This window comes from Columba livia, chromosome 5 (assembly GCF_036013475.1).
Source record: "Columba livia isolate bColLiv1 breed racing homer chromosome 5, bColLiv1.pat.W.v2, whole genome shotgun sequence".
Classification (NCBI taxonomy): Eukaryota; Metazoa; Chordata; class Aves; order Columbiformes; family Columbidae; genus Columba; species Columba livia.
The window spans coordinates 25,367,767-25,634,641 of NC_088606.1; the positions used below are offsets into that span (position 1 = coordinate 25,367,767).

At 47.2% G+C, this 266,875-nt stretch overlaps 13 protein-coding genes across 45 annotated transcripts; 8 read left to right on the plus strand and 5 right to left on the minus strand.

Moving 5' to 3' along the window:
• The first annotated feature begins 15,242 nt into the window (after positions 1–15,242).
• On the plus strand, positions 15,243–31,207 carry TMED10 (transmembrane p24 trafficking protein 10). The gene is made up of 5 exons (XM_065063924.1): positions 15,243–15,521; positions 19,628–19,748; positions 24,150–24,223; positions 28,331–28,457; positions 28,928–31,207. Exons 1-5 carry the CDS (start codon positions 15,300–15,302, stop codon positions 29,047–29,049), a joined length of 666 nt encoding a protein of 221 aa, XP_064919996.1. The 5' UTR covers positions 15,243–15,299; the 3' UTR covers positions 29,050–31,207.
• A 4,670-nt stretch (positions 31,208–35,877) lies between these two features.
• Positions 35,878–60,782, plus strand: NEK9 (NIMA related kinase 9). Its single transcript, XM_065063911.1, has 22 exons — positions 35,878–36,184; positions 37,332–37,509; positions 40,065–40,120; positions 40,978–41,048; positions 42,912–43,017; positions 45,651–45,782; positions 46,712–46,822; positions 47,393–47,457; positions 48,393–48,443; positions 49,526–49,718; positions 50,954–51,098; positions 52,037–52,237; positions 52,627–52,673; positions 53,530–53,685; positions 54,078–54,186; positions 54,724–54,885; positions 55,266–55,436; positions 55,666–55,725; positions 56,371–56,561; positions 56,796–56,960; positions 57,640–57,852; positions 58,253–60,782. Exons 1-22 carry the CDS (start codon positions 35,996–35,998, stop codon positions 58,373–58,375), a joined length of 2,895 nt encoding a protein of 964 aa, XP_064919983.1. The 5' UTR covers positions 35,878–35,995; the 3' UTR covers positions 58,376–60,782.
• An 849-nt stretch (positions 60,783–61,631) lies between these two features.
• On the minus strand, positions 61,632–67,640 carry ZC2HC1C (zinc finger C2HC-type containing 1C). Of its 2 annotated transcripts, none has more exons than XM_021287447.2 (3): positions 67,279–67,437; positions 65,546–66,779; positions 61,632–64,868 (listed from the first exon to the last, which is right to left on the minus strand). In XM_021287447.2, the coding sequence occupies exons 2-3, from the start codon at positions 66,770–66,772 to the stop codon at positions 64,602–64,604; spliced, it is 1,494 nt and encodes a 497-aa protein (XP_021143122.1). In that variant the 5' UTR covers positions 66,773–66,779; positions 67,279–67,437; the 3' UTR covers positions 61,632–64,601. The 2 variants fall into 2 exon arrangements, with proteins under 2 accessions (XP_021143122.1, XP_021143121.1); XM_021287446.2 differs by lacking the exon at positions 67,279–67,437 and adding an exon at positions 67,468–67,640 and having other exon boundaries at positions 62,358–64,868.
• On the plus strand, positions 67,584–68,861 carry ACYP1 (acylphosphatase 1). The gene is made up of 2 exons (XM_065063925.1): positions 67,584–67,819; positions 68,219–68,861. The coding sequence occupies exons 1-2, from the start codon at positions 67,736–67,738 to the stop codon at positions 68,432–68,434; spliced, it is 300 nt and encodes a 99-aa protein (XP_064919997.1). The 5' UTR covers positions 67,584–67,735; the 3' UTR covers positions 68,435–68,861.
• Positions 68,862–69,029: 168 nt separating this feature from the next.
• Positions 69,030–88,931, plus strand: MLH3 (mutL homolog 3). Of its 11 annotated transcripts, none has more exons than XM_065063903.1 (14): positions 69,092–69,203; positions 69,594–69,688; positions 70,021–73,377; positions 76,929–77,027; positions 77,679–77,749; positions 78,727–78,831; positions 79,501–79,600; positions 80,253–80,324; positions 81,314–81,422; positions 84,717–84,876; positions 86,070–86,093; positions 86,298–86,379; positions 87,662–87,813; positions 88,446–88,931. In XM_065063903.1, exons 3-14 carry the CDS (start codon positions 70,095–70,097, stop codon positions 88,515–88,517), a joined length of 4,329 nt encoding a protein of 1,442 aa, XP_064919975.1. In that variant the 5' UTR covers positions 69,092–69,203; positions 69,594–69,688; positions 70,021–70,094; the 3' UTR covers positions 88,518–88,931. The 11 variants fall into 11 exon arrangements, 8 of the variants coding, with proteins under 8 accessions (XP_064919974.1, XP_064919978.1, XP_064919981.1 ...); XM_065063905.1 differs by having other exon boundaries at positions 69,120–69,203; positions 69,597–69,688; XM_065063902.1 differs by lacking the exon at positions 69,594–69,688 and having other exon boundaries at positions 69,030–69,203.
• Positions 88,932–88,990: 59 nt separating this feature from the next.
• On the minus strand, positions 88,991–95,724 carry EIF2B2 (eukaryotic translation initiation factor 2B subunit beta). The gene is made up of 8 exons (XM_065063915.1): positions 95,504–95,724; positions 94,802–94,922; positions 94,102–94,250; positions 93,187–93,350; positions 92,807–92,902; positions 91,997–92,134; positions 91,262–91,328; positions 88,991–90,353 (listed from the first exon to the last, which is right to left on the minus strand). Exons 1-8 carry the CDS (start codon positions 95,664–95,666, stop codon positions 90,196–90,198), a joined length of 1,056 nt encoding a protein of 351 aa, XP_064919987.1. The 5' UTR covers positions 95,667–95,724; the 3' UTR covers positions 88,991–90,195.
• A 1,830-nt stretch (positions 95,725–97,554) lies between these two features.
• Positions 97,555–111,995, plus strand: PGF (placental growth factor). 7 transcript variants are annotated; one of them, XM_065063918.1, is made up of 7 exons: positions 97,555–98,012; positions 106,309–106,348; positions 107,051–107,247; positions 108,685–108,761; positions 110,433–110,462; positions 110,553–110,572; positions 111,342–111,640. In XM_065063918.1, exons 1-7 carry the CDS (start codon positions 97,662–97,664, stop codon positions 111,404–111,406), a joined length of 780 nt encoding a protein of 259 aa, XP_064919990.1. In that variant the 5' UTR covers positions 97,555–97,661; the 3' UTR covers positions 111,407–111,640. The 7 variants fall into 7 exon arrangements, with proteins under 7 accessions (XP_064919990.1, XP_064919989.1, XP_064919988.1 ...); XM_065063917.1 differs by having other exon boundaries at positions 97,776–98,012; positions 110,553–110,615; positions 111,342–111,594; XM_065063923.1 differs by lacking the exon at positions 97,555–98,012 and adding an exon at positions 105,939–106,136 and having other exon boundaries at positions 110,553–110,615; positions 111,342–111,594.
• Positions 111,996–117,158: 5,163 nt separating this feature from the next.
• RPS6KL1 (ribosomal protein S6 kinase like 1) lies at positions 117,159–126,235 on the plus strand. Of its 2 annotated transcripts, XR_010472879.1 has the most exons (11): positions 117,159–117,511; positions 117,946–118,070; positions 118,899–118,991; positions 119,799–119,846; positions 120,540–120,672; positions 122,110–122,982; positions 123,184–123,313; positions 123,813–123,902; positions 124,058–124,140; positions 124,265–124,360; positions 124,447–124,577. XR_010472879.1 is itself a non-coding variant. In XM_065063913.1 (10 exons), the coding sequence occupies exons 1-10, from the start codon at positions 117,274–117,276 to the stop codon at positions 124,555–124,557; spliced, it is 1,890 nt and encodes a 629-aa protein (XP_064919985.1). In that variant the 5' UTR covers positions 117,159–117,273; the 3' UTR covers positions 124,558–126,235. The 2 variants fall into 2 exon arrangements, 1 of the variants encoding a protein (XP_064919985.1); XM_065063913.1 differs by lacking the exon at positions 123,184–123,313 and having other exon boundaries at positions 124,447–126,235.
• Positions 126,236–127,221: 986 nt separating this feature from the next.
• On the minus strand, positions 127,222–143,873 carry DLST (dihydrolipoamide S-succinyltransferase). Its single transcript, XM_065063914.1, has 15 exons — positions 143,704–143,873; positions 139,035–139,068; positions 137,639–137,687; positions 136,555–136,610; positions 136,142–136,216; positions 135,691–135,746; positions 134,882–134,993; positions 134,232–134,387; positions 133,860–133,945; positions 133,173–133,270; positions 131,197–131,327; positions 130,562–130,635; positions 129,655–129,738; positions 128,945–129,112; positions 127,222–128,442 (listed from the first exon to the last, which is right to left on the minus strand). The coding sequence occupies exons 1-15, from the start codon at positions 143,770–143,772 to the stop codon at positions 128,308–128,310; spliced, it is 1,383 nt and encodes a 460-aa protein (XP_064919986.1). The 5' UTR covers positions 143,773–143,873; the 3' UTR covers positions 127,222–128,307.
• Positions 143,874–145,548: 1,675 nt separating this feature from the next.
• Positions 145,549–151,100, plus strand: PROX2 (prospero homeobox 2). Its single transcript, XM_065065809.1, has 5 exons — positions 145,549–145,798; positions 147,766–149,437; positions 149,684–150,025; positions 150,458–150,652; positions 150,744–151,100. The coding sequence occupies exons 2-5, from the start codon at positions 147,821–147,823 to the stop codon at positions 150,927–150,929; spliced, it is 2,340 nt and encodes a 779-aa protein (XP_064921881.1). The 5' UTR covers positions 145,549–145,798; positions 147,766–147,820; the 3' UTR covers positions 150,930–151,100.
• Positions 151,101–156,765: 5,665 nt separating this feature from the next.
• YLPM1 (YLP motif containing 1) lies at positions 156,766–208,432 on the minus strand. 12 transcript variants are annotated; one of them, XM_065063926.1, is made up of 21 exons: positions 207,368–208,430; positions 202,305–202,547; positions 201,179–201,373; positions 199,524–200,266; positions 192,477–194,813; positions 189,585–189,690; positions 187,265–187,745; positions 186,039–186,131; positions 185,483–185,657; positions 185,201–185,343; positions 184,653–184,840; positions 183,954–184,016; positions 183,545–183,664; positions 183,089–183,265; positions 182,788–182,871; positions 182,449–182,532; positions 179,378–179,464; positions 176,271–176,322; positions 170,951–171,081; positions 169,586–169,765; positions 168,823–169,214 (listed from the first exon to the last, which is right to left on the minus strand). In XM_065063926.1, exons 1-20 carry the CDS (start codon positions 208,379–208,381, stop codon positions 169,619–169,621), a joined length of 6,663 nt encoding a protein of 2,220 aa, XP_064919998.1. In that variant the 5' UTR covers positions 208,382–208,430; the 3' UTR covers positions 168,823–169,214; positions 169,586–169,618. The 12 variants fall into 12 exon arrangements, 9 of the variants coding, with proteins under 9 accessions (XP_064920004.1, XP_064920005.1, XP_064919998.1 ...); XM_065063927.1 differs by having other exon boundaries at positions 184,653–184,807; positions 207,368–208,429; XM_021287440.2 differs by having other exon boundaries at positions 187,265–187,508; positions 207,368–208,428.
• A 2,608-nt stretch (positions 208,433–211,040) lies between these two features.
• FCF1 (FCF1 rRNA-processing protein) lies at positions 211,041–217,086 on the minus strand. Its single transcript, XM_065063940.1, has 8 exons — positions 216,920–217,086; positions 216,766–216,833; positions 216,522–216,593; positions 216,099–216,247; positions 215,643–215,715; positions 214,642–214,729; positions 214,078–214,172; positions 211,041–212,822 (listed from the first exon to the last, which is right to left on the minus strand). Exons 1-8 carry the CDS (start codon positions 216,920–216,922, stop codon positions 212,774–212,776), a joined length of 597 nt encoding a protein of 198 aa, XP_064920012.1. The 5' UTR covers positions 216,923–217,086; the 3' UTR covers positions 211,041–212,773.
• On the plus strand, positions 216,987–240,915 carry AREL1 (apoptosis resistant E3 ubiquitin protein ligase 1). 4 transcript variants are annotated; one of them, XM_065063937.1, is made up of 20 exons: positions 216,987–217,115; positions 221,539–221,793; positions 222,944–223,003; positions 223,652–223,878; positions 225,593–225,830; positions 226,807–226,976; positions 227,056–227,236; positions 227,974–228,221; positions 231,150–231,227; positions 231,736–231,877; positions 232,283–232,404; positions 234,125–234,200; positions 234,567–234,676; positions 235,193–235,372; positions 235,519–235,644; positions 235,837–235,966; positions 236,054–236,112; positions 236,303–236,392; positions 237,388–237,563; positions 237,751–240,915. In XM_065063937.1, the coding sequence occupies exons 3-20, from the start codon at positions 222,988–222,990 to the stop codon at positions 237,851–237,853; spliced, it is 2,472 nt and encodes an 823-aa protein (XP_064920009.1). In that variant the 5' UTR covers positions 216,987–217,115; positions 221,539–221,793; positions 222,944–222,987; the 3' UTR covers positions 237,854–240,915. The 4 variants fall into 4 exon arrangements, with proteins under 4 accessions (XP_064920009.1, XP_064920007.1, XP_064920010.1 ...); XM_065063935.1 differs by having other exon boundaries at positions 217,005–217,130; XM_065063938.1 differs by having other exon boundaries at positions 217,005–217,130; positions 223,652–223,848.
• Positions 240,916–266,875: the final 25,960 nt, after the last annotated feature.

The window sequence follows — 266,875 nt, forward strand, 5'->3', positions numbered from 1 at the left end:
TTGCTGAACACCGTGTACGTTGAGGATACCCTTGTCCTGCAGCCCTGGGGCAGGAAAGGGTGCGGCTGAAATTAGTGTTTGCTTCTCAAGGGCAAGCCTGAAGTGACGGCGTTTGAGAAGCTAATCACTAGGTGTGAGAAAAGGCTTTCTGCATGGTCACGGCAGCTCCCCACGTGCCGCTGCGTGCCCGGTCACCTGCATCTGGGGACCACTGGCCATGTGGGGAAGTGTGGGTAGACAGCCAAAGGCAGCGATCACGCCTGGGGTCTGGCCGTCTGCAATGCAGACCACGTCCAAAGTCACCTCCCAGGGTGACTGAGGTCAGCGAGAGGGATGTCCCACTGGGACGGGTCCCCTCCCACAGCCCTGGCCTCAGGCAGCGCCCGCTGCTGAGGCCTGGCATGCAGGGAATGCTTCATTTCCATCTGAAATGCATCTTGTCCAGGCAGCTGGTACCTTTGGTAAGGGGGGTGGTTTCTCCTCCACGTTTTACACTGAAGAGAAAAAGGGAAAATGCCACTAGTTAGTCCCACTGCTCCCCTTTTTCCAGGACAGGCCATCCACCCTCTGGCCCTGTCCCATCCCAGGGTATAGGCAACAGGGCTGCCGGCTGGGGTGATCGCAGCTCCTGGGCTGCAAGGAGCCACAGAGGCCAATTAGCCCAGTGTTCTCATTATCCCCCACCTCATCTCAATCAACTGGGCAGCACTGGTGTCCTGCCCTGCCAGTCAGTGACCCTGCCAGGGCTGGGGTGTCTCCCTGCTGTCTGATGCAGGACCTCACCCAGGAGAAGGAGCAGTGTGGCAGAGGACAGAGAGTTCAGCACCCCATAGCAGTTCAAGTCACCTCCACCCAGCCCTGCCCCGCTACTTCTTCCCAAACCTGCCCTGCCCTGCAGCACACAGGCCCAGCTGAGCGGTGATGTGGGGTAAGAGCAAGTGGCTGATGATTTGGAGTGTTAGGAGGGTGGCCACACACACGGCCCTGTGTTGCTCCTTGTCCCCTCCTGCCTGAGCCATGTATTTATTTCCCTTGCTCTGGCCATAGGGGCATGCAGCTGTGTGGCAAGCCAATTCAGAGAGCTGACCCCTCTGGAAACGGAGCACTTTATTTCAGCACATTGGAGATCAGCTCGGGCCACTTGCTGCTCAGGCTTGCCATGGGCTTGAGCTGTTGCCCGGCTCCCCTCCCTGCTGGAGGACACCGTTCTTGCTCCTTGCTAGGTTCAGCTCTTGGCCATGGAGTGAGGAGCTGCCCTCTTGTGCTACCCCCGCAGAAAACCCTTTGCCGCCTTTTATCAATCAGTCCTGTGCTGGCCTAGCAAGGTGAAATGTCTGGAAGCAAAGTCAAGAATCAGCAAGCAGTGCAGGGAGCAGGCTGGGTCCCGTGCCAGGAGGAGTGGGAAAAGCCAGCCCACGGCAGCTTGGCTCAGACTGCTGCGAAGTGGCAACCTGGGCGGCGGGGCACCCACCTGTGCTGGCATGACACAGGGTGTGGTGCTGGCAGCAGCCCAAGTCCCTGTAAATCAGCTGATCCAAATCTGGGAGGAGCAGCTGGCACCCCCCAAACTGAGCTGAGGTTCACGGTGCTGTTCCAGAGCCTTGTGGTGAGCTGTGCTGGCAGGCAATTAACCCCTGGAAAACAAAAGATGAAGGCTTTTCTGCCAGATCAACTCCTGGATCTGGTTTGCCAAGCAGCTGTGTATAGTGGTGTGCTGGCACAACAGAGACGATGTGAGCAAGTACCGAGGAGCTGCGATTGCTTAGATTACTTCAAATAGCTGTAGCACAAAAAAAGTTTAACCATGGCCACACAGATGACCCTGAGCTAATAGGACTCCAGCTATCTGCTGAGGCTTTTTGAGTCCAAGCCTGGGACAAGTCTTTATGGAATTGCTTCACTAGGACAGGCTTTAATGAGTGCTGGAGCTGAGCTCTAGCAGGAGGTCTTGGGTGGTGAGGGGGTGACCTGTCCTTTTACACAATATTTGAGTGCGTTTGCACTTCCCTGCAGAACTGAGAGGGAGGCAGTTGGCTGCTCTCCCAGTTTATCCTGAGTCTGTAATGTTTTCACGCCCTGAAGCATTTCGTTTCTTTGTGCATTTCTTGGTTACTCTGAGGCCAATTCTGGCAGTTTTAGTGGCATCTGCTCCCCGGGCAGCATTCACAGTGAGGTGCACCCACAGCAGCATTGCAGGGGGCTGTGTAACAACATTACTCCCCTCCTGTCCCTTTGGCCCAAGTGCGTGCTGCCTGGCTAGCTCTACAGGGGCTTGCAGAGATGCTGTGCTCTCCATGCAAATCCTATCCCTCCACATGTGCCGTATATGTCCTCATAATCTTTGGGATGCTCCCCTGTATCCCAGGCTGGACGACACTCATCCTCTTGGTGCTGATTGTCCTCTCTCTCCCCAGCAAGTTGGATCACTCTGCAGTGAGCCACTCGCTGCGATCGTGACTGTTGTGAAACAGTTGAACTTCCTACGGGAGCAGCAGCGCTTGCCTGTCAGCCTGTGCCTGGCGCTCACAACGCCTCCAGCACTCCCAGCCCTGCTTCCTCCTCCCTGACGTGCGCACATGCACGCTGCTGCACGCACACTCGGCCCTCCTCCAGCAGCCTTCTGCGCCCGCTGGAGTCCCAGGGGCCAGGGCCTGCCCTGGGGAGTGTGCCAATGAAGGGGACACGGTGGTGTGCTGGGGGGTCTGAGGTTCCCAGCACTGATGGGGGATGCATGAGGAAGACGGATACGGGTCCTGCTGGGAAGACCCTGAGGAGGCATCTCTACCACCCCAGCCAGCAGCTCCTTGGGTGGGTGGTGGTTGTACATGGACCACAGCCCCCTCGCCCTGTGGGTTATCCTGTGCCCAGCAGTGCCTCTCTGGGAGCAGCGGGGTGGTGGGCATGGCCTCTCAGGCAGGCACATGCCCAGGGTGGGAGATGTCGGATGCCGTGGCCGCCGCAGAAGCTCGGCTGTGTTCCCAGGAGGTGACTCTTTAGGAAGTGGGTGCGTCCTGCCGGTGCCGCCACAGGAGGCCCAGCGGGAACTGCGTGGGAGCAAGGAGAGCCCTGGAGAAGGCTGGGCCCTGGCCTGACCCCCCCGGTCATTAGGGAGAATGTGGCTTTGTTGTGAGTCAGCAGCAGAGCTGGGCGCAGGGAAAGCAGGGCCCAGAGACCAGAGGAGGAGGGATGTGCCAACCAGCATTGTGACATGTCCTAATCGCTTTAGCTTCCAAATCCACATTGTGCTATTAGACTTGCTTGCTTGCACAAGAAACAAATGCAAGAGGCATTCCCCAATACTCCCTTCAGGCAGTGGGCTCCAATGCCTAACCCAGATGTTGGCAGACTGTCTGCGCCAGACAGAAAAGAAGGGAGACCTGGTCTCACAACTTCCTGCAAAAAATTCCCAAACCGGCACGCCCAAGGCTTGCTGCTCTGCCTGAACAGTCTGGGACCAGGCACTGGAGCATCAATGATAAAGCCACCACCCAGGAGGACCAGGCATGGAGGAGCCATAGCTGCTGTGGGTGAGGAGCCCTGCAGAATGCGTCTGCTCCCTGCATCTGGGAAATAGCTGTTGTGCAGAGGCCAGGCACTGTGGTCAGCTAGCGTGGGACAGGATCACCGCTGGCCATTCACCACCTCATGCTTTATGTACAGGAGGTCAGCCCACGGAGCAGCCCTGGGGATCTCTCAGGGCCTTGGCCACAGTGTCAGACCATGGTACACCAGAGTGCCAGGAAGCATGGGCAGTGGGGGCAGGAGCTCCCCACTTCCCCTCCACTCCATGGGATCCCCCAGTACACTAACTGGCTCCCAGTGCTGGGTGCTGGGCTGGCCTTGCCAGGCTCCTGCGCGGTCCCATTGGCCTCTGGTGCACCCACAGAAGTCCCAAGGGGAGAGCAGCCTCCTGCTGCTCCTGCTGCTGTGGCTGCTGCTGCTGCCACCTAATGGAGCCGCTCCTCTTGCCCGGGTGAGATGAAAGCACCAGTGCTCTGCACCAGCGGGCCAAAGCGTGCCCATGCCAAGCAGGCTGCTGCCTGGCTGTGCCTGTGCCCACGCTGGCGGGGAGCGTGTGTGACACGCAGGTGCTGGAATGGGTGAAACCTTTGAGTGCATGTCACACCACATGGAGGGAAACCTGCCCTTCCCGCACAGACAGTCGCTCTTGAATCTTGCTGAACACTCTCTCTCCCTGTGCACACATGTACGGCACACTGGGCCTACGCGGCTGCCGCGCATGTGGAGGTCTCGGCTGCCAGGAGCAAGCATCCAAGCTCGCGGCGGCTGAGATGGGGAAAGCGTAGCAGCTCCTGAGCGATGCAGGTCATGGCAGGATGCTTTATATAACCCATAGCCACAGAGAACACCAAAATAGCTGCCTCCCTGCTGCTCAGTTCGTCTCTTCCATCAAACACGGATAAAATTAGAGCAGGCAGTGACGTGCACCTACGTCTGCGCAGGGACTCCAGGGAGACAGAGGGAGCCAGCTCAGGGCTCTGCCATTAGCGGCATAGCCTGCCAGAGCTTTCAAGTAAAATCCGTCAGTGAGGCTGGTGTGTGGCCGCAGGGGACAGATGTGTGGAAGAGGAGGAGGCGGTGGAGGGGGCACAGCTGCCGAAGGCACTCGGGGATCGCTCCACGCCTCATCATTGCCTTTTGGGAATGCAGGCAGAGCGATTGCACGCAAGCTGGGCTTCACCACTGTGCTGACCCTCGCCCTCCCGGTGCAGGCACCGCAGGGTTGGAACAGGGCTGCTGCCAATGCTGGGCTCTGGACTGAAGCATCTCAGAGGGCCAAATCACCAGGCAGAGGAGTGCCGGAGCAGGAATACTTCTGCCAGAGCTTTCGAGCAAACATGCTTCTGTGGGCTGGGACCCAGAGCTGCCGCTCTCCCCTGGGAAGAGACCCACAGAGTTGACCAACCCTGCTCCGTCTCTGCTGACTTTGCAACCAGCTGGAGTCCCAGGCTATGTAGTACTGGAGGGTGGTGAAAAGCTGATTCAGAAAACACTGCGTGGAGGCTCAGACCCCTTTAAGAAAAAAAACTGAACAAGAAAAGAGAGCCAGGATAAAAGCCTAGGGTAGGAGCCAGAAAACAGTCACCTACATCCCTGTGTAGACAACAAGATAAGGTCTGAGCCTTTCACTGATGACATGAGAAACTGCGATTGCTCAAAGCCTCTGAATACCAGGTAAAAAAATAGTGTAATTTTCCAAAGCACATGCAGGAGGTGTTCAACTTCTGCTCTTTCTTTTGGATTTGTTTGCTTTGTTTTTTATTATCTGGTTTACCAGTCTGAACAGAGGAGAGGAAGCCAGGAATGCAGTTGACCATTGTGCTGTGACATTGCCACAGCCTGTGACCCTGGGCACAACTTTCCCTGACATCCACATGTCTGTGTGGGTGCTTTGGCGTCCATCCTTCTCTCTGGGGATAGCATTCTCCATCCTGTTTCAGCTGACAGGCTAAGGATTCGGAAAGGTGAACGAGTTAATATTTGTCAAACACTGAAGATGACTAGAGCCCTGGAGAAAATCTCTATGTTAATCTTTATTTATGGATAAGCAATGAAAAAAAGAAAAAAAAAATAAACAAAAAACCTGAAAGGTTTAAATTTTTTTTCCTGGCCTGAGAGGCATGCCCACTTGTGACGGTAATTTGTGCCCCATCCCCTGGAGCTCTGCCACCTTCCCCCCCCACCTCTGCCACACGACACTGCCGGATAACTCTGCTCTTAGAGAGGTGGCTCAGATTCCAGCCAGCTCCTGGAGGCAGGAATTGCAGATCTGTGTAGCATATCTATATGGCAGCATGGCAATGGCGTGGCAGCCACAGCAGCAGCTCCTCTCACTGACCTCGAAAAAAACCCAAAACCACACAGAGCAAGTGGAATCTGTTCATCTTCCCCACAAGCTCCTGGAGTTGAATAGCTGAACAATGGAGAAGCACACAGATGAGAGGAGGGATACCTGCGTCATGCCGTGGGGTCCCTCCTTATTCTGTCCTGCCCTCAGCCTGCCAAGGTCACCTGGAAGTTGCTCACATTTCCTTGGGGACATTGTTTGCTGAGTATCCATCACTGCCTTCTATCTTATCTCACTGATTTCTGAGGAATTGCCCTGCAATCCAAATGGCTGCCATATGGTGCAGACCAACCGGTGCGGTGTCCCTGTGTTCTCTCTTATCTTCTCCTTTGGCCCATGACAGGGCCAAGGGACGTGTGTGCCTGCACAGCACACAGAATGACTGAAGTGATGCAGCTTGGTTGTGAGTGTTCAGTGACGCAGTTCAGAAAGGGTGTTTGGAACTCAAAAGGCTTCATGTGAATGTACAGCAAAATCCAGGCTCTCTGGGTTAGTAACAAGGTCCACGTGACTTCTCCCAGCCACAGGTGGCTGCATCTGCATCCCCAAGACCCAATACAGCTTTGCGCCCCTGTGATGCTGCTCAGAACAAGCTGCTGCCTGGTGCTGCCCACACCAACCACTCTGTGTGCAGGCAGAGCTGCTGGTGCTGCCTGCCAGCTGGGTAGGGGGCATTCATCCCGTGGGTGCCCAGGATACCTGGTTGCTTAATTTCACTGAAATCACTGGTGTATTAGTAGCAGAAAGCCTCTCAGAGAGCAGAGAAGGCAGAGGTGGAAAGGAACAGCAAGACTGGGACAGGCCAGAAGTGCCCACAAAACGTGTCCTTTCTCCACAAGCCACAAATTACCCCTCCTCAGACCATGCTGACTGTTGCTGAAGAGTTACGAGGCACCAAAGGCAGGTGAGGCAGCCATGGACCAGCCACTGGGAAAGCGGAGAGAGGGTTGCACAGCTCAGTGGCACAGAACATGGGAAGCCTTTGGTGCTTCCACTGCACTCACAGCTCACCTGTGCCCTCTCCTGCACACCTCTTGAGGGATGGAAGAAGTAGCACATGAACATAGATCATCGGGCGTATTTGTTGCAGGCAAGGGCGGGAGAGCACTATGATACAGTCTGGGATTCCCCTAGGGCTGTTGGACGACTCTTTTTTACTAGTGAGATCTCTGATCTCTGCTGGGACAAGATGAATGGGGGAGCAGGATTAATTTACAATCCCTTTTACGTCACTTGTCGGAAGATTTAATGACTGGGATTTCCCTCCAGTTATCCTGGGGGAATTGGAGCTCATTTTATAAACTCTCCTCCAGTGTCAGGCAAGGAGCCACTCTCAGGCTGTTTCAGTCTCTTTAGAAAACAGGAATAAAAATTGTTTCCTGTGAGCAGTAGCAAGGAGCAGCCTGGCATAACCGTGCTCTGAAAAGGGTACTTTACAGCAGGAGCATCTTTCTCCTCAAACCCTCAGCACACTGCTCTTTCATAACTGTTCTGTAGCTCAAAATAACCTGTCCTGGCAGCTGGTGTTACTTGCATAAGGAGGAAGCTGAGGCCCTCAGTGAGGTCGAAGGGAAGAGCACCCTGTCTAGACTAACATCCCTGGGGATTTCAGCCCCAACCTCTTGGAAACCCCCCTGGTCCAGAACTGCCCTGGTGAGTCAGAGCCACTTGCACAAAGCCAGCACCAAGACGAACTCCAGAGCCATCCCTTCACTCTGACAGCTCTCCTGTGACATACACCTCTTGGGAAGGCTTCTGCAGGGCAAAGGAAATTTTCACGTTGCTTTTACCACTTGACCCTTATCAGCTCTTCCTAACCATTCTGCAGGACAGATGAGAACCTGCAGTCGCACATCCTGTCTTTCTTTGTTGCCTGGTTTTCCATTCTCTCCAGTTAGAAGTCTTTCTTGTGCTGCTCACCACAAGGCCTCTCCACTAACACTCTCCATAACAGATGTTGCATGGGATGCTCAGCCATGTCTTTGGTGCTCACTAAGCCCAGTGCACCGACAAGGCTCACAGGGCCCACCGGGAGTGTCTTCTTGCCTGTGGCTAGCACTAAGAAAAACAGTATCCGTGAGGTATCTCTTCCCTGGGTTTTAGGGTGCCTCCTGCACCCCCACCCAGCCCAACAGCCTGGTTTGCCCTTGCAGAAGGAACTCCGCAATGCAGAAGTTGCCCATCTGCACCGGGTGGCCACGGAGGCTGTGGTTTGGGTGAGCCATCCTGCCCCATAGAAGTCCTACCATAGAGGAGTTATTAATATTCCTGTTGCCCACGTGTCATGCTGACGAGCTTCCAAGGATAAGTGCTCTCCTCATGTGCCTGTGGAGAGAGGGGACTTCCCAGGCCTAATTCAATGCTTCCCATTCCTGCTTTCTTACACATCAATCTGTGCCGAGGCTATGAATATGTCCTGCTGAATCAGTGTTCATCCAGCCAACTTCCCCTTTTCACAAGGGGAAATATTTATAATCTAACTCTCAAGCCACCACACAGTGCAGCTGGTGGAAGACATCCAACAAACATCCCATCTAACTGCTGCCTTTGCTGCCAAGCCTCCTCCTGAGAGCTGGTGACTTGAGTAGCATTCAACTGCGCTGTTGGGGATATACATGAGGTAATATTCCTTAAGCTGTTCATTAGATGCTGACCACTGTGATGAGCTGCAAGAAGGAATGTTCCTCATGTAAATCTTCAAATAATCAGCAGAGCTGTTCTGAGCTGGAAAAAATCACACCAGTCTGGAGGAATTAATTAAGGGTTGTCTTCAGTGGAAAACCTGGCTTGGTACTCTCCATTGCATCAAGCATGAAGATATCTTTGAAATATATAGCATCCCTGTGCATAAATGTTCTCTGTTTATTATTACCAGGTGGTAAGAGGATAATATAATTCAGAAATAGTGGCTCCATAGCTACAGCCGAGATCAATTTTCTGTTTAAAACAGGGATTTGAGCTCTCTCCTGTCTTGGTGTTCACTCCTCAGTGTTCTTGCACTTGCATGTTTGTATAAGAAGGAAAGATCTGAGAACAGACAGGTACAAATGTTAAATAGCTGAGAAGATTAAAATTAGCCCTTGAAGAAATACAGCCTCTAGTAACAAACCTTTTTGACGTTTAATCATCACCATAGTAGACTAATAAAAAGACTTCAGGCTTCCCACACAATAAAACCTTACTGCTATCATGTGTAAAGCCTACACAAGAATATATATATTTTTTTTGTTTCCTGAGCATTTTTGACATTATTTTTGATACGTGAAAGTCCCTCTGGATGGTTAAATTTTCTTTTAAAAATTCGACTGAAGTCACAACTTTTCTTAAATGGGGATCATTTGGAAGAGTTGCACTTAAAACACATGCACAAACCTTTCCTTGTACCTACTGATGGATTTCTCTGAGTTGCTGTCTCCCGCAGCTTGGGCAGCTGTATTCCTTGAGAATGGACTTGACTATGAACAACTGGAGGACAAGTTTTGTGACAGATAAGCTTTCAGTTACAAAAAACTGAAACTGATATAAGGAAATACCTTCACAGACATTGGACAGCGAGTCTAGAAAACATTTAATTAAATAATCCTGCAATATTAAAAAACATTAAAACTTACATGGCTGGTAGAAAGATCCAGATTTTTTGAAGTCAGTGTATGCTTTAAAAAGGATAGTGAGTCTTCTTCTGAGGTCCTCTGGCTAGCTCTAACTAGTAAAAATGTGATGCTGGAGTAAACATGTCCTGTCTTTCTGCTGTGGGCTTCGCTGTTCTCCTATGTCATGTCTATCACTAGCCATTATCAGTGGAGGAGCTGGTTTGGGGGGTCTGGGAACTGGTCTGGGGGTCTCTAGCAATTGACAGGGATGAGGTGAGCGAGTACTCCACCTGATCTGCAGGGAGGTGGATGTGGCATGGCCAACCACCTCTTATTTAAGGTGCTGTCCACTATAAATTGGCTTTATCTCTCCATTTCACTCACTTTTTTCATGAGTGAGGAGACTGCTCTGTCAGACTTGCACAGAGCATCAATACACGATGTAACTGCTGATTAAACCTTTATTTCAGCATAAATTCGGTTTGAGGAAACCTAGGGTGGGATTTACCTCACCACATTTAGATATCCAGTTCAAGACGAGATCACCATCTCTCTATAATAACCTGTTTCTCTCCATTGCTTGGAAAAGGGATGCAGCCCCCAAGCCCCATCAGCTGCAGAGATGGGTGTTCAATCAGTTGGAGCTCAGTTCTAGTCTTTTAAGAAAAGGTAATCGTGAAGTAATGCCTCAAACCTTTAAATGTACTCTCTTTTGTGTTGTCTTGAGCCTGCACTGCGTTTCGCAACTGAAAAACAAATAGTGGTATGACTTAACATTGGAGGCTTTGCCTGTTAAGACATGACAATACCCCAAGCCTCTGGTTTTTAGAGCTGTGGTTTAGGCGACAAAATTGCATGCAAGCTTTTGTAGGGCATCTTGAAAGGCTATGTAAGCAGCAATTTCTTACCCTCCCTTAGCATTTTAATCGCAGAGGTCAGCAGAGGACAGGACAGGGGCTGGGGACTGAGAGGAGGTAACAAGCCAGCTTCTTCTTGCAGATGGTAGAGGTTTCTAGGTGGATTTGTTGTAGGTGTTTGCTGGGGAAGTTCATCCCAATGCAGCTGCTGGTGAGCAGGAGAGGCCAGTGGGTCACTGCGGACAGGGGAGCTCGTGCGGTGCACGCTGCTGGGGCTTGGGCTGGAGCCACCTGTGGGGAACTGGAAAGGGGAATGGGCTCCCCTTGAGCTCCAGAAGGGCAGTAGGTGAAAGCTGCTGGGAAGTGAAGTGGGAGGTTTCCTCAAAAATCTCAGAGGGAGCCTTGCGAGCCTGCCAGGCTATTACTTGAAAGCCAAAATCCTGCCTGGCAGCAGGCAAAGTGCCAGGGAGAGGCGAGAGAAGTGTCGTGAATGCTTGTGTCCTCAGAGGGGTTTGTGTGTGACTGAACCTGGGCTATCTTGGATGAAGGATGTTTCTTTACTCATGTTTTAGGTCAAGCAACATACACTTGATTTGAAACAAAACCAATTCACATTTAGGCAGGTTTTTTAATTACTTTAGGCAGAAATAACGTCAGTCACTGGGTGAAATGGAAACAGGTATGTATAAATATATTGTAATAATAGTTTGTCTCCTCAAAGGAATTACCTTATAAGCTTCCTGATCTAGAGGTCATTTTGTTCCATGCCTTTTATCCAAATACTATATATTTTAGCCATATGGCCAGCACACAGTACCTGGTGTCTCTGGGACAGATTACGGGGGGCAGAGCAGCACGATGCTGTTTTATGGCTGTTTAGCCACTGATTTATTTTTAGTTGATTGAATAACATCCCTATCTGGATTGTGATCACGATGGTGACTGGGATGGTTATATCCTAGCAATGAGTTCAAATATAGCCACTTAAATGAAGAAGCCTTGCACTTTCCATAAGAAGTGAATAAATAATTTTGCATGGTTAGTAAAAGCAGTGATTAGCATCGTAAAGCATGTGTAGCCTTTATAGAAGTTTCTCAGTAGCTTGTAGTGGATTGCCAGGTGCAAGGCAGAATGCAAAAAGATTAGAGTATAAAAGTAAGCATAGAATAGTTTTTAAGAAGAAAATTGTTTCAACATTTTATTGTCTAAAAGAATAAAATGCAGAAATGCCACAGCAGCTGACACAGAAACAGTAAAAAAAAGTCTAATTATATAATTCACTTACATTCATACACATTGTTTAATAGAGACAGCAAATTAGTGTTGTTTTCTGCCATTTACCATAGATAAAAGATACATTTTGGTATGGCAAAAATCCACTGCTGCCAACACTCTGTGACCTTCTTTGTCTGTTGGGAAAAAATTAGAAAAATGGCTGGAAAGGACACATTTTTCCTCAGTGGCCATTGCTGCCTCAAACTACAGAGGCTTCCAGCGCTCCTTTGCTAACAAAGGGCTGGAAGCTGAATAACTCATTGCTCTCCTCATTATTTTCAAGGCAGCAATGAAACTGCATTAGGGATATTTGGAAATACAAAAAGTAGTGATGACCAAGATGTTTTAAATTTTGACAACGTGTCATGATTGGCAGATGACAGGCTAATATTTACTTTGGGAATACACCATCTGGCCACACACTCATAGCAGCGAGAACGAATACCTGCTTCCAGCTAATTGCCGAGCTCCCACAATGCGTAACACGGCAGATGAGGCTGAAATAGGTTATCGCTTCATCTTGACAGTTGTGTAACAAGTGATCAATCTCTTCTCCTCTGTTAAGTGTTTCAGAATTACAGGAAGCATTTCATTTTGCCAGCCTCCGCTATGTGGAAATGTTAAGGCATGTCCCTGCAAGACTGTTATTTCTAAATCTGCAGCTGAAAAGATCTTAAAATGCTTTCCTCTGCTAGAAGTTACTTTGCACGCTCAAGAAATGCCGCCCCATTGCGTGTTTAAGTGCTTTAAAGAGTGAAAAGCTGCGGATTGCGAAGAGAGTGGCAGCAGCTCAGAACTGCTTTCTTTCACAACACGCTGAAGCACTGAAGAATCTCTGATGTGTTTTATAATTAGATCTGAACTTGCCAGCGCTGCAGTTTCTAGCATAATGCCTCCACATGAGAGAAGGCTACAACAGAAAGAGGGGGATAAATTTATTGGTCATAAATGTAACTCCTCTAAAAATGTACCATGACAAAACGGCCATGATGGGAAGGGACTGTATTCAGTTACATATTTCATGTTCAGTGATTGACTTCAGACTTTTAGAAAATGAGGCTACCTTAATGTGAATGAACCCCTTTCTTTGATATTTTCCGCAGAAAATAAGGTATTATTGAACGCTTTAAACATGCTAACAGACTGCGTATGTATCGTTGGCATGAGGATGTTCTACACGGAGAGATTTGTCGTGCTGTGTGTGTTTCATTAGGAATTTCATGGTACAACATTGCAACATTTCATATCTTCAGCTTCTAGTAATCCATGTTTCTTAAAACTTGTGAAATAATAGCTATTTCTGCCTTAAGCACTGCAACGGAAAGAATGTTTTCATTGTGCAAAGACACTTTGACATATTGCAGAAGGAGCAAAATATTTATTTTGTTAAAGTTAAGCTTCTGAATAATTTAATTGTCCAAGTAATGAAAGGTTTGTGAACCAATAGGAAAAATAAAGATGTACTTAAATGCACAGCAAGTGACCATAAATCCCATTTCAAACAATAAACTGGACCTAGAAGTAAAGTAATGGACTAAACATTTGAGCACAGTCAACCTTCACTTAAAAGATACATGCTCTGCTAAGGAAAATTTTGTTTCCCTAAATGCCATTTAAATTAAGGTCGAAGGCCTAGTGTTGGGGACGTTCTTGTGTGAGGGTTCTCTTTATTTCCCTCCAAGCAAGGAGGTCACTCCATCACTGTACAGTTGGGCTTAGTTTCTGTTCCTGCACATGGAGGATTCGTATTGTCTTGGTAAATAGGAGCACAAGAATGAGAAAGCACAGAGCTGTTGTTTCCAATGCTCTGGCTACGGTGTCTTGATCCACACATGAACATCCGAGCATTAGGTTTGCTGCTTTAAGCCTCTTAAGATTGAAGTTTGTACTGACTCCCAGTTACTGCTTGTCATTAAAGACGTGTTTTGCCTTGAGCAAAACCCTGCAGAGAGAACTGGTGATATTTAAGAAATATAAGTGAGACAATGGTGTAGTGTTGTTTGGTTTTGTTTTACTTAAGCTAATAGAAATGAAAGCACTTTTTTACTTTCTAGCGATGTTACTATCTGTCATGGTTTAACCCCAGCTGGCAACTAAGCACCATGCAGCCACTCACTCGCTCCCCCCTGGTGGGATGGGGGAGAGAAACAGATGAGTAAAAGTGGGAAAACTTGTGGACTGATATAAAGACAGTTTAATAGGTAAAAGCTGCACATGCAAGCAAAGCAAAACAAGGAATTAATTCACTCTTTCCCACGGGCAGGCAGGGGTTCAGCCAGCTCCAGGACAGCTGGGATCCATCACCATAACAGTTACCTGGGAAGACAAACGCCTTAACTCTGAACATCTCCCCCTTCCTTTTTCTTCCTCCAGCTTTATAGACTAAACATGACACCATATGGTATGGAATATCCCTTTGGCCAATTTAGGTCAGCTGTCCTGGCTGTGTCCCAGCTCCTTTATGCAGCCCCAGCCTCCTCGCTGTGGGGTGGTGTGAAGAGCAGCAGAGGCCTTGAGTCTGTAAGCACCACCCTGCAATAGCTAGAACATCCCTGTGTTATCAACACTGTGTCCAGCACAAATCCAAAATGTGGCCCCACACTAGCTACCATGAAGAAAATTATCTCTACCCCAGCCCAAACCAATACATTATCCATTCCTTTCTTCCTGCCTTTCCTTGCACCTCAACATACCCAAATATTTGCAGCCCAGCCCAGGAGCTGGCTGCAGCTGTGGCGGTCATAATCACACACCCGGGAGATCTGCGTCCCTCTGTCCCCAGCAGGGCAAGGTGCTTGTTCCACTCGTGCAGGTCCCCCCCGTGGTGCCGCTCGCTGGGATCCCTGCAGCAGGGCCGGGGAGGGAGGCTGGGAGAGGAGGGGGCTGCTGGTGTGGGGCCAGGGGAGCAGCGCTCCAGAGCTGCTTGGTGGGTTATTTACTGCTATGGTCCTGAGAGTAAAATAGAGCAAGCGCAAAAAAAAAACAAAGGAAAAAGCAGATCTGAGGACGTGTCGGAAAGGGAGAGAAAAAAATAATCCTTCAAGTATCTTTAAAAGTCATGATAATTTTATTTGCTGTTAAAAGCACTTGCATACCTTTGCTGCTATTGTATTTGGAGGATGCTGACCCAAAAAAGTAACACATCTGATAAAACTATATTTTCTTGACTGAACAGGACCAGAGGAAAACTACTCAGAAATTAAAAACTAACAAACAAAAAAACAACACACCAAAAAAAACCCCAAACAAACAAAAAAACCAAACCCCACCAAAACAGCAAGTGCATCTCTCAGACAAGGAGCTGGGGGGTGCCCAGCTGTGCAGAAGGCTCCATGAAATTCAGACTGCTCGTCCACCCTCAGTGTGCTCCTCTGCATTGGAGCACGGTTTGTTTGGTTTTTTTTAATTCATTTATTTAATGGATGAAATTATTATGGCTCATTATCAGTCATTAATAATGAATTAATATAATTAAACATTTATTTAAGAATTAAATCTCCCATCTGAAGCGACAAACTTCAGTACCTAGGCGCGGCGGACCCGCACCCCCGGAGCACGTGGCCAGACACCCGCTAACCCCCGCCTGCGTGGGACCCCAGCGACGATCCTCCCACCCGCGCGGCCCCGCCCCGGCCCCGCCCCCGTGACGCGCGGCGTTGCTGGTCACGTGTGGCGGAGGCACGGCCCGCCGCACCCGGAGCCGCCGCCATGCCGCTGCCGCTGCCCGGCCGCCCCCGCCTGCGGCAGGCCCCGCTCTTGGCCCTGCTGCTGCTGCTGCTGGTGGGCCCGGTGCGGCCCATCTCCTTCCAGCTGCCGGGCAAGGCGCGGAAGTGCCTGCGGGAGGAGATCCACCGCGACACGCTGGTCACGGGCGAGTACGAGATCGGCGCCCCGCCGGGCTCCTCCACCGGACCCTCCGCCAACCTCAAGGTGCGGCCGTGGCGGCGGCGCCCCGGCAGGCGGGAGCGGGAGGGGGAAAGGGAAACGAGGGTGAGCCGGGGCGGACGGCGTGGCCCCGCCTCCCCGGCCGCGCGTGGGCGGGGAGTGGGTCTGTGTGACGTTTTCCACGCATAACGCCGGTCCACGCGTGGGTTCAGCGCGGGCCTGGCCTCCTGCCGGCGGGAGCCACGGGGCAGGACTCGCCTCGCGTTAGCGGCCTCCGCTCGCCCAGGGGTTCCGCCATCCGGACATCGGGTGGCGCGGGAGTAGGGCAGGCGTTAGGCTTGACCCAAATACAGGCTTTTTCCCCCCCCAGATCTCTTCGCAGGGGCCCCTCCCGCCGCGCCACGGGTAATCCGCACGCGTGGTTGCGTGGGCCGGGCCGCCGCGGTGCGGCCGTGTGAGCGGCTGGCACCGTGTGAGCCGGAAGGAGCGAGGCTGACGTGGCTTTGCGAGCGCGCCCGGCCTGCGCACCGCGGCCGCCGGGAACGGGCGAGGGGGGCTTGCAAACGAGGTTTGGGTTCATAAGATGGCTTTCCCCGTCGTGCTGTGTGGTGGCTTGCGTGGACTTTAAGGAGGCAGGTGTTTGCTGCAGCAAAGAAAATGATCCTAAAGGATGTTGAAGGGGGATAGGGGAGGGTCAGCAGAACATATGTGACTGATACACCAATGGGACAAGTGGCTATTAAAACTTCAGTAGCTTCACTTTAATTCTGTCTGCAATCTGCCTTCTCTGGCTTTCTACAATTTCCCAACTAGCTGAGTCAGGTCTACTGCTACACAATTATGTCATAACGTGTTTTTATCTGTTTTTTAAATTTCTGTCTAAGCTCCCAAAGGCTTCAAACATAAGCACACAAACAGAGATGAGATTGTGTGCTCAGGAGTCTCTGAAATCAGTGTTATTGAATGAGCATTTGAGACCTCCCGAAATCAGGTTTCCAGCATCTGTCTACAGATGCCCAGAGGCTTTGGGTTATCAGCAGTCATGCTTGGTTATCGCTAGAGAAGGCTGTTTCTGGAGTCTTGCGCTTTTAAAAGAATTTGTTCTGCTGCTGCAACGTTGTTTGTGAGAGGAAACTTGTCTGCGTATGGGCAGACCCAACCAGCTTTAGTGCTTTAAAATGTTTCTGTGGTATTTGCCTGGGAAGGTGCATGTATTTCCAGTCGAGTGCCATGTTCCCGTTTGTCTCTTACTACTTGGTGATCAGGCCTCCCGGTTCTCTAGCTGCCCCTTCTTAGGTCAACTGACTCCATGGTCTCTTCCAAAATTCACTTTTGTGATAGAAGACTTGTCTAGGGAGGTGGTGAAGCAATGAATCCCACACTTGGGTCTTAGTCTGGCTTTGCTACTGAAGCTGGTATCCAGGTAAGACTGCTCATACAAGTTCTATTTTATTCCAACTGCATAATAAATAAATAAAATATATATAAAAACAACCGTCCTGTACTGATTTGAAAAACTACAAAGGAGAAATAAAAATTTATGCAATTCTTGCTTTCCTTCTTATTGTTCAGTTATGCTTGGCCTCCTGACATGCTGGGCCTATTTTAAGTGCTGTAACCCCTCTGCCAGGTGCAGACTTTGAGTCTGTGTGAGAAAAGTTAGTTCAGGGCATCATGTGTGCGGGTGGTCGCTCTCCTTCTGCACTGGGTGGCCTGCTTGGGTCCCCTGGATTGGGCCACTGAACGTAGGAGGTTGATAGTCAGTCCTGGCCAGGCTCAGAGCAGTTTCTGCTGGTGAGCTAAGCTGCGTGTGTGTGATAGCCGGACGCTAACAGTGGCCCCCTCTGTTTCGGGAGAACCCGGGGGCTCTGCCAGCTGCCTGCCCAGGGGCGGCTGAGGTCTCACTTGGGCCCGGCCACGTGCCTCTGCCCCGTTGTGCAGGCTGGTGGTTTGGGGAACCATCGGGCTGTTTGTCAAGGGTGAACAATGCCCTGTCTGTAGGGGATTGCGTTACCGTAAATAACGTTAGAATAGCATGAAAAATCCTTTTCAGGTCAACTCCCCCACAAGTGTTCTGGCTGGGCTATTAGCAGCTTCTCCCGCCCCCGCATGCTGGCTGAATTGGCAGTGGATTCGGCTGATTTGGATAACACTATTCAGTTCTGATGAAAGCAGATAGCAGAGCTTTTATTGTCCAGAATCCTGTTCATGAGCAGGCTGTTGCTAGAGCTGCAGAGATCAAAAATGGATCAAGCTTCATAATATCCTCTACCTAAAGATTAGCTCTGGTTTCTACAAAGCTGTGAGGGAATAGTGCTCAAAATAATAGGGACATTTGAGCACCTTCTTCGCTGTGTTCTTGTCACCACTTCTGGGGATGGAGAACCCAGTATGCAGATTGTATGGTATCACACTGATGAAGCACCTCGGTTAATCAGGACTTCTCCATTAAATAGCGTGCACCGTATGGTGGCCCAAACTCGTTTTATGCTGTGTCTGCATGGTGGGATGTGGACAGTCCTGTACCTGAGTGGGGTCTGCTCACTTGAGCCAAGTGCCTCCAGCAGTCTGGTGGCTTCCAGACAGGAGGTGGCTTGTGGCAGGGGGGTGGCAACAGAGCTGCCCGCGTGTGACTGTGCAGGTAGCTTTCATCTGCTCGCCGCTTGAATACAGGTAGAGCTCTGAGAAGGAACTGCAGCGCGGGAGAACAGTGCTCCTTGTTGTTCTTGCATGCAGACAAATACCATATGGCGCAGGGGAAGCTACAACAAATCCCGTAACAGACAATTACAAGATAATCTGTATGCAGGGGAAGCCTGTTCCTAAAGGCTTGCTTACTATGGTTTATACCCTGAGGCATAAAGATCTATATGCTTTATTATTTTTCCTGCATAATGCAGCAGCTCTCATTATCCATGTGAAGGTCTGTACCTGTTCTAAGTCCAAGCAGACTGCTGGCATCAGTGGTACCTCGTGGCAGGGAGTTAGTCAGGTGTTCTAATAGGAAGAAATAAGAATGTTTCCTTAGAATAATTTTGGGTACATAGCCCTTCTGTAGGGCCTTTGTACAGGGAAACAAGGCTGGTTTTCTATTTTAAGATGGAGTAAAGGATAATGTCTGACTTCCCTTTTCCATACTACAAATTACTTTTTAAGAGAGAAGTACAATTACTTGCAAGCATTTTAGTCTTGTCACCTCTAAGACTTTCAAAGACCCCTAGTAACTTTAGCACCCATGCTTTTTCAGACATACCTGTGGAAGGACAGAGTTGAGGGAAACTGGGAAGCATTCCAGTGGGACACACACTGTCGATTTTCACGCAATATTGTAAAGACTTTGGGTTTTTTCACCCCTCTCCATGATCAGAGTATTTCAGCTGGAAGGACTCTTTAATTGAGCACAATGATTCTCAAGTCTGTGTCATGAATTGTGATTTCTTTTTTTTTTACTCTTTGTTGAAGCATTTTTTTAGAACTTCTTCAGTTTTTGCCTGTTCTTAGTAATTTCATAGACTTAGCACAAAGCAGTCATTGTTCTGTCTGTGTAGTCTGAATTGTCCTCTGAAGTGGCCACTTTTATGGATCTTGGCACCCAAACCTAGTATAACTCAGGGTCACGCTGATAGCTCACTTCTAGAGGAATAGATGTGTTTCATCTACTGGGCAATGAGTCTTTTTTTGTCTTGTAGAGCTGCTCTGTATCTCTCTTGCTATGGGAATTTATGAGTTTTGCTTGCAAAAAAAAACTTTAAGACTTTTTGCTTGCAAAAAGACAGCAAGGCATAATGGTTGGGTTCAGCTAGAGTTCCTAAATGTAGTCTGTATTCAGAGGTTATAGGGGGAGGAGGAATTGGTGTGGTTTTTGGCTTTGTTGGTCAGTTGGGGTTTTTTTGTTTTGTTTTGTGGTGTGGTTTTATTTTGTTTGGGTTTGTTTAATCTAGGAGTCCATAATTACCTTAGAGGCACTCTGTCCGCTCCTGGAGTGGGGATGAGGAGGGGAAGAATTGATATAGTTGCGTGGAAGGAGGGAGAGCGTTGAAAGAAGAAAGCATTAGATCCAAAGGGGATGCCAAAAGAACTCTTCCCGCATAGCACAGTGAGCCCATGGCAGTGAAGCGCCGTGTTCCTCACCCTCTCTGTCTCTCTTACAGATAACTGACTCGGCTGGGCACATCCTGTATGCCAAGGAGGATGCCACTAAGGGCAAGTTTGCCTTCACCACTGAAGACTATGATATGTTTGAGGCCTGCTTTGAGAGCAAGCTCCCTGTGGGTAAGTGAAGTGACGGGTCTGTTGGCTGCTTCATGTTCGTGTAGTTGTGTGGATTAGGGGTATGAGTAAAGTGATCGTGAGTGTGGTCTGCAGTACACTGGGCAGTTTCAGTGCAGAGTATTTGCCATCAGTGTTGCATTTGAAGTTAGGTAGTCCTCTATGGCTGTTGTGCTTGGGTTTCCACTGAAAGTGAAATGCCGTGTTCCTGCCGCAGAGGTCACCACAGTCGCACTGAGTGGCAGTACCAGGGAGCAAACCAAACCACTTTTGCATTTCTCATGCTTTTCCCCATCTTGTAGTCGAGCCAGGACAGAGCAGGATGCCATCATCTCCAGGACTCTGTCTTTCTCCCCAGCTGGCCATCTCTCCCCCTTTGGTAGAACGTGATCTGTCTACAGTGTGTACTTGGCAGCAATCCTGCATTAGGCTAGCTAGCCACCATTTTCTGGGGTTGTAGGGTGTGTGTATAGGGAACGTGGCCTTAGCTTGCACCCACAACTGCTCTCTAAGTGGTCAATAAAAGCGGATATGAGCAGGACGTCAGCCTTGCATTTGTGCGGCAAGGATGGTTGCCTAACAGGCGCTGAGGCTGTTTCCTGTGAGTGTGACGCATGTGCTGCTTTGAGCGGCTGGGCTCAACTTCAGGACAAACGTGCTGAAAACAGCCAACACGTGGGCTCCGGTCTCATTTGTGGTGGCGTGAGCACATGCAAGTTCGTAGGTGCTCACATTTTTTCGTGGTCACTGTCAGAGTTCTGCTCCCTAGACCCAGTTCTTCTTAGGTTTTATCCTAAAAGCTCCCAGAGCATTTCACAGAGCAGTGACTAGCAACATTCCTTGTATCTCTTGAAAGGCCGCCTCAGGTTGGCTGTTCTGCTCCACGTATAAGATATTGAAGGGATCTTTCCAGAAAGAGAAGCTTATCTTCTTTGCTGGGACTGGGAGAGATCTGGCTTGTAACACCTCTTCCATAGTATTTTACAGATAAGACAGTGACCCCAAATGCTCAGGGTTTTGCTTTTATTTCACTCCAAAGGTAGGGCTTCCAAAAGCTCCTTAATGCATCGAGACATGCAGGCACTGGTGACTCATCTAGGAGTCACGCCTGCTATTTACTGTCCAACACCTGGCTATTTGGGAGGTCTCCAGACAGTCAAACAAAACCTTTCATAGCTTCAGTGTGATTGCACACTGAAGTGGGAAAGGCTTCTTTCTTTACTTGTGTCTAGACTTTTATTTCAGTGCTTGTGACCAGAGGTTTCTTGGCTAGACTGAGCCACTTGTAACTCTTTTGATTGTAGCAGATATTTGTTACCTGGCTGCCTTGTATTGTTGCAGGTTTGTTTTAAAGCTTTTGGTACTGATGAGGATAAAATACTTCTAAGTGTACCTTCTCCCTGGTGACCAGTGGGGTGTTGAGGTGCCAAAATCTAGAGCCGTTCAATTAAGCAGCTGAATCCTCTTTTTGGGACTTTCTCTTTGGGGGCCTCCAAACTGCCATTTTCTTTTTGGATCTAGATGCCCCAGATTCCTTGCTAAAGGGAGATGCTGCATGATGAGTATTTCCAGATTTTCCATATGCCTGTGCTGGTAATCAAGGAAGTATTAAAGGGAGGTGGCATTGCAAGGCTTGATCATCTGCAGGACTTGGTTAGGGTGCTGTGGAAGAAGTAACCACATCTCAAGGGAGTGCCTTGTTCCCTCTATAATAAGGTCAGAATGGAAATGGGGGAACTGACCAAGCACTGTTTTATCCCCATGTTGGTCTTTAAAGGTTGGGGTTTTTTTTCCACAGTCTCATCAAGTGGTCGGCACTTGTAGTGTGGCAGCCAAGGAGGATGTTGGTGGAGTACTGGAAGAGAAAAACTGTTGGTAGAGGAAGCCCAGAGCCGTTGGGACCTGCAGGGTCTCAGCAACTGGGATTTCTCAATCCTTAACCACAGAAATGAGGAAGAGGAAATGAGAAGATCTTATTTAGAAGGTCCACCTTATGAGAGTGGAGGAGTTCTTAGGGTGCTGCTTGGAGATCTGGGTGTTTGCATGACAGGCTTTTTTACCCTCTTCCAGCATGGAGGGGTCCTCTACTCCTGACTGTTTCCAGGCACACTTACTCTCTCACCATATGCTCATCTCTGAGAAGAACAGCCTGACCTGCACTACGTGCTCCCCTGTAGGACTCATCCTGTGTGCTAATCTTTACCTCTTTGCTCTTTCTGTAATCCTTCTCTTCCCAAACTTTCTTGAGAGTGTTATGGCACATTTTTTCTGGAATTCCTAAGGGAAAAATTTTTGACATCCAGTTCAACTATCCTTTTTTTCCACTGACTTTGCAAATTAGGAGCTCCCCTAATCTCCCAGGAAACAGTTACATGCTCATGTGAGATGACCTCCTGGGGGATGTAGGCAGCAGTTTAGTTCAAGATCTCTGGGACTTATTAACTATTTTTCTCTTTGCTGCTGATCCAGTCTGCTCTGGTGAGCCCTGGCTGCAGGGAGTTGCTGAGGATCTGATGACCATGAAGGGAGCTGCTTAGTGCAGTGGACTCAGTAAACATGTAGAAGAGCAGCTTGAGTTTTTCCAGGCCAGTCTCTGACATCATTAACCTCTTGCAGAATATCTGCTTTCCATCCCTTTGCACCCAGCAGCTCTAAGTTTTCTACTTTCTTACTGCCTCTTGGCAGCTCTCCCAGCATGACAAATTAATCCTTCCAGTTCTATTCTGTTCACTGGCCTTTTCATCTTTCTCATCTCTTCCTGGAAGCTCCAGCTCTCCACCCAAGTTGCTGTAATTTAAACAACATTAAAAAAAACTCTCACTGAACTGTGTGCTTTGGATTTTCTTCTGCAGCTACGGTTGGCTGTCCTACCTATCAGTTTCCAGGCATGCTGATATATGTATGACATAAGTGGTCAAAACTTGTCATTGGACAAAGGAGCACTGCGTGGTTGTATACAGCCTATCTGTTAAAGAACATTGCCAGGATTTGTGTTTGTTCTAACAGTAACCAGTCTTTTATAAGAAAACAAAAAAAACCCATCCTAATCTACCATTGAACTCTTGCATAGCTGGGTTTGAATTTTCAGCTCTTCTATCCCTCATGAAATCTAAGAAGAGTTTTGTAGTTGATATGGACCATCTTGTCAGTAGGTTATGCCATGTTCTGCTAGCAGTAGAAGGCGGAGGTGATTTTACTGAGGTGTTGAAGAGCTGTTCAGTGGGTAGAGAGAAAATTTGGGCATGTTGTATTGAAGATCTGGAATATCTTCCTAGCTCCAACTGGAGTGACCCAGTGTAATCTGTGCATCGAATTTGTTTGTGGACTGAAGAAGCGTCCACCTGGCAGCCTCCCAAGGCGAAGTGTGAGTATTGGACATGCCCCTGGATTAAGACTCTGAAATTCATAGTATAAGTGAATTCAGACTTTGTGTTTTGCTGGCAGCCAGCTGAGGAAAACTCTGTGCTCCAAAGTGCTGGGATTTGGGAATGTGTTACATACATAGATTTCTTTGGTGGGTGGTATAGCGGAATATGATACTCAGCTCAGCTGACATGCTGCATTCTTTAGTGTATTTTACATGCCTATCCTATATATTTCCTTTTTCCTCTAGTGGGTGTTCTCAGATGTGACAGTTTGTAGCAGTTAAAATAAACTATTAGCCATAGGTGTCCCTAGCCTGGGGGGTACATCCTTAAAAGATCCCTACTGTGCTGTTGACTGCAGCCTTACCCTACTTGCTGTTTGTGCAGCTCCAGCTGGCAGTTCTCTGAAGTGGCATTTTCCTGGCTTCAGAAGTTCCCTGCTATCTTGGGGTTTGCATTGGCAGTGCGAGTCTTAGACATATGAGCTGTTTATTCCCTGAAAATATATGTTGGTAAAGGGATTGCCTTCATTTCTGCAGACACTGCAGCATGCGAGAGTCAGTAGTCCCCATATGCCATATTCCTCAATTAGACCAGTTTATCTTCTGCTCCTTCAAATGTAAAATCATCTACCGCCCCAGTAACCTTGAGAAGTTGTCAGTGCTCTTCCTGCTAGGAGGAAAGTGGGCTTTTCAGTTGAATATTTGTCCCTCTGGTGATTTGTCTTTCACCAGGTTGTCTCATAGCAGCTGGTATTCATCTTCTAATCCTCTGCAGTTTTTACAGTGATTTGCTTCCTACACACACTTAGCACTTTTAGTTACAGCTTGTTCTCATTATCTTTGGGAGGCTCTCCTTCAGCCAGGATTTATTGTGAAGTCTCTGTATTTTTAGGCTGGACTGTGCTGCCTCCGCAGTTAGCTACAGACGTGGAGGGAGGGGAGGGATGTTGTGAGTTCTTCCTCAGTGGTGGGGAGAGCTGGCGATTTCCTGGCAGGCTGAATGTTTTGCACAATGAATCCTTTCATTATGCTTCCAGGAACAGGGAGGATGCCGGACCAGCTCGTGGTTCTGGATATGAAGCATGGAGTTGAAGCAAAGAACTACGAGGAGGTATGTCCCCTGGCTGCCTGCACTGCACGCTGCCCTTTCCCAGCACTCACGTGATGCCATTTGTAGATCTGGGGCTCATGATGGGAAGCTGTTTTCCCAGCGGTCATGAAAGCCTGTCTGCAACCTACAATTCCAGTGAGGCTTTGTGTGTTAGAGGAGAAGAAAAAAAAAAAGGACAAACATCAACTGAAGTTAATTCTCTACTCTGGGAGCTGGAACCTAATGTGTGAATTTCTTTGCTAGGACAGCGTGACCCAGCTTCTGGGCATAGGTATTAGAGGCAACCGGAGACTGAGATGGGAATTTTCTCCAGCTCCAGCAGCAGAGGACATTTTAGGTTAATATAAGATCCTCCTGAAGGTCAATTCACATTATTACTGTTCTTACCCTTCCTGACTGTAAGATGTACTGGCTCAACAGCCCTGAAAAGGTGCTTGTGGGTTCCTAAGAACTGGCAGTGTATCGATATAAAGGTGTTTGGCGGAGTAGTAGCTGGTATGAAAAAGGTATTTGGTTTGAAGGCGTGACACTGCAAATAGGTATAGAGCCTAAATGTTTCCATCTTAGACGCAAGAGCAAACTCTGTGGAATTGCAGTTGCTTTGTGGCTGGAACAGTACTGGCTGATTTGGATGCTGAATTTTGGTGGCTGCTAACATGCTTTTGGCTTAGTAGAATTTGGGGTCAGTCAGCCCCTAGCACAAACCTTGTGCCTGAGAAAATGAGAGTTGTTGTTGGAGGAAGCTTCCTGCAAACGATTGCTGTGTGCACTGTGCACAACAGCGTGGGAGATGCCTTGGGAAGGAGAGTGGATAGCAGAGGAGGCTGTGTATGGTGCCAGTTAGGAAACGAACACATTTCTGAGGTAGGCATGCTGGAGTTTTTTTATCCTTTTAAGCCGTGGGCTAGCTGGTCCTACATGGCTTAAGCCAGTCTAGAGCACATCCTACATGAAGAGTAAGAAAGTGCTTGGAGTCAGGGAAGAGCAGAGCAATCATTGGGCCAGCTGTCTAGCAACCAGCTACTGAAGGGATTACAAGATGTTGAAATCTTACAGGATGACCCCTGAGAGTGTAACTGGGCAGGATTATGTTGACTACATTTACAGAATCTCTTTAAATACAACTTCGCAGCACACTCTTCAGTTACATTACTGTAGTGCCACCTAGAAGCATTGTCCCTGTACAGAAAGGTTCTCTTATGCCTGTGTATCTACACACTCACTAGTTGTACTGATAGGACTGTCTTGGAATAAAAGTAAGTATCCATAATGCTCATCAGTGTAGTTAGATTGATGACAAAGGTCCATGGACAAACATGGGAAAAGAAGGATTTAGACATGCAGTCCCACCTGATACCAAATTGCAGATCTTGGCAGCACTGGCAACCATCCTTGACTTGTGAGGACCTCTCAAGAGTGGCAGACTGTGTTGAGCCTTGTTGAGCAGCATGTCTGCAAAGCACTCAAATGGGTTTAGTGTTTATACAGCTGCTACAGATGTTTAGCCACACTGCTTTGCAGTATGAGTTATTTTTTAAGCCTCTCCCTCCCCAAGTTGCAGTAGTGTTTGTGAGTTTTGACTTGTCTGGTTGCTGTAAGGCCTAAGAAGGAAGGACTGTTGCTCAGGTTTCTCTCATGTAATTGCTGCCTTTTTGAGCCTTTTGCTTGTGATGTTCATCTGCTGTAAGGTACCAGTGGCCTGTCTTCCCCCCGAGTTGTTCTTGTTGAATTGCTGCAGGGAGACTCAATTTATGGAGTTGAACAAGGGTCACTGACACTGTCCTGCTTGTGCATGGGTATGTGCAGTCAGAGGAAGGATGATGTCTAAGTCTGGCTTCTTAAGCTTTCATGAGCTAGACATTCTTGGAGCAAAGCAACTGGGAGAGTGAGCTGGGTTTGAAAACCTAACTGCATGACAGTGTCATACCTCAGGTCTCTGGGGTGGGGAGGAATAACTTTCTCCATTCAATAAGTAGAAATGAAGGTGGTGAAAAGACTTTTCAGAGGGCACCAAAAAGGCTTGGCAATCTAGGTTCCTTTCCAGATCAGCTACTCCTTGTCAGCTTTTGGCTATAGCATGTCTTTTTCTATGCTAGGAAGTGAGTTAGGCTTTGACAAATCTTTGAATGGCCCCTGAGAAGTTCAGTAGAGTTCTTGTCTTGGTTGTTATGGTAGTCCAGATGTTCCTTCTAGGATGATGGTGTTCCACCATCACAGATGCTTGGTGGACTTTTTACGAAATCCCTTGGAGCAGCTGTGCATATTGGATGAGGGAGGTTCCAGAATGTGTGTCTTGAAGTACATGCAGGACTGACAGTAGCTATCAGATGTTTCTAGCCTTACCTGTTAAGAGCAGATGAAGGGATGCAGGATGGAGCAGATAAGCCTTGTTTTCTTTTTTTTTTTTCCCAGTAGAAATTCTGTAGCACTCTGTGAATGAGGAAAAGTGCCCTCCAGGAAGATAATGAAGCTGGTCAGTGTGGGGTTAGCTTGTCAGTGGAGCTGTCTGAGACCTTGTGTGTGTTGCAGACCTGCTGCTCGAGCTGTGTCAGCAGAGTCTGGGCCATAGGTGTGCTTACACTGGTGCCAGTTTCTCAGTAAAGCTCTGCTGGCAGATACGTGTCCAGGCCACAAGGTTTTGACAGTACAACCAATTGGCTAGAAAGCAGGAGGGGTTTAACCTCCTGTTCCCTACGCCTCCTTACAGACACACTCTGCATTGACACTGCTGTGCTGGCAGGGCTGTGATACACAGCTCACCTCAGTATAAAAATCCTCAGGTGATTGCTTTGTGGCCTGCTGCTTGCCAGGATACTTGTGTCATGGGGAGACCCTTCAGTGAAATGGCTGAGCTAGCACTGGCCTGGTGACCAGCATCTCCTCAGGTGGGCTCTGACACCCAGGCAGCTGCCTCTGGAGGTGGCATTTTGGGGATGCCGGCACCCTGGGTGCTCCGTTGCCTCCCTGTTGGCACCTGAACCACTGAGGGATGCCGTCCTGTGGCTTATGTCTGAGAAATGGTGTGTGGCGGTAAGGCTGGCAGCGAGCTGCAGGTGCTCCGTGTGTCTTATTGCAGTTTTCTGTAGCATATCTCTCTTCTGCTGCATTACTTGGGGACGTGGCATCTGGCCTTCATGGCAGGGGCCTGCCACTTGTTGGTGACAAATTCCACACAAGGACCAGAGTTACCCAAACCCTCCTCTGTAGCAGTGGCAGGAATTGCAGTTACCTTCTTTTGAGTCATGTCCTTCTGTCACATATTTTACATCGTGTGTAGTCAGGTTACAGCCAGGACTTGGCCAGGGACATGTGTTTACACATTTAGCTTTAAATAGTTGCCGTTGTGAACTGTGCCTTCTGATTGAATTTCCTGTAGATTTTTCTTTTTGGATTCAAGTCTGTGACTTGTAGTACTGTAGGTTGCATGTTCTGCACAAAAATGATGTCCTACAAAACCAGCTTTTATGAGGGCAGTGTGTTTTTCTTTCAAGCTGGCGCAAAGGCAGCCCGTCCCGTCAGTGTTCCAGCAGCGTCACCTGGTGGCCTGAGGCCGATGGGCACTTGGTGGCTGTACCAAGAGAAGGTTATCAGTCTAAGCGATAGAAGCCCTGCACTCTTGTGGGTGTAATCAAACCACTGCTACTGGGAATCCAGGCTGCCCAGGCTTTCTGGGGTGTGTGGTGACAGGAAAGCAAGTCAGTGCTAATATCCTGTGTGCTTGTAGAACAGTATCGTATGTGTGTTAGTCACCTGTATCTCAGTCTGTTCACTGGAGGTTTAGTCATGTGGCAAACTCTTCTACCCACTCCTCAGAAGCCAACTGTGAATTAGCTAACATTAGGCTGAATAAGGAAGAAACGTGCTTGTATGTGTACTGTGCTCCTCCGTTGTGTAGGAGGGTAATAGGAAAGTGTGTTTCAAAGAACAGGTGGGAGAAGTGGTAATGTTTTATGCAATGGTAGTTTCTGGCTTACAGAGGTGTTTCCCTGGGGGAAGGATGTCCCAGATCTGTACTATGTGAGAAGGAGTGGTTCAAACTGACAGTAAAAACCCACATGGGAGCTTTTGTTTTTAGCTCAGTGATTGCCTGACTCTTCTGTTTTCTAGATTGCAAAAGTGGAGAAGTTGAAACCTCTGGAAGTAGAATTGAGGCGTCTGGAAGATCTTTCGGAGTCCATCGTTAATGACTTTGCCTATATGAAGAAACGAGAAGAGGAGATGAGGGACACGAATGGTAAGAGACTGTGTGCTTCTTCAGAGGGTCGGAGTAAGACCCCTTACTTCTGCTGAATGTGTTCTTAGGACAGCATTTGGAGATCAAGCAATTATCGTGATCTCTGCCTCTTCTGTTCCTAGTAGGGGAAACCTGCTAATATTTCTCTCCTTCTGAAGCAGTTGCCAAGTCTTGTGTGTCCCATCTCTAGAGATCATTTATTTCTGTCTCCATTCCTCATGTTAGTTACTCTGTACCATTTAATGTTGCCCATTAACCAGTTTTGCCTTGTTCCCTGTCATTATCCTCTTCTTGTCGTTCCCGCTGTTTTTATTCTCAAGTACTGCTTGTGCTTGGGTGCTCTTGCCTTCATGCTGTGTATCTTGCCTTTGAAGTTTCACAGGGGTGAGGAGGGAAAATCCTGGGAACTTTACCCTCTTGAGGTGCATCCTGTGATGTCAGACTCCTGTGCAATGGTTTGTTTGTTTCAGAGTCGACAAACACCCGGGTTCTATACTTCAGCATTTTCTCCATGTGCTGTCTCATCGGACTGGCCACCTGGCAGGTTTTCTACCTGCGTCGCTTCTTCAAGGCCAAGAAACTGATTGAGTAAAGGAGCAAGTCCTCCTCCCCCTCCTCTCAGACCCAGCTGGACACCGCTGGGACCCGGCCGTGGCCCCGTGGAGCCATCTCAGATGATACCCACTGACTGGAGCTTTTCTGCAGGAACTTGGACCCTAAAGGGGAAGGGGAACCTAAACAGTGGAGGCAACGGGGGACTTGTGAAATCCTACTGGATGTTGAGGGTGGGGGAGGTTGTGATGGGTTTGGGGATTCCTGGGGCAGCGATTAAATAAAAAAAGATGTTTCCATGACAGCTGCAGCAAGCTTTTGCGCTGTCTGTTCTCCCTTTATAATCTTGGCTTGATGATGTCTCCCATCTGTCTGTGACTGTAGTGTTACTCTGAGCCACTTGACCCTGCTGAGCTCTGGAGGTGCCGTGCAGGTCACACCGGGGCAGAGCGGGGGATTCCCTGTCCCGACCAGCTGGGATCTAAGCCTCGTGCAAACGGAGGTGAGTGCAAAGCAATAGGATTCATCATTCCAGCAGGGCCTGAGGATAGAGGGAGGTCCAAGGTTTGGTCCCTGTGGTGGACCTCTGTGTTTCTCCCTGTGGGAGCTGGTGTCTTTGTGCTGGCAGGTCAGGGCACTTGAGCATAGAGTGGTTCAGCCTGGAGGAAGGGGAGCCTTGGAAGGAGGGCTTGGGGACGTGTTTGAGCTTGGAAAGGAGAAGCCTGCTTTGCTCAGATAAGCTGTCCAGCCTTGATCCTGCCCTTGCTCCACGTGTTTGTCTTGGATTTGCCTCTCTTGTTTTGAAATGATGCAGCAGTTTTCCTGAAAGCCTTGGTCAGGGGACGGCCTTTTGTGTAGACAGGAGGCCTCAGTCAGATACAGTCACAGAGCAAATAGGAGCAGGTTATGCTAGGAAACTTGGGTTTACATTGAGCAGGAGACTTTTCTCATCTAACAGCATAGTGTTTAACCAGCAGGCAGCTGGCCAAATCTCATTTTCTGAGACCTCAGAGCAAGGTGGGCAGCTGCTTATGTGAAGGATGGGGTCCCGTACCCTGCGCTGAGGTCCGAGGGTGCAAGGGGTACTTCGCAGGTTCACGGAGGAGTTGGAAGAATGCAGGTGAACTCAAAAAAGCAGGACAGGGTAGGAACAGGCTAATTCTACATCCAGGGGAAGGTAGAACTGTGCCCTCAACAGAACTGTTATTCTGTGTGGTACTACAAAGAGAGCAAACAGGTCCTCTTCGTTTCTCAGCCATCTAGGTGGCATGATGTTAAATAAGCCAGGCTGGGAAAAAAACAGGCAGGTTAACTTCCTGGACTTACCTGCTGCAGTTTTTTAGGTGGTGATTAAAATTCTTTCACCTTCTCTGCATTCCTGCAGAGCAGATGGTTCAGCAGCACAGCATTCTGGTGTCATGTGCCTAGACACTTATGGCTAGGGAAGGGCTTGTCATGGCCCTGGGACTGGCCTCTCATATTGAAAAAAGTGTGGCTTTATAGTTTCTGACCTGAGTCTGATCTATTGCTGGGGAGGAAACAGTTGTTCAGGGTGAGGCAATGGGAAAGAGGATGGAAAGATTACCTCCTGTCATCTAAATACATTAGTACTTTGCTTCCTCTTTGCCATTGCCAAGTTCCTGGAGTTGTTAGTTCCACTGGCTAGTGCTTAGATTGCTTTTAATTAGTTTCTTTTTTGACAAAGCCATATTAAGAACCCAAGTCCACTTCTCTGCCCTTGCATCCACTTTATCCTTGTACGTTTTTGAAGGCTGTTGGAGTGCAGAACAGCAGTAATGCCACAGGACTGAAATACAGAAGTCATTTGAAGGTAGTTTTAGGTCCTACAGTTTGAAGCCTGGAGATGTGTTAAGGTTTCGCTTTTGTTTTTATATATAACTTGAAAAGACAGTACAGGAAAGGGCCTTTTCCAGTCTTGTCTGTTTTGATGTCCTTTCCCCGTCCTTATCTGAGTACAAAGATATCTTTATCTTAAAAATGGTGGCGAGGCCATAAGTTCCCCAGGTGACTGTTACACTATCGTCATTCTGGTGTTGCATTTTGATCCTCACTGTACTGGTATGATTACTGGGGAGCAGGTGTGGGGGGCTGATATGGATTTACCTGTAATGGCTGGTTGGGGGATTTTTGTCAACTTTCCGAAATAAAATTTCTCTGGGGAAAAACAACCCACCTCAGTTGTCTGAGTCTTGTCTGATTTGTGCACATTCCTACTGACTGCTGCTTCCTGCGAGCTGAGCTGTCGCACGAAGCGGCAAGTACACAGACTCCCTGCAAGCCTTTGGGGGTTTCTCTAGCAAAAGTTAATTTCTAAAGGATTTGAGAATTCTGGACTTGGGAAAGGTAGCAGCTGCATGGACTGCTCTGTGGAGTGGGACCAGCACAGCAAATGCAGTGTCTCTAGTACAGGCTACCATTTGCTGCCTTTCTTTCCATCCTTCCTAATTATATTCCCCTCTGCAGGAATTTTGAGGTTGATAGTACTCTCTAGAGTACAAGATCCAGTTTTTCGCCACTGGCTCCCCTGTAAAATTTAGTTCATTAAGACAAACAGAATTGCTTTCAGTTTTGTGCTTTAGAGGAAACTTTAAATGGTTGCAAAGATGAGCTGGTCCTATGTGAGTGGCAGATGCTTACTGAATGTGGGGGACTATGGTGCGTCCTTGGATTCCCTGACGAAGGGCATGGCAACAGAAATTAGCCTTGAAGATATTAAGGCCTACGCATGAGAAAGATGGGAGAAAAGGAGTATCCGGAGATGTTAAGGATGTACCTGTGAGAGAGAAGGGAGTAAAAGAGTTAACATTGATGATAGCAAAAATAGCCAATGAGATGTTACTGCTGTAACTTGTAAACAATAGTGAAGAGACACATGAATTGGTAAAACTGTATAAAAATGCACTTGTGGCAATAAATGGCATCTACTGCTTTCATCCCAGAAGAAACTGGTCTATGTCGTTTGTCCGTCTCAACCGTGACAACTGAAGAGCGTGGTTAGGTATTTACCGAACTCCTATCAGCTCTCTGCTGAGCCTGTGAGCCTTCTCTCGTGCAGCAGCCGAGTGAGATACGCCGTGTAACAGGAGCAGGAGCACATAAGCACTGAATAACTAGTTGGTATTATTAGGGTGAATTTCAAGAAGGAAAAATCCCAGATCTTTGGTTAAGGATTAGCCTCTGCAAGTTCTTGCCTGGATGAATATTTGAGTATGCGAAATCATACAGCTGTTCTCATGCGGTAGGTTGGCAGTGGGTCCAGGTAGTTTCACAGCTCTGCAGATGCAGAGCTGGTGTCTTCATTCCATTCTACTTCTGGGAAATGGGCTAAAGTTCAGCTGATGCAGGTACTTGGTTCTGAGCCCATCTTTGTGTGTGACGGATACATCACTGGTAAATGTATAATTGCCGGCAGCAAACTGCATCAGAGGTTTCCAGCCTCTTCCACCCACTTGCCAATGTGACTAACGATTTAATTATCACACTACTTAACGCAGCGCGTGAGTATTCCTAAGCAAGGTTTATCTTTGTGTATTCCCCTCCTGCTATGCCAACGTAGGCTGCACTCTCTACAAATCTGTACAAAGTGCCTGTGCGTGCACGCATGAGGGGATGAGCGTTTTACACACTCTATTGCTCATTTCTTACAAGCTGCTCAAGTATGTGAGAAATAACCCACACATACAACACCTGTGCTATCTCCCAACTGGCAGATCAGGGACTTTTGACTCAAACTAGTTTGGCAACTGGTTGGCGAGATCATTAGGGGATTCTTGCCTGCACATTTCATGGGGTCCTACAGCAGCGGTTTGGGAAAGTAGCATGGCCTCTCTTCACCCCTGCCAGTTGACGTGATGTATTTCTTTCTGTCTCTCCTCTTTAGTTGTGTCCCCCCACTCTACTTGTCTTTCAGATGCATGAGATGGCCTTGCCCTTAGTGAACCAAGCCCCTGGCAAATGAATTTCTCATACATCGAGGGTGGTTTGTTGGGAAGGAGAGAGCACACACCTGAAATGGATATGTCTTTTACAGGAGAGTAAAAGTTAAGTCTGAAGACTGCAGGAGTACAGGGTTGGTAGTTTTATCTGCTGCCCCTTCTCCAACTAAAAAATGTGTCTGGCTTGTGCTTGTTCTGCTGTTCCTCCCCTAAACCACCGCTGGCTGTGGTGCGGTGGCTCTGGCAGGCGCCTTTCTCTGAGCAAGGTGGAAGGAGCAGAGGATTTGGAAAAACTGCCTGCTGGCATTTCTTGGACCTTCTTGTAAACCTGGAACAAGTGAGTCCAAGCTTTTGCTGCAGCAATAAATTACTTGTATTTGCTCAGCAGTGTTTGTAGGAAGCCTGCTTTGCTTTGCACTGGCAGGAGCTAGAAGCTGCTCTCTTTCAGCTGTAGCTGAAGTGACAAACTTTCTGCAAAATGGCAATAACAGATGCCTGATTGCTCCTCCTGTTGACAGAGGTCCATGTTGTTTATCACCTTACACTCAATGCATCAGCTTCTTCATTTCCAGCTTGCTGACACAGCCTACCAGGGGACCTGTGGTCTCCAGGTGTCTGTCCCAGTGACCTTTGATATGAGGATCATTTGTTTAGCTCGTGTTTGGAGAAAGCTGCTGTGTCCTGAAGGATCCCTCTGACTTGTATTTCAGTTTTGTTGCAATAACGTATGTGTTGAATAACTTCCTTTGGGGGCGTATTACTAAAAAAAGGCAACGACAGAACAATGCTCACATTGCTCAGTCTCACTTCTGCAGTTTCCTGTCACTTAATTTCCTTTCATAGCTGATATTCCTGAGGTACCTTTTCCCTGAGCTTTTAAATCAGTAGCAGTATGATCTTTGCATGAGCTGCACCAGGATGTTCTCCTGAACTGTCATGACATGAACGTAGTTCTTCTTGGTTACATGGGGGATGCTGTTCCCATGGCTATCACACAGACAGAGGCGGGAGGGCGTGCTCGTGTTTTCCAGCTATCTCCCATTGCAGCTCTGCTCCGATTTGGTGCAGTTTTACTGTCTAGGGTTTTCTCACACACGTCTTTTATTTCCCCCTGAATATACTATGTTTGGATAATTTTCCCCCAGGTGCAAGGTATTTGCTATACGTATGTAATTGGAATCTCATGGTGTTGTCTCATTACTTATAATTAACCATGTAGATGCCTTCCAAGTAACCATTTCTTCCTTATCAGTGTGGGCTGCTCTTGTGTTAGTAACATAATCAATGTACTGTCTTGACTCTGAAAACCATGAATGAGATCTTTGAACTAAGGCAGATACTTGCTGTGATTTGATTTAAATGCCAGTGTTCCCACTCTTACCAAATTCATCATTTAGTAACCATTTTGCAAGAGGCAGGATGGCACATTACCTCTAGGTGGTGTGATTTTTTTCTTTTGAATGCTTGAGTAATAAAAATCAGTGTGAAGTCAGGTGTATGTTCTTCAGTCATATTCCAATAAACCTGAGTGGGCAGCGGCTGTTACTTTCCCTTAGGGGCATCTTGTTGTGAGAATTGCTGCCCTGCTTTTCAAAGCACAGTGAAGGCAATGCTGTAGGATGGCTAAACCTGATTGTAGCTACTACTGTGATCATTTTATGGAAGAATTTCTATGATGCTGTAGATAATAACGGGCAAGACAACTTTACTATTCAAATCATAAAACTGAAGATTAACTTTTTTGATTAGTCTTTTGGTTTTCTACAATTGTTGCAGATTCCTTAATCCCATTTCTGTGAGATTTTGCCATCTAGATTTTTTAAAACGATTATTTGCCAGATGACATTTTGCCAGGTGCTCCCCTTGCAGTGGGGGGAGTGAATGATCCTTAGCAGAACATGTCTGAGATTGTTCATGCGTTCCTACAAGCTCCTTTATTCTAAAACTGACATGCTGCCTTTGCTGCTTGGAAGGTCAACATCTTTGTATGGAAATAGTTATGATGCACAGCAAATAAACTTTGAACAAGTTGCTCACTTTGTTCAGCATTATACATGCCTGTTTTAAGCTCTTTATTCCTCACCATGTTGCAAGGAAGCCTGCTCCTTCCTTCATGCTCTGAGCAATAAAGCATCTTCCCAAGGTAGTGGGATAAGACCTAACCAGGCTTTGTCATACTTGGTTTTAGGGGTTTGTGCTTCAGCTCCTGATGTCTCCTATAAGTGTAGGATCACTGGTCCTGAAGTGAATGTTGCCCTTCATTCAACTCTGCTCTCCCTTCTGTGGTTGTGATTGCTGAACTTTGAAAACAATACTGAAATGATGAAGGTGTGCATTGTCTATGAATAAATCACTTACCTAAGGCTGCTAATACTTCCCTCTTGCAGCTCCAGATATCAAATATTGTTTATGAAGCTTTATTTCATCTTGGTTAGAGAGAAATGCCACGAATGATGAGTGGTGTGGCACTGCTGCCTTTTATGAACGGTGTGACATCCCTGGAGGTGCTGGGGACACAGCTGTGGGGCTCATCAGTGTGGTCTCCCTTGTAGCAATTATTTTTCAATAATGTATATTATGTGTAGTAAAGAAAAAGTTAGCATCTGTGCCATAAGAAACAGTAAAGACTTTTCTCATATAAAAGCTGCTTCAGACAGTTTTTTTATTACCAAAATTTAATCTGAAAGCCTTTTGGGAAAATAACCTTGAACTCTTGACTTCCTGGGAAGTCAAGCACCTTCTGTGCCAGGCGCTGCGGCCGCTTCTGCTTCACCCGGGGCCTGTGGGGTGGAGGAGGCCGCGGCGGCCCGCCCTTCCCTCCCGGTGCCACCGCGCCGAAAGCGCCGCTCCTGACCGCTCCGAGCCCCGTGCTGGGGGCGCCGGGCGGGGCTGCGGCGGAGGCGGGAGCGGGAGGTCGCCGCGGCGGCGGGAAGCGGTTCCGGGTCGGCGGCGGGAGCCAACATGGAGCCCGTGGGGCTGGCGGGGCCTCGCTGAGGGAGAGCCGGGCCGCCGCGGGGCCGCGCCGCCGCCATGTCGCTGGGCGAGTACGAGCGGCACTGCGACTCCATCAGCTCCGACTTCGGCAGTGAGTCCTCGGGCAGGGGCGGCTCCCGCGGCGGCGGCAGCCTGCCTGGCGAGCAGGAGGAGCTGCACTACATCCCCATCCGCACCCTGGGCCGCGGCGCCTTCGGCGAGGCCACGCTGTACCGCCGCACCGAGGTAGGCTGCCCGGCGGCGCGGGACGGGCCCCTCCGGCCCGAGGAACGGGGCCCGGGGGCTGCGCCGAGGAGGGCCCGGGGCCGCTGGCGAGGCGAGCGGGGCGGGTCCCGGAGGCGGCTGCTTGGCGGCCCCGGCGGCGGGAGAGCCGCAGCGGGGCTCGGCCCCGCGGTGACACCGGCCCCGGGCTGACTGGGCGGCCCCGCGGTGACTGCAGCCCCATGTGAAGTGAAGCGACATCCGTCGAGGGACACAGAGTTAGGGCTTCACGCGTTTGAGCAACAGCTTTTTAGTCCCCTAAAGTTTTGTAGGAAGATGTGGAGGCTCTTGTGATGCCTCTAAATTCCTCATTTTTCTGTGTTTTGTTCCAGTCACGGAGGGCACAGGGGCATCTCATATGGGTAACTCCCTCTTGTCATTAGCATATCAGCATAATGAGGGGAAAACAGCTGAAAAGCCAGTCCTCCCGTTGCTCCCAAGTCATCTAATCCCATCCAGTTTGAGCACAGTTGTGCTTTCTATCAGCTGTCACAGAAATGCGCTTGACTTGGTTACCAAGGGAAGGAAGTTCTTCAGGTTTTTTTGAGGCAAGGCCACCCTAAGGTGTCACAGCTCAAACAGTTGGAAGTGAACACTGTTCACTTAACAGGTCCCTCATAACATGTCTGACAACGTGTTGGCCTGACAAGGGCAGAGGAAATGTGTTCTTGTTTCCTTTTTTTTTTTTTTTAAAGGAATACCTGAGTATTTGTAGCGGCTCGTGGTCTGGTACAATATCTTACAGTTATGAGACAGGAAATACACTGTTCTCCCTTTATTGAACTGCAGTATGTTTAGTCTCTATTGAAACAAAACAAACTCTGTGCCTTCCCCTGGAAATCTTGTAGTATGTGTTTTGTTTTGTGTTTCTTTTGTTTTTTCAAAGTGAGTGCTGGCCAGCTAGAAAGATGCCTTCAGGCCGTCGCTGTTCCTAGCGACAAACAGAAAACCTCAAAACTCATTGTCTTGAAGAATCTTTGTCTGAAATCTGTAAGAGGCAGGAAAATCCCTTTACCTTACCTGAAATTTTCATTTCCTGCTACAAAGGCACATACTGTTCTCTTGATAGTAGTGTTTTTTTAATTAAAAGATGTGTGGTTTTGTATTTCAGGATGACTCACTTGTAGTGTGGAAGGAGGTGGACCTGACCCGGCTGTCAGAAAAGGAGCGTCGTGATGCTTTGAACGAAATCGTTATCCTTGCCCTGTTGCAGCACGAGAACATCATTGCGTACTACAATCACTTCATGGACAACACCACGCTGCTGATCGAGCTGGAGTACTGTAACGGTGAGATCCCTGCTCCCACTCACAAACGGGTGGCTGCCCCGCGGCTGAGTCACCCTCCTGCACAACCTGCGGGGAATATTCCTGGGGTGCCCTTAGGGCAGCGGAGGAGTAGAGGTGGATTCTGCTGCATAGCTCCTGAAGGAGAGATTGAGAACCCTTCTGAGTGATTTGTGTCTCGGGTGCCAAAGAAAAAAGCCCGGTGGTTAGTGCAGGCAGTTCTGCCAGTGAATGATTTCTCAAGTCTTGAGTAGCTGGTGCAGTGGAAGAAGTGGGTTATTGGTATTTAACGCTCCTAATGCACTTTGCTGTGTTCTTTTTAGGAGGACGGTGGGAAAAGACCATGAGGATATTCAGTCCTCTTTGACAGTACAGAGTGGGGTTGTTTTTCAGTAGCATCACTTAAATAGATGCCTTCATTTGGCAATAATAAATTTAAGCTCAAAAATCTACTGGCACACTGCAATCAGGACTTTTTCCTGCCTTGTGCTATCAGCTTCTATGTTTACTATTTCAAAACCAAAACTGGTCCTTCTGGTGGTCGAGAAAACTATAGAATTGCATCCTAGAGCAGAACAGATGGTATCGTTTGGAGTTTGCAGGGGAAACAGTCCCAGCTGGGATGGAGAGGTAAAAGGATTTGATACACTGTTTGTTTCAGTAGTTCTCTGTGTGAGTTACTTGTCTGCCCCAAGAAGACTGGGTGCTTGGGGCCATTATGAATTCATTGAAGGGCATAGAGAGAAGCGGCGTAGTACTGATGTCTGTACACATTTGTTAACATCTCTAGGCTGTTTGTTTTACTTTGGGACAATAACCAAGAGGTGAGTGTAGAGCCCGCGTTGCTTGAATATGTCTAAGTGGTACAAAACTAGAGACATGAGAAAGAGGGAATCTCATTTAGGCTTATGGATATTGGTTTTGCCAATGTGTTAATAGTTGTTTCTGTGGCTTTTTTTTACAATTTACAAGTCCAAGATAATTTTTGAGTAATTTTTAAAGTAAAGCTAGACCAGTCACTATCAGACACTCATCAGAAACCAAAGTTTTTACTGCTTAATTTGGCACATCTCTTCTGGAGATCTAGGAAATACTTTCACGTTTGAGTAAATATTGTCTCCGTTTTACAGGGGAGAAAGCCAAGTTATTGATTTATTGCCTGTAGTTCTGTGTATCATGGTACCATAAGATTTGGATTTATCATGAGATAACATCAGTGAATACATCTGAAATAGATTTGGGAAGAAAAATCCTATACGATACATTTGTTGAAGAGAGAATACAGTGTCAGAAGATTAGACACAATTAGATGAAACAAAGAAGAAAATAGTTTGGTTTTGATTTTAGTATGTGTGCGTAGAGATATTGGTTATCTGAGTTGAGATATAATTTGTCTCCTTGTGTAGGATTTTGGCGATGTAGTACCTGTCATGCTGTGCTTTGGTTCAGAAAAGCTGCAAAAAGATGGCAAGTCAGAGTTGAGGGAATTCACTAAAAGCCTGCATAGTCTGAACCACTAGGAAGGAGGTTCATAAGAAGAGGCAGAAGTGAATAGTTGGGTTAAATTGTGAATGGGAAGAGTGCTTTATAGGTAATTTGCAAATGTGAACATGAGGCAGAAGAAAGAAATGCTGAGAGCTAATAGCAAGACTGAAAGATAACAAATTAACAAAGGGAATCTTAATTAAATATCAGAAAAATCTTCCTAACATGGAAGTCTGGTGTTTGTTACTGTTAGGACATAATACATGATAACTGGGAAATGGAATAGCAACAGGATGTGCTCAGAGATTTGGAATTTACTGGTAGGATGCTAATCTGATAGGGAGTCTCTCTGCCTGCAGCCCTCAGCAAAATTTCTTTTAGCTCTCCTTGATTTTCAGACTGCCGTCTTGAAATTGTCAGGTGCCCTGAAGAGCCTGCTGATTTCAGGGCAGGTGAAGGAGAGAGGCAGGTCAAAGCTGGGCAGTAAATGGGTAAAGGCAGTAACTTGTACTTTCATGGACTAGTCTGAACTTATAATTGCTTTCTTTCTCTTTTTTAATGCATATTTATATATAATGCTGAGCAGGACAATCTCACAGGGTTTGCTTAACAGGTTATAAATGTTTACATATTCCAAGAAGTGCTTATAGGTAAAAAAAAAAAAGGACTGCTAGCCTATCTTACTGATTCACTTTTCAGAGAGTATTAAAAGGTGGGGTTATAAAAGAATCATCTCTGCTTAAGCATAGGTATGACAGTGAAGTTCCTAGAGGAAGATGAACTTAATTTTGTGATTAAACTTAAGTGATGAATGCTCAGGGAGAGGCATAGTGATGCATCAGATCTCTTAGGGCAGGGCTGTCAAACTCATTTTCATGGGGGGCACGTCAGCCTCGTGGTTGCCTTCAAAGGGCCAAATGTAATTTTAGGACTGTATAAATGTAGGACTAGTAGTGAAAGTGAATTTGACACCCCTGTCTTGGGGATTTGAGTATTCCCAGAAGCACCTGAGCAGAGTAACTGCTGCCGTTAACTAAGATGAACCTTTCTGTCTCACTCACTTATAATTACAGGAGGGAACCTCTACGATAAGATTCTGCGTCAGAAAGACAAGTTATTTGAAGAAGAGGTAACTTGAACTGGTTTAAGGGAGAAATGGGGCTGGCCTAATGTTCTGGGGATCTGTTTGGTTATCTGTGTATTTATACAACATTTTTTCCCTAATGCTGGTGGTGAATTTCTGTGTGTGTCTGAGGACTGGCATCCTTCATCTCCTGTTGAACACTGCAGTTATTTATGGACTATCAGAAACTTTTTATTTTCCTTCTTATGTGTCTATAAGCAGTATAAACTTCCAAGGGAGGAATAATGAAAGGGAGCGCTCAACTGACTTTGGTCACCTTATCATCTTGGCTAACATTTAACTTTAAAACCTCTTTCTGTGTTTCTTCATAGTTGGTACTCAGTTTCTCTCTTAACCATTTTGTAGCTTATTTTCTGAGTAATTACCTTGAATCTGTCTCACCATGGATTTTTTTTCTTGTTCCTTTTTCTTTATTCTTTCTAAACTGATTTTCTGGTCTGCTTCTACCTCATGATGAGGTGGTTAATGTTTATACTTATCTTCTATAATGATTTCTAAGGCCTTCCAGCTCATGGTGAATATTAAATGGTCACAGTTCATATTCCTGGGAGCCTAACTAGATCTTTCCCAAGTGGTCATTAGCTGTCATTCCTAAGGCTTTTCACTTACTGACCTCTGTGATGCTTGTCAGGACAGACACTGTGAGCAGCACTAGAGCAATCTACCTTTAGGAGTATCCTTTCAGTGATTTCCAAACCAGGAAATTCTGGATTTTTGTGCTTCTGAAAGAGCACCTAAGTGGTTCAGTCAGACCCTCTTGCTGTATCTCTGTGTGTCAGGGGCATATGGGGTTGGGGGGATGGTTTGAGCCTCACATAAGGGTTTTATTCCTACCTTTGCAGATGGTGGTTTGGTATCTCTTTCAAATTGCATCAGCTGTGAGCTGCATTCATCGAGCAGGAATTCTTCACAGGTAAGTGAGACATGCAGTAAAGTGAAGGTAACCAGTGTGGTTTGTTGATGTGGGTGCAGAACTCCTTTGTGTATTCTTTGCTTCTGTGTTTAAAACAAGCATTGAGCTTCTCTCCAACACATAGCTGAATTGCCTAGATATTAAGTATCACTTCTGTGAAGAATTTTTAGAAAACCCCATTTGATGAATGTGCAAGAAATTTTCAATATGAAAATGGAATTGCTCTCTTTGATGCTGCAGCTTTGTGAACAAAGAGTTAATCCATGTAGCAAGGAAGTAAATTGGCTCTTTATTGCCATAGCACATAAATGATGTTTGCTAAAGTGGGTAGCAAAAGCTGTTTCTACAGGCCAAAGATACATCCCACCCACTCCACAATTGATAACTTCAAACCAACATGTACATCCTTCTGTAATTCCTGGAGGCTAATAGTGATGGAGACTGTGCATTGCTGTAATATAACCCATGCAAAGATTTGTCCTACATTTGGCTGAATCTCATTTCTTCAACATGCTATTTAAAGAAGTAATATAGCTTATTAGCTGGTAGTAGTAATTTTGACATTGACTCTGAGAGTTAAATAGTAGCTGATTACCTTTTTCTGTTGCCCTTTTCTGTTTGGGAGGGGTAAATTTCTTCGCTTATGTGTGCTTCAGGGAGGCCGCGATAATATCCTGGGTGGTACTGCACGCATAGACAGCTGTTTTCAGTGTGGTTGGATCGTGTGCTGCACAACCTCCTTCTCTCACACAGCTGTGTGAGGATGTTTTCTGTGGGACAGCATCCTGGTTGCTGCCATTCTGATTATTTGATAATTGGCAAGCCTTGCTAATGAAGGGTTGGTACCTTTGACAAAGTAGAGCCCAAATTTTTGACGTGAAGCAGATCTCACGTCTGTCCTGCTTTGCAGTGGTTTCCCGGTTACCAACTCTGTTGCCCGTCTTCACAGCAGGGTTCGCAGTCTAGGAACACGTGGCCCCACATTGCTCCATAATAATTAATTGAACAGTTATTTAAATGTTTGCAGTGATTTCCTTCTGCTGCAGACATTGTCAGAGTGACCCAGGACTTTGCGATGCCCCAAGTGGATGAATGCAAAGTGCTGCTTTACTTGATGTTGTCCTGATCTACACTGAGAAGTTGTTGATGGTACGTTAGGAAAAGGGGTGTTATGAAGTGTTGGCCATGGGAAGCATATCATATAGCGAGGGCTTCCTCTCTGTATTTAGAGCCTCTTATATTGATCTGTGATACTCCATGTAAATTATTCTGTCTGGGAGAAGGTGTTTTCAGTGAATTTTGGAATTCAGCGTTTTTGTGGCCATCAACCTTTTGATCTTCTGGGCATGGTAAATCATGATATAAAGTGTTGTTCTTGATATATAAGGCAGGGGGATGTTATGCTTAAGTTCTAAAGTCGCATCTGTTTCACACCCTCTGTGTGTGTGTTTATATTTGCATACATACATATTCATGCATACATTTATCTTTTTAGAGAGCTCAGCGGCTCCTGGCTTGGGTCTATTTATAAAACCAGGAAAAATATTACCTGCTCAATGACCTTCACATGAGAAGAAACTGAGAGGGGGAAAAGAAGTCTTTGATCTGTGAGCTTTACATAGGTGTCTGGAGCCTGAGCCTTTTAGACTGTTGTGTTTGTGTGGGGATGTGATAAAACATGGATAACTGCAGTTACTGCCCCAGTACTTGGGGTCAAATTGCCTTTGCAGAGTTCTGTGTGTGAGGGAGAGAGCTGGCGGAGTAGCAAGTACCTCATTTTGTGGGGGAGGTATTAGTAGTGTGTGGAAAACTGTGAAATCTGGAAAAATATTTGAATGTCTGCATTTCTTTTTCTCCTTTCAGAGATATAAAGACATTAAATATCTTTCTAACCAAGGCAAACCTGATTAAATTGGGAGACTATGGGCTGGCAAAGAAGCTGAACTCTGAGTACTCTATGGCTGAGACTGTGAGTATCTGCTGCCTTTGTGTGCAAACTGAGGTGTGTTTTTCTTTCATCACTGCATCACTTGCAGAAGACTAAGGATGCTGTATATTCTTGCTGCTTGTCTTCTGTGGTGATTTCCTTTCCCTCTCTCTCACCTTCCCTCAGTGTTCTCTCACTCCCACTGGCGTATTTGCTGGTGTGTTGCAGCCTGCAGTCATCCTTACTCCCAGGTTACCTTTTGTAGGTCTGTCACTCTGCAAGGCAGCAGCAGGCTGAAGATAAGTGCCACTGTGGGCATGGAATTGTGCCAGAGCCAGTATAGCTGTGCGGGAGAGCACTGCTTTTCCGTTCTTGCTACGTGGGCATGGTACTTCCAAGGTGAAATGATGTAACATGAAGGTGGTGCTTCCCAAAGGTAGAGAGACAGCCATATAGTCACAGCAATACAGCGCTTTCCCTCTGGGCTAGTTGAGCCCAGCCTAGCAAGTTAAATTGATTTGGTCATGCTGCTGTGCTAACAGAGGCATTTTGCCTCACATGGATCTGAGATAGGTTGGATGTGCTTGCCTGACATTGCACTGTGCTATAGATGCATCATCTACCTTTTAATACTCAGGCTCTGAACTGAATTGTACTATAGAGAAGAAAGAAAGGTACTTGTGCTTCTTACGGTAACCAGGTGTGTGATTTATTGATAATGCTCTTGGAGGAGGGCAAAGCTTTGTAGGAGAGATTAATTCTACCAGGAGGCTGTCAAGCTTGGCTTTGTTCCAGACCCTTCCAGCAAGCAGCTTCTCAGCCAGAGTTGTGACACAGGGTAAGGTGTGCTGCAGGCTCCTGAAAGGCTCAGCTTGGACTTCGCAGCTCCATTAATTTCTGTGGTGAGCACTAGGCTTGGAAAGGGAGACTTTGTCTGGAGCTTCTATCTGCTAAAGGCCTTTATTATAGCTTGGGATGCAAGCCAGCGTGCACTTCCCCTTAGCAGGCTGTATTATTACATTTAATGCAAGCTGCTAGTGTTCTGTTAGGATATGTAGTTAAATACTTGCCAGCCTCCTTCCAGAACATGAGTGCTGTTGTGCAGTTGCGCTGTATGTGGGGAATGAAGGCTACTGCATAAAGCCCTTGCTAAGCTGGGCTGCAGCAAAACTGTTTCAATTTCATCACATTTTTCATGGCCTTCTTTCAAAGAAAAGTGGAGTCTGCCCTATGAATTTCCAGGTTTGTTTTTGCCTGTATTATGTGTTTTCAACTATACCTGTGAGTTTATTTTTTTTCCTTTTTCACTCTGAAAAATTTTGAACTACATATCTTCAACCATATTTCTTCTGTGTATACTGACTGTGGCCAGGCTAGTTGCTCAATTTGTGATTTATTGACCAGTGGCAGTCTGGAAGTAATTTTTTGTAAAATGAGTGCAAAACATGTTATTGTCAGTATTTGTAATTGTGTCAAATTACAATTTTGTAAAAGGTTTACATCTTGCTTGCTAAACACTGATTTCTTGATTCTTCATTTTTTCTTCCATTTACCAAGGGAGATACAGAAAATATGTCTGTGTCTCTCTTACAGAAAGCTTACATTATCCTTTGCTTAGAAAAGGTTTAGGTGCAGTGTCCTAGTTCTCCATGTGATACTCCAACTAGCTGGGCTTCTAAACCTTCCCATGGCTGCCGGGACTTGCGCAGCTCTGTCGCTGTCGTGCTCTGTAACGGGGAGTGGAAGGGAGATGGCAGGTTCTGAGTGTGACTGTGAGGTATCTGGTGTTCTAGCAGGCCCTAATGAAATACAAGCTTTGTAGTCCCTGGAGCTTTGCTGAGAGAGTTGAAAAGAGGGCAACTATAAGTATTTCCCATTCTTCTATATTCAGTTTTTCCCATTTTGTTTCCTTGTCTAATTCTTTGCTAGGGAATGAGCTCCATTCATCTGGAAGCCTCATTCTTACACATTTTATCATGTTTGTCTTTATGTCTCCTTGTGACTTTGAGTTATGCCACTTTTTCTCTTGTACCCAGGAGGGCTTCTTTATTTAAGTGCTGGGTTTTGGGATTTTGTGTGTGGTGGGGGTGTTTGTTTTAGACCAGTTGTTCAGGAAAGCCTGCTTCTGAAGTGAAAGCCTTTAAGGTAGTATTTAAGCCAGCTTTCTACTTACTGACCCAGAAGCAACCCCTATTTCATCAGAGACAGAGTGGCCTTTGTCCAGGCAGTGCCTTGTGATCAGACACAGTGGCTCCATAACCATGGGTTGGCATCTGCATTTGGAAGCTTTGCTAGATCCCTTTTCCTTCAACCTCTTATAAGGGTTTCCATATGCCTGGTCAGTATTACGTTTAAGAGAGGAGCAAGTCCTTGCTGTGTTCTCATGACTACTGCTCTGTTGAGGAGTATGTACCACGTCAGGATCTGAGAAGAGAGGTGTGTGGGATCTTCTAAGAAACTTGGACACAGGCTTGTGGATGAGAAGGGAAGAAGCATGCTTGTTATTCCTATCCCTCCAACATGTTGGTGGAGTGTGTCATCTGTGTTACTTCAGTGCTGTGGCAGAGCTGCGTCTGGCTCTGATGCTCATGGGTCTGTATGAACGTGATGGATGCAGAGCTCTGAATTGAAGGCTGCTGGATCATTTCTGATTTTCAAATGTTCTTTTTTCCTAGCTGGTGGGAACTCCATATTACATGTCTCCAGAACTCTGCCAGGGTGTGAAATACAACTTCAAATCAGATATTTGGGCTGTGGGCTGTGTTATCTTTGAGCTGCTTACTCTGAAGAGGACCTTCGATGCTACTGTGAGTCTGCAAACCAGGATGGACTGAGTAACCTTATTTTTTATCCCCCTGAGATTCGTACTTGGCTCATAGCTTTCTTAACTCATGTTTTTCTTTTATTGTTGTTTAAAGCTGCTGATTAAGAAAACAGTGGCCTGGGAGTGCCAGCTATAGCCAGAGAAAATGTCTGCATGATTTCCCCTGTCCTGCACATGCCTCTCTGGCTTCTGCCAAGCCCAGCGTTGTCTGCAGCCCTGGGTCTGCCAGATGCAGAATTAGCTGTGCTAATTTGTATCATGGTTGTGAATGAAACATCCTTTTCTCTATAAGCAGGAAGTTTGTGATTGTCTAGTCTTTTTTGGGTTTTTTTTTCAGCACTACTAGCTGTGAATTTTCTGTGCAGCATTCTGTAGCAAAAACAGCCTTCACATTTCATAGTATTTAATCCTGTTAACCTTTCTCAAAGTTTGGGTGCAAGATAAGTATTGTCAAGCTGGCATGGGAGGATGAAAGGGAACATTGCCAGCTTGTGCCATGACATGGGAAAGCTGCTAGCTGCCATGGTGCAAGACTTTGTAACCCTTAAAGAAACAAGTGAAAATACCGTCCTTCCCTGACTTCCCCTCATCATGGCTACTGAGTCCCCCGTAAATTTGCTGCTCTGTGGTGTTGCAATGGCAGTGCACTGTGTAGGAGATTCCATGCAGAGAGAAACCTGTTTTCCCTCCACCGTTAGGGAATTCAGTGAAAAGCTGGATGTTGCCACCAAGTCCTAGCTATCAGAGGTTCCATTTCTGCAGGAATTATTAGATTTCTGGAGAACCTGCTAGGCAGGGAAGCAGGCTGTGTCCTGATCAGAGAAGGAGAAAGAAAATAGTGGTGGCCTGTAGTGTCTCTCCCTGTTGGGCACATTGTGCAGTTCAGTTCCCTTACAGCTGGTTTCTGCCTAGAATCCCCTGAACCTTTGTGTGAAGATTGTACAGGGAAATCGTGCCATGGAGGTTGATTCCACCGTCTACTCCCGGGAGCTGATCCAAATGGTGAATTCCTGCCTTGATCAGGTTGGTGAAATAGTTTTTAATTTTCAGATACCCTTCCCAGCTGCCTAGGCAGTGTAATTCAGGCATGAAGGGTAATTACTTGCCTGTTTTAACATGGGGGCTATTGATGCAGGGTAATTTCTGTGAGGCTTGAGGGACCACTAGGGCTGGGCTTCCACCAGTCTCAAGATACCATTCAGTCCTGCAGGCTCTGGAGGGGTGCTGGGAATACTCTGATGACAATTATTTAAAGGGCTGGCAGAAGCAGTTATTTTATAATGCAGAGCTGGGAGCATCATCTCTGTACAGTCTCTTGAGGTTCTGCCTTTCTGACCATGACTCTGGCTTTCTGTGGGGAATTAATTTCTTGAGAGCAAACATAGTATTGATACCTTCAGAGCGTGGATGTCCTTGCTGCACATTCCTGGCGTTTATCCCTATTCACTCCAAACATTTGAATTAATTCCTTTCCCTTCTGAAGAGAATCAGGGAAGGAGGTCCACGCAGAGATGAATGAGGTCTTGTGGCCCAAGATTCCTTTGTAGATGATGAGCATTTCCCCAAGAATGACTTGTTGTTCACTTCTTTCAGGATCCAGAGAAGAGACCCACTGCAGATGAATTGCTTGAACATCCCCTTCTCAGCAAACGCAGGAGGTAATCAGATGGTCTTACCTGAAACCTGGAGAGGTGTCAGAGGGAACAGGAGGGTTTGTGCAGACTAGTGGTGTTTATGCTTTTGTAGCAAAGTCCTGAAGTTAATTTGCTCTGATGTGAAGCAGTTGTTGAAGAACACTTCATCCTCTTGAGAAGTGCATTCTTGCTGTCTTGTCTTCTGATCTGATGTTCAGTTGGTGCATGGGTATGGTGAGAAAGGTCTCTGCATCTGTTGTCTTAGACGCTGTTGTATTGAGAACTTTGAGGCATCACATTCTGAGGCTCCATTTGAGGAATGCTGGTTTGTGCTATTCAAACCTCTGTGAGATAAGGGTCACAGAGATCCTCCTGTGCTCGTTGGGAAAGGCCTTTCAAAATATACATATCATGCAATATAGAGACACTTGCTTTCTCTCTTTGTTGCTTCTCTCTTCAAGAGAGACTTGCATTGAAAGTGGCCCCTTTTAGCTTTTAGTCTGCACACTCTGTCTTTTTAGGAAAGGTGGACCATAATTCTGGACTGTTTGAAACCCACACTGGTTGCTTTGGGAACGGCAGACCTAGTCCTTTATAACAAGATTGTGTTGCTTGGTGGTCAGCAAAGTTTTGTCTTGCTGTATGTGCTGGTAAAAGCTCAAATTCTCATCATGTTTAGTTTTTAAGGTCATTCTTGTGCAATATGGGAATTGGTTGACCACATTCTGGTATATATATAGTTTGTTGTCCTCAGCTCTCGTGGAAGCTTGTTAGCTGTTTGGTATATTACTTCTGCTCTACTTACTGTGGGTTGCTGGGAGCTGTTAAACAGTTGCCACATTTCCTCCAAGAGGGAGCAGCGTTTTATTGGAAAGGAAGGCAGTCTGTGCATGCTGCTTGCCAGTAAATTGCTTTGGGCAATGTTACTGTTTCCTAAAATGCTTTTTCTCTTTTGTCAGGGAGATGGAAGAGAAAGTCACACTACTTAATGGGCCAAATAAGCGACCAAGGTAATTATTTGGACATGTGTTTGAAAGGAAGTCTGGAGAGAACAGCTCTCCAGAGAGGAACTTTGCTGAGAGTGGTAGTCTGTGACAGCCGTAATGGAACAGTGTAGTTTAGAAGATCCCTAAATGCTAGGAATTTGACATAGTTATTACATGGCCCCATGTTTTACTCTGCCTTTTTTTATCCTGCTTATATGTATGGCTGAAGCCTTAGCTCAGCCAGTCTCATACAGCTCTGATCTGTCCTACTGAGGATGTAGTTTTTACAGCCTGTGTAACTGAGGATATAATTTAGATCCCTCCTTTCACGCAGATTCCCTTGAGCAGGAGGAATATGACTGAATGTTGAATATTAAGTGACTATAAATATCTTTCATAAAACTGGATATATGCAGAGATTCTCCACAGTCCCCAGCAAGCCTGTAAGCGGGGTTGCTGTGAGAAGCAGATGGCTTCCATGACGTGTATAGCTGTTTTTCTGTGGATTTGTCGGACAGAATTTGGCCTTTGTTCCCTTGTGAACTTGGAAGTACTATCTGAGAACTTTATGTGAAGTTCCAGTTCATTGTTGCTTACAAACAGTTTGCTTTGATTACAACTTCCATTTTGCAATCTGCTCGTGAGTTGATTCTTAGCAACAAAGAGTTATCTTTTTTGCCCTTGGATGGAAAGCTGTGATTTAAATAAAGAGGATAGAGGGAAGTTAGAAGCTTTTGAATGCTTCTGTATTTTGAGCAAGATTTCATGACCGTTTGTAAGGCTTTTATTTTTCAAAAATGAGAACAGCTCCATGGCCATTCAATGGAAGACCCGTCTTTTTAAATGATATCTAGTTGGATTGTAGGCTTTTTATAATGCTTCCCAGAGGCTACTTTCTCTGCTGCTCCTACACAGGCTTAATCCTGAGTCTCCTTATAGCACTGGAGGCCTCACGGCCACTCAACAAAAAGAACAGTTTGCGAAAATAAAAACCATAAATGGCTGCAAAGGGAAAACTGATAGACAACAATAGGAAAATGAGTGATGACAGTGCATGCAAACTCATGATTAAAAGCATGTATGTTTTTGGGGGGGCTCTTGTGCAGGTCAAGTACCATGAATGAGGCTCCCATTGCAGTGGTGACTTCGCGCACTAGTGAGGTGTATGTTTGGGGGGGCGGGAAGTCCACCCCCCAGAAGCTGGATGCCATCAAAAGTGGCTGCAGTGCACGCCAGGTGTGTGCTGGTAACACTCACTTTGCTGTGGTGACAGTGGAGAAGGAGCTCTACACCTGGGTGGTAAGTGAGAGAAACTGCAGGAAGGGGCTGAGGGTGGGAAAGGAGAGCCCAGATCCACTCCTGCCTTCCATGAGCCTGTTAGAATCAGGTGGGCAAGCAGTTGGAGAAGGAGAAATAGGATTGCAGTGGAGGCTGTGAGGCTGGCTGCTGTGGGGCTGACCCAGCGCTCCCAAGGCTAGTGTGGTTTTGGGAGAAGTGTTCCATGGTGACTGTAAGTGTACTGGAGACTTGCTGTGCATTGGAGGATTGTAGGTGGTGGACTTCTAGGCCCAGGCACTGAGTCAAACATCTCTTCCTCCCCTTCTTGACTGCTAGAAGTGCACTGGAGGGTTTGTGATGCTCTTTTGGCTTTGTGTATTTTTGAGGGAGGTTTTTTGAGATCAGAGTGGGTGGGATGAGTGACCTTGCTGTAATACAGATGTCATCTGTGAGGCATCTTGTGGATGAAACCAGAGATGTCTTATACTAAATAATTCTGATTTTTGTGATGAATAGAAATTCTGAAATAGTTTAAAGTGAATTTAAAAAATTGACATTTCATGCATTTAAAGCAATTGAATCCAGTCTTCTTGGGCTTAGATGGTCAGTGACATGGAGATACTCTGCATCTTCAGGCTTCCACAGGCTTTTCTATTGATGATACAGAATCTTTTAAGACAGATTAGAAAATACTGGTACATGAGTGAGAGGAGAAAGAGATCTGAACGTGAGGAGAGCAACTTGAAGTTGTTTGCTGGATGTTCCTACAAGAATGGCCACTGAAAACTTTTAGCTGGCTATTGCTATTTTAGTTTTAGCTCAACACTGCTCAGAGTTTTGTTTTTCCTATAGGATTGGTAGGTCTGGCCACTTCAGTGACACTTGTTTCATGTTATGGCTTTCTTTGCAGCCATTAGGATTTAGAAAAGTAAATGAAAAAGCTGAAGGATAAATTTTAGTCCTGCAGCAGGGAGTGGATTCTGTAGCCTGACGGATGAGAAGGTAACAGGGGTTCTTCACCAGCTGGTGTCTTGAGACCAGATCACTCCTTGTTAGAGCAGAACTGCGTGAAAGCCTGTGCTGCCATTTAGGATGTTGTCTGCTGTTGTGCCCTGTAGCATCCTCTACCTTAACGTAGCTAACACACTTTCTTTTGCTCTTTGCTGTCTTCTGTTGTTCACTCAAGGTGCTCTAATTGTTGGCACCATCTGTGGAGTTGTGGATACATAACCTTACCAGATGTTTCTGTCTTGCAGAATATGCAAGGTGGCACCAAGTTGCACGGGCAGCTGGGACATGGAGACAGAGCCTCCTACCGCCAGCCAAAGCATGTTGAAAAGCTTCAGGGAAAAGCCATTCATCAGGTGTCCTGTGGAGATGATTTCACAGTGTGCATCACAGGTGAGAGCTGGAAGGGAGACCGCTGTTCTCTCACTTTGCTGAGCTGTGGAGATGTTTGCCGTCATAATAAGATCAGCAGAGCAGCTAAGGAGATAGTCCCGTATATTGCTCACCCCTCAGTTTGGAGGACAGTAGGTGAGTAGTGGAGATAGATCAGTGTCGTTACTGAGAGGAAGATATTGACTCCGAAGAAGGCTGGGAGTTTTGCTAAAGATAGGCTTTTTGTTGATGAAGCTGGGTGTTGAACGCAGCTCTCTGTGGCTGTGCAGAGTCCCTGCTCTTACCAGTGCATATGTTGCCTCCATACATGCATGTATTAAGGACAGGAGCCTGACGTCAAGAATGTAGATGTTTTTGAAACTCTTTTTGGACTGTGTGGGGAAAGAGTCATGCAATAATAAAAGATGATGCATATCTGAGATTTGCTATTTAATTCAAAAGCTTCAGACCTGATAGCTCTTTCTAGTTCTAGCCCTGTTCATACTTTTAAAGATGTATTAGCTGTGGTGTTGTCTGTTATGGAAGAACTTGAATCTTGCTTTACCTATGAAAACACAATTCTCAATAAGGTAGTTTCCAGCTTGTTTCGCCAGTGCTGGAAAAGCAGAAGTTTGGCAGAGATAAGCTCAGATGCTCAGTGTGCTGGAGTAGTGACTTAGGGAGCCACAGGATCGGTTCGTGGGTTTCTGTTAAAGAAAGCGGCAGATTCAGCCCAAAATTTTTTTACACTGGTGGCCTGGAATAGCTGCAGGTTGTGGTATAAGGTCATCCATCTTAATGTGAATAAGAAAGGACTCCATATTTTCCCTGTGACATTCTTCTGCATTAAAGAGGAGGATGACTACACAAAAGAGGTTGCTCTGGCCATGTCCTAAGAGGTTAACATGCAGCCTAATACAAGCTCTGTGTGCTGACTGAGCTTCCTTTGTATCCTTCAGATGAGGGCCAGGTGTACGCCTTTGGCTCGGACTATTATGGATGCATTGGTGTTGACAAGGCTTATGGCTCTGAAGTGCTTGAGCCCCTGCAGCTGGATTTCTTTCTTACCAACCCTGTGGAGCAGGTCTCGTGTGGGGATAACCACGTGGCAGTGCTGACCAGGAACAGAGAAGTTTACACGTGGGGCTGTGGAGAGTACGGTAGGTAGAGTCTCCCTGGACACTAAAGGCACTGGGCCATATGTCCACTCCAGAAAACATCGTGATGCAGGTGTGTAATGCAGAGCCTGGGTAAGGGCTGGCTGGTGTGTCCTGGGGACAAAGAACATGGTGTCTTTGGGGCTTTCTTTCCTTGTAAGGATGGGATCTGAGGACTAAGCCCTTGGGACTTTACTCTGGGAAGCTCTAGGGTGCCACTTGGCTGTGAGTGAGGTCAGATTACCCTGAGGATTGGTAGGCAATGATGCACATAGGGGAGCAGGTTTCTAGTTCTGTAGGGAGATTCCTTTGGGACTATAGAGAGACATTACAATTTCTTAGGGGCAGGCACTCTGAGGCCATTTCTAACTGCAGTGTTTTCACTGATGCAGGGCGCTTGGGCTTGGATTCAGAAGAAGATCATTACACCCCTCAGAAGGTAGGGCTGTGACTGCTTCTTCTCAAAATCCGCATGGGCATAAATCCAAATTAGTTGCTGTTTGGAAATATTAACTGTCTGAGGCTCAAGTGTTTTTTTCTGAGGTATCGTAGAGTTTGCAAGGGTTTTAACTTCCTCGTTTCTTTTCTTCATTTGTCCATAGGGATCATGGCAGAGGGACATGTCACTCACAAACCAGCCAGCATCATTACTTAGAGCTTCATTGCTCTGATCTCCAAGCTGGAACTGTAAATGCCCAACTTAATGTTGTAGAAATCATAGTAGGAAATACCAAATTGTATACCTTGGGTCTGTAGAGGAAAGTTGCAGCAGTGCAAACAACTTGAGTCTTTGTATTTGACGTAATGAGTTACAGATGAGTTGAAAGTAAAACCTTCTTGAAATACAGTGCTGGGGTAATTGAGGTAGTTGAGGTAATCTAACCCATTGCGGGTTAGAAACTAACAAGGATGTGCCTGGAAGCCAAGTATCTGTGATCACACGGTGTCACACCCGCACAGCGCAGACCCAGCTCTGCTTGGCTAAATCGGTCTGGTGCTTATAGACCCCAGCTGGCCAGGAGGCCTGTGCACCACATTTCTGGTTCCTGTGCTAGGTGACTGGTGTCTGCATACAAGGCCTAGAATGCCCTGGGTTCCTGCATTGTGACTGGAGTTTCAGTATGCTGTAGACACTATGATATTCTTGCACCTTCCTTCAGAATAACCGCAGTGTGTGTTGTCGGTGGCCAGACTGGCCGAACCACTGCTCTAACCCCTGATGTTTTCCATGTGCCAGCTTCTATGTAGTAGATATTGGGATTCTGATTTTCTTGGGATATATTTTTTCCACACAGGTGGATGTTCCGAAGACCTTAAACATTGTGTCCGTTCACTGTGGCTGTGATGGGACTTTCCTACTCACACAGACAGGCAAAGTGTTGGCATGTGGACTCAACGAGTTCAACAAGCTGGGTCTGAATCAGTGCACATCAGGGATAATCAACCATGACGTAAGTGCATTTGGGTCCCTGGTTCCAGCTCCCAGTAGTCTGTTGTATATGGGGAAATGGAGATCCTGTGACCATGACAGAGTGTTCACTAGCTTTGTGCGAATTTTTTAGTTCCAATCCAAGACAATGGATACTGGAATTGCAGGAAGAGGCAATTTCTTCCTCAGTTTCCTGTCTGCCCTATGGGCTCTTGTCAGATCTGAGGCAATGAAGCAGATAGAGTGCTGCTCTGCAGCGATTTAGCCAGTGACATGGATTCTAGCAGTTCTTTATGATATCCATGTTGGGACTGCCTAGGTTAATGTTGTGGTCTGCCAAGACCTGCTTGTGTAGGTCTTAGCTGATAAATGTGTGGTTTTTCACTCTGTGCTTACCCACGTGTCTTTTCTCAGACATACTGTGAGGTGCCATACGCCACTTCCCTTACTTTGGCCAAGCAGCTGTCCTTCTACAAGATCCGTACCATTTCTCCAGGGAAGACACACACAGCTTCTATTGACGGTGAGCCCTGTGTATTAAGAAGTGAATACTGTTTGCTACATTACTTTACATCAGCTTTTAGCCTGGCCCTGGACATTGAGGGTTATGGTTTGGTAGCAGGGCTCATGCCTGCTCCAGGAACCCAGGATTCCTGTTCCTCAGCAGTGTTGCCTCCTGGTCAGCTGAAACAGCAACATCAGCTTCTAGCTCAGCCTTCTGGTTTTTAAAGGGGAGGAAATAAAAGTTTGGGGAAGAATCGTGCTCTGGGACAGCAAAGCAATAATTAATGGCAGAGTTAGGCTTTACCCAAGTGCCACCAGTCAGAGGGCTGTGAGGAGTCCCAGCCCCCAGCATCAGAAAGTGGAGCAATGGGAGAAGGAGCTGGGGAGATGTTTCCATGCTGAAGCCATTCCTCTTGGCTGGCGCTGTCCCCTCCTGGCCTGGCTGGCTTCTCAGCAGAGTCTGTCTTGGCCATGGGCTGTCGCTGCCCGTTTTCTGCACGCCTGGCTGCTTCCAGAGTTGGGTCCTCACTGTGACTCTCTCCTTGTTCCTCCTCAGAGCGAGGCCGTCTGCTGACCTTTGGCTCCAACAAGTGTGGACAGCTTGGTGTTGGAGACTATAAAAAGCACCTGGGAATTAACCTGCTGGGAGGCCCCTTGGGGGGTAAGCAGGTGATCAGGGTTTCATGTGGAGATGAATTCACCATAGCTGCTACTGACGGTGAGTGGGCCTTTGTGAAGTCGTGGTGGCTTCCTTTGAAATAGATCTGCAAGGGTGGTTAACTGGCTTCTACCAAGCAATTCCTAGACCACCCCTGCAGCACTGCACTGAAATAAAGAAATCCTCCTAGCCTAGGGCTGTCTGGCCCCAGCACTTGTGCCCATGCAGTGCCAAGCATTTTCTGTTCCTGGGGCTGCAGAGTGTTGGCTTGATGGCTGCCTGTTAGATTCATTATCAGTTTGTTCTCCCACTGGCAAACTGGAGCTGGTGGATTAGATACTTTGGGATAGCAGTTACAGCAGAGAGGCTGTGATCCTTGTAGCAATTACAGGCTAAGGGGGAGTGAGTGAATTGAGGCTGCTGAATCTCTGTTTCCTCAGACAACCATATCTTTGCCTGGGGTAATGGCGGGAACGGGCGTCTGGCAATGACATCGACTGAGAGGGCTCATGGCTCAGATATTTGTACCTCGTGGCCTAGGCCAATATTTGGATCGTTGCATCATGTTCCAGACCTGTCGTGCCGTGGCTGGCACACCATCATTGTTGTTGGTAAGTGTAAGTTTAGGTTGAAATTTTGGGATCTTGGTTATGATCATGTATTGCTTGCCAGGACCTAGACTATAAATCCTGCCTGGGAACACACGAGGTTGCTGTGGCGTAATGTGGCAAACTGCTCTGAGCTCTAGGCCTGCAATGTTGGCTTTGTTGTGTGCTGTTGTAGGCGTCATTTTGCTTTTCATGTGGCACTCTAACTGAAAGCACACTTCTCTCCTTGCAGAAAAGGTGTTGAACTCTAAAACGATCCGATCCAACAGCAGCGGCTTGTCCATTTGTACTGGTAAGTAACCTGCCCTGGGGAGCTGGGGTTTAAGTCCGTTCAGTGGTCTGTTTGAGTGGGTGCAGTTTGGTCCTGTAGCATGGTTTCTCTGTGTTTGAAAGGCCTCACAGAAGAGCTCAAAGAGAGGAAATCTACAGGATGCTTCAAAAAGATGGACCAAATTTCAAAGCGGTGGGATTTCAAATTGAGTCCATCTTTGTGAAACACCCTGTAGCTGGTGCTGTACATGGGAAGGGATGGGCCAAAGCTGGGAGAGAACTGAAACAGAGGAGGAGAACATGGATGCAGCAAGGCCTTTGTAGTTGAGGAACTTCAATTTGACAGTGAGAATCTGAGAGGAATTCACTGAAGGGATCTGTTAAGGGAAAGTGGCTATGTGGCAGCTGTTGGAGAGATGGAGTCCAGTTTCTTGGACCCGTGGGATGGCTGGGGCCAGGAAGCTGCAAGAGGCTGCTGCACACAGGCCCGTTTTGGGGAGCCTGCAGGGAGTGTTAGGAGATAAGGTGTTGAGGGAGGTGCTGCTAGCATGTGCTCTCACCGTGGTTGCACAGCTCAAATTTCTGCATCATCTCTGCTCAAGCTGAGGTTTAGCAACAGGAATAGCAGAGGTGGAGAAAATACAAAGTTTTTGCTCTTGTTTGCTAGCGGCTCAGAGCTGCACAACTGGAGGAGGAGAAGAAGAAGACAATGAGCAGGAAGCGGAGACCCCCAATCCCAGTGGAGGCTTCCGGGGAACCATGGAAGCTGATCGTGAGTTGGGAGGCTGGATCAGCACCACAGAAGCTGCGGGAGGCAGCAGTACTGACAACAGCTCCTGCCCTGGCTGGCTGCGGAAGGTAATGTGGTGTCTCAGAAATGCCTTGAAATGAGGATCTAGGCTGAGGAAAAGCCAGTGACTGCTTTCACCTTTAAGGGATGCTCTTACAAGTTCTCAGAACCGTGCTGTGCGGGGAGCCCTTTAGGTCTCACAGCCTTTTTTACCACAAGAGGGTGTTGGTGCTTTGGTTGAGGAGATGAAGTCAGCTGCAGCAAGGCAGGCAGGCCTGACAGTGCTACTTTTGTGTGTGCAGGAGCTGGAGAATGCTGAATTCATCCCTATGCCTGACAGCCCTTTTCCTCTGAGCATGGAATCTTCAGAGCCTGAGAAGGAGACTCTCCCTTACCAGAAGCTTCAAGGACTCAAAGTGGCCTCTGAGGAACCTGTTGGATTAAACAAGCCCAAAACAGAGCCCTGGGTAATGGTATTCAAGCGAATGCTTGACCAAAATCTCTTGGAGACCCAAAGTGACAATATGTTTGAATTATGGGGAGAGCTGAGAAGAGGGTGTTGGATTGGCCTAATTCATCTGGGTGAGGAAAAGAGGGCTGTTGATAGTCAGAGATGATGCTGCAAAGAGAACAATTCACAGGAGTCTGGAACACAAAGCTGAGGCTTGGTCAGACTGAAAATAATGAGACCAGTTGTATGGAAAAATGCAGTTAATGTAACTGGAAAAAAAAGGGAAGCCTAATGTTCAGAAGCCTAGCAGAAGGTAGAAATTTAGAAAGCAGGATTTTATGTAAGAGAGGAAGAAGAACTGATACAGAAAATCACTGAGAAATTACAGCCTGAGAGGCTACTTTATTCCAGGGGCTTTCTGTCCCAAGAGGAGGCACAGATCCCAGGCTTAGGGCAGGGGGGTTAAACCAGATGGATTTCGGTAATGGGAGCAGATATCCCAGAAGAAGGAGGAAGTTAGTAGCTTTGTACAGAAGATATAATGACAGGTAGCTTGCTGACATTGGCTGCTAGAGGTTTTGGAAGCTGGGAAAGGCGCTGGAGTGACCCTTCCTATGCATGGTTTTTTCTTGTGGCGTGTACAACTCCTGGCTTTGCACTCAAACCTGGCCTGATGTCCCTCTGTGTCTTTGCAGCCTACTTGCCTGAGCCCAACCTTGCCATGTGGTGAAGGGAAGGCTGTGTCTCCTGTTGCGGGCTGTATGTGCAGTGCTCTGCAAGTGGAGGTGACGCACCTCAGAGGCCTGGTTTTACAGTGTCTGGATGATCAGAAGAAGCTGCAACAGGAAACTGTTCGTCTGAGTGCCCAACTCCAGCGGTTCTGCAGGGGGACGGAGGGGATGCAGCAGGTGAGGACCCAGTACACCCAGTGCACATCCATGGTCAGGGCTCACTATGCTGATCCCAGCTCCAACTGCGCAGAATGAAGCAGCTTTTAACAGATGTTGCTCTTGGAGCAGAATAGGGCGACTGAGCATGGTGCTGGTCTCTTGTTTGAGCTGCTGATGCAGGCTCTGGTAGTAGCAACACAGATGAAGCCAAGAAGGCAGTTTCCTGTGAGGACAGCCCAGTCCTTTAGGGACCTGGGATTCCCCTTTATTTCTCCTAGTGGGAAGGGATGGGCAGTGAGATATCACAGAGAGTCCCAAATGGCTGTGGAGAGTAGGAACTGTGCCTTGTGTGGCTCCTAGCTTCTTTGCAGCCAGTCTTAGAACTGTTTGGATAACTAACTGCTGTGTGTTTTGGCAGGTGGAGGTTCATTCCAAAGGAACACAGACAGCCAAAGAGGAGATGGAAGTGGATCCAAAACCTGACTTGGATTCAGATTCATGGTGTCTCCTGGGAACGGACTCGTGCCGCTCCAGCCTCTAGTCTCCTGAGCCCACTGGGATCCATCTAACTTCACAGCACACTAACCGAATGCAGAGAGCGGCTTTCCTGGCTTCAGGTCACTCGCAGACAAGGAGTGAGGCCGGAGGCTCCAGAGCAGCACCTGTGTACGTTTGATATGAACTGGGAGTGAGTTTGAGAGGGGAGGGCCCCTGAGCTCTAGGCCAGCTCAGTGACTGAAGCAGCAGCAGCTCCTCTTTGTACCTTATCTGTCAATTCTGCACGTGAGGCAGAACGGCCCCATTACGGCGATGGCTCCAGTAGTGGCTTGTGGCCCTTTCATTGTTTCACTGCTTCTTGGGAGCTGCCTTTGGGACCCCAGCATTCATCACTGCATCTCTAGATGCCAGGAGGAGACATGTTTTGTACTGAAGCTGGTTGAACCCTAAGACTTGCCACCTTCACTTCAAAGGGGTGAAGGACTAAGATCCTCTCCCTACCGTATGGTAAGGCCCAGCTGGTGAGGCTGCTCCTCTCTGCTCAGGGGCAGAGGGAGCAGGGAATGTCTCACCCTGGAGGCAGTGGAGATCTTCCTCTTAGGGAGATAATGGTAGGCAGCATGTCCTTGGCCTCAAGGCACAGCTTCTGGCCATCTGGCTGTGTCCAGTGGCCTGTACAGACAGAGTTTAAAGGCTTTATTCTGGGTGCCTAGAGCTTTCCATCTTCCAGGCAATGCACCGAGATGGGTGAATCAGGTGTCATTTCCAATAGCAGGAGTGGGGACTGTCTGAGATGGGATCTCCGGTTCTCAGTTGCAGACCACCTGCTTCCCAACCAGATGACAAACATCTGGGCCTCAGACTAAGTTGCCCATTTCTTGCTCCAGCTGTTCAACTTTATTTGGGTGCCAGAGCTTCCGGCTTCTTGGCTTAAGCCCATAGCTGCTCCCTGCTTGGCTTCTGTTCTGCTCAGCCCCCAGTGCCCACACTGTGTGTGGGTGTGGGAAGAATCAGTGTTTTTCCACTCAGTGTTTTGATGAAGCTGGAATGCAGTTTCTTACCCAGAATAGGTCATTAATGCTGTGGTCACAGGATGCAGCCTTCTCCAGTGACCATGAGCGATCAAGTCTCTGTCTGGAATTCACCTCCTTTCTAGAAGCGAGAGGCTTTCCCAAGAAAATTGGAGATGGGAAGAGGCATGGTGTGATGCTAAAGATTTCCTCATTTCCTGTTAGATAATGAGGTTAATTTTATTCCCCTTAAATTTATTAGCAAACTGACTTTGAAGTAAGCTTATGGGATTGGTAGGATCCCTGGGAGCAGCTCGCCTCCCCCGCCTTATGTGACGCCTCTAAGGAGTCCTGAGTCCTTCTCACCTTTGATGTGAGAGTGGGGTTGTGGTTTCATTAGACTTAAACCATCCCCATCAATGGCATGTCACTAGAATTGCCTTAGGTCTATTTGAGTTGGGTATCCTATCACCTCTCCGGGACTTCTTTTGAGAGACTGTTCTGGGGGAGCCAGCATTCCCCATTTGTCTCTAGAGGTGGATACCAAACGATTTGCTTGTAACATATGATCCTTAAATACTACTTTGGTGCCTATTGCTCGTACCTTGGAGCTGAATCAAGTGCAGTCTTTCCAGTGCAGTGTCCAGGGCAAGGATCGCACTGGTGTCTGTTGTTACTGAAGGACAGGCAGGAGGACAGTCCTCCTGGAAGGTGGTGAGCATCAGGCGCCCTGCTGCGGCCACATTGCTTGGTTGCCCTTGTGACTCTGCTTTCCCCTGTGTGCATTGGAGCCTCTTCTCAAGTTCGGGTCCCAGCTTGAGGGTTATTGTTGCAGTGGGAAATGATTGAGTTGGCCATGCTGCGGCAGTGCCTTTGAGGAGCAAAGAGCTGAGCCTGAGCCATGTCCAATAAGCAAGCACCAAGCTGATGGGAGTCGCTCTCCTGCAGTGCACTGCTCTCCTCGTGTCTCAATGCTCTGCAGTTGGGAAGCTAGGTGCACAGACCAGATTCCCCTTGGATCTAGTGGAGGGTTAGGGTCCCTGACAGAGGATGCCCTGTGCTCCGCTATCTCATACGTGCCTTAGAAGAGTCACGCTATCCAGGTTGTGCCTGTTACAGACCATGGATTTCACACCAGCCAGCTATGCAACCAAAAAAGCAGTTTAAAGCCAGCACCATCATCTTGGGCTGAAAACAGAATGGCAAGTGGGCAGAAGTGCCTTTGAGCAGTTTCAAACCTTTTTTACTTCTCCCCTTCTTGCAGTGCTAGCTCCGTATGTGTTGGTCTCCTGCTAGTATTGCTACTGAGTTGTTGTAGTAGAACACAACTTTTGCCTGCTCTGACACTCTGGCTGAAAACTAGTTTGTCATTGTCTTTTTTTGAAAGGTTAAAGGGTGGAGTGGTTTGGAGTTTCTGTTTAAATAAATGTTTAAACTCAATCTCCTGTGTTTGGAGTCATTTTTTCCCTCGCCCCCTTCCCCACCACGAGAGGAAGGGGAAATATGCATATAGTCTGGCTTCATGGCATTCTGTTGTTTCATTTTTTTCATTTTTTTTTTTGGGGGGGGGGGGGCTTATAGAAAGGGGGCCAAGCAGCTTGCAGGTTCTTTGCTATGGGAAAGAAAATGTCAGGTTCTGTGTCCCTTCATTTAAAAAATAAACAACAAGCAAACAACAAAACAACTTTTTTTCTTGCTGCTGCATATCCTCCTAGTGACGTCAGGGGGCTTTTGTGTGTGTGTTTATTTCAATAATTTGAGTGCCAAGTAGGAAATGAGTAATGGGAAGAGAGAGGCTCAAAAGGAAGAAGTACCTGTTTCTCTCAGAACAGCTTCTACTGAGCATGAAGGCCTACAGACCTGCCTGACACCTGCTCAGCTAACTGTTCTGCACGCTGTACTTAATGCCTGTCACTTCTGACTTTTTGTCAGGGTTTTCAGTAAATTGTTTAATGTCTTGAGAGGCAGAGCTGGCTTAAAGACTCAAAATTCACCAGAGACTGGGATACTGAAAATGCAGCCTGGCTCTTAGAATGGGATTGTACTGCAGTAGCAGAAAGGGAAACTGAGCTGGCAGGAATAACAGCTTGAGTTGTGCCAGCGCAACACTACCCAGGACAGCAAAGAAACTGGGTCAGTCTCTGTTCTGAGCCTCATGCTTTGGCTAAACTGTTAGTAAGTTTTAACCAGTTATCAGAGTCTTTCTGTCTTGACTTTGAACAGTAGCTCAGCAAAGAGGGGTGAACTCCTCATGGTTAGTGCTGAAACAGAACAAATGGAGGCTGGCGATTTCATTTCAATAACTTCTGTTTAATACACAGTTTCAATCTCAGCATTAGCTGTTTGCCTGTCACTTAAAATAAGTCCCCAACAGATGGCTGTATTTTACAGTATCAAAAGCTTTTCTGTGTCTGTCTACACCATTTGCACTCTGCTGACTTTCAGGGTTCACTAAATACAGTCAATAAAATATATTGCAACAGAAACAAGAGTTAATATTACAAGACAGGCAGTGGTACTGAATTTCTTAACTACTCTTTGTTTAATTCAGCTACACCTTTCATTAATAGAAGGAAGCTGACATAAAGGTTCCAGTTTACCCCTTTCCTACCTCTTGTTACCTGTTACTATCCTGTATTTCAAAGTGCTGAAGTTAAGGCATTGATCTTGTTTCTCCAATCAATTTGGATATAGCAAATCACTTTCCTGTGTTTCAAGTCTGCTTTTTCTCTCCTCTCTAGGTTTGTACACTCTTTACCTGGCTGGTGCGGTGCAGCACTGACCTGTTCTGGGACCTTTGTGCTTTTGTAGGGTGTGCCAAGGGACTGAGATTTCTCTCATTTATAGGGCAGAAGCTCTCCAATTCCTTCCAGGAGTCAGGTCCACCCATTGAAGGCTGGGTGTTTCTTCATATTCAGTTTCTGACTAGTCCAGTTTAATCTAGTCGCTTTTCATCTTTTTCTAGGTTCCCATGAGCTGCTGCTACATTACTGAAGGACTCGCAAAAGAAGCTGCTGGATTTTTTTTGTTCCTTGTTTGCTTCCTGTTGCAACTCTCTCATACAAAGTAGTCATTCTTTCTTTGAGAACACAAACCACTCTGTGACCATTTAAAATTACTTTTACACAACAGAACTAGTCTAATACATTAAAGATCAGAATCTGGAACTTAAAAATGTGCAGGAACTGTCACCAATTATAAGCAGATGATTTTCTAAAAGGGTCTGTAGGACACCTGTTTTCCCCAAAAGACCCTTTGACAGTTTGACAAACAAAGACCTTTAGCATGAGACAAAAATCATCAATAACTGCCTTACATCTTAAGAATAAAGCAAAAGAAGGGCTATATTTTTGTAATAATTATGTACCATTGCAGCAACTAAGATGAAAAAAAGCAGATGACTGAAGAAAGGGTGTTTAGAGGTCCCTAGCAACTTGGCCTGCAGAAAGTCTCCAGGTTTTTTTGTATTAAATCTAATTGTTGATTTAACCCCAAAATATCAGTGAAACAGCTAACAGGTTTTCTGGTGTGAAGTTCCTTAGTGCACTGTCTGGGGTGGGGGTGTTTGGCTTCTTTTTTTTAGCTGCAGCAGTTCTTAAACATTCTGGATGGAAAATAAAAATAAAAGAAATATCAGAAGCCAAGTGAGGAATTGAGGGTAGGTTGCCATGGGAAGGAGATTCCTTCTCAGCTCCTGAAAGTGATACACTGAGTCACAGAACTGTTGCTGATCTGTTCTTTGCACTTTATACAAGAAGCCTGGAGCTAGGAACACATGCTCTGTATCAGGATTCTTAATTTCTGCCTGCTGCAGTGTGCTCCCTTCTGTGATCATCTCCAGGTCCATCTTGAAACAGTGTAGGTTCCTCGCCTGTGCTAATCTATTTGGGAGGTTTTTCCATGACCTCAATCCGCCCCTGGTTAGAAACCTAATTTCCAGTATGAGCTTATTCATGACCTATTTTTGATCTTGTGTGGCATTATTCTTTAATTAAGTATTTCTTCTTCCGCCCTTTCCCAGCTCTGAGTCCCAGCTATTGTATGTGGTAAGGAACACATTGGGATGTTCTGTTCTGACCAGTTCGGAGTATCTCTGCTGTTCCGTGCACGTGAATCGACACGTGGACTCAAACAGTAAGTGCCCGCTACTGCTGCCTTTTCTAACCCCCTGAATTCCTGATCCTGAACTTCTTGTGTCAAGGAAGCATTGTAATATTATAATACTCCTCCCAGTTCTCCTTTTCCAATTCAAACAATGTCACACTAGATTTCTAAATAGTAATGTTACAGATCTTCAGCTGGTAAGAAGTAGCCCCAGGATCATCACCAGCATTCTAGAAAAGCATCTAAATAAACTCAGGCTCCTGCAGAACAAGTGTGGAATAAACCTACCTACCTACCTACACAGCTTTCATTACTCAGCCAAACAGTACTATACAAAACAGGACAGAGCACAAGCAATGACCAAGCAGCAGCTCTGGATCCAGTCATCTAGCGCAGATACCAAGGACTGAAGAACAGAGCAGTCTGTGCTGCAGAAAAGTTCACTGCTTACATGGTTCACTCCCCTCCCTCGGTCTGACTTTTCCAAATACCTTGTCTGAATGTAAGAAGCTACAACAAAAATGCTACCCCAGACAGAACCACAGTTGCTGTCAGCACATTCAGGGGTGACCTTGTGCACCTACAGAGCAGTAGAACAAACAAAAGGCACATGCTGTGTTTGGCCCAGCTCGTCCCATGAACAGCACTACACTGCCTTTGGAGAAGGAAAAAAACCTGAGTCTGCAGCCATGTATGAGCTAAAGGAGAACAGCTCTCTTCACATCAGACACCACTAGTTAAAGAAAAATTAAAAAAGAAAAAAGGAAAAAAGCCCAAGCCTCTCTAACCTACAGGCACAATATGATTGTGAAGAACAGCCACTTTCTGACGGCTGGTTTGCTCCTCACTGCTGTCCTGCTGACAGTCAGTCAGTAGCAACAGCCTCACATCTACGCTGTGACTCCATGTTGAACTCCCTGGATGGGAGAAATGGCCCCCAGAGGGGCATCCTGCATGGGGGCAACCCAGGACACAGGCCAAAGTACCCAAGTTCTAGTATTCTGCTTATATGTCCTGAGCTTCCCACTGGATGTGCATACAAGCTCAACACACTCATGGCCAAGGTTGAGAGTAGGGAAAATTCAAGTGTCTGTGGCTGGGAACCAGCAGAAAACAGGCGGGGAATGACAGCAGCAGGTACAGTTGGACACTGACTCAGCAGCGTCTCCTCTGCAGTGGGGGTGGGGGCCTGTTCTTGATGGTTTTGCATTTGGGAATATGTCTCTCAGCTGCTTGGGGGGCAAATCGGCGTCTGCAATAGGGGCAGGCAACATAGTCTGGGTTTTCAATGGGAGGCAACAGGGGCAGGTCAGACACCTTCCCTCCCTTGGAGAGGACTTGCTGCACCTGGCGAGCCTGGCGCAGGGTCTGGATTAAAACCTCATGCTTCTGTCTCCAGTTGTTCCTTCTGGGTGGCTTAGTCTGCAAAAAGGAAAGGCAGTCAGAGCAACTGGCACCACTGTCAGCTGCTGTTCTCAGTCTTACGCTCAGGGTTCAACTCAGACCACTTGTCCCTGGGCATTCCCTGTTAATGTGAAACCCTCCTCGAGGAGCTGAGTCCCACAAAGGGGATCAAAAATATGAGCACCAAGGAGGATTTGAAGGAAACACCAATGGAGACATCAATACTCAGAGCTTCAGAATAACCAGAAAAGCAAGCAGTACGACCAAGGAACTGGAGAGGTTGCTATAGCTGCTTTGCAGGAACAGAGCTGCATGTTTCCCCTGCCTTTGTTTCAATAGCCTGTGGTATTACCTGGATTTTCAGCCAGTTGCTAGCAGCCCCTAATGTCAGAGCTTTAGTGCAGTACCCAGTCTGCATCCTGAGCATCCTGACCACAGCAAGGAGCTTTCTCCAGGAGTACACCCTTGACACGTTACAATGACAAGTCAGTCAGGACCCACACCCCCATCTATTAGATTTTAAATGGATCTATTAATCCATTTGGCAATAACCCTTCAGAGGCAAGATCTGGATTGTATCCCTTGGCCCCATGTACATGTGAAGGTGCTTGCGTCTTGGTCAGAATTAGATGTCAAGGTGGAAGGAACATGAGCAGTAGATGTGGATTGAGGGAGGCAAAGAGACTGCACATTACCTGAGGCCTCTCTGAGCTCTTCCACTGCTGATACTGTTCCAGATCTGTGCCCCTAGCTCGGGCCCTGCTGGAGTCAAACACTTTCCTCTTGGAACCTTGGCTCTTGCTGCAGATACTCCTGTGTTTCTCAAGCCTGCTGCAGAGAAACTTGCGACCGCAGAAGCTGCACTGTTCAAGCCCACCCTGCTCCAAAGCGCCGGCAGCCCGCACGTACAGCACTTCTGGGGACAGGTGGTCACCAGAATCTCGGTCAGAGAGGGCAGAGGGAGAAGGACTATGTTTTAGGTCCAGCTCTGAACTAGGAGCTACGTGGTCCATGGGCATGCCATCTCGAATTTTGCTGTTGCTGGCCACCAGCCGCTCTTTCTTGAGTTTCTCCATAGACAGTTCTTGGGGGGTGGTGCCAGGCTTGGGGATAGTGGCCTCTGCAGACTGTGCCCCACTGGAGAGCCCCCCACCATCACCTGGCCTGATGGCACCTCTGAAAGTTTTCTCTTCAAGGTGCCTTGTGGCCTTTTGTTCCTGAGCCCTCTCTGCTTCTCTCTCTCTTCTCTCCTCTGCCTCGACAAGCTCCTTCTCTCTTTGAATCCTCCTAAGTGCCTCCTTTGTTTTCCTCAGCTTCTCTTTGAGGAGGGCCTCTTTCTTTTGGATTTCCTCTTCCAGGTTCTGTCCATCTGCCTCTAACTTTAGGATGTAGGCCAGCTCTTTCCTGTACTGATGGGAGGCTGACTGTTTAGGCTCTGCTGTCCAAGGAGGGAGCCCTGCAGCTAGCTGAGACCTCCCTGCTGCAGGATTCCTTTTGCTCATTGAGCTAGGCCTACTATTTGGAGCTTCCTCCATGTATGGAGAACTTCCAAGCTGAGCTATGCTGACCACTGGCACACTCACACCCTTGTGGTGAAAAATTGGTTTCAGGGGATACCCACGGTCCACTCCTTCTCTCCGTCTGGCTACTGATTTAGCTGGCAGAGTCTTGGTCTGGCTGGTGAGATACTTGCTCTGCAGTCCAGCTGAACAGAAGCCTCCATGACTGGAGCAGTGTTCACTGCTTTCTGCAGAAAGAGAATACAAATATCTTCGGCTCTTCCGGGCATAGAGATCCTTTAAACTTTCCTCTTTGTCAGGTGTGAGCTCATGCTGAAAGTTTTTCTTCTGGTGTTCCAGCTGTGAACTGGGAACAAGCTTAGTAGCGGCCTCCGCAGAACCCACCGGTGGAAACAAAGCCATTCAGTGCCTGGGAAAGAGCCTAAGGTTAGAAGCAAAGTCATTACAGGCTACCTTATCCAAAACTGGACAAGTTCTCTCTTAACAGTCTACACCTGGAAGCTACAATGAGACTCTATCATAAATATTAGCAAACGTTTAGTAACTTTTCTGGGTTCTATACATCTTTCCATTCATTCCATCTAGGGAGGTCCCATGCTGCCTCTTCCAGCCCCAATCGTTTATGCAGCCAGAAAGGTTTGCCTTTATTTTGCCCTCTGTCTGAGCCCTGTCTCGTTGTAGCAGCAGGAAAACACTGGACTGCCAGGGAAATCGTTCTACTCTCCCAGGGTGTTTCCCGTATTGTGTCCCCTCAGTTTTGGCACCGTCGGTCCCGTGTGGTACACAGGTCCTACACACAAACGTCCGTCAAAGCTCTGTATCATCCTCCCGTGGCTCGTTCCGCCACATTCCCCGCAGTGTGTCAGGTACACAGCCCGCGGGCCAGCCCCGAGGGCGAGCGGGGTTACCTGCGGGGTGCGGCCGGCGCTCCTCCGGCCCCCTCGGCAAGCTGTGTCGTCTCCCGTTCCGCACCCACGGCCCGAGCGTCCCGACTCCCGCCCCGCCCGGGACAGCGCGGAGCTCCGCCCGCCGCCGCCGTGTTGACGGCTGTTGCCTGGAGACGGACACGCGAACGCCGACTCCTGCGCCGCTCTCACCGGTGAGCGGCCTCTCGATGGTTCCTCCGGAACACTCCACTCCGCGCTCTGGAGGACCGCACCTCTATGGCCAGGTAGAGGTGATGACCGACGGGCGGGTTAACGTGCATTATTCATGAGGCAGTTAGTGAAAGACCAAACCCTCCGCAGCCGCTCACGGGCCCTGGCTCTTCATTGGCTCCAGGGGCGGGCGACGCCACGCCCCCGGCACGAGCCCGCCGCGCAGGGGAGTGTGCGGCGGCGGCCGGCGGGGGCGGGCGGTGGCGCCATGGCGGAGGGCGAGGGGCTGGTGTCCGTGGACTACGAAGTGTCCGGCAAGGTGCAGGGCGTGTTCTTCCGCAAGTACACCCAGGTGAGGGGCGGGGCGGGGTCCCGCGGCTCGCTCCTTCCCGCCGGGGTGGGCGGTGCCCTCCGCCAGCGCTGCCGGGGCTGCGGCGGTGGGGCTGAGCCACCGCCGGGCTGCATCCCGGCCACGCTCCCGAGCGGGGCTGTCGTCTCCCAGCGCCGCTGGCGGCCTGTGCCGCGTTATGTAAGCATGACCGGAAAGTGCATTCCAGCCCCAGTTTTGTCGTGTGGAGGAACATAATGAGCAGGCGGGTGAATCTGCTGCTGCTTTCCTGCAGCCTGAGCCGTAGGACCTTCTTTGAAAGTCCGTGTTTTACCTATAAAATTGACTCCCGTATGTCAGCATCCTTCTGTCGCTCTTTTACAGTTTGGATCAATCTCATTTTGCTCTGCATTGTCTTCTCAGGGGGAGGCCAAGAGACTGGGACTGGTTGGTTGGGTCCAAAATACCGGGCACGGCACCGTGCAGGGCCGGATTCAGGGTCCGGCGGCCAGGGTGCGGGAGCTGCAGGAGTGGCTCCGGAAGACGGGCAGTCCCCAGTCCCGCATCAGCCGGGCCGAGTTCCGCAATGAGAAGACGATCCCAGTGCTGGAGCACAAGGACTTCCAGATCTTGAAATAACTTGGTCCGGGAAGAAGCAAAATCTGGAGCGTGAGCTGCCCTCGCAGGACATTTCCCCTCTTCCCCATTTGTTCAGTCAGCCAATATTCAGCTCTAGAGAAGTTTATTTTATTACAGTTCTAATTTATTGGTTTGTTGTACTGTTTGTCTAGCTCCCAGCCTTTCACAAAATTTTGGCAGGCAGAGGAAGAGCTGTGGTTTCTTTATTATCTTTGTTTCTGAACGTGCGTGTCGCGTGGGCTTTGAGTAATTGTATGTGAATAAAGTATGTAATTTATATAGTGTTGCACTCACGTGAAGGACATCACAGAGTCGGTGCCGATATTAAATATTGTTAAAAACATTAAAGTGCTATGAATGCCTCAGAAACAATTTATGTTATTCCAGAACTTTATTTTTTCATTAGAATAAAATTGCCTGAAGCTTCCTGCGTGGAATGGCCGTGTTATATGGGGGCTGAGTGGACTGGGTGCTTGTTGCCCGGGGGAAGGGCCGCCGTCCTTGCCCGTCCCCCGCCGCCGTGCCGCTCTCGCAGCCTCCGGCCCGACACGGGAACTACATCTCCCAGCATGCACCGCCCGCGGGCCTCGGGACCCGTGGTCCCCGTGGCCCCGTATCCCTTACCGCGTCCCCGCGCGCAGCTGCGCAGGCGCTGTGCACTCGCTGCCCGGCCCGCCGATCGCCGTTGGGCCCGGCAGCCCGGGGCGGTTGGTCTCGCGCTGCGGCCGTTGGAGGGCCGCCCCGCCCTCGCGCCAGCGCGTACCGAGGGGTGAGGGCGGGGGCGGGGGACGCCCCGCGCGACCGGGGAGCGGGGCCGCCGCTCCTGTCAGCGCCGCGTCCCGCCGGGCGCCTGCCTGACAACGGGGCTCCTCTCGGGGGCGGGCAGGGGGGCGGGCGAGTGGCAGCGAGGCTGGGCGCGGGGCGAGGCCGCACTACTGTGCCCCCGAGGCCGGGGAGCCCCGGGGTACTTGTCACACAGCGGGGCCCCGGGTTCCCAGCGAGGGCCTTTAGCGTGAGTGGCGCGGGGGTGTCCCCTCCAGTAGCCCTAAGAAACCAGTAGTCACCAAGGACAGGACTGGAAAACAGCGGGTTCTCTTTCACAGCTTACCCAGTGTCCCATTCCCAAATTTGCTTTATTCGTTTCTTGCATGGACTTCAGCAGATGCTCTTTGTCCAGAATGAGGCATTGTGAATTTATGTGAGGAGATCGAGCTAAAATCAAGAGGAAGACAGCTCTGTGCCTGCTTCTTGGTGGTGTGTTCTATATGTCTTTGATACAAATCGAAGCAAAAGCCTTTTGCTTGCAGATCATTTGAGTTTAGTGTTATCCTGGTTGGAGTTTGGTTTGGGTGTGTTAAGTTTGAGAATCACGTATGTTGTTAGTAATGAGCATAGACTTAGATTCTGGCCATTTACCCTGAAAGCACTAGTGATGTGTAGTCAAAGCCTGAGCAGGGGAGTAATCACAGAAAAAGCATCTGAATGCCAGGAAGACTAACAAAAGTATATTTATGAGGGTGAATGCAATAGAAGAAAGTTTTTTCAGGCCTTTAACTTTATTTTTTTTTTTCTCTCTCTCCACCCAGGGAGTTTTTTTCAAGGAACATGGAGGAGTGAGCTCCCTGCAGTTTCTTGAGTTTCTCATTTATCTGATTTTGCCATGATCAAACGTTTGGTGGAAGATGTGCGAGCCAGGCTGCGCTCTGGAGTGACTATCAGCTCCGTGGGGCAGTGTGTTGAGGAGCTTGTCCTCAACAGCATTGATGCCAAAGCAACATGTGTTGCTATCAGGGTGGATCTGGAAGCTTTTAAGATCCAGGTGGTGGACAATGGTTCCGGGATGGGGAGAGAGGACTTAAATGCAATGGGAAAGCGGTACTTCACCAGCAAGTGCAGCTCAGTGGGAGACTTGGAGAACCTGACATTCTACGGCTTTAGAGGGGAGGCTGTGGCGAGCATAGCCAACATGGCCACTGTAGTGGAAGTCTCATCTAAGACCAGCAGGACAGCAAAAACATTTGTGAAACTATTTCACAATGGGCAAGCACTGGAAGTTTGTGAAGCTGAATTGAGCAGACCAAGTGGCGGAACTACGGTGACAGTGTGTAATCTGTTCTATCAGTTACCGGTGAGGAAAAAGCGTATGGATCCTGTGTTGGAGCTTGAGAGAGTGAGACATAAAGTAGAGGCTATTTCGCTGATGCATCCTTCTGTTTCACTTTCTTTAAGGAACGATGCTGCTGCTTCTATGGTGCTTCAGCTCCCTAAGACAAGAGATATATATTCTCGGTTTTGTCAAATTTACGGACTGGGCAGGTCACAGAAGTTACGAGAAATAAATCATAAGTCTGGGGGATTTGAGCTAAGTGGTTATATCAGCATTGAAGGACATTACAATAAGAATATGCAGTTCTTGTATGTGAATAGAAGGCTTGTTTTAAAGACAAGACTACACAAACTGATTGATTTTTTATTAAGAAAAGAAAGTGTCATCTGCTGCAAGGCAAAAAGTGGCCCTGTGAGCAGACAGGCTGGTGCAAGTGCTGGTCGCTATCGCTGTGTTCCAGAGTTGTATGGGATCTTTATTCTCAACGTGACTTGTGCATACAGTGACTATGATGTGTGTCTAGAACCTGCAAAAACTCTAATCGAGTTCCAGAACTGGGATGTTCTTCTAACTTGCATAGAGGAAGGAGTGAAAGTGTTTTTGAAACGAGAACATTTATTCGTTGAACCGTGTGGTGAGGACATCAGAGAATTTAATGAGGAGAATAACTTTTGTTTGTATAATGCTCCAGTTTTGAAGCCCTCACTCTCTGACAAGAAGAGCACCCAAGACAATTTTAAGAAAGCATGTGATGAAATTGCAGATTCCTATGAAATGTGCAGCTTGCAATCAAAAGATGTCAAAAGGAAATCCATGTCGGGGAAAAAATCCTTGAGTCTTATAGAGTCAAATAAAAATCTACAGGAAACTGAGATGGCCCCGTATCAGAAGATTGCTGAACCATCTGATCTGTGTAGAAATAACCATGTGGAGATTCCACTGCCCAGCAAGGATGACACAGCTTCTGATTTCATTGTATCAAATATCTCAGAACAGGAGCCAAAAGACACCAACAGTTCCCAAAAATCATCTGATACTCATCTGAAACCTTCAGAAAATCTTTGTTCCTCTTTTAGTGGAGGGGCCATATCAGAAACAAGAAAAATAGTCAGTTGTGGTGACCTGCAGCATTCTGCAGAGAATTACATAAAAGATATGGGAAGCAAGCAAGGGAAAGTAGTGGAGAAAAGAAATACGGTCTGTATCTTAAACAATGATGTTATTCGGTCACCATCTGAGAGAGAAGACCTTACCGAAACAGCAATGGGAACTGAAACTGTCTCTGGAAGTTCATTGATGAGGACAGGAGACAGGGAAACTGCTGAAGTGATAGATGATGCTGGACGAGGCGCCGTTAGTTCCGTGCCATTAAAATCGTGCTCTACAAGCGTCATAAAACATGTTACGCAAAATCAGCCCACACATGCATGTGAACAAACAGAAATGAATCTTTCATTAAACACGCAGTGTAGACCTGGCCCTATCAGAACCCAGGATACTTTTGGCCACAAAGTGAGTTTTTTAATTCAGTCTTTAAATGCTAAGGATATTTCCAGTAATACAAGTGAAGAATATACACCTCTTTTGACCAGAGAAGTATGCATGGCTGATGGTAGTGAGCGGTCAGAGAACAAAACATTTCCAAATCAGGTGAGTGAGGGGATAACTATGCCTATTGCTACCAGTAAAAGACATTATAAGACATTGAATGTTACAGGATTGCCAGAGGCAACTTCTTCATGTGTTCCTCACAATAAAATGATAAAAAGCACTAGAAGACAAATAGCTCTGCCGAGACCTCAGCCCCCTAAGAAGCTGAGCTTGTGCACACAGCTGGGTTCGTTAGAAAAGTTCAGGAGATACTATGGGAGAGTCAGGTGTGTGCTACCAACACCGTTGTCAGAGCAGAGTGAATTTGGTCTCCCTGTTTTTAATTCACAAGCTAATTGTGGCTTTTCAAAGAATGGAAATGACAACCATGGTAGTGTGAGCACTTCTGAAACTCCAACTTTGGAAGATACAGATCCTAGTAATAGTATCCAAGTTTTTGATGCTTTGGAAGAGACTTCATTATGCAGTGGAGAAACTTCACAGGACAAACAGGCCCTTTGTCTAAGTCCATTGACATCGTCTGATTACTCTCAGGTTAGTAAAAAAATTATAAGATGTAGAAAATCTCCGGGATCATTATCATCCAAACTGTCCAGACTGAAAAGTGACCACAAAGAAGTAACACAACTTGGTGAACAATTCCAAACAGACTCAAGTAGAAAAGACGACTACAGTTTTGATCTTGAATCTTCAAATAATGATTTTTTGTACAATGCTTGTCAAACATACAAATCCTTAGAGGAAAAAATGAAGGAATGTAATTACAGCATTTCTAAGGAGGATGTGTGCTCACAACCGGATGGAACGAGAGCAGAGTCCATGAAAAGTACTGTCAGCCTGTCACCACTCAGCAGCACAGAAGGGGAGTACACAGTCTCTTCAGGTAGTGTTTTACCTGCTCAAGAGGATTGTACTAACATCACCTGTGAAGAGAAAAGTACATTAGGTGAATCCTCAGAACAAAATCTGAAAGATACTGAGGTTCCCCATATGACCTTCCCAAGTAACTTGGAGTTCTCTGCAGACAACACAAGCGCAGGCAATCCCAGGAATGATTTGTGGTGTTCAAACTGGCTGCAGGATTTTGATGTTTCGTTGGGTAAGACAATATACATCAATAAAACAACTGGGCTGAGCACCTACAGCACTCCTCCCGCTGAGGCATTTCAAGCTGCCTGCATTCAAGATATAACAACAATGGCTGTGAATGTTGTCACACAGAATGGTAAGAGGGGTGGTGGTGGTTGTACGCATGGAATGAGTAAAAAGTGTTTGTGTTCTGCTAGGTGCATAGAGAATATCTTGCTGACAGCACCTGACAGTTTAGGCTAAAATACCCACTGCCTTACTTGTAATAGCTATATGAAAACCAGGAAAGCGTTGGAGACTATGGAGGCAGTAACACATTAACATTCAAGATATTAAAACATAGTTTTTAATAAGACACTAAAAAGAAATGTCAACACCTTGTCAAGTAACAGGCAGCTGCCTGCGCATCATGGAATTTGTGATAACAGTTATATATAATTGTCATATATACAATGAGGGACACACTATAAAGTAAGCCCACTGGAAATTTTTTGTGTTTTTTAACATTTTATCCTAACTGCATACAAAATTCAAAACAACCCTTGAAAAAAAGTCTAACTTTTTTGTTGAGAATGTGTAGCCTCCTTTCCACAGATGTTGGAAGGCTGTTCCTTCATACTTGATGTTGTAGGAGATGTTGTACAGTGTTGCTGGTGGTTTGATGATGAAGCTTTTCCAGGGTGACAGGACACTACATTGTATTATTTTTTCAGCTGTGTGGTGTTCATGAGTCTTCACTGATCTCTCTGTCAGGTTTGACTTTCTGTGTCCTCCTGATCTGGCTCGGCAAAGTAGTGTGTTCAATAAGTTTCCCATTAATATGGGAATCTCTGTTCAGAGTTGTTCCCCGGTCTGTCTATAGGCAGATTTTCTGAGCAAAGATACAGTCATTCATCATGCAGACTGGATAATTCGTTTGGGAAAAGTAGCTTGGACTTCGTTTTAGATAGTTCTCCCAGTGGAGCTGAACAGTAGTATGAGGGCAAATGGGCGCTGACTGAAGCACAGGAGGTTCCATCTGAATATGAGGAGAAACTTCTTTACTCTGAGGGTAACAGAGCACTGGAACAGGCTACCCAGAGAGGTTGTGGAGTATCCTCTAGAGGTGTTCCAGACCCGCCTGAACACATTCCTGTGTGATCTACTCTAGGTGAACCTGCTTTAGCAGGTGGGTTGGAGTAGATGATCTCCAGAGGTCCCTTCCAACCCCAGCCATTCTGTGAAATATTTATCTAATCAATCATGATAGCCTCTGGTTTGGTCGATTTTTTGGTCTGTTACTTCTGTTTTTATCACCAGTCATAGAACATTGGTGGAATAGGTGTTTCAGTTCTTAAGTTATTCCCTTTTAAGTATAATAATTGATGCCAGTAATTTTGAATATCTGTTGTGTTCCACTGAAGTAAATTTGTTACAAGGAGAAGACGATCTCTGCTTTCTTAGGTAAAATTACTTGCAAGCACAAATGTACAATCTTTGAGTAACACTTCTAATTTTTGTGTTTTACCAATTTTGGTTGCCCGCAGTGCTGTTTAGTAGCCAGCCAAAGCACTGAGATGTAGAGCTTGACCTTCGGTCCAAAACGTTAGGATAGTGCATTCATGTTTACGAAGGGGATACTTCACATACCTGTATGTTTTCAGACTGCATATAGTCTGTAGTCTTTGAAGATGTATATTGTGTTGCACCTGTTTACCTGCAATGGCGTTGTTCTTTCTTACCTTTATCATTGGTGTTGCTTTCCATCATATCAATGGTGCCACTCTTTCTTAACTGTCAGTGGTGGTATTCTTTGGTGAGATGTCTCCTGCAGCTTTTTTGCTTTTCTTAGGTTGAAGGTCAGACCTCCCAAACCTTTACAAGGTGTCTGAAGTTTGGCTAGACCCTGTGGATCTTACATTTTTCCAAGTACAACAAAAATGTTATTTCACATGTTTTTCAGACAGAGGATATGCATTTCTTTTGGTCATAGGGAAATTACACGCATTGGTGGCAGGTGGAAGGAGGTAAAAATAATCCATATCCTCTTTTCCATGAGAGCGGTGGCCATCTGCTGTTTGTTCCAGTCACAAGTCATGTGCACAACAGAAATGCTAGATTTTGTAGGTTAGACTCAAGTATCTTTATACTGATTAAAGTGATTGCTACAGGAAAATTTATCAAGCTTCATTTTACTATTAGATGCCTTTTTGAATAATCTAATGCAATGCATTTGTAGTAGGTTAACGCCCCAGTTCAACATGGTCTTCATTGTTATGCTAGCTGTGTTTGCATTTTTTATTACTTTTATTACATTATTGACTGATATGTCATTACACCAGTATATTTTAATGAGGCAACTGAAAATGAATACTAAAGTATGGTAATTGTATGTGCTTTGCATGTATAAAGCATGTACATTATTACCCTCAGCACCTTTTCTAATGTTACATGTCAGAGAAGTCATTATTAATAATATCTCTGTCAGCTCTGAATTTTCACAGGCCTTTGGGAAAGAAAATCCTAGCTTTGTGAAAAATCTGTGTCCTGAACAAGGATTTTCCCTGCAGCAAGAGCAAGGAAATGAATCTTGGTTTATGTTTCTATGTATAAAATACTGGAATTCTTTTCACATAGATGAGAGATGCTGCTGTGAACTTGAGCAATAATAGCTTTCAGTCATAACGACTATAAAAGTTCTGTCGAAGTTTGAATTAGGTAGCCCTTTTTGATTTGCCATGGTTTACCAGGAACCACATCAGATCATCTTGTCCTCTCTTCTGGATTTTGTGACAATGAGATGCTGCTCTCCTGTGCTGGGCTGTCAGTTTGGATTCTTGAAAGGATTCTCGTTCCCCAGGGTAGGACCATCATTGGTCTTTACTGGAATGGAGCCAGCAGTAAGGAGCCTAAGGACTGGCCTAGGATCTCATAGAGCCATTCCATAGTGAGCTTATCAGCATGCAGCTGGTTTTCTTTGGCGTTATCACTCCGCCACTTTTCCTGAATGCACACCCTTAATTTCTTAGTAGAAAGGAACTTTATTAATTCATTATTATTTCACAAAGAATAGAAGTATGAATTGTACCAAAGGAAGGGTGAAATGTTTACCACCGTGCTGGGAATCTGAGCCATTTTTCTTAAAATTCTTGATAACAATACAGGTTTGTAATATCATTCAATCATTGCTGGGTGGGTAGGAACATGTTGTTAGGCTAACTTTGATATCTCATGTGGTCTCACTGACTTGTAGTTTTCAGTTTTACAAGTTCTTGATAACTGTATTAAGTATTGATAGGAGTGGTGATAGACTGACAGTTTTGCCACTCCATAGTAGCAGGAATTCAAGAGTGTTTTGGTATGTGACAGACTACCATATGCCTCCTCTTTTTCTTTGGGGATAACACTTCTGATTGTACTAATTTGGGAAATAATTGTTACATGTTCAAGGCAGCAGCCAATTTTTAAGGACGGTCCTGCAGAAGCCACAGTAATATTTTTAAAATACGTTTCCTGATGTAAATGTGTATGATAATTCTCAGCTTTTTACATATATGCTGTTATGTCTCAGTGTTAGACTGCAAAATCTTCACCATACCCAAATTTGTAGAGGGCTAAGCACATGCTTATGAGAATATAGTAATTGTATAGCTTTTTGTAATTTTGCATACTGTTGAATCTGCAGCAGTAAATTTATATTGTGTTTAGGGTTTCAGTTCAGGTGCCATCCCTTTAGAAGTGAGATTGTGCTGCCCTTCCTTCCTAGACCTCGAAAAGAGAAGACTCTAGCAAGCCAGGATCTGAGAGGTAGGGCCAGCTTTCCAGGACGCAGTGTACTGTGGTAAAAACAAATCAAAGAATTCTCCCAGATGTCCCAACAGGAACCCAGAATTACTCAAGGTCTGTTAACAATGGGACCGTGTGAGTCATCTCAAATCTAGAACTGGAAAAAAAAAATCTTTTAGGGTTAAAGGCAGGTTAGGGGATACTTATTTACAGGATGAAATACTCAGTTCTTTGTTGAATTATGTCAGTAGTTTAAAGAATGATTACCTACTCCCTTCTTTGTTCTCATTCCAACCTTGGAATGTGAAAAATAGCTTCAATCGTCACATTTTTTTTTGCGGTGGAAAGGATGAAATCATCTTTTTGGTATGTGACTTTGTCCAGAGGGAGCGGGTAGCTGAACAGGTCTTTCTTTCCTTCCCTCCACCTGCTCCATTTCCAGGGCCTGTTGAACTGTGCTACAGCATGTTTAGGAGTCAGAAAGCTGCATGGTGTCCTTCGTCATTAAAGCAGACAATAGAGAGGCCCAGTCTTGTGTTCCATTATTTATTTCTACATTCCCCCCTTTTTAACATGGAAAAAAAACCCTACTTTTGTGAGGTAGAGGTACCCAGTGCACCTTCTGCTGATGGATGGTGGTAGTCCCTGTACTAACTACTTGTTCTTTCCTAGATGCTGAAGGGGAGTCTCTCCAGTCGTTGCTTTCAGAATGGGATAATCCTGTTTTTGTTCCTTGCCCAGAGGTAAGCACTATCTCACATCTCATGCTAGAATAGGAGTCAGTGTAGCCTTCTCTTATTTTCTGACATGGGGACGAAAATTTCAAATACTGTAACTTACATAGAAGTTATTCAGTGATACATTAGACTATAGACCTGGCAGTTATGTGTTTTTTATAGACTGTTTATATGTAGGTTGTTGTGGATTTATTAAAAGTCAGAGAAGCAGGTATCAGGTTAATCTTTTGCCTTATGTCATTTCAAAAGCAAAACACTGTTGTAAGCTGTCTTTCCCTCTACAGAGATACCAATCGTAAAAGGTAAAGGATGGCAAAATTGTATTAACTGTGTCTTTGTGGGCAGAGTGAAAATAACCCAGCTTTCTTCTCTGAGATGCAATGGGTCTTAAAAGTGTGTTTTACTATACATGTTTCTATAGCCTGACAGGATTAATGGCATGTGAGAGGGAAACAATGCTGGAGCTTTTAGAAAAACTTCCTTTGTTGTCATGAGGTAGCATTATCTTTAATCATCATGTTGTGTGTGTGTAAACATATGTATGCAAACATTTCCACCTGCAAACAATAGAGAGGGAGTAGCAAACCACCTGCTGGTGAGTTTCTGAACAGTTCTGTTTAGTTGTGGCTGTGCCGTGTACTCTGACTCATGTCAAGGCGATACATCTTCTGTAATGCAATCCATTGGGAGTTCATGCAGGCTGATAATTAACTTCAGGCTTTCTGATAGGTACTTCAAATCAGCTGCATGTATTGAAGTTAGCAGGTAATATCCAGATGGGAAAGTGTATAAGGATGGAAGCAAATGGATTGTTGGGTGGTATCTTTAGTTAGTACTATTCTTGTGTAGAAAGCTTGGTTTGTCAAAATGCAGAGTTATTTCCAGTTTCTCTTAAAGCTTGTTTGTTGTGGGTAGTTTCTGTGTGTTTGGGTTTTTTGCCATATCCTTTATAGCCTGCTTGATCTGTACTTCTGTTTTTACAGGTTGCTGTTGATGTGACCAGCAGTCAGGCTGACAATCTGGCTGTGAAAATTCACAATATCTTGTACCCTTATCGTTTCACCAAAGATATGGTTCATTCAATGCAGGTACAATATAATCTATTACTAGTTTTCGCACTCAAATTGCCACTCAGTCGATGGGATTTGCTGATGTTTCTGCCTGTTGAGAAAGAGATATCCAGGGAAATGGATCCTGCAGATGATCAGCACAAGTCCTTAAACACAGGGCAGGTTAAAAAAGTTTGTTTACATTCTCTTTTGGTGATACCAGCAAATCAAATACTCAGAGTCACTACGCACAGCTTTAATTCCCAACTCATGGAGGCTTCTACCCAAGCATTTAATCTGTGCTGTAAATTTCCAGCTCCACCTTAGAACAATCAGAGCTCTTGCCCTTATGACTTTCTTTGAAAAACATGATACAGAATTATTTTCTTGGATATTTTGAAACTTTTTCTTAGTTCCAGACTAAACTGTTTCATGACCAGTTTATGGTCATTTGACCTTCTGCCAGTATTGTCTTTTAGCTTAATAACTGCCGCCTTTTCCATATTTAGCCTCCCACTATATTTATGAAGAATAATTACATACCTCTCAGTATTGGTTTTGCTAGGCCAAATTCTTTAAGTCTTTGGGATTAGAAGAGATGTGGTTTCCACTCCCCTAATTATCCTACCACCTCTTTGTTGTGCTTGATCCATTTTGATTGTCATCTTTCTTGGTTTACATTCATTTAAAAAATAATTTTACCACCAGGTAATATTTTTTCTGAGTATCTTGCAGGTTCTTCAGCAAGTGGACAATAAATTTATCGCTTGTTTAATCAACACTAGGAATGAAATGGATAAAAAGACAGGTAAGAGTGATTATTAACGTGAAGTTGAGGTGGCTGTCAAGTCCAGTTAGAGTGCAGAGGGAACACTGTCCTGTTTATATTCTCATCTTGCTTTGGAATGATACTGTGAGTAGAGGAAAATGTTAGTCTTCACTTGAAATTTCCTGGATCTTCTTTATCTTTATTTTGGATGTTGTTGAATGTTCCTACTGCCTTCTGATTAGTGTTATAAAAATAGATTGTACTCAAATTACTAACATCTTTCAGGCTCTGTTCACAGTGTCTGGACATAGTCATTGTTGAAGCTTGCTGAAGCTGTACAAAAAAGGCATTCAAACCCAGTAGTTTTTGTAACATTTTTGAAGACTGTATTAAACAGAACAATTTGTGGGTGACCTCAGCGCTCATTCTGCAGTTAGATGAAGATGTCAGTAGACAAGAGTTTCTGACTCAGTCTAATTACCCTAATTTAAATGCCAATTTGGATCACTAAATTTCTGTTCTGTAGTGACTTTATGTTCTGCCAACACAGCCTCCTCCTTGCTTTATTTCTGTAAAACTGGCTGATAGTTATCCTCTAAATGTGGCCTCTAGGGAGTGGTCATTCTTCCCAACCTTTGCAGTTGTCTGGTAGAAATTTGCCTGTTTCTTCTCTCTTGTGGTACGTTTTTAGATGGAAACCTCTTGATTTTGGTGGACCAACATGCAGCTCATGAACGGATCCGCTTGGAGCAGCTTATTGCAGGTGAGGTTTCAGATGGCCTTCAGAAGATAATCAGTGCACAGAAAGGTACAAACGAGCTGTCTGAAAGGGAAAGCTTGCTAACTAACTTATCATAAGGATAAATCTGGAATGTATGAAACCAATATGATATTTATTTGTCATCTTCACCCAGACATTCAGTATCTGTAGCAGTCAAAGTACTGACAGCTGAAAATTGTTACAGCATTTCCAAAAATAGAATATATACTCTCTACCCACAAAACTGTCAAACTAAAATAATCCTGACATAATGAAGGAGCAGGAAGACTGATAGGAAAAACAATGAAGAGGAAATAGAACAACATCAATAAGATCATGTGGTTATGCTGTGAAGAATAAGACATGGGATGCAGAGTAAAGAGCATAGTACATTTGGTTCCTTTTCAGCAGAATACTCCGCTTAAAGCCTAAAATTTCCACAATCTGAAACTGTTTGCAAAGGGATAATAGTCTCCTCTGTAAGCTCATTAGCCACTGGTTTCAATGTTAAAAAGCACAATAGCCATTCCCCAAGTACTTAAAAGTCATTGACCTTCTCTTTCATCAATAAATATTGTGCAGTTCCTGCAGAGAGGGTTCCAGGAACTCCTTTTGGTCAGGTACTGAAAAAAGTTGAAGACTGAAAGGTGAAATGCTTAATGAATAGTATTTTAATGCCATTTATATCAGACTCTTCTGTGGAAAAATTTCTCCCTGTGAGTTGGACTAAATATATCAGTAGTTTATTTGCTATTTAGAGTGACCCTTTTTTGGAACTGGTGGGAAAAAACAAAGTGGCATTAACCAACCCTTCCCCAGAGACTAAATGTCTGGTTTGTGACATTCCCAGTCCTCCGCAAGTTTCAGGAGAAGGCATTCTGTGGTCACTTTTTAATCCAAACAGAGGATTACATGCCAAACCATAGGGTCATTAAGGGTTATGCCTGCGTAAATATTCTAAGACAGGATACTTCTAAACGATTCATTCACAGATTCCTATGATAAGGAAGCTGCAGCACGTGGCAAGAAGAAATTACTGTCTTCTGCCATTTCCCCCCCTTTGGAGATTGAAGTTACAGAAGAACAAAGGAGATTTCTACGGTTAGTAATAGCTCTAAACTTTTGGGGATGGCTCTGCTGACCGGGAAGATCTCTATATATTCTTTGGTTACTATGAAGGTCAAGAAAGACATTACTGATTCTTTCCTGAGCCGAGACCAACCGGCTGTATCTGTGCTGAGGAAAATAGGTGTGCTTCTCAAGCATGTCCTTACGACATCTCAAGGCAAAACCCTGTAGTGTGCCATCTCTGTACCTCTGCAACATGCTCTGGCTTCCCTGGGAAAGTAAACCTTCATCTGTGGGCCAGGAGAGTACCAAAGCAGCCTCCAACAGATCCTCCTGTCTGAGGATCAGGGCTTGGAGTGTGCACTAGAGTGCAGTGCCATCATGTTGATCTAGTCACCGATTTAACAGGCACTGTTTGAGAAGAGCAGGATGGGGTATGGAAAGTTTGTATTGTGACTCCTTCAAAAATGCATTCCTTAATCTGAGGTACCTGCCAAGAGCAACTAATGAACACCGTTTTCCAAACGTTTCAGGATGGTGGCCTAGCTACTCTTAGGATATGGATCTTTTGTACTACAAGAGTTTAGACACAGATTTGTTGTTGGACTATTGCAGACCTATTGGAGGCTAATCAAAATTTTTCCCCCAAAATCCCTGTCTATCACCTGCCATGTGCATTTGTGGTTGTTTTTGTTTGTTTGTTTGTTTTTGTGGGTTGTTTTTGTTTGGTTGGTTGGTTTGGTTTGTTTTCCCCTGCATTGTTTTCATTTTCAGGTGAAGTTCTGTCTTAACATTCACAGGACTACCTCATTACGCTCAAACTTCTCTTTTTTGTGGTGCCTGTGGCAAACTTGATAGCTTTTAAATCACTCCTTGTTAAGATCCTCGCCTATTATAGGGACAGACCTGTTTGGTGTAAAGGCCTTTTTGGGTGTATTCCAATCGTAACAGTGTCACTGCTGTATCTGATTGGTAACTCTCTGGTGTGACAATGGCCAGTACCAGAAATTCCAAAGGAATGTGTTCTGCCTGCCCTAGGGAAAAATGGGAGAACATAACCATTGCTGTTCACAGTTCAGTAATATTCAGATGCCTTTGTAGTTCCTACATTTTAATTATGTTCTTTCTGACATCACAATATTTGTAATGCCTCTTGTTCAACTTTGAATTATTTTTGCACTCATCTTTGAATGTCTTCATTTTCTGATACATCTACTTTTGAGACTGGATGGCCAAAGCTGAATACAATACACCAAGTGATGGCATCCCATTGATTTCTACAGTAGCTTTGCAGTTGTGCCCCATTTTCTGTCTATTATATGCACACCTCATATTTTGTCTGCTTTCTTGGCTACTTCTGCTTGCATGAACTGCTTGGTTATTGAATGGTGATGACAATGAAACACAGAGTTGTGGGGTTTTTTAGCTTTTTATTGGTTTGCTTGTTTGTTTAGGGTTTCTTTTCTGTTTATGTAGAAGCCAACAGAATGTACAAATAGACCAAATTATTTCTGATAATTTGCATGTATTTGTCTTTTGGAGCTGTCAGTTCAGTTTTTCAGTCAATTTTTCATTATACTTTTTTCATTCATCCTACTGATTTCATTCATAATTTTTCTACTTGTTTTAAGCTCTCATTGAGTTCAGCATTGTCTTTTGTCTCAACTAACCTAAATTTGTGTTTTCTACAAATGTGCTTTCTTGACCATGTTCCTTCTTTTTCACGTAATTAGTAAACAATTATGAAGATACAGGGCTCATGTCATGTTAAATGCTGACCAACTGTTGCCAACATATCTTTTTTCCATAGTTTCTAAATTATGACAACTGTTACTTCTCTATCCACAAGAACCTTTTGCGTTGGCATTTCTAGGCACTATTAAGAGATGGCATCAAAGGGTTTGAAAGACCAAATAAATTCTGTGAGCTACTTTTCTTTATCAGCTATATCACAAACATACTACAAAAATCAGTAGGACAAAGTAAATCACAGAGGCATGGTTTTCTTTCAAGGACACACAGTGGGATGCCAGTTGTGATTTTCAGTTATCACTTAATTGATTTAAGAAGCTTACTGGTGCTGGCTTACTGGTGCTTTGACTGTGTTGCGCTTTAGTTTATCAGTATTTATTGGCAGTTCATCTCTTTACATCACTCTGTGAGACTATCCATACTAAAAAGTTACAAATTAAGAGTACTGTGTACAAATCTAAATTCTATTGTTATTGTTGCTGGCAGAGTACGACTGTATTATTTGGTAAAGTTGATGTAATGAAATAAATTAACTTCCTTAAAAGACCTTTCTCTTCAGCTATGCTTGCTGTTTAATAGTTCAGCTGGACCTCTGGTTCACCTGCAGCTTCTATTCTGTTATTTGTCTGCTAAGGATTGTAGTAATGCATTGTTCTGTTGACACTCTTGAACTTCCTTTTTTTCCCTTTTTTTTAAAAAAAAGGCCTGATTGACTTCAATAGCTGCTTGGATTTTGTCATTTCACCACAGTGGGCTTTTTCTTTCTTTCTCTGCTCTTGCTGAAGGCCATATGTGTTGTCTTTTGTGGCACAGAATTACGCAAGTTTTGTCCATATGGAGGCTAATAATTGCATTATACTTGTGACTGATTTTAGTTAGTTTAGATTAGCTTATTTTTTGTTCAAAGAATCTCTTCTAAAATTGACCTTCACCACCTTTGTTTTAGGTTAATATTCCCTGAGTTAGTAAAATAAACTATATATTGTTACATTTATTTTCATTTTGAAGAGAAGTTCTCATTTGACTGTGAAGTCCCATTTTTGTATGTATTTTTCCATCCACAGGGTGATGTGTCAGATAAACTAGCGGTTGTTCTTTCCTGGGTTCTCTTTGCTTAACAGGATAGAAAGTTCATTAAACCAGCATAAATTTCTTAAAATATTGTTTTCCCTTCTAGGTATTCGCTATTATGTGTCAACTGAAATAAAAATTTTTTAGGTGAGACTTAAAGGAGCCTTTGTGCTGTGTAATTTCAATATTTGAAGTGTTTGTGTGTTGAACCAGACACCTTGTGCATCTTCAGAAAAGATAGATCTATAAATTCAGACATAAAGCTTGTACATAGTACAGGTACTCTTAGATCTTGTGGTTGTGGAACACGCAATGTGCACAGTTGATTGGAGTGAAAAAAACTGGCTGACTGTAGGCTGAAATGGCAAAATTACTTGGAGTCTCGTGATGCATGGATATTGAGATTGGAAACAGTTGCAGGAAGAAACATATATAGGGACCACAGAAACATTTATTTATGCTGTGCTTGATGACTTATTTCTGGTTTTGTTTTTTTTTCCTCAGATGCTGCTACAAAAATTTGGAGGACTTGGGTCTTGAATTGTCATTTCCTGAGAACAGCAGCAGCTTGATTCTAGTGAGGAAAGTGCCGCTGTGTTCTACAGAAAGAGATGCCAATGAATTACAAAGGAAAAGACAACCTGTCACTAAAAGCGTCATTGAGGTCAGCTGTGGATAAGGCTGAAACTGCGATACTGGGTCTTGTTCTGTGTTAATAGCCCAGGGTATTATAATGAGTGTCTCTGTTATGAAGGAGACAATGAAGTCCTTTGGCAAATGTGCCACCCCTTTTAGGAGCTAAAGAGTCCAACAGCTGAAATCCCTGAACTGTAACAGAAACGATAGGACACTGTTTCAGACTTGGACTGGTGGAGAAGCTAAGAAAAATGCTATATAGTGCAGATGTTTCAACAGTTTACTGCTTATGAGTACTTCAATGAACAGCAAATGCTTGAATGAACAGTAAAATTATTGATATTGCTGATACAGAAATATTGTTTGTTAGGATATAAAGTTGTTTTCATGAAATCTCTACATGGGCAGTGCAGCTTTCTAAAAGCTGCTGTTCCAGGTGTTCTGTAGTTTGAGGAAAAAAATGCTGAACTGATTACTTGCAGTTTCCATTGTGAACAATTCTCCACAATTTTAACTGCTTCACAGACTACTTAAAAATTGTTGCTGGAGTACCGTATCCAGCCACTAGGCTGAGCCATTGTGAATCAGTCCAGTCTTGACATACATCTATCTTGAGAAACAGAGATGATTCATCTGATTAAATTTTCTTTTCCAACTTTGCTATAATCAGGAAGAACTCAAAATACAGTGGCCTGGTGTGTTTTGGGAGCTGAGAGCAATAAAAATGGTGGAGATCTGTGCCTCATGAGCACTTGTTCTCAGCTGATGCCTCAAGATCTCAGGAGAGTTTTGGCAGATCTATTCTGCAGTTCTTTTTATTTTAATTAGGACTGGTAACACCTACTCATGACTGATTATGAGTTTATTGCATTTTAAACATCAGAAATGAAACCCACATGGCTATTATCCAAAGAAGAAAAGTTAGCTATTCAAAGATAACGTGCAGTCATTCCATTCTGAGGCGTAAGAGTTCCATTATACCCATTCTACAGATAGGAAACTGATGCAGAGGGGAACCACATAATTAATGTAAAGTCTGATAAGATACTTCTGAGAAGCCAGGACCTGCATCTAGATCTTTTACACTGTAGTCTGTGTACTTGCAACAGCATCATTTTTCATGGTTCTAGCAGTTATACAATAAATTATACACAGATGTGGAGCAGGGTATGGGCTGAAATGGAGAAACGGCAACTGATGGTATTACTTTTTTCTTTGCAGGAGCTTATTCAAGAACAAGTTGAGGTGAGTTGCTCTCTGCTTCTAAAGTTGATTATAATAATGCAAAGCTTATTGCATGAACCAAAGGCAGTGTGTTAAGCCTCAAAAGAGAGAGGTGGACTAGATAGTCCACTAGCTTTTACTTGTTTTTAGTTTCCTTTGTGTTACAGTTCTTCCTGTTTCTCATACTAAATGGAAAGTAAGATGGTGTTTCCTTACTGCTTTTAGCTAGTGCAGACCACAGGAGCAGGAGCACGAGGGACACTGCCTTTGACATTTCTGAAGATGTTTGCTTCCCAGGCCTGTCATGGTAGGGAAACTGCACTTTTCTTTCATTTTTTATTTTTAATTTTTTTTTAACCTCTCTGTCTCTACACAACATCCTTCCTGAGGCAGTGGTTTCAGAATGTGCTCAAATTCCAGGATTATAGACTATGTGTTTCATAGGGCTGAGGAGAAAATGGTCTTTTCACAGGCAGCGCTATGAGGGACATGCAACACTGCGCTGATTTATTCATGTTTGGGCCTAATGTACTGTCCAACCCTCACATGAGTGACAGAACACAGTTCTGAGATGCATTCACCTGTGTGAGATCTAAACCGTTTAAATAACAGCTTCTGTGAAGGGGCGGGGGAGGTGCTGGAATCTGCTTGAAAGCAAGCAGAAAAGACCTAGTCTTCATGTAAGTATCAAAAGTGCTAGTTTAAGTGTGCCTGTGACCTTTTAAGTATTTTTGGAAGGAGTGCAGTAGGAATTTCCATCTTCCAAGGGACTGTGGCTTTCCAGCACCTGGAAATGAGCAGACCTTACAGGTGAATAGGCATCTCTAGCCTATTGTGGCAGTTCCTGTGCCATATACAATATTAATAAGATCATGCTGAAAGGGTAAACATGAACCAAAAGCATCTATTGTCACAGAGTTTCACTGTACTCTACAAACACCAGGCAATATATAATTTTTTTTAGACCTATAAAAGTCCCATGGCTGAAAGATGGATTGCAGGTGGTCTTGTGCATCTGTGAAGGCTAAAGATTGCAAACACCTTTGAAATTACTCCTTCATGTTCTGCTTGCATTTCCTCTGGATGCCATTAAGCGCTCACTTGTGAGAAAGGACTTAGTGGCAGAGCCGGCATTTGGTCTTGGGACTGATGTCTGTCAGCGGCAGGCACACAGAACTGATAAAGTCTATGGAACTGATATTAGCTATCACATTGGTTTAATACTTTTTGATTTGTGAGCTAGTTGTGTCTTCAGCCATCACTCACACACACACACAATAAAAAAAAAGGCAGCCCGTTTGCCTCTTGCAACATCATCTGAAAGGCCAAAACCCTATTATCTTACCATCCATCAGACTTGGGTTAGGTGAAAGCTTAGGCCGTGGAAAGCTGATCATTATGCAGCAGGCTGGTTAATTGAGCCAAGCCCTAAGTCTGCCATCCTGCAGCCTTTGGGCTGTCCTCGCAGCCTCCCAGCTAGTCTTCAGGAGCTGCCCTGTTTTCTGTGAAAACCACAGCTGTGCAGGGAGTCTGCCGGGTGGTTTGAATTGCTTTGGCACCATATGCAAGAATTTGTATCTTTCTTTCAGGAGCTATTAAGTTTAATGAACACTTGACTTTGGAGGAGAGCTGCAGACTTATAAAAGCTTTGTCATCTTGCCAGCTGCCCTTCCAGTGTGCTCATGGAAGACCTTCCATGATGCCTCTTGCAGACATAGACCATCTACAGCAGGAAAAGCAGGTACTATGTGGGACACAGATATACCTTGGATAATCAACACTCTGGATTATCAGAGGCATGTCACGTACGTGTGTGCTAGAACTGGAATTGACCAGATTGAAACCATCACTACTTATCTTACTTGAATTTTTGCATAGCTGTTACCAATAAAATAAAACTTTAGAACACTAAACATCTATCCTGCAAACAATTTAGCAAGGGTCTTACCATATTTCATTTGAATGGTCACATTGACTTGAATGGGGTCCACTAGTCCTTAAAGTTAAGCATATATTTCAATTGTTTGCAGGTTTTAAGTGTAAAACTTGGAAAACATGTAAATTCTGATATTCTACTAGTGGCAAATAAGCTAATTAAAACAATGTGTTCTTCCCCAAAGTTTAAGATGCTTTAAAATTGGGAAAAAAGGGAAAAGAAATAGCAAGATTTACATTTAAAAAAAAAAATCATTACTCCTTCCTTTTTGCTGTTACTATATTGAATTATCAAATTGGATTCTGTTGAAAGTCAGGCAGGACTTGGAATTAGATATTAAAAAAAACTTGGGAATGACTGTATTAGGGCAAATAGTATGGAGGCATTGAAGTTCATTTACTTTATTATTTAGTGCTTCTTAATTTTTCTCCCTCCAGCCTAAACCAAATTTGGCTAGACTGCGGAAGATGGCACGCGCGTGGCACCTATTTGGAAAAAAAAGACCCTAATGAAAAACAAGTTAAGATTGTAAGCTGCAACCACTAGACGCGTTGGTACAATGCAAGTCCCCCTGTTGTTAGACAACGGTACCTTGTGTGGAGCCAAGTTTCTGAGCCAGTGCGGTCACTGAAGTTCTGCTCCAAGTATTGACCCAAGGAGCAGAGTCCAGCCAGAAGAACATGGCAGCAGGACCTCACCTTGTAGCCTGGAGAAGCGTCTTCAACATTAAGGAATTATATTGTGAGCCTGGGATTTAAGTCAGTGCTTGACTGTGAGAGGCAAGAAGTTGTAGCCACTCAGTTACAAACCACTTTTTCTCTGCAAGCAGAGCATGATACTGCATAATAGAGAGGAGACGTGTATTTTATAGTGCTTTAAAGATGGGGATGTATTTATTAATAAACACTAAACTCTTTCTTTGAGCTTATGGTAGTAGTTGGAATGAGGACTGACCAGCTTCATAATGTATACATAGGCCAACTTAGCATAAAAACCCATGCTTTTTATTTAACTATGTAATGAATGACATGCCCATCAGTTTTCTCCAGCTCTCTGCAGTTTGCATGCTTGAGTGAGATTTTCAAATCCTAGCACAGCCCCATATTTTCAGGGTACAAAAACTTACCTCCAGAGAAATAACTAAATAACCCAAAGCATTTTTACAACAGGCAGACTTTTTTACAGGTTCCAGTTCTATTTTGTATCTCAGCCTAAGATAAAGGAGTCGAGTTTATTTCAGAAGAGTTAAAAAAAAAAAAAGACATAATCATTTAATCACAGACATCCAACTCAAAACCAATCAGCTAGAAATTAACATCTGCTGAATCAAAAGCAAAACAAGCAGTGGAAACTATTCTCATTTGGTGCCTTAACCGTGGTGTAGTGTGTTGCCATACATTGGCAAAAGGGACTAAGGAAAAATTATCTGACTGACCTGCAAGAGCCTCATATTTCTAAGACATTCCATGCTGCCCCTCACAAAAATTAAGAACTTTCCAAATGAGACAAGATGTCCAACTAAGCAGACTAATCGAAGTCATGCAAGTAGTATAGGAGAGGAGAGTATCTCAGACTACATTAAGTGAAGCAAGAGCTTGAGCTGGGCTTTCTGACAGGGATGTGGACAAGCTAGCTGATGGGACTTCTGAAGGTCTGCCTTTCATCCAGAATGGAATTTCCATTCCAGCACTGTAGAGAAAGCTTGTTTGTATTTCAGTCAGAACATTGTACCAAAAAAATCCATTTTGAAGACAGTTGCAAATGGTTTTCTCTCATGTTCATATAGGAAAGCACACCTTAAAGCCTGCTACTGCATCACAGGTGCAGGCAACTCCCTACACTGGTTAAACTCCTGCTAGTTAAAGATTTAAATTAACTGTATATGGAAAATGTGCTTAACAGTGAGATCACTGTAAACAGCCTTTATTGCAGCACACCTTGAAGTAACAGCTTAGCTCTTCCAGAATCCTTGCTGCTTCAAAATGAAAGTGGGTGAGCAGCTCCACATAACACAGCACAGTGATCAATACCCATACAAGAGCTCTGCCGTCAGTTGTTTTTGGGTGGGAAAGACATTCTGCTGAGCCAGTTCCCCACAGCAACCCATCTCTGCAATGTACACTTTAATTAGCTGTTTCATCTTTCTACAGAGAAAGAAAAGTCTGGAGAGTGACGTGCTTTGTGGCGTTAGAGCTCGTAGTCATCTGGATGGTAGAGCTCGCTCATGAGGCGGTAGATGTAGGAAGGCGCATTACCCCCAATGTTAGAAATGAAGAGAGTAATGAGCTCTGGGGGGACGTAGTCAAACACTGGGCAGTGAACATTGATCTTGGCCAGGATCTCCCCTGTAAAGTGAACAGCAGCAATATTAGACAAAGCAACTCAAATAAACTAAATTTAGCCTTCTGCATGTCTTCCTGAGCCCCTTAAAGAAACTGTCTACACACATACCACCCTAAAGTAGGTATAGGGACATCCTGAATCCTTTATTGGGACATCCAACTTCCTCACTGATGTCGTTGAATTACAGATACATAGCAATCCTGGATGAGTGGCAGAACTCTCTTTTGGTAGTTTTTACCAATAGTAACCCCAAATTTCCTCTGGTGGAGTTTTACTAGTTGTCATAAAAGCTGCCAATATGTAATTAGAATGCAAGAATCCTGATGCTGTCAAGGTTATTATCTCAACAAAATCTCAGAAGGCCAAAACCAAAAACCTGCACTGAACTTCATCTCTTCATTTCAAAAGTTCATCACATAGGAACAGGGCTTTGAAAGAGACTTTAATATGTGGGCTGACACCTTTCTAAAGATGGTGCTTGAGTGGGAAGCCTATTGCAGAGAGATTGGGTTTCAGCAAATGGATCACATAACAAAGTTTCAAGAATTTAACGTGACTTGTAGGAGGGAAAGGAAGCTGGCCCTTGGCGCTGGGCATCTGCTCTGTCCCAGAGGAAACCGCCACCTGCCTGGAACCATTATCACAATCCTATAATAAAACACTGACTATTTCAGAGCAGAAGTGCATAGATAGTGTTCAAAGGAAGTAATTTTTCTGTACTTTCTTTAAAAAAAGTTACATACAAAACAGGATTGTTCCTGGCACTTTTTTCTGCTTAAGACAATAGAAAAGGATTTACTGTCTGGTTACAGGACAGTCTTATGTTTAAATTTTTTGTGAGCTATTTAAAAACATTTTAAAATTATAGCCTGAACCAGCTTGACTAGCCCGTATAAAGAAGAACCAGTACCTTCTGTGAATGGCAGCACCTCCTGTGGTGACACAAACTTGTGGAATGAATCTTCTTCATTAGGGAACTGAATGAGAAAGAGTACAGGAAGGTTAGGAAAAAAGAGACTGCCTCATTATCCTAGTGAAAACAGATCCTGGGTGCTGGAAGGAAGCTAAAGCAGAGGAAGACTTGCCAGATGACACTACATCTATTTAAAATAGTGCTTATGCCTATAACTTCTGTAACATCTACAGGTGCAAGGTTTTTCCTCAGTGTTTAGAGCCTTCTGTGACCTGGCTGCCCTTGTACAAAGCCTAGGGAACTGGAGCAGAGAAGTGACGTCCTCAGTCTGCAACTTCATCTGACAATACCGAAAAAGTACTGAGTGTAAGAAAGTTTGAAGCATCTCCACCTACCTCCTCTGTCAGTACAGAGAGTCTTTGAACACTAAAGATATAAATTACAAAAAGTAAGGTGATGTCAGTCTCTAGTAGGCAGTCTACATCCTTATACCAATGCACTGCGTAATCAGCACAGGTGGCAGAGGAGGGTGCTTCAAGGAGATCTGTAGCTGTGCCAGATCTGGGTGAGGATCTCCCACCTGAAGCAACAGCACTGGATGGGGGAGGTGGCTCATTTGCCAGCCTCACCTTGGGACAGGCAGTGCTCTCCACCCACAGCTTCCATAAGCATAAAAATCACACCCCATCTCTACATAGTGCAGGTGTGGTCCCAAAGAGCTGCTGCACTTACCTGCGGTGAAAGCTTGAACATGGGGGCACACACGATGAGCGGAGTGGAGTGGTGTTTAGCCGCCAGTGCCAGGGTGTGAGTCCCGCTCACAGCAATCAGGGCGCCGTTGGCCAGGATTGTCTTTGTACCAATGATGACCTTAAAAGGCAGATCAGCATTAGACAGAATGTTCCATAGCAAAGTGGGGAAGGAGCGCTTCCTGGTTACGACCCTGCCAGACAAGCTGGAGGAGTCTGTCAGAAGAGCCAGCCAAAGGCTGGAGTCATAGGGCAGCTGGATGCCTCATCTGTTTTATATGGCACTGGCTCTGCATGCAGACGTTCCTCATTAACAAGAGCATGACTCCAGCATGGTAAGACCAGCACAGAGAACTTCAGAGGACACATGTACATTTTACTGCAGGGAACACCATGCAGAAACGGGGCTGCGTTCCCTGTTGTTCTACAAGCCTGCAAAGTAGGCAACCTATCTTGTGTTCAACACAGGGAGAGTTTCTCCCCTTTGGAAATGCTGAATTTTGTTCCATCTTCTTTAAAAAACATGTATTTAAACCTCTGAGGCTTTGCTGTCTTTGTTTCTTGTAACTGTTCTGCCTGTTAGCCACTAAGGCAGAAAAACCATGCAGTTAGTCATTGTACTGACTTGGGGTTCCACACTGAATATCCACCCCGGTTGTAAATAGGGACCATTACAATTTTGAGTCTTCAGTAAAGAAATGCATCCATCGCTGCTGGGATCTGCAGCTGGTTTGGAAGGCCTAAAGTTCCAAACCTGCCATTAACTCCCTCCTCCATTGGAGCCCCTCCTTACCTTGTTGACTCGAGACATGACAGCAAAAATAGCTGCATCACTCATGACAGTAGTTTCAATGTTCTCTTTGGACAGTCGAACAGCCATTTCATGACCCTAAAAAGAGGGAGAAACCATTTGGTCCCCTGGGACATAGCTCTGGGACTGCAGCTGCTTAGAGATATTAGCACCCAATTCTTGTGTGAACCACAAAAACACCAAGTGATAGAGCACAAATACAGCCCTCTGACTGAAGGACAAGGGACAGGACAACGAGCTGTCTTCAATCTCTTCACTGCAGAGGAGCTTCTGTGATGTTCAGCTTCCCCCAGAGAAAAGCATTCATCAAGAACGCATGGGACAATGCAGTACCTGGAGAAGACAGCCAGGCTGGGCCTTACCTGGCAGAATGGTGCACACTCCGCCACAATGACCTGGAACTTGCGCTTGCGGGCAGCTTCCTTCAGGAAGGCCTCCACAGTGCGCGAGTAGCCAATGGTCATGATCACCTCGTTGGAATGGATGTGCTCCAGCGCCTGCATAGCGATGTTATCCGTGGTGCCCTCTGTAACAGAAGGAAGCTGTGGGTGTAAAAGCAACACTTGTGCTGCGAGGGCTGCCCTCCAACAAGATCATTTTAATTAAAGCGATGCTATGAGCACTGACAGAGCAGGAGCAGCTTTTCTCCGCATTCTTTTTACCAGTGGAGAGGGACCAAAAAGCTGGCCCTTGAATGCCCTATGCCCCCTAGCTGCTCATAGAAATAGCTGTATTGAAAACTCCATCATGAGGGGAACGGATTGTGTCAGCACTACTCCAGATAACCACCATGCCCACACAACAACTAGTGACGGAAATTCAAAGGTTTTACAGTTCAACAGCTCTAGAACCAGGTGAAAATGAGAGGCAGGGCAACCTGGGCCTCAGAAGAAGAGTTGGATATCTGATCTGTCACAAGATTGCAGAAAAACGTGTAACAGTACTTTGTTATGAGAGTTGGGTCATACACGCACAGGGATTAAGTCCAACCTTGGCATACTTTTGATACTCTTCTTCAGAGGGCTCAACTCATAACTTCCCAGAAGACCAAGATGACAGGCCAATAGCCCCCCATACTGTTCCCTCCACCATGTTCCACCCATCTCCCTGTAAGCCTAAGAGGACTTGAACTAAGTCCTGGGAGGAAAAAAACTTCGATTCCTTCAGATTAAGTCTCCCACATCCTTCCTGTTTTCTTTCTGCCTAAGAGGAAGGGGAAGCATCAGTCCCATCACATAAGTAGCCCCAGTCATGGGGCAGTTCAGACTAATCTGTACCTATTTCTATCAGCAGCTCATTAATAGCTTCAATAACATTAGCTCTGAGGTGAGGATAATGGGTGCTGAAATCCTCGCTCAGTCCTCCAGAAGTCAGGAGTTTGTGCAGGGATTCTTGCTGGTCGCTCTCCTCACTGCGCCCGTGAAGCCTGCAGAAAGAAGCAGCCCTTCAGCCTCAGGAGAGAGCACAGGGGCACAGCCAGGCTGAGGAGTGTCCCCACAGTGCAGCACACTGAACAGAGAGGAAGGAAAACCACATGCAGGAGGCACGGCACGCCACAGAGCTTCCCTAGCTGTCTCTGGCAGAAAGACACCCGGAGCTCTGCCAAGAAGCACCTTCCTAAGTTGTGTGCAAATGCTGTGGCCCACAGACGAGGGGCAGGCTCAAGGCTACTGCTCTAGCAGGAGGGACCCTTCTGGGAACACAAGGACAGAACAGCCTGAGGTCAGGGCACAGACTGTTGTCACGCACCCACATCACATACACCAAGGGGAATTTCACTAGAAGAAGTGTCATCAGCTATGCTGAAAACAACAGGTTTCCCTTGATGCTAAACTTGCTGAATCCTTGTGTAGGAGAGGCAGAGAAAGGGGGTGATGGAAACTAAACGGGTCTCACAGAAGCAGTAGAACACACTGCATGGGTGGGCTGTTCTGGGCTCCTAGGAGGAGTATGGATAGCAAGAGAGGGGAGCGTCACCTGCCATACTCCTCCCGAATGATCTTCAGCACTCGCCGCACCATGTTGCCCACAGTTGTCTCGGACGGCTGGGCTGCCGTCATCCTCTGGCCCTCTGTTCGGATCAGGTCCATGAGCTCCCCTGAAAGCGGGAGGGCCTTGGTCACAGCTGCCCAGAGAGCCCCCGCAAGCATCACCCAGCTATCCGCCCCCCAGTAGCGCGGGGCCAGGGGCTGTGGCACCAGTAGCGCAGCACTGGTGAGAAGGTCAGACGTGAGCAGGAGGCCACCGCACAGCAGCTGGTTCTACAAGGATCTGGATGCAAGGCAAACTCGAAACTTAAGGAAGGCCGCAAGCGTTTCAGCGGCAGCAGAAACCAGCTGCTGCTGGGCCGGCCGGCGCTCGGCCTGACACACCGCAGAGGACGTTGTGCAGCCCCTCCCGCCGTGACACCGGTGAGCACAGCACACTTCAAAGGGCTGACGGGCAGCACGACGAGTACCGGGAACGCAGACGCGCCGACAGCTGCAGGCAAGGCTCCAGCCGCCCCGGCCCCGCTGCTCCCGCCGCCACCGGAGCGCCGGGCCCGGCAGGAGCACGGCCGGACGGCCTCCGGGCGCCACTGCCCTCTCGCAGCTCCCCCGGCCGCCTGGCTCCCGGGAGAAGCGCTGCGTCCGCCGGCTGCCTCCGCGGGCCCTGCCCCCGCCGCCCGGCCGCCCTCACCGGCCCGGCTCCATCGCCCGTGCCCGACGATCTTCCGCAACAGCGACAGAGTCTGCCGCGCCGTGTCCTCGGAGCGCGGCCGCTCCCCGCCGCCCCGCAGCCGCGCCACGAAGGCCTCGATCTGCTCGGACAGGTCGGAGCCGCGCTCGGCAGCGCCCGGCATGGCGGCGGCCGCTGCGCTCCGGGCCCGCGGGGCTTCGCGGGTGTGCGCGCACCTCCCACTTCCGCCGTCCCGCCTTTCCATTGGCGAAGGCTGCCACAGTGTTCCCACCCCCGGCGGCGGCGCAACCAATGAGAAGTGCGACCGGCGGGTGGGCTGCGGCTCACGGGCGTGGAGGGTGGGACTCTCTCCTAGCCCGGGAGGGAGGCAGGCGGTGCCCCCTGACCCCGCTCGCGGGCTTGTGGGGCGGCGGCGGGCTGGGCCGGAGGTCCCGGCGGGCGGCGGTGCCTGGGGCGGGCTGCCGGGGCGTGGAGCCGGGAGGCGCGGGCAGCCCGCTCGGGAAGTGCCCCTGAGGCACCGCTCGGGGGTGTGTGCCGGCCCGGCCGCCGCGCGCGGAGCAGCCGGGTCGCCGTTGCCGCCACTCTGGAGGCGAACGGAGCGGGCGGCGTCGGGCAGGGCCGGAGGGAGGGAGGGAGTCGGGTCTGTGCCGAGCCGCAGGGAGAGCCCGTGTGCAGGGATTTACTTTGGACCGTGTGCTGTTCCAGGCACAGAGAGCCAAAGCAAATGGGGTGGGAAAGGCGCAGTTCCTGGCAGTCCAATTGTTCTTGCTGGCAGAGCCAGAACCAGCCCTGGATAAGGCAGGAATGTAGCTCCTTTGTGTCTGGTTCCTGGAGCTCCGTGTCCAGGGGCCAGGCAGGAGCAGTGGCGTAACTTGCGGTGTTACTTTACTCTGTGGCTCTGTTCTGTGTCCTGTTGTTTTAGATTAGGAAATCAAAGCAAACGGGTTTATGCTGGCAGCATTTGGCGGGTGCTTCCTGCAGTGGCCTGTAGGGCCCGAGGTGCTCATCGCATCATTTTTGTGCTTGTCTGGTTCTCTACAGCCAGCTGCCGCCCAGGGGCTGCTGGGTCCCCAGCAAGATACCAACAGCTGGTGCGCAGGGTCTTGAGGATGTATCACAGGTGGTTTGTCACCCAGTGCCCGGATTGGGCCAAGAGTCTTTCCACACCTCTCTCCTGCTGCTGCTTCCCCAAGTGCCCCCATGTGCCTGGAGCCAGAGTGCCTGCCAGCCTGGGGAAGGAAGCTCACCACATCCCTTGAATGCCTGGTGAAAGGCCATGTGTCTGGGTTTGCTCGGACGTGCTTGGGGGTGCTGCTGCCCTGGCTGGAAGTTAGTTTCCCTTCTTACTGAGCTTGTCTCATCCTTTGCGCCTGGAGAGAGTCAGTAGAGTGTAACAGGGTTTGCCCTGCTGTAGGCTCGGTTGTGCTGCACCCCACTGTGCTGACCAGGCACATCCTTGTTCCCGGTTGCCTTCTCTTTCTGTCTCCCCAGCTTTGGGAGTCTCCGTAGAGCAAGGGCTGCCCGGCTCTGCATTTGTGCAGGATAACACAGTTCTCCCTTTAGCCCCTCCATGAAGCTACGCTGCAGGCAAGTTGGGGGAGGGCTGTGCGCACCCATCGGCTTCCTGCGTCAGGAGTCCCTGCGTGACGCTGTGTGCCAGCTGCCATGGCGTGCAGAGGCCGCTCCCACGCGTGCATCCTGCGACTGGGGCATGCAGTGAATTGGCCAGAAAAAAATAACCGTTGCTTCGAAGCTTTCCTTTGTTTGTTTATTTATCTTGCTAGTAAACAGAGCAGCTCTTGGAGATTAGGCAGGAGGAGAAGAGGAAGGAAAAACGGACTCTGAGGTTACGACCTCCGTGTGGATGCCGGGCTGTTTACATTCCCTGCTCTAGTCCCAATAACTATTGCAGGGCAGTTTCTTCTCGGCCTCTTGACAGGCTGCAGAGGTTTTCCCTGCTTACGTTGTTCCTGCCCTGTTCCCTACAGCGCTTTCCACTGGGCACTGCTGCTGCAGCTGCCCAAAGATGGCCAGCAGTCCCATGTCCCCCAGGGGCAGAGTCCTGTGCCTGGTCTGCTGCCTTGTATTTCATGAATGAAAGCCTCTGAATGGGGATTTTGGGAGCTGCCAGCCCTGTGTAGCTGAGCTGAGCCAGAACATGCAGCTCTCTGGAGAGCTGAGACAAACCCTGGGCTCCAGCTGCTCAGAGGAGGACGGAAAAGGAGGGAGCAGTGAGAGTGGCAGTGAGGGGAGGGCAGGGAGTGTGGGGCAAGTGGGGAAGGCAGCTGGGGGGCACATGTTGGTGTCCTGGTGTACTCAGCTAAAATCCCATTGCCTTGCAGGCTATGCTAGCTACCGTGGCCAAGGCAATGTGAGGGGTACGTGTGTGCATCCCTGGGCAGCTGGAAGGAGATTCACCTGCTGGGCTACAGCTGCTGGGACCCTCTCCTGCTGCGGCCACAGGCAACTGCCAGCTGCACAGGACACCCTCCTTCCCTTCACCTCCCAGGTACTTCCAGGTCCCTTGGCGCAGCTGGCTGCTGTGGCTTCCCAGCTGGTGCGTGAGGCAGCGAGGAGGCTGACATGACTGCAGACTGTGCTGCTGCTGTGGGCCAAAGAGCTGAGCAGGGGATGAGCTGGCTGGGCGAGGGAGGCAGCATTCTCTGGGCCTGCAGAAGAGCTGAAATCTGTCTCATCTCAGAGAGCTGACAGCCAGCCCAGGACAGCATCCTGCTCTGTACCGTCAGGGATGGCTGCTGAAGGCACTGCGTCCCCTCCACCCAGTGAATTCTGCGTCCCAGGGGGCTGGATGTCATCCCTCAAGTGCTCATGTGAGGGAGGAGAAGGCTGGACAGGCTGGATAGAGTTTGGGAGCACTGGAACATCCTGTGCTGGGAGGCTGTTTGGATTAGGAACTCTCGGCGGATAAGTGGGCTGGATGAAATGCCAGGGAAGGGAATCAGAGTTTGCTGAACTCTAGTAATTGGACTCGTCTGCAGCACCCGGGTAAGCCAAGTGAGCTGCTCGCGCTCAGGCAGGCGGGGAGAAGGAGCCAGCAAGCGAGAGCCAGAGGAGCCGCAGCCCAGCAGGCGCAGGGCAGGCTGTCAGCACGGTGCAGACTGCAGAGATGGGATAGGTGGCATGGGAGGAAGCAGGGTAGGGTCATCGCTGGGTGCCTGAGCTGCTCACTGAGCATGAGTGACCGAGTTAAGGATGGCATGGTATGTGGGAGTGGGTGGAACACGGAGCACAGTCTAAGGAAAAAGATGCACAAAAGGTATCGTCCGTGTGACATGATTGCTCTTTGGAAAGTCCATGCTCAAAGGCCTGAGACAAAAACAGAGGCCTGAAGCTCTCACAGCCACAGATGTGGAGGCACAGCTGTAAGGAGGTAGGAGTGAATCTGCTGAAGGGCTGAGGGTCCCCAAACCAGTGTGCTACTGGGGAGAAAGTAGGAAAGTAGATCACTTTGTAAGTGAAAGGAATGGAACCGAGTGCTGAATGCACATTTAAAACTTGAGCCTCCAGTGAAAGAAGACAAAAAACCCAAACAAACAGCCCGTGATCAAAAGCAGGTACATGAATAGCTGGAAAGCTCAGCTCTGTGGGAGGTGCACACACACACTGCCTGAGTCATCGGCAGTTTTAGCATGCTTGAAATTCACAGATGACGCTGCAGGTACCAGGGCACGTGTTCTGGTTTTTGCTGATGACCCTAGTATAATAACAACTGTCCCCTAAACTGACCATCCTCGGGAAAGCGTGGCTGCTCTAACTGCGTGGGCAGCCACAGAGAAACAGGCAGGGCTTGCTCTGGGGAGTAACAGGATGGACTCAGCGCCTGAGGTTGGCGAAGGATTTGATGCAGCTCCTTGCTCAGCAGCCCATGTGTACGTGTGCCTTTCTCTACCTGGAAAATGGCTGCTGGCTCATCCTCACGTCAACGCAGCACCTGCGGGCAGGCTGAGCCCATAGCCAGACCCTTGTGGTACTGATGGAGTCTGTGATCCCTGTGGGAAATGAGTAGGTGGTTCTATCCAGCCAGCAAGTTTGACATTGCACCCCTTCCTTTTTGGAGCCTTAAAAATAGAGACCGAGGCTGGGAAGCAGGAGGGTTTTTCTAGGGCTTGTTGCAAAAGCTGCCCAGGCTGGGCTCTCCTTGCCCTTCCCAGCCCCCAGGAGAGGCCTGGGAAGCTGGCCTCCAAATGCCTCCCCTGGATGTGGAGCTTCACTTGTCAGCTTGTTCACCCATGGTGGTTCCCCAGATCTCCATGTGGGCTGTGGGAAGCTGGAGGCAGCCGGTTCAGAGGCCAGGCTGATCAGGAAGAGATGAGGGAAGTGTGGGAAGTTGCTGCATGTCATGTAGGAAAACAAACCCTAGCGAGGGATGAGGGAGCGCAATGTGAGTCTGGGTGGGATGTGCTGGCAACAGCATTGCTAGTGGTGTGCTGGGCCTTGATACCTGGCAGAGGCTTTCCTCGGTGCTACCAAAGGCACAGCTGGCTCAGGAATCTTGGTGGCACCGTGCAGGTGTTGGCTGTGGCTCTGTCCTGCTCAGAGGGCATGCTGCAGGCTGTCTGGGCCAGGGAGGAGGAGATGCCAGGGGCCCAACCCTCCAGGCTGGTTTTGGAGAAGCCTCCGAGCAAACCTGGCGCTGCTGCAGGAAGCTGGACTCTTGGGATGAGACAAAGCGCTGCTCAGCTGCTTTGTGGTCACCGAGGGGTCCATGACACCAGCAGTCTGGGCTGCTTCCTGGTCACCGGCCAGCTCCCTGCAGTTCCTCTGCTCCCGGTGCTGCAGCTGGCCCCGGGCTCGTTTTGCTCATTGTTTGCTGCGGGTGATGGCAGCTATTCAGCAGCTGCCAGGTTTCAGGGAAGGGGAGAGATGAGCCACTCCTCCGCCCACGTTCTGGGAAAGCCTCCGGGACGAAGCCCTGCCGATGCACACGTTCGCTTCTCGACTGGGAGAGCAAGCTGCAGAGCCTGCATCCCCCCTCCGCCTGCATCCCATGTCCCCCCTTATCAGCAGGCGGGATGCCGGGGAGCAGAGCTTGGAAGCAGCCCAGGCTGCTGCCTCATCCTGCACAATAGCGGAGCCTGCTGCTCCCCGTCTCCTCGCCTGTTTGCCTTCCAGAGCCAGGCAGAGTCTCGCCATCACTATTATTTTGCTTTGTGTCAATATTATGACAGCTAAAAGCAGGAGAACTGCATCCACATGATAAGACGCCAGAAGCTCTGGGCTGGGTGTGGATTGGGTTCGAGTTTGGCAGAGGAGAAAAGCGCCTGGCAGCCCCTGCCCGCCAGCTGGCTGGGCTGGGAGAGCTGGGAGGTGAGGGGCAGCGGCAGAGCAGTGGGCGATTTGTGTCTGTGCGACTCTCTTCTCTGTTCAATGCTCGTTGCCCTTTTCTCAAAGGAGATGAAACACAATAGATGTGCAGAATATGCTTAGTTGTCCAGTGGAGAAGTAACCTCCGTCTCTTTCCTGGAGAGAGGGGCTGCTGTGCTCCTGCTAGGATATTCCTGTCCCTCCCAAGGCTGCCATATCACATCCCTCCTGCCCTGTACAGGCCTGGGGTGTTTCATGTCTGCTGGTGGTGAGGGGAGTCATGCACACGCTGCTGCACCAGTCTTGTCCTGGTTGCAGCCTGTTTTGGCTTTCACAAGTGCAGTACTCTGCAGCTGCTGGGGGGAAATCCCTGCAGGGTTTCTGGTGTTTCGTGGCTTTGCTCCCACCCAGGGCTTCAGGAGAGCAGCTTGGGCTGAGCAGGGTGAGCCGTGCCATGGGAGCTGCATCTCCTTACTACAGACTCTTGGCACCTTGTGTGCAAGGGGCTGTTTTGGCACTATTGCTGCACACCCAGTGGAGGCTGCTGATGCAACACTTACCTGTAGGCACCCACGTAAGCTTGGGGCTGTGGTTCGGCTCCCTGGTGCCTTGCCCTGCTCCAGTGTTGTGCTTTCCTCCAAACACCTATGGCCTGGCTGGTCCCTGCTGCATGGGGCTTCCTGGCCACCAAGTGCTGCTCATGGTGGTGTGAGCTCTCTCTCACCTCCCCACGAGGCACAGCCAACCAGCAGCTGGGCTGGAAGACGTCTGGTCGTCATTAACCCTCCCATCTGTTGCCAGCATCACTTTGCTGCCTGCCTGTGGCTTTGCCGTGGTAGGAAGGTGACTTTGTCCCCTGCCTTGGGCTCAGCTTTGGTGTTAAATGAGGCTGGCACTGAAAGGCAAAGCATTAAGCTAAGCAGTGCTGGGTCTGCTATCCCTGATGTGTTCGTGGAGCACTGCCTGCCTGAGAGCCCTGGCTTCCCAGGGCTTGGGTCCGGCAGTCTCAAGGACATTCTCCTCAGTGGCATGGTCCCCGGCCCCTGTCAGGGATTTAAGCTGTTCCCTCACCTGGGGCTCCTGCCTTGAACACTCTCAGCCCTAGTGCACTCCTGTGCCCTTCCAAAACTTGTGTCTGACCTGGGCTGGCCCCAGCGCCTGTACCCACAGCTGCTGTGGTGTTGCGGGGACAGACCCCACTCTCCCCAGGCATGGGACCAGGCTGTCAGGTGCCTGTGGTTTCAGCCACGGGTCCCCAGGGAGGCCAGACCTCCCCCGAGGAACCAAAACAAACAGCAGAGTTCCTGCCACGTGCAGCCGGGGCTGACTAAGGCCGGCGCTTCCGCCTGCTGCGGGCAGCCGGGGCCGTGAGCCACCACCATCGGGGTGCACGCCACGGCCCATTTCCCCCTATTGTCAGCCTCCCCCTCGGCAAACACATCCCCCTGCGCACCTGGGCTGGGAGGAGGCACTGACACCACGGGAAGCAGCCGCCAGGAGTGAGGGGTCATAGAATCATAGAAAAGTTTGAGTTGGAAGGGACCTTCAAAGCTCATCTACTCCAACCCCCATGCAATGAGCAGGGGCATCTTCAACAAGATCAGGTTGCTCAGATCCATGTCCAGCCTGGCCTTGAATGTCTCCAGAGACGGGGCATCTGCCACCTCTCTGGGCAACTTGTGCCAGTGTTTTACCACCCTCATTGTAAAAAATCTCTTCTTCATGTCTAGCTGCTGCTGGCCTCCCTCAGCACTGGAGCCACTGCCAAATGACTCTGGGGAGTCCAGTGGGGCCCAGATGCCCCAGGAGGTTGCTTGCAGGTTGTTTCCTTGAGGAGCAATGCTGACCATCCAGGGTCACTGGTACCACCCTACTTTCCTGAAAAGACACTGGAAGTCCCTGTGTTTCCTGGAAGAAATCAGTGACAATCTCCTGGCGCAGAGGCCTGGGTTTCCTCATGCAGAGAGGCTGGTGCTGGGGGACCCCCAGCCAGACCATGCCCATCCCCGTTCCCACTCTCTCACATCCAGGTACATGCAGCTCCAAGCAGCTAGTCTCCAACCTCTGCCTTTCCCCTTCCACCTCCACTGTGGAGACCCAACCTGCAGAACATTGAGCTGGTTTATCTCAGCGTTAGTTATGAATCAAGTCCTTCACGTTTACTGATAGGGGAGCTTGGGAGAGTCTAAGAGATGGATCACAGGGTTGGGGAAAGCAATCGGATGGAACACCAGCAGTGAAACATGGGCACTCTGGGATGAAGGGCAGACAAGAGGACCCCAGTGCCTTACATCTTCATGCTGCTTTGACATTGCAAGTCCTGTCACAGTGCAGGTAGCTGTGAGGGGAACTCTTGCCCCCTCACAGCAGCAGCCTCAGGAGGTGGCTGTGCCTGGTGCTGGGGCATGGTGTGCTTGGCACTCTCCCCAGCAGAAGCCTCCAGCCCTGATCTGACTGACTCCAGTGTCCTCAATGGCAGCAGTGCAAAAATAATGCCCTGAGGATTTCAGGGGTGTCTTCCAAGGGCTTTGGGGGTGACGCAGAGTGTCTTGGGTACAGTCAGCTTAAGAGTAATGCAGGGATGAGTTTTTGTTGGGCTATTTTCATCTAAGACACTAAAAGTGGGATTTTGTAGGGGAAAATATGCCTGTGAGTTGATTTTGATGCTCAAATGGGGCTGTCAAGGAAAAGGGGACTTAGAGGGAGCTCACCTGTAGTGAGCACGGTGAGGATTCGCTAGGGAGAGCGGCTGCCTGTGCTGGGCTTCATCAGTGCTCATGGGCATCCCGGGTTCTTGCTCCTCACCCATGAGTAAGAGGCAGGGAGGTGAGCCTGTTCCCCAGCAGGGCTGCACCACAGTGTGCTTGCAGCTGCATGCTGGGACTGCCCGTCCCCACTTGACTGCCAGGGCTCACCTGCCACAAGGACATCATTTCCCACCCACCTCGCTGCCCAGCGCTGCCACTGGGGCAGGGAGGTGACACAGGCAGGTGGCAGCAGATTTGAGGCGATGCTCTCAGCCCACGGCCACCGCATTGGGCTCACTGCGGGGGAGGTATCTACCCTTTAAGGAAATGTCTATTTGCCTGGTGTCCCTGGATGGTCTCTTGAGCTTCCTCTGTCCCTTGTTCCCAAAGTGCGTAGCTCGGCTCCCCAGAGCCTGGTGGGAGGCAGCCTGAGGGTCATACTGTTGCATTTATAGCATCGACCTTCAGCTCTGTCCTGCAGCTGGGGAAGAGTAGACTCAGCTCCCTGGACCCCAGGGAAGGAGGATGGCAGAGGGGAAAGCAAGTGGCCATGGCCCCAGCCAGCTGGATGTTTCTCCCATTTGCTGGAGGATGTTGCTGGTCGCAGGTTACCAGTGTCCAAATATTTTTTTCTCTGCTACTGCCTCTGTTCCGTGCTGCCTAGAATGGGGATGCTCATCCCAGGAATGTAAACTCTGCCCAAGGCCTCTGAGGAAATAGCTTCAGACCAGGAACAGGATTGCACTCGGCAATTAAGGGCTGGACTCCCCAGCCACACGGCTCCTGGGGGAGAGCCCTTTGCTCCAGCGCCAGAGACTGGCTTTGTGTCTGAGAGGTGGCCTCGAGGGACCTTCCTGCAAGGACAAGCGTGAGGCCCTGTGTGGTCACTGTCTTTGCAATAACAGGATTCTGCCTGTCCAGTGAGTTGGCAGCAGCTGCTGCTCAGGGCAGCCTCTGATCTGGGCTCTCTGGTGAGAGGAAATGATTCCTTTGCCCCAAATCTCATCCCTGGGGAGGTGGGGGTGTTCCTTTGGCCCAGGGGGTGCCTTGGGGTGTCAGAGGAAGAGCACAGGCATACTCCAGCCACTGCAACACGGATGTTACCTGCTCCTTGCTTCCTAGCCAGGGGTGAGAATGGGAACAGGCACCAAACATCACCACAGCAGTCCCTGGCAGCTGCCGTGCTGTACTGCTGCTGACTGATGAACTGCAGTGCACCCGGCCCCCCTGGCAGGGCAGGGATTTTTCTGGGCACTTATCTCTGCAGCATCTCCCTGCTAATTTGGCAGGCCCTACTCCAGCAGCTTTCTCACACTTTCAGTGGTACCAGTGCCTGGAAGCTCCAGGCAGAGCTCAGCTCCCACCAACACTTGATCTTCTGCCACCTGCATGGTCTGGTGAGGCTGGGGACAGGCAGCTGATGTGTTCCAAATTCCCTGGGGACAGACCCCATGAGGCTTGGGAGAAGCCACTGGCATCCTCACGCCACAGGGATGGACCTCACACAGAGGTGGGCAGGGAAGCCCTGGGCAGCCTCCCTGCTCTCCCAGGAGGACAGAAACGTGAATTCTGGCAGGGACACACAGCCCGTTATTTCCCTGGGGCCTACATCCCACGGAGGATCGTGTTGCCTGCTGGCATCACTTCCATTCCCCTGTCCCATAGCTCCATCTTCTCTGACCGCTGCAGCTTAAAAATAGAACAGAAAAGGCCACAGAGCTCCTTTGGGTTTGTCCTTGGCAGCAGGGTTTGGCCCCAGACCTGCTGCAGGGAACCTCCATGTGCCCGTCCCTCCCAAGCTGGAGGGACCCCCCATGGCTGACACGACCGGGATGGCAACTCTGGGGTTGAGAGGGCTGGAAACCCCCTGCCAGGGCTCTGACGGCAGGGGCTGGCTGGGCAGGCGTGGGGCTGCTCAGGGGGAACAGGGTGGGTGGACATGCCAAAGTGGGGACAGGGAAACAGCATGGGAATGGGGTGGATGGGTGGGAAAGGGGCTGCTGGGGGGGCACAGGGCAGCTGGGTGGGCATGGGGTAGCCGGACGGGCATGGGGCAGCATACACCGACCCTGCGAGAAGTGGACAGGAGCCAGGGAAGCCCAGCGACCCGAGAAGCCCCGCCACAGCCCCGGTGCGTTCCACCTCCCGGGTCTGCACCGAGCAGAACTTCCTAGAAGCCCCGGGGCAGCTCGGTGGGGAAACGGCCGTTGCCGGTGCGGGGAGCTGGAGGCGGGGCCTCCGTGGCGCCCGGAGGCACTGGCTGCGTCCCCGCGGCCGCCGGGGCCGGGCACCTGCTCCCGCCCCGCGGCGAGGCCGGGGCGGGCGGGGGCGGGGCGGGGCGGCGGCGGTGAAATAGGGCGGCGGAGCGGGGCGCGCTCCCATGGCCCGGCGGCAGCGGCACGGCGGGGCCGGTGGCCCGGCGGCGGGGCGGCATGCCGGGGGCGGCCGGGCGGTAGAGGCGGCGCTGAGTGAAAGCCGAAGCGGCGGGAGCGGCGATGCTGCTGGTCGGCGCCTTCCTGCGGCTGCTGGTGGCCGGGGCGCTGGGGGCACCGCCCGCCCCGGTGAGAGCCGATGGGCGGGAGCGGGGTCGGAGCAGAGGCAGCACGGTCTCTCTGATGCCCCTGCCTGGGGTGGTGGTGGCCGCCGGGGCAGCTCGTCCCTGTACTTGGTGGGGGCACGGCGGGGGGTCCCCCCATGCCACCCGCACCAGCGCCCGCCTTTCCCTCCCTGCAGGCCCCGGAGGCGCGGGGGACCGCCAGCGCGGAGCCGCCCGGTGAGTTGGCAGCGGGCGGCCGCCGGTGCCGCGGCTGGGAGGGGGCGGCAGCCCAGGGAGAGCTGCGCGCAGGGGCGAGGGGACTCAATACCCCCCGGGGCCGTTATCCTCCCGGAGCCCCGCGGCGATGCCCGATGGGACAGTGGGGAGCTCTGCTGGGGCTCGGAGCAGCCTGTTCTACCCAGCCCACCCCGGGTGCTTGCGGCATCGGGCACCGCCGCGGGCCGGAGCGGAGCGCAGCCCTGCGCTGGGCTTGACGCTCCTCTGGTGTCGGGATGCTGGGTCCCGGGCAGGAACACTCCGCTTCGTCTCCCCTCTGCTCTCCGCGCTGGGAAACCCGAGGGCACGGTTGTCTGCTGCGCTGCGGGGCTGGGCTTCTGCGCCCTCCGAGGGAGGGCGGGCGAGACAGGGGAGCTCCGCCGCGGCGGGTTGCGGAGGGGAAGCGCGGTGCCTGAGCAGGAGGAGGCAGAACTGGAGGGCTGGTGGAGAAAGAGCCCAACAGAGTGGATGTGGTGACTGTATGAACCCCCACATCAGTGCGGTGATGGACTTAGGGGGCCACAAGGGGGTCCACTTCGTCCCTGTGCCCCCGTGATGGATGCAGGACCCCACTGCGGGTGCCGCACCTGCCCGGCAATGGGTCGGCTGAGCTCGACCTCTCGGGAGTGCCTTCTTATAGCCCCCCACCCTGGTCTATTGCAGTCTTGACCTTTCGGGAGATCTGGAATCGTAGTTTCTGCCGGCCTCTGGAGCAGCTGGTGGATGTCATTACTGAGTTCCCCAACGAGGTGGAGTACATTTTCAGACCCTCCTGTGTCTCCCTGCAGCGCTGTGGGGGCTGCTGTGGGGATGAGGGTCTCCGCTGTGTCCCCGTGGAGACAAGCACGGTCACCATGCAGGTAAGCAGTGCCGCTGTGGGGCTGTGGCTGCGCCAAGGAGGTGTTGGGCTCCTTGCCAAGTGCCAGGAGGGTGAACTTACAGCTTCACATCCTCCAGGCATCATAGCAGCATGGATAACAGGGGAAGGGGCTTGCTCACAACTGCTCAAATGCATGCCAAACCGGGAGGGTCCCTTTGCTTGCTCTTTGGGCTTGTCACTGAAGCCAGGTGACACCTCTGATAATACTGGCGTTGCTCCCTGCTTCTCCACCCTCTCCTTCCTGTGCAGTCCATCTTGCTGACTGCCATTGCCTTTCCAGACCTTCCCTGTCCTGCAATGGGGCAAGGGGTGTCCCACTTGCTCATGACTCTGCCTGTCGGGGCAAAGCAGGCGCTACCCCTGAATTGCAGAGAGAAGCGAGGCTCTGGTGTGCTAGGAGGTGGCTGCAGTGGTGCTGCCCGTGAATGTGTGCTGGGGGCATGGTGGGCATAAAGGGCTGTGTCAGCTGCGTTTCCAGCCTACACTGAGGGAGCTCTGCGAAGTGGGGTGGGAGATTCCAGGGTGTGAACAAGCTGCCGGTTGGCTCTTCCCCGTGTGCTAGTCAGCCATTGTCCTCACACCATAGCCCTTGCACTGTGCTGCCAGAGATCAACTGCTGCTGCTGCAGGGAGTAGGAAAACTCTGCTTTGCTGTGGGTGACAGACTAGAGGGTACCTATAATCAATCACCAACGATTTTGGTCCTTTGGGGATTGAAAGCATGCTGGAAGGCAGGGTGAGAGTCTGCACAAAGTCTTAACTGAGGTGGAGCGAGAGCCTGATGTGAATGGGAGGCATGTCCCCAAATACGGGTCTCCCTCCACGGGAGAATCCCGCTGCCGTATGTGGGGTGGCAATACCAGGCACTTCTGTGGGGGCTAGTTTGGATCACAATAATTATGAACATACCCCATGAAGCGTCTGAATATCCAACTCAGACTCTGGGCTGTGGACTGACACATGACAGGGCAAATCCTGCAGCCCAGGCTGGGGAGGCACTGAGGTGCTGACTCCAGGCTCAGTGCTGTGGGAATAGGGGCCAGGAGGAGACAGCAGCAACTGGAAAGGCCTGGAAAACATGACTAGGGGGATATTTCCAACAGAGGACAGAGATACACAAAGTGGTCAAATATGTGAAAGCTGTCCACAAAGGCAGAGACAGAAAAATCTCCTCTAAGGCTGGGGAATCCCAAGACCATGGGATTTAAGCTACAGCCCTGAAGACACAGGGTGGCACTAGCAGAGCCTCCCAAGCTGCCAGGACAGCTGGGCCTGGCCGGTGCTGCCTGCATGTGGAGGTGAAGGTTCCAAGGAACAGGTTATGCACACGTCTGCCCGAGCAGCTGGGGTGGCAGGGCAGTGCCGCGGGAGCCCTTCAGCCCCCTCTGGCCGGGAAGTAACCTTTGCTCCTCTTTCAGCTCCTGAAGATAAAGCCAAACGGGGAGGCACCCTATGTGGAGATGGTGTTCACTGAGCACAAGCAGTGTGAGTGCAGGTAGGGACCCCTGTGCTTGTTTTGTACCCGTCTGCCCCTCCAGCAAGAGCAACCCTGTCAGCTCGCACTGCATGTGGGACAAAGATGCCCTGGGGGAACCCTGGCTGTGCTGGGACCCCACCAGACTGTCTCTTCATGGGGGTCTGCTGGTGCTTCCCTTGCTCAGCAGCAGGCTGCACCATGCCCTTGCAGCCTACTCCCCACAGCAACAGGGGTGCACAGTGTTGTGTGGTCAGGTACCTTGTGCTCTCTGCAGGGTGGAGCTGCTGCGGCTCTTTGAGCGGGGATGTCTGTACCCCCATCCCTGTAGCTGCCTTGGCACACCAGCATAGTGGCCCCAAGGTCAGTGTTTCATCTGGGGCAGCATGCAGCCTGGAACTCCATGGCTTGGCATACCTGGCCGGAGAGACAGCCGAAGGGCTGGACCTTGAGCCTCTGTTCCAGGGAGGCTGCCCCATCCAGGGCTGGGCACTGGGGCTTTATGCCCAAGCTGACAAATGGAAGCTTGAAATGCACAGTGCCAGGTTGGCATAGATATGTAGTGCTGACCCAGGATGGATACACAGCAGCAACCTGCCACAGACTCCTGGCACTAAGTTAATCCCTTGGGATGCTCACTGCCCCCAGAAGCAGTGTGAGCTTGGGCAGGACAGGGTCTCTGCCTGGGGGCTGCGGAGCTGTGGGAACAGGGAGCGGCTTTAGTGCTGTCCACAGCTGGTCCCCACTGCAGAGCCTCTCCAGCACTGCCTGCATGAGTGTTCACTCTCCATCGTGACCCAAGGGCAATTTAGTATTGTGAAAACTCTGGAATGAGTGTCCTGCTGGGCAGCTGTTAGATGTGATCCTTGCCTGGAAGAAGAAAGAACTTGAGGATCCCCGGGTTGGTATTCCCCTCCAGTTGTAAGAGCGGCTGTGCTGGAGCAGACCCAAGACCCATCCAGCTCTGAGCCCCCTCTGCAGCATCTGTCAGTGGATGCAGAAGAGGGAGTGGGAAGAAGCACATGTGTTATTTCCTTCCCTGCTTCCAGCTATTTTCCGTGCAGGGAATTTCCTGAGCCTGTTATGGTTTCCCTACCTAGGGTAACTCCCAGGGGATCTCCTGTGAGCACTTGTGCAGGCTGCCTTTGAATATATGTAAACTTCTTGCTGCTGCAGCACCTTTTGGCTTTACCTTGCTGCTCTTTGAAGTTTAGCATAGGCATGGTGGATGTCCTGGCCTTGGCCACTATAGGGGATGCCTAAGCCAAGTATGTCTTGGCTGTTGTATGAGAACCACTACTGAGACTTTTGAGCAAATCCCATGTTACTCGGGACGTTGCATCCTGTTTAACCAGCTGGGCTATGCATGCTGTCACTGAGAGCAGCTGAAACTGGACCTGTGCTTCCTGGCCTTGTGGGCAAAATGTCACATCCCCAGAGGAGTCACTGAAGCCAACCATTCCCTTCCCCTTTGCTGTCTCTGCCTTCTCCCTGCCTACCACAGTCAGCTCCTGGGTGACGAATTGACAATGATGTGCCGAGAAGTCATATTGGGTCTGTTTTAAGCATGAATTAAGCATGAACAGGTAGATTGTGCTGCACACTGGGGCATCTCAATAAACCACCTCCAGTGGCACAGCAGGCAGCACTGCCCAAGTAGCCACTTCACTCTGTCCTTTTCCCACCCCACAGGCCCCGGCAGGACCTGATGAGGTTGGGAAGGTAAGCACCATCAGGGGCAGCGTTACTGTCTGGGGTTGTGGGTCTCATCTCCCACACATCAGCCTCTCTTGTGGTACTTTCCTTTTGAAGGAGGAGGTCCAAGGGCCGAGGTAAGAGAAAACAAGACAAGAAGAGACGTAAAGACTGTGAACTGTAAGTGAACAGGGGCAGGTATGAGTGGTGTCTTCTGGGTTAGTTTCTTTGGGATGAGCAGCTTTGTTAAGCCTTTGGGTCCTTGCTGAGCAGTGAGGGGTTTGTGCAGAGCAGACACAGGAGAAAACAGGACAGAGAAGAAAGTGGGTGGCTATGGGGGAAAAGGAGCCTTTTACTAAAGGCTCAATAAGTGCTTGGTAATCTCCAGGCTCAGTTGCTCAAGCTGGCCAGTCCCACCCAGGTGGGGATGGATGGGCTGGGTGATGTGATGATGTGTAGCTCTATTGCCATCACAGACCACGCTGGCTTTCCTGGATCCATGAACTTCCAGTTTCAGCCTCATCTTGCTGCCAACTGTGTCCTTCCTGCAGTCCTTGACTGGTGGTTGTTTGGGTTACTCTACCCTTTCCCTCACATTTAGCTGACTCTCACACTGCTTGCTGTAACAGCATGGGCTGGACTGTTGCTGCAGACACTTTAGGTACAAAGCCTGTGGCTGGCACTTTCTTTGTGCATATTTCCATTTTGTCAGTAGCTTGTTGCTCAGGGCTCAGCCAGCACCTGCAGCACCATCACCCTTTTTCCTCCCCATGAAGAGGCTGCCAGCTTGTTGCCAGAGAGGCTGAGCACAGGGAGGGGGGGACCTGGGGCAGAGCTGTGAGCCTGCGGGTCCTGCTGTCTCCCCCAATGCTGGCAGCACTCACCCCGGCTGTGCTCTCTTTGCAGATGTGGCACACCACGCAGGTAGCCTCCGCTCTGCCCCTGGCCTCACTCCTGCTGCCTGGGTTTGAGCCAGCTGCTTCCCCAAGCATGGGGGACCTGCGGAGCTGTGCCCCTTCAAGCAGGGTCAGGGAGCAGGACTCTGGCAGGAATGAGACGACTGGACTCTTGCTTGGGCCTGATGGCAACACAGCCTGGAACCAAGGACTCACTTGCCCCATCTGCACCATTGGCAGCAGGACAAAAGGACCCATGATGAGGCCTGGGGCTGAAGATGGGGAGATCAAGCAGCATATTAGTGTTCCAGGGTATCCTGGAGGCAATGAAGAGCGGAGCTGGTGGATGTGCTGCTGAAGCTGGCTGGGGACAGCACGATGTGTGGTTGAGCTGTGATGGCTTTTAGGACTGCAGCTACAAAACTGCTCTGTCCTGCCAGTGCCCTGCAGCTGGGGAGGAAGGAAACCTGGGGCTGGCAAAGCTGCAGGGCTGCATCTCTCCTAGCCTTGGCATGGGGCAGCCCAGATGGGTGCCAGGGAGCTTGTCTGGGAAGCCTTCCTGGTGGGGAAAGGGAGGGAATTGGGTTTGCCAGGGCTCTTCATGTACTCACAGCCACATCCCAGCCTTGCCCTGCTCAATAAAATCTGGTGGTCAGACACAGGATCTGGCAGTGTGAGCACTCCTGTCTGCTTTCCAGCAGCTTCAGGCAGGGCTCTTCCCCAGGGGCACCCACCAAGGTTGGAGGAGGGCAGTCCTGTGGTGTCCCAGGGCTTGTCCCCAGCATGAATTCCCACAGCACACAAGAAGTTGCTGTTAATGTGATGCTGGACATCAGCAACCGCAGGTCAGGATAAAGCTGCTCCCTGGCCTGAGGTCTACTCTTGTGCTGGAGTTCAGGTGGGTACTGAGATACTCTTGGGGTGACTGCCCTTCTCTTCCACACCATGTCGTGGGGCTGTTCCTCATCCCTATGCTGTTCTCACTCCAGTCCAAATGTCTGGCTCACTGCCCTGTGGCTTTCCTTCCCACTGGCTGGGCTGGTGTGAGGTTATAGCAGTGGGGGGCAGGCTGACCATGGGCTTTCCCACCCAAGAAACACTGCACCCAGGCTTATTCCCCTGGTGTGGGGGCAGGCTGGCCTGGGGGCCTCATCTCTTACTTGGAACACCCTGGGGTGTGTAGGGGGCTGGCGGCCCTCACTGAGGTGGCTGTGGGTGCTGCTGTTTCCCACTTTCCCCAGTCAGCCAGGTCTGTGCCTGGGTCTGGGGCAGCCACAGCCCTTGTTTCTGTATGCCTTAAGCAGTGCCTCTGTGGCTCTTCCTCTCCCCTTTTGCTGCTGCTGCAGAGGGGCTGGATCTAGCTGCCAAATGCATCCCTGGGTGCTCCATGCAAGCTGGATCCTGGATCAGTGCATATAGCTGCAAACCCTAAGGGTATGTTGGGCACCAACATGTTTGTGTGGCATCCCTGGCATGGGGTTAAAACAAAACCAAGGGATATTCAAGCAAAGGGCTGGAGGGCAAGATGTGCAAAGCCTTCAATGCTACTATCAAATGAAGTGACCTGTGGTTTATCCTGCAATGAGGGATAAGAGTGGAGCCTAATGTGCAGGTGTTGGGGTCCAAGGCAGCTCTTTCCCACATCTGACATGGTAACCTGTAGTTAGGGCAAGCTCCCTCAGAGACGTAATGCTGGTTTCTCCTGGAGCTGGCACAAGGATATGGGGACATGGCAGGTCCTGTGGCAGTGCTACTCTTGCAGGGAAAGCTGGTGGTGGGTGTTGAAGTGATGTGAACCTCCATGCTGCTGCCACATAGCATGGCATGGATGGGATGAGTTTCACCCATGCAGCTTGGTATATTTTTCAGAAGCTTGCTGGAATACCTTTTGGAGCCCATTTCCTCTTCCGGCATTCACAGTGTCCTGGGGCACAGCCTATGTGGGCTCTGCCTCAAAAACGGCCCATGAAACTCCTCCTTGGCTGCCTCGTTGCTCCCCTTCCCACACTGCTCAAGGTTGGTGTGGGCCATGTGGAGCCCTGGCTCCAGTGGCCTGTCCTGGTCTGTACAGGCTCTCCACATTCCCATGTGCCAGTTCAGCCTGGCTGGTTGTGCTTTGAGGCTAAGGAGAAGTGTGTGCAGCATTCAAGGGACATATGTGGTGGTTTCTGTATTGTTTTTAACAGTAGAAGTTTCACCATAGTAGTATTAAACCTTTAAAAAGGAAGTAACATAAACAAAATGATGTTAACTAATAAAAATAAGTCTGTCAAGAGTGGTGATTAGGGTTAAAAAAAAATTCAAACTCCTGCCCAGCAGCTTTTTCTAACAGTTTCTGGTGTTTGTTGTTTCCTCTTTGGCTGCTGCTCAGCACTGAGAGGTTTCAGGCAGCTCTGCCTGGAGCTGACAGGGCTGGGTGTCTGCCTTGTGGTGTCACTTCTCCCCTTGCATTGCTTGAGTCCCCTGGGTGCTGTGTGCAGCCTCATCTCCTGCTCCTCCCATAGCAGTGGGTGTCAGGGTGGAGGGCAAGGACGTGGGTGCCTGGGAGGGATGTGGCTGTGCTGCTGTGGCAGCGGCAACAGGATCAGCTGGGACACAGTGGGAGCAGAGGGAGGTACCACCAGCACAGGAGATTTGGAAGATGCATCTCTAGGTGTTGGGGCTCCCTCCAGCTCCAGGGGAGGCTTCATGAGGTGAGGTGAACCTGATAAGCCCTAGCAGCTCCCTGACACTCCCAGGGCTGTTGCAGGCATTATGCACCCAGGGGAGGACTGGCTCCCTCTCCTGCCCCTGCATGTCTCTGCCAGAGGGGACACCTCCAGGACCCTCATCATCCCAGGGTGGCAGGGACTTCCAGCAGGACATTGCACCCAACAGTGACTGCTCTGCACACCCCATGTCCCCCAAGCACTGCAGAGCAGGGCTGTAGGAGGGGGCTGGTTCCCCTGCAAAGGGACTGGGACAGACCCCAGTCCCAAAGGCAGTGGGGATCAGAACATCCCCATGCTGGTCCTCCACAGACAGGCAGCAAACAAGCCCCAGTGCTCCCAAATCTGCTACCTGTCCCCTGCCCACGTACCCCTCACAGCTGTCTTATGGGAGCAGTGCAGCACTGGCTTATCAGCATCCCTGGGCTCCCTGTGCACCTCCCAGCTGTACAGAGCAAAGGTTTGTTTAATAAGGCTTTAGGAGCCAGAGCTGTAGCAAGATGGTTTAGATGGAGAGTTATAGGGGAGACAAAACATAAGCTGGGGTCCAGGCTGCACTAGGAACAGAATATCATGTATTTTTGGGGAAATACCCAAACTTAATTGCCAGCTGTCATGCATTTATTTTAGGCTGTGAGAAAAAGGGCAGCTCTCGTTCCCTTCCCTCTTATTTGTTGGTGCTGGTCTTGCTTTGGAAGTTCCCACTTCCCAACAAGGACCACAAGCTCTTTGGCAGGTTAATCTAAAAATAATCCCCCGAATTTAACATCCTCCAGACAGCACTGACATGGGAAACTGGAAGCCCACAGGTAAGGGCTGCTGCGCCTCAGGGCTGGTACACATCTCCTCTCCTTGCAAGGCTCTTCCTCACAGGCCAGTCCTTGGGGCACTTCTTGCTGATGCCTTCAGCTAACTTTCTTCTGCACTGCCCCCTTGTCCCCTCTGCCTTGCTGGCCCCACAGTGTAACTGCTCAGGGTTGAGCCACCCAGCACTGCACAAACTCAGCCCCACTCAGCTCTGCAAAGTTTGGGTGCTGTGAGCACCCAAAACGAGGTCAAACCATCATCTTCCAGCTCCTCCCTTCCCATGTAGAAGGGACACAGCTTGGACTGTGTGAAGCAGTAAAATGCTCTAAATACAGTCCTGATGTGACTTTGGGTAATGGCTGGTTCATCTTTGCAAGGGCTAAAGGAGATGTTTGGCAGTGAACTCACTGGAGTTTTGCTCCTCTCCTGGTGCCTCCTCTTTACACATCTCTCTGTCACCATCATCCCAATATCCAAACTTCTCTACAGACACCTTGCGCTGACTTTTGTAGTTTACCTGTGCTCTCTGCCTTCTCCAGTCCCACACAGATCTGCTGAAATCAGGCATGTGAGTCGTGCTGGCAGAGTCCCTGCTCTCATCCCAGGCCCTGCTTCACTTCTTTCCTGTTCAGACTTTTCTCTTGAAGGTGGAGCCCCTGGATCCTGTTGGGAATTAAAAGGTCCTGGAGACTGGAGGTTATGAACAGGATGAGCACAATAAATTTGTCTCTTTTAGGTAGAGGTTGGTGGGAAAAAGGAACCTGGAGGTGTTTTAAGAAGAAACCAAAGAACCAAGCACACGGATCATGTTTAGGTAGTGGGTTGTCTTACAAAGCAGAACCCTTTGCATCCTACCAGATCTGAGGCCTCTCGCACTCCCAAGCAAATGGTCTTTGTAAGGAAGAGAGTGTTTAGCTGTCGAACACTGAGCTGAGCCACAGGCATGGGCTTTACTTTTCCTGTTCTAACAGACTGGGCTGGGCAAAAGAGCTGCCTGGGGGAGCTAAGCTAGGGGAGATCCCCCACCGTCAGTGTGACCAGGGTACGAAGTTAACATGTCAGTCATGAGCGGGATCCCCTTGGGCATCCTGGCCTGGCTCTGGGGCTGTCACTCTGCTCTGGGCTCAGATGCCACCTGGGTCCAGCCCTACAGTGAGTACCAGCTACAGTGGGGGCTGAATGAAGTGACCACCCAGGCTGGTGTGGCTGCGATGGCACAGCATGGGGCCAGCTCCTGTCACAGCAAAACCACCTTTTTAGAAATGTCTGCTGTTGCAATGCCCATAGGTTAGCAAGGGACAGACAAAGATGCAGGTGCCTCCCTCTTCCCAACTGAATCTAGCACAGCCTTTCTTAGGGCACCACTGGGCTTTCATTCCACCTTCCATCCCTTTGCAGATCTCCTGCCACCCCTCCAGAAAGGACCGTTATTTGGACCCAGATCAACCGTCCCACAGCTGCAGCAAACCAGTTGGCCTGAGCTGTAACTGGTTGAGTGCTCCTGATTCAGAAAATCTGGCTAATAACTGTGGTGATCTAGCAGGCCCTGCAGACCTGGCCTTCCAAGTAAAAGCCAGGCCAAGAGTGCACGCTTCTAGGTTAAGGCAAAGACAGATATTTTCCATGTACAAAGCACTTGTTAAAAACCAGCTGGGATCATTTTGCTGCACCTTAATGCATTTGTGCTGACCTTCTCTAGATTTGAAATAAGTTTGTAAAACCAAATGACTCCGCAAGAGCTGGTAAAAGGGCCAGCCGAGAGCTCAGGGCTGGGGTACAACAACACCCACTTGCAAGATGCAAATCAGGAAGAATCAACAGTGCCCGGGAACGGGGCCGTGCAGAGGAGACAGGTCACCCTGCCGGGTTCTGCTGCCTCAAAGGGGGCGCACCCTCTGAGAGGTAGGTAGGGGCAAAGGCTGTTTAGAAGACGGCTAATTACGTGTTATGAGGGGTAGGAAATACGGTCGCAAAGGCAGTACTTAATGAACGGGAGCTTCACTAATTAAGGACAGTTAACGGTAACTAACGATGACAATAAAGCAAGCAGAGCAATGGCGCTCAGCGCGTTAATGCAGCGAGAAGGGACCTGCCAGGGGGCAGAGCGACGGCAGCGGGTCCCCGGCCGGGACCCCAGACCCCCGGCGCATCCCCCTCGGGAGGGGGGATGATGATGATCTCATCCCCGGCCAATCAGCGCCGCCCCAGTAGCCCCGCGGCCCCGCCCCGCCCGCCGCATCTGGCGGCGCCGGAGGACGCGGCCGGTAACGCTGGCCCGGGTGCGCGCCCGCGGGGCCCGGCGAGGGGCGGGGCGGGGCGGGGGGCGGTGCCGGTCACCGGCCGGCGAGAGGGCCGGGCCGTGAGGTGCGCTCACCCGCGCGGCCCCGCTCCCCGGCTCCCGGCGGCGCAGGGCGGCGGCGCGGGGCCATGAGCCGGCCGGAGGCTGAGCCCTGCTCCCGGGCGCTGGCGCAGGCCCGCGTCTACCTGGGGCAGCTGCGGAGCCGCGTCTCCCCGGCGGGCCCGGAGGGCGGCGGGCGGCGGGACTACCTGGTGGAGGCGGCGCGGCAGCTGCGGCTGGCACTGGAGCGGGACGTCAGCGAGGACTACGAGGAGGCCTTCAACCACTACCAGAACGGCGTGGACGTGCTGCTCCGCGGCGTGCAGGGTGCGTGGGGCCTGCCCGCGGGCCGGGGGACCGGGGCGTCCCTGCGGGAAGCGCGGTTGGGGCGACCAGGGCATCCCTCTAGGGAGAACAGCGGGGGGACCCGGGCATCCCTACTGGGAGAAGGGTGAGGGGACCAGAGCATCCCTCTGGGGAGTGTTGTGATAGAACTGGTGCATCCCCCTGGGGACTGTGGCCAGGGGACAGGGGAATCTCTCCAGGGAGTGTGGGTGGATGGACCGAGGCAACCCTCTGGGGAGAGCATCGAGGGGACCAGCGCATCCCTCCAGGCACTGCAGCCAGGGGGCCAGTGCATCCCTGCTGGGAGAAGGTTGAGGGGACCAGGGCCTCCGTCTGGGGAGAGCAGTGAGAGGGCTGGGGCATCCCTCCGGGGAACGTGGCAGGCCCCTCATGGCCGCCCTCTGTGCCGACCACAGTTGACCCCAACAAGGAGCGTCGCGAGGCCGTGAAGCGGAAGATCACGCAGTACCTGAGGCGTGCGGAGGAGATCTTCAACTGCCACCTCCAGAGGGCTGCGGGGGGTGGCAACCCCACCGCCACGGTGAGGGACTGGCGTTGGGCGGCACGGGTGGGATGGCAACAGATCTGTGGCACTGGGAAACCGGGGGACACACACACGTGAAGCAGCCCTGGTGAGCCCCCTCAGCTGCCTCTGCCAGGTGCCACGGTAAGGTGGTGGAGGGAAAATGGCAGACACATCAGCTGCAGAGTGTCCTGGCACGATGGTGCCTGCAAGGGGGCTGGCAGCCCCTCACCCTGCCTGGATTGCAGAGCTGAAGTGGGCCCAGCTTGCCTGAGGTGCTCCCCAGGACCCCCCGAAGTGCATATGTTTAGCTTGCTGTCACCATAGTGAAAATGGCCATTTTTTGTGGGACTGAAGCCACTGGGGGGAACCACCTTGTCAGATATTAAAAGAGTCATCTTCACTGTCATTGTTCCCATCTGGATGGAAGCCAGAGGCGATGGTTGCATGCTGCGTTGTGGGAAGGAGGTGTTTAATGAAGGAAGAGAGGAGTGAGGCAGGGCAGGGTTGGGGCCTGGTGAGAAGAATGGGGAGAGACAGGCAACTACGTTCCATACACATCCCCTTAGTGTTGAAGGAGTCCAGGTCCAGGTACAAATTTTGGAGTGATTTTACCTCTGCTGCAGGTGTACGCTTTCCCTGAAAACTTCAGAAATCCAGGTTCTGGCAAAAAAATGGTCTTACTGATGTTAGGAATCAACCATGGCCATTGGAGCATTGTCTCTGGATGTTGACTGTCCTGGCAATATTGCTGCCACCTCTGGAAAATGTGGAGACTTCTCCCATCTGCTTTGATGGACGGTAGCATCTCTAGGTTCCTCATCTTGTTCTCTTACCACCTTGCAGGGTTACAGCAGCCTGCGCTTCCGGCCCATCAGGACGCTGAGCTCGGCAGTGGAGAACCTGAGACGCTGTAAGGTTGTGGGAGTTATCGATAAGGTAATGACTCAGCCTGGGACTTGGGAGCTGAGGCTGGGGCTGGACCAAAGGGAGTGTAAGCTGGAGGGTCCTGGCAGCTGGGTTGGGGGTGCACGCCCACCAAGGATGGGAGAGTATCTATCCATCGGTACCATTCTCACCAAGGAAAATTCACAGGCGACGATTCAAGACCCTTTAGGAGTTAGTTGTGAAATCTGTTAATGTTGCCATTACTTTTGTTTACGAGAGCTCCCAAGATATTTATGAGGATGCTGGTGCCTCCAGTTCTTTCCCATGCATGGATTTGTTCTTGATGCCGCAATGGTGGGCTCCTATAGATAATTTAGACATCAGCAGAAGACAAGTTATCTGGATGAATAAAGTAATTAGTAGTTCATGATCTTGGAGCGAAGATGCCAGGCTTTCTGTCTCCATAAATGCAGTGGCATGCTGCTCTGCCATTCACAGATCTCAGTTTGTCAGGACTAGTGCACTCCTGCTGTCCTGCCTAGGCCCAGGTGGGCAGGCTAGTGCACCCCACAGAGCCCAGGAGGAGCCGTGTGAAGCCTTTCTTTGTGAGGGAAGCAGAAATGGTGTGGGAGTCACCCACCCAGTTTAATTAACTTTCTATTCCCTGGCTGCATGGCTGTCAACCTGCTTTTTACGTTCCAAGAGTAGGGCTTTGAGCACCACCAAATTCCTCTAGCTGTGTGGGAGTTTGTTTCAGTTCCAGAGCTGAGTCCCCTGGGTCATTCCTGTGGGCTGTGTGCTGGGGTGGGAGCAGTCACCATTTCTGACCTGTACTTTATATACATATACTGCTCCCAGGTGCAGATCATCCAGGATCCGGCCACTGGTGGGACCTTTATACTGAAGGTGGGTGCTCTCGGTTTCATCTGCCTGCTTCTCCCTGTCATGCCAGAGCCTCCTTATCCAAGCAGATGGCTGGGGCAGGTGAGAGGACCAAAAAATAGTAGATCACAGAGGTGTTAGAGGAACTTCGTTGTTCATAAAGCTTCTTTTGGCTGCCTCAGCCACTTGTGATCGGAAGTGATTCTCCTTGGCCATGTGTGCCTCTGCCTTGTAATGCTGCCAGCTGAGCCTTAGGCCTGTGTTAATCTGGGTCAGCCCCGACACAAGTGGTGCATGAGGTGTGGTCAGTACAAGTCCTAGGGCATTTTCCAGTGCCTCGCAACTAAAAATAAAGGACTTTAATAATTGGACAAGAAGGCTCTGGCAGGACAAGGAGGAGCGTCAGGAAGCATCCCCAGGTGGGAGAGGAGAGAGGGCTGGGATGGTGGGTTCCCACCTGAGGAAGTTGGGGCAACTGCAGGAGAAGCCACTGCTCTGGACCATCGGTGTCCTCTGGGTCCCGCAGTGTGGGTGCGGAGCTTTGGGTGGGGAGCGCTCTGTCTTGTCACAGCTGGGTGCTGGGGGCTGACAGGTGACGCAGGGGGCAGCCGTGGGACTTAGCAGATGGCTCACTGCCTTTCTGGCTGGCCTGCTGCCCTGCCAGGCTGCAGGGAGTCCAAGCCTCCACTGTGTTACCATCTACCTGTACCTCCTCAGAGCCTCCCCAAATCCCATGTTGAGACCCGTGAGCGACAGACCATCATCCCTCATGGGGTGCCCTTCATGGTCAAGCTGCTGTGCTACTATGTGAGTGAGGACTCCATCTTCCTCCACCTGGAGCACGTGCAGGGTGAGTAGGGAAAGCACTGCCTCCTAGCTGTGGAGCATCCTGCTCCTCTCCCCGGCCTCCCATTCTTTAAAGCCTCAAATATGTTTCTTTTGCTGGATTGGGAGTGGTTTTTATTGTAACAGCACAAGCTGTCTTCATAGAAGGGTGATGGGTGCCAGGGCTTGGAGACTTTGTGGAAGGAGCTGTTCAGCTGTATTGGGGGTTCTGGAGGTTTGGTAAGAGCTGACTGGGGAAGTAACCTAGAAATGGGCCTGTGGAGACCTACAAGGAGAAAGAGGTTTTGTGTGGAGGGGTATTATATGGAAACTAACCTTAGGGACCACTGAGTCCTGTAGGAGGGAATGGTCATGCCTTGCGGGAAAGAGGCTGGTGTAGTCCAGTGTCTTGAAAAGAAAAAAGTGCTTCATTTTACTGACATTGTTTGTCAGGGGCTGCAGCCACAGGAATGCCTTGTCCCTGCTCCTGTGTTGTGGCTGGCTGCCTGGGAAATCCCAGTAAAGTGATGGAGAAGTTGAACCAAGTGAGGTAGTTCCCCTGAGTGCTGTAGAACAAAACAATCTTTTGATAAAACATTTTTTGGTTACAAAAGAAGAGGCCATGTTGAGATCAGACCAAAGAGAGGGGACAGAGAATCGGGGCATAAAGGGCAGGGAGCACATTGGGGTTCGGGTACAAGGAGGCAGGCTTGGGGCTTGTTCCACATCCTGCTGAAGGAGTGTCACAAGGTAGAGGCTTGTCCCAAGGAGGCTCTTTGCTCTCTACGGGTTGCGTGGATGTGTGGGGAGCAGCAGGTGGAGTCCAGTGGTGACAAGTGAAGGCTGATGTGTGTTGGAGAACAGACTCAGCTCCTGATGTGTCCCTGTAGGATGAATGTGCAGAAGGCAGACAACAGCTGAATGTGGTGAGGCTGGGAAGCCCTGGCAGAGTGCTGTGGGCTCCAGGGCACACTGCTCTGGCTCACTGCTGACTCATAGGCTGTGCCATGCTGTGGGAGCTCTCTAGTGTCACTGTCATGCAGGGAGGAAAGGCTTTCAGGGGAAAGTGGGGACGGTGGTGGCATCAGGGGCATGCGTGAAGATGTGGCTGACATGGGACATGGAAGTGGCGGGGCTAAGATCAAGGGATAGAATCATAGAATAATTTTGGTTGGAAGAGACCCTCAAGATCATTGAGTCCAACGGTGCAGAAGGGGCTGCTAAAAGAGGGAGAAATGAGCCTTTGGTGTGCCAGACCCCAGGGCAGGTGTGGCATTGACTACAATGTGCTTGTGGGGCTGGGGAGCATTATTCTGCACAGACTCGGGCTTTGCTGGGCAGATGGATACTTGGTCACATCCCCAGCATGCAGGCCTTGGTCTGTGCTGAAATGGGCTGTGTCTGTAGCAAGGAACTGGGGATGCTTTCTGCCCCATCACTTGTCCTTCTCTCCACTTTTCAGGGGAGACACTGTGGTCTCACCTCCGCTCCAAGTACTGCGTCCAGCAGGGCTCTGCCGATTCAACCACCACCCAAGCCCAAGACTGTGGCATAGAGGATGATATGGGAATCTCCCAGGGCAGCAGCCAGCTCTCCATCTTCTCTGCTCGGACAGGCTCTGTGACCCACCAAGTATTGGGAAACACTGGTACTTTGCCCCCTTTGGAGCAGTCTCCTAACCCCACGGACCCTGGCTTGGAGAACCACTGCTGGCTTCGCCTGGCTCCTGCGGTTGGCACAAGGGCTACACCCGGAGGGCAGGATCTGAGCATCATGACCCAGGCTAAGTCTGGTGTCGTGGACCATGTTCCAGCAGCACCAGCCAAAGGCCCTGGCCACCTTACCAACCAGGACCTGGTCATCTACCCCTGGGACGCTCTAACCAGTGGCATGGGCTACGTATCGGAGAGAGCAGCCTCCCACCCAGACCCTGGGCCATGTGCCGGTGAAAGGCTTCCCCAGACACCCGGCCCTGTAACAAAGACTGTGAGAAGGAGCCAGCCAGGGGCAGGGGAGCTGCCATCTCAGCAAGTGTCTGAGGTCCCCCGGGCTCGGCCTCTCCTGACCTCCTCAGGTCAGAGGCAGCTTCATGCGGGAGTTGCCCCGTCCAGCTCTGGCAAGCCCCATGGTCCTGACCCAGCGGTGCGGGAGCAGCCGTGCTCAGGACAGTGCCCGTCTCTGGCTGCCCATGGGCATGGCTGGAGAGCGTGGGCTGTGAAGGAGGAGCAGGTGCAGCTGTGGGCAGCAGAAATCCTCTTGGCCTTAGAGGGACTTCACCAGCAGGGTGTATTATGCCGGGACCTCAATCCCAGGAACCTGCTCCTCGATGCAGCTGGTAGGTAGTGCCCCAGGTTGCTACGCAGAGGAGAAAGAGGTTGGCCTCTTGACTGGGAGACTGCTGTTTGCCCCATTTCCAGGGACAAGGACTTTCTTGAGTTTACTTTGGGGAAGGGTGCGAGTCGGGTGGCGGAGGGGGTTGGATGTTTCTGAACCTGGAAATGTGGTTTCAGTTGGGATTTCCAAGTGGTTATTACAGGAGATGGCTCTGCAGTGGGAGAGCCAGGGGCTGCAGCCACAGGAATGCCGTGTCCCTGCTCCCATGTTATGGCTGGCTGCCTGGGAAATCCCAGCACGGGAAAGCTGAGACCAGCTCTACTGTGCCTGAGGTTAGTGGGATTGCAGCTTTCCCCTGCTTCTAGTTACTGCTCACTGGTGTATTCTGGAGCCTGCCCATCCCTTGAAGCCATAGGTACCACTGTCAGTGCAAGCTGAGCACGTGTCCCTGCTCAGCTGGCAAGAGCTGGGGCAAGCTGGAGAGGTACGAATTGCTTAGGAAAAGAGAAATGCAGAGAGCTTTGCAAGGGGAAAACTAACTTCCTGTCTGGGGTGCTGCTTCTTTCCTCACTACAGCCTGCCCTGAGGTCCACGAGCTTGGAGCCCACCAGCTGCACAGGCCTGCTGGGCATCTGGGGCAAGCACTGGGAGGCTGGGGATGCGCGCTGCCGGGGGATACACAGTGCCTCTGTGTTCAGGGCATGGCAGAGACCCAGTGCCCTGGCTGTTCCCAGTTGTGGGGATATGGCAATATGGCTTTGCTTTGTGCTCTGCTCAAAGTCCCTAGCTTTGTCCTCACCTCCCTGCTTTTGGCTCTGTGCTGCTCTGCAGGTCACATCCGTCTCACCTTCTTTGGCCAGTGGACAGAGGTGGAGCCCCAGTGCTGCAGCCAGGCACGGGAGGAGCTGTACAGTGCCCCAGGTAAGGGACGCGTCCCCCCTGCCTTCCCCCACCCTTGGCCCAGTGCTGCCAGACAGAGCAGAGGGGGCTTCCGCAGACGGCGAGATGTGCCTGGCAGGGCACAGCCGTTGCTGCTCCCTGCCTCCAGCTCTGACCCCTCTCTTGCTCTTCTGCAGAAGTGGGGGGGATTGCGGAACCCACCGAAGCAGCCGACTGGTGGAGCTTTGGCTCTCTCTTGTATGAGTTGCTGACAGGAGTGGTAAGAGCTAGGGCAGCTCTGCAAGGAGGCGGGGAGGAGGAGATGGTAGCACAAGAGCTCTTTGCCTTGCATGGCTGCAAGGGTGCCTTGCCCTCCACTCACCAGCACCGTCTGCCTCCTGCAGCCACTGTCCCAAAACCACCCTTCAGGGATTCACCCTCACACCCAGCTGCATCTGCCAGAGGGTCTCAGCCTGGCTGCAACGTCGCTGCTCACCAAGGTGAGGGGTTTGGGGGGATGAGGCTAGAAGGTCCAGTCTGGGTAGCTTGTCCAGTGTCCCCATCTCCCCATTCCCTTTCTCTGCAGCTCCTACAATACAACCCGAAGCGGCGTTTGGGCTCTGGAGGAGGTGGCATAGCAAAACTGAAGTCCCACTCCTTCTTCAGCAACATGCCATGGAACAAGATGGTGGGCTAGGCTGGCTGTCCTTCCCCAGGGAGCTGGGCCAGAGCCGCTGTCCCTGTCATTTGTGCCCGCAGGTGGCACTGGCAGCTCTGCCTGCGGGAGGAGATTTGCCTGCAGGGACTGCCCTGGGGTGGGGTACGCATGAGGTTTTACAGCCTTACATGTTTGTCTATCCCTGCTTGTGTGTGTTGGTGTCTCTAAGAGAGGCAGCTGCAGTCTGGGCCAGGCTGTCTTCTCTCCATTTGGTCCTCCCTGGTGGGAAAGGGAGCCCAGGTGCCCACGCCTGGGGTGAGGCCATGCTCCCCTCTGGCTATCCCTTGCTCAGCTTAGCACCGTGTCCTGGGACTCCCTCCCTGTGGTTTTTACCTCTGCTGCTATGACTGTGACCCCACACTCTGTTATTTTTTGTGGCTTCCAAGTGCATCCCCCCTGGGCCTGGCTGGCTGGTTCCTGAGACCCAGGGTCTGTGCCCCTCCCTGGCTGCATGTGGGTGTGGGTAATGCCGGCTGTGGGGTGAGAGGGGAGGGAGCCCTCTGCTCTTCTCCCCCTGGCTCTCTGAAGAGAATAAACACTCATTATCAATTACAGAACTGTCCTTTTGTCTGAGCTGGACCTGGGAGGCCTGGGCAGATCTCTCTCAAACCTGCCTGGGAGCCCTGGATTGGCATCACCCAGGAGCTGTCAGCATGTTGCAGCCAAAACCCAGAAAATGGCACTGAGGGCCTCATGGCCCCATGATCCCCACAGCTGCAGCTCAGAGTCAGTTCCTGTGTTTTCTTCCAGCCTTGACTTTTGGTGTTGTTACCGATTCTGGCTCCAGCCTCCTGTGCCTGGACGCTCCTTGCTGCTGGCATTGCAGCAGCCCTGCTGCCCTTGTTACTGTGCTTTGAGCACGGTCCTTCCTGGTAGAACAGCAAGGCTTTAAATGGGAGAACTTGGAGAAACAGCACTGCTGGAAGGAGAATCAGAGCAAATACAAACCAGGCTCGAAGAAAAATAAATGTGAACAAAAGGCACCTGCCAACAGCCCAAGGCAGAAGCCGCTGTGCTCTTTTGTGCACATCCAAGGCATAGGCTGAAGGATGAGCTGACAAGGGCAGCGGTGAGGTTTTGCCCCTCCTCTCCCAGTGCTCTCTCCATTGCTCACGAATCCCCAATAGTAAGGAATCACTGGCACCAGTTAAACTTTCCTGTGGGTATCTGGCTCCAGCTCCTGCTTGCCACCAGAAGCAACACCCTGCTCCTTGCCAACTCAGCCTGGCCCTGGGGTGGCAGCAGGAGAACTTGTCCACGAGAGGGAAGCAGAGCCCAGGAGAAACTCACCTCCCACTTCAGCAAAGGCAGGGGACACCTTCGTCTGTGCAGAAAGAAGAGAACTGACCAGGGAGCTCAGTACTAATGCCACGGCAGGAACAGCCACGCATGGGGCTTCTCCTCTCTTGGGCAGCCTGACCAAGCCCTCCTGCAGCAGCCTTCCACCCTTGGCCACCGGCTCCTGTGCTTCAGGGAGGTTCAGCAGGACCGACCCTGTGGCCAAAGCCAGAGCACGGCCTCGTGCAACACAGTGCCGTGGGTGTCATCCAGGAGCGGCAAAAAAATGAAGCTTCAAGCATGGCAGCTGCACAACCCTCCTACAACAGATCAAATAAAGCAGTTTTCTAGGCTGCAACATTTTAAGAGCTTGACTGTACATTCACTTTCTGGGTAATTCAACAGCCTCATTTATTGCATCTCCAGACAGAACACAGGCATTGCCCTTCCCCAGGCTCATGTATAAAGTCAAGGTGGCCCCTTTGTATCCTAAATCAGCACTGAGGGCAGCACATCTTAATCAGAACTTTCAATTTATTTGTGCAAGAGCAGTGAGACTCTTTGCCTTTCCTTCACAGCACAGGGAAGGGAATTTTTTCCTCCTAACCTTCTACCTCCACCAGAGACACAGGAAAGCTGACTCCACACACCAGTTTGTTCATAGCTGCCAGGAAGCCATAGGAACCAGTACTAGGAACTGTTCTCCCTTTCGTCTTTACACCAGCTGTGAGTGCAATAATTTTCTGTTAAAAGGGGTTGAGCTGGGAAGGGCAAACCATTCTCTGAAGTTGATGTCAGAGCTGGAAAAACCCTGCCCTGATCCAGGAATGATTTCATATTGTTCCAACAGGGACAGGTCCTTGGGGAAACACTCAGCACCTCAGACAGCTTTTGCTTTAGTTCTTTATCTCAACTCCTTTCTCCCTCTGCAACCCTGAACAGCCTTTTCCCCCCACCTTTTGTCACATACAAGTCTCCCCTGCTGTAGCAGGAAAAAAAAAAACAACCTGGCTCCGCACCTGTAGCTTAAGAGCCAGGTCTCCCTCTTGGCCATCATGCCATTTAGCAAACACCAGGCTTTCCTTGCCATCTGTAAGAGTTCTGTTCCTAAACCAATAAAAGGATGATTTCCAGTCCTGAAAACCTCATCTTCGCTGGGAAGAGCCAATTCTGTGCCAAAGAGAGTGTGAGGACACTACAGTTCACAACCAGAGAAGCCCCAATTGCACCAGTGGTAGGCCCAGCTCCCATTTCCTCTTTTCTCTCCCCACCAGATAACAGGCTTCTTGCACTACACTAGGGTTGCTACTGATGCCCAAGTCCTCACCCAGGAGCTGCTGCTCCCCCCCTCAAACACACCCCACCTCGCAGTCATTGCCCAGTTTTATTTCATTTAAAATCCGCTGTGTTAAATATTTTAGTTACAAGTTCTGTGTAGAGGGTAAGAGTAATAGACTCTGCAGGCACTAGCAACCCCCTCACTCCCCAATACATGTGTGCGCTATCAGATTAAGGACTGCCCCCCTCCCCCCAAAACCAGCAGCCTTGGGCTGGGATATACATGACACTTGAAGACCAGGCCCTCCCCAGCTGTCTGCTGGGGACAGGCCAAGCCCTCGCACGCAGGAAGCCAGTAGTCGGATCCACCATCAGTGAACTGTGATTCCAGGAGAGCTGCTGGGGGTTGGTTCTTACCCCCGTGTTGGGCATGTGATGGTGAAAGGGTTGTCCCCCCAGGAACAGTGCTACCTCCACATGGTCACGGGCTCTGCCCACCTGGACATCAATTCACACCACAGTGACCAGGCTGGCGAGAGAGAAACAGTCTCCAGGGGAAAGCAGGGGAGCTGCCACCGCTGCTTTCCTGTCTGTAGAGGGAGTGTAACTAGGGCGCTGCCAGAGGCACAACACCTACCTCAAGCCCTGCTCTGATCTAAACCTCTGCTGCAAGTGGCCTGGGTTTCCTCAGGCTGCCCTTGCAAGGCAGATGAGTGTGAAATAATTTCAGGCAAAACAGGGACAGAACAGTAGCCTTTCCTCTCCTCTCCCTCCCAGGAACCTCAGTGCTAGGAAATAAAGCTGAACCCGCCTCAGAGCGGCAGGGAAGGATACCCTAGCACAGCAGCAGCAAGCAATTTCCAGTGGTATAGGACAAGCTAGAGGTGAGAGTTTGGTGCTGTGAGGGAGAGGATGCCATACAGACGGCTCTGGAAAGGCAGTGCCATTCAGCGATTGGCCCACTGCATAGCAATTCCCCATGAGAAACTGAACATTCATTAAACAGAACGGGAAAGGAGGTAGGAGCTATCCCCACAATTCCCTCTGGGACAGCTCTGATCACCGCGGAGGGAGGGAGACTGGAATGACCCCTGCCAGTTCCTGAATGCCCTGCATTGCCCCTGCTGGTACTGTGGCCCTGCCTGGGGTGGGTTGTGTGGGGGTGCAGCTGCTCTACAGGTCGAGCAGCAGCACGCGGGGATCCTCCACTGCTGCCTTGATCTTGCGCAGGAAAGTCACTGCCTCTCTGCCATCAATCAGCCGGTGATCATACGTCAGCGCCACATACATCATGGGCCGCACCTCGACCTGAAAGGGAGGAATAAGACAGGCATCAGTAAACTCAGCCTTACTGCCTGCATGATGCTCTCCTGGGAACTCGGGGCAGACATGGATTTTTCCTATCCTGAATCCAGGGCTCATGCCCTCCTGAATGTGTCCTGCCTGGCAGGATTACCTACCCACTCACTCCCCCAGGCACTGATCACCACCCAGGCTGGATCCACACCACAGAAGACTAGGCCCCTTTTTGGAGCTGTTCTCCATCACAAAGGCTAAAGCCTCCTCCTCCCCACACCTAAGTAGATTATCCAGTCCTCCCCCTCACAGATAGGACAAGGCCCCCTGCACACTTTAGGCAAGTACCAGTGACAGCAACGCTGCCCTACACCCATTAGTCTCTGCTCCTCCTTCCCAGTAGAGCCTTTTAGAAGTTGCCACCAACCCTCTAGAAAAAGCATATGGGCTACGGTCCTCATCCCACTGAGCCCTCCTCTCTGCTCACTGAAAACTCCTGTGCAGCTCCACCTACCTTGCCTCCCACAGCCACAGGCCTGTCCACAATGGCATGCATGCCTAAGATGGCAGACTGGGGTGGGTTAATGATAGGTGTCCCAAAGAGTGACCCAAAAACCCCTCCGTTGCTGATTGTGAAAGTGCCGCCATCCATGTCTTCAATGGCCAGTTCATTTTTCCGTGCCTGTAAGAAAAAGTACGGTCTTAAAAAACCACAAAGACACAGAAAGCAGAGGACAAGGTTTTGGATGTTCATCCTTTCTGAGAACAAATACTGATGACAAGAGCTTCACTTACTGATCTGTTCAGCTGAAAACTAGTATGAATTACTTGAAAATGCATCCTGTCTTTAGATCTGAACATTTACCGGCTTTGGGGAAGAATTCTCTTGCCTTCGCTTCCAGCTCAGGCTTTTGCAGGAGACAGACACAGGGACTTCTATCCCTGGGCAGTTCAGTCTTGGTCTCTAAAGACCAAGGTGAAGACACACTGTATCACTAATGCATAGTTTGCAGTCTTCTGGAAGGGCAAGAAGTAGATAGGCCTATACTGTAAGGCATGGGCACAGCTATAGCTGTAAGTGGATCGTTCCCCACAGCACAACTCAGTGAGTTAGAGGTCAGAAATGACAACAGAGAGGGACTGATTCAAATCATGCCTACTTAGCACCCTCAATTTTTCCCATTCCTCCCAACCCTTTTCAGAAAAACCTCCAACTTTCCTTACCTTCTCGCCCAGCTCGTAGATAGCACGCTCTATGTCAGCAAAGTTCATGTTTTCTACATTCCTAACGACCGGGACCACAAGACCCTAGGGAGAAGCAAAGAGCACGATCAGCAAGTTCAGCACAGCCACACACAGATAACAGTTATCGGGCAGGAGCCTGGCCTCAGCCCAGCAGAGTTTCTGCCGCCTCCTCAGCCCACAGCAGGTGGTTGGCAGAGCTGCCTCATGCCCTGGCAGCCAGCCGGGAAACCTGGCACAACACACACCAAAGGCCACATCGTAAATGAGATCTTCTTTGCCTTTGTAAACCCATCTTGTAAAATCAACCAAGCTCCAGCTCCACATCCATAAAAGCAGGTAAGGCACTGGGCAGAGTTCAGCTGCCTCCTCTTTCTGGGTGAGCAGGATCCCTTTGTGCTGGACCTCCCCAGACTTTGGGAGCAGTGACAGAACTGCAGTCCTGGTCAAACCTCTGCCTCACAACAGAACCAACTAATTCAACATCTGAATCTCTACCCCATACTGTCCCTGGACAGGAATACCTCTTTGAAGCAGCAATGTGATTCACAGAAATGGTGGCAAAGCACAGCAGGGCTAGCCGAAGGACAGGACATGCAAAGCTTTTACTCTCCATGACATATCCTCACGGGTCCATGAAAAAAAGGGTTTATTTAGCTTGGTCCTACTCATTAATCACTCCTAGTACAGTGGCAGACTATTCTTGGTCCTCTGTCTTCTCCTGAAACCCATCTCAGCAGTCGACAGTATATCAGATATCTCATTCAGAAGCCCAGTCTCATCAGAAAGTTTCTGCTGCAGAGGAGCTCAATGCTGAGTCTGCTCAGAGTATATGATCATCCAGACCTGAGGCTGCACGAACCATGGCCAAAGCATCCCAAGTACCTACCCGGGGAGTTGCCACAGCGACACTGATGTCCACGTAGTCCCTGTACACAATCTCTTTGGTCGTGTCATCAATCACTAGGAGAAAAAAGCTGTGTTACACATGCAGTACCCAAGATCAAGAGTACAACAGGCCAGAAGTAGCCACAAAATCATAACAACTTGCTCATCTCTAGCTTAAACGTAACTCCAGAGAAGAATAAACCCTCACTGCACTTGCGGGAGAAGACTCAGGATAGACAGAAAGGAAACACAGTCCAGATGGTCGGTCCCCCTCAGACATCCCCTTGGTTATCCTCCTCTTCTGGATCTGAGCAAGCAACTCTGACACCCGCCAGGAACGGCATCACACCTACAGCAGCCACCTCTACACCAACCAGCAGCTCTTTCCTCTGCAGGCTTTGTACACATAGCCCCAGCACTGCTCCTGGCAACCCCTTCCTAACAGAGCCCCTCTTGGCAAGCTGTCCTCTGCCTACATCAGTGGCATGAGCAAAATCAGCTGCAGCACGTAGGACGGTCCTGTTTGCCCCAGCTATTAGCCCTGCCATGGACTTGGCCACCTGCTTTCCCCTCACTCTGCTTTCCATCACATTTGCTGATGAGATATGCAACTCGCCAGCAAGGGTCACCACTCACCTGCATTCACAACAGGCTGGTCCTGCAGAGCAAAGGCTGCAGCTTTCACAAAAGCTGACATGAAACCGAGCTTCAGGTTGTGCTTTTTCAGGAAGGGATCCTTGTGTATGGCTCTCATCTCCCGGATGTTGCTGTAAAACATGTGGCAATACTGGTCAGCACGGAGCCCGAGAAAACACTGTTCCCTCACTCTATAACAGATTTCAGTGCCAGCCCCAAGGACCACAAACGTGCACCACCAACTGGCAAAGCCCCAGTCTGATGAAAAAGTCCTTCAAATGTCACAGGTGAAATGGACTGAGGGTGGCTCTAAGGACCCCACCTAAGGATCCAACAGGAACTGGTCCTGGACCACAAATTCAACAGGACAGGGTTAATATGCTTGGCCCACACTACCAAGCAGAAAAGCAAGACAGGGCACAGTGTATTTCCTGCTTGGGCCTGGCGTTGCCACTGATTCTCTGGAGACACCAGTGCTGATACCAGCGCAGCACGGCAGAGAGCAGCTCCAGGGTGGCTGGGCTGGCCCTGGAAGGGTGAAAATACAGGAAATGCCAAGAGCAGAAAACATGCATGTGGTGATCAAGGGAAGCACAAGACTTCAACCACTGTGCAAGTCCAGTGCCAGCCAGCATAATGATGCTCCCGTATCCAACCCTTTGGCTTTGGGAGTTGAGCAAGTATGAAAGACATCTTCCCAGGCACACCCTCAACCAGACTCATCATGTTTCCTCACTGCTTCTATTTTTCAGAACTGAGGCCATTTACAAAAGGTCAGCCAAGCTGTGGCTACAAGATCTGCCTATTCCAGGCTAATACCAGATGCTGTGGAATTGCACAGTCCATCCCTTCCTCCTCCAGAGACCTTGAGTCTTTGAGGAGACAGTTTCAGCAAGGGGCAGGGGTCTCCACAGTTTAGAGTGTTTGTTTTCCTGCACCTAACCTTGTTTAGGGCTAGGATTACTGCCCAAAGACATTAGTGCCTCCCAAGACACAAGGACTGCAGCAATGAGACAAGGTTTGCTATGAAACTGGCTCATTATGGCTTCCTCCTTTCAGACACTGACCCCCACGGGAAGCAGGAGGCCCCAGCGCAGGCCCTCACCAGTCAACCTCACAGCAATCAATCCAAACCAGATTACCAGATGCAATGAGAGCCCGAGGCCAGCGTAAAGCGACACCTCGATGAACCTTTGAGAGGAGATAAAGCTGCAGCACTTCCCCTCCAATCAAGACTATTTTGCCAACCTTATTGTTCTGAGACCCAAATATTTACATGTTTTGTCTTAAGGAGCAGAATAGGATTTCACAAGGCAATTTGATTTGGGCACAATTTCCCCTTAATGCACTGTAACATAAGCTGCCCACCCTCCAAAGCCATTAGTGCGCTCGGTCCATGCAAGCACTTGAGTCAGGAGACCCTCACATGCCCGAAGGGGATGGGGAAGGATGCTAGTCTGTCTCTGGAAAGCTGCACCATCTGAGAGCAAGGGCCTCCGATATATTTACTGCTCACCTGAAAGGCTGACGAGCACTGGAGAACCACCCATGGGAAGCTAAATATGCCAACCTCCAACAGCAGTAACCTGGTGGGGTGGCAGAAAGCAGATGCTCCACCTTGGTGTCTCCTGACAGCCACTATACAAGTGACACTAGTCACGCCTGCTCTTCTGCTCAAAATCTACCAGTCTTCAACCAAGAAGTACACAGACGAGGAACCAGGTTCCCCCTCCTACAAGCAGCAGATGACTCCCGAGGAACAACAGGCCGTTAGGAAGCTACATACCCCTCACACCACAACACCAACATGGTCTTGATGAAGCTGTGTAGATGGCGGTACACAGCTAAGAAAGAGGCCCCAAAAGACATGTTGCCAATCCCTCCAAAGAGAATCAGCAAGGTCTTGGCTGCTATTTAAAAAAAGTCTGCCTGCATCTGTTTCTACTTGTAAAGGGAACAAGAGGTCAGCTCCTCACCTCATATCGATCTCATTGAAAGTGGTCAGCATGGCACAGGTATTCTGAGCCTCTTTCAGCCGCTGAGCAATACGTTGACGCATCCTATTCATTTTCACCTGAAAATTAAAAAGATATAAGCAGAAGCTGCCTCAAGTTCACCCAAGGGGCAAAATGCAGAAGAAACTCAAAAGACCCTTTTTCTTGCCATCTGGTTGACTAGCAAGGGATGCCTATGGCCAAGGTTTTTGCTCTGGGTCTTCCTGAGAAGCATGACAGGCTGTGGAGTTGATTTCACTACGGCGCTGCCCAGCTCAACACAATTTTCAGCACGAGACAAACGTGAGAAGAGCGAGACTGCTAAGCAGGCAGGCTGCTCAACCAGGTTATCTTAAGGACGCACAAGGCAGGTGCGGCAGCCTCAGCACTTTGCTGAGGGCTTGTGGATGGACCAAGCTGATCACACTGAGCCTTCTGTGCTCAGTCAGGAGAGCTCAAACAAGACTTCTACCTAGAAAAGACCTGAGTCATATTTGGCCTGGGTCTTCCTCCATCCCACCCCTAAGTGATGCCCCCATGTAGAGTATCTCTTTGTCACTACCCCACAGAGCTGGGTATGGACACGTCCAAAAAGCTCCAGGCTTATGCCAGAACAAGCTGTCACTCAGCAACCAAAGTGCTGGCAAGGATCCTATTCCCGCAGCTTACCCTATGCTCTGATCTGGCACCTTTGCTGGGCACTGCCTCCCCAGGAGGAGCTGCCGCTGGGGCTGCAGCCGGCTTCACTGCAGACACTGAGGGTAGAGAATACATCAGTCAAAAAGGGGAGCCAAGGCTTGGTCGCAACACTCTGAGGTAGAAAGCCCATTTGAACTCCTTGCTCAAGCAACACAGAACGGAAGCAGCCTTGAACTGGGCTGTGCAGGTACCAGGCAGAGCATGGCTCCAGCCTGGAGCGTGCAGGGTCATAACACAGGGAGGTCTTCACCATAAATGCCGCACTGTTTGTTGTCTTTAACCTTACACACTCTCCCCAAAGAAAAGAGGCTTGAAAATAGGAGAAAACAGATGCTGCCTCACCTGGTTTGCTGTCAATGGGTTGAGTTGACACAGGCGGCACTGGTGGCATTGTAGTGGGAATTGGTGCTGCAGCAGGTGGAGGAGCAGCCGCAGCTACAGGTTCAGGGGTTGCAGGAGGAGGAGGGGCTGCTGCTGGTTTGGCCTTGGCAGGAGCAGCTGAAAGACAAGGAAGAACCATGGTAAGGGCAAAGAAAGCTTCCACTGTCAGGGATCCCTGAGTCTGACCAACCTGATAAAAGCTGACCCTCTGGGAGAGCGCCTTTATGTTCTCAGCGCTACTGAACTGCTCAGAGCCACAAGAGGATCCCATGGTGAAAGTGCTGTACTCATCGACACCCTAGATCTCCTCACTGTGCTGGAGACTGGATGCTAAAGAGGGTGGAGAAGGGAGGCGTATCCGAGGAATTCTCAACTGATTTCAGCTTAGAGATGCAGTCCACTCCAGAAGGAGCAAAAGAAGAGTTCCCCACTCAGAAGGACGAAAATTATGCTTTGTTAATGGACAAAAGGAGTATTTTCTTCCAGCTACAGAGGCATATGGATGAAACACTTAACCTCTCTCATGATCCCCCTAAATGCCTTGCTTCCACCTTCAGAAAAAGATTGGTGGAAACAGGAAGGCCTGTGCAAGTTACACATGCCTGCCTTACCTCCAGTTTTCCTGAGTTTGAACAGAGGTGTCCCCCCTTCCACTTTGCCACCATCGGGTACCAAAAGGGCTTCAATCACACCAGCTGCTGGGGCTGGAACTTGCACTGATGTCTACAAAAAGGAAAATCAATTAAATTCCTTCAAACACTGGATGGAGAACAAGTGCCCAAGATTCCAATATGCACAGATACACATAATTTGGCAGAGACAGCAACTCTCTTTTGCACCATTTGCAGCAGTTTTCACACTCTCCACTGGGATTTTGTGCCAATACTTAGAAATTTTAGGAGATGCTGGCAGTGTAACATATAGCTTGATCTTCCTGCTCCAGGGTACAATCAAGAACTGACCCGCTACCAGCATCTTCCTGACAGTAATACCCAAAGCAGAACTCGGCAGAGAGCTTTAGCAAGAACTTCAAAGCTTAAGAGTCCTTTAAGGAGTGAGTAAATTTAAAGGCAAAATTTAAAACAATCTGAAGACATCCTATGGCTCTGCAGATTTCTCCTCTGTTTAAACACAAATAGGTTTCAAAGCTTAGAGAATTGAATTAGAAGGAGGAGTGGAACAGCAGCTCCAAGAAACATCAGCACCACTGGTGCTTACTCAAGCGTGTAAGGAAGAATTATCAAAGAATTCTCACTTAAGGCACAGCCAGCTTTCATACTAGATGAGAAAATATTTTCTCTGTGAAGAGAGTGGGAGACACAGGCAGAGCCTGCAGGCTCCAAGAGCACTTAGCAGGAAAGGAGCCATACAGGGTACCCGCTACAGAACTAGAAAAAGTTTTGGTCCAGAAAACTCCTACCTTGTCTGTTTCAATCTCACACACCACTTCATCTTCCGCCACTGTGTCTCCAACAGCTGAGTGACAGATATGAAGACCACTGTGAGGAGGGAGGTGTGCTCTGGCCTCCCCTCTTAACCCACAGCAGTCTCCCCCACTAGCCCAGAATTTTATCTTCCCAGTTCTCCACAAATTCTAAAGAAAAGTCTAGCTCAAACATTCAATCTACTAAACAGTCAGAGTCTGATTCCAGTTTAGACATCACCCTTCACCCAACATTGCCCATGACAAAGAGGTATCGAGGCAGTAACTGCTATCCTTACTCCTTAAGAGAACTGCAATTAACTGCCTCATTTGTCACAGAAGGCAAGACAGTGAACAGGCTGGGAGCCTGTGAACTACGATCCATCCCTAAACTGTCCAGTGCAGCAGCAACAGTGCTGAGAGTTTCAGGGACAAGGCAACTGCTTACCTTTCTCCCACCTGACATCTCCTTCTGTGACTGACTCTGCAAAGGCTGGTGTGTTCACTGTAATCACGTCATCCCCTGTGAGAGAGACAGACAGACTTGAATGCATTCAGAGCATTGCTTCATTCTTGCCATCAGGTCTCTGTTACAGAAGGTAGGTCAACATAGACCAAATCTTGGCCTTCTTGCTTCAACACTGATCGACATTTAACCACAAGAGAAATTCCCACTTGACTGAAAGTCACATTGTGACAGGAATGCCAGACAAAATCTTTAGGGCCCCAGGACATAAACCCTCAGCCACCCATCGAGGTGGGACAGCCTAAACCAAAGATGGAAGAGGTGGCTTCAGCTGGTGTCAGGACAGCAACAGGCAGCACAAGAGCCATCCAACTGACTCCTGACTTTTTACTTACTACGTACTGCAGTGGTTCTGAAGTAACGGACAGTGAAGACACTGGAGCTATTTACTCTGCAGAAAGAGAGAAAGGTATGAACACAGAAGTATGCTCCCCTGCAGGCTGCTGGCACCAAGCTCAAGTACAGAACTTACATATGCTTAACTGATCTGAAAGGCTGCTCAGCTGTTCTGATGCACTTGTTCCAAGAGGCTCCTACTTACTGTTCATGCTGCAACAACCCCGCTAAGGAAGGAAACATTACAGCTTACTATCCCTAGTGCCCTCAGAAATTCAAAGAGAACTGACATTTATGGAATTTTAATTTAGGAAGATAACCCAACAGAATCCCTGTGGTTTGAATATTGATAAAAGGGTGACCTAGCCATCCCACCCTATGCCCAAGACTAGTGCATTAACCAATTATAACTCCAGATCAGGACTATCATCTCTACAGAAGTTGCTAGACTGTGCCAGAAAAAGAGAAAGCACCTTAAATTGCCTATGTCAACACAACCATGAGACAGCTATTTCTCTCTAACATGTCCCTTCACAAGGAGCTGGCAATCCCAAGTGTTCCAAAGGATGTTTTTTACACCTACTGACACCACATCTGGAAACCTGAAGCAAAAGCGCTTTAGCATTTCTTCTAATGCAGGCTACTTGGTGCAAAGACATCAGCATTTAAGGCTTTTATGGATACACTCTTAATGTTATTTCCCTAAACACATTTTTACAAGACCAGTTCTGCAATGCAAATCTTGCTGTATGAACAATATCTCCCTGAACCACCCCACTTCTGACAGAAGTCCTTCCAGGAGGCCACCATAGAGCAAACAAGACTCTAGTCAGTTAATCAAATGGTAGAGATCCATTTATCACCAGTCTCCTCATTCCTGTCACTTCCCTGCCTTGGTATCTGGTTTCAAACAAAGCTTATTTTCTTTAAGCATGTCATTTTGTTAGGGCTTGCTCCACACTCCTACTATGTGCACAGGGATTTCATGACAGCCAACCATATTCTGTCTCCCAGCCCCCAAATTTTATCAGGGCTGGAGCAGCCCCAGCATCTCCACATTGCAGCTGTCCTGTGGATACTTACACAAGCTTCCTGCTGTTGGTGTAAGCCAGTCCCTGGCTCCCAGCCACACCTGTGAATGAGAATGGTGTTACCCCACAGGAATGTGACCCAGCCTTCCAGCCCTAAGGTGTCCCTGTCAGGTAAAAGAGTGCAGAGGACACCACTGTCCACCCTGAAAAAAAGCTTGGGACTAAGTGGGGAATATAACCGTACAGAGGTACCTCAGGGCTATCAAACCTGCCCAGAGCATGCCAAGAACAGTGATCTTGCCTTCATCTAGATTTACAGAGATGGGAAAAAGTTACATCTTGACCTCAAGGCTAATAAGAATAACTTTGAAAAGGGCAAAAAAAGCAGCAGCTGCCCCAGTCAGAACAGCTAGGAAACAGTTATGAGGGACATCTCCAGGACTGCTAAAACCCCAGTTGCTGCTGAGTTACTCTCACCAATACAAAGCAGTTTGTAACAGAATCAAGGCAATCAGTTGCCTAATAGGCACTCCCAGGAAGCCTCACAGTTGCATGGACAGGTAAGGGGGAAAAAAAAGAATGAAAACAAGATGTAGGGCAAAGTAGCAAACCACCATCATCCCTCTTCTCTGTCTGCCCCCTATCCCAGGAACACTTCTCTTCCAAAACTCACAGCAGGGAGGTACTTGCACTGATTCTCAGTTTCACATGCCCCCTGTCCCCTCCCCACACTGCTCACATGCCCTGACACTGCAGTTTTTATTATGAACTGAACCCCTGCCCTTTGTCTCTTTCAGGGCACTGGGCAGTTTTCCAGACCAATCTTAAAGAGAGTCAGCAAAATAACAGGATAACATAATTATCTCAATTACACAACACCAGAAGGAAGAACCATTTCCATACTTGATTTTTTTTTTAAAGCAAAATAATATTTACACCATCCCCTACTAAAGAGCTGACACTGGAACTCTAGAAAGCAGAAAAGGTAAGCAGATTTAACTGGTTTCTCAAAGCGGAACCAGAAGTGAATGATGTAATGCTGTATAAACACAGTACAGCTAGAAAAAACAGAGCTCTCGGAAAATCTGGTTTAAGCACTGAAGAGGAGTTCATAGGCATACTAGATTTGACATGCCACTTCACATTCACCCATCATTTTCATAGGATTTTATTAGAGAGCTAGGCTCTGCAACAGCATGTGTTTCAAGTGCTGCAATGCTTGAAATATACTGTGCTGCTGCTGTGAAATCCTCACCAGAGGTGAATGGATGGGGCAGCATGTACATTAGGCAAGGGAGGCACTCACATGGAAACACAGCTCATTTCACCAACTGTTTCTTCATTACATCATTGAAAGAAATAAACCACAAGCAAACTTATTACCAATTTCCATCATCAGATCTGTTCTGTCTAGGTAGTTGGAAATGAAATAAAAGTGTAAGACTCACCAGACAGAGAGCATCTTGCCAGAGTACAGTTGCCCTGTCAGAGAGAGGAGGAACTATCAGTACTGCAAAAAGACAGACCCACCCTAGAAGGACTTATGTTTTCCCACAAGACCTGGATCAGAGATGAGACCCACCCTTCCCACACTCCAGACGCACTATGACCCCATAGTGTGCAAAAGAAGATGGTGAGAGCATCTACACCCTTCTCTTTGCTTTGGCTGCTTCCAGAATGCTTTCCCATGGAGTGACGTTGAACCTGACGTACTTTGTTTTCAGTTGCGGCTCCAGCTGTTTTGATCTTCTCATGCACACTTTCCTCTTTAAGAAAGAACAGATTTCTAATGGCACATTCACTTAAATTTGCTATGAGTGAGAAGGTCAAAGGTAGCTACTGGATATCATGAAAAAACATGCCATGATGTTTACTCCTACAGTCATGAATACAGTATCTGGGAATTTTTTTGTTCATTTATTTTAAGGTTATGGTGCCTTTGACCCCAGAAGACCAGAATTTCCCTCAATGACAAAATTTATGCTGCCTTCAATGAGTCAGAAATTCCAACTTCTGGTGATGTTTCACTTCATACCCATGTAATCATTGACTGCACTGCTAGTTCAGCATAACATTCCTCAAAAGTAAAAGACACATTCCAGTCACTTTCCCTATTGTTATTATACATTTCCTTAGCATTGAACCTGCAGATCTGGAGAACCTAAGAACTCTTTAAAAGCTACAGAAAAACATCACGGTAACCATGACTAAAATGCAGTTAACTGGTTTGGAGGAGCTGCTACTCAACAGCTCAAAGCACCCTTATCCAGGTGCTAAGCTAAGAGGTAAAAAAAAAGATTTCACTCACATCTTCAGTGTTTGAAGTGAAGTTTGTCTATAAGCCCTGATTTCAGCTTCACCAGAGCAAGCAGGATGGGATAAAACTGATCTTAAACACCAAAATAATTTGCGGAGTTGTGTGTGATAAGACAACACAGATATCAAGGACCAAAGAGAGACTTAAGTTTGTCACACCATCTACAGGACTGAGCACTGCAGCATACAAAAATACATCCACTGAACAGTTCACACCATCAGAGCTACTAACAGGCCTGGAATCAATCCCCTGGCAGTTTAATTATCCAAACTTACTGATAGATTTGGCTTCTCAGATATTAATGCAGAGTCAACTCACTGATCGATGGGCAGCTCAACAGGGCTATGATTAGCTGTGCCGAGGATGCAGGCAGCCAGGGTGACTCGCTGCTAAGCCAGCCTGGGTCTGGCAGAGCTCAGGAGCTCCAGCACAGCCCCACACAGCCACCCTTGCCTGCTGGCCCACCGCGAGGACCAGCCAGCCTGGACCCACAGTCCTGCAAAAACAGTTTCCAGCAAGGCCAGCTGGAGCCCCTGCCCCAGGCCTGACCGGCAAAGGGAGAGCAGGGAGCACTGTGCAGACTTTGCAGAGTCATTGTGAACACTACAAGGCTTAATCTTGGTGCAGCACCGGTCCCCTGTGAACTCACATCTGGCTTGTGTAAAGCCAGTCCTAGGCTGGGATCAGTAAGGCGAACTTCAACTTAAGCACCACAATCCTCAGCACGTATGTTAGTTCCTGTATTTATCAAATTCTTCCCACTTCCCATAGTGTCACAGATAATATGAAGTCAATCACAAATAAAATATCAAGTGACCTGAGCTCCTCTCCGACCATCAATGTTTTCCTGGGCGCTTTATAAAAAAAGTGGTTAAAGGTATTCCTTACATCCCAGACACAGGATGTAACTTGTTACGAAAGAGTAACAGCCTCAGACTGAAGCAGAAACAGCAAATTTTATTTGCTCAGGACCAGTTTACTGTAAGGTTAAAAAAAAAAAAAAGTTGAGAAGTCTTGTCCTAAAATAAATCAATGTGACAAAACACATCTGCAGCTCTCTTCCATGAGAGGTGCCAAGTCTGTGTGACACAACTGCTGCAAAATTAAGGAAAAAAATGGTATCTCTCTACCCTTCTGTCTTTTAGGTTAAGAAATGAAGGAAAGAGCTCTAATGTGAGTTTGGAGGCCACTAATAAAAGATACTGAGATTCCTCTGTCTTGTGTTCTGCAGAACTGCTGTGCATCCACCTCTTAACTACAGTACCTCGGAGATGCACGTGCAGCTCCAGGAGATGCCTGACAGGGCTGATTCCTGTTCCATCTTTCCCTGAAGGAATCACTGTGATTGTACCTGCTCCTGGTATCACCTCGCTAAATCTGCCCTCTGCCTGATCTTAGAGCTTCTTCAGTTAAAATGGAAACATTTAGGTTTTGCTAACTAGCATTAGCACTTCTGGTCATTTTAAAAAGAGCCTTCACTTGGAGAAATAAGTCTTGGTCTAATTAGTCAATGACTCACGTACCAAATGATTAATTTTTTCCCCACGTTTCACATGACTTCTCAGAATTGTTTTTACAACTCTTACTATGCCAAAGCAACCCTGGAACACGGTGTCCCAGGCCACACCTTTTAAAGAGCAGTCACCTTCCAGTAGGTCACTACACACTATGGAATAAATCAGCTAAAGCAACAACCCACAGATTTCCTTTCCAACAGCGGGAGCGGGGACCAGTTCAGGTGAGGATAGGAACTGAACAGGCAGGTACAGTTAATTTCAACAGAGGCAAAACAGAAGCCAGGTGCCGGGTGGCTCTGATGACAAGCAAAGCCATTTGGTTCTCCAGCCCTGGCTTCTTCAAAGTGAAGAAGCTGGTGCTTTAACAACAAGGATGAACACAAACCATTGCTACACACAAAAAAACAACTGCACATCTTTCATGGACTTTAACACAATTATATTGAGCACAGCAGGGCAGATGCTAAGATGGGATGGAGATAACAATGCTGAGCAGCAGAGGATACTGTTACTGAGAGAACAGGCTGAAAACTCCTCCAGCATGTGGGGAGGATCAAACAGGGAAGAAAAAGTTCTTTACAAAGTCTTCCCCAGATAAATAAAAGGACTTGATTCTCAGAGCTCCTGATCAAACTATCATTTTTCAGACTAGCTCTTCTGTGGACTGTTTCAGGTCATCATCCCTCAACAGCTGCCTCCCCTCTACCACACCAAGTCTTACATGCTTGGATGCAGGATATCGATGTGCATTCATTATTTCTACTTGATATATGAATCCAGGACCTTCTTCTCTTTTACAAGATCATAAAATTCCAGACAACACTTCCCCACCCTTGTTGTTTTTTGCTGACTCCACTATTCTCCCATTTAACCCTACACTTCTGAATTTTGCACACATGAATTGTTCTCACTTCTCTCATCAGAGGTTTGACACGTTCTGGTGTTTCTTCCTGTCTCTCCAAAAAGCCTGTATCATCCTCTTCATCAAAACTTACTTCCCATATCCCTACTCAAATGGAAATCAAATTACTACCACTATCTTGATTTCTCAACTTTTCGAGTACATCTAACAGGTTAACTAAAGTTATCTCCCCTTCCTAGTACCCAGCTATACCATTCTGATTTGCAGACTAATTTGTAAAAGGTTTGAATACTCCATCTGGCTTTCCCCCTGTTCTGTATAATTACACAGCACCACTAAGAGCTGACGAAGTTTAAATATGGTTGAATTGCCACTTAAATAAGCTTATTTTAAACTGCACTATAAGCAATTTGTATCTACATATGTATAGCAAAAGAAAACTATGTGGTTAACTATAAATTGTTTATAATGCAGTTTTTTATATATACAGACATATTCATAAACACAAACCTGTTTGCAGCACCCAGAGAGGAGCATTTAACATACAACAGCCCTATGGGGAAGCATGACATAGTTAATGTCCAACATTACAACTGGCTGTCAACACTTGCTTGCCTACATTCACACAATGGCTAAAACCAAATTCCATGCTCTAAGGCTTCAGCTGGTCATGTGGAAGAGATGTTTCTCCTCCTGTAGGTAAGCACACATGTGTAGGCACTGGCACGCACACACACCCGTGTGCGTACACCAAGCTAAGCAGTGTGCTGTTGAACGGACGATGTGCCAGCAGCGGCAGCCGCCGGCGGCCCGGTGCAGCCCCGGTGCTGGTTCCAGGGGCCCTGCCCGTCACACTCCGTACGCCCAAGCCGCCGCCAGAACCGCTCGCTGCCGCCCGCAGCGGCTCAACGGCTGCTCCGAGAACCGAGCAAAGGAATTACATATGCAAACAGACAGCGGTTTATTCACCGTTCCGGCACCGGGCTGACGGCGGCAGGGAGGGTTTCTGCCGGTGAGGCGGGGGCTGCCAAGCGGGTGTCGGCTGCGGCAGAGGCCCTCAAAATCTGCAGCCCATCGCCGGGCGCGGACGGCGAAGCCCGAGAGTGGCGGTTTCCAGCGGCTTTTCCCCGCTGAGATGCGCCGCTCTCCCCGGCGGGGCGGCGGGCCCGGCCCGGGGCGGCGGCGGCACACGCTCCGGTGGCGCCAGGCTCGGGCAGGGGCACCGCTGCGCTCACCCCGGGCCCGGGGGGGCACCCGCCGCCGCTCCTTGCCCTCAGCCCGCTGCCCGCGGCCGCCGTGCCTCGCGGGGGGGTTGGGAGGGGACGCGTCCCGGTGTCCTTGGCGGCACCGTCCCCGCCCGCCCGCCCAGCCGCCGCCCTCCCTCCTCCGTCCCCGCGGCTGGTGCCCGCAGCGGGCAGTACCTGCCGGAGGGCGCGCAGCGAGCGGCCCAGCGCCCGGCCCAGGCAGCGGGACCGCCACAGCAGCAGCATCGCGGCGGCGGCGGCGGCGGGAGGAGCCGGAGGGCGGACACCGGAAGCAGGCCCGGCGCGAGCCGGAAGCGCGTAGGACCGGACGAACCTCTCCGGAAAGGGGGGGAGCAGGGCCGCAGGGGCGGCACCATGGCGGGCGGGGGGGCTGGGGCAGGAACAGGCAGTTGCGAGTCCCGTTACCTATGAGTTATGCTACCTACGATTCGTGGTACAAAACAGACTTGTGTGTTGCCACAGGGTGCTGGTTTGTGACGCTCCTGGCTGAACCAGCCCTGGATGGCTGCACGACACCTGCGCTGCTGCCCTTCCTGCTCACCTTGATGGTGGTTTGGGCTGGTGTGGGGTGTTGCGGCCGCAGGCGTGAAGCCGGCGGGGTGTTGCAGGGCTAGAAATGGGCAAGGAGGTCACCTCACCGCGGCAAACAGGCGAACGAGTCCACACGTAAGCCCCGCTCCTCAGATGTGGTCTGTATGTTGAAAACGTTTGAGAACCCCCCAGCTAGGGTCTGTTTTTTTGCCCGCTGCCAGCTGGGGAACCACCGGTGGGAAAAAACTCAAGGAACCCATTTGCAAAATTGGAGAATTAGCCTGGCATCGTCATAAAAGGTTGTCTGGCAGCCAGGCATCTCTCAAGGAGCTAAGTCCAGGTTATGAACATCTTTAATTTAGCCATTGCTTAAAAATTTATAAACTGTAAACAGCAACCTTCAAAATAGTCTGCTAATATAAATTTACAACCAACATCCTTGGGAGCATTTTCAAATAAAAGAGGTTGAAGAAAAATCAACAGGGGATAGTCTCTGAGGCTTTGAGGCTGTGCTGGCTGCTTTAATAAAAGGCAACTGATCCAGAGAGGCTCCCTGCCAGGGACTTCTCCACTGTGTCTTTCGGGGGCTGATATCCTTGAACGAGGCCACCTGATGTCAAATGCTTGTAACCATAGCCTCCTGCCTACCAGACGAACACACCGAACGTCGCCAGGTTCAGTAAGCGCATGGAGGCAAAGGAGACCAAGCCCCAGGACTGGCACACGTGGGCAGGCTTTGTGCACCCACCCCGCAGCTCCAGCACAAAGCCTCTCACAGCCACGGAAGCCCCTGGGGCAGGTGGGTTTGTCCTGGGGCTGAGGTCACGGTGTGCTCAGCTGAGAGCGGTGTGGGCTCTGCTGCATGCAGTGGTGTCCCTAAAGTGCCATGTGGTGTACCGAAAGTGCCCTGAGATAAGCAAGTGACTTGGCGTTGCTGCTTTTCCTGTGTTGTTCCATTTTCTGGCTACATCTTACGCTGCAGACCTCCAGGCCAGCGGAAATCTGTGTCTCTGCTGCACAGGATGCTGGAAATGCCGGGGCGCTTGCTATGGGAGCTGGGCAGCACCTGGAGCTCCCGGCCAGCTCCCTCCTTGCCTGCAGCACTGCTCACCTCTAGCCCAGTGTGTTTGCATCATGTTCACCATCCTGGCTCCTGAATGGGGCTTCCAGGCCAAATTCTAAGAGGGAACCGCTCGTCTGGCTCTCTGTCCCCCCGAGCAGCCAGCGGCTCGGCATCAGCCCTTGCCTGCCCGATCCCAGGGGCCGTGGGGCGGGCGGGCGGCGGGGAGGGTGGCTGGTCTCGGGGTGGACCTGACCTCCTGGCCGTCCATCTGCATATTCAGGAGTCGTTCCCCGCCGGTTGGCTGCCTCCGGCCTCCCACTCGCTGTTTAAAGGACCTGAGCGCAGCGGGAGGACGCGGGCGCTGGTTCTGTGCTGCCCCGTCCCCTGCCCTGGGGTGCGGCCCTCCCGGCACCGCGGGCTGAGGGGAGCGGGGTGAGCGGCTCGGCCGACACCGCCTGCTGAAGACAGGGATGCGGCGGCCGGGGGAGGCTCTGGGGGGATCTGCAGTGCTGGAGGGGTGGCAGGCTGCTCCGTGCCGGCTCTCCCACTGAGGGAGCCCACCTGGGGACCCCACGTCGGGTGGCTCCCATTTTGGAGAGAACACACTTGCCTTCTCTTCTGACCACCTGTGTTTCATTCCTCCATCTTTTTCTTCAGGTAAGAGGAGTCTCAGCTGCTTTTAAAGTATTTTGGAAGGTGGCACTGGTGAAGGCTGGTAGTGAGGAACTGGAGCACGATCTGCTAACTCAGCAGGGAAAGGGCTGCATCAGCAGGGGCAGTTTGCTCAGGGCAGGACCTCCTGGTCCTGTGGTGCTGAGGATGCTGCAGGGGGGACCCGAGGCCACCCACGACAGGCTCCTGTGGCCTGGGACCACAGGCTCTGCCCCTGCTCTGCAAACCTCTGGCAGAAAGCTGGTGGTGCTGGAAGCCTTAGGCAAGTGGAAGACTTCTTGCCAGCTCTGAGCTGACCTGGGGCTGGGAAGCCTCAGCACTGGGGAACGGGTAAGCTCCCTGACCTTGCTGTTAAAAACACAGAGAAGGTGAGAAATTGTGACCAAGTGCCACATGAAGGTGTTTCTGTAACAAACTGATGCGTCCAAAAGTGAAGCTGCAGGACCAGCTGTGTTGTGCCCATGCCATGTGGAAAGGCTTAAAGGTGGATGAAATCTATGGCTATGTTCTGTTTGCTGCGTGCCCTTGCTGGCAGCAGCGGGCAGGCGAAGAGGCAGCCGCAGGCGATGTGAAGCTGGTTGTACAAGGGTGGTGGGTGATGCTGAGGGCTGCCGGCATCCTGGCCTTGCGCTGGCTGCGGGTAAAGCGAGCAGTTTGAATGTCCCTCACGACAAAGTGTTAGAAAATGAAATGCTTGGGAGGGGTGGGGAGACAACACAGGAGAGCAACAAGTGGTATCAGACAGCCCAGAAAATACTTGGTTTTTGTCAAGACCAGAGCTCTGCAAAAAGTAGAGCTCTCCAAGATACCTGCCTGGAATAAAAGGCTGTTTGAAGAAAGGCAACTTGCTAAAAGCAGTGAGTAGAAACCCATTTTCTACACTGCTAATTAGCCTGGGGTCTTGCCATGGGGCAGACAGCCGTGGGGACAAGAGACTGATGGTAAGCAAGTATAGTAAAAGAATTTCAGACACTTTAAAGGTGTCTGGAAAAGACGCAAACCATCCTACTTCAGAGATGCAAAGCTACTGCTAATTAATATGGGTGAGGGAGAAGCATCCCAGAGGGACGATTACTCTGTAATTGCCCAGGAGATGAGCTTTTGTGCCTTTTTTTTTTTGCGAAGCTGCCCCAGCCAGTGAGCAAGCGGAGAGGGTGGATCCTGGAGTCAGCACGACAATTTTAAGCTGGGGGCTGCTGGCTCAGTAGTTTTCCTCTTTCCCAGTAATCCCCGTCCCCGTTCTCACTTCTTTTTTTTTTTTTCTGTGTTTTAACAAGCGCTTAGGAGCACCATGCTGCGTTCGCCTGAACATCCCAGGGTGTCCCACTCGCAGCAGGTCACATCACACTTTCACCCTCACTGTGCTCCTTCCCACCAGCCTGTTTGTGCCACCCTGGCTGCCCAGCACTGTTGCCCATCACTGTGCCATCTGGGCTTTAGTGATGGCAGAATCAGCAGCCATGCCCTGGCCTTGCTGCTGTGTGCTGTGGGTACCTTCCGTAGGGATGTTGCTGCTGTCCCCGTGCCCTGCTGGTGCTCGGGAGCATCTCAAACTGCCTTTGCCCAGGTGTGCATGGCAGAGGGCTCTGTCTGGTGCTCACCACCCTGGTACCCAAGTCCCTAAGCCCAGAGGGGGGTTGCCTGAAGGCCTCTGGTCTGGGTGCAGCCAGCGGTGTGGGGAGTCTGCACTGTCAGACCCATCCAGGGCTCAAACTGTGTGAAACAAACTCCAGGCACTATGACTACCCGGCTGGTGGGTGGCAGTTGTGACAGTGTCCAGGGTGTTGCTGCTGTTCTGCAACACCCAACAACCTGCTCATGGGTTTGGCAATGGCAGGAGCAGGGAACTGTCTGGGGGAACAGGGATGCCCTGGGAGGAAAATCTCTGGCCACATGCATGCAGAGCTGCTGTATGATGTCCTACCCACTGAGGTTTCTTGCTCTTTTGCCAGTTCCACACCTCTAGCACGCTGAAACCTTGAATACCTGGGAAGTCCATCACTGAAAATGATCCCAAACCAGCTGCGGGTCAGCTCTCCAGTGTGCAGGCAAGAAGAAGAGACAATGGATGGCAGCACTGCCTCTGAGCAGGATGGAGACTGTGCTACTTCAGGGCACAGCCAGGGGCTTAAGATGGAGCCCTGTTTCCAGACTGACTCTCTCCTGCCTTCTCCCAGCACATCCCTGATATCACAGCTCCTCAGCCACCCGATGGCTGGCAGCAGCCTGGATCCTTGCATCCTTCTCCCTTTCTCCCAGGCAGCGGCCCTGCCTCAGGACTACGAGTGTGACGCATCTTCTGGAGAAGGAGCGCAAGCTCTGGCTTTCCCCAGGACCCATGCTCCAGCTTCGGTGACCTGTGCTGGTGACGGGGACCAGCTCTCTGACCAGCGTCTACAGGACCAGGTCTCTGACCAGCACTTACGAGCCAAGCGGGCCAGGGTGGAGAGCATCATTCAAGGCATGAGCCTCCCACCAACCCCCCCAGCATTTGGCACCAGTCTGGAGGCAGCTTTTGGGCATGAGAGGCAGAGGGGCAGCGAGATGCCCTGGGAGAGCAAGAGGAAGCTGAAGGTGCCCCAGCAGGGCACGGGGGCAGCCGGGCAAGTGGCCCTTGCAGGGGGCAGCCACCATGCTGAGGGCTGCCAGCAGCTGAAGGAGCAGCTCTGCTTTTTAGAGCAGCAGCTGAGGAGGCTTCAGGAGAAGTTCTCCCAGGTCTGTGACCCCAGGGACACTGCCCAAACCCAGGAAGGTACCGAGAAAGCACATCCACTGCCTGGGAAGCCTGGTGACAGACCACACAAGGACAGTGCCACTGCCACCAGTGACCGATGCAAAGTGCCTCTCTGGAGTAGCACCCCAGGGGTCCATGGGCAGGAGGAGGAGGGGGGCAGAGATGGCACAGGTGGCTTGCCCTCAGCTGCCAGGGTCCTCTCACGGGCACTGAAGCATGAGCTGGCCGGGGTGACGTCCCAGGTGGTGGACTCTGTCTTGAAGACTGTGTGGCCAAAGGCAACCGGCCACCTCCTGCAGCAGTACTGCAGCCACCTGGTGCTGGGGCCAGGTCCCAGGAGAGAGTATTTTGCTGTTGGGAAATGCAGAAAGCCACTTTCTAAGCCATCCCCCGTGAATGGGCTTGGCTCGCTGGGCTCACCACAGGCTGAGGCCCTGCCAGGAGCTTCAGGAAAAAGCCCAGGCTCTCATGTTGTCTCCTTCACTTCAAAGGGGGTCAGAAAACCCTGTGAGGTACTCAGCTTGGGTTATCCGCTGAGCTCAGCCACCCCTGTCCAGGACAACCAGCTGCTGAGCCAGCTGCTGGGCTGTGGCCAGCAGAGCCCCTGGGGCAGTGGCTCTCGCAGGACCTCCTCTGCTCCTGAGAGGGGTCCTCTGGAGCCCCTTGACTTGCACTGGGAAACCATCAAACTGAGGTCATCAGTTCTGAGACAGCAGCAGCAGCACCCCCTGCCCCTGGGCTCTGTCGACGTGGAGAGCCTGGCACTGCTGCCGGCTGGCAGGGATGGCCACAAGGAGCTGCAGACTGTGATGGATGGGGCACCCTTTGCCTCCACCCATATATCCTTTGGGCGCAACTGGAGAGGTCCCTGGGCTTGGATGTGTTCCCTTGTCCTCTGAAGCCACAGCTTGGCACAGCCCTGGCTGGTATCCCCAGGGGCACGGTCCCCGCTGCTTCACATTGGGCTAAAAAGGGGTAGGCAGGAAAGGGGTCCCAAGCTGTGGAGGGCACTGCTGCTCCTCAGAATTGCCCAGATGCTGTAGTGTAGCTGGGGGCAGAAGTCATGAGCTCCCAAGTCTGCTCTTAGGCCATCATGGTGGTCCCATCATCCTACGTCAGGAACAGGTGTCTCATAGATATCCCTGTTCCCACCAGGCTGGGGAGCACTGTGGGGAGCAGCAGCTTACCCAAAGATGCCAAAGGGAAAAGGCCAGTGGCTGCCTGGCTGGAGGCAAATCCCCTCCACGCTGCTGCCAGGCCATGGGGAGGGGCTGTTGCAGGTGCTAGCCCTGTGTGTGCCAGGGCCAGTGCCCAGGGACGCGCCAAGCTGTTGGAATGCTGCATGCAGGCTTTCCTTGACCCCAAGGCAGATCCAGGAGGCACTGACCCCCGGCCACCTGAAGAAGGCCAAGCTGATGTTTTTCTTCACCCGCTACCCCAGCTCTGCTCTACTGAAAACCTACTTCCTTGATGTGCAGGTAAAATGGCAGTGCTGGCTGCTGGTGCCAGGCATGTCTCCTGTGCAGCGTGGCACCCAGCCCACATCACTGGGGACTGCAGGGAAGGGGATGCTGTCGTGTCCCCCTGCCTCACTGGTAGCAGTGGGGGCATGGCCCATACTCGGGCATGGGCTGCTCTGAAATGGGTGCTCAGGGCCATGGCAGACCTGGGCTGCCGGGTGTCCGCTCTGTGCAACCAAGACATTGGGATTAAAGCACATCATGAATGTACCTCCCTACTGCTGGGCTTATGGGATCCGAATCTCAGCAGGGAGAGGTACCTGCACCACCCCTGTGTCAGGGTCCTGGCTGGTGCTTTTGCACCCTCGGGACACGGCTGTGCTTGGGGGGCCCCGTGGGTCAGGAGGGTCCCAGCTGGCATAACACCCATCCCCCGGCTCTCCCCCGCAGTTCAGCCGCTGTGTCACCTCCCAGCTCATCAAGTGGTTCAGCAACTTCCGTGAGTTTTACTACATCCAGGTGGAGAAGTCTGCCCGGCAGGCCCTGCTGGAGGGCGTTGCAGACTCCAGTGCCCTGCGGGTCTCCCGGGACTCAGAGCTATTCCGTGCCCTCAACACACACTATAACAAGGGAAATGACTTTGAGGTGAGGAGGGGGATGGGGGGCAGGGGCTGGCTGGGGTGAGGGGGAGCTGGGGACTCGGTGGTGCTGTGGGCTGATGCCCATCTCGCTGCAGGTGCCAGGGCGGTTCCTGGAGGTGGCCAGCCTGACACTACGGGAGTTCTTCAGCGCCATCAGGGCGGGCAAGGACGCTGACCCCTCCTGGAAGAAACCCATTTACAAAATTATTTCCAAACTGGACAGTGACATCCCAGAAGTGTTCAAAGCCACTGGCTGCTCCCAGGAACTTCTCCGCAGCTGAGTCTCCACAAAAGCAGCCCCAGGTCCTGTGTGCAGCCACCATATCCTAAGCACCTCCTGGGCACTCTGTACAGCATCCATTATTCTGACTATTTTCACTCTGTCCTGTACAACAGCTCCTTGGGCGAGGTCTGTTTCTTGCCTCAGGCACTGGGATTTTACGCTGTGTGTTTTATTCCCCTGCTCACAGCTGATGGGGTCCTGCCAGAGACCCGGGGAGGGGAGGGATGGAGGTGAAGCCATCTGGTTGGAGCCTGGGAGATTGCTCTGTCCCAGCTCTTCCCGTGACCCTGGGCAGGCCACCTTCCTCTCTTTTCCAGAGGGCCACAGGTCAAGGCAAACAGCCTTTCTGTTTAGCAAGGAGGCAGAGGTCCTAGCAGAGGGCAAAGTTTTCTTGGCGCAGCGGAGTGGTGGATGTGCCCGGTCCAACGGCACGCCTCAGTTTCTGTCCAGATACAACACACCAGTGTCCAAAGAAAACAGCTGGTGAATTCCAGCGTTTCAAGCACTCCATGAGGATGGCTAACTCTGTCTGGGAGATGAAAAACCAGTGTTTGTCGTAGCCAGCGGAACAACACCCCTGCCGCATCCCCTGTGCTGTGTGGCGGAGCCCCCCACGCAGCTATGTGCTGGGGGCAAGCAGGTGAGTGCGTGCACTGGTGGCAGCAACCCAGGAGCAACTGCTCGCCAACAGTGTTGCCTGTGATGCTGGATGAGAGCAGGGCACACAGCCAACACCACTTGACCCTGCAACCAGCCCCCACCGGCTCATTGCCTGGGGGCAGAGGGCCACGTTAAACACCCACCCACGTCCCCTCATACCACGCATCTGCTGGCAAAACTGCCCCGAACATCTCAGCTCCGCAACCTGCCCACACTGAGAGAGGAGCACTTTATTTGGGACCTGTCAGTACCTGTTGGTTTTAACACAAGCTACCCCTGCTGGTGAGGAGCTGGCCCTGAGATTTGCAGCCCCACTGCTGCAGGGCTGTAAACCCATGGGGGTTTCTTTGCCCTGTGACCAGGAGCCAGCAGCCATTTCACCTGACAGAGTGTGGGCCAAGTGTTTTTGCCTTAAAGGTTCTCATGTGCTATCAGACGTGGCGGTGGGCAGGGAAAGACTGTGAAGAGCAAGGTCTGAGGAAGGTGGTGGGAGGGCAGTGGTGCCTAACTATGGATCAGCAATGGCACCTCCATGCAAAACGCTTAGGGAGAAGAGGATTGAGAAAAGGCCAAGATGATGTTGGATGTGCTGCAAGGTGCCAGCTGGGTATTAGAGCACAGCAAACAACATGGGAGAGGAAAAATCATAGCTCCAGCATCAGACAAGCTCACAGGGTGATCTGAAGGCAGCGTGTCTGCAGGGGTAAGGAAGCGTGTGATAACGCCAGGGCAGGATGGGGTATCCAACACAGAAGCAGTTTTACGGTGGTTCTTCCCATAATGAGTGTGGCTAACCAGATTTCATGCTTGTGTTTGCATGTTCATTTCTTGAGGTTTGTATATTTTACAACCCTGACACCAAATTTACTCAGTCCAGTTTTAAATAAATGCATAATTTAAGTTACCTGTTTACACTCCTACAGGCCTATTTGATAACTTCTGCTCTAACATGTTACCTGGAACTCCTTGCCTTTTGTTGGGAAAAGAATGACACCATGACAAAAGGGCTCAGCCCTTCTGCCAGCATCCCTGCAGGGCTGAGCTGCCCCCACTAACCAACATCCTCACTTGAACTGCCCCCTCACCCCAAAGCCTCCAGTCAGGCTCCTCTGAACTGCAGCTGAAAGCCGGTGCAGCAGCCATCAGGATAATCACAGGGGGACACATCCCAAAGGTTACAGGTGCTAGACTCAAATGTACACCATGTGAGAAGTGCTGCTGGTGGCACAATGAAGGACTTGGTAGTGCCATTCCTGCTGGCAATAACTACCACAGAGCTGAAGCAATGCATTGAGCAGGCAAAACCAATGCTGCTGGCAATGGAAATGATGGCCTGGCTCGAGAAAGGGGTTACAAAATTCTGTCTGTAGCTAAATAATTAAGGAATATAAGAAACGGGTTTACTGAGTGCATCCTGCTGGAACAAAGCCCTTTTACAAACAGTTCTTGGGGGAGCACTTTCTTGCTTCCTCTGCTAACATGCAAGTTTGTGGGTGTCAGTAAATTGGCAGGTTGGGCACTGATGGCAAGACAATACCCCAAATCACAGAGTCACAGAGTAGCTGGTTGGCAGGGACCTCTGAGGGTCTTCTGGTCCGGCTCCTCTGCTCAAGCGGGGCCATCTGGAGCTGGTTGCCCAGGACTATGCCCAGATGACTTTTGAGTATCTCCAAGAAGAGAGACTCCACAACCTCCCCATTAACAACAATGAACAGGACTGGACCCAGTGTTTGCCATGTAACTGCAAGGAAGCAGGAATTGCAGAGCTGTGTTTTACACTAGCTTCTGTGAAGCATGGACCTGCATGATCACAACAAATAGCACTTCACATCAGTTGTCCTTTGCCTGTGGCGAGGCCTCACCGCTTGTATCCATTGGGTGAATTCTGCCCGGGTAGATTTTCCGTCCAACAGAAAAAGGGAAAAAAAAGCAGGGCTAGACAGACTCGGCAAAGGACACGAGGTCACAGGGCACTTGTCTGCCTGGCATCTTCTTCAGCAGCTTTTCAAACCCTGTCCAACTTCAGTCAAGTAACTGAGAGCACAGAGGTGTCAGGGATGCAGAGGGAGGATCTACCCACCTTTTGGTCACCCCATGCTCCTTCTGCAGGCAGAGCTTCTGTCTGGGGATGCTGGGGTGCAGCTGCCTCCTCCTGCGGTGCTCTTCTAGCCGGAGCCTGGGGAGTTGCACCCCGGCAGGTACAGGTCTGCTGAGTGATGCTGAAGTGGGGTGAGCTGAACAGCAGCCACATGCTCCTGGGAGAGCCTTGGAAAGCAGCAGCCATCCAGCAGAGAGGGAAGGGGGAACTCACACAGCCTTCCCTTCATCTGGGTCACAGGAACACCAAAATGGAGAAGGCAGTACATCTGGTGGGATGTGAGGAGAGCTGGTGCTACTCTAGGGGTGATGGAGCCTGAAACAGGATGTGGATTCTGATGAAATTAGAGTTTCACTGGTTGTGCTGTGCAGGGTATGGAGTGTAATTTCATTTAGATTGTAGTGGTGCCCAAGATATAGCAGCTAGTTTTCAAACAAAGACTAGAGGGTGCCTGTCACAGGGAGAGTTCCTCTGACAAGGTGTGTCTGCTCTGAGAGCTGGGGGGAGACGGGAGAGCTGCTGCCCGCACAGAGACTGCAGCCGTGACCCGCATGCTCAGATGGGCTCTTGCTTTACCATTTTCCACTAATTGCCCAAGGAAGCAATAGGGGCAATGCACTCACCTACTGCTGACTCAGTTTCACCTTAGAAAAATAATCCTTTCCTCTATCCAAATTTCAGTGGAATATGCAAAAAACCCATAGCCACCCATAACCATCTCCTCTGGGAACAATTCCTCGGGGCTATCCTTTTACATTTCCAATCGCATTCATAGCTCATCCACACCAGCATACTCGCTGCACACATTTCCAGCAGCAAAGGCTGCTAGGCACTAAAAATTGCTGTTTCCTGCCTCCAGGCTGCTGGCATCCTGTAACAGCCCAAAGAGGGAGATGTGACCACACTGACTAAGCTGGCGAGGCCCTAAGAGCCCTCAAATACTCATCAATGTTATTACCTACTCATGAGAGCCCTTATTACTCCTGTACAGCTAATTAGAGCTTGAAGAAGTTCCTAGTGACTGTTCATCCCATGTGCTGTAATAGCTTGGGGGAAAATTCTGACAAGCAATAAAACATTTATGTTTTTTCTTTATTCCTGCTAATGACTTGGACCTGCCTGCAGTGAGTGAACCAGCCGTAGAGTTTCTCTCACCTCAAGGAGATGATCTTAAAAGGACCTTCCTTCAAATACACATCTCAGATGCATATTTGGCATCAGGGCAGCTCCCTCCAGGTAAGCACCCCCTGGTGAGCCTGTGCTCATGAAATTTCAGCAACGTTTGCTGTCCCACTATGTGCATTGGAAGGTGTCCTGGTTTTGTTAAAAATAAGTTTCTTTTTCAGTGAATTTTGTCTGTCAGCTAAAGCCTTCATATTAACTGCATTTTCCTGGAGAACCAGACACATGTTTTGGTAAACCTAGCAATGGAATGCAAACTTATTGATAAGCACGGATGGACATCTCGCGAGAGGGGCGACGAGAAGAAAGAGACCAAGAAACTGACCAACTGTGTATAACATTCCATTCATGTGAATACTTCATATATAAGTGGGAGATCACGAGGATCTCGTGGTGCTTTTCCCTTTTCCCTTCTGCTTATGGCCGACATTAGGAGAGGACCTTGCTAGTCGTCCCTGCGAACTGAGGCCTAGTGAGAGACTGAATCCAGCTCCGGTTGGCTGCAGAGTCCAATCCAGGACTCTGGGTGCCGGCTCTGCAGTTGCTGAGACTTTCAAGATTGGTTTTGTATATTTTGTATTATTTTCTCTATTCTTATTAGTAGCATTAGTAAAACATCTTTAATTTTTTCCAACTCTCTTCACTCTGTGCTTCTTTTCCTCCCAATCGCCTCTCCTTAGTGAAAAGGGGGGAGAGGGAGGGGGAAGTGTGGTGGGGGGAGAGGGGGTTAACAATACATCTGCCAGGGTTTTATTGTCACCCCGCAATCTTAACCCTCGACAGAAGGATGGATTAATTCAGGTTACAGTACAAATGCTACACTTGACAGGCCCAAAGTCACTTTTCAGCTGTAGGACACCGCTTCCTGTGCCTCTGGTGTGCAGAGATGAGGAGAGTGGAGAAGGGAGATGTCTCACAGGAGACCGGCAGCAGGAAGGCCATCGTGCAGCCCAAGGGGCTTTCCAGGGAGATAGTTCTGAGCAAGGGTGCAGGAAGGAGTGAGAGGACAGCTGGGAGCTGAGTGCAGACTCACCTGCGCCAGCAGAACCAGCAGGTTGGCGGGAGGTCACGCTCGCCTGGGAGGGGCAGCTGGGGCGGGAGGCAGGCTGCCCAAGAACACACACGCCTGTCTGTGCGTACAGCAACACCAAACTAGTAAATCCATTTTTAAAAGCAGGCCTGATCTAGAATGCTTGAAAATGGTTATTCAAGTAAAGCCAGTGAGAAATATGCCACAGATCTCAAGGAAAAGCAGATTTAGGTCAACACATGTGAGGATACAGCCCAGATTTATATACTAATTCCTACTCGGCTAACTGTACAGGCTGCCGACTGGCAGGTGAAGTCCCACATCATGACTGACATTTTCTTCTTTTTTGTAACATATAAACATTATGAAGACCTAACATGTGAGAAATTTCCTGTTTTCTCCTTTCGAGAGAACTTACAGCATATTTACATTACGGAATCACACCTACCATCAGCCTCTGCAGTATTTCTATAGGCTTCCCAAGTTTAGTGATTTTTTTTAGTACTAGGCTTTTGATTAAAAGTTCATAGGGTCATTTTCATTTTGTGTATTAGGGCCAAACACTGTTCTTGGTTTTGCTATTCCAATAAAATGGGCACTACAGACATCTTCTGTGGCCATTTCTCATTACCTCCTAAGCAACTTGAACAACACAGCATAATTCCAATTGGCATGAGCCAAATGCGGCAGCTTCCCTGCTGGTGTTCATTGCTCAGGCTTTTATGGTTTTCTCACTGGTTGCTGTACTAGATTAACAAGGACCATTCTTAAAAGTGCCAACCTGTGCCGACAGGATCAATCTTAAGCAAATGGTAAAAAGCTGGGAGTATGAAAAATAGAATATATAGAAAAAAACCCTGAAGCTTCAATGAAAATATTTTACTGGATTTCCCAAAGCACATAGATGTCATCCATAGCTTTACACAGAACAGAAATTACAAAAAAATATTTTGTATTATTAAAAAAAAAAAACCTACACAAAATACCTGACAATATATACATACGTATCTATATCTGTACATCTCTATAAAAAACCCATCCTAATTTGGTTCTCAGAGAGCAAGCACAGAATATTCAATGACTTAACTGTTTTCCACTTCTAATTTCCACGTCTGTGAGTAAGAAACAGTAGAAATAAGGCCAGCTTTTGAAAACACCATGAATTCACACCCAAGGGAAAGCGAGGCCACACTATGCATCTGAGCATCTACTGAGTCCCCAGCGTGGCGGCGCAACCTGCGTTCAAATAAAAACAATTACAAAGGCTCTTTTTAAATAAAACACTTTAGGAATAGTAGCTACAGTTACAAAAAGGTAATGCTGTAGAAAAAGTATTTTTTTTAAGCCACGACACCCTCGCCTTGTAAGCAATTGTTACAAAGCAGAATATCGTCTGTTCATGTTTGGAAATGCCAGGGGCCACAGCTGTGAGTATTACACCAAGCAGCAGATCCTGTCAGCTCTGGCAGCTGCTGGCCCAGAGGTTTTCCAGTGCGCTGTTTCTCCCGTGGCAGGCCGTGCCCATGGCATTTCTCTGCGAGCACAGAACATCAGGATTTTTTACTTGGCAGTGAACTCTTCCAATAACCCCTCAGCGGAGCACAAGCCCCTGCGCAGCTCCTGGTGCCGCCGCTGCTGCCAGAGCTCAGGTAAAGCCCTGCACCGCGTTTCACTTGGGGACACTGTGACTTCAAACAGACCATTTACATGGCAGCTATTTCTAACCCCTGAGCTTCAGAGCAATCTCGCCCGTTTGTGACTAAACATTTAACAAGCAATGTTACTGGAGACCAGAGGCATCTTTGCAGGAACTGGCAGCACCTGGAAGCTGGAAACACCATCTCAGTAATGGTCCAGCCAGGGAAGGTGTCTATTCAGCACACAGGGTCTTGGCTTCCCCACGCTGTAACAGGCCAAGCCAAGTGTTTCATGTGGTGACAAAAGTTCTGTTTCAAGAATGTCATGGAGCTTTGATTATTTATTGAAATGTAAAGGAGTGATAATACTACACTCAGCCCTGTGTTAGCATTTACTGGAGACATGTCCATTAGCACTAATGATTGCTTGTACAACATCTTCCATACCTGCAATGTAGCCAGGATGCTGGTGGCAATGGTTTCTGCATCTGAACAGTCACACCAATCAGGCAAGAAAAATCCTCCCAGGTCCTGGGCTTATTCATAAAGATGATGGCATTTCATTTTTCAGAAGGGGCCACCTCATGCTAGAAGGAATTATCTTTGGACCAGTGCTTCTTGAGCAGCTGCTGTGGCAAGACTGCAACGGCACAGAGCATCTGTTTGATGCCAAACAAACTGTTGCCATGTGAACTCTAGAATAGCTGAGACAAAACTTGCTTCTCCTGAGTTGTTGTAAGCTTGTTTCTATGAAACTGCACGGTGTGTTTCAAACAAACAGATAATTTCTTTCCCTTACACACTTGGGAACACCAGTAGCCATCCCGTTCCCTGCTAACAGCCTGTTGTCTGTATCAACACACTCAGACAAACCCTCCTCATGGTATTGATTTACTCAGCTGTGACCATTTGCCCCCAAATTCACTGGTCACACAGACACAAGTTTAGCTTTTCAGTGTGTCATGAATCACAGGCCAACATTTAATTGGGAATACTCTAACTTCAAGATCTGTTTCTTAACAAATATCAAACGTTAAGGCCTCAGACAGTCAGTAGACTGGCAGTTGCCAATGGAAGATCTTACCTCTCAAGACTACTGCATGGCCTGTTAGGTCAGCCACAGCCAACCATCAGCCATCAGCCTCAGAGCCATCCCGCTGTTCTTTCCACAGTAGTTGTTCTCTGGCAATTAGTGGCAGTAGAAATCTTTCACAGAACAGCTTCTCTCTTTGCAAACAATTCTGGAACAAGTGTGGAAGGTGTTCCTCAGGAGCACAGCACTGACATCAACCGAAAGCAGCGTGTAATGTCCCAAAAGTATTTTCAGAAAAATTTACTGGCCCTTGCATCCTCCTTGCGACACGCTCCAGCGATCCAAGGATCCTCCTAGTTCAGCAGTTTGCAGAACTCAGACCAGCATCTCACAAAGCTGCTCCTATAAGCCTTCTGGGCTAGTTCAATTGTCTTTATTCAGTTTCTTACTGAATGGGTTTGAAAGCATTCAGTGGCTTTTTCCACTGGAAATAAATCATAGTTTTAAAAGCCCCACGCCTCAAACACAACAATGCACGCTGGAAGTTGAGAAAGGATTCTCAGACATATAAAATAACAATTAAGAGAGCTGTGGGAGAGGTAGCTGAAGTGGACGGACAAATGCAAGTATTGTAACTCTGATATCATGCAGGTATAAAACAGGAAAACCGTTGAAGTAAAGGAGTAATGACAATGTAGCTATGGTGTTACAAAAAATCAGGTCCTACATGTGAAAGATCTACATATAATAGCCCTAAATCCTGGCACAAATAAAGAAACACTGAGATTAATAGGGAGGAAGGTCTTACGCAGATATCTCTCCCAATGTCTATTTTCCCCATAACACATTAAACAGAACTGTAGTATTGGGAAAATCCCCTGCCATGACAACTCAGTTCTGCATTGTTAAGATTTAGCACATAGGTATGTTATCAATACATACGACCACAGTGTACCTTCAGACATTCAGTGTACCCCCGCACATGAATCCACACCACAGGGAGTTCAAAATCACACGCATTTCATCCACCATCCCACATTAAGATGTAGGATCCCTGCAGCCCCTCTGCAAAATGGAAGAGGACTGACTTGTGAGGGTAAACCCCTTGACAAAAATTAAGTTCATGAGTCTGTGAGAAGTCACAAGGTGATTTCTGAGAAGCATCACTGAAGATGTGCATCTCTGTGCCGTCCCCTCTCTGGTATCAGGGCTTATCTGCTGCACATTAACTGCTCAGAGTCTGGCTCAGATGTGTGGCGGGCGCAGGACGGGATCCCTGTGAGCAGAGGGTTCAAGGGCAACACGTCAGTGATGCTGCTGGAGGGAGGCTGCTGCTTCCAACGGCAGAACTGCTCTTAAAACAAACTGAACTCTGTGATAGGGATGCCAGCAAAAAACAGCCAAACAAAAAAAATCACAGGTGATAATAAGTCAAAAAATGGTGCCTAATTGCTACTGAGCATTCTTCTCACTGAGACTGACAAAACCAGCACTTCATATATTTCCTCTTTTCAAATCATTGTCTTTTTCTCCCCACAGTTAGAAAGTGAGGGGAAAAAAAAACCTAAACCAATCTGACATTGAATGCTGAATTCCAATTCTTACTTGTTCGCAACGTATTTCTACCCTTTTATACTTTACAAAATTCCCTAGAATACTGTCTAGTCTTGATTTTGCTCTTTGCCAGGGAAGATGCTGAGCAGGCACATATTTGTAAAACATTTTAACAACAGTGACTTGAAACTTGAGGCAATTTTAGTGTCATTATTTCCAGAGGTTTTCCTTCTCCACAGCTGGTGTATCAAAGGCAGGGAACAATTAAACCAGTAACAGTAAAAAAAAAAAAGAAGAGAAAGCAACCTACATGTTGCAGAAAGTTAATGATGTTTCTAGAATACACAGACTCGATCTGTACATTCCGCTATACTGAAATCAGTACTCAAACAGGCCTATACAATGTAACACAAACACAGAAGAAAAAGAAATAATCACAGCAAAGAATGAAACTTGAAAAATAGTGCAGAAGGCTCTGGAGGCCACGTACAGGTCTTAAATCCCTGCTGGGTTGGATCAATTCAGCTGGAAAACTGAATGTAAAGGAAACTGCTTTCAGCATTGCACATTTAAGTTTTAAATAATACACAGATAACGTGCATTACACATTTTTTTTTATGACCTGTGCTATAAAATCCCAGAAAAAAGATGCCCAGTTAGGTTAATTATCACAAGGAGAGAAGTACATTGTTTGTCTCTCCTGTACATCAAGCTAGCAAGTACCTTCCACTGCTGAAAACACATTTCCCTCATCTTGATGCATGTAGCCAAGAACAAATTAAGATAAAAGGAAATGGCACAAATGTCCAGAAAAGGAAAATCAATGTGTACTACCAAATATAAGCTATATACCTTTATCTTAGAAGATAATATCTCCTAAACTGGAAGAACTAATACACCAAAGTTTCAACCTAAAGCATTCATCTAAGAGACTGATATGGAACTGCTGTAGAAAGAGTATTTTTCCAAGGCAATGACATCTGAAATCAATCCCTGTGAATAAAAACAGCCAGATGAAGAACATACATAAATTATACTCCTGCAAAAATGTAGTCACCACTCCACCAACCCCAGACCTCACAGCAACTGCGCAGATTTATAAGTAATGCACATTTCTGAAGTTCTGTTTCACTAGGAATGGTAAACAACTGTCCATGGACAGGAACACAGCACCAGTATTTTCTGTTCACAGAACTTAGCAACAAAAAGGTCAGATGCTGAGAAGTCCAAATGAAGAGAGAAATTTCGAAACACTCATTGAGAAAGACAATCTCTAAGAGGTTGCACAGCTGTAACAGACACTGCTGAGGAACTTGACTCCAAAACTCTGACTGCACTGGCTGCTGGTGCATCAGGGTATGCAGTGGAGAACAGCCTTGGAGAGGGAAATTCTCGGGACAACCATGGCTTTTCAAATGAAATTCAAGATGATGATTTACATGCAGAATCCAAGAAACTATCAAAGCACACTGTAAAGTGACGACATGACATGGTCAGCATTTTTGCATTTAGCAAAACATGAATCGCGTCAGTCTTAACTTCTAGATAGTCCTTTTAGTCAATGTAGCCCATTTTAAAGACAGCTTAGGAACAAGAGAAGGATGGAAATCCACAGGACTGAGACGATATTTTACGAGCCAGTACTGGACACAACTGACAAAGTAGGTGATGGAGAAATATTTACCACTGAAGGTCACAAGTTTCATCAGTTCCCCAAACTGACCCAAAGCCAAACAGTCCCTTTGGTTTTACAGAGGTAAACCCAGCTTTTTAGCTAGATTTTTATTCTGCTCCAAGTTTATCTTCAGTAGGAGGCACAGACATGCACTATTAGCAGACTACTAGCAATGCAGCACACTCACCATGCTAGTGCCTCTCCCCAACAGATTCATAGATAAATTGCTTAAAGAGTATCTGAATATTCCTCTCAAGCTACATCTGAAACATACACACTGCAATGAGGCTATAACAGACAGACTCATGTAAAAAAAGGGGAAGTTTCTACCCAAGTTCACTTTGGGGCCACCCCTTCAGCCTTACAGCAGATTCTCTCTGCCTGCTGGGAGAAGGGAAAGGAGATACAAACAGTTTTATTCCTAATAAAGGAATATGTAGATTGTAAACTCCTTGGAAAAGGGCATTCACATTCCTCTTTAACTATGAAGTACCTACTGCAAAACGTGCAGTAATCATATCACACATCGCACAAACCTGTTTGAACTGTTCACATTAGAGTTTCCAGTATGTTTGTTTGTGAGATCTTGGTGGCGTCTCTGATCAAGCTGCAGTTCTGAGATTTGTTTGCCAGAGTGCCATGAGCAGGTTCTTCTACCAGAAGTATCTTTAGTGCTTCAGTTTGGATATTTATCCTTATTTTTCTTCATTTCAAGAGGAAAAAAGCAAAACCTTGGAAGACTTCAGAAGAATTATTTCCTGCTACAATGTATTTCAAGACTCTCCAATCCAAAAGCAGCTACTAGCAAGTTAAATCCCATTTTCCATTAGATGTCAGCAGTTGTCAACCTTTTAGCAGGATATAAAAAGACCATTCAATTTTCATGCCTCTCCTTAAGGCAGAAGATCTTGTTCCATATTTATGAAGCATGTAGGCTCAATGGAGCGCAAAATCTTGTCTGCGGACTGCAAGTAATACTCCACAAAACAGTGCAATGTTAATCCACTGAAATGTTTTCCATAGAAAAGTAGTGACCTTTTCTTTCATGAAGCAGAAGTTAACAGTTTAGAACCGTATTGGGCAATATGAAACCACAAAAATTTAATTATAGTGGAAACAATGTCAAGCTTTTCCTTTTTTCCAATTTAACCCTAATGTGAAACCAAAGCTTTAGTGCCATCTGGTTGTCATTACCTGAAAAATCTTGATTTTTGCATGACTCTTAATTGCAGAATACAATAAGATCTGCTACCAGACAAGTTAATCTGTCCACATCTTCTTCAAAGAAAATAATTTGGCCGTTTCAGTTAAAAAAAAGGAAAATCAAACACCTCAAAGCATAGCAGTACAGACTCATCGCTTGCACAAGAGTTCTGAGCATCCGCAGATCAGTAACTTGAAACAGTGTAGGTGTTTGTCAGTAAAGCCGTGTTTTCTGTGCTTCAAACAGGAATTTAGTGTTCTCAAAAAACAGGAGCTACATGTACAAAGGCTTGTACTTGCTGCAACAGTGGTCAAACAAGACTTTTATTACTATCTGCATCACACTTACCAAAACAGAATAAAAAGGTATCTTTAAATTGCTGCTTACTGTACCTTTGTCATCCACATACAGTGTAGTGTCAAATTAAAGGAACGGTCTGTATTACCCACCTGTCAAAACAAATACTTAAGTTTTTTGTGGTTTAAGGCCATTTACACTGAAGCAGGGAAGAACTGCAGCTCCATTCCCTTTCTATGCTAATCCCCAGAGAAGAAAAGTTAACATCCTAAAATATTTTAACAGAGGAAACCTTAGGTTTTGAAAGATGCCTCTCTTTTGGGGAGTAGCAATATTTCACTTTACATGTAATCTGTTAATGGCTTGTGCTTTTAAAGAGTATTAAAATGTACTTTCAAATCACCCTTAACAAGCTTTTTCAAGACAATCTGCTTTCTAAATCAGCTTGCTCAACTATACTTTTGACCTGTGAGCTCCCCTGTGTATGAATATAGTGATCACAGCAGATAGTTCAGATGCCACCCTAAAAAAAATAAGCAGCAGAAGTTTCTTGTGTAGAGCTGAACATCCATTCATACACGTGTGTCTTGACCAGTTACGGAAGCAAACTTTGTACACACATGCAAGGGAATCAGTATGGAGAAATATTTGAATGACAGAGTCCAGAGCGCAAGCCCTGGGGAAAGGTCTCCCCTCCCAAAGAGATTCCATCTGAGAGTTCAACCAGACAGAAAAATATTAGAAAAAAAATGAAACTGTGCCATTTCCACCCAGGCAGCTTTAATGTTTTGCACATTCAAATCTTAAATCCTACAATTTGAAGAGACCAGAGCCTCCTGACTAGAAACCTAACACAGAATGGAAAACATATGCGTCTTCAAAACACTTTTTGTCTCTCCACTTCCAGGAACTTGCTGCACTTTTTGTTCAGTAACAGTACTTGTGCTTACCTGGTTAAGCAAAACCACGAATAAAAGAGGACATTCTGCTTCCAAACAGTATCAATCAGCTAGAAAGTGATAATCCACCTGAACTAAGTATTGTCATTACCAATTCTCCAGCCTACATGTGCGAGGAGGATTTAAGGCTCCAGGCTGTAGATTCAGTACCGTACAAATTTGGAAGTGGTAGAAAGAGACACCGCAATTGCTGGAACACTCCACTGGTAAGAAAGAAACTAAACAGTTTCACCATGAAGAAAGTGATTGATCTTGAGCAGAAATTAGAAGAGTTACTCTGTGTTCCTTTAGTTGGTTGAAGGATTCTGACTCACACCTGTAGGAATGGATGAGTGGAAGAGAAACAACTTTGATTCAAGTTTTATGAGGGAATAAAGGTGATTGCACTAGAGACTCACAACAGAGAATTGTGCCATTCATATTTAAATTCTAGGAAATCCCAGTTCTCTCCTAATTTCTACTACAGTAAGAAAAGAAAGTATCATCAGTCTTATACCACCACATTTTAAGAATTTGAATTTCTTTTTACCCACTTATAGTTCACACTGCAGCTGCGCAGACCTCAACTGAGATGGCCACCTCTGCTTCTCAAAAACATTATCTCATAGTATGCAAGTTGTCCTGGCACAGTTTGATCCCAAATAGTCCATGGACCTCAAGTTCAGTACTGAGACCTCATTTCCCAGTAGTAGTCTGAGAATTATCAAATAACGAAGACAGGCATAACAACAAGGTGCAATGTACTCGTCAGCATTTGGCTTCCTGAGGATGCAGATCATGTGCACGTTCCATGGGCAACAAGAACTCTTGGTACCGCTTCCCCTTTGCAGGCCACGCACACTGAGTTCCAGCACTCCGAGAGTTCCCAGGTTTCAGTTCAGTGAAGCCAGCTGTGTGCTGGCAGAGACGTTGGGAACTTCATCGCAAAAAGCACAATTTGCCTCCAACCCAGATCAACCATGTTTTCTTCAAGTCCCGAGGTCTGTCCAATATTGTGTGGGTTTCCAAAATTTCATGGCAGCAGTATTAATAATTAAATGGCACAATCTGCTAAGGGGAATTGTGTCCGTAGGGCATGGAACAATTCACCATGACAGCTGCATTAAATAAATGAACAAAGAATATTTTTTCTTCTGGTAACAACACATTTGTTTAGGTGGCAACAAGCTGTCCCCCACAGGCTGAAATACTTCATTCCTTTGACAAGGACTCTTGCAATGCTCCAATGATGTCAAAATCTCAACTTAGGAAAAACTGATTTTGGCTGGCCAGGTCATACTCTTCTCTCTCATTTAAAAGCACACTAATGACAGACTATTCTTCTGCAGGAAGCATACTTTCTAGTGTGACTTGCAAATCATGATTCTTCATAATTTTTAACCATTCAACTGGATTAGATGCTGTTTTTTGGGGGATAGGTTAATATATTTATTTCAGTGTAGTATACAATTCTGCTTTTCCAACGCAATCATTTCATGAAAGCTATTACTGAAATCCTACGCAGGATTCTCTACAATACCCAAATGGTTGCTCAGACATTAAAAGGCTTCAGAAAATAGATAAAACAAGGCCTTACAAACAGACAGTAACAGCTACGTATTTTGTTTACCAACATATAGGCAAGAAACAATTAATGGACAGTGTTTGCAAGGATGACTGAAGCGAAGTCCAGAAAATACCAAACCCAACCCGATGGGTGAAAAGTGAAACACTGACTTGTAGCAACACCAATTCTTGCATTCTAAAGACTGGAAACTGATCACGCAAAGTAAGCTGTTTATCTATGTTGATGTGATCATTTAAGAAAAAGAAAATCATGACATTTCCAGAACTGACGTAATATTCTATGCTATATCTTCACTCTTTCATACCGTGGTCAGACCATCATGCTTAATGAGCCATCCTACAGTAAACCACAAGGCAACTGAAGATGACAACTAAGCTCTATTCACATAGCAGCAGCATGTCTTGGGTTGCACATTCCCTTGCAGAAAGCACATGTACTTCTACCGTGAGACCGGTCATTTCAATATTCTTAAAACAGGAGATGGTCGTGAGAAAAACAAGTGTCATAAGAAACTGTAACTCACAGAAAATACTGTTTTAACAGTCAACTTTGCTCAAGAGGTATCAGCTTCATTCTGCAGCAACTGATGATTTTGTCAGAGTCGTATTTTTAAATGTGATGCACTGCACAGGAACAATCCAACAAAGGGTGAACACAATTGCATGCACGGTCGGAGACGGATCATTACCCGAGAGTGCTGGATGCTTATTTTCCTATTTAGCCAGAAATAAAAGTGGGTATTCTTTCTGTTTAGCACTGTGAAAAATTATATTGCCAATATTAGTGAGCAGATGATGAGTAAAAACCAAATCAGGATCAAAACTCACTGGATTCTGTAGTGAAGGATTTTCTAGACAAAAGCAAAATCACTAATCACCAACCTCTAACTACGAGCCAAGCATGGGGCTACCTAGCTATTCCCAGCTCTGTCAGCAGCAATGACGAATTTTTCCTTTTTGCTCAATTTCTTCATTCACTGAAGGATCAGAGTATGTAGCACCTGTTACAGGTTGTAGCTCTGGCATAAGCTATTTCCTTTGAGAGCCACTTCCCATCAAGCAGATGAAGACTGACTTGCTGAACATTCAACTGAAACAAACAGCAAAGATTATGGAATGATATTTCTGTACTACAGAAATGGAAAAGCTCTGAACTTCAGGGAACCAGGAAAACAAGAACAACAAAATAACCCATGCCCTTCAGCCTGTTCTGATCAGTCTGCAACAGCCTGTTTTTATAATGGAAGTTTTGTCCTGAACTTGATGATTGATACATCTTTCTCTCTGTTTCCATCAGAGTAATGTACAACTCCACGTGTATTCTCTGCTCATCTCTCTCTAATTCTATGTGCACCATAAACAGTATGACTCCTCTGGGTGTTATCTGCTGAAATCATTTTCAAAATTGTTAAAACCAGAAAACAATATTATCAATTCTGTCACACACTATCCATTTGCATGCTCCAGAATTATTTAGCCTAGAAAAGAAAATATTAGAAACAGATCTGGTTCAGGCATATTACCAAAAATACAGATAAAACCATTATCAGTTCTTAAAATCCAAGAAACAGCATCAGCTTAAAACAATGGCATGCCACAAGAATTCCAGCTTTGTTATGGACAACTGAGGATGGACTGAAACCACTTTTGCACGTACCTGAGAGAGAAACTTCTCTGAAGCAAAGCTCGTCTGATTTCCACAGCAATACACAATATGATTTCTTGTTAACTAGTAGTTGCCCTTTGTCAACAATTTATGGTCAGAATTCAAAAAGTACTTAGCAACATTTAAAAAAGAAAGTATATATGCTACATAATAATATGTGTATGCAGAAAATGCATATTTATTATTTTCCATTCAGAAAAATCGCTGCATTCAGGGAGCTTGATTTTCTTGTATCAAACACATTCAAGGCATAACACAAGGTCAGGTACTCCCCTTGTTTATCAAAGAGCTTTCAATCATGCACCACAGACAAGGCTGAGAAACATCCAATAAACCAAAATATTAGAATGGCAAACAAAACCATCCATTAGCACCATGGCTCTCCTTTAACACCATAAACTACCACTACACCAGAACTATTCAATTTACCAACCTAGACACAAACTACCATGTAATTGCTCAGCGGAGCAACACAGAAGAGCAGGAAAGGAAATTTAGGACTTCATTTTCTTCCCCCCAGAAAGATCAAGAGAAAAAAAATTCAATTCACCAGTAAAACAGCAGTTACTTTCAGATTTAAACACCATGCATGGTTACAACATTGATAACATTTGCTTCAAAACCTGAGAGGACAAAAGAAATTTTTCATCAGGAAACCTCTGATGCTGTGCAGAGGTGATGTACCAGCACCTGTGAACAATCTGTGCCACGTTTAATAGTGTGGACTAGTATTCATTTATCATTTTTTAGCAAGCTAAACACTCTTAGTAGAATAAAAGGAGAGTATTAACTTCTGGTCTTTGTTGCTTCTTTTAATGATGTTTCTCTCTGACACAGTAGACGTATGAATGGAATGAAGTACCCTGACGGGGATCAGCATTGACTAAAAGACATAGTGCGACCAAAAAGAGTTTCCTAGGCTGCCCTCCAGAGAACTCCATAGTACCTCTTTTCAAATTAAGCATTACAGAAGTGTTTTTCGTACATTACTACCTTGAGTATTTCAAAGCCATCCAACAGAATTTATACTCATGTAGTAATGGAAATTTGACATAACTGAGAAACTAGGATCCAGCAAATAATGATCACTCCTGCTCTCCGGGAAGAAAGAGAATGGTGTGACTCCTAAAGGCCAACAAAACCTGGGGCCTTGAGGGAGCCATCTGTGAGAAGAAGAGCAGGTGATACACCTAGAAGACAGGACACATTCCAGAGTATGAGCACAGCACCTCTTCCAGGTAAGGACGGTTCTGAGCATTGTCAACATGTGAACACAGACCACATTTAAAACATCAAACAAAAACCATGCTATATGGTCCACCAAGAACACTGAGTTTATAGTGAAATTTATTGTTCTGCTTCCTAATACAATAAGCTACAAGGTACATACAGTATAAAACGAGAACAGCCACAAAGCAAAGGTGATAAACATTCTGTGACAGTACAGTGGAGGTAACGTCTGTCTAATCCTTCCACTTTATCCCACAAACAGCAGCTAAAACTACTGGCCCTCTCCCCGCCCCCCCCCTCCCCTCCCCAAATATTAAAAAGTAAACTGTTTCCCTCACTTAGGAGCACTGGGATTTTTTTTTTTTTTTTTTTTTATTTGAGGGAACTGGTGCTGAAACTAAAGTAACAAAAGAAAAACTGTGAAGGTGGGAGTGACATGACCCATGCAAGATGCTCATGACACCTCGGTTCCTTCTCCTCAGAGCAAATGGCCTGTAAAGAAAGGAAAAGTTTGTTACACCAAGTAAAACAGCAATTAAGGGGGTCAGAGTTAAGATACAGTAAGCAAAATCTGAACTAGACAGGACTAGGCACACAGCTAACCTACGCTTTTAATGAAAACATAATCTTCCTGTTCACAAGGTTTGGAGACTGATAGCTGACAATCTTTTACCTTTTATTTTTAGATGCTATTCAGGAGGGTGCACATTCACACAGGCACAGCTGACACCTATTATACAAGGCTCCAAGTCAAATAATCTTGTCTGGGAGAACGCTAAGAATGACATGAAGTGCAACCTCAACTCTTAAAAAACCCTAAAAAGTGTCAGGGCTATAAACATGCAGGGTGATTGAATACTTACCTTAAAGGCACAAAACTCCACTTAACCACTTTTTCATATATACTTGGTGCGGTTGAGGGCTCTCTCAGCAAGATGACCACTTTCATCTGTTATCTTCTCCCAATCTGTTTGTCCAACAACAAAACCAATGGCCCTTTTCCTGTCTGCATCTTTTTTTTCTTCTAGATCTGCCCACCGCACCTACAGAGAACATACTATCAGTAGGACGATCTCGTAAGAAATCCCAAGACACGTCTAGGCTTTCCACTGCAGATAAGAGAATCCTAATTTGTACTCATTTTTGATGGGTAAAGATGAACACTACACAAATTATGTTATTTTAACAGGTGTTCTGTGGCGCAGAAGGAAGGTACAGATGATTAGCCTTTTCCATTTCAATGCTAGAATTCTGAGAGCTGAAGTGTAATTCCTACAATTATTTCTCTGTTCAAAGCAATGCTTTCTGCAGGAAGAATTATAAAAGATTCACTTAGTATCTTCATTTTCTGCACAACCTGTCTTTCAATTGCACAATGGAAACATCTAGAAGACAACTATGAAACTACAGAAAGACAGAAACTACAGAAAGGGTAACTCAGCGATGAATGAGTGAATTAGGGACAGTTTTCTTCTCTGTCTTCTGTGATACATTTTTATTTAAATCTTTCCACTGTTTCTTTACGCTAAATAATTTCTTCATGCATTACCTCTATGATTTTTTGCCCTGTTTTTCACAATGGCATTTGAAGATGTAGCAATCTGTGTTCAGAACAGAACTACATATAAAGCAGTTGAAACCACCTTCTTAAAACCATCTGCCAAGCTTTATGCAAGGTATATGAGAAGGTAATGTCTACACCATTTAATTAACATAAAATATACATAGCTGATATTTTCCTGAGCTGAATCTTTTTGAAAAGAAGAACAGCATACTGTTTCTTTGCCTACTTATTACAAAATGTAACAAAAAAATAGCTTAATAAAGTCATCATCTTGTCTTGGAATTTGCACTGTATATCACACTCACTCATCACAAAACATACAGCATAAGGAAATGACTCTACAGGTTGCTCTGAAACAAAGTGCATTAATCATCTTCCCCAGCAAGAAATGGAACATGATTCCATGCTCAATCTCAAAAGCCACACCATGCATAGTTAACTTTATTATCTACAATTCCTCACTTTGTTATAATCGATCTGTTTACCTCTGGAAGACCCTACTCTCAAGAACATTCTCTTACAGAATCTAATGCAACAGCAAAATGAGAAGCGAGTCAGTGAAACTGCCATATTTATAGACAATGAATGACTTGATGCAAACTCTTTTTCACAGAGGCTGTTAAATGGTCACATACAGGCAGTAAGTCATTTGAAAATTTATTACCCTTTTCTTTCCAGGTTCAGAAGCACGTGTATCATAGTCATCTGGAAGCTGTAGATAATCTTCCATCCTGCTGGCAATTGCTTCCCAGTCACGTTTCCTTTTAGCGCCAGTCCGCAAACCATCCAGCTTGTCTGAGAACAAACACAGAGCCTCAGAGTTAAAGGAGAACTTTTCTATTATTCACACAAACAAGATGAGAGCGGAAAAAATTTCAAAAGAATGAGCAGCAGAACTTGTACATCCAGCTTGTCTTGACACGTGGAATGATGAGTTGAAATAAACTAGAGAAGACTCAACACCATTTTCAAGTTTTATTGATTTTCCACATTAACTGTGTGCCAATAACACTCAGTCTTGTTATTTGTATGAGGGAGAAAAGCTTGTTCCTCGGGATGCTCGTACTATATGGAGTCTGTCCTTGTAGGTACAATAGAGCCACCAATAGCTAGGAATCACAGATCCACCTGCTCTGTATTTGAACACAATACTAAAGCTGTAGCATTTTTCTGAAATTTTGGCTTTAACACTGTGTCAAACATGGCATACGTGCAGTAACAGCGAACAAGTGATGATCATATAATTTAATGCAAAGACAAGTTTTTGAGAAACTGTTTCTGCTAAACAAAAAGCTCCTTTGAATCCATGATTCCCCTCTTTTTCTCTCCCCACAAGGAAAACACGCTCAAAAAATCCTCCTGGACTGGAAAAAGAAGATCTCAGAATCTTTTGTTTCACGGTGTAAGAGGTCAGTCACAAATATTTGAGCAGTACGTTTGTCCAACAGTCATCATTTTCTTCTTTTTCTTATTGAACTGATAAGGCATGTGGAAAAATAATTCCATCCCTAGGTTCTAAAATTTGTTCCTCTTTGGACACTTATTTTCAGTGAAAAAACAACATCTTCTTGAAATTATGTGGCAAACTGTTTTTGGAAAGGAGATGCAGTATCCTTTGTAAGATTACGAACAACAAAGCATGAAAATAAAAACCAGCTTTACAAGTCAAAGGAAATCCTAGTACTTTTGTTGATGGATGCTACCATTCTGTAAGCCAACAATTAAGTATATGCAGAAGGAACACCAAGCTTGGCAGTTATATTCTGTACACCATTTCCAGCGATGTAAGTCACATTGTTTCAGAAGTCACTGATGTAATTAAATTCACCCACAAAGGCCTCATAAATAAACCCAATACAAAGCAGAGTATTTTCTGGATAGCAGAAGAGGATGTTCAAAGGTATGTATTTAAATAAGCTCAGTTCAGAGATGAGGTTTTTAACTTAGTATGAGAGAGACAAGAGCAACAACGGAGATAATGTGAGGCAATGGCAATGTAGACATCCTAGTGCAATTCAAACGCTGTAAACTAATTAAATAATTTCTCCCTCATACAACTTGAAAATTGTTAAAGACTCCAGCTTTGCCCCATTTCCCTGGAACAGATACAGAATTTCTTGTAAGAAAACATTTTAATCCCCATCTGCCTTTAAAAAAAGCCAACAGTTAAGAAAAATGTGCAGAATATTTGTATCTGCTACATGATATCTTGTTACACAATTCAGTTAAGGTTCTTCTTTTTCTCTAAGTTAAATCTGCCAAATTTGAAGCTCAATCTCCACAGAAAGATGGCTCTCCTTCTAGGAGACAAAATTGATTCATACAATATTTCTCTGTTACTCCAGCACATAACGTACTTGCACTATTTCTCAGTGTTACTCTCAGATCGACCAGAGCAGATCATTCGTTGCATAAGGGTTTCCAGAAAAAAAATGACATTGAACCGGAGAAGCAAACAAACTGAGGAGCATTTTGGAACATGAAGAACTGAAAATTCAGGAGCTCTCTGTTGGCAAGTACATTTACATAGACATTTTCCTGTTGGAAGGCAACATGCTACAATGTAAGCTCTTCTCATTACCGAGGTGGAAGGAAGAGTTCAGTCTCCCACTCCATGCTGCACACAGGCCAGCTGAAAACAGCGCCAAGAAATGCGTAACTCAAACATCAACACAGGAGTTTGGGAGGTACTCAGAGTATGAGGTTCCCCGTCTGTCCCTTTTTGTTACAGCTACACAGAATTTATTTTAAAAGGTTCTCTCTTTCCATGTTGGAAGTTGGATTGACGTTCCAGAGGGATCTGCTTCCAGGCGTACTATCGTGGTTCAACATACAAGAGCCGTGCAGTAGCCGCACTTCAGAAATGTCAAAAGCCTACCACAAAGCATTATTTCAGAGTATTCTTTTCTGAAAATGAGACATGGTGTCATTTTGTAACAATGGTGCTTGTGAATATTTATGGCAGATGACTATTTAGTGTTAAACTATCAAACATCATTTTATCATTTCAATTTTAAAAACAATGAAGCAACAGCACTTCTGAAAACCCATAGAACTTAAAAACTCACCTTTCAAATTTTAATAATGAAGTATCTGAAAGAAACTGACTTAATTTGCTCCTTCAAAAGCTAAATGAATCAATCAGCTGATTTTTTGCCCTTCTTATACAAAACCCACAAAGTTTTAAGTAAAATGTTACTTGCATTCCAGAGCATATTTTACATCAGTATCAAAGCTTCAATTATGCCAGAGCTCATTTCCCCTTTCCTGAAAGTTTGTAGAACTCACCAGTAAGTCACACTTTGAAACAGAGTATTGCACTAAACACTCAGAATATAGTCAATTTTTAAAAATGTGAGTCAATTTCTGTAAATTTAAATACAAGAACCCATGTGCACTATGCACTGAGACAGACCAGTGATTACACCCTAGAACAAAAATGTGGCCGTGCACTCATAACACATAAGGAAGTGATATACCACACACATAGTGGGAGGAATGCATCACCCCTGCCAAAGTAAATCTGAACTAAAGCAAGAGCTCTTGGGTGATTGTCACAAGTCAGCGTTGTAGCTAAAGAACTCAAATTTTTCAGAACTTTTCCGAGGTTTATTACAACGGCTTTCCTGTAACAACATTTACCCAGAAAGAAAACAAAAAAGGAAAGCAAGACTTACAGTGCTGGTTTTGGATTCTGCATTGATATAACTTCTGCAAACATGTGCCCTCTGGGACTAACACAATGAACCCAATGGGCAGGCAGCTCCCAGGAAATAACTCAGCTTTGGGATAACAAATGCATACCACAGTTCACATGCCTTTCAGGAAATAATTTTAATTGGTTATCTACAATAAAGTCTTATTGTGAATTAAATATACTAATTCTTACTCGCAGACTGCAAGTGCTTATAATGCATAATTGAGCTAAATGTTGTCTGCCCTTGCAGAGACATTTTTCAAAGAAATAGCATTCATTACATAGGAATGCCTGGCTTCTTTTTTTGTTTTCAAGTGTATGTTCTGTCAGAATTTACTTTTAGTCTATACTTCTATATATTTATAAAAAATAAAGTGTAGTTATAAAAGTAAAATTGTGAATACAGATTTAATATAAAGACCTCAGCATCTGTGTCTTGCAGCATGCTAACATCCAGTTTGCTAATGGAGTTTGACTGTTAAAGGATTATTGCAACAGCCTTGCAAATAACTCATTTTAGCGTAAAATTCAGCCTGCTGCTTGCTCCCCATTTTACATTTGAATGGAGAAGGTATAAAAAACCTGTGTTTTACATTACGGAGTTTTCATATGGAGAGAAATGCACCATACTTGTTTCTATTTGTTAGCAGTATTTGATCATGAGCGAGGTAAATTTTGAAAGCTATCTGTAAATTTCTGCTGCAGTCACAGTCTCCACATTGCTAGAAACCACACAGAACACTTAAATATTTTTAGAACACACTTTAGATTCCTGTGATATTTGCAAAATGCACGACATGACTTAAGGTTCACTGTATGCAACACAACGCATCTGTTCCTACTACTTAGTATTTAAAGAAGTCTATGTTATTTGGAATACAACACAACACATCAGAGTGTTCTTCAAGAATTCAGCTTTCCAGTACTATGACTTTGTAAATAATTGGGAAAAAAATAATTATAAACCCAAGAAATAAGATATTAAAACAATCAACTCTTATAACAAAAGTTCAGAACAATCCTGAATTAATTCTGTCTTTAGCTGCCTAAATGTTTGATCTACTGGAATCACTGAGTACAAGGTTCTTCCAGTGGTACCGCAGGTGCCACAACATCAATACATTCCATGAATATTTAAGTGACTTAAAAGAGGGCACAGCAGCGGAAGAGATGGTGCAGCTAAGCAGTCAACAGCAAAAGGTAAAAGGCTGGTCTATGTAAGCCAGGAATTCTAATGCTATTTCTATGGCGCACTTGTGATTTTGGTTATTGGAAAGTAATGATATGCAGGGCTGTTTCACATATGCAGAAGCAAACCTCATAATGTTAAGACATGCTGCATCCAATTCAAATATTTGTTATTTCTCATAGACATGACAGAAAATAGGAGTTTTATGCAGATTGCATTGTTAAGATCTTCACTTAGAACCATTACTGTTCAGTAAAAAAAACCAACCAAACAAACCCAAGAACCTGATCATAATTACTAGAAAGCCCTTTCCATATGTACACCCTTCCAGCATAGCCATGGTGCATGCATTTCAGCCTGAAAGTTGCTTTTGACTTTGACAGAAACCTAATATTAGTGCTTATGTCTAAGAGAACCAGCAGCACCAAACAGAACAAAACGTGCAGCAGAAAGGGTACCCTTGTGCTCTTGGAAGGTCCATTTTGTATCCTATTAAGAAGAATTCTAGTACTCTTCTGGAACTGAAAAGCATAATGACCTTTTATTTTTTAATACCTAAGCTGTTGAAAGATACACTGGAACTTAATCATTTAGAACCAGCTTCAAAGCATGCCAGTATTTTGTCCGCACACATGCCAATTTTGGAGAGTGAGAAACATCTTCAGTACAATTAGCTAGCAGGCACGTTTCCAAGAAAGTATGAAGTTACTGATGACATCTAGGCTTGAAAAAAGGGTGTGCACTATGAACGAGAATGCAGTGCAATGTAAGTTGACTCTTTGCTTTTTATAATACAGAAGAGATGAATAAACAACAGAAATACTGCTTTTTTTAGAATTTTAGGGCAAAATACTTCTTTGACCAGATGGAAGAACAATTAGTGAGTATATAAACCAGTGATGGTTAGAAAGTCACAACTCCCTTGCCTGTGGCAGAAGACAAATTGCTTTCTGTATAGGTGCTTTTGCAGTTTCAGAAATATGTGACAGCAATACATTTCTTTGTCTTTGGTAAGGAGGCACAGTAAAAATGAAAATTCAGGTTTTGCAAACATCATCAGATACCAACTATAAGAAACAGGAAAAAATAAATACCCACCTAGCTTTGCCTCAGAAGTGTCCATCTCCCATTTGCTTTTCGGAATGTAACCCTAAATCATACACAGAGAGAAGCTCGGAGGATTAGAGAGAGACACACATGCATATCACTTTTGAACTGGAAACAGCATTAAAATGCGAGCTTAAGATATTTCTTTTTGTAAGGAACAATTCTTGTTATCAGATGAAGGAAACAAATTACTCGGTATTTCAGAACTTCTGCATCCACTTCCCATTCAGTGATTTTAGTAGCTCTCGCAAATCACTACAAGAGCGCTGCCCTCTGCAAACACAGAACTCCAGAATGAGTCCAGCAGACAGCGATGGCGTTGGGTGCACAGTTACTATATTATCTCATCCCAGGTGGTAAAGTTATTGCAACACAACTTATCAAGCATAAAGAACATTCAAAACTTTACACATACAAATGAAAAAGTTACCATAGTCATGAGCTTTTAAGAATATATTCCCAGATTTACTACACACAAGATTCACGGAATAATCCTTTTGGAGGGACACACTAAATTCTTGTATGACTGGTTAGTCCACAACTAAACAAAATACTTAGTTTAGTTTAAATGAGAGTATCTGCTGAATCACTAAGATTTAAGTATTATTTTCCATTTGAAAATAACCCTCTTAATTCAATGGTTCTTTTAAAACACTTTTCCCCTACAAATAATGCCACCATATGTATTACATGTAATGATCTTTAGCCAGTTTATTCCTTGTATATGAACATAATGACATTAAATTTGAAAAAAAAATGTATTTATTTTAGATATCGTATTGTTATGTTTTTATTTTACACTCATGGACAAATAAATCCTTACTAAGCATCCTCTTATAACTCATTTCAGTTTTTCAGATTTGGTATAAAACTACTTACGTTTCTCTGCAATCATGTAAAAGCTTTATACAGTGAAACGGAACTCCTGTGAGAATTTCATTATTTTAAGAATGATTTTTAATAGAGAGAGAAAAGAACTACTCTAGAAGAATGCAACAAGAAAACAAACACTTCACAGACCACTCTTACTACACTAACTTTCCTGTTCTATTTATAGGTTCCCTCCACTGTGGTAAACATATACATATATTTGTTAATGCTAAGGGTTACTAAATCAGAGTGTACTATTCCAGAGAGCTACACTACTTTTGGTTATGTTCAGTATTGCTCTTCCAAAATCCTCGACAGACCTTTTTTCCATAAAGCATATATCAGTGACTTGAGATGATCAGATCTCTGTATTGTATTGCTTTTTAATCAAGTCTGTAATTAAGACAAACTAAGACAGTTTGTGCTGCAATATTTCCTTGTAACAAATAAACAAACTTCATGTATACTTATATTTATACTTTCAAACCAAGTTGCGCATTAAAATGTCCTCAGAAATTTACACCACAGCTAGAAGCACATATCCAACAAAGTGAGGTGTGATACACTGGTGAGAACACTACGTGAAATGCATCAATAATTCATACCATCAAGCACAAAAAAGTAAGAATCATCTGAATGCTACAAGCAACCCTGTGGGAGTTGATAAATAGCAACAAAAGAGTGACTTTGATGGTGTGAAATGGCCTATTGTGTGCTGAATCTGTACAATATCTCGTTCCTCAGATAGGATAAGAAAAGATTCAGACTTCATCCTTTGGTACAAGACAGCTGGATATTTCAAGGACATCTGCCAGATGGCAGGAGCTTCAGACCTCTCCTTTTCCTCAGGATTAAATGCAGCAAAATGTACTGAAGAACCCTTACCAACTGCTCTCAAGAAGGCAATAGATAACAAACCCAGTGTACTGCTCCACCGTTCTGTCTGACATAACCTCTCTCTGAGATTAGCCATGTGAATGAATAGCAGAGATCACACACAGCAAATAATTCTTTGCTATTTTTCATCTCTTGTGAATCTGAATAGAAAACATCCTTATATGTAAGATTACTTTTAGTTATTAATAATTTGCATTTTTTACCAACAAGCTTTCTCCTTGTCTCATAAAGAAAAGGCCTGTTGTTATACATGCTGTACATTAAGACACGCCCCAGAGCCCATAAACATACACATACGCAGACAGACATTTATGCACAGAGGTCTCAAAAGCTGAAGACAACTTTCATCCCTAGATATAGCTAATTTCCAAGAAATTAGACTAGCAGCCATATTCTTGTAAACATGGATGCATCTTTGAAAAGTCCTAACCATACTTCATGCAGTCTTATACTCTGTGCCTAAGAATAATTTAGTAAAGAGAATAAATGAGTCATGTTGCAAAAAAACCAGATGTTTATTGAAAACCACCACCTAAGCTTTATTTTTTTTTTTTATTCTGTATTTCAGCTGCTTTCTAAACTGCCACTCTTGAGGAACAGTAAATTTCCATCAAGAAAAAGGACTTGGCTTGTCTGAAGATATTTTTGGTTACTTCCTGTTTATTGGAGTTTAACTGCTTGGTTGTGGGAACCAGGGTATGACACATTCAACTCATCAAGCACTAACCAGCTGCAGCTCCAACAGACACCAAGAAGTTACATTAGGAAGCCTTCCATAGCCTTTTAAATACATACCTAAAAATGTCAGCCCTCAGGGCAATTATCTAACCTTCATTTATCCAAGAGACCTAATCCCTCAACTTGGAAATACCTACTGACAAAGTCAGCAAGCCCTGATAAAGTATTCATAACTGTTGTCATAACCGTGTGACAGTCAAGAAGAGTTCTCTAAACACATGAAAGGAAATAAGCTAAATTAATCTTTGCCCATTCTTCCCATCCCTCCATTTGGCGTAATTCTTAGATAATCTGGAAGACATCGCTACAGTGTACTGCAATTTGAAAATGGCTGTAAGAGGCATGTTGCCATGCTCCACTGATAATGTTGTTTGTGGCATGTACTCACAGATTCTTAAAAACCTTCAGTTAGGAATAACGTGATTTAGCATTAAAGTTCTCCTAGAAATGTCTAAGGAGCAAATGACTAGAAATGTGTGTATTAAGATCCAAGTGCTAAGTATGGCAATGGGTTGTTGGCATTTATAAGACTGAGATTCTCCCTCAGACACATTAACAAACATTTTGTTAGAGATGGGTGATGTGTCCCCTACCAGTTCACTTTCTTCCTCCTCTGCTGTATCCTTCTTTACTTCTTCTTTCTGGTCTTCAATATTTGCATCAAAATCCTCCATCTCCACCTGTTCCAAATCACAAGCACAGACTTATAAGGCACTGCTTGACTTCTAAGTATTATCTTTTTAGCAGAGTAAGCAGAAGATTCCAAGTTCAAATAGAAGAGGAAAGAAAACGTTCAATACTGGCTCCATTTTGGCTTCCCTCGGAAGCAGGTTCCCTTCTAGCTACAGAGTGACAAACTGTGTGGGAAAGCAGCAATCGTTCATGCTCTTTCACATGCATTCTTTGTGCTACCAGTAGCTCTAAGATACTTCTTGCTGCAAAATCACATTTCAAAACTTGAAATATCAGAAAAATTTCTTAAACTTGTCATTTAAACACAATTGAAATGGCTCTTTCTGCATAGAACATCTCTATCAAGCCTTTATATTTTGTATATTTAAATATCATGGCAGAAGAATAATAACCACAGAGATTAACACAATACAGAAAACAGGATATGTGGTGACTACCCAGGATAAGGTAATTGAATCAGGTGCCTTGCCCTCTGATGTATCAGCCCAAAAGACAGAATTGATAGCACTCCCTCAAGCCTTGGAACTGAGTGAAGGAAAATGGGTGAACATTTGGATTAACTCGAAGTATGCATTTGGAGTAATCCACGCACATGGAGCTATGTGGAAAGAAAAAGAGCTATTGACAGCTCAAAGGACATCGATCAAGCACAGCAAACAAATTTTAACCTTGCTTGAAGGTGTCTAGAAACCCACAGAAGTCACTATTATGCATTGTAGAGCTCACCAAGTGGGTAAGACCAAATTTGAAATAGGAAATTCAAGAAATAGCTCTGTCAAGAGAAAAAAACAGAATATGGGGCTGAAGACTGTCAGTTAATTGAAATCCTGGGCACAAATTTTGAACATAGAGGATGGGCAATTACTCCCACTGGGCAAGCTGCAGTTCATGAGCCCATCCTATGTCAAATAATAAAATGAGAACATGAGGCCACTCATTGGAGTACAGAAAAACTGTTAAAACCTTTACGAAAGTCCATCATAGGACCTAAAATGGCACAGATTGTACAAACAGCAGCACAAAAGTACAGCAATTGTAAAAGAAATAACCCAAATACCGCTAATAAAGTAGTAATGGGAGTTATAAAATCTGGAAATGTACCTGGAGAGCACCGGCAGACTGATTTAACAGAATTGCCTAGAAAAGACAGGTATTAAATACCTACTGGCACTAGTAGTTGATACGTTTTCTGGATGGCCAGAAGCACTCCGCCGTTACACCAATCAGGCAAAAGAAATAACTGGAATTTCATTAAATCAAATTATTCCTAGGTTTGGGGTACCTCTACGTATGTCCTCAGATCGTGGCTCACATTTTGCTGCAGATGTGGTAAAACAAGTGAGTAGAGCCCTACGGATACAATGGGAATCGCACACTCCATACTGGCCACGGGCAAGTGGCAAGGTAGAATGAATCAACTGTACTATCAAGATACAGTTAAGTAAAACATGTCAAGAAACTTCCCTGACCTGGGTGCAAGCCCTCTCAATAGCCCTACTTAGAATAAGAATCCAACCTAGGGGCAACCTTCAAGTCAGCCTCTAGGAACCACTGTATGGGTGACCTTACCAAATACCACGTCCCCGGAGACGTGCATGTAAAGGGGGGGGCGGTTTGACCTCAATCTCTATCTTATATCTTTGAGTAAAACTCTAGAGGATCTGCAGCAGCTCGTTGTGGGCTCAAGGCCAACTGGACTCGACGTACCAGCTCACAACCTCAAACCAAGATATGGGGTGTATCTCACAGACTGGGGCCCTGAACCTTTGCAGCCTAAGCAAAAAGGACCACATCAAGTGCTCCTGACAACTTTCACAGCATTGAAGCGAAATGGTGTAAAATCTTGGGTTCCTTATTCAAGAGCAAAAAGGGCAGAAGCCCCTTGGGTCTCAGAGAACATATCACCCTTAAGGCTTCGATTGACCAAGAGGGTCTTCCTACCAAAATGGAAGAGAGATATTATCTTATTATTGGCATTATTTTTCTAGAGAGTTGGGGTTTTTGGGCAGGGCCTTGGGATAAGAACACCCATTTAAAGCTGGTTCAAAATATCTCTTACGGAACATATGTAAGTGATTGCTGTATCTGCATGCATATGCCGGAGTGTGTGAGTAAAGAGACAGGGATAGACATAATTGAAATCCCCTTCTCAGATGGAAGAGATTGGATAAAAACCATAACTTACTTGAGAAATAATCCAGAGAAAGATGACATGCCAATCAGTGTGCAAATACCTGTGGAACTACCTTATAACTATTCCTGTGTACAGAGGTGTATGAGCAGAGATACCACAGGCCTAAACTGCTCAGTAGAAGTCACTAATACAACAAATTGTGCAAAAAATTTTACTGTCAGATCCATAAGCTGAAATTTCAGATGGCCAGTCCCTAATAGTGCCTGCTTTTTAACACTTTCAAAACAGTGTTAAGGAGACTTTTTGCCAACTTTTTGGTATCAATGCATGTCATGGCAAACTGCTAATAGAATAAAAAGGAAGCATACTTCTACATCAAGTGTAATCTTCTGCTACATGTTATTTATTTTTTCATTCCCTGCTATAGGCCTGTATTTCTCAAAGCAGGGACCAAAAGGAGTTCAAATTTGTCTATTTACTTATTCATTTTATCAAACTACTTCCTCAAATTACAATCCAATTAATCCAGTAACCTGGAAAAAGTGCTGAGCAAACATTGTCTTTAATTGATACTCAACAGTGGCTAAAGAGCAAAGTAGCTTCAACTCTTCCTCAAAAATGCATAAGTGTGGGCTCCAAAACGGTGAAAAAAAGTAACATGTACCTTTGTGTTTGGGTAATTGATAAGAATAACAGAATACACTTGTCTGACAGAATTTATAGCTTTCTACAGTGCCAAGTATAACTGCCATGTTGTGGTCATACCTTTCTCTGCTTCGTATTTTCGGTATAGACACATCTACATAATTTGTAATTTTAACAAGCACAGATTCTCACCTCTTCAATAGCAGCATCCTGCAAGAGAGAACGAATGTCAAGGCGCATCATGTGACGTGGTGCTGCCTCCCAGTGATCAGACATCTAACAAAAAACAAACAAAAATGAAGCACCTCTAAAAATATAACAGATTCACTGGAAAATTGTTTTCTGATCACCAACAAGAAATATGTGTACTTAAGTAATATAAATCAATCCCATGAAATAACTACCAGCTCTTCTTAGAGGAACAGGGTAAGCATTATGTATAAAAGAAGCCAATAGTTTTTCAACAACGGCAAGCCTGAAAGCACAACAAAACCTATCATTAATCCTCTGACTCCAGATGTATACAGTTACCCTGCTGATGTCCTTTAGCTTGCGTCCATGAATATTCCTCTTGGAACATGTCTGGTTATCTGCACTCATTTCAGCTAAGTACACCTAGAAAGAGAAAGACAATATAAATATTGTAAATCAATTTTTAGAACTCTTTTTCTACCTGGTGATACACTCTGCAGCTGTACATTCTAAGAAAGGTAAGTTTGTAACTGTAGACAACAGCATTTTTCCCAAATGTGGGAAGGACTTTGCATTCAAAAGTTTAGAAATACCAGCATACAAGTACTGAGAAGTTCAAATACTTTCTAGGTGCCATTACCTCAAATCCCTTGGTTTTTGCAGCACTCCAAAACTGTTCAAAATGTCGCACTCTGTCATTGATAGCATCAAGGATAATGAAGGGGAAGAAGCCATCATCCAAGGTCTTTTTGAAAGTTTTAAACATGCTGGTACGATAGGTCTCCTCCATTTCAGCTTCATATTCATACTCCATCACCTTTATCAAAGACAAAAGCATTTAAGGAGGAGACCTATTAAGTTACTAATGTTCAACTGCTGAACGTCATGACCACAAAGTACACTGGCATGAGAAAAACATCTTCCAGGCCATCTTTTAAGAATTTGCCCATCCTGCCCTTATGTTACATTGACTTATTTTGAAAAAAAGCCCACAGACCTCTGTACTCTTCTAAAGCCATAGACTGAAATTCCAACTGCCACTGTGTTGTTCTAGAATGTCTTGTTTCTTTGTTAGGATAAGCAGAGTTAAAAGTACCTTCTTTTTCACTTTTTTCCCTGTATCTGGGTCTCTCTCTTCTTTTTCCACTTCAGTAATGAAATAGTCATCCAGGCTGAGCACCCTTGGTGCAGGTCCTCCACACTCTACTTCTTTATCCTGGGAAGAAAGCAAAAATAAAACATATACTCCTGCTATAAAAATTCCATTCTGCTACAGAGAGTCTTCAAAACACTTTTGGCAAAGCGCAGATCCCTACTTCGTATTCAAAATGAGAAGAGAACAGTATCCCTCATGCTTGCTGACAGTGGAGGGGATTCACATGCTGTATGAAGACATGGAATGTGAAATAACAACAGGCTGAAATTCCAGACAAACAGAAGCAAACAGCAGAGAAAGTGCATGGAAAAGACAAGCAGCACTACACAGTGAGTGGCTGTTTACATACCCTGATGAGTTTTGCTACATGTGTCTTTCCACTGCCAGGCAACCCTCTCATTATGATTACGATCTGAAACAAAGACCATGTAAGATGGTAGGATACTGTACCACATTTAACACAATCTCTTTTGCAAAAATTTTCTTCCATAAAATTATCTGCTCTGGGCTCACATTTTTGCATGTCATCAAGCAAAGCCAGTACCATGCCTTGCTCTCTATTTTACCAGTCAGGTTGTAAGGAATGGCAGTAGTTTTACAGAATAAGAGTATATGATGTTAATAATCTCAGCAGCTTATACTGTGTAAGATGTTATAGATCTGGTTCAGATAAAACTAACTAAATGAAACACTTTAAAGCCTGAATCTTCTTCTTTCTTCATTTATATGGTACATTGCCAAATCTACAAGTCAAGCCAAGTCGTTCCTCTAATACGTCAAAAACCCAAGTGAAGATATCAGAAGAGTCTAAAATATATTATCATTACCCACTAATAGGATTTTGATCTTAGCATTCCCAGGAAGTTTACATCTCCCATGGACTCCTAATAGCTATGCTACAACACTGTAGGCATTTGCAAAGGAACAAAGAGAATTTCCAGAGCTTCCTCAAATGTAGGCTTGTTCCCAACATACTACACTCACGAGCATTTTATCTGCATACAGACCTTGCAGAAACCCAGTTGCTGCTTTCAGATTGCATACTCACCCTCTCTGGCCTGCTATCCCGTCCTGGTGGCTTCAAAATATCATCTACATTTTTAGATTCTGGCTTCCTTTCCACTCGTGGAGCAGGTGGTGGCTGACGGGGAATTGATGGAGCAGAAATAGGAATCCTTTCCTCGGGGTAATTTCTACGATCACCTTCAAATTCCAGTGTTTGGACAGAAGAATTTTCTTAGTTCAGTAAAATAAAAAAATTAAGATGTTCATACCCAGCTGAGCTGATTTAAACATACCTTCATTATTTTAGGATAAATTCACAGATTTGTCCTCCCCAAATAATTACAATTTATAATCTTGAACCTATTGCAATCAAAGACATTTTTTATCAGAGCATATAACTGTTGTGTTCCTGATATCATCACCACTGAGAAACAAAACTACACGACACCACCCGAATAAAACTTCCTGAATTACATTTTCTGAACAAGGAAATACTGCAAATCAATTAATCATCTCCCAATTAATCTTCCCCTCTGTGAGTCCATGTTTTTCATAATATTCTAGCATGGCTTCAAGGTTGAGAAACTCTACCTCCAAACATGGAAGGCCCATGATCATATGCTGGACGGTCCGTCTTTCGTTCATATGGTGGTCTCTCAAAACCACCCCGCCTAGAGAGATGGTCTTTCTTGTCACGATAAGATGGAGTCCTTGAAGGTGTAGTAGGTAAAACCCTGTTAAAAGAGTATTTTGTGTATCTCTACTATGGATTCCAGAGAGAAATAAACATGTACCTCAAAGGGAAAATGGACAGCCTGATACACAACACAGCCAGAATTGTATTGATTTCAATAACGTTTCGCAAGAATGTACCTGTCATCTCGGGGATGCCGCTCTTTCTCATATCTCTCTCTTTCATAGTCCACAGAACCACGGTCTCTGTGCAATTCTCGCTCTCTCTTGAAATCCCGATGATCTGTGTTAGAATTACCTGGACGTTCAAAATAAGGCTCACGATCTCTTTCTCTGTTGTAACGACTGGGGTGCTCTAAAAGGAGAAACCCATGGAAATCCAAACTACTAAAACATACTTTGAATTCTTTATTTTTGAAGGAAAAGCAACAAACAAGAGTGCAAGAAAAGTATACACAAATATATAATGTGAGGGCTAGAATGGACTTAATCAGCCAGTGAATCTCTTTCCCAAACTGTAACAGACAACCATACCACGAAATCCTACTTTAAGCAACAAAACTGAATTTTTAAAGTGGTTAGGTCACTGACTGCATTACTCCTCTTGACAATATAAACTGTTATTCTTATGGGCCTCTGAAGAAAATAAAGCGTCTCTTTAAAATATACTTTTAGTATCTCACAACTTTTCTTAAGAGCTAACTAACTGTTTGAGAACTAGCCAAGCACTCCCTACCTTTTTGAAATGTTTGCCTCTCCGGTAGAGGTTCTGGACGCAGGGTTACCCTCTCCCCATATGGAATCTGTTCCACTTTACTGGTGGTTATATCTGGTTAAAAATAATTTAAAAAATAATTAAGGTCTTAAAATACCCCTCTTTCATTTCCTTTCCTCTCCCGTGAAAAGTAATCTGCCAACAGCATTAAAAGTGACTGGACTAACTTACCAATTTTTCTTTTAATGGATAACGCAAAAAGAGCTATACATAAATACACAACACCATGGTTTTCAAAGTCTGAAGTGGGGTGTGTGTGTGGGTGTGTGTGCAAGCATGTGTACCACTTTATCTTAACAATGGGACTTCTGCCTTTTCTGGTGACTTCAGGTAGCATGCATGGTCAGAATATTATAAACATTAAAATGCTGTTAATGTCAATAACTCATAGAACTACTGTAATGCCAAGAATATTAATTCATTAGATACCTAACAGTGACAATAATTCCAACAGCTTTTATTAACCCATCTACTTAATGGAATTGATATGACTTCAGTTCATGCTTTGGCACCTTAGGGAGAGAAAAAATGTTCTTTAAATGACAATGCACAATTTAAAAACTTATTTACAACATGATTTTACTCCTGTTAAAGAATGAGAGAAATTAATTATATTTTAAAAAATAGTGCTGAATTTTAGCTTTGATAAGCCCAATATTAAAATCAGAGCCATTCCCTGTTTATATGTTAAATGCCTGTTTAGTGTGCACGTCCATCAGAACTAGGACTTTTCCTCTCTCCCTGTCTAGAGGGTACCTCACACTCACCAAGCAGTATGTTAATAATGCAAATACCAGTCAGATTCTGCTATAAATTACTAAGTCACACCTAAGAACTCTAACAATCTGAAGTATTTTCTAGCACAGTTATTTCCATACTCAGTTACAAAGGGATTAAGGGTATTCAAGTATCAATATCAATCTAAATATAAACCACTGATGCGATCACATCAGTTGGTGTTCATTAGAAGCAGACGAGGCTATAACCATTCAGTTCACATGAAACAGCCCATAATCACAACACTGAAGAAAACATTAAACTCAAGGCTTAGCGTTAGATCGCAGCGTAGGTAGCCCACAGGTCAAGTGCAGAGTGGCACGCTTTGCATCGCACACTCCTTTAGAAAGAAGCTAGGAGGACTAATTAGTTCTCCATTACAGAACAAACAAATACACTGTAATACCCACCTCGCCCGTGGCCATAATCTACAGTTTGCTGAATTACAGGTGCTTTAGGAACCGGTGGAATAACTGGAGGAAGGGACATTGGTACGACTGACGGAACAGAGGTGTGAATATCAGGTACTTTCACAGGTGAGGAGACGGGTGGAGGCATCATTGACTCCTGTTTACACAACTCGTACTCCATATTTGCTCCTTTATCCTCATTTGTGTCCCAGAGTCCGTGGAAAGAATCCTCATCCCAGCGTTCCTGTTCCACAGCAGAAGGTGATGGGTTTAAAGACTGACCATGACTTGGGGTTGTGGTTGGAGTAGAAACTGGAGCATGTGGCCTTGTCATAGGTGTAGCAGGCCTTGTCAGTGGGGCACTTGGTCTTGTCACAGGGGTGGGCTGTCTGAACAACACAGGAGGCTTTATAATAACAGCAGGAGAAGGTTTAATAGCCTGGGCTTCTACTGGTGCCTCTGAAGATAGCTGAGAAGAGACCTAGATGCAGAAAGCACTTTTAATGTAGATCTGTAACCTAACCTCCTCTCATCCTCTGTAAGTCAGTAAGCACAATGGCAACCGGTAATCAAATCATCAGTATTTTCTAGTACCTCCATCAAGGTGCTACAGGTAGGAGGACAGTATTTCAAGAACTGGTGGCCTGAATTAATCTGGTGTTTGTTCACTATGTGAGGGTTTAAATACTATTTATTTTCTCCTTCAAAATAACCTTACCAATTTAAGCTCCAGCAGACCTATCTCTGTTCAAAAGTGTCTACAACAGTTTTGCTCTCAAAGACTCCTGCTGTCTGCAAAGATTCCTGCTGTCTGTGAGGAGGCTGAAAAATTCTGAAAGTACAGCAGCTTGGTGAGACACAAAAGGACTGATAAGGCCAGCTTCTTTGTGGAAGTCACTGGAAAAATTCCAAGAGAACAGAATCACCTGGAAACCCCTTAATGCAATCAACATCAGATCAACATAAGAAATTGGGAGGTCTTGCCCAGCGGAAAAAAACAAACGAAACAACACAACAAAACCCCTTCATGAATCAAACATTCCCACAGAACCCCACGTGTTGTGTCACAATAGCCTTTTCAGCACTACGGCAGATGCCAAGCTACAGGCAGCCTTATCAGCAAGATGCCACAAAACTTGCAGAATGGTTGTAGACACAAAGCTGAACTTTGTAGTAACAGTTCAAAGCCATAGCAGAAGTCTGAAGGCAGGAATCCCAAGAAAGACAACAGTTCTCTGCATACCTCTAGGCAGATGGATGAGGTACTCTGAGATACAAAATATCAAAGTCGAGTAAATTCACTTCCTAAAGGCATCAACATATCTGCAGTTCTTGGGAACAAATTGCTTCCATTAATTTACTTTATAGACACTGTAAACAAGGAAGACAACAACTAGGCAAAAGAAAACTTGCAGTGCCTCATTTACTGTGTAACACTTCTCTGGAGGGAGGGACAAACAAAGCCTGGTTGGGCTGAATGTCAGACCCAGAGGTCAGCTAAATTTACTGGTACCAAGAACTTTGGGGTTAAGATGTGATGATGAATAAAGACTGTGCATCGACTCAGGTATCTCCTCCAACATACATTTAACAAAATCGTTTATTGGCTCTAGGAAGGATTTATAAACCTGAGTTAATATGACTGCAGAAGTTCAGTTGTTTTCTGACCTGGTGTGAATTATCAAAAAACCCAAATATAAGCAGCTGAGAAGAGTTCTCAGAACCAAACAGGAGATTAAGCAGCTGAGGAATAACTTGCATCGCAACAGGAGATGAGTCACAGAAGTACACAAATGTCACCTTCCATGCACTTTATGATATTGCAGAGGGTAAGGAGAATTCCTAATAAGACAGCAAACAGAAAGCTAATGTCCCCTCTACATTAAAATACCTCAATTCTTTGATGGATTAATCCTCAAATTTATCTAACTTCCTGAAAGAAGCAAGAGCTCTTGAAGTAGAAAAAGCAGAGCAAGACTGAAAGACAGCATCAGAACCTAGTTAGGCAGGGAACAGGAGGGTTCCCTGTTGTGGAAGAGCTCACCGTTTCTTGCGCATCATCCCACAGCAATCTGGGCTGTTGAGCCCCAATGGGTCATGCTCGAAAGACACAGTGGACTGAATGAGTAAGAAAGGTTTTGGAAAACCTAAAGAAACTATGAAGTTGCTTTGCCTCAACAGAAGATCAATGAGGTTGTAAGGGCTGCTCAGGAGGCACCGCACAGAAAAGTTTGACTAACAGAGTGAAGAGCTGATCTGACATACACATTAACAGTAACTGCTACCAGCACATTATTAAGTTAACACAAAATTAATTTACCTGAAAGGCACCCGGTCTTGTGCTTGTGTTCTGTGATCTAGGAGTGTCCTGTGTGGAAATGTCAGGTTTAAACTCTTTCAACTTCTGTAGCTGCTCTTTTTGCTCTCTGCACATGAATCACAAGGAAGTGTTATCAGTCTGTAGCTTAAATGAAAAAAATCAAAGAAATCAACACTCACAGTGAAAACCACATACTGCAGTAGCATCATGGGCCAAGTCCGAAGAAGAAAAGGACACAGCAGGGTTTACACGGTCAACACTATGATTCAGAAATCCCCGTTTCACATTCACCTAACCTTGGAGGTATTTCATATACTAGCTGCTTCCTTTTATGATCACATATTTCCTCTGCAACATATAGTTATGCTTTTGCGCTTGGTCAGAATCACTCCAATTTGACAGTAAAGAGCAAAGCTAGATTTTAGTTTCTGACACCACATTCTGCAAACCAGAAGCCCAGTAGAGATGTGTGCCTCAGCGACTTGCTCTGGGCTGCACACTAACAGGACTGAGGCCAACACAAACCACAACAGAAACTCCAGCATTTAAAAACAAAGAAGTGCCGTTAGCTTTTGTTTCCTTGGTTTACATATCAAAATGTTACCTATTCTATGGAGCAGAGACCAGGACCAGTAGTGAATACCACAACCACTGGATTACAAAGATCCGTCTATTCAATATTATTTCCTTTCAGTTTCCATTTGCATGTCTTTTATCCAGTTTTTAAAATGGCTAATAACTCTTTGTTTATGTGGTTGCATGTTTTGAAGTAGTGCCCAAAGAAAAACTAAGTGACAGATGCTTAGCAATTTTATATGTCTGTAAACAAGACACCTTCAAGAGAAGTGCAAAATGTCTCTGAATCTTTCAACATGGCTTAATCTAAATGCACTAATAATAACCACACATTCATTTTAATTGTCCATTATTTTAGCATAATATCTTGTTTGTGAAATTAAAACCCCATCTTCACTAGGCACCAATTCTTAGTTCTCTCAGTAACTCATGAAGAGGATGAAACACATGAACCTCTGCCTCCAAGATGCTTTCTCTTTCCTTTACAATCTCCTCTGAAACATCTCATTCACTGAAAATAGTAAAAAACTTTTTTTTTTTTAAAGTGAATACATTTAGTGCACCAAATCACAATGAAAGAACTTGGAGAGATGGTATGTGCTCTCTTCATTCTTACATTACTAAATTTACTGAGCCCTAGGATGTTTCTGATATTTAAGAGGATATGCTATTCCTTGTTTTGAAATAAACACCTATTGAAGCTTAGGGAGTCTAGTAGTTGCTTTCTAAAACGTGGTCTTGGTGAACTCTTGCATTCATATCCTCTTGATTGTTATCAGTGCTGTTATGCTGATCATCAGAACTCAGATCAACCAAACTTGACAAAATTATTCACTGACGATGCTGGATTTCAAATGAGGGAGCACTGTAGAAAGAAAAAACTCACATATGCTTTAATTAAAAGGTAAGAAGCATCCAAAAATTAAATAAATTCCATTGTGTGAATTAAGAACCACATTAATCTCGATCTAGATAGGTAAGTGTTAAAAAGCAATTATCAACGAGCTCATCTGACACTAATAAAAAGACTGAAAAGCGATTATGAACAAGCTCACTTGATCAGATGACAAAGGAGGGTAACAAAAAGATTGGGCAGGTGATGTGGACAGATCTCTTTCTGGAGAGTAACAAACAGACAAGGCTATATTTACTGGGAAAGGGACAACCACCTATTTAAGGAAAAAAAAAGTCCATCCACAAACGCTGTGATGGGGGTACTCCAAACAACTTGTTCCACATGAGCTCCTAGTATCATGCTGTGGCGAAAAGAAATGAAGCCATTACACTGCATAAATCAAAGAATAAGGAAAGGAGCAGCATCTCCACAGAAGCACCACACTATTCTCATAGCTATGCTTTAAATATTTTGTGTAATAGCCACAAAGGGGAAACAGAACATGCTTAAGGAGTATGAACAGAAGCACCACCGTGAAAAAGGTTCTCATAGCATCTATCTTGCAACTCCATTACTGAGAAAGTGTCCAAAAAGGTGGTTCCAAAAGCTTGCTAAGGTCCTGACTTTTACAAAAGGACATCAGAACAATTCCTCCTTCCAAAACCAGGGTGAACATTATTTTCAGGTTTGGAAAAGCATCCGAGTGAGACAAAATGAACTCCTGGAACTGGAAACTAAGAAGCCTTCCACCACAAACACAGGTGCCTCGTTGACATAACTCATTCATTCTACAAATAGATAAAGTGTGATCCCAGTATCAAATCAAAGTCAGTGTCGGCAAAAACGTTTGACATTAGTTTATAGCAAATTAGTTTTAAAATCACTACTACTTATATGTGCAATATAATAAAATGTGAGAATACTTATAAATGTATACTTTGTTCTGTGAGAAAGGCATGCAGAGGAGAGGGAGTCAATAATAAATAAAAAATGCTCTGAATCTCAGCCCATTCCTGATTAAGATTTTAAAAACTTCATTAACAGCCAAATTGCCCATATGGCTGTTTATAGCTACACCTGACTTGTACATGTAATAACTGAAATTGGAGGCTGATTCATAATCCCAAGAAAAGCTTGGATGTCAAAATTTAGCTACTCCTAGTCAAACCCAGACTATTTAATTTGTATTGGAAGGAAAGGGAAAGATAGGTCAGAAAAACAAAAATCAATGCATTACAACATACTAATACATTGTAACAAACATTTATCACAAAGATATCCAAAAGGAAATTAATGTCCTCCACATCAGTGAAGTGTACCAACTCAGAAGTTCAGTGTTTTAGGAAAAAAAACCACAACATCTACCACAATGGATAAAGAAAATCTAACAAGCCTATTTAGCAATCAACCGGGCAACTCACCGAAGCATTTTGAGCTCCTGGGCAGCCTTCAGAATTATCTCATGTTGTCTTTGGCTAAGGACCATCACCCCTCGCAAGGACTGGTCAGAGTCCAGGTTTGAATCTGCTCCCAGCGTATCAGAGGAATGTGAAGGTGGAGGAAGGGATGAACCTGGACGATCATCCAAAGACCGCAGTCTGTCTCCGTCATCTGGATACCACCTATCTGACAACCGTTCCCTCTCCCAGTCAGTCCTTTCAGGAAGGTAGTCTTGCTTCTCCCGCCATGTGTCATATCTCTCTGGATACTCTCGAATTCTCAGCTCCCCCCTGTCTCGGAGGTCTCTGTCATAATGATCTCTGTTCCTGTCCTCCCTCCACCTATCTTCGCGGTATCTGTCCAGAGGTGGAAGAGGTGGTAGTGGTGGCAGAGAGGGAATATCCAGATCACGACTCCCCATTTCTCTCTCATCCATAGGTCTCATGTCCCAGTCTCTATCCCATTCTCTATCTCTATCTTGATCATAAATATCTGAGGATCTTCCAGTCCTGTCTAGATCTCTCTCTAGTTCTCTTTCTCTTGGTCTTTTCCAGTCATCCCACCACGAATCTCGTCTGTCATGATCAGATGATAAAGGAGGTAGTGGTGGTAGAGGAGATAATGGAGGTAATGACTGGTGGGATTGCAACCTCTCATCCCTGTCATACGCATCTACAGAATCATCCTGATAATCCGAGTTGTGATCTCTCCAGTACCGTTCTCTTTCCCAGTCATCCAATCGTTCACGCTCCAAAGAATGGTCATCTTGACTATCTAAAGGAAATTCCTCCTGCATTCTATCATCTTCATGACCCCAAGAACCCCTGAATGTCTCATCTCTGTGGTACGGAGGCAATTTATCAGGGTGATCTCCTAGGTGAATGGGTTTATCTATATTGCATGTTTCAGATCTTCCTGCTTCCCTCTCCCGACTACCTGATCTCCTCATGGGACCTCTCTCGCGGCTACCTGCCTGCCTGACCAGGCCCCTCTCCCGGCTACCTGCCCGCCTGACCGGGCCCCTCTCCCGGCTACCCGCCCGTCGCATGGGCTCCCTCTCCCGGCTACCTGCCCGCCTGACTGGGCCTCTCTCTTGGCTACCTGCCCGTCCCCTGTCCCGGCTGCCTGTCCGCCCAGCTAGGTCTCTGTCTCGGCTAGAGAACATCCTCTCGTGGCTATCTGATCGTCCACCTAGTCCCCGCTCTCGGCTGCCAGACCGTCCATCTGGCATCCTCTCCCTGCTGCCTGACCGCCTATCAGGCATCCTCTCCCTGCTGCCTGCTCTCCGGAACATCCCTCTGCCACGGATGGATGCCTGTCTAGCCTGCCCTCTGCCTCTGTATACGTATCCTCTGCCACGGCCATCATCCATCCTGCCCATTCCCCGGCCGTGGCCATCATCCATCCTGCCCATTCCCCAACCACCGTCCATCCTTCCCATCCCTCGGCCACCATCCATCCTTCTCATCCCCCTGCCACGGCCCATTCCCCAGCCACGGCCATCCCCCTGCCCTCTGCCGCGGCCATCATCCAGTCTGCCTTGACCTCTTCCTCTGTTTCCTGGTCCCTTGCCTCTGTCTTCATGCATAAATGGCCCTTTCCCTCTGCCTTCTGGTTCAGGTAGGTCCTGAGTGCTATCTGAAGCAATCAACTGGCCATCTGGGGACTCCACCTCCTGATCTCCTGTTACAGGGGTTACTGCATCGGCTGTTCTTGCAGTATCTGACTGCAAAGCTACAGGGTTACTAGAAAGGGATGTTGATTTCTGGTTTTGAATAGGTGGAGTAGGTGCTTTGGACTCTTCTACTTGCTGGTTAGGATCATGTGAACTCCATGTCCACTTTTTAGGAGGGTCTGAAACAGTTTCTTTGACTTCAGGTTTGGATGGTTCCTGCTGAGTGTTTGTCAGGTCCTCATTCAGCTCAATGGGACCTGTACTCTGCGTGTCGGGAGTAGACTGTGTTCTGCTTACAGTCTGCTGATCAGCAGCTATGTCAGTAAAAGGTTCTTTGTTTTCTGACTCTGAGTCTGTCTGTGACTGCTGCTGCTGCTGCTGCTGCTGTCCCAAATGGGGCCTGGGACCCCTCCATCGTGGACCACTCTGGCGGGAACCATGTCCATGTGATGCATTTGCTGAAGTATAAAATTGTCCTGCTGGTCCTCGCGGGATAGTCCCCCATCTACTTGAAGATTGTCCATCTGTATTCTGTCGGTCAAAACGTGACCTGTATCCTTCTGAGCGCTGGGAGTCAAAACGAGGGCCTCTCTGCCTTGAGCCTTCAAATCTGTCATATCCTCTTCCTCGAGGTCCATCAAATCTATAGATGACATAATGGCAATTTTATTCAAATGAACGTGTCAAATCAAAATCCCCTGAAAGACAGTTTCATCCACCCCCAAAGTCACTTCTAACTGCTGAATCGCAGTGTGTCTTAGGATAATCCCTACTGAACCAGTGCAGAAGCACAGAGACAAGTTCTTCAAATCAATATTGTCCACTGAAGAACAGTTTAAGCCACTTGCAGATAATGCAACCCTAAAAGGAAATTCAGCTTAAATATCTCAGGACTGAAACCTGACGAAAAAGCTGGCAAACTAATTAGATGTTTAACAGAAGTTTTGTTGTAATCAACAACTCTTGTTGAACTTTTGACAGTATGAACAAGCCTACTTGACTTTGGTGATGAATGGCATCTAGAAAAATCCTTAGTTATAGAACCTTTCAGAAAGTGCAACAAAATGTGTTATCGTCCAGTACCATGCAAGATAAACATTTATTTGTTCTAGGCATATTATCTTGCATCACTTTTCTTAATTTCTTTTGAGACCACCTACAACTGCTGGTGTCTCAATATGAGGAAATAGGTCAGGCAAACTAATGAAGAATTTCCTGCAATCATATTTAACAAGGCTGATCTAGTAAAAAACCCAATCTTTAAGCATATGCTCAAATACTGATTTACACTGTAGACTAGAACAAGTCAAATTGATTTTATACAAAATAGAGAATTCATGTTTGAATTGAAGTTGTTTGTATGTTTGGGATCCACAGTTGTATCTCACTGGATGGAGTCAGGAAGGCCAAGGCACAGCTGGAGATGAACTTGGCAAGGGACACAAAGAAGAATAAGAAGGGCTTCTATAGGTATGTCAGGCAGAAAAGGAATGTAAAAAACAGTGTATCCCCCAATTAACCTGAGTGACAAATGGCTAACAACACAGAAGGAGAAGAGTGAGGCAATCAACTTTTTGGCCTCAGTCTTCACTGGCAAGCTCTCTTCCTACACCTCTGGAGTGGATGGACAGGGAATAGGGAAGCAAAGTCCCTCCCACTGTGAGGATCAGGTTTGTGACCACCTGAGGAAATTGAACATATGTAAGTCCATGATACCCAATGATATGCATTCCAGGATCCTGGGGGGATGATGCAGTTGCCAAGCCGCTCTCTGTATTTCATAAGTCATGGCAATCAGGTGAAGTCCCTGGTGACTGGGAGAAGGGAAACACTGCAACTGTTTTTAAAAAGGGTAGAAAGGAGGACCCCAGGAACTACTGAACTGTCAGGCTCACCTCTGTGCCTGGGAAGATAACGGAAGAGATCCTCCCAGAAGCTATACTAAAGCACATGGAGGACAGGGAGGTGATTTGAGACAGCCAGCACAGCTTCACCAAGGGCAAGTCCTGCCTCACCAACCTAGTGGCCTTCTGTGACAGAGTGACTACATCAATGAACAAGGGAAGAGCTAGATATGTCACCTATCTGGACTTCTGTAAAGCTTTTGACATGGTCTTGCACAACATCCTTCTCTCTAAATTGGAGAGATATGGATTTGATGAGTGGACTGTTCCATGGATGAGGAATTGGTTGGATGGTCACATCCAGAGGGTAGTGGTCAATGTAGTAGCTCCACATAGTAGTTCAATGTCCAGATGGAGATCAGTGACAAGCAGTGTCCCCCTCACAGGTCCATACTGGGACCAGTGACACAGACAGTGGGATCAAGTGCACCCTCAGCAAGTTTGCAGATGACACCAAGCTGAGTGGTGCGGTTAACACACCTGAGTGATGGGATGCCATCTAGAAGGACTTGGACAAGCTCTAGAAGTGGGCCCATGCAAATCTCATGAGGTTCAACAAGGCCAAGTGCAAGGTCCTGCATGTGGGTTGGGGAAATCCCTGTATCAATACAGGCTGGGAGATGAAGGGATTGCAAGCAGCCCTGCAGAGAAGGACTTGAGGGTACCAATGGACAAAAAATTGGACATAAGCCAGCAATGTGCACTTGCAGCCCAGAAAGCTCAACCGTGTCCTGGGCTGCGTGGAAAAAAAGAACATGACCAGCCCGTTGAGTGAGGTGGTTCTGTCCCTCTACTCTGCTACGGTGAGACCCCACCTGGAATCCTGCATCCAGCTCTGGAGTCCTCAGTAGAAGAAAGATGTGGACCTGTTGGAGATGGTCCAGAGGAGGCCACAAAAATGATCAGACGGATGGAACACCTCTCCTATGAGGAAAGGCTGAGACAGCTGGAGTTGTTCAGCCTGGAGAAGAGAAGGCTCTGGAGAGACCTTATTGCAGCTTTTCAATACTTGAAGGGGCCTTACAAAAAAGATGGGGGTAGACTTTTTAGCAGGGCCTGTAGTGATAGGACAAGGGGTAATGGTTTTAAACTAAAAGAAGGCAGGTTCAGGCTAGATACAAGAAAGATATTTTTTACTATGAGGGTTGTGAAACACTGGTACAGGTTGCCCAGAGAGGTGGCAGATGCCCTGGAGACATTAAAGGCCAGGCTGGACATGGCTCTGAGCAACCTGATCTAGTTGAAGATGCCCCTGCTCATTGCAGGGGGCTGGACTAGGTGAATTTTGGAGGTCCCTTCCAACCCAAACTATTATATGAATCTATGGATATAAAGTCATTACCACCTAGTTAAGAACAGCAAATAAGATCATTTACACAACATCAAAGAATTTTAATAATCCTGGTAAGTTAGGAGCGTAACTTCCTTTTTTGGGGGTAAGGGCAGGTCAAGACGAACAGGAAGAGAAAAAAGAAGAAATTACAAAGCACAGTGGCAAGATAACCTAGATTTGAGGGATTAACTTTTACATGGAAGGTATAGGTAGAAGGTTAGATATTGTAAAACACACTTCAACCCCAAAATTCTGAAAATGAGTTTAAGCCAGTTCTTCAGAGTTTCTTCAGAAAAGTTAATTGCTCGAAAGAGGTGAAGGGTGTGTGCATCTTTTTATATGTCTAGTCATCACCTCAGATGGCAGCAGGTAATACACAACATTTTTAATTTATCCAAGTTTCAGTTAAAAATGTATTAAGACTCTCTTTGCTAACTATACTGAGAAGAAACTGTGAACAAATTGTTGGGAAAGCTTTGATAAAACCCTAGAATGGTCATACAATCACAATACAGGAATGCACAAAGGTTACAGTGTTAATTAAATACTGTGAGTATACTCAAAACCAGAGCTCCTGTATGCGCATTCTAGAAATTTTTTATTATCCACAGCCTATCACTGCATATTATTGAGCTCTAAATGAATGCACACAGATACACTAGGAAATGATGAAAAGTCTGTTCAGAACTGCACATCCAACAAATCCCCAGGACCATAAACAACACTATTTAAAAACCATCAGGTGGCAGAAAATTATTGAAAGTTATAAAAAAATTAATCTACATTGCTAGCAATTAACTAGAATAATCACTTTGGAAGCAAAGAGAAGAGAAATAAACATGAAGATATGATTGTAAAGTCTAGCAGACTATGCAAGAATAGAAAGTATTTAACAGAACACCACTGTTCTTTATTCACGTGCATCGCATCAACCCATCTTGAACTAATGACCAGACAGAATAGATGTTGTTTTTGCAACCTGGTATCAGGTCAAGTATGAAGGAAAAACATTCAAGAATTAAGATCTTGGATTAAACCATATAGCAGGTTTAAAACCACATAACAGACACAGAACATTGGCTTTTAGAGCAGCTTTACATTAAGGCAGCAAGCCATCCACCTGATAAAAGGAAGCCGTAAATTTGAACAAAACTGTATTTTACCAATAGATAAAAGACACCGGTCTTCAAAATCAAGACCATAATGATGTAATGCAAAAGAAAAAGTGAAAAAGAATTCTACTACTAGGATCCCAAGGCTCAAATCTTCATTTCCTTCCTTCTCTCTCTTGCTTATAATTGTTTGAATACTAAGTAATGCTACATGTTTAGAAAACCATTGACTTCTACTTAAGACAAGCACCACCTGTCTTATCAAACAGCCATTTTAAAAAGTGCATCAAATAGGATGATCATACAACTGCAGAACACTAGAAGTTCAAGTACTGGTAAACAGCTTCAAATTTTCAGTTATTTCTGCAATAAATGCTGAATTACAAAGAATACTTCTTATTGTTTCTAAAAAATAGCTATCATCTAAATTGACAGTGATTGTGTACATTAGTACATTCAACTGAATATATATATGAATACTTTCCTGAATCCCTTTCAGAATGCCTACATTAAAGTGCTACCCCATATAGCAACACCTTAAAAACAATCCTTCACTATTTTTGCTTTAGATTTTCCTATACTGTGTTCCAAGTACCACTGACAAAATGCTGGGAATTTATATGACTGGAATGGAATCTTTCAATTGTGAGTTATCATCTTTAAACTAAGGACAGTAAAGACATGAAATATTTACAACAGCTTTCCTATTTTCACAAATGGGATATTCTGTCTCTGGGAGCGAGAAGGGTACAGTATGCCTAAGCATTTCACAGGGAAATAGCATTGTACTCAAGATAATGCTCAAGTGAAGAGTATCTATTCTTGCTTTAATAAGATAAATACAGAGCATGGCGTACATACATTAAAAACAAAACCTCCATGAAACAAGCAAACTTCAAACAGCCTCAGGCAGATTGGAGAATAAGGTACATGGTTAATTTCTTAATATATCACTGAAAACCTTGTAGTCCGGAACATGTATAAATCAACAAAAACATCCTTACCTAGGGCCTCTGGGGCTTTCAAAACGTGCTGATCTGGGAGGATCTGGAAGCAATCCACCCGACCTCACTGGTTTATCCTGCATGGCAGGTGCATGTGTTGAAGACACTGAAGAAGCAGTTTTCAGATCCCCACATCCTTGCTCAGACGAAATAGAGACAGTTTGTTTACCAAGATGAACTTGAGACTTTCCATGGTCTGAAGAGCCAAAGGATGAACTTACTTGAGAATGGTAAGGTGAATAGACAGTTGAACTGGATATTTTTGATGCATAGGTACCAGGGGTGGGAAGCAGAGCTGGCCTTGACGTCTCAGTAGATTGACTGCTTTGAGAACTGGATCCTGAAGGGACAGAGGAATTGGATAACTGCGAAACGGAAGAGAGAGGCGGGGGGACCAGCGGAGGTGTAGTTGAAGGTAAAGTTGGAGGCATAACAGGAATGCCACCTTGAGTGGTCTGAGAATATGGAACAAATGGAGGTGGCAGCGAAACATTTGCAGGATACTGATTCTTCAGGTTTTGGAGTGAGCTCACTTTTTCCTGCAGATGGGACTGAGTGACCTTCATCTGTTCATCCCATGCTTTCCACTGTTTCTCATACTCTTGAAGCTGGTCTTTGTGAGGGTAGGTTTGAAGCTGATGCTGCCACTGTTGGTTCATTGATCTCTCCCAATCTTTATGAAGCTGCTGGAACTGTTTTTGCTGTGCTTCATAATGTCGCAGCTGCATGTCCACTGACATGGTCTGCAAGGAAAAGACAAGTATAGATTCAAAATACCATCTTAGTTATTTTCAGAGCGACATATTTCAGTATCACTTGTAATATCACCATTTTTGAGGTGGGCGGAAGCTTGAGGAAGAACTACACTGAAACAAAAGCAAACACCAACTGTGATGTCTAAAGTCATTGTGACAATTTAGATATTTTATGACTAGAAGATGTTTATGTATAAAAGGCTTTTTTTTTGCTTTGCCCAAACCACAAAGAAATGCTTGATGTACAAACTCCACCAACCTAGAAAAAGCTGACTCAACTCTCTAACACAGTAATCAACCTCTACTCAAAAGCTAAAGGTTGCAACACTGATATAATTATTCAAACTTGTTATTAAGACTTTTTATTTCGCTGATGGTTTTAAGTCAAAACCAACACGAGACAGTGATTTTCTTAAATACTTTAACTACATATTTTTGGCATCTGTGTTTACTTCATCATTGTATATATTTATTTTTGTACCACACAATATTTTAAAGAAGAGCAGCTGGCAAATTACTCTACGCAATCATCTGTTTACCTGACCTTTCCTGTGAACTGTCTCTCCAGCACTAACCATTCAAAGCTGAGCAAATTCAATGTGTTCAGCTTTGGTCCTGTATCACACCCAGGTACGTCTGAAAAAAAAAAAAATCTCATGACAAGTATAAAATCTTTTATTTCTCAACCTGCTGAAGCTTCCTCACCATCTGCCAATTCTTTTTTCATTCTGAAGTTGAGGGACAATAGGAAAAAAAGATACAGACTTCTACCCAAGCAGAAAAGAGTATCTAGACAAATGAGTCAATCACAATAAATTATTCAACTACTTGTTTTTCAGCAGACCATGAGCACTAGGTCACCCAGGAAGTGTATCAAACATCGTCTCCTTAGTGTTTCACCTCTAAGTGTGGAGGCTGTTGCATAATCTGTTGATACTGCTGAACTATTTGCTGCAGCTGGGCATGCTTCTGCATTATTCTCTGATATTGAAATCCAACCCTGTGATGGGGATGCTGCTGCCACTGAGCTGCTGCTGCTTGCAATTGCTGCAACCTCAAATCTTCCTCGGGGTCATCGGGAGGTTCAATATTGAGCTAGAGAAAAAGGCAAATATTATAAATAAAGGAAACGTCCTTCTGTCAGATGAAAAACACACTTGATCACTACCCACTTTACAGGAACACTTTACACTTCTTAGCATTCATTATTTTATCACTCTGTATTTCAGTGTTCTGGCCACCCACAGCTTCTGGAAGGCTGATTTGAATTTCATTTATTCTTAATGTGAATAGTCTGATCTAAAGGTTAGGCTGATGGCAATTAGGGTTTTCATACATACAGAAACTACCTACAGGAAAGAGATTAATGCAGATCTGTTATTTGGTGTTCACAGCAAATATAATGAGACAACAGTGTTTTGAGGTAAAGTAACTCTGAGTGCATGATTTTTGCCACTTGGTAGGAACCCAGACACTGTAAGTTAACATGAAGTACGTGCTGCAGTGTAATCTATTACCCTGCAGTAATCTGTTCAAACATCAAGCATGACCTCCCTCATTATGTAGTAACTGTTATTAAGCATGCTGACAAAAATATTCTGTGCAAAGTTCTTGGCTTTTAAACTATAACACACAGAGAGAAGGGGAGCCAGAACTGACAAACCGCCAGAGAGAAATTAAGAAACAGTGTCTCAAAGATAGCACTCCTCATCTACTGAGTACCTGATTTTGCACTTAGGTATCACAAAGTGTTTCTCATAGACAAAGATGACAATGCCGAGGAAAGAAGGAGTGCATCAAGCTTGGACTCGCTGGTGCATGTGTGGGTGACTATACAAGTCTATATAGAACGAGTGTATTTTTATTTTTTTTAATTGGTGCAGCTTTAGCATATGTTCTTTAAAGATTGCTTTACCATATTTAGTTACTGTTACACAGTATACATGAGAATTTGATGGTATTATTTTCCTGCTTCTTTGTCCCATCTAGCACAATAAAGGGAGCGGTACCACTCAACAAAGCCTACCTGAGTTTCAGTGGATGTAAGAGACGACTCGTCTTCTTTGGAAGCCGGAGGCAGGGATTCATTCAGCGCTGGAGGTTCGGACTGCTGAGCTGAAGCGCTCATTATCCCTTCTTCCGACTTCTCTCTCTGCTCAGATGCATCCTTCACTACTGGACCTTTCATTTGCTGCTGTCCCTGAGCGTGGGCTTTTGCCCTTTGCTGCAGGCTAAGCAGGTGCTGCTGGTACCAGTATTGCTGCTGCTCCTGCAACAGACAGAAATTTTCTAAAACAACTTTAACGGGAAAAACCAGGAAAATTAATTCATGATAGTCGCTAGGATCATACTCATGAAAAGTTTTAAAATCTGTTTTGAGGGAAAACTAACTTCATCATCAAGAGTACTGCAATGGATGCCAGCAAGATCGAATCAAAACTGAGAAACCACTATGTGAGGCATAGTACCTGCAGCAGAATTTATTTCCTACCTCAGAGAGCTTACAGCTAAAGAGAACAATAATGAAAAGCAGAAAGATGACCAGTAATAAGTCAAATTACTTCAGACATGATAACAAGCATACTTATTATTTTTCATTCCTAACTGGAAGCACTAAAGGTACTTATTATGAGACTAACTTGAGTAAAATGAAGGGAAAATGGTGGGCAAGTATGAGTAAGAGATCAGTAAAAAAAAAAAAGGAGGAAAGGTACAAAAAAAATGAAGAGGAAGAACAAAGAACACAGACATCAAATAAAGTGAAAATGACAGCTGAGAAATTGTGGTGGAGACATTTTAATAAAGGATGTGGAAAGGAAAAAACAATTAGAACCAGCATACAGTGAGGATTATTTATCATCTCAATTCTGATGGATTCAACAACTGAAGAAGCAAATAGATATGGTTGCACTCAAAAAATTATCAATTTAAGAAGTGATCAAGCTTTCAGTTTTAAATATTTCAGGCTTGAATTAGAGTACTCCAGGCAGAAGGCAGCAGCTTCAAAGCACTGTAACCTGCCACCAATATAAAGAACAAAAGACTAAAGACAAGCATCTCAACACACGTGGAGTGGTGCATCTTAAAGAGACCTGAATAGGAACCAAGAGCTCTGTATCTCTCCCAATCCGATAAATACCAGGCATCGAAGCAGACTAGCAGGACACAGATTCAAAACACGTGGGAGGCAGGTCTTCACCTGACATGGCCTTGTGCTACCAAAGTCCCTGCCAGAGGTCACTGCAAGGGCTAAAATTTTGTGAATTCAAGACACAGCTCTACATATCCATAGAAGAAAAATCTACAGTTTTTAAAAATAAAGATGCCAGCTGCAGCTAAGGCAGCTCTTGTATTTTAAGGAAATATCACTATACATTTGATTTTTAAGTTATTCTCTTAACATCTGCTTTTAGTCACTATCAAAGACAGAATGATAAAGTACTGTACTTCTGGTCTGACCTAGTACAACCATTCTTGTGCTCTCATGTCCGTTGCACCACCCCTGAGAATGTGTGACTGCCCTACATATTTCATCTTGCCTGTTCTTCCCTTCCATCCAAGCATGCACAGTTAAGAAAAGACACCTATACAAAGTCCACTCAGAAACAGAAAAGAATCTAAAAGATGCAGATATTTTACAATGTAAGTGTGACAACAACAAAGGGGTAAGTGCTGTCTGATGAGATTTCTCAAAACTGAACCATTCAGCCTATCTTAAAACAGGCTTAAAAGAAGCACAAGCTTCCTCCAAAAGCTTACCTCGCGCTCAAGTCAGGAGCAACGGTTTCAACTGGAAGCAATTTAGCAGATGCAATTAAACACAGAGCTGTATTAAAAAAAAATACTTCTGCAAATCTGTAACTTGGAGATGAGGTCAACGAAAGGAGAGGCCATACTTCTCTGTTGATCCTGCAATAACTCCTGAGTCATGTTTTTGTTAAAAAGATTCTTGGAGAAGAGTGGTCATGGCTTTGGGTGGAGACGTGCATTCACAGTCCAGCATGGACTCTCTCAGAAACCTTCAACAACTTGCTGTAATAAGTGCAAGTTTCAACACCAGGGAGGAGAATACATCCCCAGCTATTCAAAAGCTGATTCAATTATCCCTCTGAAAAGCCATTATAAAGTGATTTAAGGTGATAGTGCTGGACACTCCCTTTGGTGACCACCTGTTCTACTGCCACAAAATTGTTGTCTCCACAGACCCATTTTGTTTCCTCCTCATTCTACCAATCAGACACAGGGCTAAAACTCATCATATGACCAGGGGTACATATGAAGAGCTATAATAATAACCTGTCACTTATTTTTTGCAGATGAAGTCAGTAACACATGTATTGCAGGTTCTATTTGAAAAGCATGAGAAAAGTGGAAAGGTAGATTTCTACAGCTTAAACTGAGCAAAACAGAAGTGCTAGTGTAGAAAATCCTGATAGCGAAAAGTTCAGTTATTTGAGTGCTTATCTCCTCACGATTACTGTCATTCTTCAAGTCCAGTTACAGTCCTTAAGCCCAAGGAACACACCAGCATCAATATTAATCTATGCCTTTTTCTATTTTTGACTGACCAAGAAGCTACACCTGTTGTGTTGTACAGGCAACACTGAAACCAGCACTATCAGCTCCTGACATACCACCAAAAATGTGAACACATATCCCACGTCAAAAGACTACTTCAAAATGAATTTAGGTGACCCTAGGCCATAACACAATGTCCATTCGGGGGGACACTTGGTCCTTTTCTGGCAGAGATAGCAAACGAATGGTTTAGCACCCTTTACAAAACAAAGAAGCCACAGTCTGCTGAAAAGTGACATGGTAAAGCTAAGGTAGCTTTAACACGTGGATAAATGCATATTTACAAATACAGATGCACCCATATGTATTTGTTTACTCCTGTAAATAAACAGCAGCATACAGTACCCAAATATCAGATGGAGCATTAATGAAATACCACAGGTATTTTAACAGGACTTAACAAAAGATGCACCTGACTGTAGAGAAACACCAAGAAGCCAGCAATTTAATCCAACTGTACATCTATGTAAGAAACTATGCTAAACTCACAATATTGTCAAGGCAAAGAGCAGCACCTTTATACAGGAAAGGGAAATAAAACACTAATTCATGGGAAATTGCATAATATTTTCTGTGTTAAGAGAAAACATTGATCTGTTTGGCTGTAGCCACTGTCACTGTGGGATGAGAACAGAGAGAACTGTTTTCAATTACCCATTTAAACAAGGGTTTAATAGGATCTTATAAATGACAAATTACAGTATTTGTCTACTCAGCTGTTAAGATCATTAGCAAGAAAGCATCACTATGTTTTCTTTTTACTTTTCCTATTGTGGAAGGACTTGTTGCTTCAAATCCTGTTTCATTTTACAGCCTAAAATAGCCAAAATCATACAAATCTCTTATCACAAATTTATGATCAAAGTACCATATTCCTTTTGAATTAACACTGAATTGTTAACAAGACTAAACAAACTAGTCAAGATAGAAGTTGTTTGTAGGAACACTCATAAACCAGACAATGTAAACTTCAGCAGTGTTCTGCTTCTTCTATGTGTGCACCACAATAATACCTTATTTGCAACTCTTCTGGAGAGAGTGGGGTTGAGGAACAATCAAATAACATTAACGAAATGTCAGGTTACATAAGGGGGGAGGAATTACAGTTTAGTGTTCAATCTTGAGTTCAATAAATTAAGAAGACACTAAGAAGCCTCAATAGTGAATTAACATCACTTTCCACGCCTGATTTTTCAGTTTTGGTTTTGCCATTAAAAAAAATTAATGAGTCCCATTAATCTCACTGTAAAAGATCAACTAGTACTGTCCAAAAATCTTTGTAAAATTAAATTCATGCACTGAAAGCACCACTTTGCTAGGAAGTGATTAGTTATATGGTACAAAGTTGAAAATTATACATTCCCAAATGTATTCAGTTATTGGTACGAAATTTTAATGGATACAGTTAAAAATGTGTTTCAACGATTACCAAATGTAAGTGTCAGTGACCTCAATATGACACAAGATTTTTGCAAACTTCGCTTCAAAGCAGAATCCTAAGATCAATTCGCCAAAAATAGACTTTTTAAAAAAACTTAAAATCAATCTAAAGCACGCACTTCAGCTTTGTTCTTACAGCTGGATCTGTGCAAGGTGACCCTAAAACCATGGAAAAGCCTCATGAATCTGACCAACCTGCATGCGTAGCTGAGGACCTTAACACTTGTGCACATTTAACCTTAAGTAACTGGATTGTCCCTAACTTTCTGCGTATGAACAGTCACAGCGTTTTATCTGGAACCGATCACATTTAGGAAGTGAAGCATCCAAACATTTTGCGGGCATTTTGCCTCCACTGTACACATAAAAAGCACACAGCATTAAAAATATTTTTCACCTCAAAAGCATTTCAGAATGTTTCCCTCCAATGGCCCATGCAACCTTATACTGTAAGATCAAGCACAGGTAGCACAAAATGTGTAAGTAAGTCTAAGTAAAGGGCAACTACATACCACTACAGAAACACTTTCGCATCTTTAAATATGTGGTAAGATTGAAACAGTCACAGTTCTTCACTGATCAGACAGACAACTGATACACATAAGAAACCTAAATGGAGAAATCACTGAGGAGGCTCATCCTGCAATGTGCAATAAGTAAACAGACTGTTGCATCTGACAACAGGCCAGATGAAATCAGAGGTACCCACTTGCTGAACTTTCCAAAGCAATTCTCCAGAGACCAACAAACCCCCCAAGAAAATTAAATTCAGCTGGCAGTCAGACTTTTCCCCAACTAACTAATTTACTTTCAAAAAATTACGATTTGTTATGTCTCAACGCTACACCAACATTTGCTACATCGACGACCACTGGATAAAGCAGCATTTCCTCACCTGACCCACGACATTCCTGGACTTCCAAGGTTGTGCCCAAACCCTTCAAGTACCACGCAAGTGCGGCGTGTTTATTTACTGCCCTTACTCAGAGACCTCGGCAACGCTCGGTACCCGCCGGCGGTCGACCGCCACCGCTGCCGGCCGGGGCGAGCGCGGGGGCGGCACGGCCTTACCTGGGGAGTCATGGTGGAGGGGTCCGGCTGCTCGCTGCCATCGGCCTCCTTGGCGGCCCCCTGCACGGGCTCGGGCTGGGCAGCCGCAGGCAGCGCCAGGGACGGCTGGGGTGGGGGGAAATGGGCCTGCGCTGGCTTGGCAGGGGGCGGGATGGAGGGGGCCAGGCTGGGCTGCGCCGGCTGGGAAGGGGAGGCCTGGGAGGACAGCAGGTAGGGCTCGGGGTGCGCCATGTAGCCCTGGGCAGGAGGCGGCAGGTAGGGCTGGGAGGCGGTGGCCGGCGGGGGCTCCAGGTAGGAAGGTGGCGGCTCGGAGAAGGAGGGGGGCGGCTGGGAGGCCTGCGCCCGCGGCAGGTAGGGCTGGAGCGGCGGGGACTGGGCCGGGGGCAGGTAGGGCTCCGCCTGGGGGGGCGGCAGGTAGGCCTGGGCGGGCGGCAGGTAGGCCTGGGCGGCGGGCTGCGGGGACTGCGGCGGCGAGGACAGCTCCATGTCCATGGGCACCGGCTCGGAGGGCACCGGCTCGCCCCAGCTGCCGTGCCCGCCCGGCGGCTCCTGGCCATCGCGATCCCGGGCGGCGGCGGGCGGCTTGCGGGCTGGCGGCGGCTCGCGGTGGGCGAACTGCTTCTGGTAGCTGCGCACCGGCGGCGGCACGGACGGCGGCGGCTGTTGCCAGTCGGTGAAGGAGCCGGGCAGCGGCGGCGGCGGCAGCCCCGGAGGGGGCGGCCCCGGCGGCGGCGGCGGCCCCAGCAGCACGGACTGCAGCTGCTTCTGGTGCATCTGCTGGAGCTGCTGCAGCTGCGCCAGGTGCTGCTCCTGCAGGCTCAGGAACCCCGAGGTGCCGGTGGGCGGCGGGGCGGCGGGCGCGGGGCCCGGCGGCGGGTAGCTGGGCAGCGGCATCGGCGGGACGGCGGGAGGCGGCACGCTGGGGGGCGGGATGGGCAGCGGCGGGGGCGGGATGGAGGTGGGCGGCGGCGGGTAGTGCCCCGCCGCCCCGTACAAGCCCCAGGCCGGGTACATGGCGCGGCCGCGGAGCGGAGCGCGGCCCTTCCACAGGCCGCGGCGGCTGTGGCGCGTGCGGCTCACGGCGCCTGCGCGGGGCGGTGCACCGCCCTCCCGGGCAGTAGAGTGCGCCCGGGGCGCTAGAGCGTCGAGTGACGCCCTCGTCGGGCCGTCGGCGCCGGCAGCGCGCCGCCTAGGGAGGAGCCGCCGTCACTGCGGGAGGGAGCATAGAGGGGGCGGAGGCGAGGACAGAGCGCCGCTCCCGGTCGGCTCGGAGGAGGGAGAGGCGGGCAGCGGGAGAGAGCTGCCGCGGACCCCGGCGGGGGCGGGGGCTCGGGTTCCGTTTCGTGTAGGAAGGCGACAAGCGGGCGGGTGCCGGGGGGTCCTGCGCGGGCCCGCAAGCGCCCCTGCAGGGCTGGCCCGGCCTCCCGCGGGCCGTGGTGCTCCCGGGCCGGGGGCACCGCTGACCTCGGTTACCGCTGCGGCGGCGGCCATGTTCCCGCTGCCGCCCCAGCCCCGCGAACCCGGTGTCGGTGACCCGAGGTGCAGTGGCAGGGCCGGGGAGTTGTTGTCAGCGAGGCGGGAAGGGGCCCGCGGGAAGGGGAGGCCCTCGCGGGTGGGGAGTGCTGGTGATCGGCCCGAGATGTGACCCGGACGGTTTTGTTTCGTTCTCAGTAAACGCGCTCGTGATGAACCTGAGCGGCAAGGCTGAGAACGGAGCAGCGGGTGCGTGAAGCTGCCTCCATGGCAGAAGCAACCGCGCTGGGGAGCAGAAAATAACAACTTCTTGTATTTCCTCTCTTCCCCCATTGAAGTGTGAGTTAAACATGGAAACGTGTTCTGTGGCCACTTGGCAAAGTTTTACACAAAGTGCTAAACTTCCACTGTAAGAGAGAAGACAGGAGGGCTTGTGCATGTGATCCTTTTCTGTCTAGGGTGGTGCTGCTGTAAGATTTCTCTTGCAGTGAATGTGACTTCGACATAGCTTTTGTACTTTTAGCCCACATCTCTTCCGTGTTGTACGTGTACTTAACACTTATTTCCCTGAGCTCTTTGGGCCAGTTTACTCACTAAGCTTTTGAAAGTCTGTCCTTTCAAAATAGGGAATTCCTGTTGCAATCATTTGATTTATCCTCCTGATAGATTCATTCAACATGAGTTCTCTTGCAATCAGTTTACCCAAGTTTACTTCCAGCAGGCAGGTCTCTCTCAGTATTCTTGCTGTTTGTTGTGGTTACTCAATATTGTGAAGAAACATGTTACTTCCCTTTTGAAGAAATACTACATGTATTCCACCATTTTCAGTAGCAATTGTTTTCCAGCCTACATTAAGGAGGCCAAAGTGTAACCTGACAGATGTTTTTGTCAATACCAAAATCTGTTGTGGGCAGCAGTAGTTGATGCCTGCCAGCCATGACACATTTGCTTTACCCAATGTTACCTTGTCCTAAAGCAACGCTGTTAACCACATTATGCTCTTTTACAGTCTTTAATACTAATTATGTCATCATGCTGGTTTTAGTTAATTTTTTAAATAGCTCACATTCTCCCTGCTTCTAAATGCTATTCTACCACATTTCAGTTATCCCTCCATTAACCAGTGTCACATTCTGGATCAGCAGCTTAAGTTTCTTCTCTTCATCTGGTGTTAACGCTGCAGTAATCTTGGGCTGCCTGGTGGCCCCCTGAAAGGAGTAGAAATTACTTTCTTTCATTCTTCTCATAGCTTCAGACCTCCTTTTTACAGCTTTTCTGAAGCGATGGAAACTGGCTACAGCAAGAGACGGGATGTTAGTGTGGAGGCTGGATACCGTAGAGCTTTGGAGAAACATTGCAGGCATCTGTTTAATATCTAACTCGTGCAGGTTTAAACCAACTGCCAGAGTTGGGTCAGGAAGGAGTTTCTCTTCTGGTCTGGGCTGGCAGAGTTCTGCATTTGTAGGAACATCAAACCATTCTCGCTTTAATAATAATGATCTTTCTTCCTTTAACATACTGCAAGTTGGATCAGAGGTTGGGATGCCACGGTGTGCATGGAGTAAATACCTCCCTGCGAACTTAAGTTCCCTGGGACTGCAAGGGAAGCACTTGGTAACTCAGGATGTCCTTTCCTGCCTTGTGTGCCTCTTCTGATCAGGCTCTTTGAGTGTATCCCCAGGTGCTTCTGTCTTGCCAATTATGCTCAATTTATGAACATTTCCTGATGGCTTCACTCACTGCCAATACTTTCTCCCTGCTGATCATCCTCCAATCGTCTTAATACTTCTTTAGGAATTGCCTTATGCCTATTTGGGTTCCTTCTCCTGTTAGTAAAACAAGCAAGGAAGATCACAAGGAATGTTAATTTAAGGAGTAAAAGATTTTGGTAATTAGGCACATTTGCTTTGATTCCGACTCACAGTTCATGCTATGTACATGTATTTTGCTAGGTCCTTCCAATAGGCATTCTGCTGGCAGGCAGACATTTCCCAAATTCATCATATTGCTGTGCCTTTGACCTCTTCTCCAGTGCCAGAAAGACTTCTGTCAAATATTGCCATGAGTGTCCATTTTTTTCTTCTCCAGTCTCCTTCAGTTTAGGTTAATTCAAGTTGTTTGTACACAAGAATTCTAGTTAACTCTACTTTAAGAAGTCTTTCAAAACTAGAGTTATTCTGAAAGTCATATTACACAGATCTAATCCTACAACTGTTTCTCAGTCTTTATTTGACTAAACATGGTCTTCAAGTGTTCATGACTACTTAAACATTTAACTTAAAGAAATGTGACTTGGACTGAGAGAAGAAAACTACAGATAGTATTTTTGAAATGTACAGTTATACAGAGAGTATAAAATCTCAGGGTTGTTGGCCACCCTCTTCTTGGCTGGAGGTGGAGAAGATAAACTTCAATTGTGCTATCGTGGAAGGGGCCATGTTTTGAAAGTGTCAGTACGTTGTTATTTCTGGGATTAGTTTAGTAGGTACACATGCAGCAAACAAAGATAGTATGAGGGGTAAGGCTGATGCGTTCCCAAAGTTTCCTACAACATCTGTAGAAGTAGGCTGCTAGCAAGGGAGTTATTAGCATGTCAGGGCATTTCCCAAGGACAGGAAATGATTAGAAGAAAAGAGGTATTATCATCACTGTGTGCTGCCCAGCATTCAGACATCTGGGTTCAGCTATTCTCTGCAGCCTGCACAAGTGTAAGGCACCACAGGATAAAATCTCTATTAAAGTTTAGAAATTTTCTTATTTATAGCCAGAATATAAATTTGCAGTCTGCCCCTTTACTATACCCCCACTCCAGCATTTTGGCCAGGAAGCCCACTATGGCACATTGGCCCCGCGTGACCCCCATATTGTCTCCCACCTCTCAGTCTTAAGACAATTCTCCTCACTGCAGAGCAGAGATCAGAATAGCAAATTATATTGCTAAAAATTAAAGAGTAACAGAGAAGACATGAGAATGCAGAGTTAGAGGTTTAAAATATTTTTTCCACTGCAATTCTCCATGTGGCTTAACCACCTCTTTTCCCTCCCTCCTCTGACCTCTTCCTTCCGTCAGCAGATGCTGCAGGTCTCCATGAGTCCCTCTTGATCCACAGCCATTGCTCCGTTTTCCCCCACTGCTCTGCTCCCAGCCCACATTAATACCTGTCAGATCAACACCTTCCTGTCAAAGTTTGATACCTTCCCCTTCTTCTCTGACACCTAACAAAAGGGATAAGGTTTTGAGGTGCCAGGCAAACAAGGAGAGTTCTGTCCTGAGCCAGCCATGCCCTCCCACTGTCACTCGGCATATATGCAAAAGGACTCAGTACAGACACAAGAATCTGAGCAGAACACTTGACCAACTTCATTCACTGGGCAGTTGAATAAAACCTCATCAATTCTGAATTAAAATATTCCAGAGAAGATTTCCACTGGTCCAGAGAAGGCACATTAACTGGTGGATATTTGACAGCTTTTGTCCAGAACATAGATCTTATTTTCTGGTTGGACAGGTGTGATGGAATTTCCCAGAGGAATACTTGTCCTGCTACAGGTGCAGCAATAAGAAACTTCTAAAATTTCTGTGGTTTCAGTCTCAGCCAGAGTTGCATCACTAATATTTAATTCAGAATGCTGAAATCACTTTTTCCAATGATCCCAATCCAATGATCCTAATGAAGAAGGACTTAGGCATGTTCTGGACACTGCTGTCCTCTCCTTCCCATATGCTTCTCCCAGCTACAGGTAACCAGGCCATGTCAAAACAAGGATGAATAAAACCAGACTCTTCCAAGTAGCATCTTCTTAGAAGAGTGAGGCTGTGAAGTCAGTCCAACGTCACCGACAGTCCGGTGAGCAGAGTCCCAGCAAAAAAGAAAGCAAGAGGTTTGGATCCAGGAGGACCTTTATCCTGGCTCTTAGTCCCAGCTTCAATGGTTAGAATCGAGGAGCTCCGTAATCATCTGGCATCCTCTCAATATTGTATCTGAGAAAGAAAGAGGGAAACTTATGAAGACAACCTACACCACATTGCTCCCGTCCTCATGCAGCAAGAGGCTTACAGGGAGACTGAACAGCGAGAAGCTTTGTTGCATTTCTGTCTACAGCTCAGATCACCAGGAACAAAAATATTACTTCCGAAAGCAAAAAGCCTTCATAAGGTTGCTGTTATCCTTTACCTCAAACCCAGAAATCAGGCATATAAAAAACTCACCATCTCCAGAAAAGGAAAACAATCAGTGGTTTTGTAAGATCTGACTTAGGATTTAAGAGCAGACCACTATGAAGAATAAAACTTTGGCCAGTCAACTTACAGTTCTTGACGACAGTGAATAAGGGGCAAAGATGTTTTGAAAGAAAAATCTTCTGAGCCACATTCTAATTATAGATCAGTTAAGACTTTACATATTTGTAGGAATCAACCTCCTCATTTCTGAGATACTGCTCTGTTCATGTATTACTAGACCCATTGTCCTCACTGCCAGCACAATTGCCTCCTTCTCAGTATCTCTCCCATCCCATCTGAAGACTTTGGCCCTTTTCTCTCCACGCCCTGTCTTCTCTCCTTACCATACTACCAAATATATCTACCATACTGTGAAACAATTTGGCATAGGTTCTATGCAAGATAAATCTTCTGGGCTGTACGTTATGTAGAATATTAAAACATGGGATATGACAAACAAAGTTGAGTAAAGTCTTCTTAGCTTAGGCTTTACAAGTGCTTTGGAAGGAACAGGAAATTAAGGAAATATTTTTACAGTAGATCACTAGTCCTATTGCATATAAAAAAATTAAGTAAGCAAGGACTTGCATATACTGAAAAAATATATTGCACTGAAATTGCTGCATTAGCATCCTTCTGAGTTGGTTTGGTTTTTATTGAAGAAGTAAATTCAATCTCTTACCTGAGGATACACAAAGCTACCAAACGGAACATGGAAAAAGAATGGTTCTTTTCCTCGAGAACCTGGAGAATTCCTGGTAGCCCTGATGCTGCTGCTGTAAGGGAAACTGATCTATGGAAACACTGGCCTCAAGGAAACTAGTTTTCCAGGTAAAAGCAAGTGAACATGTAGACTGCAATGAAAGTGGTTCTGTGACCTGTCTCTTCCCAGCAGCAGTTGTACTTCTGTGTAGACACCGAGCCCCTTACTGCAACCTGCACTACAGACAATGCAAGAGAGACGTACATGGTGACAGAGTCCCCGTCAGTGTCCTCCCTGTCAGAGGTCCCTTACCTGTGCCGGGAAATATACATTATAGGCACCCCTGGGATTTTTCGTATTCTCCGCTTGAGCTCTTTATCTACTGTGGCCACAATGTAACATTTGTGCTGCCAAAAAAAAAAAAAAAAAAAAAGAAAAAGAGGCGAGTCAGATTCAACGCCAGTGAACAGGAGCAAAAGAGACAAAGCTGAGCAAAAGCTTCTACTCAGTGAGCTGATTTAACACAAGAAGGCTGCAAGTCCCTAGCAAGGCATTACTAGGACTTGTACAGAACTCCAGCAGATGAGAAGCATCCTTCTGCTCATCAAAACAGACTTGGAGAAACATACAAAGTCTGTCCAGCCTTCCCAGCTGACAGCTTTCCCAACCTAAGTGCTCCTTGATGCTGTCCTATACAACAAGAACGCTCAGGGAAGACTATACCTTGCTTCAAATAAAGTTGTGCTAGGGACTGAAACTGCCCCTTAGTGAGATTTTACAGTTACTCTGTGGGAAATTTAAGTTATCAGTAACTAGGAGGATTCAGGAATTTTTAGTATGTTAACATAATATAGAAAATTTAAGAAACAGAAATACCTGAGTGACCCTTTGCACCAAGCAATCATCTGCATAGGTTCCTTTGTGCATACATGGCAAGCGTTCAAATCGAGGGTCCTTGGCAATTCTGTGGAGACACATAAGGCAGCATTACAGCAACCAGACCAGAGTGTATGTACAGTAACACAGTGTGGAGGAAAAGGAACGCCCCTTTCTGTGATCTGCAGCACGTTATTCTCAAACAAAGGCTGAAGGGATGCAGCGTCTGGTACACAACAATGAATTGAAATGAGGAGCAAAAACAGAATGCAGTTTGTCTGGCTAATTATTACAGGTTAAGTACTTGTTATTTGGATTCAAGATCCCTACAATGTTAGGCTCTTGCCTAAGAAAGTCATTTGAAACAAGTGGGAAGAACTCTGGAAAGAACTAGAACTTCTGGTATCTCATAATTCGTATTAAGCATTTCACCTCCTCTCTGAAAGGGAACATCAAAGCTGTTCAGGGGATGCATCCAGATACTTTACAACACAACAGGCCAAAATAAGAACAATCCATCTGGCTAGTACACCTGGAGAACATGAACTACATTGGACTGGTTTTATACAGACCACGCAATAGCCTGGCTCTAAATTATTAGTTTGGGCTACCTATTCCTACAGGAATAACATGAGGCATGACTGAATGGTTCAATAAGACTTAGGTCACTTCTTTATTTACTTTTAGAAATTTCTATAATAAAAAAAAAAAAAATTCTATATATTGAGAAATAGGAGGAGGTGTTGAATTGAAAGTCTTAAGGGGGAAAAAAGGTTTACAGATCAATAGTGTGCACTCATACTTAGCGTTTAGAATTTTAAAAAATAATCTAAAACTTCAGCCATTGTACTGATCTCATATAGACAGAGAAACAAAACCAAGTTCAAGACTCTGCAAAAACCTAACCACGCTCTAGTGCAGGAGCACCATCATGGAAAGTGCTTTTCATTTATTTATATTAAAACATTAGGTTATAGAAATGGAGAACACTCTGCACCTACCTTAAAGCCACGCGGTACTTCTGTCCTAACTTCTCAATTTCACCCATTACACAATCTGTGATACATGGAATACCTACATGCAAAAAAGGCCTGTATTAAAACCAAGCAGTATTTCTTCACAGACCCCTATATATTGCCTGCGTGCCTAGGAACGATCATGGAACTCTATAACATACTACTTAATGTTTAAAACTTAGGAGAACTGATAAGGTTGCAAAGTGATGAAATGTAGAGCCACTGAGTTTGACCATGCCATGATAATTTTAGATTTTTACGTTAATAATTCTTCACCTTTGTTGATATTAGCATTTAAGACTGTTGTTTGACTGAAACCAGAGACAGTTCCAGGGTTACCACAGCCATGAACAATGAGCTCAATGGTGCAGTATGGCGCTGATAAAGCACACCACAACACTATGTGCGCCAGAAGAAACGGCGAGTGATGCAGACACTCACACTTGGCGTAGAGACAGTCCATCATTGACTGCACTAGGTCCAGCTTGGCCTTGATGGAGAAGTTGATGAAGTTAGTGTCAACCAGGATGTGATATGGGGGGCCCAGCTGTGTATTATACTGGAAGAACAAGCAAGAGGGATGCTGGGGGCTGCCAGAAAGACAAAGAATACAAGTCAGTCAATTGCAGTTAACAACATATCTAATCCTGTAACTTGCATGGAATGAAGAAAGGGTAACAAGCAGAAACAACACAAAGCAGCGTGGGATGATAACCCGCCAGGCCTCCCACTGCCCTCTAAGCCCACCCCCCGGGGATCGGGGCACCATTTCCGACTCTCACAGGTTTGCTCAGAACCGCCCTTGGTGGCAGCCTGCAGTATGGCCGGCCCTACTTTCCTCCCCAAAGCGCCGGCAGCACTTACACCTCCCGCTCCTTGATGGCACTCGGGTCTTCCTTCTTCTTCACGGGGGCCTTGGCCCGGTCCTTCTCCTTACTGCAAGAGAACACAGTCACGCCTTGGGGGGTCGGTGGGGAAGGGAGGACAGGGCGGAGAAGCCCAGGCCGGATCCCCTCCCGCTCCTCCCCAGCGGACACGGGGATGGCCAGGCCGGCGCGGCCGGCTGCGGGAGCCACCTGGGACCAGGCCCAGCCGCGGCCACACTCACATGCGCTCGTCCCGGAGGCTGATCATGCGCTTCATGACCGCGTACTTCCGCGCCTTCTTCTGCTTCCCCTGCAAGGAGACGGACACGCAGCCGCCATGAGCTGGGCAGAAACCGAGACCCAGGCCCCAGCGCAGCCACCCCGCACCGCGCTCACCATGACTCCGCCGCCGCTGCTGCTGCTGCTGCTGCCGCTGCTACTTCCGGTGCCGCCACAACGTGTCACCGCGTCCCGCCCCGCTGGGAAGGTGCGGGAGTGGTGTCACTTCCGGCTGCCAGCACGGGGCAGCGGGAGCCCGTGTCGGTCGCGCGCAGCAGCGGGCCTGACGCCGCGGCCGCCGCTGGCACCCCCGGTAACGGCGTCCCCGGTAACAGCGGTACCCGCGCCCTCCCGCGCCTCGGGGGAGGGGCAGGGCAGGGCGGGCTCCGGCGGAGGGAACGGGTCTCCCGGGGCGAGGGAGCTGCATCCCGGCCGCCCCGCAGAGCTCGGGCGCCCCCCCGGGGTGGTGGCCCGGCCCGGCCATGGTGGTAGCGGGGGTTCGCGGGCGGCTGGGCTGCCGGCCCGGGTCGCCCGTGCTGGAGGCCACCCCGGCGCTGCCCCCGGCCGGCCCGGTGCTACCGCGGCGGGAGGTGGCCACCCCTGGAGTGCGGGGGCGGGCGTGGCCGGGGCTCCCGGTGAGCGGGAAGGGCTGGCTCTGCCTGCCCCGCGGCGGCCGACGGGTTTCTCTTTTGGTTTCGTTGTGCCGTTTCCATGGCGCTGTCGGGGAACGGGTGGCACATCGGGCGGGTTGGGGGCTGGTGCCCGTGGGAAGGCTGCAGGGTTCGGTGGTGCCGCCGAGTCCCGGCTGGTGCAGGCTGGCGGGGGAACCACAGCACCCCGGTGTCCCTTGTTCCCCCTTCTGCCCTGCTCTGTGGAGCTGGGAGGTTGTGGAGGCCTTCAGCCCGCTTTCTTGAGCTTGCTGGGCTGGTGTGTTTTGAAGAATTAATGTAAGGCTGGCTATGCTGAGCTCTAGCTCATGGGCTTCTGCATGAAAAGCAGTAGGTTGTCATCATCTGTGTATCTTACCAACATCAGTGACCTGAAATCATAGCAAATGAGCATGACTTCAGCTGTGCTTTCTGCAGCTGTAATGGTGTACTCTGACCCGAAATATCTTTTTGCAGATGTAAGGAAACATTCTCCAGATTCTCGGACTAGTCCCATGCATGTGTTTTCTAGTCGCCGTTGCAGGGAGGGTTGAGAGAGAGAGCCCTCCTTGCTGTTACCTTTCTCGTGCAAGCTTCTGGTATTAGTGAGAACTGGTAGCTGTTGGTGTCTTCCAAATGCAACCAGTGTTATTTGGTGTGCTGCTCAGAAAAAAACAGCTATGCAGCCAGTCAGGTACTATGCAGGAGTTTTTTCCTGAAGCGTTGGCATCCGTAGAACTGTGACATGGAAGAAAATTAGACTGAAAGGAGAACTGGGTTGGTTAGGGAAACCATGGCTGAGTTTTACACCTGAGTGATCATACCAGGGTTAATTGTTGTTTGGGGAAACGGTGGAGCTTCCCTGGCGCTGCTCAAGTCACCCGAGCGGTTTGGGTGAAGGAAATAATTGAGGAGGAAGGGGGTGATAATGCTTTCCCCAGGGACGTGCAGGGTGGTAAGTGACTGAATGTTGTTCTGGCTTGGGATGCAGATCTGGTGTCAAGATGAGTGTGGCGTGAAAGTCACCCTCTGGCTGGCATGCTGTGTTTGAGGGGGACAGGAAGAGCTGCTGATGGTTCAGTTGCCATGAGAAGTCCATAGATGTAGGCAGTTCGCAAACATCTCTCATATGTTGTTTTCCTGTTGACACTATTTTATTTGGCTTGTGTGTAAATGCATATGACAAACTCCAGTCCTGATGAGAGAATGACTGTTTTGTGTGGACTCTGGCCATTGATGTGGCGTTTGTCCTTGACAGCTGATACTGGGGCCTGCTCAGTGCCTTTTGCGCTGACTCTTCAGTCTTCTTTGGTTGTATTTTAAAGTTAGGTTCCAATGGGCATTCGTGTTTGTTGGTTTGCGCATATTTTACTTAGCGTGAGAATATACCGTGTCTTTTCACTCAAAAGTGAATTTTCATCTTGTGCACAATCTGGAATGTGCATTCCATTGGTGGTGGATACTTGTGCACATGGATCGAGAGGACATTCCGTACAGGAATGAAGGGTCCTCTGGTCTTGGTTTGATGAAATATTAATAGTATCAACCCGCAGAAAGGTTTTAAACTGATGTTTCTTCCTAATTTTGGAACTTATCAAGGGAGAGAGAAAAAGGAAGTTAAATTTATCAGTGCACAAAAAAGAAGACCAAGAGGCACAACAGATTTCTTAGAACCTCAGTAAATCAATTCTGAATAGCATTTCCCCACCTGGCTTCATAGCTGTAGCCACCTGGATGTGCCATTGCTGTGTTATAATTCCTTTTGTTTGTGCAGCTACACTTGCGTGTCCTTCTGGAGCTTTGCACTGTGTTCCTCTGGCTTCAGAGCAGCACTAACACAAACAGAATGTATTCCCATTGCTGGCCTTCCTTTCCTTGCTGACATCAGAAAGGCAATGGCACTAATACAGTTTATTTTATTATTCCATGCTGTCTATCCTGATTATGCCAGTACTTCTCCTTGAGTCAAGCGAAGGTGAAGCTTTCCAAATCCCCATTTTCCCTGCAGATGGCAGGAGACCATTGCTTGCTCTGTCCTTGGATCAAGAGCACTAAGACCTATCAGACAATTCAGCATTTTTTTCCCAGCCTAGCTGTGGTAGTACCTTGTATTGCTGATTTTCAGAATTCATTTCCCAAATTGTTAGCTGGCAGTTCTTAGCACAGATACTATTTTAATTTAGATCTGTATTCTGATAAGTGAGTGGCAACATAGCTTGGATACCAGCTATTTGCAACTAGATTCTTTACCCTGATGTATCCCAGCTGCAAGTGCATTGTTAACGCTGCTGGCAGCCTGTGTGCTAGAGGGAAGTTGATTGTATGGCAGCCACTCCATCTCTGGTGGCCACCTGATTGGTGTCTCATTTGCCACTTCATGCAGAGATAATAAAATGAGAAGTTGCTGTGCTGATTGAGGGAGATAACTAATACCCTGTGTCCAGTGAGCTCTGAAATTCTGCAACGCAGATCAAGAGGCTCAGGCTTCAATTGACTTAAAACCTCTTGTAGTTGAAATGATTGATCCTTCTCTTTTTATGCTTTTGAGAGAGAGGCTGTGTGACTTGTGGTATGCTTTACAGAAGGGAAGGACTTAGGGACTGAGGCAGAAATAGCTTGGGTAGATGAACCCACAGGGTCAGTTTTGTGTTGGTGTTTTTGGTAGCGTGAAGAGGCTGGTTCTCTGACATGCTGGAGGGGAATCTCACAGATTCTCAAACATTGAGTTTCTGTGAAATTGCTCTGCTGAGTGGGCAGGAGCCACACACTTCCACAGCCAGGCCAAACTGGAGCAGAGTTTCAACCAGGCATTTGTAGCACATCTTGGATATGTACTGTGAAAGAACTAAAATGTCAAGGAAATTGCTAGGTCTGTGATTCTTAATAAACAGAGATACGAGTTTAGAAACCTGAAGCTCCATCTAGGAGGACAATGAGAACTTAGCCCTGGGGACTGCAACGCTGTTCACTCAAGCAGAGGAAAGAAGAAAATAGTTGAGTGGGTGGGATTTTCCTTGAGATGTAGGGAAGGAAAAGGCAGTGAGAATCTGGCTACTTATGCAGCACAATCAAAGAGCTCTGCACAGACTTACCTGTTGTTTTTCATATGCGTTAGAAAGCTTGGTGGAAGTATGCGAAGGTGGACAGATCTGTATGATTATTGGAATGGAGGGAAACAGAGGCATCTGAAGAGGAGGGCAGATGAGGAGGGAATAAGGAGGAAGTGGCAGCTGAGACTGTGGTGTGGCAGGCAGGAGTAGCACATCGTGTACATCCCCAGGAGAGGTGACTGTCTTTACAGGCAGCTGCTGTGGTGGGCCTGGGTCTGTTAATTTCATTCTCACTCCTTTATATAATCAGTGTTCTGAATGAGTGGATACTGACTGCGTGGGCTCTGTGGCTTTTCTTCTGGCATATGTCCTGGTTTTTGTGGGCTGCATCAATCCTTGCTGTTAGATTTTTATTTTTTTTAATCTCAATCCTGACAGTAAACTGTAATTTCGTGGATAGTGCTGCTGACACTGAAATGGTTTATGAGGATGCTGGTTTCCTGAATACCTAAAACAACAGCAGCAAAAAACCCAAACAAAACAAACCCCAAAACATTACCTAGTTGGCTTCATGGTCCAAGAACTTTCAAAGATATTTTTTTTTTTCAGTTTTACTATAAATATCCCTTTAGATCTGCGCAAAATCAGTTTGAGAATAGCACATGGCATTTTGTGGGGTGTGGAGGCTTGAAGTGGTACCTGATCCTTAGTACTCCTAATGAATAGCACACAGGTTCTTAGCTGCTCCATGAAAACCATGAACACAATGAAACCTATGGAGGCAGGATGTGTTTTGTTCCATGTTGAACCTGCTACTTCCAGGGGTTATGTAATGAAATGAGATTGTGACAGGTGGAGGTTGAGGATATGGTGAATTCTAACACCTCATTAACAGTGATACCTTTATAGCACCTCTGTTATACATATGACATCTAGTGATACTCTTGCATCTTACACCTCTCACATGTTCATACTTACTAGATTTGTCCACAACCATGGAGAAACCTAACTTTTCTCTCACCTTTTTTTCCTTTTCCAGGGAAGCAGGCAAACAACAGGCTGCAGGGAGAAGCATTGCAGGACAACCCTTTTGCACAAAGAAGAAGAAATTGTTGTGTTCAGGTCCACACGTTTCAGCAGTGATTCTGTGATGCAAGTTCCAGGAGTTTCTGTGATAATCTTATCTATGGCCTTTTCTTGCTGACGTTTGCCCCAGTGTTGGGCACAAAGAGGAAGGACACTGAAGAATGGGTACTCCCCTTTTGGCTTTTAGAACATGGGCACTTGTGTAAAGGTATGTGATTGCCTTTGGTTGGAGAGATGAAATATCTGTGGAGGCCAGCAAAGGGGATCTGCTGGGCTGGAAAGTCATGGCTTTTTGTGGGGGGAAAATATCTCGTTTGAGCTTTCTGCATGCTGATGTCCATTGCTGCTGCTGTTGAGATGACTGATGAATAACTCCCCTTTTGTGAAAGAAGCAGCAGCTTGAATGCACAATGTAGCTTCTCACTAACTGAATGGTGACATGGCGAGCTATATTGTATGCATTAGTGTATGCCAAATTGCTTGTCTAATTGTCACACGCATTCCTTGCTGCTGCTCTTTTTTCATCTGTCAGCTATGTCTTATCAACCAAACAGCATGTTGTTGTTCTGGGTGTGGTCTTTTTACTACATGTTTGTTTAGCAGTTCCCTCAGTGAGAACTTCATTGTAGATTGGCATCTCTAAAAATTGCTGTAATCTTAACAGTATACAAACCCAAACTTTTTGCTTGTGTGTTGATCAGCAAGAGTTTCAGAGGAGAGGCTCCACTTTGCAGTAGGAAAATACAGATGGACTGTTTTACAGTTGCATTCATACTTGCTGTAGCAAAGTTACAGGGAAAAAATAGATTCAGCTCTGCTCTAGGAGGATTTTGTTTGTTCTGAACAAATGGGGATGGTCTTGTCCACAACTCTTTTGTTCCATAGCTTTTTCTTCTAAGGTTGCTGGTTGAGGGTCAGCTTCTGTCCATTTTGGTGGTGGCTCTGTGATGTGCTTTCATGGCAGACTAGAAGTTAACTTTGTGACTCGCAGAAGCAAATAGGTCTGAGGGTTTAGGTGAGTGGCTTTTGGCTGCTGCTGTCGAAGCTGGTGATCCTGCAAAAAGTAGCTCCTTCTTGCAGTACCCAGAGCCTGCTCTCACTGGTTTCTGAGGATAGTTATGTTGTCCTTTTAGATCCCTGAATCTGAATAGGAATGTGTGATGGAGGGAGAACTGTTCCTTGTAGCATGCTGTGCTGTTTGCATATTTAAGAGTCTTACAGAATAATGCTTTAGGGATGTCCTTGGAGAGGAAGATAAATGATCAATAGGTATTTGTCTGAGGAATCATAGATTAATTTTAGGCCATTGTGTGTGAGGAAGAGTCATTGGACTGGACATGGCCTATTTTGTGTTCTAGATGCAGCTGTGATCCTCGGCTGTGTGTCTCACCGAAGGGACCTGATGTTTTACATTATTGGTAAGTGAAGGAAAGGCTGCCACTATATTTATTGACCTCTCCATAGGCTTTAGAAGGGTTTTGTGAAAGCCTCTGCTTTCACGTTAGTTCAGAGTCCATCTAACAAACATGAAGTTACTGTCACCTGCACTCATAGCAGATTGACCTCTCCACCATTCTTCTTGTTCCTAAAGTCCTTCCATTGACCTCATTCCTAAGACATCCCCTTACTCTTTATTTCAAGAACTAGTGCAGGGTTGTTGCCTCTGTGATGCTTCTTAATTCAGTCTTACTGTGATGTGCAGGGGTTGTGTGGTTATATGACTGTTTCCCTTAAAGGAATCTCTGTAGTTCTAATTTGCAACTCAGAGGGAATTCCATGCTTCTGTTGGGATGTCTGCTAGCCATACCCGAGACTCTGTACCACCTTTACCTATTTCCTCTGTCTGCAGTCATTTGCAGAGTTTTAAGTGACCTATTTTTCTCTAACCTTACTTGTAGCATAACACAAACCATAAATGTTCTCACAATAGCTTCTGCTTTAAACACCTAATTTGCAGTTGAGTAGAATGTCTTTAACAAAAGGCATCTTGGGCTGATGCAGAAGGGATTTTAGTGCCTGACTCAGCCATGCTGCTGCAGCCACCCTCTGTTCTCTCCTTGCTGCAGGTGGGATCACGATATCTGTGGTAGCTTTCTTCTTCACCATTAAGTTCCTCTTTGAGCTTGCCGCACGTATCGTCAGCTTCCTTCAGCATGAGGACCGGGAACGTCGAGGGGAGCGAACTATTTATGACTACGTGCGAGGCAACTACCTGGATCCCCGGTCCTGCAAAATCTCCTGGGATTGGAAGGACCCCTATGAGGTGGGCCATAGCATGGCCTTCCGAGTGCATGTAAGGGAATATTTCTGTTTCCATGCAGCTTTGGGGGCAGGAACAGAGGTCTTAGTTAGGGCTGGGGTCTTCAAATGGTTTTTCTTGAGGCAAAACTGGATGTAACTTAGGAGTAGGAAAGCTATCTGCTTACGTCTTCTGCCACCTGTAACTGTGTTGCAGAACTCTGTAAGTGCGTATCTGAGGTTTGCACTGCTTAAAATCTTATCTCCATCTCTTTAGAATCCTCTGAAGAGCCGGAGGAGACCAGGCTTGTCCTATCTACTGCTTCCTTTACTGGGAAGCGAGTGGGCAGAGCCTTGACTTCAACAGACGTGGTGCTGTCTTTTGGTTGTGCAGCTGAAGTTGGATGTGTGGGAGTGGGCATTTTACCAACCCAAGAGCTATAAAGCTTCATGGCTGCTTCCTGTTCCTCCAAAATCAAGGGTTATTCTGTCTGACCTGGAAAAGCCTACCAAGGACCCCTTTTTTTTTTTTCCCCCCCCCCTCCAATCCCAACAGGCCGAGTGTAGAGAGAATGAGACAAGTACACAAATAAGATGGGTGGAGGGACCTGAACACTGAGAATTTGGAACTGTGTGGAGAAAGTTTGAACAGGTTTTTCTGGGCTCAGGTACCCACCTTTGTGCCCCACTTTGCCCACCCAGAAGGGCACCTAAATAGAAAGACAGATTCAGCTAGGTTGCCATACCCAGCCCTCTCAGAAAGGCGAGTAAAACCTTTCTGCTTGAGGGTGAGTGAGGAGCTCTAACTCCAGGGTGAAAAAGAGCTAAGGGGAAATGGACTTGTCCTATTCCTCCTGCTTAAATTTATTCCCTTTACCTCACTGACTCTCACACATGGCAGCTCCAGCAATGTGCCCTTCCACTTCATGGTTGTCTCCCATTTGCTTGGCCCTTTTTTCATCAACAGTAGCTGTTGCATGCACTGGTTTCTCTCACTGACAGTCAAGATACATACTGTTTCAGGCCCCTTGCCCTCCCTTATGTAGAAATGGAGAATAATAGTAACCTTTTGCTGATTGCAGGTGGCAGGCAGAATCTGGCCCGCAAGCTGCTGGCTCTTGAAAAGCCATGCATGTGGGGTTTCAAGGTGTAATTCTTTCCTTGTAAGGAAGTACCGGTCGAGATGTGTTACCTTCTAAAATTGTCTGGTAGATCACTTCTGTGATTGAGCTGCCTGTGATTTTTATCTAATGTGTCATTTCCACACTGATGCTTCTTATCAGTACAGACTGGGTCAGCTCCTTATGTCAGCATCTTCTCCACACTGTTCTCTTCTCTGTACTGTTTTCTATAACAAATTGGTGAGAGCTTTTCCAGAACTTAGATGTACATGTGAACAAGATCTCCTTGTTTCTCTGAAAGGATGTGGCTTTGCTTTTTTTCTTTTCAGTAGTAGGTTCTCTTGGTTTCTGTTCTCATATTGCACTAGCAGTGCAGAGAAGAAATGCCTAGAGGCATGTTCTTTTCAGGGCACTCATTTAAACTCCAGCACAAAAGAGAATGAGGGTGTTCAATGCCCACTCGTGCCATGTTCACTTGAGAGAGCACAGCCTGTGTGACAGAGCAGGCTGTTTTCGTGGTGTGGTTTTTTTTTTTTCCTCCTTTGGTGAGTTGGAGTTCTTACCCTTGTTTCCTCAAGGCAACTTGCTTTCTCTTCCTATGTGCACTGCATATTTTTGCTGACCTGGACTTCTCCATTTCCCGTGCAGTTATTCTATAAAAATGGGCAACCCTTCCCTGCTCACCGGCCTGTGGGGCTGCGAGTTCACATCTGCCATGTGGAGCTAGCAATTGATATTCCTGTAACCCAGGAAGTTCTTCAGGAGCCTAATTCCAATGTGGTGAAAGTGGCCTTCACTGTGCGCAGGGCTGGAAGATACGAGATCACTGTAAAACTTGGTGGCTTGAATGTGGCCTACAGCCCCTACTACAAGGTGTTCCAGCCAGGTAAGGTCCAAGTGGCCCTGCAGTGATTCGAAGTAGATTTGGAGGTATTGGAGGTGGTTAGGTAGATGTGTTTCCAGCTAAAATAGGTGGGTGACAGGGAAAGGGTTACTCTTGTTTTCCTCTTGCCATGTGTAGATCCCAGCAATAAACCAATGACTAAAACATACTTGTGACTACCAATGTGTGGCAAAATAGAAACTGCCTTACAGAATAAGTCAGTTCTGCTTAAACTCCTTGACCGCTTGTGTCATATCCTCCGTTTTGTAGCAACTTCATCGTGACCCATCTAGTAGTCAGAGAAAGTCTTTTGTGAAAGTATTGAGTTATTTGTATCCAAATTGGAAATGCTGCCATGATTTGACTCTTTTCCTCTTTTCAATACCCTACTCTTTAAGCTCCTGAAACAGTTGCTACCTTTAGTTATACACTGCTTTAAAAACATTTCCTTTTTATCAATTTTAAATTTGTTTCCTTCTGTTTTTTTTGACCCAGTCTGCATCTTTGCTATTTCATGTACATAGTCATTGACAGTACCTCCATGCCATTGCATTGTGAACAGGTACAAAGCTTGCCAAGGTACTCCTTCAGAAAGTGGAAGTTCAGATTTCACTCAGGTGCCCTCCAGACTGAAGTTTGTTTGGCAAGCTTAATTTGCTGGTTTCCTTGGATATCAGCCAACTCGTACTTTGTATCTGCAATGCGAGCAAGTTCTGAAAGGTTAGAATGGAGGAAAGCATTCTTTAGAGGACTAGTAGTTTGCTTTATCAGTATTAAGTTTCAGACCCAAGGCAAACGCTGTGCCCCACACCATGTGTTTCAGAGCTCAGATATTTTTTGGTTTTTGAATGTAGGAGAACAGAATGTGTTTAAATTTGATCCATTTTCAAGGGTATTATGCACCTGGTTGCTTTTTCTTTGCGCTTTGCAGCTTCACATTGGAATTTGTTTGACTTTAAACTGTTTTTGTCTGCTTCAGGGATGGTGGTTCCCTCCAAAACCAAAATTGTCTGCCATTTCTCCACTCTGGTGCTGACCTGTGGGCAGCAGCACACTCTGCAGATAGTTCCCAGAGATGAGTATGACAATCCCACCAGCAATTCTGTGTCCCTGATAGATGAGCACAATTACAGCGTCTCCATCCATGAGGTGTGTGCAACCCCACCCCTTGCTGCTTGACTTCAGGTGAGCTAGAGAACCCCCTTTATTAATTTGTTTTCTTCTTTAGCTGGGTCCACAAGAAGAAGAGAGCTCTGACATTGTATTTGAGAAGTCTGTGGTGTCCAATCGGCAGACTTGCGAAGTGTTCTTCCGACTCACCCTGCACTGTAGGGGCTGTTTCCATGCCTGCATCTCCTACCAGAACCAGCCCATAAGCAATGGCGATTTTGACATCATTGTTTTAAGCGGTGAGTCAAGAGATACTTGGTATTCGTTCTCCAGGTGTCCTCTTACAAGATGATTTGCACACTGGTGTAGCAGACCTAAATGTAGCTTCCCTGCAGGCTAGCCATGCTTATTTGCTCAAGGAATCCTTATTCATTTAAAAATGCTAAGGTAAATTAATTTGCTGCTGGCAGGGGAAATCTCTGAAGGCTGATACTCTCAGTTCCATGAGCACATAAAAGCACGTGTGTTTTTTCACCCATCTCAGGAAGTTTACCTCTGAAATTAGGCAATTTTTATTGCTTGCTAGTCCTTGGCATCTGAGCCATATTGTTAAGTGAGCCAGTCATGTATTCTATGTTAAGCTATATTGATGAAGAACACTGCATGTAACCTTTGTGCTTTTTTATGCTTTTATAATTCCTGGTTTCTTCAGGAGTGAGCCAGTCTGCAGTGTGGCTGTCACATGGCTATGCCTTCAGCCTGGTGCTCTGAGGAAGGGGTTCTATATGCCTTTTTCCTTTTTTCTTGAATGAGTCACTGTCTGAAGCCAGGACAGACAAACTGCTGTCTTGAAATCTTGTCATCCCACTCCTGTATTCTCTTTATCAGAGTTTCACTTGACCGGGTTTTCCTTTGGATGTGTAGCCTTTTCTTTAAACTCATAATAAGTAATTTGGTGGCAGTCTGTGGATTCTTTGCTTTTTGATTCTGGTCTCTGTTAAGATTTACAGAACTCTTTCATATCTGTTTCCTTCAGAGAATGAAAAGAACATTGTAGAACGCAATGTGTCCACCTCAGGTGTCAGTATTTACTTTGAAGCCTACCTTTACGATGCTCCTAGTTATACCAACAGTCAGTGGCAACTTCCACCAACACACCTGAGCTCTTCCCAGCGCCGCCCTTCTACTGCAACTGAGGATGAAGATGAAGATTCTCCCTCTGACAGCCAAACCCCTGAGAAAGTGAAGAAACCTAAAAAAGTTTACTGCTATGTGTCACCGAAGGTAGATATCACAAAGTTACCACTCTTGAGTGCATGTTTAAAGTACACTGCAACCGAAGAGCTTCCATTGTGCCCTGTATCTTAGCTCCAGATTTAGGTGGCTCAGATTTGGTTGAAAAAGATTTGCCTAAGGCTAGACAGCAAACATGAAGCTTGTAATGGAGAATAAGGTTAAAATGCTCCTTGAAGTTTTAGGACTTCATGTATCTTTCTAGGTCTAATCCAAAGCCTACCTGGGGCTTTTCTCACTGATTGTTCAACAGAGAGTGTGTTTGCCTTTCCTTTGCTCTGGGCAGGTCAGACCTGCCATTCCCTTTCTCAGTTTCCAGTACCTGTAGATTGGATCTTAGAGGAAGGCACTGCTCAGATTTTCCATCTTTGTCCTGTACCTTTTATGTTTCAGGGAAAAGAAAAGGGAAAAAATGCTCTAAGGGTAAATGTATAAGTAGAAGAAACAGGATTCAAACAAGTCAAGAGAAACTGAGGATTCTCTTATAGTAAGAATATGTTAGTAGAATCTATTGCTCATTATTGCATTCAGGAAAACTAGAAGGAAAATTCCACTAAATCTACTAATAAATTTAAATTCACTTTGACAATATCCACTGAAGGGTGTTAAGAAAGCTGGCTGACATCATTCTGAGGCTGCTTTCCATAATCTTTGAGAAGCTGTGGAATTTGCGGGACATTCCAGAGGACTGGAACAAGGGTAATGTCACCCCCTTCTACAGGAAGGGCTTAAAGTAGGATCCAGAAAATTATAGGCCCATTAGTCTTACTTCAGTCCTTGGTAAAGTTGTGGAACAAATCCTCCTGGGGCCTGTCACAAGTCAAATGAAGCACGTGATTGGGAAAAGCCAATGCGGATTCACTAGGGGCAAGTCATGCTTGACAAACTTTATTGCCTTATACAACAAAGTAACCTGCTTGGTTGATGTGGCAAGTGGTGGATGCTGTCTACCTGGATTTCTCCGACGCTTTTGGCACAGTTTCCTATAGCCTCCTCCTAGAGAAACTGATGTATTACTATCTAGACAAGTGGTCTGTGTGGTGGGTGGAGAACTGGCTGACAGGCCGCACCCAGAAGGTGGTGGTAAATGGATCCTTTTCAAACCAGCAACCTATCATGAATGGGGTCCACCATGGATCGATATTGGGCCCAATGATGTTTAAGATCTTCATAAGTGATCTGAATGATGGGATCAAGTGTACCCTGATAAAGTTTGCCAATGGCACCAAACTGCGTGGGGAAGTGGACACTTCAGAAGGGAGGGTCACCCTGCAGCATGACCTGGATAAGCTGGAAGACTGGGCTAACAAGAACATGATGGAGTTCAACAAAGATAACTATAAGGTCTTGCTTCAGAGAAAACATAATTCAGGAGTGCAGCACTGGCTGGGATCTACCTGTCTGGGGAGCAGCTCTGTGGAAAGGGACCTGGGGGTCTTGGTGGACAACAGACTCAATACCAGTGGACAGTGTGCTGCTGTGGCAAAGAAAACCGACAGAATGCTGGGCTGCCTCAACAACGGCATCACCAGTGAGGAAGTTGTTGTTCCGCTCTACTCATTGCTTTTCAGGCCACACCTGTAATACTGTGTTCACTTTTGGTTTCCGTTACACAAAACATATGTGGACAGGCTGCAGAGGGTTCGGAGAAAGGCCACAAAAATGATCAGAGGACTGGGAAGCTGCCATATGCGGAAAGGCTAAGAGAACTGGGCTTGTTCAGGCTTGAGAGAATAAGGCTTAGGGGAGACCTCATCACCATGTTCTGGTATTTAAAGGGTGGATACAAAGAAGATAGAGACTTCCCTTTTACAAGAAGTCACTTGGAAAAGATGAGGGGTAATGGGTACAAGTTATAGGATGGATGATGTTGCTAGAGGTTTCTAAACCTCTGTTGCATGCAACTCTAAGAACTGATTTTGGGAATGGGTGCTGGTCCTCAGAAGCTCAGCATCCTGTCATCCTTAGGGTATCGTTCTGGACTTCCGTGCTTTTTTCTGTTGCCTTACCTGGTAAAGATCACCAGAATTGGATACTGTTGCAGGTTCTCTTTAGGTGCCAAAGTTTTTAATGTGATTCTGATGCTTGTGTGATATAACTATCTTGTATATGTGTGTGTATATATATCTATATATACACACATATATATAGTGTGTGTGATATATCTATATATATGTAGAACATCTGTTCTGTACGGGAGATAGCTGTTGCTATGCTCTTATTTCTTTAAGAGGTTGGTGTTCATATTTGCTTTGTTTCTGGAGAAATGCTGCTCATCATTTTTTCCAGTCACTGAAGCTAGAACAGGCTTGTGCAGGAAATGGTTTTGTATGTTTTGTCTAAAGCTTCAAAAATTTCATCTTAGCTTGTTCTCCAGAAGGCGACAGTTCCACAGTTAGTAGTTATTTGTTCTGGCAGAAATATACTGAGAAGAAGTTTCTGCCATTCTCCTGGATTTAGCAGTTGCGAGTGTTTTTTAAAAGTTGTTTGAATTGGTTGTGAAAATTAGTAGGAATAGTTCTGCTAGCATGGCTTTTTCAAAAACCTTTTTGTCAATGCATTACAATCTTTTCCTGAATTGAGCCTCTCAAATGTGCTTAACATTACCTTCCAATTAGATGGGTGATGTTCTGCTGAACTCAGTGGCTTACTCTGATGTAAAATCTTTGTTGTGCTGGTATCCCACATGCATTGTAAACGCGCACAGTAAAATCTTACTGACAAACCGCTTACACTTCTGTACAGCTTTCAGGGTTTTTATGTGTTGTGCCAGAGGAAGATGTCACCTAATTTTGCGGAAACCTGTCCATGGGGTTGGAGGGAGGTCTGGCCTTATAGATGTCTTGTGCCTCCTGTTTCAGAGACAACCTTTAACAGATGTGTGACCTTTCACATTTTATTTTCCTTGTGGTTACTCAGCAATTCTCAGTGAAAGAATTCTACCTGAAGATCATTCCATGGCGCCTTTTCACCTTTAGAGTATGTCCTGGCACAAAGGTGAGCCTCTTTCCATGTAGCTGTCACTGCACCTCCATGTTATTAGCTTGTGGTCCTTGTGAATGACAGTCTGAATTTTGCTTTTGGAGAGAAGGGTTGTCACTCACAGAGCAACATTTTGTTGCATAAAAGTCAGACTTTGGAATTCCCTCTCAGTGACTAAATTCTGCTAATATTTATAAATAGGAGCCAGTTTTATCACTCCTTCTTTCATTTTGTCCAAATCCTAGGCAAAAACCTTTATTTCTTTTGCATTTCTCTTATTTATTTTCCCCGTAACCTTGCTAAAATGCTGTAATTATGTCCACTGAAGCCCGTAGGCCAGGGTTTGAGGTTTGAAGCCTCCTCCTAACTGGAGCCTGGGTGCTTGAAATAGTGTTGCTGTTAACTGCATCTGTATGGGCGAGCAGAAAAAGTCTTAGGGTGCAAGTGGTGTTGCTCTGTCTACTGAACACGCTGTGCCTTCTGCATGATGGGTTTACCCTTTCTTGCATCTTTTTGCTGCTAGTTTTCATACCTTGGTCCTGACCCTGTGCACAAATTACTGACACTGGTGGTGGATGATGGGATCCAGCCCCCTGTGGAACTGAGCTGCAAGGAGAGGAACATCTTGGCAGCCACTTTCATTCGCTCTCTGCATAAAAACATAGGTAAAGAGGTGGTGTGGTGGGTACAGTAGTCAGGAGTTAGCACTTGAGTCTGCTAGTTCCCCTTAGGAGTGAAGGTTGTCAGCACTGAATAACCTCTGATGAGAACTCTGATTCCTGGAGCCTCACGTTCTGTTCCTGTTGGTGCTTCCAGTGAATGTATTTCATCAGGCCAGCTGTTCCTTTTCAGTTTGGCTCTTCTGTCACGCTTTTTGAAAGAGCACCGGCGAGTATCTGAATCTCAGCAAGACTTACTGCAGACTGCCTTTAGAGTGCTGGTTCCAAACTTTGCTGTAATAAACTCATACTTGGGCTGTAAAGCTAACCTGTGCAGTTAGCCCTGGGAAGTCTTCTAGGTGTTTGAGGTGTTGACTGCTCAGGCCTGACTGAAACTGTTCCTGTTCACAGGAGGCTCAGAGACTTTCCAGGACAAAGTGAATTTCTTTCAGCGAGAGCTACGTCAGGTGCATATGAAAAGGCCTCATTCAAAGGTCACGCTGAAGGTCAGCCGTCACTGTCTGCTGGAGTCGGTGAGTGCACAGGTCACTTTGCATAACCCCAATGCTTCCTCCATCCTTTTTCTTCTGCTCGGTGCCTAAGGAAATCCAAACTGCCATGTGCTAGGGCAGCTACTCTAAAAATGATTAGTCCTTCTGTTCCAAGGCAGGTGCCAGTAGACAGCTTGAGACAGGGAAAAAAAAAATCTCAAGGTAGTTCCTCTGTGTTCATGTTTGGTATTGTGTGGGATGCTCTGTTCCTTCTCTACACCGAGTAAGATCAGATCGATTTCTTAAATAATTAGGAAACTTCAGCCCTGATAAATTTTTAAGGAACTTGTCACAGAGTAAATCAAGCCCTGAGACATGTCTAGGGCAAATGCATGCATAGCCTGTAAAAGCAGGAAATCTGCTGGTGCTATTCTGTCCCCACTTTACATTGGAACCTGAGGCCCAGAGAGAGGCTGTCCACCTGTGTCAGATTTGGGAGCAGAACCTGGAGCTCCTGAGTCTTTACTGTTTTTCTGGTACAGAGCTGTTGGCGAGATAAGCTGTCAAGTCAGGTGTTTCTGAGCTGCATGCATGAAGCTCTGGCATCGGCAGGCTTCTAGTAGTGGTTCAGTGTGATGGTAAAATATTCTGGAGAGTCCTTGAGTTAAGTCTTCACCAAAGCTGACATGAGCCGATGTGTTTCTGAAATCGAACTTAGGAGTAGTTCATATAACACAGTTTTTAACTGATGTTCTAAATACTGTTTATGAAGGGCAGGCAGTTATCCTGACTTATTGTTTCCACATGGGTCTCATAACAGTAATGTTATAAAGATGGAAAATAATGTTTCTGGGGAAAGCGGGAGTGGCTGGGGTTTCCCTTGATTTACACTCAGTAAATCTGTGGTTTGGAATATTTTCTGCACGTGGGAGCTTGCAGTGTTTACAAGACTATGTTTGGGTTAATAGCTTGCTACAAAATGACTTGGTTTCTAAAGAATATTTCCATAATTATTTTTTCCTGCTGTTTTGGAGATTCCTGCAGTGTCATGAGGAATGACGTAGCCTAGTAAAACAGAGAGAATTAAGTGCCATAATAATAATAAATATAAGCTTTAGCGTCCAAGGTCAACAGGCACAATGAATGTGACCAATGTGTTTAGCCAAGAGGTGTGACTAGTGTGATGCTCTAACTTATTTGAAAATAAGCTAAGCCAAAGCTATCTGTATGACTGAGGACTGCTGCATAGCTTTTTAAATGTCCTTTGATTGAAATCTAGAGTGAGGACACAGGAAGTTCTATGCACTTGAAATATTTTGTTACTTTTTTGCATCGTGACTTGCTTTAAGTATAAACCCTTCAAGCTGTTTTCTAATTATCTCTGAAACATTCCTTTCTAAAATCTAACTCGTGGGCTGAGAGTGCTGTACAGAAATTGCTCCTTCCCACAGGCATTTTAATACTTTAAACAATACTGTACTGCAGCCTCTGCTGTGCTCACACTGTTTTTAAGATGAGCTGTATTTATGTGGGTAACGTGTCTCATAATAGAAAATGAGCAATTGGCTTCCATGGCTTTGGAAAAATAAGAATTCGACCTGAGGACTTCTTAATTTTCACTTTTATACTTTAGACTACTAGACTGTTTCTTGTTATTTGTGTTGCTTAAATTGCCCATCCACATGTGTAGGATTGTATATTGGGTATGAGGTGCCAAGCAGTAATGGCTGCTGCTGGTTTGTTTTTGTTTTTTTTTTTTCAGTCTTTTAAAGCAACACGAAATTTTTCTGTTTCTGACTGGAGCAAAAACTTTGAAGTGATTTTTCAGGATGAAGAAGGTGAGTTATCCTATGAATGTATTTGTGGAACAAGTGAAAGGAATGATGGTGGAGTAGTTTTAGTCTGAAATTCTGGTTTCTTGTAGTATCTCTATCCTTTGTGGCTTTCCAGCCCTTTCACTTACTCACAGATGTTAGTGAATTATCCTGCTGGTGCTATTCTACCCCTACTTTTTGTAGGCCCAAATAAAAATTATTAGGACTAGGTTTGAGAGCAGAACCTAGAGTTCTGGAGTCCCTGTCTACTGCTTTTTTGCTATAGAGCTGCTCACTGCAATGAGCTCTCATTTTGGGTACTACTGAGCACCATTCATGAAATTCCTGAACTGATGACCCACAGCTGACCAAGGTTGTTTTATCTTGTAGCTCTGGACTGGGGAGGTCCACGCAGAGAGTGGTTTGAGCTCATCTGTAAGGCATTATTTGATACCACCAGTCAACTCTTTACCCGCTTTAGTGATAACAACCAGGCCTTGGTGAGTCTGCAGTTGCCATGCTGAATGCACAGAAATGTGTGTGTTGACATGTTGCTGGTTAAATAATGATGCTGCTAAATTCACTAAGTGATGTGCAACCTTTCCCATTCCTTAGTTTGCCTGCACAATCACTTCCACTGCCTTTCTCAAGGCTTTGCTTAATGAGAAACCCATTGATGTGTCAAACAACTGGTTGGATGAGCAGCAGAGAGTGGCCAGCCAGCAGGGAAGACTGGGAAAGAGGAGGTGGTGTCAGAGTGTATAGAGGCTTTGCTTGGTCTGTATGTTTCAGATCCATTTCTGCTCTCATACAGCTTCTGGCCTGTGCGTGTGAAACGTTTTGTATGCTTCCTAGGCAGTCTCAGGAGTTTTATTTCTGTTGTTTAGCTTTCAGGTTATTACACGAAAGTTCCTGAGGCAGCCTGAGAGATGCAGTGACTTGAACTGGTCCTGTACTTGCTATTTGTGCTTGTCTTGTGTAGTACTTGGATGTTTCATTTTGCTTCCTCTTTGCAGGTACATCCAAATCCAGGGCGTCCCACATATTTGCGACTCAAACTGTATGAATTTGCAGGCCGCCTAGTAGGAAAGTGTCTTTATGAATCATCTCTCGGAGGTGCTTACAAACAACTGGTTCGGGCTCGCTTCACCCGATCCTTCCTGGCTCAGATCATAGGACTTCGTATGCATTACAAGGTAAAGCTTCCCAGCCTTGTCTGGAGCCTGGATTGGTCCAGTGAGAGGTTGAACATTGGTATAGTAGAAGCAGATCCAGAGTCCTGGTTAACAATGTATGTGTTTTTCTTCTCTCTGTGTCCCTGCCACCTTTTTGTTTCACGCAGTATTTTGAAACGGATGACCCAGAATTCTATAAATCCAAAGTTTGTTTCATACTGAACAATGATGTGAGTGAGATGGATCTGGTCTTTGCTGAAGAGAAGTATAGCAAAACAGGACAGCTGGAGAAGGTGAGGGAGGCGGCTCCTGAAGGTGGAACAGCTTAACCACTTCTGCCTGTAGCAGAGGAGGCTGAGAACTCTTTGTGCCCCAGAAAACTGAGCGTACTCTGGGCACTAGCTCCTTGCTTGGGCTTATTTTGGTTGGGAGTTCAGGTTTGGGGAGTGCTGCTGGTCACACGTCAAGTGTTCTCCTGTTTTCAGGTGGTGGAACTGGTGACAGGAGGGGCTCAAGTACCAGTGACCAATGAAAACAAGATCTTGTACCTAAATCTGCTTGCACAGTACAGGCTGGCCAGTCAGGTTAGAGAGGAGGTGGATCACTTCCTGAAAGGTACCGTGCTGTCTGCTCCCCTCCTTTCTGCCTTTATGTCACAGGGGATGACAGCACTTGCTGTTCTTCTTTCCTCTTCTCTTCCAGGTCTTAATGAGTTAGTTCCTGAGAACCTCCTGGCTATTTTTGATGAGAATGAGCTTGAGGTAATTGCTGCCTCCCTAAACATCTCTACCCATACTTCCCCTCCTCTCTGACAAATGAAGTGTTTTCTGGGTCTGGAATAGAGCCAAGACATATATTTCCTAAGCATTTTAAACATTTGTAATCTGCATGGTAGCTGTTGCCTTGTTTCCTGGGCTCCTGACTTTCTGACTGCAGTCTCTTCCCTTTCAGTTGCTTATGTGCGGTACTGGAGATATCAGTGTCTGTGACTTCAAGGCACATGCTGTAGTGGTAGGAGGATCTTGGCACTTCCGTGAGAAGGTAAGTGAAAGGGTTTCTTCCTCCTTCTTCTTGCTGAAACGAGTTATCCCACCTACAGCAGAAGACAACTTAAAACTGAGAACAGATTTCTTGGGTGGAAATTAGGCTTCCAGGACAAACTGGAAGATTTGGGATTCAGAAGTAGGACTTATATGCATTATGGAATAGCATTTCACATTAGAGAGATCCTTCAAGCCAGGTTGACTAGAGATGATGCTTAATCAGTTAGCAGCAGGTAAAAATCAGCAGCAGTGGTCTTTTTAAGAAAATCCATCAAAACACTAATTAAGAACAGTTCAGCAGGGACTCAGGAGGAATTTGTGGTAATTTTTACTACTGAAGATGTTCATGGTGATACACTTAACTGTAAGGGATGCTTGAAGATCTTGGTTGCAGCCCACATGGAGTGTTTAGAATTCAGTGCTGGGGTAAAGACTACTGATGTAGTAGCCTAAATTTGTACCCTGTAATAGTTCCCATTCCTCCATGCCTTACCCAGTGGGAAGGGTATGGGAATGGTAGCAGCTTCATTTAGAAAAATAATAGAAGCTGCCAAAACACCCAAGATGAAAAGAGATTAGAATACAAGCTTCTGACTGTAAACACTAGGATGGTTCCACCTTCCTGGAAAAGTACCAGAGGATGTGGAAAAGCAAAAGATGAGTATAGTACAAGAAGCATGTAAGCTTCTGCATTGTAAACCTACCTCATTGCCTATGCAGGTATTTTTGAAAGTAAAATCTCTGTGGGGAAAGCAGAAGCCTTTCTGCTTCAAGGGAAGGAACTGGTGGGAGGCAATAGCATGGGACATCTCTTCACTGATAAAAAACAATGTAATACTTGCTTCTACGTGTCACCCTGGTAAAACAAAAAAAATCTGACTATTACTAGAGTACTTGCTTGGAAGGACAATTGACTGATCTTCTTGCAACTTGTTTATATGTTTATTTGATTTCCTTGGCTGACCTGGCTTTACCTTTCCTGTTTCCTAACAGGTCATGAGGTGGTTTTGGACTGTGGTCTCCAGTTTCACGCAGGAAGAGCTGGCCAGACTCTTGCAGTTCACAACTGGTTCCTCCCAGCTGCCCCCGGGAGGGTTTGCTGCACTCTGTCCATCTTTCCAGATCATTGCGGCTCCAACTCACAGTACTTTGCCAACAGCCCACACTTGGCAAGTATTCTGGGGTGGAAGGACTTTCTGCATTGTGCTTTTGGGAATGACACTGGCTGGTTGTGGTGGGCAAGTGGTGTATAACATGTGATGTCTGTGACGCTGGTGTCAACCCATCTAAAAGTAGCTAATGGGGATGGTCCCCTCTTGGATCTAGTCTGAATGGAATTTTTCTTTTGTTTTACAGTTTTAACCAGTTGTGCCTCCCTACTTATGACTCCTATGAAGAAGTGCACAAAATGCTGCAGCTAGCTATCAGCGAGGGCTGTGAGGGCTTTGGCATGCTGTGATTTTCCCCTTTCCTGGAGACCACTTAGCCTCCTGGCTCTTCGTGGCAAGACCCAGGTTCAGTCCTCTGCTTGTTCTCCTTCCCTTCACATGGGCAATGGAGGCAGAGCAAAGACTCCATGTGAAGGAATTCATCATCCAGAAGATGTCACGTGGCCTTTCCGTATCCCAAATATGTCATCAAGAGCTCATCTTTTCCTTTCCTTCATGCTCCTTTTGGTTCAGTGTGAAACAGCAAAAAGACTCTGGTGCATTTATCAAGGAAATACTGCACTTGATTTGCCTGCACCCTGTATACCCTTCCTTCTGTGAGAAGATAAAGTTCATAAGCAGAAGTTCCAGCGAGGTGCAGGAGATCTGCTGAGCTGCCTTTATTATAGCTCTCTGGGAGGAAGAGGGAAGACCAGCATGGAGCCCTCTGGAAACCTGGCTCACGGGAAGCCTTAGTAACTTTCCATGTCTTGGCTTGACTTCCCCATTGATGCTCCCTGATAGTTCATCTAACTCTGTCACTCATCAAGAGTATAAGGCTGTCTATTCTTTAAGCACCTGACCAGAAGGGTCTTTTCCACCTTGCTCTGGATGCTGCTGTCACCTGTGCCACAGAGAAAAATGGGCAGTGTCCACTGGAGGGAGTAACCCAAAGGGAAAAACCATCTCATGGGCGCCCAAGTGCTGGCCCTGACAGTGATCCTGTTCTACCTCCACCAGGGTCCAGCAGCAGAAGCGTCCTTCTGCAGTGGTGGCTGTTTATGAGCCTCTGCAAATGAACTGGAAGAGGAGTTTCTCCTCCATTGAATGTTTCTGACAGTGGATGTTGCACAGGAAGCTGTCTCATGCCCCTGCCTTTTCCTTTCCTCAGGAGAGAGTATGGGCTGAGTGTGATCCCTCAATGCTGAGCACCAATGCCTGTCCCATGTTCACCTTCAGGGAATGTGTGTGTCATGTAGTAACAGTGACAGGTCAGTAAGCAGCTACAGTGTGCGCTGGACTTGTGTTTGTTGTTGAGTTGATGGTACTGCACAATATTTGCTTTCTCCACCCCGTCATCCCACAGGGTCTTGGCTTCTACCTCTATCATGCAGCAGCCAGAGACTTGCTTTCTCTACTGCATTTCAGGCAGAGTTTCCAGAGGGGTGCTGGAACCTGGAGAGCAGCTGGCTTTCTGTCCTCTTGATCTTCCTACCTTCCTTCTTCAGCTCTCCTTTCCTCCTGTTCCATTCCATGCTGCTGGCTTTCTAGCACAAAATGCTAACTAGAACTTGACTCAAGTGATCACTCAGCAGCCTGCATGCACCGTTGTCAGGCTTGAGGGGAGATGAGTAAGCAGATCAGCATGAGAAGTGCTGGCTTATGATTGGGGCGTGTTCTTGCTGGCAGTCCATTCAGCCCTTCCCAGGGCAATAAAGGGAATCTGGGAATCTTGATGACTTCTTCAGTGAAGCAAAATTCCAGATCTTTTAAGTTCTCAACAGTCTGTTAGACAGTTCAGGTCAGGAGTCAAAGGCATGCAGGAGTCAAAATGTGAGAAACCTACATTGCTACTACCTGCAATGTAAGTTTTCATTGGGTTATGGAGTTGCTGGGTTTCTTCCAGAATGGAGTTTCAGACTGGCATCCCTGAGCTAATTTTAGAGCATCGTGTTAGATAGAAAGTCGCATAATATTATATTGCCCTTTTCTGCTGTCCTCAAAATTATCCAGGCAGACTTCTGCACAGTATGGATGTTTTAAGATAACTGTGTGTGCTTTTTCCAGCATAGCTTACTTGAATTGAATGGGAATTTGGGGGAAACATTCTACATCTAGAAGATGTTTTTAAGGCAGCATCTTAGTCATTCTTGGGCTGAGTGTGTTACTTCTGTACAGAAAAAACCAAGTCATTTTGGTGCCAAAAAGCAGCCAGCTGAGCACTGAGACTACTCAGGGGGATTTCTTTGCCTTGTGAATTCATTCCCGTGCTGGAACTGAGGTGCTGGGAGACTGCCAGTTTGAGAGTTGCCACTGTTGCACTCTGACAGATTACTTTAAGTGCGGCCATTCTCCCTTTTTTAGTGCAGGCTCCATTCTGCAAGGTCGTGACCTACTTTGGGTGGAGAGTATGGTACCATTTTATTTACATTGCAGATGGCTTCCGTGGTCAGTAGAGTTGCAGCTCCTGTGTTCTCCATGCCACCACTTTGCTGCTTTCTCCAGCGCCCAAGAGGAGGTGGTGGTGCTCGGCTTAACTCCTATTTGCTGGGCGGTGTAACTTGGTGCTGTTCCCACGTTGCAGCCTTGTCTTGCAGTCTTACCTGGTGAGGATGTTTCCAGCCTTGTAGTTATGGGCCAACTCTGCCAGTGACATCTTCCTCAGGAATCTATTCCCTTTTTCTCCTGAGCTGGACTTTTTTATTATGAGGAGGAAGTAGCTGGACATTGGGCAGTCTTCCTCTGCTGGAAGGAGCTCCAAAATGCCTCTCACAGCATTGTAGCCAGCACCCCATGTGTCCCAGCAGCTGTGCAGATGCCAAGGACTTTCTTCTTTTACACAAGTCAGAACTGTGATGGGTGCTCTTAATCAACTAAACATGTCTCCATTGTTTCCACAGGCCCCTGGCTGGTCCCATGTTCCTGAGATCCATCACAATGTTTCTAAACTTGTCTCTAGCTTTACACCCTTTCCCAGAGCAGTCACTTTTTGTGCTGCCCTTAACACTGGCAATGGGGATGTGCTTTGGTCACCCATACTATATATTACTTCTGGCAGATGCTCATTACTTTTCGTTTTACCCTCTATTTATTCTCACTTTATAGAGAACCTTCTGTAGAAATCTTTGGGATCCTGGTATCATCTTGGATGGGTTCTGTGTTTCCTGAAGCTGCTTTGAGGTGCGGAGGGTCTGACTTCAGTCTGCACCTGTGGGCAACGTTGCATGTTTTTTAGAAACTAGGAGCTGTGGTCAAATCCTAGTTCCCTCTGGTGGATTTCTGGCAGAGTTCAGCCAAAATTTGGAAGCCTGTGGTTGTAGTAGCTGATTTTGTAAATAGTTTGTATAATAAATAAAATATTTTAAAAATGCTACCTTCACAGCTTCGTGTTCTTTCGGGGCTGTACAGAGGGAATCAAACTGGTTAGTGCTATCTGTGGGCAAGGGGCCTCTCCAGGTTTTCAGGTGTCTCACTGAGGTCTGCTGCAGGAGGGAGAGGATAATTCTCCACCTGCAGCCTTCTAGGATGCCTGACTGAACCCAGGGCCTGGGAGCTGCTGGGAAGAGGCAGGACTCTGGGCTGGGGCTTACAGGCTACTGCAGTAGGTTGGAAAATGGGATGAAGCAGCTGGTAATGCCAGAAAATATTTTAAGGCCTCTTTTATCTAAACTAACAATGCAGTTGGTTGCCACGGCCAAAGGTGTGGGGAGAAAAGACACTGATGCGATGGGTAAAATACGCTCCCTCTATTATTCAGCTGCTTTGCACTTATATGCTATTTTGCCTTTGATCACACGTGTGACCTCTGAGATGATAGGCTCATGTGCTTTGTCCATGCGCCGTGCCCCATACCCTACACAAGCTTCCAACTGGGTTAACAAGCAAGGATATTAAGACTGCAGATGTGCCTGGCAAAATTTCATTGTGTCTTGGTTACATCCTGTTTGTCTCGCGTCTAGCAATGTACTTTCTTATTCTAAAATGATACACATCTTGCTTCATCAAGACTTGTGTAAACATAGAACACCATGCATCTTATCTCCTGATCTGGTTCCCTGTTCTGTTCTTCTTATTTATACACGTTCATAAGCATTCCATGTGCTCAGGACCCCAACATCTCCCCCTCTTTTTTCAAAAACAGCATGAGCTATCGCCCGCGCTTGCTGGGAGAGACACTGAACAATGCATGGCCCCGAAATGCAGATTACAAGCAGTAACAGCAATGGCCCTGCTATCATCATTAGAATGTTTCGCATCCAAGGGCCGAGCCCTAATTTCTGTAACCAAGAGTCAAAAGGAAATCGTGTCACTGTGATCGATTTAGTATGTTCCTTGAGCCATTGTAATTGTGAGTGAACTGGAGTTGCATGATTAGAGAGGTTAAAGCAGCACATGCCCTCAAAGTCTTCACAGCCATGACCTTGAGCTAAAAGAAGGAAATCAATAGCGGCACGATTTTGTAAGATTGCGTGTCGCAGACTATCCATGTCTTGCGAAAGCTGCTCTAGTACATCTGTAGTTATATTAGCTTGTTTTACGGTCCAACATGCCAGTTTGTTTAAGGTGGTTAGCGAGTGAGCGACACCGATCGAAGGGACTAGGGAGGCGAAAATGCACAGACTTCCCCCATAGCTCTACATCATCATTACAGTCAAAATTCAGATGGCTAATGGAATGCCGCGTTCGACGTGTGAGATTAGCAATGATAGATCTGCCAGGTGCAAAGAGGGTTAGTCGCCCGAGATAGCAAGGTCCTTCGTGAGCATACCGAGGTACTCCTTGCCAAGCGCGATCCCCACAGATAAGATAGACTCCTTCGGGTAATGCTAGGGCACTGTCATTAGCCCACATGGAAATATGACCTGAATCCCAGCCATAACCTTTATATTTGCCACATAGCCATGAAATATTTGCATAGGCAGCATCCCGGGGTGTTAGCCATGTTTGATTCCCCATAATCCTATAGCTGCCAAACAGGATGCAACCGGACTCGTTTGCCGACGCGTTCAGTTGTCGGCTTCCTAAAAGATCCAGTTCTTGGGGATCCCATAACAAGGAGGTATTGAGGCCCGATAGCAAAAGGGCGGCACAGTGACTATCGTTAGTAGCAGCACTACAATTGTTGACAGAAAATCGCGCAAAGGCATCAGGATCGAACCCCGGTATTCCAATCAAGCAAGTCCAGAAGGGGTCAGTAGCAGAGGCAAGAGAGAGACAAAAACTAGATGAGTTTGTTAGGTTGGCCCAAGTGACCCATAGATTTTGACGAGGCTCGACTTTTGTCAAAAAGGCACTTCCCCCGTCCAATAAGAATAGCAAGAGAAAGATGGATAACGTTGTGATTAGACCTAATTATAATATACTCCCCCGTCTTGATTATGGTCCGCACAGATATTAGCGAAGCTGGCTGCAATTAAAACAGTATCCTTTAGCAAATAGGCTAGAGCCAGCTGTTTAGACAGCGCACAATAGAGCTGCGCAAATTGAAGCTCTTCCTTATTTTCAAAAAGTTCCCCTAGTTCCTGGTCGGTAGCGTTAGGCAGATTAAGCCACCTCCTAACTAAGGCAGGGGGGTGAATATCGTGGATGGTTATAAAGCAGTCACGACACCCATACGACAATCTCAAATCCCCTGTCCCTTCGATGATGCGGTGGCAACCCCCACACTCCACAATTAGAGAGTCACAAGAAAAGGGGTCACAGCCACAACGCAATTAAAACAGCAGTCCACACTTCCTCCCCGACAGGTTCCTCAGACTTCTCCTGATCAGCCCAAACTGCGGTTGTTGCGGCGACAGAGCATCCCCTCGGATCTCTAAGACTTCTGCTAATCTTGCGCAGAGTGGCTGGAGCCGCTGTCACCGCCGCCTTTGTTCTCGTTTCCTGCGGGAATCCACGGTTTCACCCACTTCGCAGGTACCCAGCGGGTTTGCTGACCTATAACAACACAAGCATATCCCTTCCCCCAGGTTAGAAGTACATGTGGGCCCTCCCACTGCGCTGTAGCAGGGTTCCATACCAGGACTTGGACCTGATGCTGCAAAAATTCATGCGGATTACCCCCCAGGTGGGTCTGCATAGGAATTGCCCCTGGGTCTGGCCCTACCGGATTTTTCCAATTCAGAACGTAACAGGCTTTCATAAGCGCATCAGCATTGACTGCGCGTAGATCGTGTAGGAGCCGCCATTTTCCCGATTTTTTCTTGATAACAAATATGGGTGTATTCCAATCACTTGTTGATGGACGAATATGGCCGAGTTCCAATTGCTCCTTTACCAAGGTTTGAAGGGGCTCTAACTTTGCTTGCGGAAGCGGCCATTGAGCAACCCACACCGGATCATCAGTAGTCCATTGAAGTTTTAAAGTGGGCAAGCCCCCGTTTTCAGTGGCCGCTGTGCAAAAGGCAACGTTTGCAAGGATACTCCTCTTTGGGCTAAAGCATCTCGCCCTAAAATCCACAAAGGAGTGCTCAGTATGTAGGGTCGCACTGTTGCACAATTTCCTTCTGCGTCCCGAATGATACACCATTCTTTGCTTTGTTGTGTTGAAGCATCTCCCCCAACACCCAGTACCGGGGTAGTCGTTGGTAACAAGGGCCAATGCCTTGGCCAAGCTGTCCAAGGAATAATAGTGACGTCGGACCCCGTGTCAAGCATCATCTCGATTTTCTGTAATCCTAATAGGTCCTGCAAAGATTCAGATCCAATAAGGATCTCCACAACATGTAGCAGTCGCTGACTGGTAACTTTCTCGGAGAATAACTAAAGGCTTCCCTGTGCTACCAAAGGCACCTTGTTCTCTGGTAGTGGGTTGACTTCTTGGCACAGAAGGTTGGAATGGGATCAGCTGAGCGATTCTGCTGCCCTTCAAAATGGTGGCGGGTGGGACAAAAACTTTGAGCATAATCCTTATTATTCCCGTATAGTCGGCATCAATTAGGCCAGGAAGCACAAAAATTCCCTGGCGACTTGATGAAGAGCGACCAATGAGCAGTGCAGCTAACCCATTCCCTAAAGGTCCAGAGACTACAGAATCAACAACATGAACGTCTTGGTCTGTTATATTTACGGATTCTGCCACGGCCAAATCGACTCCAGCGCTTCCTGCTGTGGCGGCGGAGAGTTCATAGAGACAGCCAGACCTGGCATGCTGGTCAGGCGGTCCAAGTATTTGTTGGCCGCGCTCGGGTCGCGGCTCTTCATGTTTCCCGACTGTCGCTGTAGAAGCGGTGTTCCATCCTTCTTAAAACGCGAGCGACAGTCTTGTGCCCGGTGTCCAAGTTTTTTGCACCTCAGACATACATTCTCAGAATTAGGTCGACCCATGATCTGATTGCGATTACGGCGTTGGGGGCAATCTCTCTTCCAGTGGCCTGGCTGCCCACAGGCATAACAGTTTGGACCGCGGTCTCCGCGCCCCATCGGGCTTTGTTTTAAGGCTGTTGCCAATGCTGATGCATGGATATGAGCTTTTTCCCTTTCTTCTTCCCAAGGTGCACGAGCGCACGCTTCAACTAACTGCAGCAGCGTAGCCCCAGGGGGCTGCAGGGCAATAATTTTTCTGCACACTGCATTAGCATTTTGGGTAACTACCTCCTTCACCATTATGGTTTTCATATCTGTGGGAATGTTCGGGGTGGCCTCTACAGCCTCTCTAACCTTGTCCACAAACCCCAAAAAGGGCTCCTTTTCCCCTTGGAATATCTTCATGTAAGGCGGATTAGGTTTCCCAATCTGTGGAAGAGCCGCAAAAGCCTCCAAAGCGGCCGCCTTTGACTGGGCTGGTACTCGAGAGTGCAACCCAGCCTGTCTTTGTGCGTCACGAAACTCTCCTGAGCCCATCAATTGGCTTATGGTAGCAAAACGCAAGGGATCTCCGTCTGGGAGATGTATATTCTCTAGCTGTTTCTCCTCAAGCTGTTCCTGCCACTTCGTCAAAAATAGGGTATAAGTGGTTGGCCCCAATATAATTTCCATTAGGGCCCGAGTATCTGCAGGTACAAGATCTTGATATTTAAACAGTAACTTGCCGTCTAACTAGGGTATTGTCAATGCCATAACTCATGACGGCATTTTGCAATTTAGATACTAGTGTCCATTCCAACGGCTGCCACTGAGGTGTATTGTTAACAGTGTGCACGGGAGCATAAAGTAAAGGACCCAAGCAAAATTCTCCGGTTAATTCAGCATTAGTCACTATGCCCTTCCACCGACGTCTCATATCAAAGTTAGGGTCACAAGGAGTCGCTGGAGCTGAAGGGGTAGGAGGCAATGAAGCAGAAGAGGGAGGTGCTTCCTGCCGCATCAGGGGGTTCATCGGTGAAACACCAGCCAACTGCCTCCTAAACCACCTAATCCCTTGCCTTTCCGACTCTGTTAAGCCTGACTCAGGACCATACTTGGACCTCAAGTAAGTATCAAGGTCATCTTCCTCCGTCTCCCCATCCTCTGCCCACCGTATTAACTGTTTACGGACTGAGGGGGTGAGCGTACGAGTAGAAGGCATCTGTTCTGATGCAGAAGATGGGAGCTGGAGGCTAGGATACAACTGTGAGTTTCTTTCTAAGCCTTCCAGGCCCTCTTTAATAGCGTCCGCAGCCCTCTGATAGGCGCGAGCTCGTGAGGATTTAGAAGCGCCCCCATCAATTTGTTGCATTTCCTCCAAGACTTGCAACAACAAATCCTTCTGTCTCCTTAATTCTTCCCCTAAATTGTGCGTGGAGGTAGCTTCTCCTTCCACTTCCATATTTTCCTCTGCCGGCGGCGGAGCACTGGGCTTCACTGGTTTATCATCAGGTACCCATGGGGGAATAATATCATCATAGGCACCCTTAAACCCCACCGGGGCAATGACCACAGGCTCCTCAGGATCGCCTGGGGGTGGCAATACCTCCCAACTCTTGAGCCGCTCCTCATCGGGCTCTGGCGATTCCATAATGGGCGTGGATTTTTCTAGGGGCTTTTGTGCGTCCATTAAGGTGTCCTTTAAAGCTCCTGCTATTTTTGCATCAGCGTGCAGCCGCTCCATCATCAGTCGAACCGTACGATACGTTCTAGCCATCTGTTTACTGCCCCTTGCCCCAACCTGCACAGCCTCCCATAGTTCTGATCCCACTTTTTTCCAGGATTCCAACTCAAAGAGCTGTGATGTGTCAGTTAAAAATCCGTACCGTCTGCACCAAAACAACAGATCAACTAGCTCGGCACGTTCAATCTTATTCTCTGTTTTCTCCGCCACTCATAATATACTGTCCACGGCGGCTTTCTCAATCGCTGTTACAGCGTTTCCCATCCCGTTCCAGACTTTCGTCTGCCTGACTCACCGGTCAGCCGTGGCCACTCTGCCCGTCTCTGGGGCTTTCCTGTTTCTCTCAGACGGCCGGGATGACGCACCTCGTCTCTTGTCCGCAGGCTCCCGAGCTCCACTCAAAAACGAATCACGTCGGGGTCACCATTTGCCGTGGCCAGAGGTGCGGGGAGAAAAGACACTGATGCGATGAGTAAAATATGCTCCCTCTATTATTCAGCTGCTTTGCACTTACATGCTATTTTGCCTTTGATCATGCGCATGACCTCTGAGATGATAGGCTCATGTGCTTTGTCCACGCGCCGTGCCCCATACCCTACACAAGCTTCCAACTGGGTTAACAAGCAAGGATATTAAGACTGCAGATGTGCCTGGCAAAATTTCATTGTGTCTTGGTTACATACTGTTTGTCTCCCGTCTAACAATGTACTTCCTTATTCTAAAATTATACACATCTTACTTCATCAAGACTTGTGTAAACATAGAACACCATGCATCCTATCTCCTGATCTGGCTCCCTGTTCTGTTCTTCTTATTTATACACGTTCATAAGCATTCCATGTGCTCAGGACCCCAACAGTTGGTGCCGTTACTTTTTCATCTCACTGTGTTATTCCTTGATGCTCTGAGCTGCAGGTATTTGCACTGCTTGTGCTTCACTGTACTGTCAAGAGGGTTAGATCAAACCAGGAGAGGAGGCAGCATTTCAGTCCTTTGCACCGTTTTAAGGTGTACAAAATACTTTCAGATTGCAGAGTGGAAACAGTCTACCTGCAAGTGTCTGCTAACAAACAACAGAGTGATTAGTTTGTTGACAGCTTGTTGCCTTCAGGGACAATATTCAATTTCTGTGATGCTCTGAGCTGTTCCCAGCTCTGACAAAAACCGTTACATTTATTACTAGTTTTCCTTGGATTTTTTTTTTTTTAGCTTAAGGATTAAAATAATAACTTTAAAACTTGAGAAGATTCTACAACATGATTCTGTGTCCATTAGCATTGCTGCCCATAAAACAATGAAAACACTGTTTCCTGGGCTGTACAAAGATTTAGTCCATCTTCAGGCAGCATAGCATGGGCTGTCTGTGTGTGTTCCACTGTATAACTAGACAGATGTTCTCCCGTATGAATCCACTGTTAAGCCTTGATTCTGGCTTTCAAGCCATGAGCACTAGCTAAATAAGAGTGAGCAGTGCATTGAGTCTTGGCGATTGTTCCATAGCATTGTGCTGGGTCATGGTATTATTTAGAAGCTCCTGGTGGGAACAAAGGTGTCTTACACTGGACTCAGGGAAAACAGAGGCTAGATAAAGCAGTGGTGAGTGTTATGAAGAATCCAAAAACTGAAATCACAGAAGCTGTGAGTCTAGAGCTGCTGGAGTCAGGGTCAAGGGCACTAAAAGGTGGTTGATTTTGTCTGCAAACCTGGCATGAGTGAAATGGTACACAACAAATCTCGTGGACATGTCTACGCGTCACAACCAGTATTAGTAATACGGCCTATTAGGAAGGGGGCCAAATTGAGGCTGAAGTTTTTAGAAACTCTGGGTGTGAAGGAGAGCTCTCACCATGCTGTGTTACTTTAGCATGAAGTAGGTTCTTAAGTTTCTGCCTCTCTTTGCAGGGTGCATGATGTCCTCTGGTTGCCTGTGTTGTCCATCCTGATCACCAGTTTTTTTGGATGTCTTGGAGAGGGAGTGGTGACAGTGACTTGTTGTGGACACCACAGCCTCCATTTATCCTGGCACCTGGCATGGACTTGGGGCTGGGAAAGAAATTGTGCCCATGCACATGGTGCTGGAATCCTACATGTCCCAGCTTGCGTCTCCAGCAGTACCAAGGAATTGCATGATTTCTTAGGATACTTGATTCTGTACAGGGCCACTTGACCTGGGATATGTCAAGTTGTGCTGCTTGGGAATTTGGAGTTTTGGTCAGTTGAACCAGGTTGTAACTCCTGGTTCCCACAGTGAATTACTGTGTTTTATATGGTTTTGACTATTCTGCTACCATCTTCTGTCCAACTGACCTGGCACATGACAGCAGAGGGAGTTTTAACATGCGATGATAGGAACTATAAAAGGAAAAAACTTACAGGAAACAGCAAAGTCCACCAGAACCTCAGCCTGCCTTGGCACCAGCTGTGCAGTGCAGGATTGGAGATTTTTAGTGTCTTCCTCTTAAACCTTTCCTTGATTTTGTTTGTTTGTTTTTCTGTGTGTGTTGTGTTTTGTTGGTTGGTTGGATTTTTCTTGTTGTTGTTTTTTTGTTTTTAATTGAATGCTTGAGAAACTCTAATCTCTGCTCTTCAGAGCATGAAACTTGATTGTAGGGCGGAGGTGTTACTGCATGAATGTGTTCATTTTTAGACCTAATTTGCTATAACTTTTTTTTTTTTTGTAGTGAAACAAAACAGCTGTAGCTGAAGTTCACCCAAAATTCCTGATCAGTCTTTTCCAGCTACCCTTCTGCAGGGATGGCATGCTGCAAAGTATGTTGAGGCATGGGCAATTGCACGTGGTGTTGGAAGCGGGGAGTGAGGCCAAGAGCCAAACCTCTCGGCCTTGGTATAAAGCTGCAATGAATACAAATGAAGGAAGCAGAGCTTTTGCACCATATGAGGGATGGAGAAACTGAAATTGGCCTAAGGCTGCTCCAGAGCTTTCTCTGAGGCATGTGAAGGCTAGAGTGATTTGGGGTGATTTTGCAGCTGAGTGACTTTGCAGTGGTCAAAAGCAAACTCTTCTCTCCCTCTCGAGGCAATTCTCTGGTAAGTTGCGAGAAGTATCTTGGCCTGTACCCACCCCTTAATTTGGGGATTTGTGCTAACATAATTCTGAAGGCCTGTAAACCCATGCAATTTCGTGCATAATCTTGGAGATCTCATCTCTTACAGAAGGAACAGCTGCTTGCAGCTCTCTTGTGCTTCGGTAACTGAAGTGTGAGGTTACCTTGAGATGAGATAGTGCTGCTTATTGCAGTGGGTGAAGAAACACAAGGAAATACAAACGAAACCAGCTCCAAGGGGTTCAGATTTGTCTGGGTAAGTGGTTTGCTGTGTAGAGGCTAGCTCAGATTTGCAGAGATCTTTATTGCTGGTGTGGGACAGACTCAGATTCCTACTTAAGGAAAACTGGCAGCCCCTTCTCCTGGTCTGTGCCCAGAGCAGTCGGCAGAAGTACACAGCCTTCCCTCTCCGGGGCTCCTTTATATTGGAAACAACAGGCAATACACTGGTAGCAATTGTAGTCATTGTTGAAACTAAAAATTATAGTATAAAAATGTCATGTTGCTATCTTCTGTAAGACACTGGACTGTTGTTTTTGTGCTGCGTGTCCTCACCCATTAAGAGCATCTCACTGACTGCTGTCACTTATGCTGACCAGTGTTGTCTTGTCTCCTTCTGCTTGTTCTCTTCCTGTTCATCTTCTGTCCTTTCTTACCATCTCATTCCCCATCCCACAGAGCATACAGTCTCTCTGTGTCTGGATGTTGTGTAGCTTCTTGGACAATGGGTCCCTGTTTCAAGATGGGGGCTCCTAGTGCCACACAGTATCGCTATTAAAAATCAAGGGCCTAGTTGTGGGTAGCCCGGAGGCTGTCACATTGGAGGGCTGAACAGATGCTGGCTGTTCTGGTAATGAATCTTCTCCCCTTTAGAAGACTTTCATGACATCTGCCCTGGTGCCTGGGGCTGCCATGCTCCCTGACTCGGCTCCATGCTCGCAAGCCGTGCTGCCCAGCCGCCTGCCGAGCAGAGCCATGCTGGCCGGGCTTGGGGTGCTCTGGGGGATGTGGGGCTCAGGGGTGCTCAAGGTGCCTCGGTGCAGGGACGGGTAGCGATGTGGCAGCCCTGTGCTGTCGACAGAAGGTGGCTGTGGCTGGTTGGCCACCAGAGGGGGACCGATAGTCAACTTGAGCTGGTCAGGTTTGAGAGTGGCCAGCTTCAGCTCTGTTGAAACCCTGCAGTTTGAGTTACTGTTGTCTGGGGGTTTTGTTGTTGTTGCTCAGTAGATCTCTTAATCTAGCAAATGAGTTGTCTGGCAGATTCTCTTGCTGTGCTTCTAATCACCAAACGGAAGCATATGAGAAGTGAATGAGCGTCCAGGGAGCATCCCCTGGTCCTGCACAAGTCCCTGCTACACCACTCCCCCTTGTCCTTTTGTTTTCCAACAGGCAATACATTTAAAATGCGTGAAAGGAAGCTGGATTTTCATATGTATTATTAACCTGAAGCACTGTCTCTCAGGAGACTAAGGACAAATCGCTTAGTTAGAATAATGTGCATAACATGAACAAACAACAGCAATAACACTAACCAGATTAGATGTGTTCCCTCAGGCTTTGAGACACAGACTAGTCATCAGTTTGCAAGGGGAGAAGGAGTTTTAATGCATGGACCAGAAAGCAGAATTGAGCTGTTGCACGGAGAGCTGATGTTCTCTTTTTAGGGCTCATTATAACTAAATGGATTTTTTTATTATTAACTGCAGGCACCACTAGACTTTCCAGGGAACCTGGGGCAATGGAAGTTGTCATGAGCTTGGATGAGCTGCAGTAGGTGACTGGAGCAGTGCAACAGCTCCAGGGGCAGGAGAGAAAAAAGGAGCCTGCTACCATCCTCAGGGGGCAACTGTCCTGCAGTGGCTCCTGCACAGGCGGTGCCTGCCTTGGACACTCTGCCTCAGGCTGGTTTTGAGTGGAGGTGGCTTGGCACAGCTGACCTCTCACTTTGCAGTTAGCAGTGTCAGCAGCCTGTGGGAAGTGGCTTTAGAAGGTGCTCTGGGAATATCTTTCCGAAAGATGGCTCTGCCGTGCCTCAGCCCCTCTGGTTCCTACTCCTGAGCAGGGCTGAGCTGCAATTTAAGTGGGAAGTGGCAGGGTTTCAGAGAAGCCACATACCAAACACATTAGTGAGGTGAAAGGCACTTGGTACTGCTGAGCCAGCTCAGGCCTGAGGCTCTGACCTTGAGGGATCTGCTCCCCAGCAGTGTAGGGAGCAGAGGGGAAGGCACCAGGTCCAACAGCAGGGGAGCAAGGTGGTAAAGACTCATGGGACTGGTGGTGTTGGACCCAAGAGGCATCTTTAGATTCTAGTGCAGACATGCTCATGGATCAGAAAGCATCCCTGGCTGCATTTCTCAGTAGGATCCCTGCTCCTCAAGCACTTGGTTCAGCACTGCAGGTTAAGGATTGTGTGAAGAAGTAGCCTGTGGAGACTGATAGAGGACCAGAGTCTGATATGAGGTTGTGGTGTTGAATTAGAAGTTTACAGAAGGCTGAAGGGTGCTGAGGAAACACAGATCCTCCTGATCCCTTGTCCTGTCAAGCAAGGTCAAAGCGACAGCCAGCAGGGATTGAAAGGCAACAAGCACGTGGCTAACCAAAGCTGTCTGCTCCACAGATGGACTGAGGAAAGCACCCTCCTAAGGGTGGATAAAAGTGTGACATGGATGTGGATAATGAAAACATCCATGGTTAAATAATATTTAAACCAAACAAAGCTTCCTGCTTTGGGGACAAAACCTGCCTGTGACAGACAGGAGTTAGAAAGGAGTTTTCTTTCTGCTTCTCTTGAAGCCACGCGCTGTCCTGTGGAGGATCCTGGCCTGGAGGAGTGTTTGGCAGCCAGTGGCCCTAGGCAGGAAAGCAGAATCTGCTTTAATCCTGTCATAGATGTCATGCTAATTAGGGTTGAGCCAATTTAATACTTGAAAAAGGAACAGGCAGATCCTTCACAGAACTGGGTGTTAACGGCTTTCCAGAAATCCTCTCCCACCTCGGGGAGGGCCACCTTCAGTGTCCTGCTGTGCCTGTCAAAGGGGCTGCACAGAGAAGGGCCTCTCCCTCATGCCCTGTGGTCCCAGGGCAGCACCTACCGTGTTCCCAGTAGGCCTATCAATGGAAAGACCTGCCAAATATGGTGAGAAGCCTTTGACATATTTCCAGAACATCTAGGTGTCTGCTGTTAGCCAAATTTCAGTAGTGGTGTTCTGTTCCCTGGATAGTTTATTTCCTTTATACTCCTTTCTGAGCTGTTGGGTGGATGTGAGGTGATGACAAAGCCTGAGCCTGGAAAGGAGCTGTGTTGGAGTGCTGGGTCAGGGAGCCCCACACTTGTGTTCTTACATGTCCCAGAGCTGGCAGAACTGACAGCAGGGAGAGTGTGCACTGCTCTGCGAGGCCAGCATCTGCCCCGTATGCTTCTCGAGCCTTTAAACCCCGGTTATAGACACAAGAGCACCTTTCTTCCTCCATGGCCCCAGCCTAGCACAAGTTTAATTTAGGAGGGTTGTCTCCTGAAGCCCATCCTTAGTGAGCACCGTGAAGAGGTGGATGCAGCTGTGGTTTCTTCTCTGCCTCCTTACCTTCAGCCCTTTCCCTGCATCTCTTCCCCTGCCTTGTTCTCTTCCACTATTGCTCATTCTTTGCTCTGTTTGCCAATGTGGCAGAGGAGAAGACAAAGTGCTCTTATGCATTCTGTCTTTGCCTTCTCCAGAAACCTGCACAGGGAGATCTCCCTCCCCAGTTTTCTCTGGCTGCCTTTTGCCTTTCTAATCAGTCATGGTAATTTACCCTGGCACTGTTTGGCAGGGGCTGTACCTTGGCATCATGAGCAGCCAGCGTCAGCTGTCAGCCTCTGAGCCATGAGCCTAATGCAACAGAACAGATGTAGGTATTTTTTCCAAGTTTTCCCTGGGCAGCAGGATTAAAGTCTCTGTTCTCAGCTGGGGTCCCCGGTGTAGTCACTTTCCTCTGTGTTACACAACACCCTATTAAGAAGAACAGCACAAACATGTTCATTGGGATCCCTTCCCCCAGCCCTAGAAGGTCAAGGAACAAAGGCAAGGAAGGTTTCCAAAGACTGAGGAGCTGCCTGTTTGGTCCAGGAACCCCAAGATAATCCTGCCCAGGCGTCCTCCTGTGAAAGGCCCTGCCGCCCTCCATCCTTGTGGTGCCAGGGAACATGGGTAAAAGATCAGTGGGGTCAGGTTCTTAAATCCGTCCGGCTTTGTGCAAACCTGAATGGATACCAATGAGGGGAGAAACTACTGTGGCAGCATCACCATCAGGCCTGGTGCCTGTGCCTGGCCTGCTGAGCCAGAGGCTTCTGAGCGTGTGTGGGTGCATGAGCAAATGTGCAAACAACAGGGAGCGATGAGAAACCCTCAGGGGTGTCTTGGTGCTAGCAAAGGAGACAGGGTTATGGTGTCATCCGTGGTCTTCTTGCTTGAGTTCAAAGGTGTCATGCTCTGAGAAGACTCTGGTGTTTTCTGATGGCTGCAATGGTACTGAGGGAGCTTGCTGGAAGCAGGGAGGCTGTGTGTTCTCCTCAGCCCCTCTGAAGTGGTTGGCTGCAGAGAAGGGACCGTGGGCACCCTTGGCAGGCAGGAGAGAGCTTCATCAGCAGACCAAAGGAAGCAGTTGAGTCCATGTGAACACACGTGAGGATCTGCTGCCTCTGTTCACCTGTTACTTGCCTTAGTGACAAAAGACCATAAATGATCAAGGGAGTTAATTAGGTCCACAGCAGGCCAGGTTTGGAGGCCTGGAGGGCTGAGAAGTCTGGAGCAGGTTCAAAGGCACAGGAGGAGAAGGCGGCCCTGGAGCTCTGTGTATCAAACAAAAGTGCTGCTGGTTCTCCCTCTCTGGAAGCACTGTGAAAATCTTTCTCTGACCAGAAGGACAGTCCCCAGGAGGGGGTGGGACCAGCTCCTGGCAGCATCTGTTAGTTCAGGCCTCTGCTGAAGGATTTAAACAGCTTATTAATTCACTCCTTTGTCCAGCTGCAGCCCCCTGTCCTTGCGAGCCCTCCAGGGCAGTGTGTGCAGCTGTGAGCCAGTGCCCGTGGCCCTGGGACTCTCTGTGCGCTGCATCCCAGTAAGCCCTCTGCAGGGCTGGGGAGCCGGGGGGCATGTTGCAGCTGTCTGGCCCATCTCTAGTAAAATGCTCACAGCAGGTCCTTTCCATCTGCTTTGGCCCAAGAGTGACCCTTGCAAACCTCCTCTCCCCTGCAGTCATCTCAGCAGATGGTAGGGAGACAGATGGAAAGAGGGAAATCTCTGCAGCTGTAGCGATAGAAAGGTCTGACCTCATGGTACCTCTCGCTGTAGCACCCACAGGTACTGGGTTCTTTCAGTGCCCCTGAGCCTTGGCCTCCACTTCCCTTCTACCACTCCTTGAAGCACCTCCTGCTCCCTTCTCTGGACCTTGGTGGCAGCTCTGGATGGCTCCCAGCTGGAAGAAAGCCTGCTCTAGCTCTGCAAGCAGAATAGGTAGTGGCACCCATGTTACAAGGGGAGCTCACAGCATGGCGAAAGCTGAGGAACTGTGATGTGTTGATGGGGTCTTGGAGCCTATGGGTTTGGTTGGAGGGATGTTCAGTTGTGGTGAATCACTGCAAACCACTTTGTGCACCTGCTGTCTTGACTCCACTTCCCCTTGCACCCTGGATGCATAAAGTCTGCTTTGGGAGGCGGTGCGGTGGGTCCTTTCTTACCTGTAATTTTACCAGACTGCAGGAAATCAAGGAAGTGGAAGGGTATGCTTGGTCCATGCTGGAGGACATTTCAGCTCAGCAAGGGTGTTTGAGACAGCTGAGTGATGTATCACCCGCCAGGCTGCATCAGCTGCTCTGGAGTCAGGGCTCAAACCATGACCAGACTTGGTCCCTGTTCCATACTTTTCCTTCACCTCGTTTGTTAGCGGCTTCGGATGCAAATTCTGTGGTCGGTATGTGGAGGCCTGGCTGGTGTGAAGGGCTCCTGTCCAGCTGCCCTTGCTTGATCCTCCTCCCCGGCGGGCCTGGCTGGATACGAGTGCTGCAACGGCCTCAGAGGGAATGTGTGGGGTATCCAGGTTATAGGTGGTCAGTGCTGTTGCCCTTCCTCTCCAGGTGATGATATTTGTTGACTTGGACAGAGGACAGGCCCTTCCCATAAGACAAACAAGACAGATGTGTCCAAGTACAACACAAATGTGCAAGGTTTACCTCGCAGAGGCAGTTCACCCCTCCTTGCATTAGGTATGATACAGATGGCTCATCAGAGATGACCCTTCCCCCTGCAAAACAGCTTGTGCAAGCAGTGTGGACAAAGAGCATGAAAGAGCATGAAAAGGAATAGCAGGATGGTGGAGAGAGGCTTCTAAAGATCACCAGGCCTGCAAATGCAAAGATGTCTAGGGGCCACATAGAGGGGCTCCACTGTAATGTTTGGTACCATGCCCAGGCTGAAGCTCTAGCACCATTTAGTAGGCTGGACCAACCTTGGCCTCAGACTTGTTTGGCTTGATGGAAGTAGTTGTCATCGTGTCCTGAGTACAGTATCATTGTCACTCTTTAATTCCTCCAATGAGGTGTTGCAAACAGATACACATGTGTTGTAGCCATTCTTTGGATTTAGATTTGCCTTCGGGGACAGGCAGTGATAAGTGTTAAGAGCTGTTTAAATCCTCTGCTGTTGTGTTCCTGAACTGGTTTCTAGCAAGAGCAGAAGACATGAGGCTGGGGAAGAAGCCGCTTCTCCCGCCAGAAGCATCCCCTGGGCTGGGGAGGGACCCCAAGCTGGAGATGCAGCTGGGGTTAATGACTAGGCTAAGGTTATTGGTAGTGTTACCCGACAACTGCTAATTAGTTTTGCCCTGCCTCTGGGATTTCCCCTGGCAGCTGCAGGGGCAGGTCCCTGGTGGAAAGAGGCTGCTATGATTAATGACGAGCGATGGATGAGAGGGAAAGGGATAGGAGGAGAGAGCTGCCAAGGCTTTAACTCCGGTGTGCTCAGAGGTTCAGCCTGGTTTGGATCTGCTAGTGGGAGGTGAAGGGTCCTTGGCTGGCCAGGGTGTTAACAAGCCAGAGGTGAGCGTGGGTGATCAGGACGGCTGTGGCTGTGTTGCATAAATCAGGCTTAAGGTGCCAGAAAAAGCCTCCAGGGAGATGAAATGTCTAAGTGTCACCAGCTCTGCAGAGATAATGAGAACCAGAAAAGCACCAGGAGGTAAAATGGCACAGATCCGTGAATACAGGCTTGCGGGCCCGGGATCCTCATGGGTCTGTGGGGGTGGTGGCTGTGGGGGAGTCTGGTGTTTATGGAGGGGCTGTAGGGTTAATCCTCCTCAATCTCAGAGGCAGTCAACTCTGAAAGAATAAAGTCTTCCTGCCAAATGATGTCTTCTGCCCTCCCTCACCACACTTTTTCATTTGCCTTGAACAGAAAGAAAGAAATGAAACAACAAGGGCTGGGTCTGCTATCGCTGTGTTTGCATGGTCAGTGTGAGGGGGACACCCCACTTTTGCTCTGGGCTGAACTTATTGAACATGGCCCTGTAGCTTGGGGGTTGAGGGAGTTTCTTGGAGACTGGAGCCAAGAGGTGCAACCAAAAGCATTGTGCAGGTCCACGGGTGTCACATCTCCAAGAGTGGCACTTCCAGCTCCTCTGGCAGTGACCAAACCCGTTGCAGCAAAGGTGGCTATTGACCACCTTTGTCAGAGGTCAGATCAGTGTGAATGACACTGGAGCAGGCTGCCCAGGGAGGCTGTGGAGCCTCCATCCTTGGACAGGGTCAAAAACTCAACCAGACATGGCCCTAACCATTTTGGTCTAAGCAGGGGGCCAGATAGAACCAACTCCAGAGGTTTCATCCCACCTCAACCAGTCTGTGATTGTGTGAGAGAGTACCAAGAGATGCATTCCTCTGCCAAGATGACCTGCTTGCTTGGCCATGGCCAGATGAAGTGAGGACCGTAGAAGCCTGTTTCTTCCTCACCTCCACTGCAAAACCAGAGTGATGGGGCCCTTCCTTGCTCCCTTGCCCACACTGCTCCTTGCAGGGTTGTGGCTGAGCACTGCGGAGTAGGACCACTCCTGGGTACAGCAGAGTGCTGCTGGAAGCCATCTGAGCTGCTGCCCCCAGGTTCTGCAGTGGTGAAGCTGGCTTGATTCCACTCTTCCCTAAAGGAGGCAGGGCTGTAAAGCAAAATGGAAATTAAACACCACCTGCCACTTGGCCATCTTTGACGTTAGGCCTGAACTGGTGAGGGCAAGAGCAGGGTTATTTCACAAAATAGCAATGAAATATCTGATGGGAGGGTTTGTTTTCCTAGCTGCCTCTTTGCTCGTGCCCTGAAGGCTTGTGGTGAAGGGCAGATGTTCTGTCTCTCTCCTTGTACCTGTGCCCCAGGTGCACTCCTTCCTCTGCCTGCAAAGGCTCCATTCGCAGCCTCAGGAGAAGCTCTGTGTCGGCTGTGAGATCTCAGCCTGGATTAAGTGGCAAAGGCAAACCATCAGCTTTGGGAAGAGCACACTTGACCTTTGCCTCCGTGGAGTTATGCTCTCCCTTGGGAGGAAGTGTTGGCTCAGGCGCTGAACAAAGCACTGGCTGTCATGAGCAAGACCTGCCTTCCTTGGGGTGGGAGGGCCTGGCGGGGGGGCCAGATTTATGCTCTGGGAGGTTGGAAGGGTCAGCAGACCTGGTGACCTGGAAGCTTAGTGGCGAGCAGCTCAGTTTACTGAGAAATGCAAAACTATGTTGCTTCCTCTGTCTGTGAAAATATACCGTCTGGGATGGTCTGGGCAGACGAGCCCGCTGGTACATCCAGATGCAAGAGGGGAATTTGTTTGGTAAGGTCCTAATGATGTTTTGAATCCCCTTTTTCTTATTTTCTCTGTCATGTCTTTCAGTGCCTCTCACCCTGAATTGCCGCTAGTGTTTTCGTAGGTTCTCTAGGTCCTGTGGAAGAAGCATCCAGTAGTAGACTTGGCCCTAGCATGGACTTCAGACAAGGTTATATGCACTTAGTGGTAGGTGCCGCTAAATGTGCTTGTTTTCCCTAAGCAGTGGTATATGTGCAGTTCTCACATTAATTCAGACATTTTCTCCTACAGTATGCCTTTTCTTCTATGTAACATGCCTCGCTCTAGTGCTGGAGGGCCCAGCAAGGACATGGGAAAACAGAGAGTGGGTGTGTGGGATGGTCTCTCTTCTACTTTGTACCTGAGGGTTGAAGTTAGATGTTCCATCTGAGCTTACAGAAGCAGCTTGCGTCAGAGCCAGGACTGAACTTGGGTCCCAGCATCAGCACTGTGGGGCAGTACCCTGGCCCTGTTGTCATGGGCTTTGTTTAGAAGTTATTAGGTCTCTCTATGCTGGTGCTCTTCCACATGTTCACCTGAGTCAGGCTGCTCTTGTTTCCAGGATTTTTTGGGAACTCTGCAGCCCCAAGCTTTTGAAACAGATACGTAAGGATCAAGAAATTGGCCGAGTGCAAAGAGCTCTAGAAATCCATTTGCATCCCCAAAGCTGCAGGTATGGTGTCTGAAGGTTTGGTGTTATGCCTGACCTTCACACCATCGTCCCTACTCCAGCCTCCCCTGTTGAAGTGCTCTGAACTTGAACTAGTGCCTCTAAAGAGGTAGTTCAATATTATTGAGAGCATGTGGGTTATGAGATTCACTTGGGTGGAGCTGATGAAAGAATTCAAGTCTTCCCAAGCCTCCAAAGGGCTGTGAAATAGGTATAAATACATTTATAGCCTACTGCATTGCAGGGAAGTGAAGAGACCGATCCAGCTTGAACGAAGTGTGTCCTTTTGTGCCACCTTTGCCAGTTGCTGTAGATATTTGTACAGTGCTCAGCCACTGGTATAGCAGAGCGGTGTCTCGTTCAGGGCTGATGAGAGCCAGGCATGGCAGTCAGGACTGCGGGATATGAATGTTGCCTTCACCTGCAGGTTGGCTGGCAAAACGGAAGGACATGAGAGGAGACCTTGCCAGATGCCAGCCAGTCTATTGCAGGGTGAGAATGAGGGGAGGAGCAGTTTTGGAGAGCACATCTGTAGCTAGCATTGCCTTGCTTCACTATCAGGAGAAGGAATGTTGATCAGGTGCTGCAAACTTAGACCTAGGCCATCTGAAGATTTTCTGGGAAGCAACCACCACCATGTTACCAAAGCTTTCCTGTGCGCTGTGGGCAGAGCTAGCTCCTGCTCCATCAGCTTTACAGGTCTTCTGCCTCTTTTGCCTCTGTGTCACTCAGACCCTGAAGCATCAGCCGTGTTTCTGTTGGTGAGGGATGGCTGGGAAGGGACCAAAATCAGAGCACGTTACAGAACGTTTGTGTGGGAGGTCTGTTGTTAGCACGGGTGTGAGAGTTGCACATCTGAGAAACTAATATGATGAGAGGGGCTGTGCAGATGAAACAACTCAGGGCAGTGGGCCATGTTCCTCCTTTAGATCTCCTTGGTGCTGACAAATCCATTAGTGGCAGCTTGATGCTGCTGCTGATCAGGACTTTGCTGAGAGCAAAAGCCCTGGAGGCTGTTGGCGGCTGAGCTTTGCACGAGACCAAGCCGACGCAGTCAGTTCTTGCCCCTCCCCAGCACATATGGTGCAGATTCACAACCAGTTTTCTGAGCAGGCAGTGTTTCTGGGAGAAGTTTGGCCGAAGTCAGGGCTTGGTGCAGCTGCGTCAGCAGGTTCTGGGGTGGGAAGGGCACTGGATTTCACTTCCCCATTTCCTTCCTAGGGCCTTGCTGACATGGCTTCCTGGACCACCAGTGTCAGGAACAGGCAGTTTGGTTTTGAGGGTGTGGGGCTCAGCCCAGCCTGCATGAGGCATGAGAAGGACACCGAACCATTTGTCCAGCCCAGCTGCTTCCTCCACTAAAGCATTGAGACAGAGTCTCTGCCATACTCAGACTGTTGGAAACATGTTGATAAACTTCCAAATGTCTATTTTACAATCCAGATGTGCTAGCCTTGGCTGTAAACCCTCATCTGAAGAACAGGTGTGCTATAATGTTTCTAGCAGTGGCCCTAAAGCCAGCTGGAGGCTTGAGCTCAGCAGGGGCCAAGGGGCTGGTGCCATATAGGATATGGATATTGGGGCAGGAACAGGTGAGGCAAAGAGCTGTGGGTCAGCTGTAGTTCACAACAACGCAGAGTCAGGATGGGAGGGAAGAGTGGGGCAAGCCAGAATATCCTTCAGCCCCTAATCTCTGCTTCGCAGCATCAGAGCTGTCTCAGGAGGGGCTTCCCTGGTTGTATGGGCAACCTGGATGCATCCATGGGGTGCATCAGCCTTGGTTGGATCTGTCTTGGTGTGGAAGCATGGGGCTAGAGCTGGCCATCAGCCTCTGTGTTATTTTCTGCGGTTTGTCTCGACCTCTCCAGCAGCTCTGTGGTCTGGGAGGCGCTGCAGGTCACTGCAGCTCCCCACCAGCCTTGCCAGGGGAACCCAAATGGGATGGCTGCTTCCTTGGGCCAAACTTCACCTGTGTATTTGGCCTGCAAGGTGAGCATACCCCCTGGGCTGGGGAAGGTGTCCTGCTGCTAGGCCTGGATCTGGCTCCCAAAAGTTGTGCTGGGGAGAAGTGCAGTCCCAGTGGGAGGATGGGCAGCAGCAGTGGGCTGCCAGAGAAGGCACCAGCCCTCTGGTGTAGGGGAGCAGCCAGCCCTGGGTGCAGGCTGGCAGGAAGCATGTGGATGGTGGGGATGAAGCAGGGTACAAGGTGCTGATATCATACTATGCACAGTGCCTACAGGCTAAGAGGGAAGAACTGATGGTCTATCGCTCTGCCCCCCGTAAATCCCAATGTACTCTCACAAGGGATTTTAGCTCCAATGGCACTGCTGGGGGATTTGTGTAACCTAAAGGCTTTGCCAATGATGTTCACACCCTCCAGAGCCCCTGCAGGGATGTCCAAGCTTGTAGGGGAGCAGAGCCTGACTGAGGGCTGCAAGGTGGGCAGCACGTGCCATAGGGCATTGCCTCTGCTGAAAGCAGGCAGCAAGGCAGGGGCTACGCAGGCCAGAGGCAGTGCTGAGGAAAGCCAAGGGCTCCATTGGTCCCACCCCTTCATGGAACAAGAGACCAAAGTGGCCTTGAGAGGGGCCCCCCACATAAAACATTTTCTCCTGTGCCCTGGCAGAGGGGTCAGGCTCTGGGATAGAGGAAGGAGAGGGACTCTCCTGCCTCTGCAGGGCCAGCTGCTTTCTCAGCCACCACCCCTGTCACTGGGCTTGCCAGCCTTACAGAAGTGTGGGTGGCCATCCGTGCTGTTGGCACTGCTGTGAGTTTGAGCTGTGCGTGGCAGCTTTGCCTGCTCTGCCAGCCGAGGGAGGGAAGGCAGAGACATGGCCTGAAAGCCTGTGCCACGGCAGGCTCAGTGTGGAGGCAGAGGTAATCATCAGCAGGGAGGGCAGGCTTGTGTCATCTCTGCTCCAGCCCTGAGCTCCAAACCCAGTTCTGGGAGAGGCAGGAAAATCAAGTGCCACCTCTGCAATCCTTTTACACATTTTTCTTCTGTGCCTGGCATGGCCCCTGTCTGGGTGGGAAGTAAAGGTTTCTCCATTGCAAGCTCCTTGCTCTTCTCTGAGGATGGTGATCTGATGCAGTGTGGCATGGAAAGGGGCTTTGCTCATCTTCTTTGCAAGTTGTGCTGCAATTATTTCCTTGTTAAGCTCTCATTATTCTTTTTTTTCTTATAAGAGTCTGGGCCTTTTCCTACAGCTGTGTGCCACACCTGTGTGTAGAGTGGATGACAGCAGAGGCAGTGTGGCAACTGGTGAGGGAGACTTCTGGAGCTGTGATGTCACAAGAGAGCTGGATTCCCAGCCTCTGAAGTCATAGCTGGGAAATTAGGTACTCAGCCTAATCCAAATAATTTCCCAGTGGGACTGTAAAGTCTCAATGAACTATTCTATTGCGTGATGACCCACTATTTTAGTTCTAACACACACCACCTAATAATTGCCACTTTTTTGCAGTTCGCTAAGATTCACTTATTAATAAGCTATTAAACATCCACTTGAAATCACTGCATTGTAATGAGCTGAGGTCACTTCACACAGCCATTCCAGTGCCCAAATTGATAGGAAAGCTCCTAAAATCCAGTGATGGCAAAGTAACCAGGCTAAAATACAGATTTAATATCAGCCCTACTGATCATTCCTGTTTTAAGCTCCATGTGGCCATGGTCAGTTTTCCTCTGACATGCAAAGCTGATGGGCAGGAGAACTTCCAGTCCAAGTTCTCTGTGCCCTGGGCAACTGAGGAGAGGGTCTTAAGGAAGGAACAGTGACCTGAAGAAAATGAGAGTCAACGTTTTTTAGGAAGACTGCTCTGGAATCAGAGCAGGAATGAAACTATTTTAATTTCAAACACTCAGTAGAATTCCAAGTTCAATTCAGATATGTTTTGGATTTTTTTTTTTTGGTTTGGTTTTTAAGGTAATGCAAAGGAAAGGCAGAGGTTTTGAGAGCTGTTCATTGTGGGAGGAATTTATTGGGAAGAGCTTCAGCACAGTCCTGGGATCACCTGTTGTTTTCTGTCCCCACTGTTGGGTTATCTTGCTTGGATCTCTCTTTTCTCCAGGTTGTGGTCTCCTTGGGAAGCGCTGACTGTGAAGTGGTACCAGGCACCAGGAAAGGAGATTTTCCACTGAGGAGAGCACCCTGTGATCCCTGTGTATCCTCAAGCTGTTGCTCCCTCTTCTCTGTTCCCTTCTAGACTGTGACAGAAGCTGATGAACGATGGGTACCACAGGAAAAGCCTCCTCATGTTAAGACCCTGGTGAAAATGAGAAGAGACGGTTATGGAAATTCACACTATCAGGGTCCTTTCCACACTCCTCTCCATAGGGCTCTGACCACGTGGGGAGCATTCCCTCTTTGGGGGTCAGAGCCATTAAAAATGGCAAGAGGTTCTGCTTCCTTCTTTTCTTTCCACCCCTAGTGAGGACAGCTAACTAATGAGCGCTCTTGTTGAAGCCCCCCCACCAGCTTGATGTCCTGAGCAGGCTTGTTCCTGCAGGAAACACATGATGAAATGGGTTTCCTGATCAGGGCAACCTCCATGCTCCTCGGGGACACTCAGGCCCATCTCGCTGCCACATGCAGCTCCAGCCGCAGGTATGGAAGAAACAGAGAGGCCAGACCAGTCTCCTGGGGAGACGGGAGGTTGCAGTCAGATCATTGCAAACAGAACTTCATTAATTATACATGGACAGGTTCCCCTGAGCTGCTGGAGCTCTGCATGAGTCACATTCTAGCTCAGGTGGTGGTGGTTTGGTTTTGTTTTGTTTTTTTTTTCCTCCTGAAGAGTTGCTGAAGGGGCTTGAAATAGTGTGATGGATAAATAAAGAACCAGCTGTACTCTGCAGCCAGCCCCACCAGAGCCTTTCTGCAGCAGTAGCCCACAGCAACCTCCATTCTGCCTCACTCTGCACTCCTGTCCCTTGGGTCCTGCCATCTGGTCCTGCTTGCCAGGTTTCTTCTTCCTAGCAGCATGTTTTCATCTCCTGTTGTAACCTCTTTTCCAGTGTGTGGTCTCAGCCCTTGGTAATGCACGGATGTATGTTTAGACAACAGCATGACCAAAGAGTCCAGTTGTGGGACACTCACTTGGCTGGTCTGTGCCTCCCTCCTCCATCTTGGAGATGGTCCTGGTTAAATGAAAGCAGAAGGAACAATAAAACCAGCAAACTTTGGGTTTCAACTATTAGCTGCTGAACAGTTTCTCTTCTGATTTCTGACAACAAACTACCACTTACATGGTTCTCAGCTGGCTGTCTCCTCAGGGGAAGAGGCCAGAACATACCTCAAGGCTCTGAGGGACACACCAAGAGTGTGTGTCTGGCTGGAGTGGCTCCTCTGGTGGGAATATCTCCTTCCCTGGGTGCTGTAAGCGTGAGTGTGCTGAGCTGTGCCATGAGCTATCTCATGGCAAAGCTGAGGGGTGTGAATGGTGTCCGTGGAGGATTTTCTGGCTATGTTCACACATTCAGAAGCTGCTTTTCCTCCTTCTGATGCTCATGGTTACAGAGGTTCTCTCTAGAGGTCTCGCTGCATTGCTGCCTCGAAGTTGTTTCTCCACCCAGCTCCACGGGGCTCCTATGTTCTCCATTTTTGTGTAAGATGTCTCTATTCAGAGAATCTGTGACTTGTGCCTCTAAGATGTTGGCTTCGCACCCAGATTTTTAAGCCAGTGGGGCTGGCCAGCCTTCCCCTGCCCGGCCCTTCAGCCCCGCGCCGGGGGAGCACTCCTTCTTCCTCTGCAGGAGCTGCAGGCAGCTCCTGAATCTGTGGAATGTGTCCCATCTGTAGCGTGTTATGAATCTGCTCACAGCGGAGGAAGAAGCACATGTGGGTTGTGAATCCTTCTGAAGAGGAAGAAAAGGGGCTAATTAATCTAAAGGATATGGTGCCAGGAGCCACATCTGGGGGCCAACTGCCCCTGGAAGTGTGGCTCCCAGGTGCTACCCCCACAAGGGGTCCTGCAGAGTGGTGTGGACCCAAGGGGCAGGGGAATGAGGGGTTCTAGCACAGAGGGACACCCATCACCACCATCCTGAAGAGCCACTTTTCCCTGTACTTTGAAGAGACCTCAAAGGGGTGTGACTTGTGCTCATCTCTTCAGGGCATAGCCCACCTTGACCCCTCTGGCTCTGTGGCTTTCATCCTCAGCTGCCCAAGCACCCCTCCTTCTCTGCCATAGAGGTGACAGGTGAGAAGGGCCATGCTGTCAGCATAGCCCACCCTTGCTCCTCTCCTCTGTAGGGCCTAACGAGCCCCTTGTTTTCTGTGCTGGCTTGCAGGTCTGCCTCATTCACCTTGTCACCCTGGCCCCAGAAAGCGTGAACTTGGAGAGGTGCTGCAGCTGTGTTTGCCCTCAGCCTCTCCTCTGGTGCCATCTCTGCTGCCCAGAAGCCCGTGTGGTGAATTATGGGGAGATGAAAGGCAGCAAAGAGCACTTTGAGCTGCCCACCTGCAGTGTGTCCCCACAGATTAGTACTGTGCTCCCTGGTGATGGGGACCAGGCTGTTGAACCCTGCTTGCCGGCTTGCTGCCCATCCTGTCTCTGCTGCTGATCTCTCTTCCCAGGTGTGGGTTTATTCTCAGTGGTGAGCAGCCTGACCGTCTGCACCCTGCCTGCATGAGTTCCTGAGAAATGAGGTATTTCATGTTTGCCGTGCTGAGCAGCATGCTGAAGCCCAACCCAGGCTATGACTCCCCACGCACCCTGTGCTCCCCCTTTTCTGATAGGTTTATTTTTGGGGATAACCAAATATGAGATAAGCTATGGGGCTGGGGAGGCAGCAAGACCAGGCTGAGTGCCTGCATGTTGCCCACCTACAGCAGGGATGCAGTCACTTCCTTCCCCAGATGCCTGACCCTGTGCTTGTGCTCCCTGTGGCAGGCAGCCCCAGCTTGCTGGTCTCAGCTGGCCCCTGCTCTGCCACAGCACTTACGTGGGATCAAACGGTGCTGGCACATCCCTGCAAGAGCAAAGGAGGGTTTGCAGATGTTAGACTGGAAGGAGGTTGGTGTCCAACTCTGGAGAGGTTACTGCAAACATGGGGTGAAGCTGATTTGAAAAGGGATGCCGGCTCCCTGGGCCAGGCTCCACCACAGCCAGGGGTGGCTGTGAGACGTACTGGAAGGCCACCAATGGCTTTCTCGGGTTTGCATATCTCGTTGCCCAGCCCCATTGGGGAGGCACTGTCAGGGCACCAAGTACAGGCACCTGAGACACAGTCCCCTAGGGATTCCACAAATCTCCTTCTTCCCTGTAGTGACCCAGGGGGGAGTCATTCACTTGTACCCTCAGTCAGCCTTCTCCAGGATTGCCTGCTGTAGCTTTGAGCACTGCCTGGGCTCTCAGCTGCTTTGTTTATGGCTTTGTTTATGGTGTTGATAATTTTCTCATGTCAGGTTTAGGCACAAACATTCTTTCCATTGCTGCATAAGAAAGTAATTAGGTGAGGATGGAAAGGACATTCCTCTTCCTCAGAACAAAGAAATGAGCCATGGCTGTTATTGGGTACCACTCACAGCATCTGGGGCCATGCAAGCTCCTGCCCAAGTGGTGGCTCTGCCCCAGCAAGGTGGATGGGCGAGCTGGTGGTGCCAGGGAAGTGCTAAAGCACCCACTGGTATTTCCCCTGACACCACTACCCTGTGAAACCAGCTGCCAGACTCAAACTCAAAGTTTGAACCCACTCTGCCCTGTCGATCCTGTTTCATTTGCT

Excerpts from the sequence above, each read along its gene's own strand:
- TMED10 (XM_065063924.1), top strand. The coding sequence starts at position 15,300 with ATGCCGCTGCCGCTGCCCGGCCGCCCCCGCCTGCGGCAGGCCCCGCTC. Across the intron at positions 19,749-24,149 it reads TGAGAGCAAGCTCCCTGTGG|GAACAGGGAGGATGCCGGAC; the intron begins GTAAGTGAAGTG and ends TTATGCTTCCAG. Across the intron at positions 24,224-28,330 it reads AAGCAAAGAACTACGAGGAG|ATTGCAAAAGTGGAGAAGTT; the intron begins GTATGTCCCCTG and ends TCTGTTTTCTAG.
- FCF1 (XM_065063940.1), bottom strand. Across the intron at positions 215,716-216,098 it reads GGACTGTCTCTACGCCAAGT|GTATTCCATGTATCACAGAT; the intron begins GTGAGTGTCTGC and ends TTTTGCATGTAG. Across the intron at positions 214,730-215,642 it reads AAGTACCGCGTGGCTTTAAG|AATTGCCAAGGACCCTCGAT; the intron begins GTAGGTGCAGAG and ends GTGTCTCCACAG.
- ZC2HC1C (XM_021287447.2), bottom strand. The coding sequence starts at position 66,772 with ATGGCTTTGTTTCCACCGGTGGGTTCTGCGGAGGCCGCTACTAAGCTT. Across the intron at positions 64,869-65,545 it reads AGAGCTCAGAGAGGCCTCAG|ACTAAGCCACCCAGAAGGAA; the intron begins GTAATGTGCAGT and ends TCCTTTTTGCAG.
- EIF2B2 (XM_065063915.1), bottom strand. The coding sequence starts at position 95,666 with ATGCCGGGCGCTGCCGAGCGCGGCTCCGACCTGTCCGAGCAGATCGAG. Across the intron at positions 94,251-94,801 it reads ATTCGGGAGGAGTATGGCAG|GCTTCACGGGCGCAGTGAGG; the intron begins GTGACGCTCCCC and ends TTCTTTCTGCAG. Across the intron at positions 90,354-91,261 it reads GGTGCTGCCATTCACAGAAG|GGGAGATCCTGGCCAAGATC; the intron begins GTACTGGTTCTT and ends TTCACTTTACAG.
- RPS6KL1 (XM_065063913.1), top strand. The coding sequence starts at position 117,274 with ATGAGCCGGCCGGAGGCTGAGCCCTGCTCCCGGGCGCTGGCGCAGGCC. Across the intron at positions 117,512-117,945 it reads GCTGCTCCGCGGCGTGCAGG|TTGACCCCAACAAGGAGCGT; the intron begins GTGCGTGGGGCC and ends TGCCGACCACAG. Across the intron at positions 124,361-124,446 it reads CAACGTCGCTGCTCACCAAG|CTCCTACAATACAACCCGAA; the intron begins GTGAGGGGTTTG and ends CTTTCTCTGCAG.
- NEK9 (XM_065063911.1), top strand. The coding sequence starts at position 35,996 with ATGTCGCTGGGCGAGTACGAGCGGCACTGCGACTCCATCAGCTCCGAC. Across the intron at positions 52,238-52,626 it reads GTGGGGCTGTGGAGAGTACG|GGCGCTTGGGCTTGGATTCA; the intron begins GTAGGTAGAGTC and ends TCACTGATGCAG. Across the intron at positions 57,853-58,252 it reads GGACGGAGGGGATGCAGCAG|GTGGAGGTTCATTCCAAAGG; the intron begins GTGAGGACCCAG and ends GTGTTTTGGCAG.
- ACYP1 (XM_065063925.1), top strand. The coding sequence starts at position 67,736 with ATGGCGGAGGGCGAGGGGCTGGTGTCCGTGGACTACGAAGTGTCCGGC. Across the intron at positions 67,820-68,218 it reads TCTTCCGCAAGTACACCCAG|GGGGAGGCCAAGAGACTGGG; the intron begins GTGAGGGGCGGG and ends TTGTCTTCTCAG.
- YLPM1 (XM_065063926.1), bottom strand. The coding sequence starts at position 208,381 with ATGTACCCGGCCTGGGGCTTGTACGGGGCGGCGGGGCACTACCCGCCG. Across the intron at positions 184,017-184,652 it reads GGGATAGCAGGCCAGAGAGG|ATCGTAATCATAATGAGAGG; the intron begins GTGAGTATGCAA and ends TCTTTGTTTCAG. Across the intron at positions 182,872-183,088 it reads CAAAAACCAAGGGATTTGAG|GTGTACTTAGCTGAAATGAG; the intron begins GTAATGGCACCT and ends TTCTCTTTCTAG.
- DLST (XM_065063914.1), bottom strand. The coding sequence starts at position 143,772 with ATGCTGCTGCTGTGGCGGTCCCGCTGCCTGGGCCGGGCGCTGGGCCGC. Across the intron at positions 136,611-137,638 it reads ACCAACAGCAGGAAGCTTGT|AGTAAATAGCTCCAGTGTCT; the intron begins GTAAGTATCCAC and ends CTCTTTCTGCAG. Across the intron at positions 130,636-131,196 it reads CCAGCCTGTTGTGAATGCAG|TGATTGATGACACGACCAAA; the intron begins GTGAGTGGTGAC and ends TTTTTCTCCTAG.
- PROX2 (XM_065065809.1), top strand. The coding sequence starts at position 147,821 with ATGATCCCAAACCAGCTGCGGGTCAGCTCTCCAGTGTGCAGGCAAGAA. Across the intron at positions 149,438-149,683 it reads GGGCTTGGATGTGTTCCCTT|ATATCCCTGTTCCCACCAGG; the intron begins GTCCTCTGAAGC and ends GGTGTCTCATAG. Across the intron at positions 150,653-150,743 it reads ACAAGGGAAATGACTTTGAG|GTGCCAGGGCGGTTCCTGGA; the intron begins GTGAGGAGGGGG and ends ATCTCGCTGCAG.
- PGF (XM_065063916.1), top strand. The coding sequence starts at position 97,800 with ATGTTGGTGTCCTGGTGTACTCAGCTAAAATCCCATTGCCTTGCAGGC. Across the intron at positions 106,349-107,050 it reads CGCCAGCGCGGAGCCGCCCG|TCTTGACCTTTCGGGAGATC; the intron begins GTGAGTTGGCAG and ends GGTCTATTGCAG. Across the intron at positions 107,248-111,341 it reads CAAGCACGGTCACCATGCAG|ATGTGGCACACCACGCAGGT; the intron begins GTAAGCAGTGCC and ends CTCTCTTTGCAG.
- AREL1 (XM_065063937.1), top strand. Across the intron at positions 223,879-225,592 it reads GCATGGCCTTCCGAGTGCAT|TTATTCTATAAAAATGGGCA; the intron begins GTAAGGGAATAT and ends TTTCCCGTGCAG. Across the intron at positions 235,645-235,836 it reads AAACAGGACAGCTGGAGAAG|GTGGTGGAACTGGTGACAGG; the intron begins GTGAGGGAGGCG and ends TCCTGTTTTCAG.
- MLH3 (XM_065063902.1), top strand. The coding sequence starts at position 70,095 with ATGATCAAACGTTTGGTGGAAGATGTGCGAGCCAGGCTGCGCTCTGGA. Across the intron at positions 80,325-81,313 it reads CTTGGAGCAGCTTATTGCAG|ATTCCTATGATAAGGAAGCT; the intron begins GTGAGGTTTCAG and ends ATTCATTCACAG. Across the intron at positions 86,380-87,661 it reads TGCTTCCCAGGCCTGTCATG|GAGCTATTAAGTTTAATGAA; the intron begins GTAGGGAAACTG and ends TCTTTCTTTCAG.